This window comes from Dendrobates tinctorius, unplaced genomic scaffold, assembly GCF_039654945.1.
Source record: "Dendrobates tinctorius isolate UK_male_01 unplaced genomic scaffold, ASM3965494v1 ptg000073l, whole genome shotgun sequence".
NCBI classification, from domain to species: domain Eukaryota; kingdom Metazoa; phylum Chordata; class Amphibia; order Anura; family Dendrobatidae; genus Dendrobates; species Dendrobates tinctorius.
The window spans coordinates 27560209-27806527 of record NW_027361741.1 but is presented as its reverse complement, the minus strand read 5'-3'; the positions used below and the strand labels follow the sequence as shown (position 1 = coordinate 27806527).

Here is a 246319-nt window from a genome sequence, read left to right as displayed (position 1 = left end):
TCATGTTAATATGCGGCATATTCGTTTGCAGATTTTTTGAGTAGATTTATCCACACTGACAATCTGCTTCAAAATCCTCATCCTATGCTTGAAAATGTAATAAAAAAAACTGCTATCACTGTGGAGGAGAAGGTCTTAAATCAGTAAAATTGTGGAGTGAATATAAAAACAAATAATCCAGGTTGAAGAGAAAACAGTGGGCACCATTCAGTCTTGCGTACCTTATTGCAGCTTCATGGGATGGTTTGCAGCTTGCAGGCGCCAAGGTAAACAGGTGCTCCAGCTAGAAATTGGCAAGTCTTTTGGAAGTCAGGAAAATAGAAGAAAGTGTGGCACTCTGGAGATCCTTAAAAACGGTTCTTTATTTTCATCATTAAAACATTGGGTAGTGGTCGTTTCACATCCAACCGACGCTTCAAGTACGGTTTAGCATGGGAGGACAACCCCTTGTGTAGAGAGCACACCTCTCCTCCCACGTGCAGTAACATTAATTACAAAGACATCAAATAAATTCACATACATTTATAACAAATATAGACATGTCTATTTTATCATTAACCAATGGGGCCTTGTGCAAGTGAACTCTCTCAAGTCCCGCAAAGTGAAGAACCTTTGGGTTCTCAGGCATGTTCTATTAATCTGGTGGATCCTTTCTCTGACACAATCCATTTAAAGTGCAAATAAAGAAGTGAAAATAAAGATTTTTTAAGGAATTCTAGAGTGCCACCCTTTCCTCTATTCTACTGACTTATAAATACAAATAAACTATCAAGAACATGGAGATAATAGTCCACAAATAAAATGTCATACATGTTTATTAAATCATGACAAACATTAGGCATACACACACACTATATATATATATATATATATATATATATATATATATATATATAGCTCTGGCAAAAATTAAGAGACCACTGCAAAGTTTTCAGATTGTCTGATTTTTCTCTTTATAGGTATACTAGCTGAAGAGCCCGGCATTGCCTGGGCATAGTAACCAACTGTGGTTAGTTATAACAAATTATGATTATATTGCACATAAAAACTGTGCAACTAATCCTATCCTGTGTGATACTGACTGCTGAGCCGTGTGTCTAATCCTATCCTGTGTGATACTGACTGCTGAGCCGTGTATCTAATCCTATCCTGTGTGATACCGACTGCTGAGCTGCGTATCTATTCCTATCCTGTGTGATACTGTGTGCTGAGCTGCGTATCTAATCCTCTCCTGTGTGATACTGACTGCTGAGCCGTGTATCTAACCCTATCCTGTGTGATACTGACTGCTGAGCTGTGTATCTATTCCTATCCTGTGTGATACTGACTGCTGAGCTGTGTTTCTAATCCTATCCTGTGTGATACTGACTGCTGAGCTGTGTATCTAATCCTCTCCTGTGTGATACTGGGCTCCCCCTGCAGTCTGTGTTGGCACGATAATAAATTGTGTTATTTCCAGCTTTACAGAAGGATGATAACACCATAGAAATGATAAGAATAATAGGCCTCAGTTACCACAACTGTCTACAAAGAAAACTGTTGCTGATAGCAACCAATCACAGCTCATTTTTCATCTTTTAAACAGCTCTGGAACAGCGTGGCGAGTTTTGTGTTTCGACTTTTATGTGTGCTGAGGGTGGTATATGAGTTGAAGCACGTTGTAGTGTGTGGCGCATTTTGTGTGTGTGGTCATATTCCCGTGTGTGGTGAGTATCCCATGTCAGGGCCCTACCTTAGCAACAGTACGGTATATACTCTTTGGCGCCATCGCTCTCATTCTTTAAGTCCTCCTTGTTCACATCTGGCAGCTGTCAATTTGCCTCCAACACTTTTCCTTTCACTTTTTCCCCATTATGTAGATAGGGTAAAATTGTTTGGTGAATTGGAACGCGCAGGGTTAAAATTTCGCCTCACAACATAGCCTATGACCCTCTCGGGGTCCAGACTTGTGACTGCAAAATTTTGTGGCTGTAGCTACAACGGTGCAGATGCCAATACATACATACACTTTTGCCCCATTATGTAGATAGGGTAAAATTGTTTGGTGAACTGGAACGCGCAGGGTTAAAATTTCACCTCACAACATAGCCTATGACACTCTCGGGGTCCAGACGTGTGACTATGCAAAATTTTGTGACTGTAGCTACGACGGTGCAGATGCCAATACATACAGTTGTGGCCAAAAGTATTGACACCCCTGCAATTTTGTCAGATAATACTCAGTTTCTTCCTGAAAATGATTGCAAACACAAATTCTTTGGTATTATTACCTTCATTTAATTTGTCTTAAATGAAAAAACACAAAAAGAATTGTCCTAAAGCCAAATTGGATATAATTCCACACCAAACATAAAAAAGAGGGTGGGCGAAAATATTGGCACTGTTCGAAAAATCATGTGATGCTTCTCTAATTTGTGTAATTAACAGCACCTGTAACTTACCTGTGGCACCTAACAGGTGTTCGCAATAACTAAATCACACTTGCAGCCAGTTGACATGGATTAAAGTTGACTCAACCTCTGTCCTGTGTCCTTGTGTGTACCACATTGAGCATGGAGAAAAGAAAGAAGGCCAAAGAACTGTCTGAGGACTTGAGAAACCAAATTGTGAGGAAGCATGAGCAATCTCAAGGCTACAATTCCATCTCCAAAGACCTGAATGTTCCTGTGTCTACCGTGCGCAGTGTCATCACTAAGTTTAAGGCCCATGGCACTGTGGCTAACCTCCCTAGATGTGGACGGAAAAGAAAAATTGACAAGAGATTTCAATGCAAGATTGTGCGGATGTTGGATAAAGAACCTCGACTAACATCCAAACAAGTTCAAGCTGCCCTGCAGTCCGAGGGTACAACAGTGTCAACCCATACTATCCGTCGGCGTCTGAATGAAAAGGGACTGTATGGTAGGAGACCCAGGAAGACCAGACTTCTTACCCCGAGACATAAAAAAGCCAGGCTGGAGTTTGCCAAAACTTACCTGAAAAAGCCTAAAATGTTTTGGAAGAATGTTCTCTGGTCAGATGAGACAAAAGTAGAGCTTTTTGGGCAAAGGCATCAAAAAAAAAAAGAGGCATTCAAAGAAAAAAACACTGTCCCTACAGTCAAACATGGCGGAGGTTCCCTGATGTTTTGGGGTTGCTTTGCTGCCTCTGGCACTGGACTGCTTGACCGTGTGCATGGCATTATGAAGTCTGAAGACTACCAACAAATTTTGCAGCATAATGTAGGGCCCAGTGTGAGAAAGCTGGGTCTCCCTCAGAGGTCATGGGTCTTCCAGCAGGACAATGACCCAAAACACACTTCAAAAAGCACTAGAAAATGGTTTGAGAGAAAGCACTGGAGACTTCTAAGGTGGCCAGCAATGAGTCCAGACCTGAATCCCATAGAACACCTGTGAAGAGATCTAAAAATGGCAGTTTGGAGAAGGCACCCTTCTAATATCAGGGACCTGGAGCAGTTTGCCAAAGAAGAATGGTCTAAAATTCCAGCAGAGCATTGTAAGAAACTCATTGATGGTTACCGGAAGCGGTTGGTCGCAGTTATTTTGGCTAAAGGTTGTGCAACCAAGTATTAGGCTGAGGGTGACAATACTTTTGTCTGGCCCATTTTTGGAGTTTTGTGTGAAATGATCAATGTTTTGCTTTTTGCTTCATTCTCTTTTGTATTTTTTCACTTAAGACAAAATAAATGAAGATAATAATACCAAAGAATTTGTGATTGCAATCATTTTCAGGAAGAAACTGAGTATTATCTTACAAAATTGCAGGGGTGTCAACACTTTTGGCCACAACTGTACATATACTTTTTCCCCATTATGTAGATAGGGGTAAAATTGTTTGATGAATTGGAACGCGCGGGGTTAAAATTTCGCCTTACAACATAGCCTATGACGCTCTCGGGGTCCAGACGTGTGACTGTGTCAAATTTTATTGGCTGTAGCTGCGACGGTGCGGATGCCAATCCCGGACATACATACATACATACACACCCACATTGAGCTTTATATATTAGATTTTTGAGTAAAATGTAAATTGCGCTTTTATTCTATATAACTACTGACAACATGTCTCCGATTTTCCAAGCACTAAATTTTGTATTTATTTTCAGAAAATGAGAAATGGTCAAAATAACAAAAAATGCAGTGCTTGTAGACCTCAAATAATGCTAAGAAAACAAGTTCATTAATCATTTAGAAACAACAATACTAATGTTTTAACTCAGGAAGAGTTCAGAAATCAATAATTTGTGAAATAACCATGATTTTGAATCACAGCTTTCATGCGTCTTGGCATGCTTTCCACCAGTCTTTCATACTGCTTTTGGGTGACCTTATGCCACCACTCCTAGTACAAAAATGTAAGCAGTTCTTTGTTTGATGGCTTGTGACTATCCATATTCCTCTTGATTACATTCCAGAGGTTTTCAATGGGGTTCAGGTCTGGAGATTGGGTTGGCCATGACAGGGATTTGATGTGATGGTCCTTCATCCCCACATTGATTGACCTAGCTGTGTCGCATGGCGTGTTGGCCTGCTGGAAAAAACAGTCCTCAGAGTTGGGGAACATTGCCTGAGAAGGAAGCAACTGTTTTTCCAGGATAACCTTGTCTGTGGCTTGATTCATATGTCCTTGGCATAAGATTAACCTGCCTAATTCCAGCCTTGCTGAAGCATCCCCAGATCATCACCGATCCTCCACCAAATTTCACAGTGGGTGCAAGACACTGTGGCTTGTACGCCTCTTCAGGTCTCCATCTAACCATTAGGTGTTGGGCAAAGCTGAAAATTAGACTCATAAGAGAAGATTACCTTACTCCAGTCCTCTATGGTCCAATCCTCATGGTCTTTGGCCAACTTCTCATTGATGAAAGGCTTTTTTTCTAGCTTTACATGACTTGAGCCCTGTCTTTACGAGCCTGTTACGAACTATTCTTGCTGTGCACTTCACCCCAGTTGCCATTCCTTTTGTAGGTCACTTGATGTCATCCTGCGGTTGCTCACATTCGAATAAGATGACAGTCATCCCGGTCAGTGGAGTCGTTTTTGCCCTCTGCCAGTCTGTAGCTTCGATGTCCTCAATGTGTGCTGCTTGACCTTGTTGTAATGGACTGCCATCTTATAAATTTTAAGGATGGTTGCAACATGACCCTCACTGCATCGCTCTGCTAGTAAAGCCAGAATTGAGCCATTCTTTTCCTCACTCAAGACTTTTCTTTTCTTCAACTCCTCTGGCATGGTTAAAAGTTATTTTTTCATTCCTATTACTTCTGGGATATTACTAGCACTTATTTTGCCATCAAGCTTGTCCTATTGCAAGAGGATTGTGAACACCACAGCAGGGTTTTTTATACTTTCCTTCGTTATATAAAATTTGGTTCACGTGATCACCTAATCAGAAGCACATTAAGTAGAATGAGGTGTACTCTGGTTGGAATTCAACTGACACTGGAATGGAATGGCTGTCAGACATGTAGAGAAGCTGATTTTCATAACACTGTGCAGTGGTCTCTTAATTTTTACCAGAGCTGTATATATAATAAACACACATATATATATATATATATATACATTACACAGTATATCCCTTGCTAATATTGTAAGTTTGCCCACTGACAAAGACATGAACAGTCTATAATTTTAAGGGTAGGTTAATTTTAACTGAGAGATAGAATATCAAAAATAAAATACAGAAAATCACATTGCACAAATTATATAAATATAATTTCATTTTGCAGTCTGAAATAAGCATTTGAACCCCCTCTGGCAAACAAGACTTAATACTTGGGGGCAAAACCCTTGTTGGCAAGCACAGTAGTCAGACGTTTTTTGTAGTTGATGCTGTCAGGAGGAATTTTGGTCCACTCCTCCTTGGAGTGGACCAAAATTATATATATAGTGTGTCCATAAAGTAATGGTGCACTTTTGACCAGTCACTGGAAAGCAACAAAAAAGCGATAGAAATGTGAAATCTGCTCCAAATAAAAACACTTCTCCCAGTTTCATACCTATTCAGTGCAATTCGATGTGGGCTCCATTTGTTGCCCTACAAACATCCAAACAATAGTGAAGTTCTTGCCACACACGGGTAAGGACTAGAGTTGAGCGAAACGGGTCGAAAAAATTCAAAAGTCGCCGACTTTTGCCAAAGTCGGGTTTCATGAAACGAAACCCGACCTTAGCGTGAGGTCGGCTACGAGGTTGGCGACCATCGCGCCGAAGTCGCGTTTCAAAATATGCTTTTGCGCCCTTATTCAGTCAATCAGGAATCAGGAAGAACGGACACTGTGGGCATCGTGATGACATAGGCAACGGTTACCACCATGTTTGTGAACGGCATGCAAGTGATTGGCTTGCTTTGTGTGGCGTCACAGGGGGTATAAAAGGGCGTGCACGCCGACTGTCATGTTACTTATGCTGATCTCAGACTAGGGAGAGCTGCTGCTGCTGCTGATTCTGTAGGGAGAGCGTTAGGCAGGGAAGAAGATACCAAAAACTACTTCTGCTGCTAGCGATTTTGCCTGTACAACACACCAGTTACTGTGCAGTGCAAGAGGAGGCTATATTTCGGTGCATCAGCTCTGTTGGTTATTAGTCTGCCTTTTAAGGCTCCCTGATAGCTGCATTGCTGTTTTCACACTGCTGAGCAAACTGCTTTTTCCAAAGCAATCCAAATTTTATTGTTTTGTCCTGGTGAGTTACCGAGCGTTCATTTTTTCACACACCGTACAGCGGTGTACGCTCCTCACACAGTACCGTGTACCGGCTGTTATCACGGCCAAATTGAAGCTATCAACTTGTGTGACTCTGTAAGGAAAAGTCAAGGAGTTTGTCCGTTCTTACAGACCTACACCTTATAGTTTTGTACGTTTTTCAAACAGTTTAGTATTTGCTGTTTGATTACATTCAAAACTAGAGAGAGACAGCGTGTCAGCCCGTATACAAAAACACGGAGCTTGACAATTTTACATACACCGTACAGCGGTGTACGTGCACGCTCCTCTCTCAGTACCGTGTAACGGCTGTTATCACGGCCAAATTGAAGCCTTCTACTTGTGTGACTCTGTAAGAAAAAGTCGAAGAGTTTGTCCGTTCTTACAGACCTACACTATAGGGAGATTCCAATTCTGCCCAATTCTATATACACCTTGTAGTTAGTCATACACTAGGCAATTTCTGCCTGTCACATTGCGGTGTAATCTGTCCTGGCCCTGAGACAATAGTTCAGCGTCCTCCAATCTACAGTGAGATTCAAATTCTCACCAATACTCTATAGACCCTTTACCTTGTTTTACAGTACCATATAGCTGTTGTTATTTTGGGTACCTATGGTGGAAGAGGCCGTGGAAGTGGGCAGGGGTTGCCAGCTGGTCCTGATGGTGGTGCTTCTGCTGGTTGTGGCAAAAGCACAATAGCACCTAAGGCAGGAGGTGGTGAGCCGGCGTCATTGTCTGGCTCCACAAGGCCTCGTAGGCTCCCTTTTCTGGGAGTAGGTAAACCGCTTTTAAAGCCGGAGCTTCAGGAACAAGTTTTGGCTTACATTGCTGACACAGCCTCCAGCTCTATCGCCTCCTCTTCTGAAGTTTCAAAAAAATAAAAGAACTGGCTCCTGGTCAGGAACAACAACTTTACTTGTGTCCTTCACCCCTACCAAAAGTGAAGGATGCGGCAGGCCACACTACAGATTACTCCATGGAGCTCTTTTCTCATACCATGCCTGGGTTATCAAGTCAAATCATGAATTCCCCAGTCCAAGATGAATCTGACATGGAGTGCACTGATGCACAGCCACTGCTAGATTTATCTGCTGGTACATTCACTCAGAGCACTACATTGTCCTCGCAGTGTACTGAGCCAGAATCTGACCCTGATGAAACTAAGGTGCCCCTTCCCGCATACTATACCACCTTACAAGGTGACAAACAGGAAGGTGCAGATGAAAGTGCAGGTTCCTTGAGCAGGTGGGGCGCATACTCATGGGCGATGGCACTGGCACAGGGCCCCTCATAGTACGCAAAAGTGTCTCTGCCGGTGGGAGGGCCCACCTGCCGTCAGACACGCCGCCGTACTGTGCCAGTGCCATCGCCAACGAGTGGGCCCCCCCTGCTTGCTCCGGATCACAGCACTTGCAACGTTGAAATACTTACCTCTCCCTGCTCCACCGCCATGACGTCTTCCGCGTGTCCTGACAGTGATATTCTGATCAGAGAGCGCAATGACATCACGTCTGTATGCCCACTGCCTAAACAGCCAAGTGCAGTGAGATGGACGATGGGGACGACGAGGAGTCCAGACTAGTACAGGGATTCCCTAGCGAGGAGACTTATTTAATTGTTTTCAATGTTGGGACAGCAATTTTTGGGGAGCACTATACTCTGGAGAATGATATATGGGGTCCACCATACACTGGAGCATTCCAAAGGTGGACATCATACACTGGAGCAGCATTTACAGGGCCCATTATACACTGGAGCATTAGAAATAGGGCCCATTATATATGGAGCATTATTTGGGCCCATAAGACAATGGAGCTTCATCCATGGGGACCAACATATACTGTAGCATTATGTGGAGCTCATCATATACTGTTTCAAACATTATATGGGACCAATGATTTTGTATGGAGAAATATATGGGCCTCATTACTCTGTATAGCGCACTATGCGGTGCCCATAATACTGTATGGAGTAATATACTGTCTGTTTTTGGAGCTATTGGAGAATTTAAAATCGATATCCGTCATGAGATGTAAAAAGTGAAGTATTTTTCATTGTACTATACCGTTATTTCTCTACCGTATCGGAGCATAATGAGTTGTGGTATGTGTTAAAGGGGCGCTCTTTGGCCCAGGGCACATGAAAACCTGGAGCCAGCCCTACCCCTCCACAACTTTAGCCAAATAACCCCCAGTTTTCAGTACGTAACTATTATTATGAAGTAAATTAAGGTTGACAAGCTTCAGTAATAAAAATTGATGTTTTTGCCATTCAAATGGGCCCTGTAGATGTGTTTAATGTCCTCCACTCCCTGCCGACTTTGCTTACCCATTGACTTGCATTGGGTTTCGTGTTTCAGTCGGCCTTCGACTTTTCACGATAATCGTCCGATTTCGTTCGATCCGACTTTTGAGAAAGTCGGGTTTCATGAAACCCGACTCGACCCGAAAAAAGGAAAAGTCGCTCAACTCTAGTAAGGACGTCTGGTGATTAATGTCATTAATACGTTCAATGTACACATTGAAGAATTCTTTAAACTCCCGTCCACCCTCCCTGACTTTTATGGACTTTGTTATTGTATACTGTATGCCCAGACCTGTACCTATGCCTGATCTAGTCTTAATTAGGACCTATCCCTAAACCTGTTTGTATCTAAAATCTGGATGTTTCCCTAAAGTCGCTGTGTCTGTACCAGCACCTATCTCTAAACCTGCAATGTCAGAACCAGTACCTATCTCTTGACCTGCAGTGTCTGAACCCAGAGGTGTATCTAGGCTTTCTGGCACCCGGGGCAAGAATTCGGTTCACGTTTGCCAGTTTTGATTAATTAGAGAGTCGATCAATCACAGACAAGGGCACACAACCGATGTCTTTGTACGGGCTTGTCTGGTCTCAGATTCCCAGTCACAAGTTTTTATCACAGCTACAAAGATATGAAAAGGGTTATAGCTTTACATTACCTAAAGAAGATATTTTAATTGGGGAAAGAAAGTATTATAATTTGAAATAACAAACTTGTAATTTATGGATTCTCCTCTCCTTGAAACTACTGTCCAGTTTCCTATGCCTTCTGTAACAAAACTTGACACAAAGACGCATCTATATCAGATACACCGCCCTGCATTATCGCTTTTATGAATAACACTTATCAAGCTAATTTAAAAATATTAAAATTGTCAAAGATATATAAATTGTCTGAATGATAATTAAAGCAAAGTATAAATATTTACCATAACAAAAATCCTCTCTGTTCTCAAGAACAGAGGGATTTTTAATTTTATAGTTTACTGTTCATTGTCCAGGTAACCAACCACCTCTAAAAATCTATCAGCAGTAGTCAGTCTCCTAGGCAAGGAGCTTGCTCTTGAAAACACTGCTATAGAGCTTGTAATCATTCTGAAGCTGGTCTGAACGCTGATCTGGCTACCTTTAATGTCCCATGCACGCCTCTAATGTTGCAGCTTACAGCATAGAATAACACACACTTCAGACCAGTAGCACGATGATGCCACTTAGTCCACACGGTTAATTATCAGGAGCCCACCATGTGCTGGCAAGCAGGGTGCCATATTCTCCTGAAGATTGAACACAGTACAAATCCTTTAAATCTAATACTCTATTTTGATAATAATTTCATGCTATACTATTCCTTTTCTTGGGGTGGCAGCTTCTGGAGAGGACATGACTCCAATGAAAAAAGGCAGTTATAATGGTGAACATTTTCCTGCCTCGCAGGGGGCGTGTATTTTTTGGTGAGAAGTCCTGTATGGTGGTGGTGTGTGTGTTTGTTATGTTAGGCTAGTTTCACATTAGCGTTTGGCGGTGCAGCGGACGCTCACCGTGAAGCTCCGCCCCCTCCGGTCAGCTCCGCCTATGGGCGCACGCCGCTGCATGCAGCCTGCGTACCCTATCTTTAGCATTGGGTACGCAGACAGTGCGCAGGTATGCGTTTGCCGCCACATGCGTCGTTTCGACGGTGTGCCGACCGCACCAAAATGCAACACATTGCGTTTGCCGCAGGTCGGCGCACAGTCAAAACGACGCATGCGGCGGCAAAAGCATACCTGCGCACGGCTTGCGTACCCAATGCTAAAGATAGGGTACACAGGCTGCATGTACCGGCATGTGCCCATAGGCGGAGCTGACCGGAGGCGTGGCTGGGGGCAGAGCTTCACAGCGAGCGTCCGTTGCGCCTCCAAACGCTCTGAAACCAGCCTTAGGCGTTTAATCTCATCGCCTATATGGTCGAAGAGAGAAAAAAAGCGCAGAAAGAGTGCACACACACAGCAGATATCATAAATAAATAACGCTTTATTAGACACAAAATACCAAATAGACCATTGTGCAAATTAAAATCACATTAAAAACATGTGAAGGAAATGTGGGCAAGTGAGCATGAGACAATACATATAAAACACTCAGTACAAAAATATATAAACATATATCCCCTCAATTATGTATGAATACAAAATTGTATACATAATCAAACCTACAAACACCAGACGAGTTAAAAAAATGCCCAAAATGGTATATCCTATTAATATTCATTATTGAACACACAAGAATTTTTTGTGCAAAAGATTGTAAATATTTTATTCATTAATAATTTCCATAAAACATGAGTAGATACAAAAAGATGAGTACATATATGGTGGAAGACTATGCAGCCAGTCCACCCGACAAAAACATTTACAGCTGCTACCGTGAGGTAGAAAATCGTCAGGTATAGTTTAGTACAGGGATTGGGGTTGAAGACTATATTTAGTCCCTGAATCCTATTAAGACACAGTTCGGGTAAAGTTCCCAATTACATCACATAGTATCCAAGCGTCATAGAAGAGGGGCAAAGTCCTACATGTATAAGTACTCAGCTGAATAGCCAACCACAAACCCGTCTCTTCACCCTATACCCAACCGTCAAACCACCGGTATAAGTGCAAAAAGAGTTTCTTACCCATATAGCGAGTCGGGTGGTCCTGCCTATGACCCGACACGTTTCATTCTAAGGGCTTCCTCGAGGGCATCACCAAGATTCTCTGCCCTTAGCGACCCTCAGACCAGGTAGGTTGTTGTTGGGGGATCCTACAGTGTCCCAGCGGCTGCCCCTCTTCTATCACCATCTAGTTACCTAGTATGCCTGCATGTGTTGCAAGGTTTGGTTTCCCTTGGGTCAGGCCGTATTGCACTGCTGGTACGTCCCTCGTCCTCTGCGGATTGCTGCCCAGGGGATCTCTTGACCTGCGTATGATGATGTGCCCTTTCACCTGCATGGGCCCTTAGCTCCTCTGTACCCTAGACCTTGGGTCTAGTATCCAGGGTCTTTACCACCCTTTGCACTATGGCCACTGCCCAGTCTCTGTTCACTTCTTCACCTCAAACCACTGCCCGCAATCATTCTTCAGGACCAAGCGAACTGTTGGTCAGTCAGGCGACCTATACTAGGTGTGTTGTGGCAGTTGAGTTGCACCCATCGTGGCAGAACCTGGGAGAGCTTGTCTTCAAGAGATTGCAGTAGTTAGCCCAAGGTAGATGCAGGTTCTCAGTCGTTCAGTCTGTGGCAACTTACACTTCTGGCACAGTCAGCACCTTTGTGGTCACTTGCACACTCCACTCCTAGATGGAGGGACAGGGTGACAGATTCCTGATTTGCACTTGTGAGGCAATTAACAGTCTACTCCTGGTCTCTGGTACGCTGAACACCTCCAAGAAAGAGTCAGACCTACCAACTAAGGCTGTACAGCTGGCCGAAGCTAGCAGAGAACCCTGCAACCTAAAGGATATTCTGTTTAACAATCAGAGTAGGGTAGACACGCCAGCTGAGACTTTACAGTCAGGCGAATCCCACAGAGGACAATGCAATCCAGAGGTTATTCAGACTATCTTCGGCTGTGTGCACACGCTGCGGATTAGGTGCGGATTCATCCGCGCGGATTTTGTAAAATCCGGTGAAACCGCAGGTCAAAAGACCTGCGGTTTTACCTGCGGATTGCGCTGTGGTTTTTCATCTCCTCAATGGAGCAGATGGCAAACCGCAGCACAATCCGCAGAAAGAATTGACATGTCAATTCTTTCTGTGGATTGAAAACCGCAGATAATCCGCGCGGAAAATTCCGCACCGTCTGCATTGCGGTTTTTGATTCCCATAGGGAATCATGGTACCGTACACCGCAGCAGAAACTGCTGCGGGTCCGCAGCGGCCGGAACTGCGGCAAAATCCGCAGCGTGTGCACACAGCCTTACAGAGTGAGTCAAGACCCACCAGCTGAAGCCTTACAGTCGGGCAAATCCCAGTGAGGACCTTGTAACTCAGAGGTTATTTGGACCATCATCTAGAGTGCATCAAACCTTCCAAATGAGATTTGACAGCCGAGTAACTCAGACACGAGGTGAATCATCTCCCACAGCAGGTAAGGTTATTATGTGATTGTGCCATTATAAATACTGGGATTTTCTGGTCCTTCAATATCTTTGTGAGATTTCTAGAAAATTGAATTGGTGTATATTTTGCTCATGGGGTGTGCCATTTGCTACTGATTGATTTTTAATGTTTTTAGTAGTTGTCTATGTACTTAAAATATAAATACCAGTACCCGAGTGAGCTCATCACTAAGTATTGTCTTTTCTCTGTGATTCATACACAGCAGGTAAGGTGGCACATCGCAGGAGTGATCCTTTATCACTCTACCTCCTTTCCAGTGTGGGTCAGCCCTGTGGGATGGGGTTCTCTAGAGAGCGTACAGCATGTTTAGCAATCTACTGGCCCTCCAAATCACCTTCCTCAGTGGCTCTGAACCCCCAGTAAAACACTTCTATGGAGGAGAAGGTCAGGTGGGCGATTCAGACAGTGTAAGTAAATGAAAAAATATTTTTTCAGCTCACCTGTCCACTTTGTCCATGGCTGCCATCCCAGGAAAATCTAATAAGTAGTAAAAAAAAAAAAAAACAAAAAACAAAAAACAGCACCAAGACGTTGCATTCCAACGAAATTTATTTCAAAATCTTCATATAAAAGCATAGACAACCGACAATAGAAAACAATGGCAGAAATAGCAGAGCTCCCAGGCATCGGTTTATGCATTTCAGGACCAAATATGCCCCTTGGTCATAACCTAATGTTATACCAGCGAGTCAGGGTTTTAAAATTGACCAAGGATTTAAAAAAAAACAAAAAACCCATCACATGGTTCAGATTTTTGACACCTACAAACATTAAAATTCTTTAACCAGAACTTAAAACCAACAATATGATTCTGTCATTATACACAGTCAAAAAGTCAGTGAACAGTATTAATAAGACAATATTATATCTGTGCGCTTATTTAAACCGGCGGGATGGGCGGTCTCCATCATCAGGATCTAATGGGTTTCTTGGCTAAGAAGTTTTTTTGTCACCAAGCTCTGCCCCTTCTGGGCTTACTGACCCTTTCCATTCCGAAAAACTGGAAGCCATTCAAATCACCACCGTGCACTTGATAAAAATGTTTTGATACGTTAGAGGGATTAGGTGCATCTCTTTACTGAATCCCTAAGGTGTTCACTGATGCGCTGCCGGAGTTTTCATGTTGTGCAGCCTATATAGAAGAGATGACAAATATTGCAGGTAACCATAGATATGACATATGTACTACTGCAATTCATAAAGTCACAAATAACAATTGTTTCAGACCTCACTTTCTTAACAAATTGATTGGTATTTGCTGCATATTTGCATGCTCCACATTTGCCACCCCCCACAGCTAAAATTTTTTTTTAATAGACAGCCAGGACATTTTAACAGCATTATCCATTACCATACTAGGTGTTAGCAGATTAAAAAGGGTAGGAGCTTTCCTTGTGGAAAATAAACACCCTTCCTGAAGAATACTTTCCAAAGCAGGATCGCTTTTTAGCATTGGCAAGTATTTTTTGATAATCATCTTTATCTGGTTGTATTCTTCGCCATAGGAGGTGACAAATATAGGTTTTTGATTCTCCTGTTTTTTTTGGTCTTTTTTTATGGAATTTTACCATGTCAGTTCTGGGAATTTTTTCCAGTTTTTTTTTTTTTTGCTTTTTCCAAAGACCAATTCTGATAACCTCTTTCCCTCAAATGTGCACAGATTTCATCTCTCTTGAATATAAAATTCATAGCCACTGCAGTTTCTTTTGGATCTATGTAATTCTCCCCTTGGAATATTAACCCTCACATGTCTGGGATGACAGGAATAAGCTCTCAAAATGGTGTTGCCCATAGTTTTGTTGCAGAAAGAAGCAGTTTTTACCTTATTCCTGTCATCCACAGAGATCAATAGGTCCAAAAAAACTGATGTTGGTTTTTGCAAACAAGAGAAATCAAGTCAGGGCTGTAGGTAGAATACTCGAACAGCATTTCGTAAACAGCTAATATGCCCATATTATGTGGGATACATGAATAGAAAGATTCTATATCACACGTAACCCACATAAACTTGTCATCCCACACAGTATGGTCCAAAAATGTCAATAAATGACATGTCTCAATTGTAACCCGGACAAAATTGGACCACAGGCTGTAAGAGGGAGTCCACCCATTCAGATAATTTTTCACTAAAGGATCCCATACCAGAGACAATACGTCTCATGGGTGGAGGAAACCTCTCTTTATGGAGCTTAGGTATAAAATGAAAATTGGGACCACTGGATCACTGGCATACATATACGCTACCTCTTTTTCGGACAACACCCCCACAGAATGACCCATAAAGAATTTTCTTAAGTTCATCATTAAATCTCAATGTTGGATTATCTTGCAAAACAGAATAAGTATTAGTATCCTCCAGAATTTGGCAATTTAAGATATGATATAGGGTTTTGTTCAACAGGACAACTACTTATCTGCTTTTCTTATTACCAATTCAGGATTATCCTGTAAAGACTTAACCACTATTATTCTACTTGCTATATGAGGAACTCAAATACAAATTTGATCATCCCATTTCATATAAACAAGCATATCTTCACTGGGTGTCATTGCTGAATCCATATCATTAGCTTCCAATGGTTCCTTGAAAAAAATGTCTTTTGACTGAGAGACCCCTGACAAACGGTTTACATCCAATACTGTATTGAAAAAGTTAAAGTGAAACTCCGGAGCATAACCAAGACCTTTAGACAGCAAATTCAATTGGTTATTGTTAATGGTGAAACAGGACAAATTCACTACATTGATTTTAGAATAAAGTTCGTTGGAGTGCAACCTCTTGGTGTCGGGCAATTCAGACAGCGTGAGTGGTATCGTCTCGTGCTCGGACTACTTTCCAATGAAGGTCAGAACAACAAACAGATTGCACTCAGAGGGATGTATTGTTGAGATGAGTCACAGTATCTGGAAAATGCTCCAGTTTGATTACAGCTGTCCTGTCAGCAGTATGTCTGGTGAGGGCAGCTATAAAGGTCTTTCCCTTAAGGGTAGATTTGGGTGGTATCAGTTTGCGCCTTTAATATCGCTCATATCTACCCGCACAATGGGGTCAATTTTCTGGTAGAGCTCCTCAGAAGGAAATGACATGACCACGCAAGCGAACTTGACTGTTAAAAGAGTTAGAGTCTGACTTTATAACGAGTGTCTTATTTTTTGGTCATATTGCAAAAGGGAGCCATACTGCATGAAATCAGACCAGGCAGGGTGCTTTCAACTTACCTTAGCTAGTTCAACTAAGCAAGATCTCTTGCAGGGTGGATCACAATAGTAGACTGATCTCTTCCTTAGAAGAATCAGCCCATTGAACTCCGACTTGTCAGTTTAGGGTAGCATGTAACCAGCACTAATGATATCCTGACCATTTTTCACGATAGATGTCTAGTCAGAGTCAGTCAGGCTGAGACAGTTAGTTTTGCAAATTACAGAGGCATTGTTCTGACCTTTTTTTTTTTCTCAGCAGGTCATGACTGCAAAAGAAAGGCCTTTTTGTACGGCTAATCATAAAAGCAACCTGGGGCAAATTTCCATCTAGCGGATACCGCTTGCACACATGTACCAGTGCCTTGAACTCATCCTAGGTGAGGCGGCCCAGCTAATTCAGATCCCTTGGTAATTCAGGAGAACAACAGGTCTCAGATCCTTTCCTAGGTGGGTCAGACCTATCAACATAAACCTTTGGGTTTGGAGAAGTTGCAGGATTTCTGTGCAGTTCTCCAACTTCCAGCCAGTGTTTTGTCTCAGGAAGAGACCTCTCATCATAGTACATCCCTTAAGCAATCCACATAGCCCTCAGTTTTTCTCTGAAGAATGATGGCTTTCTCTTAACTCCAGCCTTTAGTAGGAACATTTCCTCCAATTCTAGAGACAGGTGTTACAGACTTACTCAGCAGATCTTTTTTACTCGGCTTACATTCATTTAGGAGTCGTCATCAAATAGACCGCTGATCAGATGCACCAGGATTGATGTTTCCTGATAAGGGCAGTACTTGGTTAGCTGCATTGGGTGACTAGTGAGGCCTCCCTTTTCAGGCGGCTTGTTTAGTACTTTACGTTATCCTTTATGCTGTCTGTCTCCACCATATCCTAGTCCAGTTCACCTACAGTCGAAGCTTGGGTTGGAAAGTACTGTCAGTGATTCCACATCATTTCACCTCTTTTTGGAGCCCTGACAAATTTATCTAATTTTGGTGTTACTGCAGAATGTTCAGTGTATCCACTTCTGATACACTGCCTTGAGCCCTAGTGCATGTGGAGATACTGAGAATCTCCGAAGTAGCGTACCACCTACGATAGAGCTTCCCCCGGCAGGTGATGGGTCACAGCAGATGTCTGGGCTCTTCCATATGTCTGGGCAGGATTACCTCTTTTCTAGCTAGGTCTGAATATTTTGAAGACTGGTTCTGCTCTGGATTCTGCAGTTTGAGTCCAGAACCACTGTTCATCGTGGCAATGCCCTCAGACACCAGCTATCCTCTTCTGTCCAATTTTTGGTAATTTAGTTTACCGGCAGGATTGCCACTTTTCTGCTGTTTAACTTAGCAACTGCTTAATAGGTAAAAACCTATGGGCAGTGTTTGCATGGCAATATTTTTTAAAATTTTTGCATACATATATTGAGCTAGGACAGACTCCCAAAAGCTAGTTTTCTGCCTTGGCTTTCCTGGTCCAGCAAAATTTAATTTGTAGGCCATGAATCAGGGCTGTCTGTCCAGGCAGGGTAACGTCATGGCCACCGTCTTATTTCCCAGGATCCGGGAGATATCTAGTGCGGCCTGTTACCCTTCCCACTTTCATGAATCAGAGAGAACCCTCTATTTCGGCTTTCTAGTGATTTTTTTTTTCCATTTTCTAGTAATTATCTTCTCTGGGACAGTAATATGGAGACTCCTTCCTTTCACCTTAGTGGGATTCTCTCCCTTTTCAGGAGGAGATTGGTCTCCTTCCTTTAGGAGATGCACCTCATCTTCCAGAGAGGCCCCCACAATCTGACATTGAGCTGCAATCCCTGTCTTAGTGCTCTGTTCGGGTGTCTTGTGGTCATCCCGGTGTGCTCTGGTGGAGATTCGACTGCCTCTAGGGTGACCATTGCTATATGAATCAAATCATCCATTTTCAAGGATTACAGGGCAGGTGGCCATTTCTCCACCCATTTGGGGTTAGGGAACACACTGCATGGACTAAATTTCCTAGCCTGTTCTTCTCCAGGCATCAGTACTCTTGTGGTTCAGCCACATGTGGAGCTCCATAGCAGACCATAATTTTTCCAATATATTGCTATCCTGGAGTACTACAGTATATAGAAAAAGCAATCAAACTATTGCAGTTTCCCCATTGGACTAAAAATAATGCAGGAAATTAGAAATATTTTTTTAAAAACTAAAAGGTAAAAGATACATATATCGTATCACAGCATCCGTAAAATTACTGTCAAAATATAAAATTTCATGTGTATGGTAAACAGTAAAGGGGTGGACGGAGCCAGCATTGTACTTTTTGGTCACCTCCCTAAAACAAATACAACAAAAAGTGATCGTATATATCCCAAATTGGTACGAATAGAAATGTTAGCTCATTAAGATAAAAAACGAGCCCTCACTCAGCTCTATCACTGAAAAAAAATAATTTAAAAAAAGACTCCCTGAAAATAATGACAAGGCAACTTTTTTTTTGTTACAAGTTCAGTCTCACTTTTTTTTCCACTTAAAAGAAAAAGATTTAAGTTTGGTATTGTTGTAATCACACTCACCTGGACAATCATGTTTTTAATAACTTTCTTACCACACAAGTGGTGTGAAAAACTTAAAAAACTTCACAGCTTGTCCTACAAAACAAATCCTTGTATGTCTACGCTGACAGAAAAAAATAAAGTTATGGCTCTTAGAAGAAACAGAGGTAAAAATCAAAAATAAAAAAACCCTTGTCATTTTCTATCGCCCTACACGTTCCCTCCGTTATCAAACAGATTGAAGACCAACATCCTCCATAATTTGAACCTAGCCTCGTCGTCTCCAAGAGTTGTGCTGCGCCAGTTTTCTGGAATGCACTACCCCAGATGACAAACATGTCTTTAAAACAAGCCTATCATCTCAACTCACTGACAGAAGTCTCACCTGTTCCCGCCTTCTAAATACTGTTCAGAATCTGCTCCCTCCTATTCATGTGTCTCCACACCCTCCATGCATATGTTAACAGCACCTGATAATTGAACGTAAACACACTGGCTGATGACAGGATCATGGAGTTTTATATGAAAATCCCTATTTATTACAATTGCTGGATCTGAAATTACCTGCACTTTTCATCTATTGTGCCCCCCTATTTCCTTGTAGATTGTAAGCTTGCGAGCTGGAACCTCACTCCTAATGTAACTGTTGAACTGCCCTACCTTGAATTCAATTTATTGTCTGTATATGTCTCTGCTTAATTGTAAAGTGCTGCAGAATAAGTTGGCGCTATATAAATATCTATTGTAAACTCCCCCAAAAAAGTAAAAAAATCTGTGCTGTAATAGAGCAAAAAAGGAAATCCACCAAGGGGCTGAATACCATCACAAGGCACTGTATAGAAATGAACCTGATATTACTAGTAAAATGACATTATCCAGTTTTATTATAATGCACTAGACAAGTTGTCAAACCCAAACATTAATCGAACCAGTTATGTAGCAGACAGAAAAAAACTACATGAAAATATTAAAAACAAAATAAAAGCAAGGTGATAATATTTCAATCAGATAAAATCATCCTGCCTCAAGCAGCAAACACGAAAACTTGGTTGTATTAAATATGTGAGCAACAGTCCTTCCATACCAAACCTTCTATTATTGAGGAGTAGTGCAAGTGTAAAGTGTAGTGTTCGTGGTGGTGATCGTACCAGAGATCGCTCATAGCATTACATCTTACTACACAAAGGCACTGTCTACAAGCAGCAGGAGTGCCAAAGTCATGGAACCATTTTCTTCTTCACTTGATCTAGTAGGTTTGAATAGTACTTCATCTTGGTTAACAGCATTTTAGCATACTCAAGATCCCCTAGAGAAAGAGCAAAGTCACAATAAGCATGGTTGTGATATCAGCCTTGGCACACAAGACAGTACTTTCACGCCTACCAGACTTAGGACAGAATACATACATATGACTCACTGCTCTAAATAGCAGTCTAAACTGGACCTAAAAACAAGCGTGTATGACAGAGGCCTAATACATACAATACTGTGCAAAGTTTTAAGCAGGTGTGGGGCAGATGCTGCAAAGTAATAATGCTAAAAAAACAGAAGTGCTAATAGAGACATCTATATCAAATTAATATTTGAAATAACCACCATTTGCCTTTGAAATAGCATCAATTATTCTATGTACACTTGCACAAAGTTTTTGAAGTAACTAAACACAGAGGTTGCTGCAAACATCTTGTATAACTAACCACAGATATCTTGTTCAAAACCTGTCACTTCATGCTTTACCAGACATGCTCAGTGTTCAGATCAGACCATACTATCACTTTCGGGACTCCTTGTTCTTCTTTACTCTGAAAATTATTCATGGAAAAACCCCTTTAATTAACCCCCAAGGGTGGTTTGCACGTTAATGACCGGGCCAATTTTTACAATTTTGACCACTGTCCCTTTATGAGGTAATAACTCTGGAACGCGTCCATGGTTCCGGTGATTCTGACATTGTTTTCTCGTGACATATTGTACTTCATGTTAGTGGTAAAATTTAATTGATGTAACTTGAGTTTGTGAAAAAAAAAACGGAAATTTGGAGAAAATGTCGCAATTTTTCAACTTTGAATTTTCATGCCCTTTAAATCACACAGAGATATGGCACACAAAAAACTAACATTTCCCACATGTTTACTTTACATCAGCACAATTTTTTTAACCAATTTCTTTTTTTTGTTTGGAAGTTATAAGGGTTAAAAGTTGACCAGTGATTTCTCATTTTTACAACACTTTTTTTTTAGGGATCACTTTAAATTTGAAGTCACTTTGAGGGGTCTATATGTTAGAAAAAACTCAAAAGGGACACCATTCTAAAAACTGCACCCCTCAAGGTGCTCAAAACCACATTCAAGAATTTTATTAACGCTTTAGGTGCTTCACAGGAATTATTTGAATGTTTAAAAAAAAAAAAAAAAAAAATTATATATATACACTCACTGGCCACTTTATTAGGTACACCATGCTAGTAAGGGGTTGGACCCCCTTTTGCCTTCAGAACTGCCTCAATTCTTCGTGGCAAAGATTAAACAAGGTGCTGGAAGCATTCCTCAGAGATTTTGGACCATATTGACATGATGGCATCACACAGTTGGCGCAGATTTGTCGGCTGCACATCCCTGATGCGAATCTCCCGTTCCACCACATCCCAAAGATGCTCTATTGGATTGAGATCTGGTGACTGAGGAGGCCATTTGAGTACAGTAAACTCATTGTCATGTTCAAGAAACCAATCTGAGATGATTCGAGCTTTAGGACATGGCGCATTATCCTGCTGAAAGTAGCCATCAGATGTTGGGTACATTGTGGTCATAAAGGGATGAACATGGTCAGCAACAATACTCAGGTAGGCTGTGGCGTTGCAACGATGCTCAATTGGTACCAAGGGGCCCAAAGAGTGCCCAGAAAAAATTCCCCACACCATGACACCACCACCACCAGCCTGAACCGTTGATACAAGGCAGGATGGATCCATGCTTTCATGTTGTTTACGCCAAATTCTGACCCTACCATCCGAATGTCGCAGCAGAAATCGAGACTCATCAGACCAGGCAACGTTTTTCCAATCTTCTACTGTCCAATTTCGATGAGCTTGTGCAAATTGTAGCCTCAGTTTCCTGTTCTTAGCTGAGAGGAGTGGTACCCAGTGTGGTCTTCTGCTGCTGTAGCCCATCTGCCTCTAAGTTCGACGCACTGTGCGTTCAGAGATGCTCTTCTGCCTACCTTTGTTGTAACGGGTGGCAATTTGAGTCACTGTTGCCTTTCTATCAGCTCGAACCAGTCTGCCCATTCTCCTCTGACCTCTGGCATCAACATGGCATTTCCGGCCACAGAACTGCCGCTCACTGGATTTTTTTTCTTTTTCGGACCATTCTCTGTAAACCCTAGAGATGGTTGTGCGTGAAAATCCCAGTAGATCAGCAGTTTCTGAAATTCTCAGACCAGCCCTTCTGGCACCAACAATCATGCCACGTTCAAAGACACTCAAATCACCTTTCTTCCCCATACTGATGCTCGGTTTGAACTGCAGGAGATTGTCTTGACCATGTCTACATGCCTAAATGCACTGAGTTGCCGCCATGTGATTGTTAAGACTTAATTTCTAATCAGCCACACAGTTGGACAGGTGTACCTAATAAAGTGGCCAGTGAGTGTGTATATATATATATATATATATATATATATATATATATATATATATATATATATATATACGAACATTTAACTTTTTTCACAAATAAATTACTTCAAGTCCAATATTTTTTATTTTACCAAGGTTAACAGGAGAAATTGGCCCACAAAAGTTATTGAGCAATTTGTCCTGAGTACGCCGATACCTGATATGTGGGGGGACCACTGTTACGGCGCATGGCAGAGCATGAAGGGAAGGAGCGCTGTTTGACTTTTTCAACGCACAATTGGCTGGAATTGAGACCGGACGCCATGTCGAATTTGGAGAGCCCCTGATGTTCCTAAACAGTGGAAATCCCCCACAAATGACACAATTTTGGAAACTAGACCCCCCAAGGAATTTATCTAGATGTGTGGTGAGAACTTTGAACCCCCCCAAGGGCTTCACAGAAGTTTATAACGTACAGCCGTAGAATTAAAAAAAAAAAAAATCATGTTTTTTCCACAAAATGATCTTTTCACCCCCAATTTTTATTTTCCCAAGGGAAACAGGGCCCCAAGAGTTATTGTTCAATTTGTCCTGAGTACGCTGATACCCCATATGTGGGAGTAAACCACTGTTTGGGCGCATGGCAGAGCTTGGAATGGAAGGAGCACTGTTTTACTTTTTCAACGCAGAATTGGCTGGAATTGAGATCAGACGCCATGTCGCGTTTGGCGAGCCCCTGATGTGCCTGAACAGTGGAAACCCCCCAATTCCAACACTAACCCCAACACACCCCTAAGTCTAACCCTAGCCCTATTCCTAACCCCAATGGGAAAATGGAAATAAATACTTTTTTTAAATTTTATTATTTTTCCCTAACTAAGGGGACGATAAAGGGGGGTTTGATTTACTATTTATAGCAGGTTTTTATGTTTGGCAGCTGTCGCACGCTAAAAGATGCTTTTTGTTGCAAAAAATAGTTTTTGCATCACCACATTTTGAGAGCTATAATTTTTCCATATTTTGACCCGCAGAGTCATGTGAGGTCTTATTTTTTTGCGGGACGAGTTGACGTTTTTATTGGTACCATTTTCAGGCACATGACATTTTTTGATCGCTTTCTATTCTGATTTTGGGACGCAGAATAAACAAAAACCAGCAATTCTTGAATTTCTTTTTTTTTTTTTGGGGGGGGGGGGGGGCGCGTTTACACCGTTCCACATGTGGTAAAATTGATAAAGCAGCTTTCTTCTTCGGGTTAGTACGATGACAGCGATGCCTCATTTATTTATTTTTTTTTCATGTTTTGGTGCTTTTACACAATAAAAACAATTTTATACAAAGAATAATTTTTGCATCGCTTTATTCTGCAAGCTATAACTTTTCTATTTTTTCACTGATGCTGCTGTATGGCGGCTCGTTTTTTTTATTTATATTCGTCTTTTTGATCGCATGTTATTGCACTTTTTGTTCGGCGGTATGATGATAAAGCATTGTTTTTTGCCTTTTTTAAGGGGCTTTATAGGGCAGGTCATTACGGATGCAGCGATACTAAATATGTATACTTTTATTTACATAAAAAAATGAATTTATTGGGTTTTTTTATTTAGGAATTTTTTAAAAATTATTTTTACACGGTAAAGTAAAAAAAAAAAAAAAAAAAATTATTACATTGTCCCAGGGTGGGACATTACTACATAAAGTCAGATCGCTGATCTGATAGGCAGTGTAGGGAGGCTCTCAGTGCCTGCTCTCAGCAGGTGCCGAGAAGCCACCTCCATGCAGGACCCGCGGCCATCTTGGATCCGGGGGCCTGCAGGGAGGAGGCCCTATGAACAACGCATTCACATCGCGTTGTTCTGAGGGTCTCAGGGAAGCACGCAGGGAGCCTCCTCCTTACGCGATGCTTCCCTATGCTTCCGAAACACTGCGATCATGTTTGATCGCAGTGTGCCAGGGGTTAATGTGCCGGGAGCGGTCCGTGACCGCTCCTGGTACATAGTGCCGGGTGTCAGCTGTGATAATCAGCTGACACACGGCCGTGATCAGCTGCGCTCCCCCTGTGAGTGCAGCTGATCGCTATGATGTACTATACCGCCCATGTGCCCTGGGCCTTAATGCCCATGGACGGTATAGCACATCATAGCGATCAGCTGTGCTCATGGGGGTGGGGCAGCGCAGCTGATCACGGCCGGGTGTCAGCTGAGTATGTCAAATGTCAGGGAGGGGTTAAAGAACCAAGTACATTTTAGTCAATAGATCTTAAATTTTATTCTAAGTTCTACAATTTTTTATTTTTTTTTTTAAAAGTGTCATGGAAATCTCTTACCCTACAGAAAGAATCAGCTGTGATTCCGTGCTGTAATGTCTGTATGAGTACACTCTTGCTTCCTCCCTTGCCCAGGAGATGTGGTATGATCAGACCATATTCCTGCATGGTCAGACAGACTGCCATTACATTACACAGTACATAGTAGGGACAAATGTTTTGAGATCGTTGTCCTGCTACATAATACATTTGGAGCCAAACACCTCCCTGATGTTGAACCATGGGTAAGTATCTGCTTGTACTTCTTCAAAAAGTATACAAGGGAAGGTGGATTTTTTTGCTCTGCACTGCTGATTTTCATTGCCATCCAAGAATCAAGATATCAGGATAAAGTGGTTTGTCAACGTGTATCAGAGTCCATCTGACTCCTTCAGGACAACATGTAAAAAACATGCAATTCTTAGAATTGAGAACACCAAGAAATGTGCACTGTTGAGGACCGTAGATGCGGTGGTCGGCCAAGGAAACAGTGCAGAAGATGAAAGCTACATCATGTTTACTTCTCTTCAAAATTGGAAGATGTCCAGCAGCACTATCAGCAAGAAGTGAGACCCAACTTCACCCATCTACTGTTCACAGAAGTCTGGCCAGAAGTGATTTTCATGGAAGAATTGAGGCCATACACCAAATTCAACATAGCAACAAGGCCTAGGAACTGGAGTGCAAAAAGATTGTAGCAGCTTCTGGACTAATGAGTCAATGTGAAATATTTGGCTGGAACAGAAGGCAGTTTGTCATCGAGGGGATGGAGAGCAGTACAGTGAGTGTCTGCAGACAATACTAAAGCATGCTGGAGGTTTCTCACAAGTTTGGGGCTACATTTCATTTGGTGAGGATTAATGGTGTCCCAAGTCCTCAATCAGGGGAGGCATCTGATTGGCTCCAAATGTGTTCTGCCACAAGACAACAGCCCTAAACATACAGCTAATGTCATTAGGAACTATTGCTAGTGTAAAAAATGAACAGGGAGTACTGGAAGTGATGATATGGCCTCCACAATGCCCTAATGTCAGCATCAGTGGATCCATCTGGGATTACATGAAAAGTTATGAATTGAAATGGTATTGACCCATACTTTAAAACTATATATGTATTTATCCTGCACAGTGGAGGTAAAATAAAGTAATGAACTATAAAGCTAGTCAAGACTACAGCTTGTCCTATAAAAAATAAGCCCTTAACAAAAGTTTTAAAACACAAAAGGCTAAAGAAATTTGGAATTGCCATTATTGTATCAACTTGCAGAAAAATTGTTCTCATGTCAATATTGCTGAATAGTGATAAGAAACCTAAATCCAAAATTACTGCTTTTTTTGCTCATTCCAGCTCCCAAATTGTTTTTTTATTTAAATAATAATTACTTATCAGTAATTTGATTATCCTGAAACCCATGACAGCACACGAGTGTAGGATCCCCCTATTACTGGAAAGGAAGCCCCGATCACAAAATAAAAAGGCAACTCCCACTTCCCCCTTCAATGTGGTCACTAAGGAGTCAAGTAAGAGTCACCTAATTTATAATCATTATTCTTATTTACACATTCACTCAAGCCCATTCTTCATTGTGAGAAGATTGAGAACCACCATAAGCCAGGAGGGAAAATTAAGGAGCTGTTATGGGCTTCAGAAAAATCAAGTTTTCAGTAAGTAACTATTGTTTTTTCCCCTTCATCTATGACAGCGCACAAGAAACGATAACCAAGTAATCTTCTGATAAGGAAGGAAAACGCCTATGGGATCTTCCCCCTGATGAAAGATCCCCAGAATCTCCTTGTTCAACGAATAGTGCTTCAGGAAGGAAGGTTGTGAAAGTTTTAGAGATATTATCTTGATAAGAGTTAGATCTATTGATTTGGAGCTCCAACAAGAGTAAAAAAAGGAATTTTTACTGTTTACAACTTTTTCCTCTGTTTCTTTCCTCCAGAGATGGGGCCTATATTTTGAGATTTCACTTACATGTATGTATGGTTGGTTATCTTCCCCGTTTGATTAGATATGCTGTACTTATCACCTAATCAACAACTTAAGTATATAGAAACTGGTACTAAAGATGAAAATGTTAATGAAAGGAGAAGTTAAGCGATTCAAAAGAACCTGGTAAGCTTAACAAGGCTTTGAATAGGGTTTCTACCCTAATATTGTTGACATTTTTCATTGAGGGCTCCCCATAAATCCAAGATCTGGCCTGTAAGAGACTTCTATTGTAAATGATCAAACAGTTGTTCAAACTCTACCCAACTCTATGCTACCAAGTGTAGACGGAGAATCCCAGAATGCCAGAGGGGTTCCAGAAACCAGCAGAAATATTTAGTAGTTTGTTGTATCCTTCTGGATGTAACGTTAAGTCCACCCAAGAAATATATTTAGGCCAATCACTTATAGTTTGAGATTTCCATCATGGGGAAATTCAGGATACCGCGTCCTAGCCATGTACTAAGAGCTGACACCACTAGAAGGGACAAACCCCAAATCTGAGCTATTCCAAATAAAGAAGAGCCAGGATCCACTAATCATGCAGGGATGATAGAATAAAAAAATAATGGGATGATAGAATGTAGCCTCTTTATAATGGGATCAATTCTGCGTCTTAAATGAACGCTAAAAATACAATTCAAAAGTGAAGATTTGTTAGTTGAAAATAGTTCAAATGCAAAATAACCACTTTTTTTTCTTCCCTGAATAATTGACTCAGTCAGAAAGAGATATTGATCTCATATTGTACTAGATGGTGTTATGCTAATACCCGAGTTTCCCGTTAAAATCTTAAGGACATATCATCCTGTGCTTGAGTAATAATCAGGATGGTCTTACCTCAGTGTGAAGGGATTCGTTTTAACTAGGGAAGAGTCTTCTAATTCACCACAGGAGTCTCACAGGTAAGGGGACATTTTAACTCATCCATTGACTCCTCCCTTTATAGGTTTATTGAAGAGTTGTTGTCCTATTACTCTAAGGGTGTGTGCATACGTAAGCGTTTTTTTCGAGTTTAAGCGTTTTTACCGGCAAAAACGCTTCAAAACCACTTAAAAGAAGCATCCCATTCATTTTAATGAATTCTGCACTTTTGTGCATATTAATGCGTTTTTTTCCGCGTAAAAAAAAACGCATTGTGGTAAGAAACGCAGCATGCTCGTTAATTTAGCGGAAAAAGCCGCATTTCTAACTATTTTCTATGAGACTGGGGATGCTCCGGAAAAAAACGTATAAAAACACGCAAAAAACGCACGTTTTCTGGAAAGGAGTCCGGTTTTCAGTCAGGAATTTTCTGCGTACATGGGTACATAGCCTAAGAGTTCACAGACTGGATATTTTACCAGCTCACCGCTTAGTTGAATCTACCAGTTTATGACTTCAATTCACAAAATATTTATTGGGTAAAAGGGCTCCACAGTCTTAATTCCCAGTCAATTTTCCCACTTTAACCGGGAGGATACACTGGTCTTGAAATATTTTTACCATATCCCGTGTAACCATGTCTCTCCTGCAACTCCATTTATTAGGGGGATGGACTAAGATATTGTTGGTTCATCAGTCCTTTACCGGCGTGTCCAGTGCGCCCCTCCCTTAGGAGGGCAGGCCGGTAGAGTGACGGCTGACTTGGCCGGTAGAGTGACGCCTGACTTGGCACAATTAAGTTTACCCTACTACTCCATATCTGGAAGGTAGATTGGGACAACTGGTGGTTTATCAGCCCCCCCACCGGCAAGTTCAACTCGCACCTCCGTTAGGAGGACACACCGGTATAATGCCGCTCGATTTGGCACAAGATTGGGGAATTGAGAGTTGAAATCACTTAGCATTCAGAAGGCCATTTGGAGACTCCAGCTAGGAGCCTTAACTGAACTTACGGTGGTTTTATTCAGTTTAGCGCAGCCATGTCCAGCTTGCACCTAGGTGGGTGAACAGAGCTGTAGATGTTTTTCAGCTTAAATGCTTAGCAGTTCATCATATGATCCCAGACTGGGAAAATCAACTGGTCTTAATTTGGCATTCTGATTAGCGCCACAGTTTACACCCCTTGTCAAGAGGACCACAGGGACATAGATGCTTAATGCAGACCAGTTCAATATGCTATCCAAAGGTGAGGGATTGACTAGAATCTGTTGGACTCACAAGCTACCCTTTCGACTCTATTTAATAGCCACCAAAAACCAAGAGCATTGTCCGGAAGCCATTTTTATCAACATGAGCAATATTGCTACTAAAAGGGTAGTGAAGCTTTGAGACTTCGTAAAAACAGATCTACAAGCTCCAGAAATTTTGATCTTCCACATGAATTGGGATGTCCTTCAGGTCTAGCACACTTATGTAACACTCTGAAACAGCATCTTTAAGGACTCCATCTTGAAGGGCCTGTAGGCTAGAAACTTGTTCAACCCTTTCAGGTTCACTATGGTCCTGAAGGTGTTTTTTTTTTTTATTATTATTAGGAACGGGGGAGAATAGAATCCCTTCACTTACTCCTGCACGGATACCGCCATCAGGACTTGCTTCTGCACCAGGTTCGACACTTCCATCTCCAGAACAAATTGTTCCCTGTGAGATTATATTCTGAAGGTGTGCTGGAGAACAGATTTAGCCCTGATCTTACTATCACAACAATCCAGGCGCAGGATGAAATCTTCTCCCAGGCAGGCAGGAAGTGAGACAACCTTCTTGCTACATGGGAAAGCCAGTTGCTTGGAAGGCTTTCTAGACTAAGAAGAAAAGGCCCCAAACATGAAGCCTCCATGTTTCTGGCTTCCTTATTTCAATTTACCCTACTCCGTAGGGAATTTGCTTCGATTATACCCTCTTTTACTAAAGGAATTCCTGTAATGTGGTATAGACACACTGGGGACTCCTTTCTTCCTGTCTGTCACTGTGTTTAGTATATTGTCTAGTGCTCGTCCGAAGCAAAATTCTCCTTAGCACAGAAGCGAGCAAAGCTTGGTCTTGTACTGGACATCCCCAGACCAGCTCTTGAGCCATAGGGCTCTATGTGCAGCATTAGATAAGTTTTCTCATATGGCTGCCAATCTCACCCAGTCTGCGAGGAAGGCAGCAGCTCCCTGCATTAACGGGAGATTGGCCAGGATCTTATCCCCTAAATACTGCAACCAAATCATCAATGATCTGGCTGTGCAGGTTGCCGCCATAGCTGGTTTTAATGCCCCCGTTGAAGGCTCCTATGTCTGCTTTAGATATATGGTACTTCCAGTTTTTTTATCCAGAGGATCCTAAAGAGTCCCCAGATCTTCAAAAGGGCAAGGTAGATTTCTTGGGGCGACTTGACCACCGCCACGTCAATCTTATGGGTTTTTCCCACCTGGTTACTTCTTCCTCATCAAATGGTTACCTTCTTTTGGATGAGGAGGGCAGCAGCCCCTTTTTCTCACATTTTCTCCATTCCCTATTAATGAGCATGTCAATTTTCTCATTAACAGAAAATGTGCGTCTTTTCTTTTGTTCTAAACACACAAACATAATGTCCTGGACTGTTCTTGGGGCTTTAGTGTCCGATATGCCCATAGCGGTTCTGACGGCTTTTACTAATTTATCAGTGTCTTCCAACGGAGAAAAACACAGCCTACCACCTGTATCACTATCAGAGGATGAGGATGAAGTAGAGTCTGCTTCATCCCCATCCTCCGTCACTACCATTTCATCTGCATTTGCCATTTGCATCTTTTTTGCCCTTTTATCCCTTTCCTATTGAATTAGCGACTTAAGGGAGTCTAACTTCTGCCCTAATTAAAGATTTTAAATCAATGGCTAAGTTAGGGGTTTCTTCAAAGATGGTCTTCTGAATACAATCGGGGCATAGTCTCCTCATATACGTGCTAGATAGGTTTTCTCTACACAGTGCACATTATTTTTAAGCTTGACATTACATTTCTTAGGCCTGTCCTAGTACAGAGAGAAAAAGGACCTATTTAACATAGTGAACGATCACAAAGCTCACTCACCACTCTGCTGTTCAATGTAGGGTACCAGGGATGGAGGCTGGATCAATTCACATGATCGTTCTACTCTGGAGGCAGTGGACTCATGACCTGCCTTCTGGCTGGTCTTACTGCCACTGGCACGGCTGCTGCTGAGCCTCAAGCACTTCCATTACATCAAGATGAAAACTGCAAGCCTCTGCGATCCTATGGCTACGCCTCCACTATATAATGGAGGGATGCCACACCCCCACCTCCCGCTTAGGACCATCCCAGGAAATCACCAGGTCAGAATCTTTCTTCCACCAAGCTGTCTGCAGAGAGCCACCTGCAGGCACTGCGAATGTGCAGACCTGGAATTAAACGCATCGCTTACCGGCTTGCTACGTCATCAAGACGCGCCCTACACAGACCTGGGCGACAATTGCTTTCCGACGCACTCGACACGGGGTACACCGACCAGCGCAGCCCAGCATGCACAAACCCGGGACAGCGTGTCAGCCAGAGACTTTATGGCAAAGATGTCTCTGCTTGCACGCAACTGCACACCCCGATGTCCTGGTCAGTGTGGCATCTCCAGATCTGTTGGTATCCAGGATCCTACAGACAACCACCAGACCTAGGTAAGCTCCATCTTGACTTGTCCTTCACCTCTTGGTTTCCTGTCCTTGGGGGAACCTAACTGATGCAGAGGAGAGATACCGCCCTTTTATTCACTAGGTTTCCTGTCCTTGATGGGCGCACACTCTCGCTCAGGTGGTGTCATCATGGAAGAAGAGGGGAAAAAGAACAAAAAGTTGTATGGATGTTAAGGAGACATTAGGCCCGGTTCTTAAGGGTAGAATATGCATACGTTATTAAAAACATTCCCATAATTATGCATATTCACTATATAGTACACCTATTCATCACGATTGTAAACTATTGGGCAACGTAAAATTGCAATGTACAGCACAACGCTGCAGTTTTACAATTAGCCACTAGATGTCATTAGTCCACTGTACATATCGTATAGTATAAATTATACTATTCTCAAACCCTTGGTAAACATTGCAATAGTAGAAACAGGAAAAACAGTTCTGAAGAGAAAAGAAAAAGATGTACCATACCTTTCTCAAAGGCGTTGCTAACATTTTCAATCAATGACTGGCATTTATCTGTGAAGACAGATGAAAGTGAAGTTAGTACGAGGGTTTAAACAAAACAAAATGCATATCCAATAATGAACTAGATCATTTCGTATTTAACCCTTTTCTGCCATCTGACGTACTATCCCGTCCATGGGACCCGGGCCCCTATGCCCATGGACGGGATAGTACGTCATAGCGATCAGCAGCGCTCACTTAGTGAGCGCCGTTGATCGCGGCCGGGTGTCAGCTGATTATCACAGCTGACACCCGGAACTATGTGTCAGGGGCGGTCACGGACCGCCCCCGACACCTTAACCCCTGGCACACTGCGATCAAACACGATTCCAATGTACCGGGGGTTTAGGGAACCATCGGCAGGGAGGGGGCTCCCTCCGTGCTTCCCTGAGACGCACAATGTGCAGCGCTGCTGCGGGGGCCTCCTTCCCTGCAGGTCCCCGGATACAAAATGGCGGCGGGGACGTTCGAGGGCCTGCAGGGAGGCGGCTTCCTCATGCCTGCAAAGCGCCTGCATGAGGAAGCCTGCAGCACTGCCTGTGACAGATCGCTGATGTCACAGCGATCTGTGATGTGACAAATCAGCGAAAGTCCCCCCCTGGGACATTGTAATAAAGTTTAAAAAAAAAAAAAAATTCCCTAATAAATTAATTTTTAGGAAATAAAAAAAGCAAAACAATAAAAGTACACAAATTTAGTGTCGCCGCGTCCGTAACGACCTGCCCTATAAAACTGTCCCATTAGTTAACCCCTTTAGCGAACCCCTTAAATAAAAAAACGAAGCAAAAAAAATGCTTTATTATCATACCGCCGAACAAAAGGTGTAATAACGCGCAATCAAAAAGACGGATATAAATAACCATGGTACCGCTGAAAACATGGTCTTGTCCCGCAAAAAACAAGCCGCCACACAGCATCATTAGCGAAAAAATAAAAAAGTTATACCTCGCAGAATGAAGCAACGCAAAAATAATTATTTTTAATATAAAATTGTTTTTATTGCATAAAAGCGCCAAAAAAAAAAAATCCACATAAATAAGGTATCGCTGTAAACGTACTGACCCGAAGAATAAAACCGCCTTATCAATTTTACCGCACGCAGAACAGTGTAAACGCACCCCCCCCAAAAGAAATTCTTGAAATGCTGGTTTTTGTTCATTCTGCGTCCCAAAAATCGGAATAAAATGCGATCAAAAAATGTCACGTGCCCGAAAAGGATACCAATAGAAACGTCAACTCGTCCCGCAAAAATTAAGACCTCACATGACTCGGTGGGTCAAAATATGGGAAAATTATAGTTCTCAAAATGTGGTGATGCAAAAACTATATTTACAATAAAAAGCGTCTTTTAGCGTGTGACAGCCGCCAAACATAAAAACCGCCATAAATAGTAAATCAAACCCCCCCCCCGTTATCACCCCCTTAGTTAGGGAAAAATAATAAAATTACAAAAATGTATTTATTTCCATTTTCCCATTAGGGTTAGGGCTGAGATTAGGGTTAGGGGTGTGTTGGGGTTTGGGTTGGAGTTAGAATTGGGGGGTTTCCACTGTTCAGGCACATCAGGTGCTCTCCAAACACAACATGGCGTCTGATCTCAATTCCAGCCAATTCTGCGTTGAAAAAGTCAAACGGTGCTCCTTCCCTTCCAAACTCTGCTATGCGCCCAAACAGTGTTTTACCCCCACATATGGGGTATCAGCCTACTCAGGACAAATTGCAAAACAACTTTTGGGGTCCAATTTCTCCTGTTACCCTTAGAAAAATAAAAAATTGGGGGCAAAAACATCATTTTTGTGGAAAAAAAATATGATTTTTTTTATTTTCACGCCCGGGCCTTATAAACTTCTGTGAAGCACTTGGGGGTTCAAAGTGCTCACCACACATCTAGATAAGTTCCGTGGGGGGTCTAGTTTCCAAAATGGGGTCACTTGTGGGGAGTTTCAACAGTTTAGGTACATCAGAGGCTCTCCAAAGGCAACATGACACCCGCAGACCATTCCATGAAAGTCTGCATTCCAAAACGTCACTACTTCTCTTCCGAGCCCCGACGTGTGCCCATACAGTAGTTTTCTCCCACATATGGGGTATCCGCGTACTCAGGACAAATTGGACAACAACTTTTGGGGTCCAATTTCTCCTGTTACCCTTGGGAAAATAAAAAAATTGGGGACTAAAAGATCATGTTTGTGGAAAAAATGATTTTTTTATTTTCACGCCCGGGCGTTATAAACTTCTGTGAAGCCCTTGGGGGTTCAAAATGCTCCCCACACATCTAGTTAAGTTCCTTGGGGGGGGGGGTCTAGTTTCCAAAATGGTGTTATTTGTGGGGGGTTTCCACTGTTTAGGTACATCAGGGGCTGTTGTGAGTTCATTTTCCCCTCCGTCACTGAGGCCTGGTGAACTCCCTATTCTAGTGAAGGAAGGTAGTGAGCCTGATTATCAGGCACCTGGGACTAATGAAGACGATTGGCTGAGTGGAGTCACTGACTGGATTTAAGGCAGCCTATGCCCTTTCTGCCCTGCGGGTGATTTCTCTGTGGACACCAGTCTGATACCTGCTCTCCTAAAGCTAAGTTTTCTGTTTTGCCTTTTTGCATTTAAGATTTGTTTTTGTTTTTCTTGCTTTTTGGATTCTGCCACTCCCTGCTGGAGTGTGCAGTGCTCCGTGAGCTCTGTCTTCTGAAAGTACCTGAGTGCTGATTTAGTTTTTGAAGCCTAGTTGCTTCAGGGCCATTTTTATATCAGCTTGTTGGCTTTTGTCTCTGATAGGGTTTTGGCAGATTGCAGACAGCAGCCTTCCTATCCGTTCCTATCTAGGTAGTTTTTGGGCCCCGTCTTTGCTCAGCCTGTCTCTGTCTGTGTAAGTGTTTTCATCTTGCTTCACCGTCATTATATGTGGGGGGCTGCCTATTGCTTTGGGGTCTGCTCTGGGGCAGTTAGATTTCCCCTTTCTCCTTTCCTGCTAGTTGTGTTGATATGTTTAGGGGTCTGCAATCTGATAGTTGCCAACTTCTCTGGTTTTCAGGACTTAGCTAGCATTTCTGTTTTTGCCTCCTACGGTGACTCAATCATAACAGAATCACCCGCCAAACCGCAGATCCTGGGGTACTCAATAGCAGGAAAGAATTGTGTTTAAGAAAAAAAAAAAAAAGGTGTGTGTATATTCTTTCCTCTATATCTCTGAGGCCGTAGGGGGAATTTTTTTTCTCTCAATGGAGATAAAGCAAGTGTCTGATCGTGTGGAGCAGCTCGCTGCTGAGGTGCGAGGAATTTCCGCCTATCTTGCTCGTTCACATGCTGTTGAACCAAAGATCCCCACACCTGATGTATTTTTTGGGGATCGATCTAAATTTTTGAGTTTCAAAAATAATTGTAAATTATTTTTTGCTTTGAAGCCTAACTCGTCAGGGAGCCCCGCGCAGCAGGTTAAAATTGTCATCTCTTTGCTGCGCGGCGATCCCCAGGATTGGGCGTTTTCTTTGAAACCTGATGACCCTATTCTGACTAATGTGAACGCATTTTTTCAAGCCTTGGGGTTCCTGTACGACGAACCTAATGCTGTTGATCAGGCTGAAAAGACCCTGTTAGCATTGAACCAGGGTCGAGAATCTGCAGAGTTGTACTGTCAAAAGTTCCGAAAGTGGGCGGTCCTTACTACCTGGAATGATAGTGCCTTGGCTGCTCTCTTTCGGAAGGGTTTGTCAGAAGCCGTAAAAGATACTATGGTGGGATTTCCTGTTCCCTCTGGTCTGGACGATTCTATGTTTTTAGCCATTCAGGTTGATCGGCGTTTACGTGAACGCAGGATTACACAAGAGGTGTTGCCACCAGTTGAACAGACGTCTGAACCTATGCAATGTGATAGAGTTTTGTCTAAGGCGCAACGTCAGGAATTCAGAAGGCGTAAGCTGTGTTTTTTCTGTGGAGATGCCTCACATGTTATTTCTGTTTGTCCTAAACGTGAGAAACGCTTTGCACACATGTTTTCTGTTGGTGGGGTTCAGCCTAAGTTTCTTTTGGCGATTACTCTGATCTGCTCCCTGTCCACATTTTCCGCCAAGGCTTTTGTGGATTCGGGAGCAGCGCTAAACCTAATGGACTTGGATTTTGCTAAACGTTGTGGATTTCCGTTGACACCTCTGCAGACGCCTATCCCTTTGAGGGGGATTGATGCTACCCCTCTGGCTAAAAATAAACCTCAGTTTTGGACCCAGTTGGTCATGCGGGTCGCCCCAGACCACCAAGAAAATTGCAGATTTTTGGTGTTGCATGGTCTGCATGATGCCGTTGTTCTGGGGTTTCCCTGGTTGCAGATTCATAATCCAGTTTTGGATTGGAAGTCTGTGTCTGTGGTGAGTTGGGGTTGCCGGTGTACCTTTAGTGAGGCTCCGGTTTTTTCCACCTCTCCTCAGTCGCATGAGGTTCCTGACTATTTGGCGGACTACTATGATGTATTTAGTGAGAATGAGTCTGCGTCCTTGCCTCCTCATAGGAGTTATGACTGTGCAATTGAACTAAACCCGGGGTGTAAATTTCCTAAGGGTCGGCTCTTCAATTTATCTGTACCCGAGCACGAGGCTATGCGGTCCTATATTAAGGAGGCGTTGGAGAAGGGTCATATTAGACCACCCTCTTCACCCTTAGGTGCCGTTTTTTTTTTTGTGGCCAAGAAGGATGGTTCTTTAAGGCCTTGTATTGATTATCGTGCCCTCAATAAAATTACTATTAAATATCAGTATCCGTTACCCCTGATTTCGGATCTATTCTCTAGAGTCAGAGGTGCTTGCTGGTTTACCAAGGTTGACCTCAGGGGGGCGTATAATCTTATCCGCATTAAGCAGGGGGATGAATGGAAGACGGCGTTTAATACTCCGGAGGGACATTTTGAGTACCTGGTGATGCCTTTTGGGCTCACTAATGCCCCTTCTGTCTTCCAGTGCTTCATGAACGATATTTTCCGAGACTTTGTCGATAAATTTTTGATTATCTATCTGGATGATATTTTGATCTTCTCCAAGGATTGGGATTCTCATGTGGAACATATTCGGACTGTGTTCCGGATCTTGAGAGAGAATTCCCTGTATGTCAAAGGATCAAAATGCCTTTTTGGAGTACAGAGAATTTCTTTTTTGGGATTTATTTTGTCTCCGTCAACTATTGAAATGGACCCGGCCAAGGTACAGGCCATTTATGATTGGGTTCAGCCCACTTCTTTGAAGGCCCTCCAGAAGTTTTTGGGTTTTGCTAATTTTTATCAGAAATTTATAGCAAAATTTTCTAGTATTGCCAAACCATTGACTGACCTGACCAGGAAGGGTGCGGATGTGTTGAATTGGTCTCCGGAGGCGGTTGCTTCCTTTCAGGAGCTGAAGCGTAGATTTACCTCTGCCCCGGTTCTGCGGCAACCTGATGTCTCACTCCCGTTCCAGGTAGAGGTGGATGCTTCTGAGATTGGTGCAGGAGCGGTGTTGTCCCAAAAGGATCCGGTAACATCTAAAATGAATCCCTGTGCTTTCTTTTCCTGTAAGTTCTCTTCATCTGAACGTAACTATGATGTGGGGAATTGGGAACTGTTGGCCATGAAATGGGCATTTGAGGAGTGGAGACATTGGTTGGAGGGAGCCAAACATCAAGTTGTGGTCATCACTGACCACAAAAATTTGATTTACCTAGAGTCGGCTAAACGCTTGAACCCTAGACAGGATAGGTGGGCCTTGTTTTTTACACGTTTTGATTTTGTGGTCTCTTTCCTTCCTGGAACTAAGAATGTCAAGGCAGACGCCCTCTCTAGGAGTTTCTTTGCTGATTCTCCTGTGGTGACCAAGCCTGCCACCATCTTAGGCGAAGGGGTAGTTCTTTCTGCCATCTCGCCCGATTTGAGACTTGCTCTGCAAGAGTTCCAGGAGGACAAACCTGAGCGTTGCCCCAGTGGAAAGTTGTATGTTCCTGACCAGTGGAAGAAGAGAGTGATGTCTGAAGTTCATTGCTCTGCATTGGCTGGTCATCCAGGTATTTTTGGTACTAGAGATCTGGTGAGTCGCTCTTTTTGGTGGCCCACCTTGTCTCATGATGTCAGGAATTTTGTGCAGTCCTGTGGGACTTGCACCCGGTCTAAATCTTGTTCTCGCTCTAGTGGGTTGTTGATGCCTTTGCCGGTCCCCAGGAGGCCATGGACCCATATTTCAATGGATTTCATCTCTGATATGCCGGTCTCTCAAAGAATGACTGTTATTTGGGTGATTTGTGATAGGTTCTCTAAGATGGTTCATCTTGTACCACTCCCTAAGTTGCCATCTTCCTCTGAGTTGGTGCCTCTGTTTTTGCAACAGGTGGTTCGCTTGCACGGGATTCCTGAGAACATTGAATCTGACAGAGGAGTTCAATTTGTGTCTAAATTTTGGAGGACGTTCTGTTCCAAGTTGGGAATTCAGTTGTCCTTCTCCTCTGCGTTTCACCCTCAGACCAATGGGCAGACAGAGAGAACAAACCAGACCTTGGAGTCGTATTTGAGATGTTTTATTTCCGCTGATCAGGATGATTGGGTTTCATTTTTGCCCTTGGCCGAATTTGCTTTAAATAATAGGTGCCCAGGTGTTGACACTGTGGTGGAGAGAATGCACCAGATCTGGGACCAAGTGGTGGATAAGTTATCTCTCTCCCAGGAAAAGGCCCAGCGGTTTTCCAATCGACATAGGACCATTGGTCCCCAGTTTAAGATTGGTGATATGGTGTGGTTATCATCAAAAAATATTGCTATGAAGGTGGCTTCTCCTAAGTTTAAGCCTAGATTTATTGGACCTTACAAGATTTTGGAGATTATTAATCCGGTCTCTTTTCGTTTGGCTCTTCCTGTCACATTTAAGATCCATAATGTGTTCCATAAGTCCTTGTTGAAGAGGTTTGTTGAGCCAGTTGTGCCTGAGGTGGCACCTCCGGACCCTGTATTGGTTGAAGGTAACTTGGAATATGAGGTAGAGAAAATTCTGGATTCCCGTCTGGCTAGACGGAGACTCCAGTATTTGGTTAAGTGGAAGGGTTATGGTCAGGAGGATAATTCCTGGGTCTCTGCCTCTGATATTCATGCCAAAAGATTGGTGCGTGCCTTTCATCGGGCTCACCCTGATCGCCCTGGTAGCGTTGTTGAGGGTTCGGTGACCCCTCCTCAAGGGGGGGTACTGTTGTGAGTTCATTTTCCCCTCCGTCACTGAGGCCTGGTGAACTCCCTATTCTAGTGAAGGAAGGTAGTGAGCCTGATTATCAGGCACCTGGGACTAATGAAGACGATTGGCTGAGTGGAGTCACTGACTGGATTTAAGGCAGCCTACGCCCTTTCTGCCCTGCGGGTGATTTCTCTGTGGACTCTTGGACACCAGTCTGATTCCTGCTCTCCTAAAGCTAAGTTTTCTGTTTTGCCTTTTTGCATTTAAGATTTGTTTTTCTTGCTTTTTGGATTCTGCCACTCCCTGCTGGAGTGTGCAGTGCTCCGTGAGCTCTGTCTTCTGAAAGTACCTGAGTGCTGATTTAGTTTTTGAAGCTTAGCTGCTTCAGGGCCATTTTTATATCAGCTTGTTGGCTTTTGTCTCTGATAGGGTTTTGGCAGATTGCAGACAGCAGCCTTCCTATCCGTTCCTATCTAGGTAGTTTTTGGGCCCCGTCTTTGCTCAGCCTGTCTCTGTCTGTGTAAGTGTTTTCATCTTGCTTCACCGTCATTATATGTGGGGGGCTGCCTATTGCTTTGGGGTCTGCTCTGGGGCAGTTAGATTTCCCCTTTCCTTCTTTAGGTCTATGTATCTCTCCGGCTGTGATCGAGGGGTCTAGGTCATCGTAGGAACCCCCCACGGCTACTGCTAGTTGTGTTGATAGGTTTAGGGGTCTGCAATCTGATAGTTGCCAACTTCTCTGGTTTTCAGGACTTAGCTAGCATTTCTGTTTTTGCCTCCTACGGTGACTCAATCATAACAAGGGGCTTTCCAAACGCGGCATAGCGTCCAATCCCAATTCCAGTCAAATTAGTCAAATGGCGCCGCTTCCCTTCTGAGCTCTGCCATGCGCCCAAATAGTGGTTTACCCCCACATGTATCAGCGTACTCAGGACAAATTGCACAATAACTTTTGGGGTCCTGTTACCCTTGGAAAAATAAAAATTGAGGGTGAAAAGATCATTTTTGTGGCAAAAATATGATTTTTTTAACTGTACGGCTGTATGTTATAAACTTCTGTGAAACCCTTGTGGGTTCAAAGTTCTCACCACATATCTAGATAAGTTCCTTGGGGGGTGTCTAGTTTCCAAAATGGGGTCACTTGTGGGAGGTTTCCACTGCTTAGGCACATCAGGGGCGCTCCAAACGTGACATGGCGTCCGATCTGAATTCCAGCCAATTTTGCATTGAAAAAGTCAAATGGCGCTCCTTCCCTTCTGAGCTCTGCCATGCGCTGAAACAGTGGTTCCCCCCACATACAGGGCTGTGGAGTTGGTAAGCCAAACCTGCGACTCCGACTCATCAATTTCCCTTACACCGACTCCGACATATATTGCTTATATTTAAGTGAAAAATTTATTGTAGTACAATGAGGACATCATACATTTAATCATTTTTATGATACAATAATCAAGATATTTAGATAGAACATAATATATATTTATTGGAATACAACTTTAGAACACTAACTACACCTCAACAAACCTGGGAAACACACATTCGCCAGAAGACTCACTACACTCATCAGGAGAGCTTTAAACTAGAAGAAGAGGGGATGGGAAGAAAAACGTTAGACACGAACATGAAACCAGATATTATACTGATGAATGATATGAGGTGTGGCAAAGAAGATCCAAGACAACATACTCAGAAGGGAGGTAAGAAAATTTCTAAAACAATCAACAGGGAGGAGATTGGAACAAAGCAAAATTCTCTAAAATGCATGCTCGCAAACGCCAGAAGCCTGACAAACAAGATGGAAGAACTAGAAGCAGAAATATCTACAGGTAACTATGACATAGTGGGAATAACCAAGACATGGTTAGATGAAATCTATGACTGGGCAGTTAACTTACAGGGTTACAGTCTGTTTAGAAAGGATCGTAAAAATCGGAGAGGAGGAGGGGTTTGTCTTTATGTAAAGTCTTGTCTAAAGTCCACTTTAAGGGAAGATATTAGCGAAGGGAATGAGGATGTCGAGTCCATATGGGTAGAAATACATGGAGGGAAAAATAGTAACAAAATTCTCTTTGGGGTCTGTTACAAACCCCCAAATATAACAGAAATCATGGAAAGTTTACTACTAAGGCAGATAGATGAAGCTGCAACCCATAATGAGGTCCTTGTTATGGGGGACTTTAACTACCCGGATATTAACTGGGAAATAGAGACCTGCGAAATAAAGGCAACAGGTTTCTGCTAATAGCCAAGGATAATTATCTTTCACAATTGGTGCAGAATCCAGGAGCAGCACTTTTAGACCCAATACTATCTAACAGACCTGACAGAATAACAAATCTGAAGGTTGTTGGGCATCTAGGAAATAGCGACCACAATATTGTACAGTTTCACTTGTCTTTCGCTAGGGGGACATGTCAGGAAGTCACAAAAACACTAAGCTTTAGGAAGGCAAAGTTTGACCAGCTTAGAGATGCCCTTAATCTGGTTGACTGGGACAATGTCCTCAGAAATAAGAATACAGATAATAAATGGGAATTCCATGTTTAAGAACATCCCTAATAGGCACTGTAATCGGTTTATACCTTGTGGGAATAAAAGGACAAGAAATAGGAAAAACCCAATGTGGCTAAACAAAAAAAGTAAGAGGGGCAATTAACAGTAAAAATAAAGCATTTAAACTACTAAAGCAGGATGGCACCGTTGAAGCTCTAAAAAAACTATAAGGAGAAAAATTCTTTATCTAAAAAAATAATTAAAGCTGCCAAAAAGGAAACAGAGAAGCACATTGCTAAGGAGAGTAAAACTAATCCCAAGCTGTTCTTCAACTATATCAATAGTAAAAGAATCAAAAGTGAAAGTGTAGGCTCATTAAAAAATTGTGAGGAAAAAGCTAATATATTAAACACCTTCTTCTCCACGGTATTCACAGTGGAAAATGAAATGCTAGGTGAAATGCCGACAGACAAGGAAAACCCTATATTAAGGGTCACCAATCTAACCCAAGAAGAGGTACAAATCCGGCTAAATAAGATTAAAATAGATAAATCTCCTGGTCCCCATGGCATACACCCACGAGTACTAAGAGAACTAAGTAATGTAATAGACAAACCATTATTTCTTATATTTATAGACTCTATAGCGATGGGGTCTGTTCCACAGGACTGGCGCATAGCAAATGTGGTACCAATACTCAAAAAGGGCTCTAAAAGTGAACCTGGAAATTATAGGCCAGTAAGTCTAACCTCTATTGTTGGTAAAATATTTGAAGGGTTTCTGAGGGATGTTATTCTGGATTATCTCAATGAGAATAACTGTTTAATGCCATATCAGCATGGGTTTATGAGGAATCGCTCCCGTCAAACCAATCTAATCAGTTTTTATGAAGAGGTAAGCTATAGACTGGACCAAGGTGAGTCATTGGATGTGGTACATCTTGATTTTTCCAAAGCGTTTGATACCGTGCCACACAAGAGGTTGGTACACAAAATGAGAATACTGGGTCTGGGGGAAAATGTGTGTAAATGGGTAAGTAACTGGCTTAGTGATAGAAAGCAGAGGGTGGTTATAAATGGTATATTCTCTAACTGGGTTGCTGTGACCAGTGGGGTACCGCAGGGGTCGGTGTTGGGACCTATTCTCTTCAACATATTTATTAACGATCTGGTAGAAGGTTTGCACAGTAAAATATCGATATTTGCAGATGATACAAAACTATGTAAAGCAGTCAATACAAGAGAAGATAGTATTCTGCTACAGATGGATCTGGATAAGTTGGGAACTTGGGCCGAAAGGTGGCAGATGCAGTTTAACAATGATAAATGTAAGGTTATACACATGGGAAGAAGGAATCAATATCACCATTACACACTGAACGGTAAACCACTGGGTAAATCTGACATGGAGAAGGACTTGGGGATCCTCGTTAATGATAAACTTACCTGGAGCAGCCAGTGCCAGGCAGCGGCTGCCAAGGCAAACAGGATCATGGGGTGCAGTAAAAGAGGTCTGGATACACATGATGAGAGCATTATATTGCCTCTGTACAAATCTCTGGTTAGACCGCACATAGAATACCGTGTACAGTTTTGGGCACCGGTGCTCAGGAAGGATATAATGGAACTAGAGCGGGTACAAAGGAGGGCAACAAAATTAATAAAGGGGATGGGGGAACTACAATACCCAGAGAGATTAGCAAAACTAGGATTATTTAGTCTAGAAAAAAGACGACTGAGGGAAGCTCTAATAACCATGTATAAGTATATAAGGGGACAATACAAATATCTCTCTGAGGATGTTTATACCAAGGAAGGTGACGGTCACAAGGGGGCATTCTCTGCGTCTGGAGTAGAAAAGGTTTTTCACCAACATAGAAGAGGATTCTTTACAGTTAGGGCAGTGAGAATCTGGAATTCCCTGCCTGAGGAGGTGGTGATGGCGAACTCAGTCGAAGGGTTCAAGAGAGGCCTGGATGTCTTCCTGGAGGGTAACAATATTGTATCTTACAGTTATTTTTAGGTTCTTTAGAAGGACGTAGATCTGGGGATTTATTGACAGAATTTTATAGGGAACTGGATGGAATGTAATACACTATGTAATATCGATTAAATATATTGTAAGGTAGCGCTTGTTATTCAGGTAGGGGACACTCGCTAGGCAGCCAAATAACCAGGTCCCTGAGGAAGAAGACAGTCTTTGAAACATGTTGGAAAGTCCATTGGTCCCCGTCACAACCACCAGCAAGTGAAACTGACGTGGTCATGTGTTGACTCACATCACGAAGATCCTGTATACCTGGAGCAGCTCACAGACGCCGGGAGCACGAGAGGCCACTCACGTCTGCTCCACAGCTGGAGGTACACTGACAGGAGGCTGCCACCGGCCGGGGCAGGCCCTGTATCTCGTCTATACCCCAGTGTACAAACCCCCCCTCCTTTTCCAAGCGCTGGAGCAAAAAGCGCTATTTTAACTTGCACCGCTTACTGGAGTGAGGACTTCGCATCGCATTATCTTTACAGGTACCGCTCTCTGACTTGTGCATTTACTATTGCGGCTACTCTGCACAGCCGTTCACAGGCTGCAATTTGACTTTGACTTTATTTTTTTATTTTAGCTACTATCAGGGAGAATTACCCTGCAGTATATAACCTGTTCAGTGATTTCAGGTTTTTACCCTCACTCATGCCTTTTTAGTTTGTGATTGTTCAGGTTGGAACTAAGATTGCCACCAGCATATATATATATTCTTTTTCCCTTAAGCACTTCTTCTGAGGTCTTACAATTGACTATTACTAATTGCTATTTTCTCGCTATTATCCAGCTACATAAAGAGCACTTATAAGAGGTTTTTTTTTCTCTAACCACCCAATTTAGATTTCCCTCTTCTTTGAGTGTTCCAAGCGCACACTAATATTAGTTATTTTACCTTATTTCTTTGACACCCTTGTGACAGGTGTCTTAGTGTTTGCTGCTGGAATTACACTCATACACAAGCGCCACTGAATCTCCATATAACACTATGTAATAAACTATGTAAGTGGCAAAAAACAGTTTTCAACAAAAACATACTAAATAACATTTGTGCAGTCTATGAATTTGTTCTAAGAAATAGAATTGCCTCCATCAGATCCTCCTTCATAATGACCTCAAATCTGACCTAATAATTTTAAGGCTAGAGAACAACCTCTCTACACTAACTTTGGTTGGAGGCAAAGCATCTCTAACAATTTCCGGGTATAAAGGAATTGCCTCATGCACAGTCAGTTTTGATAAACGGTTGAATTGTTCTATTTCTTTAAAAGCAAGTGAAAGATTTTGCTGAAATCTGGTCAATCTGCTTGCTATAAGAGATGGAGTGATATATTTTTCCTTGCGGCAACGCTTTGCCTGCTCCATGTTATCTAAATACTTGTCAAAGTCAAACGCCTCATCTGATGAGGATGAAGATATGGCAGCAGTAGCACTGTCAGTCCTCCTGTAGGCCACTCATCCTAACTGCTACCTCAGTCAGAGCTTCTTTTCCTTTAGTAAGCTGTTGATCATCAAGCAGTATACGATGACTTGGGTCCACATAAACAGATGCCAGAAAAATTTTCTTTTCCAATTGCTGTGTCTCTCTCAAATTCATTGAAGCAGATATGCCATCTACGATTAAACCTCCTATTTGGGACAGGCAAAATAGCAAGTTCTTCCGCTCCCTTATGAAAATGCCAGGAGCTAAATCCTCAGCTTGTAATTTTTTAGTCACGGTAAATGGGTGATTAAGCAATTCCTTCAATTCAGCCACCTGTGTCCATTGACCTTCATTTAGGGTTACCTAAGGGTTTGTCACATCTCTAAGAAACAGTTTTAGTTCAGGTCAGGCACGTGTCTCCCTGCAGCATAAGTATCACTGCAGCAAAAGTATCTTGAAGATGCAGTTATTACTACGGCAGTTAATCACAGCAGGAGTCAGGACCCCACACAATGCATCTGTCTCTTCTGGGTATATCTGCTGAGTAAGCCCTTCTTATTACCTGGACTTAGCTTTTCTTTTAACCTATCTTATTTCTTCAACATGTTTACACATGCCCTCACAGTGTTTGCTCCTTTAATCCTCACTCTCCTTCGCTATCCCCAAACCCCAGCATCCTCTAACCAAATAATCATCTCCCCTTCCCTCTTTCCTCCCCACCTGACCTGCTCCTCAACCTCAAATCTGTCCGAATGAAACTTAAAACAAGCTGCCCACTCTCCTTCTCCCATCTGCTCTCCCTCTCTCTGCTTCTCCTCACTGCTGGCGACATATCTCCAAATCCAGGACCACCACAGCTCATACGCTCCATTACTACCCCTTCCTACCGCTCCCTAATAAGAACTACCGCAATCTTTCCAACTTAAAACCTGTGCCACCGACACCCAACCCCATGCACCCTCTCTCGGGAGCACTTTGGAATGCCAGCTCCATCTGCAATAAGCTCCATGTGATTCATGACCTCTTTCTCTCTCGCAATCTTGCCTTCCTCTGCCTCACAGAAACATGGCTGACACCCTCTGACACCGCCTCCCCTGCTGCGCTGTGTTACGGCAGCCTCCACTTCACCCACACTCCTCGCCTGGCAATAGACATGGTGGAGGAGTGGGTCTTCTCCTTTCTTCAAACTGCACCTTCAACCCAATCCCACCTCTTCCCTCCCTAATCCTCCCCTCTTGAAGTCCACTCTGTCCGCATCTTCTCTCCCTCCAAACTCCAAGTGGCCGTCATATACCGACCTCCAGGCCAGACCACTGCCTTCACTGACTAATTCTCTACCTGGCTTCTTCATTTTCTTTCAACTGACACCCCCACTATCATCATGGGCGACTTCAACATCCTCACTGATACCCTTCAGTCAGCAGCCTCCAAACTCCTGTTCCTTACGTCATCCTTTGGACTTACTCAGTGGTCCTCCTCAGCCACCCACACAGACGGACACACATTAGACCTGGTCTTCACCCTTCTCTGCTCTCTTTCTAACTTCACCACCTCCCTTTCTCCCTCTGACCACCATCTACTCACTTTCTCATCCCTGTCCTCCTCACCTGGCACCCATGTCCAGCAACACGTGCACCCCCGCAGAAACCTTGCACATCTAGACACCCACGCGCTCTCTGACTCTATTCTACCACTGGCATCCATATCCTCATTCCATGACACAGACGGTGCCGCTGCTTTCTACAATGCCACGCTCACATCAGCTATTGACGCGGTTGCCTCTTGTTCATGGCAGAATGCGACGCATTAACAGACAACCCTGGCACAATAACACCACTAAATAGCTCCGGCAAGTGTCCAGGATTGCAGAGCGGCGTTGGAAGAAAACAAATTCGCAAGATGAATTCACCACATTCAAACAGGCAACACTCGATTTCAAATCTGCCCTCACCTCTGCTAAACAGGCCTATTTCACAACCCTCGTATCGTCCCTATCTTACAACCCCAAACAGTTATTCAAAACTTTTAACTCCCTCCTCCGCCCGCCACTGCCTCCTCCAACCTCCCTCATCTCTGCTGAGGACTTTGCCACACACTTCAAAAATAAGATCGACCAAACAAGGCAAGTCTTCATCACTCAACCACCACAACTCCTTTGCATACCAGACCAATGCCCAAACCCCATAACCTCACTCTCCAACATCACTGAAGGGGAGCTTAATCGTCTCTTCTCCAAATCGCACATCACAACCTGTGCACTCGACCCCATCCCATCCCACCTCCTCTCCAACTTCACCACCACACTTATCCCATCCCTAACACACCTCTTCAACCTATCACTAACGTCCGGTACCTTCCCTTCTGCTTTCAAACATGCCACAATCACGCCCATCCTTAAAAAGCCAACCCTCGACCCAACCGCTATGTCCAGCTATCGCCCAATATCGTTGCTCCCATTCGCTTCCAAACTCCTGGAACAGCACGTCCAGGCTGAACTTTCCTCCCACCTACCATCTAACTTGCTCTTTGACAATGTACAATCTGGTTTCTGCCCCCATCACTCCACTGAGACAGCCCTGACCAAAATTACTAACGACCTACTTACAGCCAAATCAAGTGGACAATACTCTATACTCCTGCTTCTAGACCTGTCCTCTGCATTCGACACAGTTGACCACTGCCTCCTACTACAGATCCTCTCCTCCTTCGGCATCAAAGGCCTGGCCCTAGTTTGGATCTCCTCATACCTTTCCAACCGCACATTCAGCGTCTCCCACTCCCACACCACCTCCTCATCCCACTCTCTCTCTGTAGGAGTCCCCCAAGGCTCTGTTTTAGGACCCCTACTCTTCTCAATGTATACACTTGGTCTGGGGCAACTCAAAGTCCCACGGATTCCAGTATCACCTTTATGCTGATGACACTCAGATCTACCTCTCTGGCCCAGACGTCACCTCTCTGCTGTCCAGAATCCCAGAGTGTCTATCAGCCATATTCTCCTTCTCCTCTCGCTTCCTCGAGCTCAATGTGGACAAATCTGAACTCATCATCTTTCCTCCATCTCACAGATCTTCCTTACCCGACCTAGCTATAACAATTAATGACATCACACTTTCCCCAGTACCGGAAGTCCGCTGCCTCGGAGTAACCTTTGACTCTGCCCTGTCCTTCAAACCGCACATCCAAGCTCTTTCTACCTCCTGCCGCCTCCAGCTCAAACATATTTCCAGAATCCGTCCTTTCCTCAACCCTCAATCTACTAAAATGCTTGTGCATGCCCTCTTCATCTTCCGCCTCGACTACTGCAACATCCTTTTCTGTGGTCTCCCTGCTAACACCCTCGCACCTCTCCAGTCCATCCTTAACTCTGCTGCCCGACTAATTCATCTCTCTCCTCGCTACTTCTCCGCTTCTCCCCTCTGCAAATCTCTTCACTGGCTCCCATTCCCTCAGCGTATCCAGTTCAAATTACTAATACTGACTTACAAGGCCATCTATAACCTGTCTCCCCCATAGGTCTCTGAACTAAAATCCCGATACCTTCCCTCACGTAACCTCCGGTCCTCCCAAGACCTCCTTCTCTCCTCCACACTTTTTCGCTTCTCACCCAACCGCCTCCAAGACTTCTCCTGAATTGCCCCTATTCTCTGGAATTCTTTGCCCCACCAAGTCCGACTATCAACCACATTTGGATCCTTCAGATGGAACCTGAAAACCCACCTCTTCAAGAAAGCCTACAGCACGCTATGACCCTGCTACCTCCGTCTCTCTCACCACCACCGGTGAAATCACCTCAACCAACACCGGAACTGCTGGCTGCAACCCACCAACCTACTGTCTCCTTCCCCACCATCCTGTAGCATGTAAGCCTGAAAGGGCAGGGTCCTCTCCCCTCTGTATCAGTTTGTCATTGTTAGTTTGTTTACTGTAAGTGATATCCGTAATTTGTATGTAAACCCTTCTCATATACAGCACCATGGAATTAATCGTGCTATATAAATAAATAATAATAATAGTTCAAGCAATCACTCAATCATTAAATAAGTGCTGCCCCACCGAGTGGCTTGATCGACAATTGCCCCTTTCCCAGCACATCTCTTCAAGATGGAATCAATTTTAGGGGTTCTGACAGCAATAACCAATTTCCTCACTTTTCCAATCAGATTTCCAGCATGTCCCTCTTGCAGACTATCTCTTATTGCCAGCTGCAGCGTGTGCACCACACAGCGCATGTGATGAATAGGAAAGTGTTCTGAAGCACCTTCAACAAGATCATCTATTGCTAATGTATAATTTTGCTGTTCTTCTGTTGTAATATCTGTTTGTTCCTCAGTTACATGACCAGCACTGTGGCCTTCCATCTCAAACATACTGAATCCTACATTTTCTTTTAGCTGTAGTTCATTACTCTCATTCACCAATTTAATTGTACTTATGTTTGAAGCATTGTCCGTTACAATAGCAAGAACCTGTTCTTATGTGAATGTAGCCTTAGATCAGGAATAGAACATCCATTTATAGGACATTTCATAACTCCCAAATTCCTATGAAAAAATATTCAGCACATTCTGTATTAAACTTCTCTACCCAATTTATTTTATATTTTGGTAGTCGGTCCATTTTATACCGACTCCGACACCACAGCCCTGCCCACATATCAGGTATAGGAGAAATTTGACAATAACTTGTGCAGTCCAATTTCTCCTGCTACCCTTGGTAAAATAAAAAAAATTGGACCTGAAGTAATTTTTTTGTGAAAAAAAGTTAAATGTTCATTTTTTTTTAAACATTCAAAACATTCCTGTGAAGAACCTGAAGGGTTAATAAACTTCTTGAATGTGGTTTTGAGCACCTTGAGGGGTGCAGTTTTTAGAATGGTGTCACTTTTGGGTATTTTCTATCATATAGACCCCGCAAAGTGACTTCAAATGTGATGTGGTCCGTAAAAATAAAATGGTGTTGTAAAAAATGAGAAATCGCTGGTCAACTTTTAACCCTTATAACTTCGTAACAAAAAAAAAATTTTTGTTCCAAAATTGTGCTGATGAAGTTTTTTGTGTGCCATATCTCTGATTTAAGGGCATAAAAATTCAAAGTTGGAAAATGGCAAAATTTTCTAAATTTTCGCCAAATTTCCATTTTTTCACAAATAAACGCAAGTTATTTGAATTAAATTTTACCACTAACATGAAGTACAATATGTCACGAGAAAACAATGTCAGAATCACCGGGATCCATGGAAGCGTTCCAGAGTTATGACCTCATAAAGGGACAGTGGTCAGAATTGTAAAAATTGGCCCGGGCATTAACATGCAAACCACCCTTGGGGGTTAAGGAGTTAAACTTTTCTGTTGAAGTCTTCATGAAGGGTGCACTGGAATAAGATGTGCTAAATTAATGTTAAAAAAAAAATAATAATAATTATTGCATCTTTCATCTGCCACCACAAAAAAGTACTGCAGTCGAAGACTGAAGAACACTTCTGTTATAAATCACACCGCTTGGCCTCCATGCAACGTTTTGAAAAACACATGTTGCTTCCTTGAAAAGAGACTTTTGATGGAACGTGCTTCAAAGTAAGCACTATCTAATCAGAAGGCTGCAGGGGAAGAATAAAAACCTCCTCAAAGAAGCAGTGTTTCCAGAGGCAGTCTCCACTTTTAAAAATGTCATGGGCAACTCCATCACTTAATTCAAAGAGTATTTGAGGGGTTTTGTTAGGAGAATATTAGAGCAGAATCTGTTCCAAAATCTGTGTTAAACACCTGTTTGATCAGGTCATAATTCCGCTCTATTGTAGCGCAAAAGCCATACAGCGACCTAGTTCCAAGTTATTCTCAGAGACTTTGTCCAGCTAAAGCCTTCATATTCGTGTGTGTATAAGGGCCTATACGGGACTGCGATTTTATAAAATTTGCCAATATATGGCTCTCATTAGGGGGCGAGAATCGTCATGAGGCCGTGGTCACACAAGTGTATAGTATCTCTGTGAGAGAATCGGATCGATTATGCTAGAGACGCTCCGCACAAGTTCTGATCCGAGTGTGAGCAGAGCGTCAGCTTACTGTGAGCAAATTCTCGCAGATGAGACAATCGTATCACAGGTGCGGAGAAGGAGAACTTAATTCCTCCATTGTCAGGGTCCATGGATGATAGACTGAACTGGGAAGATGGCGCGCACCAATAGACTTCAGAACCACCACCAGGAGGAAAGAGCCCACCCACACACACACAGTGTGGCCTGTTATTCTTTTTTATTTGTGATATTTTTTCATGCATTGCTTTTTACTCTATAGAGAAGCGTATGATAAATGTCAAACCTAGTCCTAAACATTAGAGAAAAAAAAAAAAAAATCACCATAAAAAAGCACATTGGGGTGGTGCAAAGAAAAAGTGCATATCTACCCATAGCAACCAATCAGATTTAAGCTTGGACATTTCATAGGGTCTCTGGGAGCTGATGAGGAATCCGATTGGTGTATGGAGCCTTTATCGTGAGATTGAATATTAAACAACAAAGGAACCACAGGACTGATACATGGACAACAAAATAGACAATGGCTGTAATCTCAAGTCTGGAGTCTAAGGGCCCGGTCACACATAGCGACTCACCAGCGATCCCGACAACGATATGAACTTGTCAGGATCGCTGGTGAGTCGCTACATGATCGTTGGTGAGCTGCCAAACAGGCAGCTTCACCAGCGATCAGCACAGCGACGACGAGCGGGCGCATCACTATGTACCTTAGATACCAGTGCGCTGGTGCAGGAAGCTGGTAACTAAGGTACACATCGGGTTTCTAAGTGCCGCGCGGCACTTAGAAACCCGCTGTTTACCTTGGTTACCAGATCCCTGCACCAGCGTGCTGGTAACTAAGGTACACAAAGGGTTTCTAAGCGCCGCGCTTAGAAACCTGCTGTTTACCTTGGATACGAGCTGGGAGCCGACTGGTCGTTGCTCTCCCACCTGCCACACGCAGCGATGCGTGCTGGCCAGCGGGAGACCAACAACCCAAAAAGAGTCCAGAGCTTTCAAGAACGATCAGCGATACCCGGAAGGGGGGCCGGTCGCTGATAGATGTCACACACTGCGATCTTGCTGGTGAGATCGCTGTTGCATCACAAAACTTGTGACTCAGCAGCGATCTTGCTAGCGAGATCGCTGTGTGTGACGGCGGCCTAACTCCACAGCGCCCTTGGGCACAAGCGGTGTCGGGCAGCCAAAGGCGGCACTGTCATGGCTACAATGCAGTCTATAATCTGACCAATGCGTCTGTGTCGATCAGAATGCGACATTATACTGCAATAAAGCGGCAAATGAGCACAATCGTCTGCGTGTCGTGTGTCACAGCCTAAAACCCAGCAGGAATACCTTGTACAAAAGTCCCAATTTCTTCCATTTCAGCCTCGTTTTTAATGTCGTTAAGTTTCTCATTGATTTCTAAGATCTCAACTAGAAATGGAGCATCCACGCCACCTTCTGTGCCTTCTGCAATTGTGATGCCATGGAGACTTAACTGTGAACAGAAAGGCAAAAAAAAGAAATCAGACCTGGAAAATAGGCTTTAAATCTCTAACATTAAATAAAATGTGAAATCAGCCAATCTCACCAGATATATGCCTCTGCTCAGCGGTGATAACAAGGTGTTGTAGGCTTTGTTAACCAATGATGACTGCGTTGCAGAAATCTCCCGTTCACGCTAAATAAAGCAGAGAAGAGGTCACTCATTTACACGGCCCCGTCCACACCGTCGTGGCTTCCAATGTAGAGGATAGGTAGCGTATCCAATAGTATCAGCCTCCAACGCACTTTACATACGCGACCCAGCAAGGTGTGTACATGCAGAGGCTGACAAGTTATACAGGAGAAAGAGCTCGCAATCCAGGAGACAAAGGGCACTATGTAGGGTGCAAGCCTGGCTGATAGGTTTGGGCAGAAGACAAGGATTAACCCTTTGATTTCCATGGGTTTATTGTTGGCAGTTTTGCACCTCTCCTAGTCATGACGATTTCACACTTTTTGACAAGTACGAATAAAATCTAAATTACAAAATATAAAAGATAGTAGTAACCTCCCACATCAGTATTTTTTTAAGTAGAAAAACTGACACTAAAAAGTATGATGCAAATAGTCAAATCGCACTACTGGCCCTAAAAAGTGGGTAATGAATCACTGATTAGGAAGACATAGCTATTTCTTCACAGGAACCAGAGACACCAAAAATTTGGGTGTGATCTGTTCATTTTAAAAAGGTAACGATCTACAAAATACAGGGGCTACACATGCAGCTCTCACAGCAACCAGTGACAGAATGACAGCCAAAATCTTTGCCTTCTTGATGATCAGCTCCTTAAAACAAGACTTGAATCACACGTATCTGCAATCTAGACTGAGATAGGGTTAGTAATAGCCAAGGCTAGAGGCGAGCATATCGCTTAGCCCCACTCCAGTCCATATCTGTGTTCTCTGGCCCAGGCTTGGCTTATCATTAGCCAAGCTGGTATGAGATCATGTTTTTGCCACACAAATGAAGCCACACCAGGCCGGGTCACCAGACTCCACTTCGGGGAACCGTTACATCCCTGTGCAATTCAAGTGATTGGGGCATTGGGATGAAGCAAGTCGCAAACAAATAAATAAGACGCAATTGGACTTCTTGTGACTTGCTTGTTGTGGCCACAGTACCCTTAGGATGACAATGGCGCCCGATTCACATGTATGGCGCCTCAATGTAGCAGCAACACCGGGCAAACTTTCACAGTGCATTGCTTGGTGGGCAAAGTCTCTATGCAGCCCTGAAGCTTTGGCAAAAGACCAGATATTAGCGCCTCTTGCACCATGATGAGTGTTTGGTGCCTGGAGCAGATAGTATTCCAATAAGGCCGGGATCACACATGCAAGGAATACGGCCGAGTCTCGCACGTTAATACCCAGCACTGCCGCCGGCACTCAGGAGCGGAGCATGCGGCTCCATGCTCCACTCCTGAGTGCCAGGTATTAACCCCTTTCCTTCATTGGATGTAATATTCCGTCCATGTGCCGTGGGCCCTAATTACCATGGACGGAGTATTACGTCATAGCGATAAGCGGCGCCCACGTGGTGAGCGCTACTTATCGCGGCTGGGTGTCAGCTAACTATCATAGCTGACACCCGGCACAATGTGTCAGTGGCGGTCACGGACCGCCCCGACACGTTAACCCCTTGTACACCGCAATCAACAGGATCGCGGTGTACCGGGGGTTAAAGTGAAGCATCGGCAGGGAGGCGGCTCCCTCCATGCTTCCCTGAGCCCCCCACGGCAGCGCAATGTGCAGCGCTGCTGCGGGGGGCTCCTTTCCTGCAGGTCCCCAGATCCAATATGGCGGCGGGGACCTCCGGGGGCCTGCAGGAAGCTGGCTTCCCCACTGCCCGCAGAGCGCAGGCATGAGGAAGCCTGCAGCAGTGCCTGTGACAGATCGCTGATCTGTCACAGCGATCTGTGATGTGACAGATCAGCGATCTGTCACATGACAGTTATGTCCCACCTGGGACATTGTAATAAAGTAAAAAAAAAGAAATCGCTAAATAAATTAAAAAAAAAAAAATATTCCCCAATAAGTTCATTTTTTGGAAATAAAAAACAAAACAAAACAATAAAAGTACACATATTTGGTATCACCGCGTCCGTAACGACCCGCCCTATAAAACTGTCCCATTAGTTAACCCCTTAAGCGAACCCCTTAAAAAATAAAAAACGAAGCAAAAAATAATGATTATCATACCGCCGAACAAAAAGTGCAATAACGCACGATCAAAAAGACGCATATAAATATCCATGGTACCGCTGAAAACGTCATCTTGTCCCGCAAAAAACGAGCCATCGTGCAGCATCACCAGCGAAAAAATAAAAAAGTTATAGCTCGCAGAATAAAGCGATGTAAAAATATTTTTTATATAAAATTGTTTTCATTGCATAAAAGCGCCAAAACATAAAAAAAAAGACATAAATGAGGTATCGCTGTAACCGTACTGACCCGAAGAAGGAAACCACTTTATCAATTTTATCGCACGCGGAACGGCGTAAACGCACCACCCAAAAGAAATTCACGAAACGGTGGCTTTTGTAAATTCTGCGTCCCAAAAACCGAAATAAAAAGCGATCAAAAAATGTCACATGCCCGAACAAGGTACCAATAAAAACGTCAACTCGTCCCGCAAAAAATAAGACCTCACATGACTCGGTGGGTCAACATATGGAAAAATTATAGCTCTCAATATGTGGTGATGCAAAAACTATTTTTACAATAAAAAGCGTCTTTTAGCGTGTGATAGCTGCCAAATATAAATACCGCCATAAATAGTAAATCAAACCCCCCGTTATCACCCCCTTAGTTAGGGAAAAATAATAAAATTACAAAAATGTATTTATTTCCATTTTCCCATTAGGGTTAGGGCTGAGATTAGGGTTAGGAGTGTGTTGGGGGTTTCCACTGTTTGGGCACATCAGGTGCTCTCCAAACGCAACATGGCGTCTGATCTCAATTCCAGCCAATTCTGCGTTGAAAAAGTCAAATGGTGCTCCTTCCCTTCCAAGCTCTGCCATGCACCCAAACAGTGGTTTACCCACTCAAATGGGGTATCAACCTACTCAGGACAAAGTGCAAAATAACTTTTGGGGTCCTATTTCTCCTGTTGCCCTTAGGAAAATAAAAAATTGGGGGCAAAAATATCATTTTTGTGGAAAAAAAATATGATTTTTTTTATTTTCACGCCTGGGCGTTATAAACTTCTGTGAAACACTTGGGGGTTCAAAGTTCTCACCACACATCTAGATAAGTTCCTTGGGGGGGTCTAGTTTCCAAAATGGTGTCATTTGTGGGGGGATTCCACTGTTTTGGTACATCAGGGGCTCTCCAAACGCGACATGGTGTCCGATCTCAATTCCAGCCAAAAAAGTCAAATGGCGCTGCTTCCCTTCCGAGCTCTGCCATGCACCCAAATAGTCGTTTACACCCACACATGGGGTATCAGCGTACTCAGGACAAATTGCACAATAACTTTTAGGGTCCTGTTACCCTTGGGAAAATAAAAATTGGGGGTGAAAAGATCATTTTGTGGAAAAGATATGATTTTTTAATTGTACCGCTGTACGTTATAAACTTCTGTGAAGCCCTTGTGGGTTCAAAGTTCTCACCACATATCTAGATAAGTTCCTTGGGGGGCCTAGTTTCCAAAATGGGGTCACTTGTGGGGGGTTTCCACTGTTTAGGTACATCAGGGGCTCTCCAAACGTGACATGGCGTCCGATCTGAATTCCAGCCAATTTTGCATTATAGAATCGTAGAGTTGGAAGGGACCTCCTGGGCCATCTGGCCAACCCCCTGCTCAAAGCAGGATTCGCTAAATCATCCCAGTCAGATGTCTGTCCAGCCTCTGTTTGAAGACTTCCATTTAAGGAGAACTCACCACTTCTCGTGGCAGCTTGTTCCACTCATTGATCACTCTGTCAAAAAGTTTTTTTCTAACATCTAATCTGTGTCTCCTCCCATTCAGTTTCATCCCATTGCTTCTAGTCTTTCCTTGTGCAAATGAGAATAAAGTTGATCCTTCTACAATGTGACAGCCCTTTAAATATTTGTAGACAGCTATTAAGTCTCCTCTTAGTCTTCTCTTTTGCAAACTAAACATTCCCAAATCCTGCAACCTTTCCTCATAAGACAGGGTTTGCAGACCGGTCACCACTCTGGTCGCTCTTTTCTGAACTTGCTCCAGTTTGTTGATGTCTTTTTTAAAATGTGGTGCCCAAAACTGGACACCACATTTTAAAAGTCAAATGGCGCTCATTCCCTTCTGAGCTCTGCCTTGCGCCGTAATAGTGGTTCCCCCCCCACATATCAGGTATCAGCGTACTCAGGACAAATTGCACAATAACTTTTGCAGTCCAATTTCTCCTGTTACCCTTGGTAAAATAAAAAAAAATTGAACCTGAAGTATTTTTTTTGTGAAAAAAAGTTAAATGTTCATTTTTTTTTTTTAAATATTCAAAAAATTCCTCTGAAGCACCTGAAGGGTTAATAAACTTCTTGAATCTGGTTTTGAGCACCTTGAGGGGTGCAGTTTTTAGAATGGTGTCACTTTTGGGTATTTTCTATCATATAGACCCTTCAAAGTGACTTCAAATGTGATGTGGTCCGTAAAAGTAAAATGGTGTTGCAAAAATGAGAAATTGCTGGTCAACTTTTAACCCTTATAACTTCCTTAGAAAAAAAAAATTTTGGTTCCAAAATTGTGCTGATGTAAAGTAAACATGTGAGAAATGTTACTTAAGTTTTTTGTGTGCCATATCTCTGTGATTTAAGGGCATAAAAATTCAAAGTTGGAAAATTGCGAAATTTTCAAAATTTTCGCCAAATTTCTGTTTTTTTCACAAATAAACGCAAGTTATATGAATTAAATTTTACCACTAACATGAAGTAGAATATGTCACGAGAAAACAATGTCAGAATCACCGGGATCCATGGAAGCGTTCCAGAGTTATTACCTCATAAAGGGACAGTGGTCAGAATTGTAAATATTGGCCCGGGAGTTAACGTGCAAACCACCCTTGGTAGTGAAGGGGTTAAAGGGGTTGTCCGGGCTTTTCACATAATCTCAGTACATATCTGGGCTGCAGAATTATGACAATAAGTAATTTACTTTCTGTCACTAGTCTGCACAGTTTCCTAGATATTCTGAACAGAACGTCCAAGGGGGGGTGTTATGGCATGGAAATGAGAACTAGTCGTAACCTCCTACTCTACTCCAAACATGCCCTCTATAGCAACAACCCCACCCTCCATAGCTACAGGCCCTCCCCGTCCACATGAAGAAGCCCCCATCACACAGTAACAAATCCTCCCCCTCTAGCAGCCTCACTGCAGAGAGCAGCTGCTTCTCCCCCAGACACACATTGTCCTGTATTCTGGGACAGGCTGCTCCCATCAGTATTTGTGTCATTAGAGACACAGTGCTCACACATACACTGCACCAAATCTGCTGCTGTGTGAAGACATCAGTGACACAGAGCTGTCTCATTCACACAGCAGAGGCTTTGTCACACAACAGATTACATCAGTGACTGCCATCCCCTGTGCAGATTAGAAGCTGCAGACCCCCATCACTGGCCATCACACAGTCTGTTCTCACTGCTGCCAGCAGCCTGGGACAGTGAGGGAAGGAATTACTGATAATGAGTTATGTATTGTAATCATGGAGTGGCCCAGAATACAGGACGGTTTTCCCTCCTCACTAGTTTCACTTTGCATAGATCACTGTTCAGCGTGTGTCTGGGGGAGGAGCAGCTCTCTGCTCTCTGCACTGAGGCTGCTAGAGGGGGAGGATTTGTTACTGTGTGATGGGGGCTTCTTCATGTGGACGGGGAGGGCCTGTAGCTATGGAGGGTGGGGTTGTTGCTATAGAGGGCATGTTTGGAGTAGAGTAGGAGGTTACGACTAGTTCTCATTTCAATGCCATAACACCCCCCCCTTGGACGTTCTGTTCAGAATATCTAGAAAACCGTGCAAACTAGTGACAGAAAGTAAATTACTTATAGTCATAATTCTGCAGCCCAGATATGTACTGATATTATGTGAAAAGCCCGGACAACCCCTTTAACATGTGAGACTCGGCCGTATTCCTCGCATGTGTGATCCCGGCCTACACAATTTATCACAATCCACACAGAACTAAATATAAATTCTTCTCACTCTGGAAACCTACCTGTGACTTCTGACTGAAGTAATCTGGGTGCAGTAATCGCTGGAGATTTCTGTATTTCCTCTGTAGCTCATGGACATCAATATTAAATGATCGGTCACTGCAAAGATAAACATAACAAGGCAGTTAAAGGCGTCTCCCCCCCCACACACACACAGTGCGTGAGCCCTCATCAGTCCTCACCCCATACACACAATATGTGGCCCCTGTCATCAGTTCCCCCACACACAGTATGTGGCACCTTTCATCAGCACCCCCCCATACACACAGTATGTGGCCCCTCTCATCAGCCCCCCCCCCCCCACAGTATGTGGCCCCTCTCATCAGTCCCCCTCTCCACAGTTTGTGGTCCCTCTCACCAGTCCCCCCCATACAGTACGTGGCCCCTCTCATCAGTCCCCTCCATACAGTATGTGTCCCCTCTCATCAGCCCCCCCCATACAGTATGTGTCCCCTCTCATCAGTCCCCCCCACACACAGTATGTGTCCCCTCTCATCAGTCCCCCCCATACAGTACGTGGCCCCTCTCATCAGTCCCCCCCATACAGTACGTGGCCCCTCTCATCAGTCCCCCCCCACACACAGTATGTGTCCCCTCTCATCAGTCCCCCCCACACACAGTATGTGTCCCCTCTCATCAGTCCCCCCCCACACACAGTATGTGGCCCCTCTCATCAGTCCCCCCCACACACAGTATGTGTCCCCTCTCATCAGTCCCCCCCACACACAGTATGTGTCCCCTCTCATCAGTCCCCCACACACACAGTATGTGTCCCCTCTCATCAGTCCCCCCCACACACAGTATGTGTCCCCTCTCATCAGTCCCCCCCACACACAGTATGTGTCCCCTCTCATCAGTCCCCCCCACACACAGTATGTGTCCCCTCTCATCAGTCCCCCCCACACACAGTATGTGTCCCCTCTCATCAGTCCCCCCCACACACAGTATGTGTCCCCTCTCATCAGTCCCCCCCACACACAGTATGTGTCCCCTCTCATCAGTCCCCCACACACACAGTATGTGTCCCCTCTCATCAGTCCCCCACACACACAGTATGTGTCCCCTCTCATCAGTCCCCCCCACACACAGTACGTGGCCCCTCTCATCAGTCCCCTCCATACAGTATGTGTCCCCTCTCATCAGCCCCCCCCATACAGTATGTGTCCCCTCTCATCAGTCCCCCCCACACACAGTATGTGTCCCCTCTCATCAGTCCCCCCCATACAGTACGTGGCCCCTCTCATCAGTCCCCCCCATACAGTACGTGGCCCCTCTCATCAGTCCCCCCCCACACACAGTATGTGTCCCCTCTCATCAGTCCCCCCCACACACAGTATGTGTCCCCTCTCATCAGTCCCCCCCCACACACAGTATGTGGCCCCTCTCATCAGTCCCCCCCACACACAGTATGTGTCCCCTCTCATCAGTCCCCCCCACACACAGTATGTGTCCCCTCTCATCAGTCCCCCACACACACAGTATGTGTCCCCTCTCATCAGTCCCCCACACACACAGTATGTGTCCCCTCTCATCAGTCCCCCCCACACACAGTATGTGTCCCCTCTCATCAGTCCCCCCCACACACAGTATGTGTCCCCTCTCATCAGTCCCCCCCACACACAGTATGTGTCCCCTCTCATCAGTCCCCCCCACACACAGTATGTGTCCCCTCTCATCAGTCCCCCCCACACACAGTATGTGTCCCCTCTCATCAGTCCCCCCCACACACAGTATGTGGCCCCTCTCATCAGTCCCCCCCACACACAGTATGTGTCCCCTCTCATCAGTCCCCCCATACAGTACGTGGCCCCTCTCACCAGTCCAGCAGCTGGTAGTGATCCTTGCTCTCATCAGGAGGTTGTATGCTGCTGCAGGAGGGGCAGAAGAGCTGGGGGCCGCTGACAGTGGCCTGACAGCTCCAGCACAGGGTGCTGCCCGGGGAGACACTCAGGAGCCTGAAGGGCACACCACACAAGGCCATGGAGGCGCGCTGGGACACAGGCTGGGGCGGTCCATAGTGTACAGGGCAGAACACAGCAGTGACCCTAGATACACCGCCACTAGGGGGCGCACCGAACAGCTTGGACACCACCCCACCAGTGAAGCATACCCTCCAGTGACTGGCACAGCGCCTCCACATTATATGGCTGGCAAGCTCCATGGCTGAGAAGCGCAGGTGGCACCCGGAAGTGAAGCCCTCATAACATGCTGTTTGTACAGCAGGCTGTGCCCTAGGAATACCCCCGCTCGCTGTGCACTGTATGGTACTGGCAGACCACGGAGCCCACGCCCACCTATCATTCATGAGAGGGGCAAAAAGACTCGAGGCGAAAGGTTTCCGCCCATTCCGACGTCACGGCCGCTGATTGGCTGCCTGCACTTGACTGTATGGCGGCAAAAGAGGAGAGTGGAGTCTTCCTGTTTATGTGGCTGCTGTGAGGTAAGAACGGGCTGCAGGGATGAAGGACGGGTCCATGTACAGTGGGGGGACGTGGGACCTGGGAAAGAGCAGGTTGGGGGGAGCTGCTGTAGTGTGGACGGCGGACAGAGCAGGGCCGCGCATCCCGCAGGTTATATGGGGTCGGTCACCAGGTCGGAAGTGGCCTGTGTCTGCGCATGTCTGATGTCCGCTCCTCAACCCGCTTCTGTGCTACTACTCCCTGGTGCCAGAGACACGGGCCGCTGTACTTAGTGCTAATGGTCATGGTCTTCTAAGAGGGCGTGTCCAAGTAACTTCCGGGGGAGTGTCTTCTGACTGTTCTGTTGATTACACTGAGAGCCACGCCCCTTTATATTTTTAGCTCTATATAAAGACCCATGTGCCCGGGAATATGCCTATTAATGGGAATACCTGTGAGTGTGGGGATGGAGCCACAGCTGCGGCTGTCAGCGTGGGAGAGTAACACCACCTGCACACCATCAGCTTTTGGGGAGTTTTTGATGTTGCAGAATCTCTGCTCCTATTAAAAACTTGTAACTTTACATGTGTGTTTATCATGTTTTTTGACAGATTTGTCTCTTGTTGGTATGTCATGTTTTAAATAAAGCTGCTTTGGTTTTGCTAATTCGTGGTATTTGGCTTTGACAAAACTTTCTTCATACAATCTTGGGTGGATTACATGCGTTTTTTACCTGTGGATTTTTCCGCATCTGATGTACCGTACTTTTCAGACTATAAGACGCGCTTAGGTTTTAGAGGAAATAAGAAAAAAATTGAAGCAAAAATGTGGTCAATTCTCTACTTAATATCCCCTATCTTGGTGTGCACGGCCCCCCCCTTCATCCCCATCATCCTGGTGTGCACGGCCCCCCCCTTCATCCCCATCATCCTGGTGTGCACGGCCCCCCCCTCATCCCCATCATCCTGGTGTGCACGGCCCCCCCCTCATCCCCATCATCCTGGTGTGCACGGCCCCCCCCTCATCCCCATCATCCTGGTGTGCACGGCCCCCCCCCTCATCATCCTGGTGTGCACGGCCCACCTCATCCCCATCATCCTGGTGTGCACGGCCCACCTCATCCCCATCATCCTGGTGTGCACGGCCCCCCTCATCCTGGTGTGCACGGCCCCCCCCCCTCATTCCCATCATCCTGGTGTGCACGGCCCCCCTCATCCTGGTGTGCACGGCCCCCCTCATCCTGGTGTGCACGGCCCCCCCCCTCATTCCCATCATCCTGGTGTGCACGGCCCCCCCTCATCCCCATCATCCTGGTGTGCACGGCCCCCTCATCCCCATCCTGGTGTGCACGGCACCCATCATGAAGACATAAACCATCCGACTTACCTTCCCTGCGCTCCCTCGCAGCATCTCGTTCTGGTGCCAGCAGCTGATTTATGCTACTAAGCAGCGCATGGGCGTCTAATGCAGTGAATATTCATTTCTCTTTAGCAGCGGGCCCGGGAGTAAGCCACAGCCACTGGCTCCTGCCTCCTGTGACCCGCTGCTCATCCGCTGCCACTTCCTCACCTCCCCACCACAGCCAGACAGGTACATCCGGACTATAAGACGCACCCCCAGAATTTTCCTCCACATTTTTTGAGGATAAAAGTGCATCTTATAGTCCGAAAAATACGGTAAGTCTATGTAGAAAATCCTGACATAAAGCTCAGCGTACCCACAGGAGAAATTGTCGTGGTGGATGTGAAACCTGCACTGTGGGTCAGTTTACAGTGAGTAAAATGGAAGCATAGTGGGCGTGAGATTTCTGGGACTGTAGACACTGTGTTTTGAAACCGAGAAAATGCGCTGTGTCAGAAGCTTATCGTGGGCACATGGCCTAAGGCAAGTGTCTCCTCCTACCAGTGACTTGCAGGCCCATGAGGAAGCAACACCGAACAGGGATCATCGCGAACCCCTGAATATAAGCCTATCGCCTATGAGGGCTGGGGGTACAATATGTTAGGAAGCGTTCTGTGGGGTAAGAATTGTCTAGCACTTTACCGGTAAAGGGGGACTATGGGTGCTACTACTGGGGGAAGTGGGTGATAGTTGTGGCTTGTTACCATCTCACGAGGCTCCCATGGTAAGAAAGGTTAGGGACCACTGGACTATGATATGAAAGCCCTCCTTCTTGATATGTCTGTTTAACCCCTTCACCCTGAAGCCTGTTTTCACCTTTCTGACCAGGCCAATTTTTTCAAGTCTGACCACTGTCACTTTATGTGGTTATAACTCTTGGTACTCTTTAACAGATCCCACTGATTCTGAGATTGTTTGTTTGTTTGTTTTTTCGTGACATATTGTACTTCATAATACTGATAACATTTCTTTGATATGACTTACATTTATTTGTGGAAAAAAATCTTAAATTTATGTCTTTTTACATCAATTAAGGAATTTGCTAAGACCTTGTGGGGGCATCACAACACATTAGGAGACCCCAATCAGAGGACAATAAAACATCCGGACTCCTTATCTATGAACTGGTCCAATATTTATGTTTCTCCCTCTCCCATAATGATTCTGCTTCACGTCACTTGTCTCATCTATTGCATTTTTTTCTGTGCTGTGTTGTGCATATATATGTGATTCTTCAGATGTTGTATTAGTCTATGCCTGATGAAGAGACCTGAGTAGTCTCGAAAGCTTGCAATGTGTTATCATCTTTTCAGTTAGTCATTAAAAGGTATCAACCACTGAGGACTCGGCAAAAATGTAGGAATTTTCAAACTTCTAATTTTTGTACCCTTAAATCAGAGAGATATGTCACACAAAATAGTTAAAAAATACCATTTCCCACATGTCTACTTTACATTAGCACAATTTTTGAAACATCATTTTTTTTATTAGGCAGTTACAAGGGTTAAAAGTTGACCAGCGATTTCTCATTTTTACAACAAAATTTACAAAACAATTTTTTATGAACCACATCTCATTTGACATGACAAAAAATACCTGAAAGTTACATCATTCTAAAAACTGCACCCCTCAAGGTGCTCAAAACCACATTCAAGAACTTTATTAACCCTTCAGGTGCTTCACAGGAATTAATAGAATGTGGAAGAAAAAAAATAAACATTTAACATTTTTTCCTTTTGATCCATTTTCATTAATAAAACCCCATGACAGCACACCGGAAGATGTTAACCCTTTCCTAATAGGGACAGGAAATACCAAAGAGGTTAATTAACCCCTCCCACATCCTCCCCTCAGTGTTCTTTCCTGTCCCTAGTAGGGATGCAAAGGCCATCCAACGGTGTGCTGTGGCGGCAACAGATACCCGAGGAAATAGAAAGTAGCCGGGCAACAGGGGATCGGGCATGCTTACCTCTCCTCCCCGAACACTGCTACCATCTCCAAATAGGACTTGGGACTTCCCCTTCAGTCCGCACCATTGGGCACCGTCTGGGGGGGGGGGGGGGGTTTGGCCGGAGTCCTCGTCCTCCTCCTCCTTAGAAGCGCACGCAAAATTCCAGATATCAGAGCCGGCGGGCGGAAGTGATGTCAGATGTCGGTAAGCAGAAGATCCTTGCATTCTATGCTGGAACGCATCGCAGAGACCGAATAGCAAGTGTTTCTTTTTCGCAAATAGCTGTTGGACCTGGCCACCCACACCTGGACATCAGGGGGAGGAGGTCCTTTAATGAGGGGGCAGGGGCTGGATCCGGTCACCTATATAAGAGTCCTGGATGAGGAAGACACCTTAAGGTAGGACCAACTCTGTGTGTGTTAGCATGGAGATGTCAGGTTCTTCTCGCTCTGCATCTGCAGATCCCAGCGCCCTCCCAGTCCCAGTAAGTATTCTGGCTCTGGGTGTCCATTCCCTGTGTGCAGGTACAAATTTTTGCTATTCTCCCCTTTCAGGGGACAAGGAACCTGTACCAGGAGGGAAATCTAATACTTGACACCAATGTGCAGTCTGTTCCATGAAAATGGCTTCTTCACATAAAAAGACCTTATGTAAAGAGTGCACTAAGAATGTCATCAGGGAAGAACAACCTTCTTTAATGGAAGAGATTAAGGATTTAGTCTGCCAGGAGATAAAAACCTTCCTGGCCACTTTTTCCCAGCCCACACCCTCTCCCAGTATCCCCCTAGAGTCTAAAAACACCTGTTTCTTCCTTGATCGGAGACCACCAAACATTTCTTCCTGTACTGTCTGGGAAGTTCTCTCCTCCTCTACTTCCATAGTCCTCCTTATCGCCATAAGGAGTTCTTCTACATTTTCTGAGGAGAAATAGTATCTGTACTGTTGGGAGTCTTCTGGGTCCAGAATTACCTTGCTTTCCTCCAGAAGTTCTTCTGGAAAGGACGTTTTGCTCTGAGAGTCATGGCCCCCTTTCTCCTCCAGGTTAAGCTATCTCTTTCCTAGCCATAAGAACATTCGGGACCTGGTACCAAAGGAGTTGGAATCCCCAGAAAAAAGGCTGACCACTCTCGCTGAATTGAAAGACAGGCTCCCCGTAGATGATAAGACTACGGCATGCTATTTGAAGATTCCTCACAACTGCATAACCCTCTAGAACTCAAGATGGATGGTCTATTAAGAAAATCATGGAAGACCTCGGTGGCCTCACAAAACACCAACACCGTATCTACCTGTGTGGCTTGGGTCATGTACCGCTGGCTAGGACAGCTGGAAAAACACCTGTCTACAGGTCCTTCTAGGGAAGACATTCTGGCTTCTCTACCTCTCCTCCAGAAGGCAATAGGGTTACTGGCAGACGCCTCAGAGTCAGTAAGAGTCGCAACAAGGTCATCAGGATTGTCAAACACGCTAAGATCCTGGAGTGGAGGACGTAACTTTGAAGAATAAGTTATGCTCTGTCCCCTTTAAAGGGAAATATATGTTTGGTCTTGCCCTTGATGACCTGCTAGAAAAGGCTTCGGACAAAAAGAAGACTTTGCCTGAACCTAGAAATACTTGGAAAAGACCCTTTCACCCCCCTGCAGGAACCTACTCCTCAATACAGAGGGAAAGTGTCATGATCCAGAGTGGATCTGACAGATTAAATGTACAAAGTGAACTTTTGTTTCCTTTGGCTGTGTACCAAAGTGAGTTGATTGCCCCCGGTGGCCATTAGAATTATTACACATGGTGTCGTTTGTTCTAAGTTGCCCCTGTGGTGGTGAGTGGTAGTGCACTTTAGTTTCTTTGGTTAAGTGCACGTAATTATAAAACAGGTGTGATGCTCTAGAAAAGAGTGTCAGGTGTGTTTGGTCACCGTTGGTGATATTGTGAGTTCGTCATTTGGGAAGCATGCCTGGGTGATGAAGGAGCTGTATGAGAGTCCTGGGCAGCCCATCCAGAGGGGTTGAGTCTGCTATGGAGTCTGCAAGGAGTGCTGGCATGGATTGGTGGAGTTCATCGGTCGAGTCTGCAAGAAGGGCTGGCATGGCGTGGTGGAGTCGCAGTTTATGGTGTCGGCAGGAAGTGCTTGCATGGCTTAGTGGAGTAGCGACTATGGTGAGAGTTGCACTCAGCATGCTGGACTTGGTTGCTGAAAACTGGACTCAAGCATGCTGGACTTCTTGGCAGAAAAGTTGGACTCGAGCATGCTGGACTTTTTGGCAGAAGCTGGACTCATCCTTGGGACTCTGTTTACTGGGCAGCTGCAACTGGTGGTGGACTCTGCTTCAAGGCTGCACTATGGTGATGGATCCAGTTATGGTGATGGATCCGGGTGGAGGAGAAGATGCATGCAGGTGGTGGGCTAGGTGCGTACGCAACAGAGCAAAGCTAAGTGGTGTTTTCCCCTGTTTTGTCATCTTTCCTCATGTGTGTTTAGTGCAGTGGTGGGATTAGTTTCAGCACCGACCAATTCCCTAGGGAGGGTTTGGGTGCAGGGCGAGCTAGGGTTTTTAGGTTCCTGTGCGTCGCCCGGTGCGGAACCGGCATAGGGAACGTTAGGAGTGCAGGGACACAGGCTCAGGGGAGTACAGGAGGTCTCCACGTCCCTATCCCCTATCGCAGTGCCCACCATTGTTAATGTTACCCAGGTTTCCCTTTATTATTTAAATTCACCTTACTGGAGGCGGGGTTTCCAGACTACTGTATATATAACGTGTATTACCTAAATTCGCCAGTTGGAGGCGGCGTATCCAGCTGCACGTTTTATTATTTAAATTCGCCCTACTGGAGGCGGTGTATCCAGGGTCATGCGTGTCATGGGTTCGCCTTGCGGTACTCACTGCGTCCAGACACACGTGACCATGACAGAAAGACAAGTCAGGTCGCTGTAAGTACCCAAAAGGGGGAAAAGGCACAAATCACTTGCTTCCCCACTCTGAGCAGCAAAATAAACCATGACGCCAACATAGTAGGGGGTCACATTTCAAAACTCCTTCCTTAGTGGCAGAAGGTCTGTTCAGACCCTTGAACTCTTAAGGTCAGTCAGGGAAGGAATAAAGATAGAATTCTCAAAGGAAAGTGAAAACAACGCAATGCTCCTCTCCAGAGCTACAGTACACCTTGATAGCAGGAGTAAAAAAATCTATTATCCTCAAAGGTAGTATCCTTAGTCCCGGAATGGGAATAAAACAGAGAACAATATTCCAATCTGTTCCTAGTAAAGAAACCAAATGGATCTCATAGGGTTATAATCAACTTGAAACCTCTAAACCGGTACATAGTATGCAGGAGGTTCAAGATAGAATCCGTCAGGTCAACGGTACCTTTTGATATGTCAAGATTTCGTCACTGCAGCGGTGAATCTACAGGATGCATACTACCACATCCCAATTCATCCAACTTATCGAAGATACCTAAGGTTTGCGATTTTCCAGGGGAAATATACAGTACACTATCAGTTTAATGTCCTTCCGTTCGGGATATCGTCTGCACCATGGATCTTCACAAAGATCATGTCTGAGGTTATGGCATACATGAGAGGTCAAGATATATGCATAGTTCCATACCTTGATGACTTTCTGCTGTTGGCTCCTTTAGTACCAATACTCCCTGGAAGATCTACAGATAATAACTCAAATCCTGTCATCACTGGGCTGGTTAATGAACCACAAAAAATCAGACATTGTTCCCTCAACAACGAAGACATTCCTGGGGAATTTTGCTAGCCTCTCACAGACAAACTTCCTTTTTGTCCAAGCTAAAACAAATCCTGTTAAAATCGAGGATAAAAATACTACAAAGCAAGAAGGTAGTGTCAATAAGGTGTGCCATGTCAGTTCTCGGATCCATGACATCCTGCATCCACATGGTAGCGTGGGCCCAGGCACATACCAGAACACTACAGAAGCATATTCTTGCAAACTGGCATTGATCCCCAGAGTCCTTAAACAGGAAGATCCCGATACCACCCCAGGTAAGAGCCTCGTTAACCTGGTGGCTAAAATTAAAAAAACTTAGAAAAAAGTGTCCTCTGGACACAGAAACCCACGGGCACTATAAAAGTAGACGCCAGCAGAAAAGGATGGGGAGCCATAGTTTCCCTGGACGTATTCCAGGGACTCTGGTCAGAGGAAATAAGCAAACAGTCCTCAAACTTTAGAGAACTAAAGGCAGTAGAGGAGGCACTCAAAACTCTAATCCAGAATACCCATTGTGAGGCAGTGACCGGTGTCATAGGTAGGGGTCGCTGTTTGTTCTCCCCAGGATGTGCACAGAGGCGTCGTGAGGCCATGAGGAGGCATTGCAGTCGCATGTGTAGCTGTGATTTCAATGGTGAAGCAGTGACCGATGTCACAGGTAGGGGTCACTGTGTGTTCTCCCCAGGATGTGCAAGGAGGCATATGAAGGCCATAGGAGGGCATGGCAGTCATGGGTGTAGCGGTGACTGCAATGCAGACTAGAAATAATGAAAATATGTGTAGTCTTGGACATGCTAGTGTCCAAGGCAGATGTAGGGAAAACCTGCTCTGGGATGTTGTGTTGTGAAACAGACTCCAGGATGGTAGTCATGCAGTTCGTTTCATTCCAGGCCTGGGTTTTCCAGGTGGCTGAAGACCACAGATTTCTTTGTTAAAAGCCCTGAAGGAAAGGGTTTGGATGTCAGGTGTAGTGTCAGGAGTCTGGTGTTCAGCGGGAGTGCAGAACAAGAGGCCCTGCAGAGCGCTAGCTGTGTGTGAAGCGACACAAGCAAACGGAGCCGAACTGCCAAGTTAGCTGAAAGGTCTGGCATCCACAATGTACACAGCGGTGCAGACACCCACAGCAACGGTCAAAGGAGGACTGGCGTGTTTAGTGCCTTCAAACAGGAGGATATGGCTCCTGACTGCGATCCAGAGGATATCGTGTTATGCTGTGGGTAAAGAAACATTAACACGGTGGTGTAGTCGCCCATTGTAACTGGTCAGAGGAAGGCCAGCTTGCTTAGTGACTGTAATCTAAAGGATACTGTGTGCTATGTAGTGCGGTGAAATGGCCATTAACATTATAAAGCTCTGGCAAAAATTAAGAGACCACTGCAAATTTTTCAGTTTGTCTGATTTTTCTCTTTATAGGTATATTTTTGAGTAAAATGTAAATTGTTCTTTTATTCTATAAACTACTGACAACATGTCTTTGAATTTCCAAGCACTATATTTTGTATTTATTTTCAGAAAATGAGAAATGGTCAAAATTACAAAAATAATGCAGTGCTTGCAGACCTCAAATAATGCTAAGAAAAAAAATTCATAATCATTTTGAAACAATAATACTAATGTTTTAACTCAGGAAGAGTTCAGAAATCATTATTTTGTGGAATAACCATGATATTTAATCACAGCTTTCATGGTACTTGGCATGCTTTCCACCAGTCTTTCACACTGCTTTTGGATGACCTTATGCCACTCCTGGTACAAAAATTTAAGCAGTTCTTCTTTGTTTGATGGCTTGTAACTATCCATCTTCCTCTTGATTACATTCCAGAGATTTTCAATGGGGATCAGATCTTGAGATTGGGCTGGCCATGACAGGGATTTGATGTGGTGGTCCATCATCCACACATTGATTGACCTAGCTGTGTGGCATGGTACATTGTCCTGCTGGAATAACCAGTCCTCAGAGTTCGGGAACATTGTCTGAGCAGAAGGAATCCACTGTTTTTTTTCAGGATAACCTTGTATGCGGCTTGAGTGATACATCCTTCGCAAAGATTAACCTGCCCAATTCCAGCCTTGCTGAAGCATCCCCCAGAACATCATCGATCCTCCACCAAATTGTACAGTGGGTGCAAGACACTGTGGCTTGTACGCCTCTCCAGGTCTCCGTCTTACCATTAGATGACCAGGTCTTGGGCAAAGCTGAAAATTACACTCATCAGTGAAGATTACCTTACTCCAGTCCTCTATGGTCCAATCCTTATGGTCTTTGGCAAACTTCAGCTTGGCTCTCCTTTGCTTCTCATTGATGAAAGGCTTTTTTCTAGCCTTACGTGACTTGAGCCCTGCCTCTAGGAGCCTGTTACGAACTGTTCTTGCCGTGCACTTCACCCCAGCTACCATTTGCCATTCCATTTGTAGGTCACTTGATGTCATCCTGCGGTTGCTGAGTGACATTCGAATAAGATGACGGTCATTCTGGTCAGTGGAGAGTCGTTTTCGCCCTCTGCCGGTCTGTAGCTTTGTTGTCCCTAATGTCTGCTGCTTGACCTTGTTGTAACGGACTGCAGTCTTAGAAATTTTAAGGATGGAGGCAACATGACGCTCACTGTATCCCTCTGCTAGTAAATTCAGAATTGAGCCCTTCTTTTCCTCTCTCAAGACTTTTCATTTCAACTCCTTTGGCATGGTTAAAGGTTATTTTATGATTCCTATTACTTTTGGGATATTACTAGCACTTGTTTTACCATCTAGCTTGTCCTATTGCAAGAGGCTTGTGAACACCACAGCAGGGTTTTTTATACTTTCCTTCATTAAATAAGATTTGGTTCTGGTGATCACCTAATCAGAAGCACATTAAGTAGAATGAGGTGTACTCTGGTTGGAATTCAACTGACACTGGAATGGAATGGCTGTCAGACATGTAGAGAAGCTGATTTTTATAAAACTGTGCAGTGGTCTCTTTTTGCCAGAGCTATATGCATTTGTGTGTGAATTGGACATTTAATGCCGAGAAGTAACGCATTAAAGGAGTTTTCTGTTTGAACTTTGTGGGTCACTGCCTCATCACTGCGTAAGTGTGCTACCGCTGCACTACACCATGTGAAGATCTACTCGGAACAACAGTATCCCACGTCCGTCACCAGGGGAGTACGAGACATGAGGATCTGAAAGCTATTTCAGCCAGAATATTCTCATGGTTCGAAGAACATCTCTTCCTGTCCGCTCTGCACATAAAGGGGTCAGTCAACATATAGGCCGACTTTCTCAGCAGAACAGAGCTTCTTGCGGAGGAATGGAGTCTGGACCCCAACGTTTTTCAGATATTGACCAGAAGGTGGGGCCGTCCAGAAGTAGACCTTTTCGCAAGTGGTCAGAGCGTGAAGTTGAATCAATATTTTTCACTAGATCCAGCCGATACTTGCTTAGGCGTCCATGCGATAGCTTACCAATGGAGATTCAAGCTGGCGTACGCCTTCTCTCCAATACCAATCCTGCCAAGGGTCCTACAAAAAGTAAGATCCAAAAAGATAAAGCGGTGACTCTGAGGGCACCATTCTGGCCCAAAAGGTGCTGGTTCGGCACCATAACCAACTAAGTATAGACAAACCTGTAGCACTTCCCCCGATCATAGGCCTCCTTCACCAGGGACCATCATGTGGATCCCAAGAAGCTACATCTGACTGCATTCTCAATCTTGAAGACCAGAGGTCTGTCAGATAGAGTATTTAGAATGCTACAGAGTAGCAGGAAACAGGTGACAAATGCCATATTCCAGAAGATATGGAAGACCTTTATCTCATGGAGTCCACCCGAACAACCTGACCTGCCTCAACCAAATATTGCACGGATCCTGCATTTCCTTCAATAAGGCTTAGAGAAGGGTTTCAAACCTAGTATCCTCAAAGTCCAGGTGGCGGCTCTAAGTTCCTACTTCAACCAGACGCTAGCTGACCACCGATGGGTAAAAAGATTCATAACAGCAGCATCTCGCCTACATCCCAGGATTACAAATTTAGTCCCATAATGGGACCTCAATATTGACCTTAAAGGGCTCATACTACCACCCTTTGAGCCCTTATCTTTAAACTTGGACAGACTTTCCTGGAAAACAGCATTTCTTGTAGCTATAACTACAGCCAGGAGAGTGGGCGAGTTACAGGCTCTCTCAATTAATGAGCCCTGCATGAGAGTCCTGGAGGACTGGCTTATTCTGCGGCTAGACCCATCATTCCTACCTAAAGTGGTCTCGGAGTTACACAGGTCCCAGGAGACTCCTAGGTCACAGCTCTGAACAGTGTTGTCAGTTTCACACCCTTTTTACAGGCGCACCAAAAAAACCTACACAAACGAAACCAAAATGGATTTTGCTGGGAAATATGTTAAGGAACATCCTTTCCAGATTAATTTCCAGATTAAATGTTCCTCCACCACTTGGGCTATGTTCACACACAGCGTTTTTGAGGCGTTTTGCAACTTTAGCATTGCTTTCAACCAATACAAATGCATTCACTGGGAAATGTCATTGTAACATTTAACAACCCTAGCTGGCCATGTGGTGTGTGACACATAAGCAGACACATCTTGTTTCATTTATGAAGGAGGGACTCCTAAAGTCACATAGCCTATTTTTACAGGGGCATCAGGCAGTGGGTCTCTTATGCTGTTATTGCCTATGCAGTGAGTGGATGGGCTGCCAAGAATTACAACATACCCCAATCCCCCTTTCACGAGAGGTACAGGAGGGCTTCCTGAAAAAATGTTGCATTGAATGCAAGGCCTGGCCTTTCCCAAAGTTACATGCACCCCAATAAGCTTTTGAAGCCATGTACTGGAAGGGCACAGGAAAATCCACTTCACATTATTCTTTTTGTACTCCCATACTGTTTTATTATACATTGACAGCAAGGCCTGCCCTGCCTGCTGCCAAGTCATATGCACCCCAATAAGCCTTTGAACCCAGGTACTTGATAGGCACAGGAAAATCCACTTCATATTCTTCAGATGGTCCTGCTGTACTGTTTCCTTATGCATTGAATGCAAGCGCTGCCTTGACCCAAATTTGCACACCCCCCAATCCCCCCTTGGAACATGGAGGAGGGCCTCATAAAAAAATGTCCCATTACAAAGGAGCGGGTCTCCTAGACTTGTAATATCCATACACTAAGTGTTTGGGCTGGCAGACTTTTTCCCCTGTGGGGTACACCTCAACCTTTTTCATAACAAGTATTTTACGCTCAGCATAACTACCCACCCTTGTTAGGAAATCGACACTGGCTGTAGCTGTAGGGGAAGTGGGCTGACATATGGACCTGCCTGCAGAGGAAGGGTTAATGTACACTGTGCTGGACATGGACTGCTGTAAATGAAGGTGGGAGACAGCTAGACAGGAGAAGGTTGTTGTAGTACAGGGTTTTGGCCACTAGGGGGAGACCAAGGACAGCAGAAGTGTAGGAAGGTGCAGTACTGCAGTTTGGTCGCAAAGTGGGAGTAGAGAGCGGTGAGAAAAGGACTGAATATCAGCTTAGGGCTACGAAACCGCACAGTCATGGTAGGCGGGGTTACAAGGACTCTAGGGGGGAATTCCCAAGGAGGGGGATATATAAGAGAGAGAAGAGAGTTCCAGAAGGTTAGTCTAGGAGAGAAGCTCAGGAGAGGAGAAGACTAAAGGGAGAGGTGAATAAAGAAGACGCTCCGGAAGGGGCTGGCAACAGAGACGGTCGGGGGGTGGCCCTGACAGGAGAAGCCGCGGACAGAGAGCTTGGGGTACCACAAGACGGACGGACTGGGACGGGTGAAGCGCTGTGGTGGTAGGCCTAGGGCAGCCACAGTGAAAGAGCCACGAGGGACGTCAGACAGGAAAGGATCTAGTGGCGGTGGATGATGAGACGTGGAGGAAGGCCTCATTAAAAAATAGGCCCAATTTAAAGAAGTGGGTCTCGTAGACTTGTAATGCCCTGACAAACATTTCCCCTTGGTTGGGGGGGGAAGTACATATTTTTTAAAATTTGTCGACTGGCAAATTTATTAATTCTGCAACAATGGCCCTCTGGTACTGCACCATTTTAGGGCAGCTGTCTGCCTCTGGAACAAGAGATTGAAAGTTCTCCTTGTAGCGTGGGTCTAAAAGTGTCACTACCCAGTAATGACTGTTACCCAATATTTTTACATTATGAGGGTCACCGGAAAGGCAGCGCAATATAAAGTCAGCCATGCTTGCCAGACTGGTAACAGGCAAGCCTTCGTCCTCACCAGCAGGACTACTGACTAAGGTGGTGTCCTCCTCCTCTTCCTCCCTGTCCTCAGGCCATCCATGCTGAACAGACGGTATGACAGTTGTACTTGTAGTACCATCTATAGCGCATGAAAATAGCTCCTGTTCTTCCTCCTCCTCCTCTTCCTCATTGTCAACCAATCCACGTTGGGATGACATGAGGCTGGGCTGTGTTTAATAACCCTCTATGGTTCCTTGCTCCATGTCCTCGTGCTCTGCCTGCAATGCATCCTCATTCATTGTGAGCAAAGAGCTTTTGAGAATGCAAATAAGCGGGATGGTTACGCTAATTATGGCGTCATCGCCGCTCACCATCTTGGTGGACTCCTCACAATTTTGGAGGATGTTACATATGTCTGACATCCATGTCCACTCCTGAGGTCTTGTGTGGAGTCAAACCTGAATAAGGCTGGCCTTGTTGATGCTGGTATTCAACCACTGCCCTCTTCTGCTCACAAATCCTTTCCAACATATGCAGTGTAGAGTTCCAACGCATAGGGACATCACACACCAGTCGGTGAACTGGAAGCTGGAATTGCTGCTGAAACTGTAGCCGACTTTCTAAAATGGGCACACAGGTGGCGTACTTTCAAAAGCAGATCCGGCAGCTCCGGGTAGCTTTTTAGAAAACGTTGAACAACGAGGTTAAGCACATAGGCCAGGCATGGAACGTGTGTCAGTTTACCTCGCCTGAGAGGCGCCATCAGGTTCCTGCCATTGTCGTGCACAACCATGCCTGGCTGGAGGTTCAGCGGCATCAGCCACACATCTGCCTGCTCTTTCACAGCTGTCAACAACACTTCAGCATTGTGCGGTTTGTCACCTAAGCAAATTAGCTTCAGCACAGCCTGTTGGCTTTGGCAGTGCTTCCAGCTTGTGACTGATGTGCTCATTTCGGAGATGGAGGCTGAAGAGGAGGAGGAGGTGCAGGAGCTGTACACTGTGGGGGCAACCCTGTTTGACGTAGGGTCCACAATCCTTGGCGTCGGGAGGACGTGTTCCATCCCAAGGTCTGATAGTGGAAGCCAGAAACCTATGTTAACCCATGTGCTGTCAGCGAGATGTACCGTCCCTGGCCACAAGCACTTATCCAAGTGTCCGTGGTTGGGTGTACTTTCCCAGTATCTGCATTGTTGAGGGCACGGGTAATGTTGTGAGACACGTGCTTGTGTAATGCCGGGACAGCACAGCGGGAGAAATAATGGCGGCTGGGGATCGAGTACCTTGGGACGGCCGCCGGCATCAAGTTGCGGGAAGCTTCCGTCTCCATGAACCTAAAAGGCAACATTTCGAGCGCAAGCAGATGAGAATTTAGTACTGTGGCCTGTGGGGCATTGGCTGCGTATTTCTGCTTACGTTCCAATGACTGGGGTATGGACAACTAAAGACTGTGCTGGGACAAGGACGTGGACGTGCTTGATAATGGTGCTATTTGACTGTAGTCAACGGCAGGTGCAGGGAAGGAGGCATCTTCGCATGCACCGTGGACAGGGGATTGGCTTGCACGCACAACAGTGGAAGAAGCAGTGGTGTCACCCGCAGACGCTGTTCCTGGAACATGGAGTTGGGCCCACAAAGTCGGGTGGTTTGCTGCCATGTGCCTGATCATGCTGGTGGTGGCAAGGCTGGTAGTTTTGCTACTCCTGCTGATGCTGGCATGACAGGTGTTGCAAATGGCCTGTGTGGGGTTATCGGCAGAGCCTTTACAAAATAACCGACTTGGGAAGACCTAACAGTTGGACTGGTAACTTCTGTCATGTTGGTGTTAAGGGGACAGGTTGCCCACCTTCTGTCTGCAGCCACCACACTGGTTCCTGCCTGAAAGGGTGCTACTCCTCCCTCCCCCTGCGTGCTGCTGTCCTTGCTCTACATGTCCTACTGCCAGGTTGGGTCAGTTACTATATCATCCACCACCTCATCTTCCACTTCTGCACCCTGGTCCTCCTCCTGACTTTCTGGCATTTGTCTCTCATCATCGTCCACCTCTTGTGACCGTGGCTGCTTAAATATTTGTGCATCGCTACATGGAATCTCATCTTGCCCCGCTTCAAGTGGACCAGGCAAGAGGCACGAATCTATAAATGGAAAACTGAACAGCTCTTTGGAGTGTCCCGAGTGTGGGATCATTTGTCTCAGGGCACTCAGCATGCTGGGAGGATGGAGGATCAGGGAGAGGAATATGCGGTCCAGATTCACGGCTACTCAAAGTTGACCGTGTGGAAGACAGGGAGGTGGTGGTGGATGATAAGTAACTGGAAGTATTATTCGCTATCCAACCAGCAACCTTGTCACACTGCTCTGTTTTCAATAGTGCTGTCTTGCTGTGGTCCCCTAGGACTTCGGACACTAAGGTCCAGCGAGAAGGTGTGGGTGTTTTTTGGTGGCCCAATTTCAGCTTTCCCACGGCTTCGGCATGCATTATCACCATCCCGTCCACTTCTCCGTCCCTTGGCACGCGCCTTGCCCATTGTAAATAGACTAGAATATTATGCACATTCACTACAATGACTGAATTGGGAGCGAACTTGTATGTGATACGTGTGCGGGAAAACCACACTTTAAACTATCTGGACTGTAATTAAAAATGTTTTTTTTTGGTTATCAAGTTGGTGTCAATAAGTACAGTAACAGACTGCAAAAACACTAGAACAGGGTTTCCCAACTCCAGTCCTCAAGGCACACCAACAGATCATGTTTTCAGGATTTCCTTAGTATTGCTCAGGTGATAATTGCTTCACCTGTGCAATACAAAGGAAATCCTGAAAACATGATCTGTTGGTGTGCCTTGAGGACTGGAGTTGGGAAACCCTGCACTAGAATATGTAGGCCTAAAATGCCAGGCTGTGGAGTCGGTAAGCCACAGTTGCGACTCCGACTCCTGGATTTTATCAGGCTCCGACTCCGACTCCTTCATAAATGGCCAATTCATAACAACAAATTTACTGTTGTAAAATATTAAACATCGTGCTTATTCAGTTTCTCACCATCATATAAGTAATCAGACCACTTAGAGCAAAAACTACATTTAGTAGAATACAATTAGAATATAGCAAATAACTTTTATAAACTTTTCTAAACTGTAAGTAAATATGCAATAAACACTTTTATGCAGTTAATAAGAAGAAATCTATAAATTTGTCCTCAGAAAAAGTATTGCCTCTGTCAGATCCTCCTTCATGGATGCCCTCAAATCTGATCTAATTATTTTGAGAGCAGAGAACAACCTCTCTACACTAACTTGTGTTGGTGGCAAAGCAGTAACCACTCGGGCAACATCTCTGACAATGTCAGGATACAGAGGAATCGCTTGTTGCACTGTTATTTTTGATGAACGGTCAAATTTCTCAATTTCTTTTAGTGCACATGGAAAATTCTGCTGAAATGGACTGGCTGTGTTCCTTGATGGGGATGACTCTTCTTCTATGCGGGAACGCTTTGCACAGTCCTTGTGATCCAAATATTTTTCGAAATTAAATTCTTCATCAGTTGATGATGAGGGTGAAGATGTGGCAGGACGACCAAATTCTTCTTGTTCCTCCTGACTGTTCTGCAACCCTTTCATCCTTACTGCTATTTCAAACAGAGCTTCTTTTCCTTTACTTAGCTGTTGATCATCTAGAAGAATCCGATGCATTGGGTCTACATAAACAGCTGCCAAAAGAATGTTATTTTGTAATAGTAGCTCCTCTCTCCGTTTCATTGATGTAGCAATGCCACTTGCAATTAACCCTCCTCTTTGGGACAGGCGAAACATCAGGTTCTTCCACTCCTTTAAGAAAATACCTGGAGTTAAGTCCTCTGCTTGTAATTTTTTAGTCACTGTAAATGGGTGCTCTAGCAATTTTTCCAGCTCAGTCACCTGATTCCACTGACTTTCATTTAGCGTCAGTTGAGGGTTAGCCATGTCTACAAGAAAGGTTTTCAGTTCAACCAAGCGCTGAATCATTAAGTAAGTACTGCCCCATCGTGTGGCTTGATCAATAATTGCCCCTTTTCCAGCAGGTCTCTTCAAAATTGAGTCAACTTTAGGGGTTCTGGCAACAGTAGCCAATTTTCTCACCTTGCCAATCAGTGCAGCAGCATGTCCTTCTTGCAGACTGTCTCTTATAGCCAGCTGTAGTGTATGCACAACACAGCGCATGTGATTTATGAAAGAACATATTGACACAGTTTCAACAAGATCATCTAAACCAGGGGTCCCCAACCGCCGGTCCGCGGCCCAGCACCGGGCCGCTGCAGTGCCCTTGCCGGTCCGCGGACACAAGGGGAGCCAGGGGCGGCGTGCAGCAGTTCATAGCGGCGGCCAGGGAGCGATCCAAGCAGCTCCGCTGCCTGCAAGAGGGAATAGCAGGAGTGGAGCTGCAAGGACCCGTCCAGCTTCCTGCCCGCCGCCCGCGCTTCTTGTCTCTGACTGACACAGAGAGGAGCGCGCCGCTGCTGTGTCAGAGCGAGGAAGCGCGGGCGGCGGGCAGGTGAGAGGAGAGAGGTGGTGTGTGTGTGTATAATGTGTGTGTGTATGTATAATGTGTGTGTATGTGTGTGTGTGTGTCTGTGTTTGTGTAGCCTGGCCCTGGAGGAGATGGGGACATGAGGAGAAGGCCATGAGGGGAGTGATGGAGAGACGGCAGTGATGGAGTGAAGGCAATGATGGGGAGAAGGGAGTGATGGGGTGAAGGCAATGATGGGGAGAGGGGAGTGATGGGGTGAAGGCAATGATGGGGAGAGGGGAGAGATGGGGTGAAGGCAATGATGGGGAGAGGGGAGTGATGGGGTGAAGGCAATGATGGGGAGAAGGGAGTGATGGGGTGAAGGCAATGATGGGGAGACAGCAGTGATGGGGTGAAGGCAATGATGGGGAGAGGGGAGTGATGGGGTGAAGGCAATGATGGGGTGAAGGCAATGATGGGGAGAGGGGAGTGATGGGGTGAAGGCAATGATGGGGTAAAGGCAATGATGGGGAGAGGGGAGTGATGGGGTGAAGGCAATGATGGGGAGACAGCAGTGATGGGGTGAAGGCAATGATGGGGAGAGGGGAGTGATGGGGTGAAGGCAATGATGGAGAGACGGCAGTGATGGGGTGAAGGCAATGATGGGGTAAAGGCAATGATGGGGAGAGGGGAGTGATGGGGTGAAGGCAATGATGGGGTGAAGGCAATGATGGGGAGAGGGGAGTGATGGGGTGAAGGCAATGATGGAGAGACAGCAGTGATGGGGTGAAGGCAATGATGGAGAGACGGCAGTGATGGGGTGAAGGCAATGAAGGGGAGACAGCAGTGATGGGGTGAAGGCAATGATGGGGAGAGGGGAGTGATGGGGTGAAGGCAATGATGGGAGAGACAGCAGTGATGGGGTGAAGGCAATGATGGGGAGAGGGGACTGATGGGGTGAAGGCAATGATGGAGAGACAGCAGTGATGGGGTGAAGGCAATGATGGGGAGAGGGGAGTGATGGGGTGAAGGCAATGATGGGGAGACAGCAGTGATGGGGAGAAGGGAGTGATGGGGTGAAGGCAATGATGGGGAGACAGCAGTGATGGGGTGAAGGCAATGATGGGGAGAGGGGAGTGATGGGGTGAAGGCAATGATGGGGAGACAGCAGTGATGGGGTGAAGGCAATGATGGAGAGACGGCAGTGATGGGGTGAAGGCAATGATGGGGTAAAGGCAATGATGGGGAGAGGGGAGTGATGGGGTGAAGGCAATGATGGGGAGAAGGGAGTGATGGGGTGAAGGCAATGATGGGGAGACAGCAGTGATGGATTGAAGGCAATGATGGAGAGATGGCAGTGATGGGGTGAAGGCAATGATGGGGAGAAGGGGGTGATGGAGCACTCATTCAAAACCTATGGTGAGTTGAGTCACATTATAAAAGTTATTTAATTATAAGTATGCACTGCTACACTACAACTGCGTCCATAGCCTCGCCCCCTTATGACCAAAGCCCCGCCCCTGCCACACCTCCATCCCTGCCCTGCCGGGCCATGGAAGAATGGTCTTGCTTGAAACCGGTCCCTGGTGCAAAAAAGGTTGGGGACCACTGATCTAAACTATCATGTTGCTGTTCATCTGAAGCAACTTCAGTTTGCTCCTCAGTTACAATACTGTGTTCCTCTATTTCAAACATTTCTGTGTCTGTGGACCCAGAATGTTCTTCTAGCTGCTGGTCACCATCATTACTCTCATTCATTAGCTTAATAGTACTTATATTTGAAGCACTGTCAGTTACGACAGAAAGAACTTGCTCTTTTTTAAGTTCATAGTCTTGCAGAACCTTTTCCACAAAGACCTGGAGAAACTCACTGGTGTGATGAGCTTTGGTGTCTTTTACTGCCAATGTCTTGGTAACTATTTCATTTTTGTCACAAACAAATCGGACATTGATGGCAAAATAGTTCACTCTGTGACGTGTGCAGGCATCCATTTTAAGAAACAGAAAGCGTCCCTTGAGAGTTTTTTTAAGTTCTTCCTTTTGTTTAAAAGCTTCTCCGATTACTAATTTTCTAATACTCTCTCTCTCCAGAGAAACACCAAGCTTGCGGGCCATTTCCCCATTCAGACACATAAAAGCTGGTCGTGAAAATAATGAAATAGGCACACTATCCTTTACAACAAGCTCTATGATCTGTTTTTTAAATGTATCTACTGTCATTGTCACAGTAACTTTGTCACTGACAAAATATCTTGCAACTGATGGCTGCAAAGTTCTCTGCTCCTTTGTTTGGCTGGAAGAGCTGGGCACTGGTTCATTGGTTTGGATGCAGTCTTTCTCATCCACTGCTTTCAGTACTTCTGGATGAAAGCGCTGTAAATGTCTCTTTAGATTAGAAGCTCTGGTAGGAGCATTTTTATCTTTGCCTGAATATGCACTCATCTTGGCTTCACAGCATTTGTTTTCGTCTGGGTCATTTGTCATACACTGACAGACAGACATAATGTTTTCTATCTTGAGTGATGGTGAAATGTTCAAATACAGCTGATTTAATGTGATGCTTCTTTGACATTCTCAGGTTTTTAATTCTGCATTCACAATCCAAATGACAATTGTTTTTCCTAAAAACAATTGTACAAAATTGTTGCCAGGTCGTACAACTGATATAGTGGTCAGTAATACTGTTATTATACCTCATGTACTCACAGTTAACTGATGCAAAGTTTGTTGAAAGGATAATACTTCTTACAGTCTTCCTCTTCTGAGTAGCAGGCAGCTGTGAGATGCTTGGAAGACGCACACCTAGTATGATCTAGTCTAGAGGAGGAGCTTTACTACTAAGAATTTGCAACACATTTTCACTTTCAGTTTCATACATTGTAAGTAGGGGGGTTGGGGCAGCATGAGGTTAACCAAGTATAAGATTAGATAAGGGCAGTGGAGAACAGTGACACACAAGAAGTAAGAAATGTCTCTATCTCCAGCAGAACTGCTTATCACTGTTGTTCATAGTTTGATAGAACATATATATTTGAGTAACATTTATAAAATTCATATGAAGGTTCAATTATGAAATATTAATACATTTTTTTTAAAGCTGGAGTCGGTACATTTCTACCGACTCCGACTCCAACCAAAACTAACTCCGACTCCACGACTCTGACTCCACAGCCCTGCTAAAATGGCCAAATTTTTTGAAAAGATAGATGAGGCCTGTCACGGAGATAACACGTTGCCAAATATGTGGCCTGTCTTTTTAAAAAAATGCTAAATAGTGCTCTGTATAACTAGAATGATAGACAGGAAAACACTGGAATACCGGCCTAAAATGGCCAAACTTGGACCACGCAGGTATGAGGCCTGGCACGGAGATACCACACTGCCAAATATGTAGCCTGTTTTTTAAAAAAAAAATGCTAAATAGTGCTTGTGATGGTGTGATATGCTATGTGGATATCATTTAATTGTCTGTAATCAACGCAGAATCGTGTTGTACCATCCTTCTTGGGGACCAGGACAACAGGAGAGGCCCAAGAACTGTGAGATGGCTGTATAACTCCCAGTCGTTTCATCTCCTCAAGTTCGTTCTTTATCTTACCTAGAACAGCCTCTGGAACCCGGTAGGCAGCCTGCTGGATGGGGCGTTGTCCAGGGGTTTCCACATGGTGGCTGGTGAGAGTAGTCTTCCCCGGCTTTGAGGAGAAAGCAGCAGCCCTTGGCCGTAGTACGGCGAAAATATCGTCCTTTTGTATATCCGATAAATGGGAGCCCAGGGGCACTTGTTCCAGTGAGCCTCCCGCTTGCGCAACCTGGAGGAGATCGGGGAGATACTCGTCGTCGGCGGTATCACTAGGGGGGTGGCAGACAGCTAGAACAGGCAGAGATCGGTCGTGGTAGTCTTTCAGCATGTTAACCTGTTAACGTGAACGGTTTTCTGTCGTCGACCACTAGAGTCCAGGGCAATAACAGTTAGTGTCATTAATTTTCTTGACAACCTGATAAGGGCCTTCCCACACTGCTTGAAGCTGGTTGGCAGGGGAAGCTGTAATCATGAGCACTTGTTGTCCTTCCATAAATTCCCGGGTCCTGGTATTACGGTCATACCAGGTTTTTTGTCTGGACTGTGCCATTCGCTGATGTTCTTTAGCCAAGGAAGCTAACTGGGCAAGACGGTCTCTGGACTCTAGAACATAGGGAACGATGGGCATTCCGGTGTCTGAGATGTCTCCCTCTAAATGTCCTTTCAGAAGAGTGAGAGGCCCACGGACCTTCCGGCTAAACAGTAGTTCGTAGGGAGAGAACCCTGTGGACTCTTGGGGAACCTCCCGATAGCCGAAGAGATGTGGCAGGTACTTTTCCCAGTCTTTTTCAACGTCAACAAAGGCCCTCAGCATATTTTTTAGGGTTCCATTAAAGCGTTCACATAGTCCATTGGTCTGCGGGTGGTATGGGGTGGTGCGAATGGCTCGAACACCACAGGTATGCCATAGGGATTGGACCAGATCTGACATGAACTGAGTGCCTTGATCTGATAATATTTCACTAGGAAACCCTACCCGCGTAAAGATGGTAACAAGGGTCTCAGCTACCTTTACTGCTGTAATACTGGACAGGGCCACAGCTTCAGGATACCTAGTGGCATAGTCCACCACGGTTAGGATACATTTTTTCCCCGACCGGCTGGGGTGGGCCAGAGGACCTATGATGTCGACAGCTACACGTTGAAATTGTTCTTCGATTATGAGCAGGGATTGCAGGGGTGCCTTATGTCGAGCTCCTGGATGCCGCATTCGCTGGCACATATCGCAGGTGCGGTAATAATGAGCTACAGACTGCGAGACGCCAGGCCAGTAAAAACTTTGGGTGAGTCTCTTTTCAGTCCTTTTCCTCCCTTGATGTCCATCCAAGGGGATGTCATGGGCCAGTTGGAGTAGCTGTGCCCTGTATTTCTGAGGGGGAATGAGTTGCCTGGTCGTTGCGTCAGGGTTGACCTTTGTTACATGATAATACAGTCCGTTTTCTCGAGTGAAGCCATCACCCTTATCTCCCATGTGCTGAGTTCTGCCTTTCGCCTAAGGGCTGCTAAGGTAGTGTCACCCTCTATTTCTCTCCTAAACTCCTCTCTGTCCCAAGGCTCTCCCAATGTAGTAGCAGCGAACATATCGCTTACCAACTCTGATGCGGTCTGTGGTGGTTGCTCCCTGGTGAGGTCTGGATGACGTAGTGCTTGAAGGGCCTGTAGTCGGGTGACTGCTCCCACAAATTAGCACTGTAACTCCCCAATGTCGTTCCCAAGGAGGATATCTGCAGGAAGTCCTCCCATAACTCTAATCCAACACAGTTTTTCTCCACAACCATAATCCAAACGCACAGAAGCTTGCTGTATATATTTGCGGGCACCCCCTGCCAGGAGAATGGGAAGTCCTGGACCCTGGTAAATTGCCTCGGGTCGAACCACACGGGGGTCAGCGATAGTCAGGAATGCCCCCGTGTCTCTAAATCCTGACACTTTGTATCCATCAATTAAGACATCCTGCAGGTGGCGTTGCCGTTGCTCTGGGTAGCTAAAGGACAAACGCCGGAGTCCGTACACTCCAGGAGGGGTATCTATGGTGCAGTGGTCGGTGGTCCACTCTGGTGGGGGTGGTGGTAGCTCTTCCTCAGGCCGGATGGAATGTACAAAATGCACTGGACAAGGTGGGGCTCCCTCTGAATCCTTGAGGGACAGCCAGACTGCAAATGTCCAGGTTGCCCACACCCATAACATCTCCTCTCTGTGATACCCCCAGGTCGTGGTCGGAACTGTTGGGGCCTAGGATTGTGAGACGTAATTGTCATCGGCTTGCGACTAGGTGGAAGGCAAGATATAATCGGAGGGGGACGGGGCGCGGGTGCAGGCCGTTGTTCATTGTCCAGAAGCCTCCATTGCGGCCGGATAGTAAGGGATTCATCTGCCAGGGCTGCAGCTCTATCCACGGTACATGGCTTGCGGTCCCGGACCCATTCCCATACCTCTGCGGGGCACTTGGCAAGAAATTGTTCTATAAGGAATGCCTGTATAACATTTGGGAATGTTTAGTTTGCAAAAGAGAAGACTGAGAGGAGACTTAATAGCTGTCTACAAATATCTAAAGGGCTGTCACATTGTAGAAGGATCAACTTTATTCTCATTTGCACAAGGAAAGACTAGAAGCAATGGGATGAAGCTGAATGGGAGGAGACACAGATTAGATATTAGAAAAAACTTTTTGACAGTTAGAGTGATCAATGAGTGGAACAGGCTGCCACGAGAAGTGGTGAGTTCTCCTTCAATGGAAGTCTTCAAACAGAGGCTGGACAGACATCTAACTGGGATGATTTAGCGAATCCTGCTTTGAGCAGGGGGTTGGACCAGATGGCCCAGGAGGTCCCTTCCAACTCTACGATTCTATGATTCTATCTTCCACAGTAAAGGCGTTTTCTGCTTCCAGCCATCTCCGACATGACTGGGACATCTTATGTGCATACATCCTAAACGATCCCCCTGTGGTGCATGGGAGGTCTCGGAACATGACCCTATATGAGTCTGGGGTGATAGCATGGTAATCCAGGATGGTCCGCTTTACAATGTTATAATCCCGATTCCACTGTGCGTCAATGGTTCGGTAAGCCTCCGCCATGTTACCGTTCAGGAATCCCACTAACAAACGCATCCAGTCAGAGTGGGGCACCTCCATCACAGCACACTGCTGCTCAAAGTCCTTGAAGAACCCCTCCACATCTCCGGAAGCCTCATCAAATGGCTTGAACTCTGTCCTGGTGATCCGTACAGGCTCCCGGATCGTTGGGGTTACACTCCACATTGCATTAGTCCCTCTTTCAAGCTCCATTGCTTCTTGTCTCCACTTTGCCCGGCAGGCAGCCTCCTGCTTGTACTCCTGAGAGACGCCTGGGCCCAGAACCGCCATCTCTTCTTCGTACCACACCAACCACTGGCTTTTTTGGATGAGGATCCCTGTCTCCAGTGCTTGTCCTTCAGACATCTAGGAGGAGGTGGTCTGGTTAGCACCCACTAGTAGGTCAATTAAGGCTTCTTTAGTCAGTCCCTGGTAGTTCAGGCCCAGGTCTCTGGCTCTCTCCTGTAAACTGGATACAGTCCAATTTCTGTACTCACTCTGTGGGTGGTTCTCCATTTGGTTACACTCTGTTGATCCCACTGCTGCCACCAGTTGTCACGGGGTCCTCCGGTATCACACAAGCAACAAAGCGAGGGAAGTGTGAACAATCCCAAGACCTTTATTATAGGCAAAACTAAAAGGTCCATAAACAATCCACCACACTGAGGATACAATAGTCCAGAACACGAATGCAGTTCAGTACAGGAAGAATGTCCAAGGAGATGAGAGTCCAATAATCTAGCAGACAGAGGATAAAATGGGTCCATATGCTTCCTTCTCTCTGACGTGCCGTCTTCACATGATTATCACCACACACGGTCTGACTTGTCCAGCCCCTGTCCTCCCCAGCCCCCTCCTTATGTCCAGGGGTAGTCAGACAGGTTGGGGCGGTTTGCAGGCCTCCCAGACGTGACAAAGGAGCCTTGGGGATTAAGGAACTACAGGGGATCATCGAGACAGATACAGTCAGGCTGTAGACATACAAGGCAACAAGAAAAACACTATGAAAATCAGTGAAATAGAAATATACACAAAATGATATCCACATAGCATATCACACCATCACAGTGCTGTATATAACTAGAGTGACAGCAAAAAAAATGGAATTTAGGCCTAAAATGCCCAATTTTTTAGCACACAGATGTATGAGGCGTGTCAGATATACCACACTGTAAAATATGTGGCTTGTATGTATTTTTTTTGGGGGGGGTTCAGCAAAATGGTGTCAAGAAATTGTGTAAGACACTCAAAAAAATTTTCTACTCTACCGTACCACACAAAAATGAAAGATTTCTCTGCGCACTCAAGTGATTTTTGGGACCCCTTTAACCCCTTCCTAGCATGACATACTATACCGTCCATGTGCCCTGGGCCTTAATGCCCATGGACGGTTTAGTACGTCATACGCAATCAGCTGCGCTCCCCTCGTGATTGTTCCAGGTGTCAGCTGTGATAATGTGCCAGGTGTGGTCACGGTCACGGACCGCTCCCGACACATTAACCCCTGGCATACTGCGATCAAAAATGATCGCAGTGTACCGGGGGCATAGGGAAGCATCACGCAGGGAAAGGGCTCCCTGCATGCTTCTATGAGACCCTCGGAACAAGGCGATGTGCTCGCGTTGTTCCGAGGGCCTCCTCCCTGCAGTCCCCCGGATCCAAGATGGCCGCGGGGTCTTTCGGGGTCCTGCAGCCAGGTGGCTTCTCAGCGCCGGCTTCACTGCCTGATTTGACACAGTGCAATGCAAAGTGTCAGATCAGCGATCTGACACTATATAGTAATGTCCCCCCTGGGACAATGTAATAAAGTAAAAAAAAATAAATTCCTAAATAAAAAAAATATTCCCTAATTTATTTTTTTTTGTAAATAAAAAACAATAAAAGTACACATACTTACTATCGCCGCATCCGTAACGACCCGCCCTATAAAACTGTCCCTCCCACTAGTTAACCCCTTTAGTGAACCCCTTCAAAAAAAAAAAAAACAAGGCAAAAAGCAATGCTTTATCATACCGCCGAACAAAAAGTGCAATAACACGCGATCAAAAAGACGAATATAAATAAACATGGTACCGCTGAAAATGTCATTTTGTACCCAAAAAAACGAGCTGCCATACAGCGTAATCAGCAAAAAAATAAAAAGTTATACAGTTCTGGCCAAAAGTATTGACACCCCTGCAATTCTGTCAGATAATACTCAGTTTCTTCCTGAAAATGATTGCAAACTCAAATTCTTTGGTATTATATTTGTCTTAAATGAAAAAACACAAAAGAGAATGAAGCAAAAAGCAAAACATTGATCATTTCACACTAAACTTCAAAAATGGGCCAGACAAAAGTATTGGCACCCTCAGCCTAATACTTGGTTGGACAACCTTTAGCCAAAATAACTGCAACCAACTGCTTCCGGTAACCATCGATGAGTTTCTTACAATGCTCTGCTGGAATTTTAGACCATTCTTCTTTGGCAAACTGCTCCAGAGCCCTGATATTTGAAGGGTGCCTTCTCCAAACTGCCATTTTTAGATCTCTCCACAGGTGTTCTATCGGATTCAGGTCTGGACTCATTGCTGGCCACCTTAGAAGTCTCCAGTGCTTTCTCTCAAACTATTTTCTAGTGCTTTTTGAAGTGTGTTTTGGGTCATTGTCCTGCTGCAAGACCCATGACCTCTGAGGGAGACCCAGCTTTCTCACACTGGGCCCTATATTATGCTGCAAAATTTGTTGGTAGTCTTCAGACTTCATAATGCCATGCACACGGTCAAGCAGTCCAGTGCCAGAGGCAGCAAAGCAACCCCAAAACATCAGGAAACCTCCGCCATGTTTGACTGTAGGGACCGTGTTTTTTTTCTTTGAATGCCTCTTTTTTTTTTTTCTCCTGCAAACTCTATGTAGATGCCTTTGCCCAAAAAGCTCTACTTTTGTCTCATTTGACCAGAGAACATTCTTCCAAAACGTTTTAGGCTTTTTCAGGTAAGTTTTGGCAAACTCCAGCCTGGCTTTTTTTATGTCTCGGGGTAAGAAGTGGGGTCTTCCTGGGTCTCCTACCATACAGTCCCTTTTCATTCAGATGTCGACAGATAGTACGGGTTTACACTGTTGTACCCTTGGACTGCAGGGCAGCTTGAACTTGTTTGGATGTTAGTCTCGAGGTTCTTTATCCAACATCCGCACAATCTTGCGTTGAAATCTCTTGTCAATTTTTCTTTTCCGTCCACATTTAGGGAGGTTAGCCACAGTGCCATGGGCTTTAAACTTCTTGATGACACTGCGCACGGTAGACACAGGAACATTCAGGTCTTTGTAGATGGACTTGTAGCCTTGAGATTGCTCATGCTTCCTCATAATTTGGTTTCTCAAGTCCTCAGACAGTTCTTTGGTTTTCTTTCTTTTCTCCATGCTCAATGTGGTACACACAAGGACACAGGACAGAGGTTGAGTCAACTTTAATCCATGTCAACTGGCTGCAAGTGTGATTTAGTTATTGCCAACACCTGTTAGGTGCCACAGGTAAGTTACAGGTGCTGTTAATTACACAAATTAGAGAAGCATCACATGATTTTTCGAACAGTGCCAATACTTTTGTCCACCCTCTTTTTTATGTTTGGTGTGGAATTATATCCAATTTGGCTTTAGGACAATTCTTTTTGTGTTTTTTCATTTAAGACAAATTAAGTGAAGATAATAATAACAAAGAATTTGTGTTTGCAATCATTTTCAGGAAGAAACGGAGTATTATCTGACAGAATTGCAGGGGTGGCGATACTTTTGTCCACAACTGTAGCTTGCAGAATAAAGCGATGCAAAAATAATTCTTTTTGATATAAAATTGTTTTTATTGTATAAAAGCGCCAAAACATAAAAAAGTGATATAAAATTAGGTATCACTGTAATCGTACTGACTCGAAGAATAAAACCGCTTTATCAATTCTACCACATGCGGAACGGTGTAAACGCCCCCCTCCCCCCAAAAAAGAAATTCATGAATTGTTGGTTTTTGCTCTTTCTGCGTCCCAAAAATCGGAATAAAAAACGATCAAAAAATGTCATGTGCCCGAAAATGGTACCAATAAAAACGGCAACTCGTCCCGCAAAAAATAAAATCTCTCAGGACTCTGCGGGTCAAAATATGGAAAAATTATAGCTCTCAAAATGTGGTGATGCAAAAACTATTTTTTTGCAATAAAAAGCGTCTTTTAGCGTATGACAGCTGCCAAACATAAAAACCCACTATAAATAGTAAATCAAACCCCCCCTTTATCACCCCCTTAGTTAGGGAAAAATAATAAAATGAAAAAAATGAATTAATTTCCATTTTCCCGATAGGGTTAGGGGTGTGTTGGGGTTAGGGTTGGAATTAGAATTGGGGGGGTTTCCTCTGTTCAGGCACATCAGGGGCTCTCCAAATGCAACATGGTGTCTGATCTCAATTTCAGCCAATTCTGCGTTGAAAAAGTCAAACGGTGCTCCTTCCCTTCCAAGCTCTGCCATGCGCCCAAACAGTGGTTTACCCCCACATATCAGCCTACTCAGGACAAATTGCACAACAACTTTTGAGGTCCAATTTCTCCTGTTACCCTTGGGAAAATAAAAAATTGGGGGCAAAAAGATCATTTTTGCGGAAAAAAAATGATTTTTTTTATTTTTATTACTCTACGTTATAAACTTCTGTGAAAAACTTGGGGGTTCAAAGTGCTCACCACTTGTCTAGATAAGTTTCTTGGTAGGTCTAGTTTACTAAATTGGGTCACTTGTGGGGGGTTTCCACTGTTTAGGCACATCAGGGGCTCCCCAAACATGACATGGCATGTAGCCAATTCTGCGTGGCTCTGCCATGCACCCAAACAGTGGTTTACCTCCACATATGGGGTATCAGCGTACTCAGGACAAATTGCACAATAACTTTTGGGGTCCTGTTTCCCTTGGGAAAATAAAAATTGGGGGTGGAAAGATCTTTTTTCTGGAAAAAATATGATTTCTTAATTGTACGGCTGTATGTTATAAACTTCTGTGAAGCCCTTGGAGGTTCAAAGCTTTCACTACACATCTAGATAAGTTCCTTGTGGGGTATAGTTTCCAAAATGGGGTCACTTATGGGGGTTTCCACTGTTTAGGCACATCAGGGGCTCTCCAAACGCGACATAGCGTCCGATCTCAATTCCAGCCAATTTTGCGTTGAAAAAGTCAAACGGCACTCCTACACTTCCGAGCTCTGCCGTGCGCTGAAACAGTGGTTCCCCCCCCCCACATATCAGGTATCAGCGTACTCAGGACAAATTGAACACTAACCTTTGCGGTCCAATTTCTCCTGTTATTCTTGGCAAAATAAAAAAAAAATTGGACCTGAAGTAATTTTTTTGTGAAAAAAAGTGAAATGTTCATTTTTTTTAAACCTTCCATTCAAAAAATTCCTGTGAAGCACCTGAAGGTTAATAATCTTCTTGAATGTGGTTTTGAGCACCTTGAGGGGTGCAGTTTTTAGAATGGTGTCACTTTTGGGTATTTTCTATCATATAGACCTCTCAGAGTGACTTCAAATGTGATGTGGTCCCTAAAAAAAAAAAAAAAAAAGTGTTGTAAAAAAGAGAAATCGCTGGTCACCTTTTTAACCCTTCCTAACAAAAAAAAATATTGGTTCCAAAATTGTGCTGACGTAAAGTAAACGTGGGAAATGTTACTTACCGTATATACTCGCATATAAGACGATATTTTCAGCCCATTTTTTTGGGCTGAACGTCCCCCTCTCGGCTTATACAAAAGTCATATAGCTGGGGGCAGGGGGAGCAGGGGTGTTAGAAATCATACTTAAACCCCACCCCGGCGCGTCTCTGCAGCCCCCCTCTTCTCCCACACCTTCCTTCAGAGGTCACGTTGTACCGCTCATTAAAGTCATAAATATGCGCATATTCATGACTTTAATGAGCGGTACCATGTGACCGCTGAAGGAAGGAAGAGCTGCCGGAGACGCAGGGGCTGCAGAGACCGCGCCAGGAGGGGGTAAGTATATGCGATATTCAACTGTCCCTGGTCCATTGCTGCGCCCGCTCTGTCCTCCGCGTCCTCTGTCAGTGACGTTCATGCAGCAGAGAGCGCGATGACCTAGTGCTAATCTATGGAGCATCTTATGGGGGCATAATCTATGGAGCATCTTATGGGGGCATAATCTATGGAGCATTTTATGGGGCCATAACCTTTATGGAGCAGCATATGGGGCATATTATTCTATGGAGCATTTTATGGGGCCATTATTAACCTTTGTGCAGCATTATATGGCTTGTATTTTGTATGGAGCATCTTATGGGGCCATTATTAACTTTTGTGCCGCATTATATGGGGTGTATTTTGTATAGAGCATCTTATGGGGCCATCATGAACTGTATGGATCATTATATGGGGCTCCTGATTCAATATGGATATTCAGAAACATTTAACCTACTGATATCTTAATTAATTTTACTTTTATTGGTATCCATTTTTATTTTTGAAATTTACCAGTAGCTGCTGCATTTTCCACCCTAGGCTTATACACGAGTCAATACGTTTTCCCATTTTTTTGTGGCAAAATTAGGGGGGGTCGGCTTATACACAAGTATATACAGTATAAAGTATTTTATGTGCCATATCTCTGTGATTTAAGGGTATGAAAATTCAAAGTTGGAAAATTGTGAGATTTTCAAAATTTTCTCCAAATTTCCGTTTTTTGCACAAATAGACGCAATTTGTATCAATGACATGAAGTACAATATGTCATGAGAGAACAGTGTCGGAATCACTGGGATCCATGGAAGCGTTCCAGAGTTATTACCTCATAAAGGGACAGTGGTCAGAATTGTAAAAATTGGCCTTGTCATTAACATGCAAACCACCCTTGGGTGTAAAGTTGCTGGATTTTCATGCTGTGCTAGGAAAGGATGTGGCTGTATTGTGCAGTGTCAAAAAGCAAGTGGAGAAAAAAAGGGCTCTGAATTGCATTGCAATAAAATAATCTCTATTAACCTGGCAAAAAATTTTTTTCCTAGATAATTATGGCTGGGGCTTGGTATATATATTCAGTATATGCTGTAGGTAGCAGCAGCAGCAGACAGTAATGGAATGGACCCTCTTGATGTTTGCAATGATATGTATATACACACATTCAGTGCCTGCAGGCCTTGCACTCATATGTATAGAGCGACGAACAGTCCCCTGCCTACCTAACACTGCAACCTATATACTCCGGAATTAGTCCTTAGAAGGACTGTTGGTTTAGCTGGATTTGAGTAGTTTAGGATGTAGCCCCGACACTGTCTAAGAAATCCCCAAATCTGACCCTATCTCGGCAGCAGCTCTCCCTACACTATTTCAATCCAGAGCTGAATGCGCTGAGCAGGGCGACATCTGGTCTCTTATACCCCTGATGATGCTGTGCGGCCAGCCAATCACTGCAAGACCACAACAAAGATAGGTGCTGCATTACAGTGCCTGGCAGACAATCTGCATGGTGATTGGGTCTCTAAAGACTGCCAAAAATGCAGGGTGGAGACCCTAATTCTCGCCGAGTAATCCCGGAAATGATACTCGGGTGAGTAACGAATAGTTCGCTCATCGCTATTAATACAGTCATATGTTAAAGTTTGGGCACCCCTATTAATGTTAACCTTTTTTCTTTATAACAATTTTGGTTTTTGCAACAGCTATTTCAGTTTCATATATCTAATAACTGATGTACTCAGTTATATTTCTGGATTCAAATGAGGTTTATTGTACTAACAAAAAATGTGCAATCTGCATTTAAACAAAATTTGACCGGTGCAAAAGTATGGGCACCCTTATCATTTTCTTGATTTGAACACTCCTAACTACTTTTTACTGACTTCCTGAAGCACTAAATTGGTTTTGTAACCTCATTTGAGCTTTGAACTTCATAGCCAGGTGTATCAAATCATGAGAAACGATATTTAAGGTGGCCACTTGCAAGTAGTTCTCCTATTTGATTCTCCTATGAAGAGTGGCATCATGGGCTCCTCAAAACAACTCTCAAATGATCTGAAAACAAAGATTATTCAACATAGCTTTTCAGGGGAAGGATACAAAAAGTTGTCTCAGAGATTTAACCAGTCAGTTTCCACTGTGAGGAACATAGTAAGGAAATGGAAGAACACAGGTACAGTTCTTGTTAAGCCCAGAAGTGGCAGGCCAAGAAAAATATCAGAAAGGCAGAGAAGAAGAATGGTGAGAACAGTCAAGGACAATCCACAGACCACCTCCAAAGACCTGCAGCATCATCTTGCTGCAGATGGTGTCACTGTGCATCGGTCAACAATACAGCGCACTTTGCAAAAGGAGAAGCTGTATGGGAGAGTGATGCGAAAGAAGCCGTTTCTGCAAGCACGCCACAAACAGTCGCCTGAGGTATGCAAAAGCACATTTGGACAAGCCAGTTACATTTTGGAAGAAGGTTCTGTGGACTGATGAAACAAAGATTGAGTTGTTTGGTCATACAAAAAGGCGTTATGCATGGAGGCTAAAATACACAGCATTCCAAGAAAAACACTTGCTACCCACAGTAAAATTTGGTGGAGGTTCCATCATGCTTTGGGGCTGTGTGGCCAATGCCGGCACCGGGAATCTTGTTAAAGTTGTGGGTTGCATGGATTCAACTCAGTATCAGCAGATTCTTGACAATAATGTGCAAGAATCAGTGACGAAGTTGAAGTTACGCAGGGGATGGATATTTCAGCAAGACAATGATCCAAAACACCGCTCCAAATCTACTCAGGCATTCATGCAGAGGAACAATTACAATGTTCTGGAATGGCCATCCCAGTCCCCAGACCTGAATATCATTGAACATCTGTGGGATGATTTGAAGCCGGCTGTCCATGCTCGGCGACCATCAAACTTAACTGAACTGGAATTGTTTTGTAAACAGGAATGGTCACAAATACCTTCATCCAGGATCCAGGAACTAATTAATAGCTACAGGAAGCGACTAGAGGCTGTTATTTTTGCAAAAGGAGGATCTACGAAATATTAATGTCACTTTTATGTTGAGGTGCCCATACTTTTGTACCGGTCAAATTTTGTTTAAATGCAGATTGCACGTTTTCTGTTAGTACAATAAACATTTGAATCCAGAAATATAACTGAGTCGATCAGTTATTAGGTATATGAAACTGAAATAGCTGTTGCAAAAACCAAAATTGTTATAAAGAAAAAAGGTTAACATTAATAGGGGTGCCCAAACTTTAACATATGACTGTAAGTAACATCTCCCACATGTCTGCTTTACATCAGCACAATTTTGGAACCAAAATTTTTATTAGGAAGTTACCCTTCAGATGCTTCACAGGAATTTTTGGAATGTTTAAAAAAAAAATTAACATTTAACTGTTTTTCACAAAAAAATTACTTCAGATCCTATTTGTTTTACCAAGGGCAACAGGAGAAATTAGACCCCAAAAGTTATTGTGCAATTTGTCCTGAGTATGCTGATACCCCATATATGCAGGTAAACCACTGTTTGGGGGCATAGTAGAGCTCGGAAGGGAAGGAGCGCCGGTTTACTTTTCAATGTGAAATTTACTGGAATTGAGATTGGACGCCATGTCGCGTGGCGAGCCCCTGATGTGTCTAAACAGTTGAAACCCCCCACAAGTGACACTATTTTGAAAAGTAGACCCGCTAAGGAACTTATCTAGATGTGTGATGAGCACTGTGAACCCCCAAGTGCTTCACAGAAGTTTTTAATGTAGAGCCGTAAAAATAAAAAATCATTTTTTTCACAAAAATGATCTCTTCACCCCCAATTTTTTATTTTCCAAAGGGTAACAGGAGAAATTGGACCCTAAAAGTTGTTGTGCAATTTGTCCTGAGTATGCTGATACCCCATATATGGGGGTAAACCACATTTTGGGCGCATGGCAGAGCTCGGAAGAGAATGAGCGTCTTGACTTTTCAATGCAAAATTGGCTGGAATTGAGATCAGATGCCATGTCACGTTTGGAGAGCCCCTGATGTGCCTAAACAGTGGAAACCCTCCAACCCTAACCCAAACACACCCCTAACCCCAACCTGAACCATAACCTTAACCCCAACCCTAACTTTAGCCCCAAACCTAATCCTAACTTTAGCTCTAACCCTAATGGGAAAATGGAAATAAATACTTTTTTGTATTACTTTTCACTAACTAAGGGGGTGATAAAGGGGGTGTTTCATCTACTATTTATAGCAGTTTTTATGTTTGGCAGCTGTCACAAACCAAAAGATGTTTTTTATGGCAAAAAATAGTTTTTGCATCATCACATTTTGAGAGCTATAATTTTTCCAGATTTTGGCCCACGAGTCATGTGAGGTCTTGTTTTTTGCGGGACGAGTTGACGTTTTTATTGGTACCATTTTCGGGCACATGACCTTTTTTGATCGCTTTTTTTATTCCGATTTTTATGAGGCAGAATGAACGAAAACCAGCAATTTATTAATTTCTTTTGGGGGGGACGTTTATACCATTCCGCGTGTGGTAAAATTTATAAAGCAGTTTTATTCTTCGGGTTAGTACGATTCCAGCGATACCTCATTTATATAATTTTTTATGTTTTTGGCACTTTTATACAATAAAAACTATTTTATATAAAAAATAATTGTTTTTGCATCACTTTATTCTGAGAGCTATAACTTTTTAACTTTTTCGCTGATGATGCTGTATGGCGGTTCGTTTTTTGCTGGACAAGATGACGTTTTCAGCTTCCACTTTTTGTTCGGTGGTATGATGATAAAGCATTGTTTTTTTATGGTGTTCACTAAAGGGGTTAACTAGTGGGACAGTTTTATAGGTCGGGTCGTTATGGGCGCGGCAATACTAAATATGTATATGTTACTTTTATTTAGATTTTTTTTACAGTAATTCAAATATTTATTGATTGAATAAATATTTTTTTTTTTTTTTTTTTTATTAAAATATTTTTACAATTTTATTTTTTTTTAAATTTCTCAGTTTCACACTTTGTCCCACTATGGGACACTCATTTTGTGCAGGCTGATCGCTTAAATGGCATGCAGATCTGCATGCCATATAATATAAGGTGTCAGCGCTGCACTCTGTGCACACTGACCTCAGAGACTTCCTGACATGCAATGCGCATGACAGGAAGTCTGTCTGCTCTAGTAACCCAGATGTCGTCATTACAACATCGGGTTACCATGTGAGCAATCGGACCCCCGCGTCATGCCGCGGGGTCTCCGATGCGAAGGCAGAGGGGCTGTCAGCCTGCTCCGTAACACTGCTATCATATTTGATCGCAGTGTTCCATGGGTTAAAGTGCCGGGAGTGGTCCGTGATCGATCCTGGCACTTTGTGCCGGGTGTCAGCTGTGAGAATCAGCTGACAACTTGCCGCGATTAGCTGCGCTCCCCCCGTGAGTACTATCCCGTCCATGGTCATACGGGCCCAGGGCACATGGACAGGATAGTATGTCAGATGTCAGAAAGGGTTTAAAATAAAGAAATAAAAAAAATAGAAACATGTGGTATTGTTAAGGTCATAAAAGTCTGATCTATCAATAAACAAAATTACTTTACCCGATCAGTAAACTGTGTCATTGGGGGGGGCTAAATCCAAACTCCAGAACTGCGTTTTTCCACCACCGAAACATTGCAAAAAAAAATGTAGAGGAGATAAAAAAAATATCCACACCAAAAGAAATATGTGCTTACACTGCGAAAACAGAGAAAAAAAGCCCTCATACAGCCCCATCGACCAAAATGTGAAAATGTTACAGGCCTCAGAAAATGGTGACACGAGGGAAGGTTTTTTTTTTTTTTTTTTATACAAATTACTCCCAAAATTTTTTCACCCCTTTTAAAAAGAAAAACATGCGTATTTGGTATCTCTTGGCTACATGCCCAGTAGGTGATGGCTGTGTATTACAGCTAGGACCTGCCACTAACAATCGCGGGTGGAACAGCGCTCCACCTGTGATTGTTAACTTGGCATTTACCACGTAATGACATGTGCGCGCGTGTCATTAACTTCTCGCATCGGCGTGCCTTTGACGTGATCGCGGGTCGCCGATGGGTTGTCACGACAGCCAGGAGTCAGCTGATCACCCCATGCCTATCATTACAGAGCTTCTTTGAAATGTTTCCTGTGACTGGGCTTCAAAGGAGATCGTGATTTCTGGCGGATGAAGCAATGTGCTGTGGTATCGCTGTGTATAGCACAAGCGATCAAATGATCGCATCTTCAAGTCCCCTAAGGGGTCTAGCAAGAACAAGAAAAGGTAAAAAAAAGCAAAAGACAAATGTTAAAAAAAAAAAAAAAGTATATGAAAAAAAAAAAGTCAAATCACTCCCATTTCCCACCACTGAAATTAAGGATATTAAAAAAAAAAAAAATACACGTGGTATCGCCACATTCAGAAATGTCCGATCTATCAAACGATTAACCCGATCAGTAAACACCGTAAACAGAAATAATTCAAGAATGCCAAAATTAATTTTTTTTTGGTCGTTGCAACTCCACATAAAATGCTGTAGCAAGCAGTCAAAAAGTCGCATATGTCCCAAAATGGTACTAATAAAGAAGATGCCTTACCCCGCAAACAATAAGCAATTACACAGCTCCATCAGCTGAAAAATAAAACTGTTACAGGTCTCTGAAAATGGCGATACAACCCCCCAAATTTTTTTTTATAAATAATAAAAAAATAAAAATGTTTATTATCGCTGTAATCATATTGATGAGTAAAATCCTATTGCATGCTCATTTTTGCCACAAAATGTACACTGTAAAAACAGTTCCCTATAAGCAATGTCAGAATTGTGGTTTGGTTTTTTTTTTCACCGCAATTGGAATTTCCCCTTCGCCTCATTGAGGGGGACAGACCGTGGGTGTTATGCTGCTGCCACCAGGAGGCTGACACTAAGTAACACACAGAAAGTTAGCTCCTATTCTGCACTATACACCCTCATGCTGGCTCCCAGAGAACCAGTTCTTGGTTAGTGTCTGTAGGAGGCACCCGGGTCTGGTCTTTAGACCAAAAGCTCTTTTTTATTTTAATTTTCAATTTTTAACCTTTTACATTTTGATTTTTATTTTCTCCATTAAACGAATAGGGCGGCAGATCCTTTCACGGTTCCGATCTCCCCTAACCATCAACAGGTGAGCACGAGGGGGGGGGGTGTTGCCTCCCCGTATCCTCTCCTGTAACATGGGATGCCATGTCTGGGCTGCTTTTTAGGGGTGACGGGTCCCTTAAACGACACCGATCTCCCCACACCCTTAACGGACGAGCACATGGAGTGTTGCCTCCTCGTATCCTCTTCTGCAGCCAGGCCTAATGCCATACAATCAGCCCTGTCCCATCCTAGGGGATTTAACCCCCTTTTTGGCGTCCGTGCAGCCCCCACTGCACCACCACTGTTAAAGCGGATTGTGCAAGGAGACGGACCTCCCTATTAACTACTCTAGTGCATATTCTAATTACTTAAGCACTTGCAATAATTATGCACTGCACTTTATTTTAATGAGCAGGAAATGCCTTATATATAGAAGATTCTATCACTTGATAATCATGTATATATTTTTTATGATCATTATTTTGGTTACATATATTGTTGTTTATATAGAGATAAATATCTCAAATTAATTTTATTTCTACTTCCTGGTTATCTATTTTTTTTTTTTTGTCAGCCATTGTGGTCTTTTCCGTGCCCCTGTATACATTGGTGTTTTTATATTTTTATCTTTTTTTCATCTCATATTATATATGATTTTTTGTGAAAATAAGAATAAAATCTCTTTTTGGAACATCTTGTCTTTGTTATTAACATTTTATGTTATTTTATCTTTTTTTGTGGTACATTTAATTTCATGATCAGTACTTTGAATGTCTTTTGTTTGGGCTAACTATTCATGTAACAATCTACGAGGCTCCGCCCACTAGATGACATCACGGCAGTGGCCCCCCCCCCCCCCAAACTGGCACCTCTCGCTCACTGCGAGACTTCGTCACCTCTGCACTCCTGGAGGCCATCTTAGTTCATCCGGCCGACTTATACAGGGGCGACGGCTTTGCACATGACGCGGCGCCAAGCAATACCGGTAGCATTTTTTAAAGGGGCAAAATGAATCTGCGGGGACCTGGGTAAGAGTCTTGACCCTGGACATCGGGAAGCGGCTGCTGCATTGACCACGGTGGCACTTAGCGCAAAAGTTAGTGCTAATCCAATGCGAACTCCAGGAACATCACGACCCGGGTAAGGAGGCACTGCTCCCTCCCCCCCTGCAGTATCCCGCTGTAGTATTTCCCGGTCTTAAAGACACCATGTCCCGGTCCAAGCTTCCAAAGGGCCTAATATGACTATTACAGTCTTCTTTACTTTACAATGCCCGTGACCCCAGATTTGCTCAGGAGCCCTCCGCCACCACCAATCCCAGTGTACCTAGTTCCCCTGAGAGGCTTTGTCACTGTAGCAATCCATGGTTTCTCTGGTCAAAGAGATTGAATCCACTCCAGGATTCCTCTGTGGATCGGAGCGTTAGCAGGATTGATATAAATGGATCCTCTCCTACACAGGAGTCATCGGCTGCATCCAGAAACTCTGATATCTCTTCCTTACCAGAATGGGCGCTTATTTGGAGAAAAGCTGAATCAGCTTATCTTAGATGCTTTGAGAAGAAGGAGCAAATTTCTTTCCCAGCGTTCCTTTTTTGATCAAAATCCATTATTCATCCCTTCGCACCGATCCGGGATTGTCCACCCTCATTCCGGTTCAGGGCGTTTCCCACGTAGGGTCAATGGATTCCAGGTCTCCTGTAGGCCCAGCCAGCAGGGAAGTGTCGACCCAATCAGTCTGGATCTAAGGGATCTAGGTTCATGACATTTTCTGTTCATTGTCTTCTGGCGTTATCTGGTCGACGCCAGCAGGGTAGGTGGCCACCTACTTCTGTTACCTCAGGACTGAGTTTTTCCGTCGTTCTCAAAGAATGGGTTAGAGACCTGGTGTCTTCCGAATACAAAAGGTCCTTCCCGTCCTCAATAAGAAGCGAGAGCAAGGGTTTTTTTTTTTTTTCCCGAGATATACATTCCCTGCTTCAAAACAGAATCATTGTTCCGGTCCCAGAAAACCAAAGGTCCAAGGGGTTCTCCTCGAACACGTTTTTGGTCCTAAAAAAGGGACGGAACTGATAGAACCATACTGGATTTCAGATGCTTACATCCATATTCTGATTTTTCCCCTTTGCTAGAAATTCTTGTACTTCGCCATTAGTGAACAGCATTTTCAGTTCACGGTTTTTTCCTTCCTACTTGGACGACCTTCTAATCAAAGGTCTGTCCTTTCAGGACTGCGCGGAGTGCGTTTGTATCACTTGCATTATTCTTTCTTGTCTGGACTGCCTGAAAAACGTGAAGTTGTTCCCCCGTTCCAGCGCAGCAGATATCCCTTCTAGAAATGACTCTGGACACCTTCTGATGGGTGATGCTCCCTCGAGACAACGTCATAGCCCTTCATCAAAGAGGCCGTGCACTTTGACACTCATCCTGTCATTCCATCAGGTTTGCTATGACAGTACTGGAAAGAAAGGTGGAAGCAACAGAAGCGGTTCCCTTCGCTCAGCTGCATCTCCGTCCCCTGCAGCAGGCTCTTCTGGCGGTTTGGGACAGGAACCCGTTCTCTCTTGACCGCTGGTGCCCTTGCCCCTGCGAGTCAGGCAGCCTCTCAGGTGGGGACATTGAGATCTTCTCTCATCCAGGGGAAATCCTTTCTCTCGGTTCAATGTCTAGTGGTGACTACCGACGCCAGTCTCCTTGGCTAGGGAGCAGTCTTTTGCCGCCACACTGTTCAGGTGCGCTGGTCAACTCTGGTGTTGCCTCCCGATGTTCCGGCTATCTTTGCAGCAGATCCATTATCTCCTGTCGGGTCACCCCATCCAAATTCTATCGGACAAAGCCACGGCTTTGGTATATATCAATCATCATAGGGATACCCGCAACAGGGCGGCCATGCACCAGGTAGCACATATTCTCCAGAGAGGAATCACCTGGTATTTTCAGCAGTGCATATCCCAGACATGAAAAATTTGGCAGAAGTTTTTCCTATCCGTCTTGCTTTGGGACAGTGGGAACTTCATCTGGAGGAGGTCTTTCGACAGATCTGTATTCGTTTTAGGACTCCGGATGTGGTCTTGATGGATTCAAGATTGAACCCCAAGATATTCCACTTCAGAGCTTGGTCTCTGGATCCCATGACCATCGAGGTGGATGCACGGGTATCTCCGTGGCATCAGTTTTGTCTTCCGTACGTGTTTTCCTCCATTTTCTTTACTTCCGAGGGTCATCAGTAAGATCAAAGCAGAGGGGACTCCAGTAATCTTAGTCGCCCCAAATTGATCACGCTGAGCGTGGCTTGCAGATTGTAGCCGATGTCCCGTGGTGACTGCCGGATCGTCCAGTTCTGCTCTGCCAATGTCCGATTTGTCATTAGCACTCAGGGGCCCCGTGTTTAACGGCTTGGCCGTTGAAGCCTGGGTGCTATCTCAAGCTGGGCTCTCTTTCCCACTATGAGTAGCGTTTGGAAGCCTCCATCTGCTAGCATCTATCACCGCACCTGATAACCATTTTCGCATGGTACAGGGTCCGCGGACGTTCTCGTGTCTTCTGTGTTCCCTCCATTTTGGAAATTTTTTTCCAGACTGGCCTGGAATCAGGTTTGGCGCTCAGCCTTATCTGTTTTATTCCAGTGCAGGATTGCTTCCAATCTGCGAGTGAGGGCTTTCTTTCAGGGTACCCCCCTATAGAATGCCGTCAGAGGCCTGAGGACCTTATTTTTTGCTACCTGCGTGCTCTTTAGCAGATGCCTTTCATACTGTTGCAGGACATCTCATTGCCCGTTCTGTCTCGGAAAGTCACCTTTCTTGTCGCAGTGACGTTGCTGTAACGTCTATTTGGCAAATCTCGGACCACTCTGTCCTTTCGAGTTCCTTTCCTGATTTTCCACCAGGACAAGGTGGTCATCAAACCGTCTCCGTTCTTTTTTTTTTTATTCAAGGTGGTCTCGTCTTTCCACCTTAACGAATACATTGTCCCTCTCTCTGTTTGTCCAGCACAGTACATCGAGTAGAATGAGCTTCTCACACCCTGGATGTAGTGAGGGATCTCGGAAGGTATGTCTCAAAGACTGCACCCTTCCGTATGTTGGACGCCCTATTCATACTTCCTGAGGGTCTCAGGCATGGTTTAGCTGCTTCAGGGCCACCATAGCCAAATGGATTCTCTCGGCTATTCAGAAGTCCTACCGCATCAGACACACGCCTATCCCAGTAGGGATTAAGGCACACTCTACTCGGGCGATGGACGCTTATTGGGCCATTCGGCATCGGGCGTCGACAGAACAGGTCTGCAAGGCTGCGACTTGGTACAGCTCTGACTTCTGCACATGCGGCCCTTCACAGACGTATTCTGCAAGCGGCGTTAGCACAACTTTAGTCAGTTGGTACATGGGGTTAGATCTGTTATGTGGTTCCCCAACCAGGGACTGCTTTGGGACGTCCCATGGTCTATGTCCCCCAATGAGGCGAAGGAGAAATGGGGATTTTTGTGTTCTCGTAAAATTCCTTTCTCCGAGCCAATCATTGGGGAACACAGCACTCATCCTGTTAATAGCTTTGTGCTTGTTCTCTAATTTGACATGTTATACTTTTATATGTTGTTAATGATCTCCTACTGCTTTTGCACTGAATAGGTTCTCTGGGAGCCAGCATGAGGAGGAGCTAACTTTCTTTGTATTACTTAATGTCAGCCTCCTTGTGGAAGCAGCATAACACCCATGGTCTGTGTCCCCAATGATTTGCTCGGAGAAAAGGATTTTACGGTGAGTACACAAGAATCCCTATTTTCTTCCCGTTTTCCAGTACACTATGTGGTCAAATGAATGGTGTCATTCAAAACTCATCCCGCATATGTCTATGTGGTCAGAAAAGAAAGTTGTGGCTCGAAGAAGAAGGGGAGGAAATAACAAAAACGGAAGTTGGCTGCAGTGTGAAGGGGTTCATACTGATCCAATCATTTGAATAGGCAAGTGTCATTCAAGAATCAGTTCAAAATTGGATAGTTCTTCATTTTTGTTTTTTGGTTGGGTGATGGTGTTGATAATTGATGGAGGAGCAGTGCCAGAGCTTTGCAAAATTACCTCCAGCAGGCCTCTAACATCCAAGTGTCTGATCAAACTGTCAGGAACAGGGTGGTATGAGTGCCCTTCATCCACAAGTAGGTGTTGTGTTTACAGCCCAACACCATGCAAGGCATTTGGCATTTGCCAGAGAACACCAAGATTGGCCGATTCGACATTGGCACCCTGTGCTATTCACGGATGAGAGCAGGTTCAAACTGAACACATGTGACAGACTTGACAGAGTCTGGAGATGCCGTGGAGAACTTTCTGCTGCCTGAAACATCCTCCAGCATGACCGGTTTGGCATGGGGAGGCATTTCTTCAGAGGACCGCACAGAGCACCATGTTCTAGATAGAGTAACCCTGACTGCCATTAGGTATCGAGATGAGATCCTCAGACCCATTGTGAGACCACATGCAGATGCAGTAAGCCATGGGTTACTTCTGATGCATGACAACGCTAGGCCTCATATAGCTGAAGTGTGTCAGCAGTTCCTGCATGGTGAAGACATTGATGCTATGGACTGGCCTGCCCGTTCCCCAGACCCGATTACAATTGAGCACATCTGGAACATCATGTCTCGTTCCATCCATCAATGCCATGTTGCACCACAGACTGTCCAGGAGTTGACTGATGCTTTAATCCAGGTCTGGGAAGAGATACCTCAGGAGAACATCCGCCGCCTCATCAGGACCATGCTTAGGCGTTGTAGGGAGGTCATACAGGCAAGCGGAGGCCACACGCACCACTATGCATCATTTTCTTGTATTGAGGCATTTCCACTGAAGTTGGATCAGCCTGTAATGTGATTTTTTTTTTTTTTTTTTTTTTTTTCCCACTTGATTTTGAGTACCATTCGAAATCCAGACCTCCATGGGATAATAATTTTGATTTACGGTACATTGATCATTTTTGTTTTCTTGTTCTCAACGCCTTTCACTATGTAATGAATAAACATTTGCAACTGGAATATTTCATTCAGTGATATCTAAGATATAATATTTTATTGTTCCCTTTATTTTTTGAGCACTGGAATCTGTAACATGTGCCCCCTTTTGAAGTTGATGCTTAGTGTCAGGCAGACGTCTTACTATGTCACTTTATCACATCCCTTAGGAAAAGGGAGAAAGGCACCACTGCAACAAGCGCACACTAAACCAAATAGAAATTAATTTTTATTGATGCAAAAGGTTATACATTAAAAACATAATAAAACATGGTGAGCATCCCACAATGTATATAAAGTCAAATATGGCATATATAACATATCAGACCTGGTATAATAACCCATATACAATCCATGTGCAATTCAACCCTACTATAATTACCACAACCACCACCCTAAAGCTAGGCTCATGGAGACCAGAGGCCCTAATGTTGCACAGTAATCACATGAAATCAATCAATGCAACAAGCCCTGCATACTACCTGATAATACATGTATGCCACAAGCGGCCACAAAACAAGGTGGCCCAAATAACAAGCCAATACTCAGTTATGCCCCATCAGACAGTCTCAGAACCGCTAAGGGAAAAATGAGGCTGCAATAAGAAATATAAGAAGCGGGTGCTAACCCAGGAAAAATGAGGCTGCAATAAGAAATATAAGAAGCGGGTGCTAACCCAGGACCATAGGTTAGCACCCGCTTCTTATATTTCTTATTGCAGCCTCATTTTTCCCTTAGCGGTTCTGAGACTGTCTGATGGGGCATAACTGAGTATTGGCTTGTTATTTGGGCCACCTTGTTTTGTGGCCGCTTGTGGCATACATGTATTATCAGGTAGTATGCAGGGCTTGTTGCATTGATTGATTTCATGTGATTACTGTGCAACATTAGGGCCTCTGGTCTCCATGAGCCTAGCTTTAGGGTGGTGGTTGTGGTAATTATAGTAGGGTTGAATTGCACATGGATTGTATATGGGTTATTATACCAGGTCTGATATGTTATATATGCCATATTTGACTTTATATACATTGTGGGATGCTCACCATGTTTTATTATGTTTTTAATGTATAACCTTTTGCATCAATAAAAATTAATTTCTATTTGGTTTAGTGTGCGCTTGTTGCAGTGGTGCCTTTCTCCCTTTTCTTATTGATTGTCTATCCCACTGTTGCGGCACCTATACCCTCCAATTATATACTGATCTATTTACACAGTTGGTGCGCCCTATTTTTTCTATTAGTACTTTATCACATCCCTTGTTGCTCACAATAAATGGTAAAGTTGTAGAAGTATCCCACAACATGGTTGTCTAGCGCTTTGTATTTCTCTTGTTCTTCATGATATGACATCATTTTGATTTAATTTTTCTCAGGCCCCTGGGCAGTGCTTAGGCCAGCGGCCCCATTTTGCTGACCCTTTAATTCCTCCTTACACTGTGAAATGAACAATTGCGTTCTGACACTAGCCAGTGCCAGTGTCTGGACATTCTATGTGAGCGGAGTTAGTGCGATCTACACAAGGAAAGCAAGCAGTTGCAGTGTGTCCTTCGATGTATATAAATCAGCTACGAAGCGACGCGTGTGCGCTCTGGCTCCGATGCGACGCGTGTGCGCTCTGGCTCCGATGCGACGCGTGTGCGCTCTGGCTCCGATGCGACGCGTGTGCGCTCTGGCTCCGATGCGACGCGTGTGCGCTCTGGCTCCGATGCGACGCGTGTGCGCTCTGGCTCCGATGCGACGCGTGTGCGCGCTGGCTCCGATGCGACGCGTGTGCGCTCTGGCTCCGATGCGACGCGTGTGCGCTTTGGCTCCGATGCGACGCGTGTGCGCTCCGGCCCCGGTGTCGCCCATACAACGCCTATATCGCAGAACTCCCACTGCTTAACCTCTACAATCGTAATATGGATCTGTTTTCGGAACTACTTACTGTTGTGCGCAGTCCTTTCTTAAACTGATCACAAAGACATTCATATCACCTAACATCACAGCCGCACCAATGAGAAGCAGTTCCAGCCGTCACGTTAGGGGCGAGTTAACTAATTATTTGACTAAATATTGCAGGATAATTTATAAGTGAATGATTTTGTGCGGCCCCTTAAATTATGTTATAAATATCCAAATGGCTGTTGGCATGAAAAGAGTTCCCTACCCCTGTCGTAAAGGATTGGCCTCAAATATCATAGCAGCGCACAACTCTTAAACTTGCAATGTCTTTCATTCGAGGATTCATCTTCCTTTTCTGATCTCTGTAGTTCTGTACTGCAACTGCAGAGATTGCTCGGCGCTCTGTCTCCTGGGTAACCATGACTACTAATAAGCCTCACTTTGCTGCTACTATTGCAATAAATAGGAGTCTTGTAGCAGACACGAGTTGATGATACAAATGCCTAAAACTCTGCACAGTGAAGATCAGTGAACAATGCATACATCTGTATGACCTATGGAGTCATGCGCTCCTTGTATACATCAGGCTACATTTTAATCTATGGTTCTACCTAATCTCTGTTTCTATTTATCTAGATCATTTCTGAGACGACATGGGTGAGTCCCAACCATCCCAGCCTTCGCAGGGCACCTCCAGCTCTTCTTCCAGTGCTCCCCACTCACAGAGCCAGTCATCCTCCTCCGGCTCTGGCACTTTGAGTTCTTTGGAAACTTTACCAACACAAGATCTTGCATCATTACCGGAAGAAATGGAAGTCAATAGTTCAGCTGCGTGGGGTCGACTCTGGGCACTTGGAAAGGGGTTCATAAACCATGGCATGTATCTGTACTCCATTTATTGCTTTTACATTTTATTAAGTTATTTTAGGGGTGTGCGACTGTGTACCACTGTGCATTAGTATGTGCAAGTCAAAACCAAAACTGAAATTAAATAGGTGGAAATATTTTACATTCTTTTCCATTTCTAATTTGACTCGTATTTGTAAGCCAAAATCAGGAGTGTAACTGTCAGAGGAAATGTATAATAGAAACACGTCACCACTTCTGTATTTTTCTCCCACTCCTGATTTTCTTACAAATACGGATGTAAAATACTGATCAAATACTGAATGTGCGACCGTGACCTAATGCTCATTCCCAACTTGCCTTTCCATTGTGCAAATGCTAGTGTGGAAAATGGTACTGGTAAACCAAGTGTTTCACTCTTTGCACTATGAAGGGTTAAACCCGCAGTGACATCCGCAGTATAAATTGACAGCGATATTCTATCTGGAAAATTTTCTGCATTTTCGCTACTTTGGAATGAGCCCTAAAATTACTGACCAAAGTACAGCCATGTGAAAGTAGTCTTTTTTAATTGACATTTTAAGTTAATAATAAAATGTATGTGTATATCTATGTATGTGTATGTATGTATGTATGTATGTGTGTATATATATATATATATATATATATATATATATATATATATATATATATATATATATATATATATATATATATATATATAATATTGTGGCGTAGTAACCACTGAGTCCGCTAGGGGGTGCTGTGTGGATGTCCCAGGACCCAGGAAAAAGGATGAATGGCAGAGTACTGAATGGCCGTTATGTATCTCAAAGTGGGTGGCTTTGAGATGGAGACTTATGTGTTGATCAGCAGTGATACTGCTGAGGTACTGCTTTAATGTGTCGGGGAGAAGTCTCCAGGTAACTAGGGAGATGGGTGGGCCAGTTACCTACAAACCCACCCAGGGGGTGTGTTTAAAGCGCTATTGTAAAGAGTGTGTAAAGGCTTGAAGGACCTGTGATGAGGTCAGAGTCATGTGACCCGGTGGGCGTGGCCATGGACCATATAATGTGGCCAGGGTAGGTCACATGGGGGTGAATGCTGGGACGTGTTTGGTCCAGTGTGGAAGTTCCCGCTAAGATGGGGCTTCCTGCCTGACCGCACGTGTGGACGCTGTGTTTAATGGCTGCAAGTGCCTGAGAGTTCCCTGGAGGGAATGAATGTCTGCAGTGTGGAGAAGCAGCCATGAGAGAACCCTGACGGAGTGAGATATAACTGTGAGGCTGAAAAGCCTGCGTATTGGACATTGCTGACATAGAGAAGCTCTGTCATGGACGCTATGCCGTTAAGTGAACCTTATGTTGCTTGCTTTGGTTTATTCTTATGAATAAACCGCATGGAGTTATGGTTTTGTGGAAAACCCGTGCCGGATCTGATTTTTTTTTTGTGGCTGCAAGCGAGTATCCCCTACCCGAATAACAGCGCTACCTCACATATATATATATATATATATATATATATACACAGTGGGGCAAAAAAGTATTTAGTCAGTCAGCAATAGTGCAAGTTCCACCACTTAAAAAGATGAGAGGCGTCTGTAATTTACATCATAGGTAGACCTCAACTATGGGAGACAAACTGAGAAAAAAAAATCCAGAAAATCACATTGTCTGTTTTTTTTCATTTTATTTGCATATTTTGGTGGAAAATAAGTATTTGGTCAGAAACAAGCAATCAAGATTTCTGGCTCTCACAGACCTGTAACTTCTTCTTTAAGAGTCTCCTCTTTCCTCCACTCATTACCTGTAGTAATGGCACCTGTTTAAACTTGTTATCAGTATAAAAAGACACCTGTGCACACCCTCAAACAGTCTGACTCCAAACTCCACTATGGTGAAGACCAAAGAGCTTTCAAAGGACACCAGAAACAAAATTGTAGCCCTGCACCAGGCTGGGAAGACTGAATCTGCAATAGGCAACCAGCTTGGAGTGAAGAAATCAACTGTGGGAGCAATAATTAGAAAATGGAAGACATACAAGACCACTGATAATCTCCCTCGATCTGGTGCTCCACGCAAAATCCCACCCCGTGGGGTCAGAATGATCACAAGAACGGTGAGCAAAAATCCTAGAACCACGCGGGGGGACCTAGTGAATGAACTGCAGAGAGCTGGGACCAATGTAACAAGGCCTACCATAAGTAACACACTACGCCACCATGGACTCAGATCCTGCAGTGCCAGACGTGTCCCACTGCTTAAGCCTGTACATGTCCGGGCCCGTCTGAAGTTTGCTAGAGAGCATTTGGATGATCCAGAGGAGTTTTGGGAGAATGTCCTATGGTCTGATGAAACCAAACTGGAACTGTTTGGTAGAAACACAACTTGTCGTGTTTGGAGGAAAAAGAATACTGAGTTGCATCCATCAAACACCATACCTACTGTAAAGCACGGTGGTGGAAACATCATGCTTTGGGGCTGTTTCTCTGCAAAGGGGCCAGGACGACTGATCCGGGTACATGAAAGAATGAATGGGGCCATGTATCGTGAGATTTTGAGTGCAAACCTCCTTCCATCAGCAAGGGCATTGATGATGAAACGTGGCTGGGTCTTTCAACATGACAATGATCCAAAGCACACTGCCAGGGCAATGAAGGAGTGGCTTCGTAAGCATTTCAAGGTCCTGGAGTGGCCTAGCCAGTCTCCAGATCTCAACCCTATAGAAAACCTTTGGAGGGAGTTGAAAGTCCGTGTTGCCAAGCGAAAAGCCAAAAACATCACTGCTCTAGAGGAGATCTGCATGGAGGAATGGGCCAGCATACCAACAACAGTGTGTGGCAACCATGTGAAGACTTACAGAAAACGTTTGACCTCTGTCATTGCCAACAAAGGATATATCACAAAGTATTGAGATGAAATTTTGTTTCTGACCAAATACTTATTTTCCACCATAATATGCAAATAAAATGAAAAAAAAACAGACAATGTGATTTTCTGGATTTTTTTTCCTCAGTTTGTCTCCCATAGTTGAGGTCTACCTATGATGTAAATTACAGACGCCTCTCATCTTTTTAAGTGGTGGAACTTGCACTATTGCTGACTGACTAAATACTTTTTTGCCCCACTGTATGTGTATATATATATATATATATATATATATATCTAATATTTAAAGCTCAATGTGTGTGTGTATATGTATGTGTGTATATCCGGGATTGGCATCTGCACCGTCGCATCTACAGCCACAAAATTTTGCACAGTCACACGTCTGGACCCCGAGAGCGTCATAGGCTATGTTGTGAGGCGAAATTTTAACCCTGTGCGTTCCAATTCACCAAACAATTTTGCCCCTATGTACATTAATGGGGAAAAAGTGTATGTATGTGTGTATGTCCGGGATTGGCATTTGCACCGTCACAGAATAGTATTAGATACACGGTTCAGCAGTGAGTATCACATAGGATAGGATTAGATACGCGGCTCAGCAGTCAGTATTACACAGGATAGGATTAGATACACGGGCGAGCAGTTATTAACACACAGGATAGGGTTAGGCCGGTTTCACACTAGCGCATTTTCAACGCGCGCACGGCCGGGGGTAGCTCCGCCCCCGATCCGGCTCTCTGCCCGGCGTGCCCGCCCCTTCCTTGTAGCGCCGCCTCCTAGCGGACAGCGGCGCCTGCGATCGGCGCACCCTATCTTTAGCATAGGGTGCGCCGATCGTGCGCAGGCCGTGCGCTAGTTGCGCTTTGACCTGCGCTGCGCACTTTTGACGGTGCGCCGTGCGCGCCAAAATCCGAAAAGTTTGATTTTGGCGCGCACGGCGCACCGTCAAAAGTGCGCAGCGCAGGTCAAAGCGCAACTAGCGCACGGCCTGCGCACGATCGGCGCACCCTATGCTAAAGATAGGGTGCGCCGATCGCAGGCGCCGCTGTCCGCTAGGAGGCGGCGCTACAAGGAAGGGGCGGGCACGCCGGGCAGAGAGGCGGATGGGGGGCGGAGCTACCCCCGGCCGTGCGCGCGTTGAAAATGCGCTAGTGTGAAACCGGCCTTAGATACACGGCTCAGCAGAAAGTATCACACAGGATAGGTTTAGATACACAGATACAGTTGTGGCCAAAAGTATTGACACCCCTGCAATTCTGTCAGATAGTACTCAGTTTCTTCCTGAAAATGATGGCAAACACAAATTCTTTGGTATTATTATCTTCATTTAATTTGTCTTAAATGAAAAAACACAAAAGAGAATGAAGCAAAAAGCAAAACATTGATCATTTCACACACAACTCCAAAATGGGCCCGACAAAAGTATTGGCACCCTCAGCCTAATACTTGGTTGCACAACCTTTAGCCAAAATAACTGCGACCAACCGCTTCTGGTAACCATCAATGAGTTTCTTACAATGCTCTGCTGGAATTTTAGACCATTCTTCTTTGGCAAACTGCTCCAGGTCCCTGATATTAGAAGGGTGCCTTCTCCAAACTGCAATTTTTAGATCTCTCCACAGGTGTTCTTTTCTTTGAATGCCTCTTTTTTTCTCCTGTAAACTCTATGTTGATGCCTTTGCCCAAAAAGCTCTACTTTTGTCTCATCTGACCAGAGAACATTCTTCCAAAACGTTTTAGGCTTTTTCAGGTAAGTTTTGGCAAACTCCAGCCTGGCTTTTTTATGTCTCTGGGTAAGAAGCGGGGTCTTCCTGGGTCTCCTACCATACAGTCCCTTTTCATTCAGACGCCGACGGATAGTATGGGTTGACACTGTTGTAGCCTCGGACTGCAGGGCAGCTGAACTTGTTTGGATGTTAGTCGAGGTTCTTTATCCAACATCCGCACAATCTTGCGTAGGAAATCTCTTGTCAATTTTTCTTTTCCGTCCACATCTAGGGAGGTTAGCCACAGTGCCATGGGCTTTAAACTTGATGACACTGCGCACAGTAAACACAGGAACATTCTGGTCTTTGGAGATGGACTTGTAGCCTTGAGATTGCTCATTCTTCCTCACAATTTGGTTTCTCAAGTCCTCAGACAGTTCCTTGGACTTCTTTCTTTTCTCCATGCTCAATGTGGTACACACAAGGACACAGGACAGAGGTTGAGTCAACTTTAATCCATGTCAACTGGCTGCAAGTGTGATTTAGTTATTGCCAACACCTGTTAGTTGCCACAGGTAAGTTACAGGTGCTGTCAATTACACAAATTAGAGAAGCATCACATGATTTTTCGAACAGTGCCAATACTTTTGTCCACCCTCTTTTTTATGTTTGGTGTGGAATTATATCCAATTTGGCTTTAGGACAATTCTTTTTGTGTTTTTTCATTTAAGACAAATTAAATGAAGATAATAATACCAAAGAATTTGTGTTTGCAATCATTTTCAGGAAGAAACGGAGTATTATCTGACAGAATTGCAGGGGTGTCAATACTTTTGGCCACGACTGTACACATGTTGTTTATCAAAAGGCTCTTGAATGAGTTGAAAATAAAATACTATCAATACTTGGGTAATCGTGCCTGCAATGATCCTCGGTCTACTGAACCACAGCATGACCTGCTCTACCCTTTCCTACTGTATCCTCACCCATCCCTGTAGACTGTGAGCCCTCGCGGGCAGGGTCCCCTCTCCTTATGTACTTGTGTGTCCCTTGTCTTACACATGTTTACTATACTTATCTATATTTCCCCTTTTCACATGTAAAGCGCCATGGAATAAATGGCGCTATATAAATGCATAATAATAATAATCGTTTAGTTAATTTGTGTTGCAAATCTGTAGTGTTGAATATATGATGTGAAAAGATTTATGTGCAATATAATCATTATAATTTGTTATAACTAACAACAGTTGGTTACTATGCCCAGGCAACGCCGGGCTCTTCAGCTAGTCTCTTAATAAAACTTGCCAGGGAAATGTAGTGGTGTATTTCCATGAGGCATAATGTAGTTGTAAGACTTTCCTGCTTTATTGTCTGAAACGATGGTAACATCTTAAAGGGAAGGTGCCGCAATTTTATATAATTTGCAAAAAAAGAGTAAGTAACAAAACATGTTGTTTCAGCAAATGTTGTACTAACTAGGATTTATGGTTTGTTTGTAATAATGCTTTAATGTAGCTACTGGGCGCTGCCATCTTGATTTGCAGATCTGTGGAGGACTCATACAGTCTGCAAATATGGCCGTCCCTGGACATAGGAGACTGCGGTCGGCTCCCGACCCCACCATGCAGCCTCATTAGCAGTGAACTGGGCACGCCCCTGTGGGCTGCACCATTCACTGCTGTAGGTGTGGCTGGGCGCCATTTTACTGTAGCCCAGTGCTATCCCCTGAGCTCCACTTTCTGCACCGTGCTTCCTGCTCTGTCTCCGCCTCCTCACTCACACACAGCCCCAGTGATCTCCGGTAATCTGACACCTTTGCTTTTATTAGAGCTTTTATGGCTGTCTGAGGACAGTGACATATACAGCCCATAGTCTAGTGTATAATTGGGGGGGGGGGCTGGAAGTTTCACCAGTGTGGGCATATCTGTAATACTGTCTCCTGTGATAGTGCCTGCTGAGCCGTGTATCTAATCCTTTCCTGTGTAAAAATCTGCCTGCTGAGCCGTGTATCTAATCCTCTCCTGTGTGATACTGTCTGCTGAGCCGTGTATCTAATCCTCTCCTGTGTGATACTGTCTGCTGAGCCGTGTATCTAATTCTCTGCCGTGTGATACTGCTCTCCTGAAATACTCTGTGCTGCTGTCATCCTGCTGGTTTTATGTGTGATCTACATGGTGGTATTTTTTTTTTTTTTTTTTTTTTTTTATGGTGGTATTGTGTATGATCCATATGGCGGCATTGTGTGTGAAGTATATGGCGGTATTATTTGTGATCTGCTAAAAGGGGACACATTCTGGGGTTCTGGCTGAGCAACTGCACACGGGTCGGGGTGATAGGTGCAGTCAGGGGAGGGCTGGGGAGGCAGCTGAAGAGAGGGGGTCTCATTTTTATCATTACTGTATGGCTCCATTCCCCCCCAGCCTGCTTCCCAGCATCACCCCGGACTGTGCCTGTCGCCTCGCTTTCACACATCGCCAGGACAGGATCTGAGGAGGGGAATGGGGTCTTTGCATGCAAAGTCTGGATCAGAACAGGCCATCAATCAGCAGAAATGTTTCCTGGATTTCTGTGCTGCTGTCTCCCTGCTCCTCCCCCATATATCTTCCTCTGTGCCCCCCATAGACCAGCGCACTGCTCTCCTGAAATACTGTGTGCTGCTGTCACCCTGCTCCTCCCCCATGTATCTCCCTCTGTGCCCCCCATAGACCAGCGCACTGCTCTCATGAAATACTCTGTGCTGCTGTCACCCTGCTCCCTCTACCATATATCTCTCTGTGTGCCCCCCATAGACCAGCACACTGCTCTCCTGAAATACTGTGTGCTGCTGTCACCCTGCTCCTCCCCCATACATCTCCCTCTGTGCCCCCCATAGACCAGCGCACTGCTCGCCTGAAATACTCTGTGCTGCTGTCACCCTGCTCCCAGAATCCTTGCTGCCTGCCATCCTCGGTGACCGAAGACCCCATTCCTCTCCTCAGATCCTGTCCTGGCAATGTGTGAAAGCAAGGTGACAGGGGCCTGATATATGGTGGAAGGAGCAGGGTGACAGCAGCACAGAGTATTTCAGGAGAGCAGTGTGCTGGTCTATGGGGGGCACCCTGTTCGGTGCCAGGGATTGTACATAGAGCGCTGTGTTTTATACACATGGATGGACCGTCTGCTTGTCTGCTCCACAGAAATCTAGGAAACATTTCTGCTGATTGGTGACCTGTTCTGATCCAGACTTTACATGAAAAGACAGTCAGTAACTTTGCAGGCCCCATCAAAATGGCTGCTCACTGTGTTGCTAGATGTCATCCTCTCTTTTCCCTTAGCAAACACCCAGAAGGGGAGGAGAGGAGTGACACCACACCCATGTCAGCAGATTCCGCCCATACAGTGTCCATTTTAGGGCATGATCATATATCAAAATCAAACATCATGGACACTGTATGTCCATAATTACTGCAGGACAATAATGTGAGCTAGTTGTACACTAGGTTTTTGTGCCAAATTTCAGTATCTGCTCCCCCTAGTGTTAACAAGTGGAAATGCCAAACTTTTTAAAATTATTTTTCATATTTTACAAAATTAAAAACAAATGATAATATTTTTTAAGAAAATGTAAACATTAATTCTTTACATTTTTTCAATTGCTGAAAATTTTTTTTTTGGGATGGCACCTTCCCTTTAAGAGAAAACATCCCTTTTCTTTCTGGTTTATTTGCTATGCTAAGACTGATGTTTGAAGTTCAGATAGCTAAACGTGTATTCCGAAAATTGATAGCTAATTTACTGTTCAATGGAGGTGTGACTCTTGGGACCCCCCCCCCGGTATTATTGATAGCCCAGCTTTGAATGGAGCATAGTTATACATGCTCTACCTCTGCTCCATTCAGAGTGTATTTGACAGTTAGAAACAGCCAAATTCTGTATTGTCCAGCTCTCAGCTTTTGATGGAGGAATGCTATATAAAATTTAAGGAGTTATTTTGTCCCCAAAATCCCAAATTTCTGTAATTTTCCCAAATATTTATTTGCTCAGAAAAGAAAACCTCTTACCACTGCCCTTATTTTATTTTTTTGTTCTTTGTTCTGCAGACTGTGTTAATGATGAATATATCTTCGGAAGGAATAGGCAGTGTGACTATACCTTTGATAGGCCAGTAATAAACCAAACCGAGAGATTCAAAACCTACAGTAAAAGTCACTTTCGGATTTTTAGGGTAAGTGTCCTAATCTTCATCTGCTAAGCTACTGATCCATCACCCATAGATGTGCACTCTAATGACGCTTTAGGGTATGTGCAAATAATGTGGAAAAATTAATCAAGTTGGCTTAGTGATCGGACCCAAAGAGTGGTCGTAAATGGCTGCACATCCAGTTGGGAGAATGTCTCAAGTGTGGTACCACAGGATTCTGTCCTGGGCCCTGTATTGTTCAACATCTTTAGCAATGATTTAGATTAAATAATTGAGGGTACACTGATTAAATTTGCTGATGACACAAAGCTAGGAGGGATAGCTAATACTAGAGAAGAGAGAGAGAGAGGATTCAAAAGATATAAACTGAAGCAGTGGGCAGCAACTAACAGAATGTTTTTTATCAGGTAAAAATGCAAAGTACTACATCTAGGCAATAAAAATGAAAAAAAACCATACATAATGGGAGGAATAGGGCTAAGCAACAGAAATGTGAAAAAGATCTGAGTATAGTAATAGATCATAAACTGAACATGAGTCATCAGTGTGATGCAGCAGCAAAAAAGGCAAATACAATTCTGGGATGTATTAACAGAAGCATACAGTCTAGATCACATGAAGTCATTATCCCCCTCTACGCCTCTTTGGTCACACCTCATCTAGAATACTGTGTCCAGTTTTGGGCACCACATTTTAAAAAAAGACATCAGCAAACTGGAGCAAGTTCAGAGAACAGCGACCAGAATGGTCTGCAAACCATGTCCTATGAGGAACGGATACAGGATTTGGGAATGTTTAGAAAGAAGACTGAGAGGAGATTTAACAGCTGTCTACAATTTCTCAAGGGCTGTCACATTGTAGAAGGATCATCTTAATTCTCATTTGCACAAGGAAAGACTAGAAGCAATGGGATGAAACTGAAAGGGAGGAAACACAGATTAGATACAGTGGGGCAAAAAAGTATTTAGTCAGTCAGCAATAGTGCAAGTTCCACCACTTAAAAAGATGAGAGGCGTCTGTAATTTACATCATGGGTAGACCTCAACTATGGGAGACAAACTGAGGAAAAAAAAATCCAGAAAATCACATTGTCTGTTTTTTTTTTCATTTTATTTGCATATTATGGTGGAAAATAAGTATTTGGTCAGAAACAAAATTTCATCTCAATACTTTGTGATATATCCTTTGTTGGCAATGACAGAGGTCAAACGTTTTCTGTAAGTCTTCACAAGGTTGCCACACACTGTTGTTGGTATGTTGGCCCATTCCTCCATGCAGATCTCCTCTAGAGCAGTGATGTTTTTGGCTTTTCGCTTGGCAACACGGACTTTCAACTCCCTCCAAAGGTTTTCTATAGGGTTGAGATCTGGAAACTGGCTAGGCCACTCCAGGACCTTGAAATGCTTCTTACGAAGCCACTCCTTCGTTGCCCTGGCGGTGTGCTTTGGATCATTGTCATGTTGAAAGACCCAGCCACGTTTCATCTGCAAAGACCTTGCTGATGGAAGGAGGTTTGCACTCAAAATCTCACGATACATGGCCCCATTCATTCTTTCATGTACCCGGATCAGTCGTCCTGGCCCCTTTGCAGAGAAACAGCCCCAAAGCATGATGTTTCCACCACCATGCTTTACAGTAGGTATGGTGTTTGATGGATGCAACTCAGTATTCTTTTTCCTCCAAACACGACAAGTTGTGTTTCTACCAAACAGTTCCAGTTTGGTTTCATCAGACCATAGGACATTCTCCCAAAACTCCTCTGGATCATCCAAATGCTCTCTAGCAAACTTCAGACGGGCCCGGACATGTACAGGCTTAAGCAGTGGGACACGTCTGGCACTGCAGGATCTGAGTCCATGGTGGCGTAGTGTGTTACTTATGGTAGGCCTTGTTACATTGGTCCCAGCTCTCTGCAGTTCATTCACTAGGTCCCCCCGCGTGGTTCTGGGATTTTTGCTCACCGTTCTTGTGATCATTCTGACCCCACGGGGTGGGATTTTGCGTGGAGCACCAGATCGAGGGAGATTATCAGTGGTCTTGTATGTCTTCCATTTTCTAATTATTGCTCCCACAGTTGATTTCTTCACTCCAAGCTGGTTGGCTATTGCAGATTCAGTCTTCCCAGCCTGGTGCAGGGCTACAATTTTGTTTCTGGTGTCCTTTGACAGCTCTTTGGTCTTCACCATAGTGGAGTTTGGAGTCAGACTGTTTGAGGGTGTGCACAGGTGTCTTTTTATACTGATAACAAGTTTAAACAGGTGCCATTACTACAGGTAATGAGTGGAGGAAAGAGGAGACTCTTAAAGAAGAAGTTACAGGTCTGTGAGAGCCAGAAATCTTGTTTGCTTGTTTCTGACCAAATACTTATTTTCCACCATAATATGCAAATAAAATGAAAAAAAAACAGACAATGTGATTTTCTGGATTTTTTTTTCTCAGTTTGTCTCCCATAGTTGAAGTCTACCTATGATGTAAATTACAGACGCCTCTCATCTTTTTAAGTGGTGGAACTTGCACTATTGCTGACTGACTAAATACTTTTTTGCCCCACTGTATTAGAAAAAACTTTTTGACAGTGTGACCAAGGAGTGTAACAGGCTGCTACGAGAGGTGGTGATTTCTTCTTCCATGGAAGTCTTCAAACAGAGGCTGGACAGACATTTGTCTGGGATGATTTAGTGAAACCTGCTTTGAGCAGGGGGTTGGACCAGATAACGCAGGAGGTTCCTTCCAAATCTACCATTCTATGAGTTGCTCCAGAAGCCAGAGAAAAACCGCCCGTCACGTCCTCATAGGAAGCAGACATCCCAGCAGCCTCATCGGGGCAGCAGCAGTGGGGGCCACTCGGGCAGCGGACGGGATACGGCAGGAACCAGCTGCCATCACAATGCTAGGATGGAAGTGTCTACAGTGTCCAAAGGAGATCTTTCTGATGTGATCCAGTCTTCTGATCCAGTATGCGTATAAAGCGTACGAGTGGTGAGTGATCTACGCGGAAGTACAGTAGGCTAATGTCTTTTTTTTCTCTTTCTCTCTTGTTGTCTTTCCTCCGCTTTCTCTCATTGTTTGTGGGGCGGGATAGGAGTTCCCTTGAAAGTGTAAATCTAAAGCAAACCATAGGGAGTGCCCCCTCTGTGGACAGCAGTTATTAAGAGCATGGATGAAAAGACTTTGCCAGGCATGTATAGAGCAGAAGAATCCCCTAATTTCGCTGCAACCCTGAGGTTTTTAATCAAAACAGAGGTGCAGATATCTGTTAGTTCACTAGCCCCTTCAGAGGGTAGAGGCAGTAGGAGAAAGAGGAGATCCATAGAATCCCCTTCAACATCTACAGGGTCAGAGGAAGAGAACCCGTGGGAGTCTGACCAGTCTGCTGCCTCATCAAATAACCAGGGCTGTGGAGATGGGGTCGCTGAAGGAGCCATTGGACAGAAAGACTGACAGCTTCCTTAAAGCAGCCTGGGAGTCCTCAGTGGGGGCCCTAGGACCGGCCATCACAGCCACATATACGGCCAGATCTTTGAAGGTCTGGCTGGAAAACTTGGAGGACCAGTTGGAGCAGCAGGTATCTAGATAGACGATCCTGGCATCAATTCCAACCATCAAGGGAGCAGCGGCATTTCTAGCGGACGCCTCAGCGGACTCGGCGAGACTTGCAGCCAGATCGTCTACGCTGTCCAATGCAGGTCGCAGAGCAGTCTGGGGATATACAGGCAAAAGTTAAGCTTTGTTCTTTCCCCTGTGAAGGTAAATTCCTGTTTGGTCCAGCCCTCAATGAGATTCTTGAGAAGGCAGAGGATATGAAGAAAGGTTTTCCTGGGGCGCCCTTTCCATCCTTTCAGCAGTCCTTTTGTAGAGTCCCTCAGAGACCAGGACAAGCCCGATGATAAGCCAAAGAAGAGGAAAATTCGCTCGGGAGACTAAGAAGCCCCCTCAGTGACTCGTCTTCTCAGGTGGAAGAGAGGCTTTCTCTCTTCCTCGCGGCCTGGGAAATTATTTCTTCCAGTGCCTGGATCCTTCACATTATAGGATCAGGCCTAAAATTAAAATTCCAGACCCCACCTTGAGAGAGATGTATGAAAACTCCTGTGCAACCATCTTCACACAAACAAATGGTGCTGGAAGAAGAGATCCTATCTCTCATAGAGAAGCACATATTGGAAGAGATTCCCCCAGTGGAGATAGAGAAGGGGTTCTACTCCCCCCGATTTCTGATAAAGAAACCATTATAAATTTAAAGGCATTGAACAAGTTCTTGGTCATCCTTTCATTCAAGATGGAGTCAGTGAGGACAGCAGTGAAGGTTCTCTTTCCAAGCTGTTATATGGCAGTCCTAGACCTCAAGAATGCCTATTATCATGTACGAATTCACAAACAATATCAAAAGTTTCTGAGTAGCAGTGCAGATGCAGTCACGAATCAGGCATTTCCAATACAGGGCTCTCCCCTTTGGTCTAGCAATATCCCCCGGATATTTACGAGACTAGTTTTGGAAGTGACAGGTCAGCTCTGGGATAAAGATATACTAGTCATACCGTATCTGGACGACTTTCTGATCGTATGAGATGCCTTTCTCCAGTGTCAAGAACGAGTCAATATGGTCAGACATAATTTAGAGACTAAAGGTTTCCTATACCGGCAGTCCTCCACTGTCTTTGAGTCAACTATCCGTGCTACTATCCTTACATTTTTCTGACAACAGTAATAAACGAAACTGATGTGTGCCACCTGAGTGTGGCTGAGCATCACTTTCAATTTTTGAGGGGGTTTTATCACTTACATAGCGCCAATAATTCACCATTCGCTTTACAGACATTACTGGCACTGTCCTCTTTGGGACTCACAATCTAAATTTACTATCTATATGTCTTTGTAGTGTGGGTAGAAAAATAATTACTGGGAGCAAACCTTCGCAAACGCAGGTAGAACATGCAGGCTATTTGCAGATGCTGTCCTTGGTGGGGTTGTAACACAGGACTACAGCGTTGCAAGACTGCTAATGTTTTTGTGTTGACAACTGAACATTTCTGTGATTGGAAGGCTATCACTGTGATTCAAACTGTGTGCCTAACTGCTGTGTTGGGGAAAACCACTGTCAAGATTGTCTTCCAGCATGTTTTGATACTGCAACATGGGCACGTCCCTTTCCAGGGGGGAAGCAACAAGCAAAATTTACTTTTGTATTGTGGATAGAACAACCCAGTAGTCAGCACTATTTAGAAACCTAACAATACTGGTAACAATCATGTTGCAGATAGTGATGCAAAAAGGCACTCATGGGTCGGTCTCTTTCATGAGGTCCAACTCCACAGTGTGTTGGTGGTGGTATAACACTCAAGCTTTCTGCCTCCATCCCCTACCGACAACCACGGACAATCATTATCGTTTACGTCTCCTAACTGTTGTTCATCCATCACCTCTTCCTTCTCGTCTTTTTCATGGTCATTCTCCATTTGTTCCTCCCATGACAAACGTCTGTGAGACAACAGACCTGAACTTAAAGATATTGTTAACCCTAAAGGTATCCTCCTCTGCTTCCTCCTCTTCCCCCAGGATCACCACCACCACCTTCTCACCCACACTATTTAAAGTGTGCTCCAGCATGTAGATGACAGTAATAGAGATGCTGCTGATGACAGCATCATCACCGCTAACCAGCATCCTCACTGCTAACCATCTTACTAGCCATTAAGAAAACGTATTGAAGGGTGCAGAGGTCCTTCTTCTGTATCCAGTACACAAATGTGAATTGCATCAAATCCGTTGTGCCAGGCTATGAAAAGTGCTATCCTACACCAGGTCTCGGCGCTGCTGCCACAGTCACTGCAACATGTGCAGAGTTTAATTCCACGGTGTGGTCATATCGCATATCAACCCATTAACCGGTAATCTGAAAGATCTCTGTACCAACTAAAGTGGAATGGTGAAAGTCAGCACGACAGTGGTTTCTGCAGCAGCGCATCCAGGCTGGGACAGTGGCGGAGGAATTGCTGTATCATCAGGTACAGGATGTGAGCCATACAAGGCACGTGTGTAAGTTTGGCCCAGTGTAGGGCCGCCACCAGGTTTGCACCATTATCGCACACTGCCTTCCCTGGCCCCAGGTTGAGTGTAGACAGCCATTGCTCAAACTTGGCATGGGTAGCTGTCCACAACTGTTGATCTGTATGACTGCGATCTCCAAGGCATATTATTGTAAACACTGCCTGATTTCAGTGAGCCCTGGCTGTGCAGCATGGAGGTGGAGGAGAGATTTTTTCTGCAGTGTTGGAATGTGTGTTTAATTAAGGCAGAGGTTGAGGGTGCAAGTGGACGCCCTAGAGGAGATAGAGGAAGCCGAAGCACTTCAGGAACTGTTACATTCAGTGGTTTGTTCCGCAAGCTCTGTAGATTCCAAGACTTGGTGGCTAGTGAAACCTTGGTGTCTACTGCTTTAGTTCTCCATCCCCTGGTGTGTACTAGTTTAGTTCTCTAACCAAAGCTGTTTAATAGTTTAGTTCTCCAATGCCTGTTGAATATTACTTTAGTTCTCCATGTTCTGCTGTTAATTTGCTTTTTTTCTGCAATCATAGATGTTTAATTCTCCAACCCCTGTTGTCTTGTAGTTTAGTTATCCATCTTGTGGTGTGTAGTGGTTTACTTCTCCATCCCCAAGTGTCCTGCAAGCCTTGGGGATTGCAAGACTTGTGGAGAAGCCCCTTCCCCGACTGCCCCTATAGCCACCAGAGACCCAAGATAGCCAACTGCAGATCCACGAACGCTTCTGTCCACTGGCAGAGTTGGGCCTCAGAATGCATTGGTTGTTGTGGTTGCATAAGTCTGTGTCTACGTAACCTCCTTGTCTTCCTCCTCTGCTGACCTACTCAACTGCATGCCTCTGGGTTTACAACTAGTGTGATCTACTACGTCATCGTCATCCTCACTCTTCTCCCACTCCTCACCCTGAGAGTCACCCTTCTCTTCCTGCGTTGACAGAACAGTACAGTCCGCAAGCGCTTCATATATCTGAGTCTCGTCACAAATGCATCACCTTCTCCAAACGGGGTTAATGTCTGTTGATGAGGGTTTGGTTTATGCTCGGACAAAACTTCGTCCGGCCATGGATCAAAATGAGAAAAAATTTAGCCATTGGTGCAGATGATTTCCTCCTCTTGACTCTGTGAATCTTTAGAGTGCACTTCCTATGCTCATGGCATACAACGTGTCAAGAGATCTGCAGACTCAGCCATCTGTGGTTCCCAACAGTCACTTGGGCGCTTGGAGAGTTGTGCTGTGGTGGGGGTAATTGGGGTGCCACCACTGAGGACTGTACTGTGTGTGATGTAGTGGAGGAAGAGGAGCAGAGGCCACTTGATGCAGCGCTTGCCATCTACTGGAGCACATGTTCTTTCTGGCCCTCATCCATAAAGTGTACAGTTGTACGACTGCCAAAGAAAGGGATCGAAGTTGCCAGTCCAGTAACAGAAGTTGTAAAAATGCTGCACAAATTCCGAGTGCAGCAAAACAAACCGACTTCTCATCTCTCATCATACAACCCCTGGCAAAAATTATGGAATCACCGGCCTTGGAGGATGTTCATTCAGTTGTTTAATTTTGTAGAAAAAAAGCAGATCACAGATATAGCACAAAACTAAAGTCAATTCAAATGGCAACTTTCTGGCTTTAAGAAACACTAAAGAAATCAAGAACAAAAAAGTGGTAGTCAGGTATGGTTACTTTTTTAAACCAAGCATAGGGGAAAAATTATAGAATCACTCATTTCTGAGGGAAAAATTATGGAATCATGAAAAACAAACCAACAAAAAATCACTCCAACACATCACTAGTATTTTGTTGCACCACCTCTGGCTTTTATAACAGCTTGCAGTCTCTGAGGCATGGACTTAATGAGTGTCAAACAGTACTCTTCATCAATCTGGCTCCAACTTTCTCTGATTGCTGTTGCCAGATCAGCTTTGCAGGTTTGAGCCTTGTCATGGACCATTTTCTTCAACTTCCACCAAAAATTTTCAATTGGATTGAGATCCAGACTATTTGCAGGCCATGACATTGACCTTATGTGTCTTTTTTCAAGGCATGTTTGCACAGTTTTTGCTCTATGGCAGGATGCATTATCATCTTGAAAAATGATTTCATCATCCCCAAACATCCTTTCAATTGATGGGATAAGAAAAGTGTCCAAAATATCAACATAAACTGGTGCATTTATTGAAGATGTAATGACAGTCTTCTCCTCAGTGCCTTTACCTGACACCTGACATGCAGCCCCATATCATCTATGACTGTGGAAATTTGCATGTTCTCTTCTGGCAGTCACCTTTATAAATCTCATTGGAACAGCACCAAACAAAAGTTCCAGCATCATCACCTTGCCCAATGCAAATTCGCGATTCATCACTGAATATGACTTTCATCCAGTCATCCACAGTCCACGATTGCTTCTTCTTAGCCCATTGTAACCTTGTTTTTTTCTGTTTAGGTGTTAATGATGGCTTTTGTTTAGCTTTTCTGTATGTAAATCGCTTTTCCTTTAGGTGGTTTCTAACAGTTTGGTCACAGACATTGACTCCAGTTTCCTACCATTTGTTTTGTTGTGCATTTCCTTTTTTGGAGACATATTGCTTTACGTTTCCGGTCTTGACGCTTTGATGTCTTCCTTGGACTACCAGTATGTTTGCGTTTTTAACTAAAAGAGCCACCTTGTGCAGCACTAATGCTGCATTCTGTCAAGGTGGCTCTTTTAGTTGGGGTCCCTTCCACTGCTGAAAGAATCGTTTTTATAATTTGTCACTCATACCTGTAGTTTGTCCGGGGGGCAGGTCTTTCCCCCCTGACACAGACGCCTCACATCCATCAGTCATTTCCTCCTTTCTTGTGGGCATCGCCTCCTCAGCATTCATTTATTTTCCTGGTGCCTGCGCTGTAATCTTGTTTCTTGGGCATGCGGAGTTAGCGCTGCCCGTCCACTGACATCACATGATGTCTTCCTTCTCGCGCCTGCGTGGACGCGCGGCCCGAGATCCCGCCCCGCAGTTTCTTCTGATTTATTCACACTGCGGGGTGGGATCTCGGGCTGGTTAAACGGTATAGCATAACGCGATCGCGTTATGCTATACTCGCTAGTGCAGATGTGTTATCTGCGCTAGCGGTGACGGAGCCTCAGATGCTGCAGCCCGTGACCAAGGCTCCGTCACTGAATGACGGCACATCGCGAACACGTGCCGCTTTACGGCATGTGTCGCAATGCGCCTGACAGTGGAGGGCAATGTCAGCGTTATCGGACAGCTAAAGCGAAATGTGAACCCGGCCTTACCCTCTTTTAAGAGTGATAATTCTTTCCTTTGTTTCAGTTGACATCTCTCGTGTTGGAGCCATGATTCATGTCACTCCACTTGGTGCAACAGCTGTGATCACTCCTTTTTAGATGCAGACTAACGAGCAGATCTAATTTGATGCAGGTGTTAGTTTTGGGAATGAAAAATTTACAGGGTGATTCCATAATTCTTTCCCTCAGGATTGAGTGATTCCATAATTTTTCCCCTATGCTTGGTTTAAAAAAGTAACCAATACTGACTACCACGTTTTTTGTTCCTGATTTCTTTTAGTGTTTCTTAAAGCCAGAAAGTTGCCATTTGAATTGACTTTAGTTTTTTGTGCCATGTCTGTGCTCTGCTTTTTTTCTACAAAATTAAACCACTTAATGAACATCCTCCTAGGCCGGTAATTCCATAATTTTTGCCAGGGGTTGTACCTGTCTCACAAACCTAAACAGCTATTCAGTACTTTCAATTCATTCCTGCGTCCACCAGTTCCCCCTCCCTCTCCTCTTATCTCAGCTGAATACTTTGCCTCACCACCTATGAACTTGACACACTAACGTCCCACCTCATTCCAAACTTGACCACAGTCTTCATCACAATCCTAATCCACCTCTTCACATCCTGTCACTAACAACTGGTGTCTTCCATCTTGATTGAAACATACCTCGATCACACCGATCCACAAAAAGGCCACCCTTGACCCATCCTCTGTGTCTACCTATCTCCCCATATAATTTCTCCCCTATGCCTCCAAACTACTGGAACAACACGTCCGTTTTGATCTGTCCTCTCACCTCTCCTCTTGCTCCCTCTCTGACCGCTTACAGTCTGACTTCAGACCACATCATTCCACTGAAACTGCGCTGACTAAAGTCACCAACGACCTACTAACCGCCAATGAAAGCGACGTGAGTTTCTACTGGACCTGGCATCTGTCTTTGACACAGTGGACCATTCCCTCTTACTACAGACATTTTGATCTGTTGACATTACAGAGTTGGCCCTTTGTTGTATCTCCTCCTACCTAACAGACAGAACATTCAGTGTCTCCCACTCACACACCACCTACTCATGTGTTGGTGTCCACCAAAATTCTGTTGTAGGACTGGGGAATTATGCTTACAGGGCGCACGCGCACGTTCCCTCCCTCTTAAAGGGACCTCCCGCATCAACCTAAGGTATTTCCAACCTACTGTATAGCTGAGCGACACCTTCTATTTAAGGCTTGTCCTCCAATATGGAGGTGCCTGAGCTACGTTTTTAGTTTGGCTTGCATGCTTGCTAGTTGTCAGGTTCCTCAGGTCTGCCTGTCTGCTTGTCTACCCTGTACCGGTCTGCTCGTACCTGTCTGTGCTCTGTTGTACATCAGCTGGGTCAGATCGTACCTGCCAGTGCTTTTTCTGTTCCTCAGCCGGTCCCATCTGCACCCGTGGTTCCAGAATCCCTACAGTGTCTGCCTGCATTTTTCATCCCTCCTTTGGGCCGTAGCAGCTTTCCCGCTGTAGTGGGTCAGCTGCCACCTTCTGTAGGTTAGCCATAGAGTAGCACCTGGTACCACCTTTTTGTACTTCCTTGTGTCGTAGTTTTCGCCTGTTGCCACTTGGGATTTGGTAGGCCACCTAGTTACGCCCCTTCCAGGCTTTCAGAGGGATACAGAACAGTGATTCCACCACCTTGCGCGTTACAGTCTCCATCTGCTGGGTTGGCTGTAGTGGAAGAGATGTCGGTCCCCGCTATACTAATTCTACTTTATTGCAATTGATACCACTTTGTAGGTGTCTGACACTAATTTTTGTAAATGTGTAGATTCCTGATTGGGTCTCCTTCATGCGTGTTGCCTGTAGCAGTAGGCCTCCAAAGCCATCAGGTCTCCACTGCCTTGGAGTCAACTACCCGTGGTTACTATCCTTAGATTTTTCTGACAATATTACTCTACGAAATTTATATGATATTTGTGCAACATGAGTGTGACTAAGTATGAAAGCAGATTGATCTGTTGCATGTGATATCAGGGCTCACAGGAGGCCTAATCCGATCCCTCACCCACCTCACCTCGTCTTACTGTGATGTTCAATTGAAAATGCTGTCCCAGACCCCAATATCTCATGTTTGGCTGATTGCTACAGTGCCATGCTACAATTAGTACTGTGGGTGAATTGTGGCCACTTTGCTGGTGTCTGCCACTCATTTGATGTGTTTTGGCAGCATTTGGGGCCTTTATAAGGTGTTGTGCATGCGTTTGTTTTTGCTTCCATTGACCCGAATGTCGTTCGGCGAATATTTGACGAACTAATTGGCAAATATTGCAAATTCGGCTATGATACTACATTTGTGCAAATGCGTTCTTTTGATCGCCCGTTATTGCATTTTAATGCAATGTCGTGGTGACCAAAAAAATGTAATTCTGGCGTTTTGAATTTTTTTCTCGCTACGCCGTTTAGTGATCGGATTAATCCTTTTTTTTTTTTTTTTCTTCTTTTTTTATTGATCGGGCGATTCTGAGCGCGGTGATACCAAATGAGTATGCTGTGATTTTTTTTTTTTTTTTTTTTTTAATTTTATTTTGATTGGGGCGAAAGGGGGTAGTTAAAAGCCCGCTGTCAGCGTTTGACAGCAGGATTTAACTAGTTAATAGGTGCGAACGGATCTCGATCCTGCTCGTGCCTGTTGCGGGCACATGTCAGCTGTTTATAACAGCTGACATGTCGCGGCTTTGAGGTGGGCGCACCGCCGGAGCCTACCTCAAAGCAGGGTACTCTGACCGCTGACGTACTATCCCTTCAGCGGTTAGAAAGGGGTTAAACAACCAAAAAATGGATTTCGTCAACCGAGGTATCATTGTAATCCATATAATTACCCCAACCTGAACAGTGTCTGTTGTTTACTGAGCAAAATCCTGTTGACGGGTTCACTTTAAGTACCTTCTACTCCAGCATGCTTGTGCTACGCCAGTCTCAATGAATCGGCCCCGATGTCTTTTTTCGGGGATGGGGGGGGGGTTCTGTAGAAAGTGCCAGATAAACAGTAAAAATAATGTTTTTACTCTGCTAGGCATAGTTTCAATCTGCTGTGCGTATGTCGAGTCTTTTCTTTTAGGCAGCTTTCACTTGGAAGCCGCTCACTATTTTAGACATACAAGAACAAAAGGACTAATACCGCCAGCACCTTCCTGACACATTGTGTGCACATACCCTTATTACTTTAGAGCTTGGCTGACTGATATTGCTGTTGACTATGTGTATTATAGATTTCAGTGTTCATATTCTCTTCTGTCAGACCTCTAGGGGCTTATGCTGTCGACCGTGCAAATCGGTCCAATCTCTGACCACAATGTACATAATGGCTGTGGCTCTACCTCCCTGAGCATGACAGCCACATAGAAATATATGAAGCTGTGATGCTCTGGTCGGGAGAGCCGCAGACGGTTCGCGAATCGTGGTCTGATATCAGACCGATTGGCAAAGAAATCTGCTTGAGCACTAACAGATAATTATTTTCTTGTGACTTTAGGACACTGGACCTGCACCGTCCCCTGTGGCATATATAGAAGATCTGAGTAACAATGGGACATTTTTAAATGACACAAAAATTGGCCATGGGAAGAGGCTACCTTTAACAAATAACGCTGAAATTGCCATTTCTTTACCAACAAATAAAGGTACTATTGTGATAGTACTAATGTGTATTGACCTCAGCATTTCCTGGTGGTTAGAGACGGCAGTGGATTAATTATTGTAGAGTTTAGGAGCCTATTGGACCAAGCCAGGAATCACTTTGAGATTTTATTATCCGGCTACTACTGGGTACAGCTTTGTTTAGATCAGCACTTGGGGTAAAGCCGAATTCAGAAGTTTGTGTGTCGGGATCAAAATGTGGACAGCAATGCACAGACTGGCCTGGAACGGAATCTATTATTCCTAGTGCAGGGTCTTCAGAAAGTTGTGGGAAGCAGGGTGTGTTGCAGTCCGCGCTGCCGAGATTGACAAATCACCTGGGAAACAAGATGTTGTAGCAGTGTACTCATTTATTTCCTCCTACGCGTTTCGGCGCCCTTCCTGGCACCTTCCTCAGGATCCCTGAGGAAGGTGCCAGGAAGGGTGCCGAAACGCGTAGGAGGAAATAAAGGAGTACACTGCTACAACATCTTGTTTCCCAGGTGATTTGTCAATCTCGGCAGCGCGGACTGCAACACACCCTGCTTCCCACAACTTTCTGAAGGTTTTTCCACGTGTGAGTGGTTGGTGGAGGTCCTGCAGCAGCTGATTCTGTGATATGCTCTCAAGCCAGTTGTGGGTGACACAACTGGTATAGGTGAGTGGAACTGTATTATACCGCTCATACTTCAAGTGTCACTAGTGATAGGGCACTATTGCGCCTCTTTTTCCCCCCACCATTTTTTGTATTGATATAGTGCAGGGTCTTAGAATTTAATGGGATGCCCGAGTCATCCAGTTTTGACATAGGTGTAATATGGACACATTTTTGAACTGCATTTCTTTCTCAAATCCTGATGCAATCTGATCCCTATGATGCTGTACACCCATGTAAAGATGGTTTAATGGTACAGCATGTAACTGCCATAGAATTCACTGCAGAAATTCAAGACTGACTACGTTTTCCACTGCTGATTTGCAGTTTAGCTGTGGGCCTATCCACAAATTAGCCCTGTTGAATGGTAGGGTGAATATACAGTATGCCCAATTAAACCACCATTCCAGCTGGGTTTTTTTTTTTTCAATTGCACCGCACGAGTGGCACATTAAATGTAAGCCCTCTGCGCCCAGTCTTGTACTCACCCTCTGGTGTCTTAACAGTTTTTCGCGGCCTCTCCAGTCTCGTGTCGCCATCTTGTGACAGTAGCTTCCGAGTGGCTGGAAGTTGGAAGCTACGTCGCAAGCTCTCAATGCAAGTGTATGAAAGCCAGAATGAGGCTCCCATAGACTTGTATTGAAAAGTGATCTCTGTGCTACTCCATGAAACAGTAGAGGTGTAGGCAGGTCCCTTTTTGCCGGAGACCGATGGGAGTGGCGGCAAAAACAGTGAGTATGAGACGGGCAGGAGACTTACATTTAGGGCAGAGACAGACTGCCCTATTGTGCGAGAATCGCATTGTAAACCTCGTACTGGCTGTCGACTCTTCTGACCTGAGCTTGACAGCGGCATAGTAATCCATCGTGCTGTCTTGCTCAGGTCAGGAGAGATGGCGAGCCAGACCGATCAGTGCAATGCAATTCTCGCACGAGTTATACAGCCGTCTGACTCAGCCCTTAAAGTACCACTCCAGCAGTGCAATAAAAAAAGAAAACCGCTGGAGTGGTGCTTTTAAGTGCAGTGGGGTGTATGCATTTTTCTTAATTTTTCTCTGCGTAGATTTCAAATTTATGGCAGCAAAACTTGTGATTTTAAAAAGCGTTTGTACGATCTCCTACTGACATTTGAGGGTGGGTCTTGATTCCGATTTACGCAGAAATCCACTTATAAATTTAGCCAAACAATTTGGTAATGCTTTTTCTTGTTACTTGGTGTTACTTGGCTTGTTGCTTCTGCAACCTTATTTTTGTGGTACATGCTTGCCAATATACCCTATGTACTAACCTTTGTTTTTTTTTCTTCAAATTTTGCCACATTTTTCTTACTGAATCACCTACAATATTGTTGAGAGAGGGCACAGGCTTAATCAAGGATACCCATATTTGCATAGGAATCGCCAATAGGCTTCTGTAAGGCGCGTTTAATAATAATAATTAATAATAATAAATAATAATAATAATATATGCCCATGAATTCTAATGCTATTTTTGCATATTTTTAGGGGTAAAATATAAAGAAATTAAAATATTTTGCTTTTACGGAGCCTGAAGTACTAATGGCTGAGACGTACATCTAAAATGTGCCCCGTTATGTCACTAGAGGGCAGCACAGGCCATAAGTGACACAACTGTTATTATTATTATTAATCAGTCTTTGCAACGTTATGAATCTTTGTAATATTCTCTATTAGATTATTTTTAGTGATGATCGAGCACTGAAATGCTCAAGTGCTCTGTATTCGAATTGAGAAGGTCGGACACCCGGATGTGCTCGATTCGAGTACTGAATATAAAGGAAGTCAGTGGGAAACGCAAAAATTTTCCCAGAAGACTAACAGGAGGACTGGGGTGTCAGGAATTTTGATGAAAAGGATTGAAACCGCGCTCAAATTGAATGGTAACAGCATGGGGAAGATGCCTGGATGCATCTCTGACTCCTAGGTCACTGCTGGGAACAATGTTGTCAGAGTCTTATGCCACTTTTACGGACTGACCATAAAACCTGCATAAAACGAAGATAAAATGGATTTTAAAGGAAAAAATGTTAGGAAACATTCTTTACTTGTACTTGGCAAAATTAAAGTGTGACTACAGTAGATGTCACCGGTAAATATAATTGTAACATTTTGCTACCTTATTTGTTCATGTGGCGTGTGTGACATGGTCAGACACATCCTGTTTAATATATGAATGAGGGACTCTGAAACTCACAAAGCCTATGCGGACAATGCAAAAACTGCCAAAAAGTAGAAGGAAGAGAGATTCCAATACACCCTGTATTAGACATAAAGGAGCGCCTCATACACATTCTGTTAAAATTGTTAGGTAGTGGGACTCCTAAACTCATAAAGATTATGCACTAAGGGAAAGAGCTTAAATTAGGAGGGACTTCAATACACCCTGGAAGACATGATTTCTGAGGCCCTCTTCTACATTTTTTCCCCATTTGTTAGGATTGGAATTCCTAGACCAGTAAAAATATATATATTTATAATATAGTGCCACATACTGACCCTGTTGATATGGTGGAGTAGGAGAGGAAATAGAAGAAACCTTAAACCGTATACCCTTTTTTGGGTGGGAAGGGTTGCATGGAATACACCAGGAAAAAAAGGAACATTTGAATTAGCTTTATGTTTCGCAGCTGTCATTCGGTATGGTTGAGTAGTCTGGACCAATCTTCTTAATTTTGATGTCAGCCTGACAGCATTTTCAGTTGACAGGCTGATGCGCCTATCAGTTATGCCCCCGGCGTTATGTAAATCCAGCTCTGAGAAAACGATAGCGGCAGGCCAGGTCAACACCCCAAGACAAGGTTCTACGACATCTCCGCCAGTGTTGTCAGATGGGAATTTTTCTACTAGTTGTTCGACTAAGGCCTTCTGGTATTGCCCCATTTTACTAGCCATCTGCGCCGTACGAAGGAGAGATGAAAGTTCTGTTAGCGTGGGTTGAAATCCTCAGATCTGTCTGGCATGTTATACCTTTCTACAACTATGCGGCAGTGTGCTGTTTGTCACCTAAACAAATTAGTTTCAGCAGAGCCTGTTGCTGCTTCACCGAGGCAGTGCTGCAGTGCTTCCAGCTTGCAACTGATATCAACGACAAGCTCTGAGATAATTCGTAGATGGAAGAGGAGGAGGGGGAGCAGGAACCGGTGGAGGATTACCCTAATGAAACTAGGGCCCGCAATCCTCGGCAGTACGTGTGCCGTCCCTGGATCCAACTCGTTCCCAAGGTTCACCTAATGTGCCATCAAGGAAATGTAGCATCCTTGTCCACAAGCGCTTGTCCATGTTGTCTGTTGATAAGTGGACCTTCCCAGTAACTGCATTCGTCAGGGCACGGGTGATGTTATGGTACACGTGCTGGTGTATGGCAGGGACAGCACACCGGTAAAAATAGTGGCGGCTGGGGACCGAGTACCAAGGGATGGCCGCTACTATGATGTTGCGGAAAGCCTCAGTGTTCAAAAGCCTAAATGACAACGTTTCCAGGGCAACCCCATTTAGTGTTTGGGCCTGTGGGATGCTGCATATTTGCGTTTTTGTTCCAAAGCCTGGGGTAGGGACAGACTGTCCACACATTCTTTAAAAAAGCGCCATACTGCTGAATGTAGAAATACCCCCATATGTGGCTGTACAGTACTACTTTGCAATGCGGGGTGGCTCGGGAGGGACAGAGCGCTATTTGCCTCCTGGAGTGCAGATTTTCCTAGACTAGTTTGTGGATTCCATATAAATTGCCCCTAAGTGCAAGAAAAGCAGAATCCCCCCCTCAAGTGACCCCATTTTGGAAATTATAACCCTTTGGGAATTTATCTACAGATTGTGGTATGGCGACTGGTCATATGGTTAATGGGCGGTATGTATCACAGATGTCGGTGGCCCTGTGATGAAAGCCTGAGCTTGTTTTCTTAGCAGATCTACTGCTGAGGGTTTACTATACATTGGGAAGGTGAATCTGAGAGATACGTGGGTCCAGACACCTACTTACCCCACCCCAGGAGGTGTGTCTCAAGACCCAAGATGGAGCCTGTGTGTTTGTGCACGGGTGGCAGAGCTGGTTAGTCTGAGCTGGAGTGAGAATTGTTTGGAGGATACCTCTGAGGATAAGAGGTATCCGGGAACCTGTGCGGACGTCGTTGACAGTTAACGGACGCTAATCTAAATTAGGTAATCCGGGGCTCAGCGAGGATCGTAGGTTCTATAAAGCCGAATGGTTGCCGGACGGTGCACGAGATGCTGAATGTTGCCAAAGTCCTGATGAGAGGTTTATGCTGTGTACTAATAATCCAAATGGACTTTTTAACCCTGATTGTCCCGAGATATTCCTCAACGACCAGCCAAGTGAGTACTCCCCGTCCACAGATAGTGGAGACATGCCACAAGATGTAGTGACAATTTTGATTTCATGGGTGTTTTCCAGAAACAGGCAGTAGTGGATGTTGCTGAGTGAAAATTGCAAACTGCCTTTGTAGTGACCAGTACGATATGCCCAGCTAATGCTTTTGGAGTCACACACCTGTAAATTGGGCTCTCCTCACTACAGAAATGCCAAGCATGTGGGCGCTATGTGTTGTTTAGGCACACTGGGGCTCAGAAGGGAGGTGGGTATTTGGATTTGGGAGAGGAGAATTAATTTTGGAGGGTGAGAAGCCATTTCGCTTTTTCAGAGCCTTTGTGTTACCAGTAATGTGGAAGCCCCCTATATTTCTGTTAACAGATTGCAGATCTGAGTGCGGGCTTGCTATATTTGTCAATTGAGTGGAAGCTTTTATTGGGATCACCGTTATCCAGTGCTCTACGCTGGCCACTTACTTTGTGGTTTCCATCTAAATCTCTGAGTGACGTGATTCCGATGAAACCCCCGATGGATCCATTCACTATAGTTAGGCAGCAGAGTTAATCTGGACTCTGTCTGGCCTCTGTTTAGCGGTGTCCTTCTTTTCAGAAGTGCACAAAACTGTGGCCGACGGCACTTTTATGCAATCCTAAAAAGACGGACGCCGCCGGATCTCAGGTCAGACGGTGTCCACAGTGCCTCCATCTGCCTCATTATAGGGAATCTTCAGCCAGAGGTTCTGTCTGAATCACATATTTCAGAGATTTATACGGAAACCCCGGTGTAAGCGCTCAGCGCAGAGCGCAGGATAAATGTGCTCCGTGCCTGACTTCGATCTTTGGGAGGCAGAATGAAAAAATCAACATCATGTGAAGAATTGGTTTCATGCCGTTCCTCCTGCGGTATAAGTGATTAGGCGACTTTATTCTTCAGGTGGGTGTGATTACAGCGATACCAGATTTATATCATGTTTTTCTGTTTGGCTGCTGTCACACACTAAAAGACGCCTTTTATTGCGAAAACTAGTTTTTGCATACCGCTGAACAAAAAGTGGAATAACACGCGATCAAAAAGACGGATATAAATAAACATGGTACCGCTGAAAACGTCATCTTGTCCCGCAAAAAAACAAACCGCCATACAGCTCCATCAGCGGAAAAATAAAAAAGTTACAGCTCTCAGAATGAAGTGATGCAAAAATAATAATTTTTTCTATAAAAATAGTTTTTATTGTATAGAGGTTACTACCGGTCAGCAAGGCTCCGTTTCCAGCCGGGCTGAGCTGTGGTGAGATCCCTGCTTGCACCGTGAGCGCTCACAGTGCTAGCGGGGATCTCACCGAAGTCACTGCAGTTCAGCCCAGCTGGGAACGGAGCGTCACTGACCGTTAGTAACACCTATGACGTCAACCCCGGTCACTGACGCTGTGTTCCCAGCAGCTCATTCACCAGTGGTTCTCAGCCTGGACGGTCACATCTTGGCACTGTCCAGGTGTTAAAGGTTGTCCCACTAGGGTGAGACCCTTCTTAATTGTCTGTGGCCATATTATATGTGAGAGCATGATTATATGTGAGAGCATGTCCATGCACGGAAGAAATACACCATACAACGTGCTTGTGTCTAAAATGGATTCCTCTCCTTTATTGCGAGAAAATACAGTGTGTTTTTAAAGAGGAAAAGCAAGGTGCCTACCTCATGGCTTATTGACATAGGAACAATGGGTTTTGGTCACGGGAACATTTCTCATTTGTTCTTGATATCCTCAGGCTGGTTATGTAAAGATCTATCACAGGTCAACATATTGGCAAACCTAGCAAACAATACACCAAAAGTTGCTGAGTCATAATGTGTTAGCAGACACAGTTTTGAGATCCACATCAGCATATACTAAAAGTGTCCATATTGGATGTGAGTGTCCATGAGTCAAGTGTAGCGTCTATGCATTTATATATTTTGGATATCTTCATAACTAAATATTGATTTCATATCCTTAACATATCCCCCAGACTTGGTTTACGGCGTGGGACAAAACGACAGAAAGGTATGGTATATTGATTTTTTTATTTTAGTTTTATTACAGGAGAACAATGGCTTCGGTAGAATAGGTGTTTGGTGTGTATAACTGTGTTTGTTATTTTTAAAACTGTGTTTTGTTTTATTTCTAATAAAAGACTTTATGCTGGCTGTGTCTTGTTTTACCATGTAACTTTAAGATTAGTAATGGATAGGTGTCTTATAGATGCTTCTCCATTACTAAGCCATGGACTTGATGTCGCCTGACAATACAAAGGTGACATCATCCCCACAAATATGAACCCCACTTGCCACCTCCACAGGGCAAGTGGGAAGAGCCTGGCAAAGTGCCAGAATTGGCGCATCTAATAGATGTGCCTTTTCTGGGCAGTTGCGGGCTGCTATTTTTAGGCTGGGGGTGGTCAATATCCTTGGCCCCTTACCAGCCTGAGAATACCAGCCCCCAGCTATGAGCTTTAGCAAGGCTGGTTGTCAAAAATGGGGGGACCCCACACTTTTTTTTATTTATAGCGCAGGTGGTGGCTGAATACCCCCATCAGCTGCTCCTGCTGTCACTGTTATTATCAGCAGCAGGGTAGGCTGATGGGGGTAATAGTCCCATTAGCCGCAGCCTGCTGTCTCTTTTATCACTTACATGTAACTCTCATCATTCTCCCTTGCTCATGCCGATCGCTGGCAGAGCAGGGAAGAATGATGAGAGCCGTGTTCAACACCCGGCGCCGGGGAACAGCGCTTAGGCTAGTTTCACACTAGAGTTTTTTTGCGCTGCGCCTCATGCGCATACCAAACGCATGCAAAAAACGCATCATGCGTTTTGCATACGTTTGCTGTTGTTTTGCGCATGCGATTTAACCAGTGTTAACTGAAAAAATGCATGCGATTTTAAGCGCATGCGTGCACATGTCCTAGCGCACGCGTGCGTTCCCATAGACTGTAATGCTGTTTTTTTTGCGCATTCCGTGCACTAACGTGCGCATGAATTTTTTTGAGACCGGTCAGACTGACAAAAAATGCAACAGGTTGCGTCCGGCGCGCCTAGGCGCACACTACAAAAACGCATGCGTGCGAAAACGCATACGAACGCGTGCATGCGCAAGACCATGCGCACCCATGTTAAATATAGGGAAGCAATGCGCATGCGCACAATAGCGCACAAGGCCCAGCGCTAAAAAACACAAGTGTGAAACCAGCCTTAGTGTAACGCTTCTTCCCCAGCGCCGATGCCGTGTCACATGGATGACATCCACATGTGTAATACGTATGCACATGTGCGGGACGTTTTGTGGCCCGTACTGACATTAAAAAATGGACAAGTTGGCGTGTTTTTCAAACGGACACTCGGTCTGTGGAAACACACTGACATGTGCACACAGACCCATTCACTTGAATAGGCAAATAGCACTCCGTTCCTCCCGAGTCTCTCCGTATGGCTAAGTAGTACTGTACAGCCACATATGAGGTATTGCCACGTCCTATCTCAATTCCAGACATTTTTGCTTTGAAAATGTCAAACAGTGCTCCTTCCCTTCCGAGCTCTGCCATGCGCTCGCTCAAACAGTGGTTTACCCCTACATATGGGGTATCGGCATACTCAGGAGAAATTGCACAACAACTTTTTTGATCCAGTTTCTCCTGTTACCCCTGGTAAAATAAAAAAAAATTGGATCTGAAGTAAATTTTTTGGAGAAAAAAGTTAAATGTTCGCTTTTTTTTTTTACATGCCAAAAATTCCTGTGAAGCACTTGAAGGGTTAATAAACTTCTTGAATATGATTTTTGAGCATCTTGAGGGGTGCAGTTTTTAGAATGGTGTCACTTTTGGGTATTTTCTATCATATAGACCCCTCAAAGTGACTTCAAATGTGATGTGGTCCGTAAAAAAAAAAATGATGTTGTAAAAATGAGAAATCGCTGGTCAACTTTTAACCCTTATAACTTAGTAACAAAAAAAAAAATTTGGTTCCAAAATTGTGCTGATGTAAACATGTGGGAAATATTACTAATTAAGTATTTTGTGTGACCTAACTCTGATTTAGGCCGGGGTCACACTAGAGAGGAATACGGACGAGTGAGAGGCGTTAAAAGCACGCATTACACACAGACCAATGATTCTCTATGGGTTTGCTCCCAACAGCCGTATATTTCTCGTCCGTATGCCACAAGAAAACAGTCTCAGAATCACCGAGATCCATGGAAGGGACAGTTTTCAGAATTGTAAAAATTGGCCCGGCCATTAACATGCAAACCACCATCGGGGGTAAAGGGGTTAATAATCACTTAGCATTTTTAAAAATCTGAAGCTGTAAAAAGACGATCAGTTTAAAATCCTGAATATACAAGTGTGTTTTTTTTTTTTTTTTTTACATAGAATTACATATGTTCATTCTGTGGAGTGTTTTCTGATAGGGTTTTCAGGCAGTTTCCGCCTGATAGACATCGTGTGCACGTAGCCTTATGTAAAAAATTATAGAGAAAAAAAGCACAGATGGATATTGGGGGTGGGGGGGAGAAACTGATCATGATGGATCTATGAAGCTATTCCTTATGGATTTATCATGAATCATGTAAAAATGGAAAAAGTAAAGCCAGGTCAGACAGTGTTCTATTGCTTTCATCACTTTCAGATATTTTACTTTTATGGGAATCTGTTCACACTAGCAATGTGAGTAACTGACGGATGTGCTGTCATGGAGGCCCTAATCTTGCAATGAAAATGAAGAAACTTCTAATGGGCTCTGTTAAAAGACAGTGAAGTCCATTGGTTGCCTTTTTATCAGTGGTATAATGGATCAGGCACAAAATAGTGGCTTCCATCATAAATGGGCCCCGGATTCCAGTGTAAATTGTCCTAGGGGTTACATTGCGAGAAACTCGCATCTCAAAACCCGGAACTGCCGCCGGCACTCGGGAACGGAGTGTGCGGCTGCATGTATTTCTATGCAGCTGAGCGCTCTGGTCCGAACCACAGGCGGCAGTGCAGGGTTTTGAGACACGAGACACGTGCGAGTTTCTTGTAAGTGTGACCCCGGCCTAAATGTCGGTGTTTAACGTACAGTTCACTATTTCCCACGTAGTTATGTGGAATTCTTTTCAGTTTTTGTATTTACAGACCTGTTGGCAGATGATCAGTCTGTTCATCCAGCAGATTTCAGAGACAAGTATATTATGTCGAAAACTCTTGGAAGGTAGGTTAAAAAAAAACTTTTTTAAAATTCAGTTATCAAATATGTAATTTAAAAAAAAAAAAAATCACAAACCTTCATTCTGTAATGTGGAAAACAGTCATATTTTAATTTAATTTAAATAATATTTATTTGCCTATTCCTGGGCTTAATAGGATGTCTTCTATTGTATGTATTGATATATTGCAACTTTTATTAAAATATTCAGTAATCGCATATATATCTTAATACCCAAAGAGTATTCCTGTGACTATAGGAAAGATTTGAAAGCATCAGCAGTAAGTGTGTGGTTCACCGATGTAACAGGGTATGTGCATGACAAAAACTAGAATCCAGCTCACCCAGTTGCTCTATGCTCATCCACCTGGGGCTCAGACACCGGCCTCACCCTGGCCTCTAATCAAGGACAATAGAAAAAATTGGAGTCCGGCACAACAGGACTGGATTTTTATTTTTCAAAAGAAAATATAGTGCGAACAAAAGAAAATTTTCATGTTTGACATGACCCGGTCGACGCGTTTCGACTGCACTAAGCACTCTTACTCATGACACTTTTTTTTTTTTTCCATGGAAAAACTTGGAAAACCTGCCATATTTTTCAAGAGTCTTTTCTGGTGTTTTGTTATCCTCAAGCATTTACTTTTTCCACCATTTTTCCAATGTATTTGAGGCATGTTTCCGTCCCTTTTTTATTTTTTTCATTATAAAACCGCTAGCTGTTTTATTAAAAAGAAAAAAAAAAAACCTCTTACAAAACGCTCAAGAAGACGCTCGAGAGTCTTTTGAACCTTTCCATTAACTGGTATTATAAAGTGTTTTTTTTTTTTCTTTTTTTTTTTATTAACCATGTGGCATCTTTGGAAACCTAAAGTGGTTAAAAGACTCTGAAATGTCTGAACATATGAACACGAGCTGTTTTTACATAGAAATGCATTGTTAGTTTTTTCAGCATTTAAAGGGAATCTGTCACCTCATTTTTGTACTATGAGATGCGGCCATCGCCATCAGGACCTCTCCCGGCGCCTGCGCACTGCAGTACTCTGCTCTGCCCTCAATAGGGCAGAGATATATGCGTGCGCAGGAGCCGCGGCAGAAGTAAGAAGGACGGCATCGCTAGAAGATGGGAGGCGCCAGACCGGACCACGACACCCGTCAGACCGGACCGGACCTGACCCCCGGGTAAGTATAATCTAACTCCCTTTTCCTATCTTTCAGGTTCCATCGGGGGCTTATCTACAGCATTACAGAATGCTGTAGATAAGCCCCTGATGGCGGTGGGCGCATCTCATAGGCCAAAAATGAGGTGACAGATTCCCTTTAAATAGCCCTCTCTTCCATCAGGTTGTGGTGCAGACCTCCCTGGAGAAGATGTCTTGTGCACATTCCTTTATTTACAAATTGTGATGTCTACTGACAGCTTTTTTCTGTTTCCTTTTGTTATGTGTAAACCCCCTGTCATTGTTAGTATTCAGTGGGGGAAACCAAGGGACCAGTGTTGGATTCCCCTACAGCACCATTACATGGTGACAGGTAAAATCGATGGGTTACCTGTGTATTGCTCAGGTGCATAATTCTCAGGTGCATGTTTCTAATGTAGAGTGTTACAAATTGGATTCTGCAGAAATCTCCTTTTACAGTGATGTAAGTCAGATTTCTCTTCTGGAAAACTGCTTTATGTGGTAGTAGAGTGATCTTGTATGCTCACGTGCTTCTGTCACACTGATCTGATTTCCCGTTTCTGCAGTGGCGCCTGTGGAGAAGTCAAACTGGCTTTTGAAAAATCTACATGCAAAAAAGTTGCGGTCAAAATCATAAGTAAAATCAAGTTCTCTTTAAGCTCCTCACACCTTGTAAGTAAGCTCTCCAGCAGACTTGTCGACTCGTTTTAATAATCATCAGAAGTGTGCATCACCAACATAGATGTGTTATTTCATCATGTAATTAGGACAGCCATTGTCATGTCAGTTTTCAGTCCCAGCATTGAGGGTCACTTTAGAGTCGCGATCCTTTGTATACCTAGTGTGCTGTTACATACTTGTTATTACGCCCCTTACTGTTCTGCAGGCCAGGCAGTAAATATCTGTATGTAAAAAGCCTCTGTTTCTCACAACATTGAACACATTAGGTGGACGTTCTGAAAAGGAAGAAGAAAGCGCGCCATAACTTAAGTTGAGCAAATTTTTCAAAATTTGGTTCCCATCGGCAGCGAATATCGCATTGGCAATATTCGCTGAACTTCATTGGAGTGAATGGGAGTGGAAATGGCCAAATATGTTTGGAATTGATCATCAAACATAAATTCGGCACGAATAGGGTACCAATATGGCACAAATATGGCATATTCGGATTCGGCGACCGATTCCGAACATATTCGCTCAACTCTAGCCATAACAAGTCTGTAACGGATGTCTAGATACACTCACAAACTGTATGTTTTGCACAGCTTAAAAGTAAACTTCTAAAGGGGTTAACCTGCATGCTCAATTTATCACCTATCCACTGGTTAAGGTGTGACCACTTGTACTGACCCTGAGAACTTCTCCCAACATCCCATATGAATGATTTTAGTTGGCTTTCATTTATTTTACTCACTTTTTTAGTGCCTTTAATTCCGCAGCACGTTACAGACATTGTCGGCGCTGTCCCCATTGAGGCTCACAATCTAGATTCCCTTTCAGTATGTCTTTGGAGTGAGGGAGGAAACCCACGCAAACACTGGGATAACATGCAAACTCCTTGCAGATGTTGTCCTTCATGGGATTTGAACACAGGACCCCAGCACTGCAAGACTGCAGTGTTAACCAATGATGTGCTTGTGCTTCACTTCTACAGTATGGGAGCTGTAGTTCATGTGTGTTACCATAGCCTACATAAATGAATGGAGCAGTAGCCCCACTTGTGCGATACTGATTCAGTCACATAGTGCTCCTGATGTCATCATCAGTGGGGGTGGTCTCACCGCATTCGATATATGATGAATTTTGTTTGTGGGACAACTCTATAAGATTTACAGCCAGTTTCTCTCAAGTCACCTATTTCTTAAAAAGCGTTTTCTCAAGTTTGGATATCATACCCTATAGGGGATATCTTTAAGATCGCTGAGGATTCAACTGCTGGAAGAGCCCTGTGTGACTGAAGCAGTGGTCAATTATGCACACTGCTGCTCCATTCATTCTTAAAGGGACCGACAGAGATAGCTGAGTGCTGTGCTTGGCTGGTCTTCAGCTCTCCCATAAGAATGAATGGAACAACAGTGTGCATTATTTACCACTGCTCCATTCACGCGGGTTGGGAATCGGAATCCCAGTGGTCAAACCCCTAACGATCAGAAAGTTATCCCCTGTCCTGTGGATAACGGAATAACTTCCGTAATTGAGACTACTTTTATGAGAATTGTGTGGTGAACCGTACTTACTGTGCTAAATAAAAAATTTTGGCATGCACCATCGGACTCCATATGGACTAAGAAATCTCTAAAATGGGGTGTTTAATAGAGATGAGTGAATTTTTGGGGGATTTGGTTCCGAATACGATCAGCATCGAACATTGTTTTTGCTATATTCGCCGAACACAGGCGAACGTCATTAGAGTCAATGGGAGTAGAAATTACCGAATATGTTCGGAACCGATCATAAGACATCAGTTCGTCACGAATAATGTTCAAATATGGCTCTAATATGTCAAAATCAGATTCGGGAACAAAAACTGCACAAATTCGCTTATCTCCATTGTTTAGCAGAGTCCACTAGCCTTAGGCGCCGGTGATGGCATGACCACTTACATTCCCTGTTGCAAGTGTGTGGGATGTTACATGATTGCGCAATCAGCTGATAATTTGGCAACTTCCTCTACAAGCTATGTTTCTAAAATGGCAAAACCCCTCAAAAAAACTCTCAGGTAAAATGCAGAGTTGACACTGAGAATGAAGATCATATTATACGTGTCAGAGTCCCCAAGTGGCTTTCCTGCAGATTAATTGTCTACAAATTGTGCTTTAGTTGGATCCTAGCATTACTAGAATGTGGTACTATGATGAAAACCAAATCTAGTAAGTACTTATTTGACATCCGTGCTGGATTCAGAGCCACACAGCTTAGTGATGCTGTAATGTTTTTCATGCTGCTGCTTGTGTGTCTGCTAGATAGAGGAGAGCAGGAATACCTCTTATCATGTATGAGAGACCACTTAGCAGCCAACTAATTTCTAACGATAAGACATAGTTTGCATAGTGGGAGTTTAGTGACAAATGCAGACTACATGTCATTTAATGGCCAGATATAGTCTTACTCCCCATGTACACACACGACCACTTTTTCTGAGAAGTAATTTTGCTTTTTTTCCCTGCAGGACCAGACCAAATCTGTTGAGACGGAAATTGAAATTTTGAAAAAAATAAATCATGTAAGAATTAGAAAAAAATGTTTTTGTTAAAATAATTGTACAGTACTTGGCATGCTAATTGTACATTACACACTGTAATGTTTTTATGCTTGGTAACAGAATTTGTGAACGTCGTCGGTGTGTTCACTTGTTTGACTGTGTCATCCCCTAATGAATGAAAGGGCTAAAATATTGTGGTTGCATAAATGTGCATATCCTGAAACTAATTCTTTGTTGAATTACCCTTTGAGTTTGACAGCATTTAGCTTTTTGGGGTAGTAGTCTATGAGCATGGCACATCTAGAATTGGCAGTTTTTACCAACTCTTCCTTGCAGTAGTGCTCCAAATCAGTCATATTTCTAAGATAAAAGGGGTTAGGTGGATGGTTTAGGTGCTGCTGAAAGTATATTCCAGTAAACGTTAAGGTGGTGGTTTATTCTACGCCTTTCGAAGTACAGAGTTACATCTTCAGGAAAGACCACGTGGTTTTCCTGAAGAAGAAGTAACTCTGTACTTCAAAACGCGTAGTATAACCCCTTCTATCTTTTGAAATCTGATGGTCACTTGCTGACCAGTGGATCTGCTGTAGCCGATGTTCTACAATACATTATATGCCTTCTTAACAGTTGGATCATGATAGTTTAATCTGAGTGTTATTGTGTCTCTCGGATAAGACCCTATTTTGCGCTGATTTCTCCTACAGCTCCTTGATTAAATCTGTCAGATTGTGAGGGCATCTCCTGTGTACAGTATCTTTTTCAGGTCAACCTACAGATTTTCAATAGAATATAGATCTGGCTCGGTGCTGGGTCCTTCCAAAATGTTAATCTTCTTCTGACGAACCCATTCTTTTGTTAATTTGGAGGTATGCTTAGGGTTGCTATAGCACTAAAAGGTGAAATTCAGCTTTTAGCAGGGGCCTGAAGGTTTTGTTTGCAAAATTAACTGATATTAGGAACTATTCAAAATTCCTTCCACATTCACTAAAGCCCCTGTTCTCGCTGCTGAAAAACAGCCCAAAAGAATAATGCTGTCTCCTCCATGCTTCAATGTAGGTATGGCGTTCTTTTGGTGATGTGCAGCATTGATTTTCCGCTAAACATACCTTATGGAATTTGGGTCAATAGTTCAACTTTGGTCTTATCAGACGATTATTTATTTTCTCACACGTTTTTAGTGGATTTAATGTAGGTTTTCGCAAAACATAGCTGGACTTGGTTGCTTTTCTTTATAGGAAAGACTTCCATCTTGCTACACTTTTCCACAGGCTAAGCATATGAAGAATACGGTAGATTGCAGTAAACATGCAGTACGCAACCAACACTTGCCAGCAATTCCTGCTGCTCCATTAATAGTATTGTTGACCTCTTGGCAGCTTTTCAGACCAAATTTTCTTCTTGTATTTTCTTCACTTTTGATAGACATCCAGTTCTAGTTAATATCACTGTTGTGCCAATTTTAACCATCTTCTACATGACCATCTTCATAGTACTCCATGGCATATCTAATGTATGTTTTTGTACCCTTATCATAATAACTTGACTACAATGAGATTCTATTGCTGTCTTGTAAGCTGGCTACAGACCATGGCCTATCAGCTAGCTGCGTGAAACGCTCTCCTCTTTCAGAGAATGCTGGGAAACGTGTGCAATGATGGCAAACTCACTTACCGCACTCACACAGGTGTGAGAGCTGAGTGAGATTGTTCTGCTTCACCAGTGAGCTGTGTGAGCGCGAGTTCAGACTTTCCCCGCACTCACACAGGTCTAACTGTTAGCAGGATGCTGGGAAGTGTGTGATGTAATTGTAGACATGCGCTCCCAGTACTCTGACAGTTTTGTCAGCTGGTTAAGATCAACCTGTTTCACCTGCATTCTGTGCGTGCATGGCCAGCTGATCAGCCACTGGGATGGTCTGATAAAGTTTGCAGATGTAAGGGTATGTTTCCACGGTCAGGATTTGCTGCGGATTGGACACTTCGTCCAGCCGCAGCGTCCAGATGTTACAGCATAGTATTGGGGATTTTATGAAATCTCATCTCCACTATGCATACAAAGACGCAGGTGACAGACCTGCGTAACCAGACATGTGGCACGTCTTTATTGACCGCAGCATGTCTATATATGCAGTCTATGTATAGGATGCACTGATTCCGCATGTGTTCAATGAACACATGCGGAATCACCGCGGGTACAAAAGGTGACAGCGTTTGGGCGGGGCAGGTATCCACTGCGTTCAAATCGCTGCCAATCCGGAACATGGAGACATACCCTAATAATGCCAGGGGGCCATTTCAGAATATGAAAGGTTATTCATCTTTGAACTGAGCATAATTTTTAATAACCGTAAATTGCAAAAGCATTTATTTACACATTTTCTGCTTAATGAAATGAATCCTTTTATGGTGGCCCAACCCCTTTAATCCCTTTATGATGTGTCCTGTACTTTTATAGTGCCAGTTGGAAGCGGTTGCTTGAAGCAAGTTCACGGGATGCGCCGACCCCAAACTTGGCAGGTGATGGCTATGTATTTCAGCGAGGATCTGCCTCTAGCAATCTCGCTGGAACAGATCTCCACCTGCGATTTGTTAAGCTGTTAAATGCTGCTGTCAAACTCTGACAGCGGCACTTAACATATACATGGGGGCTCATCATTCCATGAGCTCATCGGTGACATGATTGTGGGTCACTAATAAGTTGCCATGACAACCAGGGGTCTCCTGAAGATCCCCGTGCTTGTCGTTATGTAGCTCCTTTAAAACTAGACCAGGCTTCAAAGGAGACCACAATTTTTGCTATATGCAATAATTGCTGTTTATAGCCCAAGCAGTCAGACGATCGCAGCTTCAAGTCCCATTTGGGACAGTATAAAGTAAAAAAAAAAGCTTTTAAAATATGATAAAAAAAAAACAAAACATAGGTTCAAATCACCCTCCCCCTTTTCCCCAATTAAAAATAAAGATATTGTTTAAAAAGAAATACATGTGGCATTGCATTATTCAGAAAAGTCGGATGTATTAAAGTATAAAAAAAAATTAATCGTAAAAGAAGAAAAAAAAATAAAGAACGACTACCGTATATACTCGTGTATAAGCCGAGATTTTCAGCACATTTTTTTGTGCTGAAAATGCCCCCTCGGCTTATACACGAGTCATTCAGCAGAAACCAGCGGCGGCAGGAGCCGGTGGCTGGGAAGTCTATACTCACCCCTCCCGTGCCTCGCTGAACGTCCCCTGCATCCTCCTTGTCCCAGCGCTGACAGCTTCTTCCTGCCTTCAGCGATCACACGTTACCGCTCATTGAGGTCATGAATATGGACGCCCATGGGCGTGGAAGCATATTCATGACCTTAATGAGCGGTACCATGTGACCGCTGAAGGCAGGAAGAAGCTGTCAGCGCTGAACAACGGAGGATGCAGGGACGTTCAGCGACGGCACAGCAGGGTGAGTATGAAGGAGGAGGACGGGGGCTGCATGGAGGAGGACAAGGGCAGCACAGAGGAGGACTGGGGAAGGGCAGGGGAAGCATGGAGGAGGACGGGGGCTGCACAGAGGGCATTGGAAGCACAGAGGAGGACAGTGGCAGCATGGAGGAGGATGGGGGCTGCACAGTGGGCATTGGAAGCACAGAGAAGCACGGAGGAGGACGGGGGCTGCACAGAGGGCATTGGAAGCACGGGGGAGGACAGGGAGCTGAGCCATACATAGAAGAGAGAGCCGAGCCATGCGTACTGGGAGGGGGGAGAGCCACACATAGCAGGACAGGGATGAGGGGACAATGTACACCCGGCTTATACTCGAGTCATTAAGCTTAGCCAGTTTTCTGTGGCAAAATTAGGGGCCTCGGCTTATACTCGAGTATATACGGTAAATTTAACTTTTTTTTGTTGTTGCTGTAATTTCACAAAAAATGGTGTAACAAGGGTTCAAAACATCGCATCAATCCCAGGAAACGTACTCACCCCGCGAAAAAGAAGAATGCAGCTACATCGACCGAAAAATAAAAGCGTTGCGCATCTTGGAAAATGGTGACATGGTGACACACCCCAAAAATATTTTTTGCAAACTTCTAATTTTTTTCACCACTAAAATAATTAAAAACCTGAACATGTTTGTGCTCATCAGTATGATTACGGTGATGCCAATCATATTGTATGGTCATTATTACCACAAAATGTACACGTAAAAAAAAAAGAAAATTCCCAAAAAACTGTCAGAATTGCGTTGTTTTTTTTTTGTTTTTTTTTTCATAATTTCTCCCCACTTGGAATTTTTTTCCCTGTTCTCTAGTACACTGTGATAAAATGAATGGCGTCATTCAAAAGTAGAACTCGTCCTGCAGAAAAACCAAGCCTTTATATATCTGTGTGGACAGAAAAATAAAAAAGTTATGGCTCTGGGAAGAAGGGGAGGAAAAAGCAAAACCGTAAATTGGCCATGTTCATGTGCATTGTTTTCTCTCTCTGTAAATATAGTACACTTTCCCCTCACAGAGGAGCTTCCAACCCCAAACAACAAGGTGATGGGGAGACTGCACAGCTCTCCAGCTCAAACGACAACTTGTGAAAACCCTTTTCAAGGAGATAGGTATCTTTTGTGTATAGCCACCTTTAGGGTCTATTTTCAAGACAAAGCAGGAGTATGAGTCAAGCTCTGTACTATAATAAAGGCTGTAATTTGAGGGCAGTGCAACATAATCTTTTCTAATTTAATGTAGAAAATGTAAAATATTTTTTTTTCTTTTGTGCAGCCTTGCTTAATTAAGATTGAAGAAGTCTTCAACTCTGTTGATCACCTTTACATTGTGCTGGAAATGTGAGTACACACAATAACAATGCCCATTTCTGCTAGAGAATCTTATTTTCAATGTGTATCTTGGATGAATGTAATTGGATCAATCTGATCGAAGCATATACAGAATGGGAGGAATAGGGCTAAGCAACAGCACATGTGAAAAAGACTTGGGTATACTAATAGATCACAGACTGAATATGAGTCAGCAGTGTGATGCAGCAGCAAAAAAGGCAAATGCAATTCTAGGATGTATTAACAGAAGCATACAGTCTAGATCACGTGAAGTCATTATTTCCCTCTACTCCTCTTTGGTCAGAACTCATCTGGAATATTGTGTCCAGTTTTGGGCACCACATTTTAAAAAAGACATCAACAAACTGGAGCAAGTTCAGAAAAGAACGACCAGAGTGGTGACCGGTCTGCAAACCCTGTCTTATGAGGAAAGGTTGCAGGATTTGGGAATGCTTAGTTTGCAAAAGAGAAGACTGAGCGGAGACTTAATAGCAGTCTACAAATATCTAAAGGGCTGTCACATTGTAGAAGGATCATCTTTATTCTCATTTGCACAAGGAAAGACTAGAAGCAATGGGATGAAACTGAATGGGAGGAGACACAGATTAGATATTAGAAAAAACTTTTTGACAGAGTGATCAATGAGTGGAACAGGCTGCCACGAGAAGTGGTGAGTTCTCCTTCAATGGAAGTCTGCAAACAGAGGCTGGACAGACATCTGACTGGGATGATTTAGCAAATCCTGCTTTGAGCAGGGGGTTGGACCAGATGGCCCAGGAGGTCCCTTCCAACTCTATGATTCTATGATTATAAGACCTGGCCGCATTATATACTATGGTATTTATCGGTTATACATTCTGTATTCTGTATTTTTACAGTATACTTGTATGTAAAATTAAGAAACTGAGTGTATAACTATTACATCGAAACACTTCAATGAAGATATATCATATATTTTTTTAAATTAGTTCTTAACACCTTGCAAAGTGGCCTATCCCCACATGATGGTAGACACATGATTGCACTGTGACGCTCGCCAATATTTATACAGACAAAGCTGCTCGTCTGGCCGTATGTATGGCTGTGCCTAGTATTTATTACAACATGCCTTAATCAAGTAAATGAGATGAGCTTTCAGTACTAGGTACATCTGTATGTACGGGCAAGCCGCGATGCCTATTTAATGGCTGAAGTGAATGTGGTGCTTTAGGCTTCAATCTTAACCCCTTAGTGACCTGTTCAATTTTTTTAAAAAATCTGACCAGTGTCAATTTATGTAGTAATAACTCTAGAATGCTTCAACAGATTCCATTGACTTTAAGGCTATGTGCCCACGCTAGCGTTTTTAAACGCTCGGGAAAAGGATCCCCTTTCCCAGAAAACGCGCGGAAAAAGACGCGCGTTTCTTGCATGTTTTTTGACGCGTTTTTGACACGCGATTTCTGGGAACATTGGGGATGGCTAAAAACGCTTAGCTATGCGAAAATAATGTGCATGCTGCGTTTTTAGCCGCTAAGCGATTCCTGAGCGGTTAAAAACGCATGCATTGGCACAAAAAGCCAAAAACGCATGCAAATGAATTAGAAGCATCTTGTAAGCATTTCTGCAGCGTCTGAGCCGGCACAAACGCTGCGGAAACGCTTACAAAAACACAACGTGGGCACACAGCCTAACAATGTTTTTCTTTTTTTTTTAGTGACACATCATACTTTATGATAATGGTAAATTTAGGTTGATATGTTTTGCCTTTTATTTATAAAAATGTCAGAAATTTGGCAAAACATTTTTAAAACTTTTCCATTTTCAAACTTTGAATGATTTATCCCTTCAATCCAGACGGTCACACCGCAGACAAACATTTAATAAATAACATTTCCCTCATGTCTCCTTTACATCAGCACCATTTGTAAAATGTTGTCTTATTTTTTTTTTTTTTTAGCATTTTAGAAGGTTTTAGAAATGTAGCAGTCATTTTTTCAAGGAAATTTACAAAACTTATTTTATTTTTTTTTTTTAGGGACCCGTTCAGTTTTGAAGTCACTTTGGGGGTCCTATATATTGGAAACCCGCAAAAGTGACACCATTTTAAAAACGGCACCCCTCAACATATTCAAAATTGCTTTCAGGTGGTCCATTAACCCTTCAGGTGCTTTTCAGGAATTAATTCAAAGTGGCATGACGGGAGTGAGAAAGTTTAATTTTACCACCTAAATTTTGAGAACTTTTGAAAAGACCGTTATAATCGGCAGACTCTAGGGCTGTTATTTGGCCATGACCTGCCTTATAACACAAATCATTGTATGGGAGATAGAAAGGTATCAAAGAAATTAACTTGGCAAATCACCAGAATGAGTACCCAATTTTTTAATCATAAAAAATGTAACTTTTAATAATATTCAGAAAGACATCTTTAGATATGTAAAAATAAATATGACTCAAAAAGAACACTTATTTTGTCTGCAACAATGAGGGAGGGGAGAAAAATCACCCTAGTATTGAACTGATATCTTCCTACCTACATGCGGAGGTTGGCACCCTAGACCTGCGCAGTGGCGCCCACACGTATACCACACATATACACTGCTCAAAAAATTAAAGGGAACACTTAAACAGCAGATTATAACTCCAAGTAAATCAAACTTCTGTGAAATCAAACTGTCATCTTAGGAAGCAACACTGATTGACAATCAATTTCACATGCTGTTGTGCAACTGGAATAGACAACAGATGGAAATTATTGGCAATTATCAAGACAAACTCAATAAAGGAGTGGTTCTGCATCTGTGGACGTCGGGCACTCAGACCATCCTCATGGAGTCGGTTTCTAACGGTTTGTGCAGACACATGCACATTTGTGGCCTGCTGGAGGTCATTTTGCAGGGCTCTGGCAGTGTTCCTCCTTGCACAGACGCGGAGGTAGCGGTCCTGCTGCTGGGTTGTTGCCTGTCTCCTGGTAGTGCCTCCAGCCTGTGGACACTATTCTGACAGACACAGCAAACCTTCTTGCCACAGCTCTCATTGATGTGCCATCCTGGATGAACTGCACTACCTGAGCCACTTGTGTGGGCTGTAGATTCCATCTCATGCTTCCACGAGTGTGAAAGCACAACCAACATTCAAAAGTGACCAAAACATCAGCCAGAAAGCATTGGTACTGAGATGTGGTCTGTGGTCCCCACCTGCAGAACCACTCCTTTATTGAGTGTCTCTTGTTAATTGCCAATAATTTCCATCTGTTGTCTATTCCATTTGCACAACAGCATGTGAAATTGATTGCCAATCAGTGTTGCTTCCTAAGTGGACAGATTGATTTCACAGAAGTTTGATTTACTTGGAGTTATAGTCTGTTGTTTAAGTGTTCCCTTTATTTTTTTGTGCAGTGTATATACAGTGGTTGAAATAAGTATTTGATTATTTTAGATTGTATGAGATGAGTAGACCTGTGACACTTTTTTTTCTCTCTAGGATGGAAGGAGGTGAATTATTTCACAAGATATTGAAATCCAGACCCAGAGAGTCGATATTGAAATTGTATTTTTACCAGATCCTACTTGCAGTCCAGGTAAACTTCACAGCACCACTCCAGCATTTTTTGTTTTCTTTATTGCAGTTAGGGAGTGGTGCCTCTAATATAAGGTCCCTGACCCAATCATTATACTCAGCTGCTGCCATCTTCACCTTCTATCACCACTACTCCCATTGGTCTCAGGCAGTTTGTAACCTGCTGGCTTCTTCCAGTGTTTCTGCACTATTCCAATTAGTATCCAGAATAGAACTAAACACACAGCCTTATCAGTGTATTCCTGTGGTGAATAATGTTATTGTATAACTGTTCAACCCCCTTCAAAGGAATCTGTCAGTAGGGAGGGTCCCATACAATGTTAGGAGAAGAAACCAAGGCTCTTTAAAAACTAGGTGAAAATTAATGAGTAGATTTTATTTTGAGTGAATTATTAGCATTTACAGTACCATAAATATGAATGGCCAATGTTTCAGTACATAACTGACTATGATCACTGCCTATAAGGTATATAAATATAAATTAATTGCCAGACCAACAGTATATGGTGAATAAAATAATCAGATACATGATCCTGCAGGAAATGATTATATAGAGATTCAGCCTCATACAAAAAAGTAGAAAAAACACCAGAAATTAGACACAAAAAATGAAACAAATATGAAGACAGACAAATATAGTAATACACAGGAATGTCAGCGCATATTGTTTAGTACATATGTATAGGCGGATATTTTGTATGTGTGTGTGTGTGTATGTATGTGTATATATATAATATATATATATATATATATATATATATATGTTTACCTTTAGAATTGTTGCCCTTTATGTACAGTTAGGTCCATATATATTTGGACAGAGACAACATTTTTCTAATTTTGGTTCTAGACATTACCACAATGAATTTTAAACAAAACAATTCAGATGCAGTTGAAGTTCAGACTTTCAGCTTTCATTTGAGAGTATCCACATTAAAATTGGATGAAGGGTTTAGGAGTTTCAGCTCCTTAACATGTGCCACCCTGTTTTTAAAGGGACCAAAAGTAATTGGACAGAATAAATAATTGTAAATAAAATGTTCATTTCTAGTACTTGGTTGAAAACCCTTTGTTGGCAATGACTGCCTGAAGTCTTGAACTCATGGACATCACCAGACGCTGTGTTTCCTCCTTTCTGATGCTCTGCCAGGCCTTCACTGCGGTGGTTTTCAGTTGCTGTTTGTTTGTGGGCCTTTCTGTCTGAAGTTTAGTCTTTAACAAGTGAAATGTGTGTTCAAGTGGGTTGAGATCAGGTGACTGACTTGGCCATTCAAGAATATTCCATTTCTTTTCTTTAATAAACTCCTGGGTTACTTTGGCTTTATGTTTTGGGTCATTGTCCATCTGTAGTATGAAACGACGACCAATCAGTTTGGCTGCATTTGGCTGGATCTGAGCACACAGTATGGTTCTGAATACCTCAGAATTCATATGGCTGCTTCTGTCCTGTGTCACATCATCAATAAACACTAGAGACCCAGTGCCACTGGCAGCCATGCATGCCCAAGCCATCACACTGCCTCCGCTGTGTTTGTGCTGGCTTTTTTAGATGTTTTTTAGCAAAGTCAAGTCTAGCCTTTTTATTCTTGATGCTTATGAGTGGCTTGCACCGTGCAGTGAACCCTCTGTATTTACTTTCATGCAGTCTTCTCTTTATGGTAGATTTGGATATTGATACGCCTTCCTCCTGGAGAGTGTTGTTCACTTGGTTGGCTGTTGTGAAGGGGTTTCTCTTCACCATGGAGATTATTCTGCGATCATCCACCACTCTTGTCTTCCGTGGGCGCCCAGGTCTTTTTGCATTGATGAGTTCACCAGTGCTTTCTTTCTTTCTCAGGATGTACCAAACTCTAGATTTTGCCACTCCTAATGTAGTAGCAGTTTCTCGGATGGGTTTTTTCTGTTTTTGCAGCTTAAGGATGGCTTGTTTCACCTGCATGGAGAGCTCCTTTGACCGCTTGTTTCCTTCACAGCAAAACCTTCCAAATGCAAGCACCACACCTCAAATCAACTCCAGGCCTTTTATCTGCTTAATTGAGAATGACATAACGAAGGGATTGCCCACACCTGTCCATGAAATAGTCTTGGAGTCAATTATCCAATTACTTTTGGTCCCTTTAAAAACAGGGTGGCACATGTTAAGGAGCTGAAACTCCTAAACTCTTCATCCAATTTTAATGTGGATACCCTCAAATGAAAGCTGAAAGTCTGAACTTCAACTGCATCTGAATTGTTTTGTTTAAAATTCATTGTGGTAATGTCTAGAACCAAAATTAGAAAAATGTTGTCTCTGTCCAAATATATATATGGACCTAACTGTATGTACATATGCAAATTGTAAGGAAATATAATGTAACCTTGATCTTGATGCTGGACTACTCTAGGATTACTGCCGGCTACTAGTCAGAGGTGAGGTACTTAGGGATCAACAACACACGGCAATTGTGAGCTCACATCTGTCTTATAAACATTTGTTCGTCACCTTACCTGTCAATATAGGGCTAATTTAGTAAACTTTATGAATTCATTAATAAGACAGCCTTTGCAGTATTTTCCATTTTATACTAGATGTTTATCATAAATCTTAAATATATCTCTCCGTTTAGTACCTCCATGATAATGGGATCATACATCGCGATCTTAAACTTGAAAACGTGCTGCTATCTTCCACTAATGAAGAATGTTGTGTAAAGGTGCGTACTGTAAGATTTTTTTTTTTCCTTGTGATGCTTGTCTGATGTAAATGCAATGGGAGAGCTAAAAAAAAAAAAAAAAAAAAAAAGAGCAAATAGATATGTAATGCCGAAGTACATTTATCATAAATTCTGTCAAGTCTTATCAAATGCCACAAACGATATCATATATTTCATGTAATGAACAGCATAAGCTACACCTTTGCCTTCACCTACATATTCATCAGTGAGGAAGACTCCTGGTCATGCGCAGTACGCCTCTCTGAAGCCGGCATGTGTACCTGGCTTCAGAGGATCGATGCAGTGAGGGAAAGAAGCCGTGCGCATGCGCGAGGTATGTATAGTGCTGGTTATGACGCCGTCTCTTGTAAGTTATCACGCCCACAGTGGCATGATAACATGCTAAGTGGGCCAATTAGTTTGAGGACATGAACGCCCCCATCGTCAAATACCTCATCTACATATTATAAACAGACTTTAGAAATACTTTTTCTGAAGATCTGTTTGCGTGTAATGTAATAAAGGGACTGTTAGGCAGGGTATTTAGACACAACTGCTGGTGGTTTGGGAGGCACAGGGGACCTGACAGGTTCCCTTTAAGTGAGTCGTTGCTACATTTAAAATGGTTGTCCACATCTCATTGTTTTAAAATGGGCATTTTTAAGTATTTTTAAACCCAAAAAAGTAAGATACTCCCTTATTGGACCAACGGTGGTCTCTTTGCTTCCTCTTTTGGTTGGTGATGTCATGTGACCACTTCTGCCAATAAACGGCTACTGATCAGCTGCTGTGCTGACGTTACGTCTGATCCAGAAGAGGGCATTGATAACATGTAGTGAATAGCAGTGCTAACAATAAAGTGGTCCCTTGAGTTACTGTTGTCATCCTGGGATTAGTAAATATTGTATATTGAAAATATAACCTGATACTATAACATTATGGAATAAAATCAGAAAAAAGGAGGGACGTTTCCCCGTGCAAGATCATATGGGCAGGTAAAGTGTAAGAAAAATCGCGGTACTAACTTGAGACGGTTGTGCACAACTAGGCCCAATTCTAGAGACAGGGATAAAGACACCTCCGAGCAAGTGCAGGCTACTCCTCCGTTACGCCATAAACCTCCATCTGCTGCTGTCAGAATCTGAGACTCTTGGGAATTACGGAAGCCAAGAGTCAAAGGTCGGGCGCTGTTGTGGGAAATTGTTGTGATATCCTTTTGGCGAATAAAAACTTTTCTAAACATAGAATGTAAACTACGCATTTCGGTAGAGGTTTTTCACCTTCCTCAGGTTCATAGGTATAAATAATGGACCATAGAACTTTATATACACGCAGCTACAAGCACCCCAGCAAGAGGAGTGGTTCATGGGAGGGTTGAAACAGATATGCATAAAAATATATACAATTAGTTGTATCGGGGAACACTCCCAAAAAGAATCAGATTCTGGGATGAAGGTGGTTGACTGAAAACCTAAAACCCATTTCACATTGGTAATAAACATTGTATAAAAAAATATAATAATCAAATCGGCCTAAAAAAATGTATAGAAAACTAGAAAAAATAGAATTCGGACGTGCTCCGCAACCTCGTTCAGGCCTTTTCATGGCAGAATTTGTATTTTAAAAAATCAAAAAGTCTCCCACTTATTTAAAACAGGGAGTTGATCTGCGATCATTGTTGGAATGTACTTTGTAGAGGTAGTTGGAATAATGCTAAAATCTTTTTGGTGTTGCAATGTTAAATGACGTGAAACACTGTGACCTAAAAAAACCCTCTTCTGGCAATGGCAGCGTAGCTGTGCTAGTCTGACACTGTGTGTGATATAATAGACTCATTAATGATTTATCCTACGGTATGAGCGAGTGACGCTTTCTACACTGAGAACAGGAGCGTTTTCATGGTATTGCGCAAAACCCAGTTTTACCCTTGATAATTTAGTTTTCTGGCAAGTGAAGTCTCTTTTAATCACCGATTCATTCTACAGATCACGGATTTTGGGCAGTCCAAAATTCTTGGTGAAACCTCATTAATGACGACTTTGTGTGGGACACCCAACTACTTGGCTCCTGAGGTGTTGGTCACAGCTGGCACAGGCGGATATAGCAAAGCGGTGGATTACTGGAGTTTGGGAGTCATGCTCTTTGTTTGGTAACTATTCTCATGAGACACCCAAATTAATTATCACACTACGGAGAACTATGGTGCATACTGCGAGAAATAACTAGATTGTAGGATCAATTCATACAACAATCTTGGTTCACAACTAATGATTTTAATATAAAAAGTTTGTAATTACAGAATATTATATATTCTGCGTTCTCAGTATAATCAGATGTCCTCTTGACATTTCCTACGACTGCTTTCTATCAATGTAGAAATACTGTTTGGATTTACCATGCTAATTGAAGCGTTACTGTGTGACTGCTGGAACATATACACGGACAAAATTGTGACCATTTAGGGGTTATGGAAGACTACTCTACTTAAAATTTCTTGTAAATCAAGAAATTTTGAATAATTCTTCATGACTTAAGATTTTCCAATTCAAGATATATGAATTTTAGCATTTGAATAGAAATAGACTGCATATGTCAAAATAAAACTCGTAGAGCAGGTAAATCATGGTCCCGTACTGATGGTCCCGTCAGCATATAGTGGCTGCTGGGTAGTGGGCATACACCAGTGGGATTTATAAGTCGACCCCCTTGTCTAGAAATTTATAGACGAATATGTGATTTGGTGTGTAAGATTGGTGATCCACCCATATCCCAAAACGGGTACGCCCCTATGTAGAAACCATGCCTCCAGATTATCTCGAATGGCTAGAGCGAATTATAAATCTCTCGCTTAGGAAGAGATGCCCTTAAAGAGAACCTGTCATCAGAAAAACTAGGATTTTTGGCACTTACTGAAAAATCCCTTTCTCATAGCCATCATTGGGGGGACACACAAAACCATAGATGTATACTGCTGTCGCCAGGAGGATGACAGTAAGAATTACTGTTAAAGAATTGTTGGCTCTTCCCAAGCAGACAACACACACCTACAGACACCAGATAGTGAGAAAGCCGTAAGAAAAACTGTTTATTAGATAAAGCATTCCCCTTCCTGTTTGGATGATGTTCAGGGACTGGTACACTGCGCTGAAAAGGCTGTCATGCCATGTCTACAGCTTGGGTGCCTGGTCAGTGTCTAGGTCCTATTTGGACTCTTAATGGTGGTATGATTATTGTAGTGACTGTGCTTAGGAAAAGGGAATCGAGATGGTGAGTGCCAACGAACAGACATAGCAAGATGGAAACCGAGACATTGAAATTGCTTGAGACCAGTTGGACTTCGGCCACAATCTTCTAAATTGGTGCAGAGTAGCTGGTGGGTCTGACTCCCTCTAGGTAGTGGACAGAGTACTAGATGATTGTCGGCATAGGTAAACACTCCATAACTATGGCCAAGATCTGGACACATTGATAGGCTTGGACACTGATGGGGACAGAGTAACAACCCATGCACAGAAAGGGTACACTCGTCTCAGGTCAAAGGGGGCAACTGAGATAGAGGAGGCGGGGTAAATGCGGGGAGCGAAGTGCATATCGGCATGCAGCCATGGCTTCCTGTGTCCCAGACAGGGCTGTGGAGTTTGTAAGCCAAACCACCGACTCCTCAATTTCCCTGACTTGTGACTCCGACAACCCAGCCCTGGTCACTACTGAGCATGTACATAAAGTGCAGCACAGATTCATCTCCACTAAAAGCTGAGATCCTTAGTTCAGGAACAGAAGACTTTTATAGGAAATTTCATAACTTTCCCAAATTATTATGAAATCATTTACAGCACATCCCGCATTGTACTACTGTACGCAATTTATTATATATTAGGAGTCGAAGTTGGTCCATTTCATATCAACTTTGACTCCGACTCCAAAAAAATGAACACTGACTCTACAGCTCTGGTCCCCCACTTAAACAACCAAGAAAAATTGTTTATTTGTTGTCATAGTGCGAATCTGCAGATAAATACAGTTTCAAACATATTCAGCTGTTCGATTTGTGATTGTTTCACTGCAAGAAATAAATTACATCACATCAGACAACCAAATATGTTTAAAACTATATTTATCTGCAAATCTGCACTATGGCTGCAGGTAAATGGTTTTCTTTCTGATGACAGGTTCCGTTTTAAATGAAAAATAAAGAAGAGCTAGACAAAAGGCGGCATGCCAGGGATGGAATTGCATTAGACCACCCTCCCATACTGTGCATTCAGAGTCGAGGGCCTTGTGGATTTGTAGTGTCGGGGTCTGACTGTCTTCACAGGTTGCAGAAGATGTGTAAGAAATCATTTGTATTCGATTATGTCACAAGGAGCATAAAGAGAGGGGTGAGTTATAGACTCTGCTGAGTCAAGGATTTTGCTACATCATTTCCTAAGTAACTTAAAGGAAAGTTGAATTAAAGATATATATAGTGGGACAGATACCCCATAAGTCAAGGTGCCACCTTTCACATGCAATTACCACTAAACAGGTCCTGCAGTGAGGCAGAAGTTGTTGGGAAAAATTCAAAACAAATAGACAAAATCTTAATATTTTCCACTATAAAATATATTTTATGCATTCTGCACAGCGTTTCCTGATACAGTTACATTTTTACAGCCTTAGTGGGTACCAACCATTTTCGGAAAACAATTGCAATATGTCTCTAAAAGATCAGATCACAGGAGGATTTTACCACTTTATTCCAGCTGCTTGGAGTGCTGTATCAGAGTCAGGTAGGACCTAAATTGCAATTATGTATTACCCAATCTGATGTCCATTATTGAAGATGCAACATTTACGAGCACATAACTATATATCACAATTGTATATTTTTCAGCACTAGACCTTGTTAAGAAGCTGCTGGTTGTTGATCCAGAGAAGAGACTCACAACACTGGAAGCCCTGGAACATCCCTGGCTGCAGGTATTAATGCAGACTCCGTAAATTCTCACGTGTGTCCAAGGGTGGGAAACCACTCGATCTGTATATGACTTCATATAACTTTTATTTGCTGCAGTGCAACATTTGGGCATTGAGGAACATTACTCAAAAGCATGGCAGCACATCTCTTTGAAAATGACCTAATCACTTTTAGGCCATGACATTGTTAACGGTTGTTTCTCCAATCATAATGTGCAGGTAAACCCAGCACAGTTAGTGTCATATAGTGCATTTTACAGATATACACACACCACACACACACTTAATTTTCTAGATGCTTTTTAGAAGTGTCTATTGGGATGTATGCAAATTGTCTCTTAAGAGAGCAAGAGGACTAGAACTCTAGTGCCACCTATTGGAATTAGCAATCCTAAAAGTCTATGTCGACCCTTTAACGAGCCTTGTCATATGACTTAGGATAAGAGCTAAACCAGAATCTCAAATTGCAGACACTGTGTTTCGGGGTACTGCCCCTCGTCAGACAAGGCTCGTTAAAGGGTCGACATTGACTTTTAGGATTGCTACTTCCAATAGGTGGCACTAGAATTCTAGTCCTTTTCCTCTCTGAAGAGACAATTTGCATATTTCCCCGAGGAGCTTTGCGGCTTTAAGTTTTCTCATCTCAGCATGCTTAGCATGTCAGTCTCCGCAAGGAGAAACGATTCTTCTTGCATATTGGGATGTAGCAAGTTGCAAAAACCCTTAGAAAATGTGGCTCATGGCATGAACACCATAGTCTTTTGTTTCAATCCATTATTCATTTTGATTGGTTCTGCGTTCTAAAATGTATTCATCATGCATGATCGCTGTTGTATTTCTCTTAGGATGACGACATGAAGCTCATTGCTGACCGGCTAATGTATGAAGATGCTCATCCAATGCCACCTCCCTCCCAGGTACTATGTCTTTGTCTACAGCTTCATTTGCTACTTTGTAGGGCACTTATATACATACATACAGTGTGAATTTATGTGTGTACATAGTATAATATAATATACAGCTCTGGCAAAAATTAAGAGACCACTGCAAAATTTTCAGTTTGTCTGATTTTTTTTCTTTATAGGTATATTTTTCAAGAAAATGTAAATTGTTTTTTATTCTACAAACTACTGACAACATGTCTCCGAATTTCCAAGCACTAAATTTTGTATTTAATTTTCAGAAAATTAGAAATGGTCAAAATAACAAAGAAATGCAGTGCTTGTAGACCTCAAATAATACTAAGAAAGCCAGTTCATAATCATTTTGAAACAACAATACTAATGTTTTAACGCAGGAAGATTTCAGAAATCAATATTTTGTGGAATAACCAGGGTTTTTAATTACAGTTTTCATGCGTCTTGGCATGCTTTCCACCAGTCTTTCACACTGCTTTTTGGTGACCTTATGCCACTCCTGGTACAAAAGTTTAAGCAGTTCTTTGGTGGCTTGTGACTATCCATCTTTCTCTTGATTGGTTACATTCCAGAGGTTTTTACTGGGGTTCAGGTCTGGAGATTGGGATGGCCATGACAGGGATTTGATGTGGTGATCCTTCATCCACACATTGATTGACCTAGCTGTGTGGCATGGCACATTGTCCTGCTGGAAAAACCAGTCCTCAGAGTTGGGCAACATTGCCTGAGCAGAAGGAATCAACTGTTTTTCCAGGATAACCTTGTATGTGGCTTGATTCATACGTCCTTCGTAGAGATTAACCTGCCCAATTCCAGCCTTGCTGAAGCATTCCCAGATCATCACTGATCCTCCACCAAATTTCACAGTGGGTGCAAGACACTGTGGCTTGTACACCTCTCCAGGTCTTTGTCTAACCATTAGAAGACCAGGTGTTGGCAGAGCTGAAAATTATACTCAGCAGAGATGATTACCTTACTCCAGTCCTCTATGGTCCAATCCTTATGGTCTTTGGCAAACTTCAGACTGGTTCTCCTTTGCTTCTCTTTGATGAAAGGCTTTTTTCTAGCTTTACATGACTTGAGCCCTGCCTCTAGGAGCCTGTTACGAACTGTTCTCTCCATGCACTTCACGCCAGCTGCCATTTGCCATTCCTTTTGTAGGTCACTTGATGTCATCCTGCGGTTGCTGAGTGACATTCAAATAAGATGACAGTCATCCCGGTCAGTGGAGAGTCATTTTCGCTTTGTTGTCCTCAATGTCTGCTGCTTGCCCTTGTTGTATTGGTCTGCCATCTTAGAAATTTTAAGGATGGAGGCAACATGATGCTCACTGTATCAGTCTGCTAGTAAAGCCAGAATTGAGCCCTTCTTTTCCTCACTCAAGACTTTTCAACTCCTTTTACATGGTTAAAAGTTATTTTTTTCATTGCTATTACTTTTGGGATATTACTAGCACTTGTTTTGCCATCCAGCTTGTCCTATTGCAAGAGGATTGTGAACACCACAGAAGGGATTTTTATACTTTCCTTCATTAAATAAGATTTGGTTCAGGTGATCACCTAATCGGAAGCACATTAAGTAAAATGAGGTGTACTCTGGTTGGAATTCAACTGACACTGGAATGGAATGGCTGTCAGATATGTAGAGAAGCTGATTTTTATAAAACTGTGCAGAGGTCTCTTAATTTTTACCAGAGCTACAGTGGGGGAAATAAGTATTTGATCCCTTGCTGATTTTGTAAGTTTGCCCACTGACAAAAACATGAACAGTCTATAATTTTAAGGGTAGGTTAATTTTAACCCCTTAATGACCAGGGGTATTTTTGGTTTTACATTTTCATTTTTCCCTCCCCTTCTTTCCAGAGCCATAACTTTTTTATTTTTCCGTTTATATCGCCATGTGAGGGCTTATTTTTTGCGGGACGAGTTGTACTTTTAAATGACATCATTGGTTTTACCATATCGTGTACTCAAAAACGGGAAAAAAATTCCAAGTGCGGTGAAATTGCAAAAAAAGTGCAATCCCACACTTGTTTTTTGCTTGGCTTTTTTGTTAGGTTCACTAGATGCTAAATCTCACCTACCATTATGATTCTCCAGGTCATTACGAGTTCATAGACACCAAACATGTCTATGTCCTCTTTTATCTGAGTGGTGAAAAAAAATTCCAATGTTTGCTAAAAAAAAAAAAAAAAAAAAAAAAAAATTTGCGCAATTTTCCGAGACCTGTAGCGTCTCCATTTTTCATGATCTGGGGTCGGGTGAGGGCTTATTTTTTCCGTGCCGGACTGACGTTTTTATGATACCACTTTTGTGCAGATACGTTCTTTTGATCGCCCGTTATTGCATTTTAATGCAATGTCTTGGTGACCAAAAAAACATAATTCTGGCGTTTTTAATTTTACTCTGTCGCCTAATTGGGGGACACAGAACCTTGGGTGTTATGCTGCTGTCCACTAGGAGGCGACACTATGCATAATCTGAAAAAAGATTAACTTTGGCTCCTCCTCTGCAGTATACACCCCTGGACGGCGTCAGCCTTCTCCAGTTTTTGCTTAGTGTCGCAAGGAGGCACACCTTTTTTCTTCCGTTTTTTTTTTTTTCCTTTTTTCACGGAAATACAGATGAAGAAAAGTGGGTCTCCAGCGAGACTCCCGGCATGGCTCCCTCCTCGGTCCCCTATTAGGGGTACCCGGTTGAGGTTGAGGTGGTTTTTTTCCCCATGTCGCTCCCTCCCCAGTCCCTCGGGTCCTGGTTCGAGGTTGAGACCCCCCTCCTTCCCCAACACCCTTAAGGGGTCTGGGTTGAGGTCGAGGCGAGGATGAAGACCCCCTGACGGTGACAGACGCACCCTCCCTAATCCCCCGCAGGGGGTATTAGGTTGAGACGCCTCAGGTAGGGTCGGAGATCAGGCAGCATTCCGCAGCTTCCAGGGACCCCAGGCCGGCTGAGGGATCCTGTGGGGGCCGGGGGAGGGTGCGGACTGGATGGCACAGCAGAAACAGGGCTTTTGCTGCGTCCCTGTCTCTGCAGCAGCAGCGGCTCCATAGCCCTTCAGGGGCCCCCCATACAAAAACCGCTACCCCTGCTACCCCCACCGCTATCCAGTCGACCGTTCTGGGGGGGTCTGGTACAAATCCGCCCCCCCCCCGGACTACCGCGCCGCTCTGGAGCCCTCCTGGGCATCAGGCTTCAAATTTAGACCGCGGCTTCGGCCTAGCTGAAGCCGCCGCCTTTTCCCCGCCCCCCGGATGACCAAAATGACACACTGGAGTGTCATAGAAGGGGCGGATTGAGGCAGAAAGGGCGCGTTTTTACACAGCCCAGCGCGCCCTTTTCAGCTCTCCGCCCCCTCCTCCCTCTCCTCAGAGCCCCGGTGGCCATTTTTTCTGGATGAGATCCAGGAGAGAAGCATCACAGCGGTCTCCGGGGGGCACAGAACTTGGATCTGTCGGCGCTGGACCTAGGGGCACACCGGTGGGGTAAGCTCACAGCTGGGTTCTCATTACTCAGCTGTGAATCTATACTTCCTATAAGGCTTTCTGTGGGTTCCCTCTGTGTAGCCACCCCTGTACGATCCCTTATAGCCAGCCTCTGTGCACTATGCCGGGCTCAAGGAAGAGAACCAGGCAGGAATGTTTCTATGCATTCTGCACAGCCTGCAAAGCCACGCTCTCTAGTGGCAGCACGTATCCGCACTGCCGGGTCTGCATCCAGAACTCTGGGTCAGAACCCCAGGGAGTCCCTACTGACGCTTCAGTGTCACAGGCCACGCCGGAATGGGCAACTCAGATGTCTCAGTCTATGTCACAGTCCATAGACAACCTAACTGCTACATTGCTGCAAGCTCTGCAGAGTCGGACCCCGGCTATGGACGGTACACAGCAAACGGACAGCTTGTCTCAGGAACATGCTGCTTCTGACTCTCACAGACGTAAGCGGACTCACAGGTCTCGATCACCTGAGTCGCACTATAGCACAAGGTCGTTCCCCTCTAGGGAGAGACAGCGTCATTCCAGGTCTCCTGGGCAGTCCCCTGCCACAGACAGACAGTGCAATTTACCACAGGGATCCCCCACCACAGAAGACCCCCGCCCCAGGTCGCCCTCCAGGGATCACCTTAGTGAGGCACAGGATTCGGAGGGCATCTGTGACTCCGACTCAGATAATGAAACGGTCAGGTCCGTGGTACCTTCTCCCCCTAGCAATACAGCGCTAGTTGAGGACATAATTTCTTCTATTCATCGGGTGCTAAAAATTCCAGAGTCGCCCCCGGAAGTCCCAAAACATAGGATTTGCTTCGAAAGTGTTCAAAAACCACCTAAGGTCTTCCCTAATCACGATGAGTTTGAGAAAATACTTACCAAACAGTTTGCGCAGCCTGACAAAAAATTCGCTAATCGCAAATATCTGGAAGCGAAGTACCCTTTCCCACAGGAAGACACCAAACAATGGGCAGATCCACCTGAAGTGGACCCTCCGGTTTCTAGGCTAGCAGCGCAGACTTTACTCTCTCTGCCGGATAGCTCAACCCTCAGGGACGCAGCAGACCGGCAAGTAGAACGCATGGCTCGTTCTATTTTCGAAGCGGCAGGCGCCTCTCTGGGCCCTGCGTTTTGCTTCAGTTTGGGCAGCCAAGGCCATCCTAGCTTGGGCCAAAAGACTACAGGAGGGTCTTCAGGCTTCAAATCCTGAACTCTCGGACCAAGCGGTCCAGATGGCAGTGGTAGCAGACTACATGATTCATGCAGCCCTGGATTCCGCCAGAGGTGTAGCGGGAATAGCATCAAACGCCATCACGATCCGACGCATCCTCTGGCTGCGAGAATGGAAAGCGGATGCGGCCTCAAAGAAGTCCCTCACGCGACTTCCGTATTCTACTGGTAGACTTTTCGGCGAAAAGTTGGACACCATGATAGCCAATGCCACCGGGGGTAAGAGTACCTCTCTCCCTCAACTAAAACCGAAACGCACGTTCAAACGAAGAAACCAGACGCGATTCCGATCCTTTCGGAATTCCTCGGGCTGGTCCGTTTCGCGCCCAGTGCAAAACCGCAACCGTTCTCCACGCAGAGACAACTCACGGACGCAGCAGCGACCGGACAGGGCTTGGCAGTCGAAAGCAGGCCAAGCGAAACCCAAGGGAGGAAAACCTCAGAACTTCACTTCATCATGACTCGAGACCTCCGGAAGACACCCCACCAGTAGGCGGCCGACTTTTACTCTTTCAGCAAGTCTGGCTGCCTATTACAGAAGACAGGTGGGTCAGGGAAATAGTGTCTTCCGGATACAAGATAGAGTTCACTTCCGTTCCACCGAACCGGTTCTTCCTTTCTGTTCCTCCAACACCACCAGAAAAGGCTCGTGTCTTCCACCAAGCGGTTTCCTCTCTCCTTCAATCAGGAGTTGTGGTGCCGGTTCCCGCGAACGAGAGATTCCGAGGATTCTACTCAAATTTGTTTGTAGTCCCCAAGAAAGGAGGCGGCGTCCGACCCATACTGGACCTAAAACAGCTCAACAATTACGTACGGGTCCGTCATTTCCGCATGGAGTCCCTCCGGTCCATCGTTGCATCCATGGAGCAGGGAGAATTCCTCGCCTCCATAGACATACAGGATGCGTATCTCCACATACCAATTGCTCCCGCCCACCAAAGGTTTCTCAGGTTCGCGGTCAACCAAAACCACTACCAGTTTGTCGCCCTTCCGTTCGGACTCGCCACGGCTCCAAGAACGTTCACCAAAGTCATGGCGGCCACCATGGACGTCCTGCACTCAAGAGGCATTCTAGTCGTCCCGTACCTGGACGACCTCCTCGTCAAGTCTCCCACTTTCAAAGACTGCGAGGTCAGTGTCTCAATCACTCTAGACACTCTGAGTCGCCTGGGATGGCTAGTCAACCTACAGAATTCGTCGACCATCCCAACTCGGACTCTAACATTCCTGGGAATGGTATTCGACACCACCAGGGGCCTGGTGCTCCTTCCCAAGGACAAGACACTGGCCATCCGTCTGGGAGTTCGCACACTCCTTCGCAGTCCTCCTCGATCTCTCCGGTTTGCCATGAGAATCCTCGGCAGGATGGCAGCAGCAATAGAGGCAGTGCCATTTGCCCAGTTTCACCTCAGGGTCCTTCAGCTAGCCATACTCAGATCTTGGGACAGGAACCCCTTCTCCCTCGACAGGGAGTTCAGGTTGACGTCATCGACCAGGAGGTCCCTGCACTGGTGGCTCAAACCAACCTCGCTTACACGAGGGAAGCCATTCCTCTCAGGACAATGGAAGATCCTGACTACAGATGCAAGCCTGACAGGCTGGGGGGCGGTACACCTACATCACAGGGCACAGGGCAAGTGGTCACCGAGGGAAGTGACATTGCCCATCAATGTTCTGGAAATCAGGGCCATTCTCTTGGCACTGAGAGCCTTTCATCACTTGCTTGCAGCCTCGCACATACGGATACAGTCGGACAATGCCACGGCTGTGGCATACGTGAATCACTAAGGCGGGACCCGCAGCGCCCAGGCAATGAGAGAAGTGGCTCATATCCTCCGCTGGGCGGAAGACACAAGGTCGGTTCTTTCTGCGATACACATTCCGGGTGTAGAAAACTGGGAAGCCGACTTCCTCAGCAGGCAAGGAATGGACTCGGGGGAGTGGTCTCTCCATCCCGAGATTTTTTACCAGATCTGTCAACGATGGGGAACCCCGGATGTGGACCTAATGGCATCCCATCTCAATGCCAAGGTTCCCAATTTCATGGCCAGGACACACGACCCGCGGTCGCTCGGAGCGGATGCCCTGGTCCAGGACTGGTCCCAGTTCCGACTCCTGTACATTTTTCCACCCCTCCCCCTAATAGCCAGGGTCGTGAGGAAGGTCAAGCAAGAGGGAGTTCCGACCATCCTCATCGCGCCAGACTGGCCCAGACGTACTTGGTACGCCGACATCGTCCAACTTACGGCAGACGCCCCCTGGCGTCTACCCGACCGCCACGACCTTCTGTCTCAAGGTCCGTTCTTCCACCAGAATTCAGGGGCCCTCAATTTGACGGCATGGCCCTTGAAACCTGGATTCTAACCCAGGCAGGTTTTTCACCGGCAGTCATTGCAACTATGATCAGGGCAAGGAAGCCTGCCTCTGCCAAGCTCTATTATCGTACCTGGAGAGCCTTCTTTTCTTGGTGCGAATCTCATGGACAAGTCCCACTCCCTTATTACCTCCCGAAGGTACTATGTTTTCTTCAATCGGGCCTAGATGCCAAGCTATCCTTAAGTTCGCTTAAGAGTCAGGTGTCGGCGCTTTCAGTCCTTTTTCAAAAGCGCATTGCTATTAAACCGTAAGTAAGGACTTTCATCCAGGGAGTTTCCCGATTGGTTCCTCCCTACAAACGTCCGATGGATACGTGGGACCTCAATCTGGTCCTGACAGCATTGCAAGCTCCACTCTTCGAACCTCTTAGAGAAGTTCCACTCTCCATTCTGTCTCAGAAAGTGGTTTTTTCTAGTGGCTATCACCTCGTTACGCAGAGTGTCGGAATTGTCAGCACTTTCCTGCAGACGACCTTTCCTAGCCTTTCACCAGGACAAGGTGGTTCTCCGCACGGTACCATCCTTCCTTCCGAAGGTTGTGTCCAACTTTCACCTTAACGAAGAGATTTCACTGCCTTCCCTTTGCCCGGTTCCGGTACATAGAGTGGAGAAGGCTCTGCATACGCTTGACCTAGTCAGGGCATTGCGGATTTACGTGTCCAGGACTGCACCTTTCCGGAAATCCGATTCCCTCTTCATTCTTACGGAAGGTAGTCGCAAGGGGTTGCCGGCTTCCAAGGCTACCCTTGCCAGGTGGATCAAGTCCACCATACATGAGGCCTACCGACTTAACAGTTCCCCTCTTCCGGCCGGTATCACGGCACACTCTACACGGGCAGTAGGGGCCTCCTGGGCCATTCGGCATCAGGCTTCGGCACAACAAGTGTGCAAGGCGGCCACTTGGACTAGCCTACACACGTTTACGAAACACTACAGTGTTCATACCCAGTCCTCAGCGGATGCGAGCCTGGGTAGACTGGTTCTGCAGGCGGCAGTACCCCAAGTCTAGGGGACTGTCGGCACAATATTCGTCCACTGCTTCCCACCCAGGGACTGCTTTGGGACGTCCCAAGGTTCTGTGTCCCCCAATTAGGCGACAGAGTAAAGGAGATTTTTGTGTACTCACCGTAAAATCTCTTTCTCTTAGCCTTTAATTGGGGGACACAGCTCCCACCCTGTTGCCCTTACGGGCCATTGTTTCCTGTTGAGTTCTCATATTGTTCTTGAGCTCGTACATAGTAGCCTTCTTACAGGCATGGTTATGTTATTTGGTTACGTTCCTCCTTATGCTTTGGCACAAAACTGGAGAAGGCTGACGCCGTCCAGGGGTGTATACTGCAGAGGAGGAGCCAAAGTTAATCTTTTTTCAGATTATGCATAGTGTCGCCTCCTAGTGGACAGCAGCATAACACCCAAGGTTCTGTGTCCCCCAATTAAAGGCTAAGAGAAAGAGATTTTACGGTGAGTACACAAAAATCTCCTTTTTTCTCGCTACGCCGTTTAGCGATCGGGTTAATGCTTTTTTTTTATTGATAGATCGGGCGATTCTGAACGCGGCGATACCTAATATGTGTATGTGGGATTTTTTTTTTACTGTTTTATTTTGATTGGGGTGAAAGGGGGGTGATTTGAACTTTTAGGTTTTTTTAATTTTTTTTTATTTTTAAACATTTTTTTTTTTTTTTTTTAACTTTTGGCATGCTTCAATAGCCTCCATAGGAGGCTAGAAGCTTGCGCAACCCGATCGGCTCTGCTACATATGGGCGATGAGCAGATCGCCCATATGTGGCAGATTTACTGCTGTGCTTTCAGCGCCGACCACCGGGTGGCGCTGAAAGCCATATGCCTGGAACAACCATAGAGGTCTCATAGAGACCTCTGGTTGTCCAGGCAACATGACGCCGATCACGTGACGGGGGTCGGCGGTGACGTCATTTCCAGCCCGGCGGCCGGAAATGCTATTTAAATGCACGCTGTCAGCTTTGACAGTGGCATTTAACTAGTTAATAGGCGCAGGCGGACGGCGATTCCGCTCGCGCCTATTGCGGGCACATGTCAGCTGTTCATAACAGCTGACATGTCCCGGCTTTGATGCGGGCTCAGCGCCGGAGCCCTCATCAAAGCAGGGGAAATGTCTGATGACGGACTGTGTCCGTCATTGGACATTAAGGGGTTAACATTGAGAGATAGAATATAAAAAATAAAATCTAGAACATCACATTGTATAAATTTATTTGCATTTTGCAGTGATAAATATATATTTGATTCCTCTGGCAAACAAGACTTAATACTTGGTGGCAAAACCCTAGTTGGCAAGCACAGCAGTCATACGTTTTTTGTAGTTGATGATGAGTTTTGCGCACATGTCAGGAGGAATTTTGGTCCACTCCTCTTTGCAGATCATCTCTAAATCATTAAGATTTTGAAGCTGTCTCTTGGCAACTCTGATCTACAACTCCCGCCATAAGTTTTCTATGGGATTAATGTCTAGAGACTGTCTAGGCCACTCCATGACCTTAATGTGCTTCTTTTTGAGCCATTCCTTTGTTTCCTTGGCTGCATGTTTTTGGTCAATGTCTTGCTGGAAGACCCAGCCACGACCCATTTTTTTTTTTTTTTTAAACTGTAAATTTTTATTAAAGTTTTAACAATTTTTACAAATAATGGAGAGTCGAGTCAGTCTTTTACAATACAAGCAGAGAAAATGAGAAAGTCAGTGACTCGCCAACCACAAAATTAACCCCTTAAGCCCCAAGGGTGGTTTGCAAGTTCATGACCGGGCCAATTTTTACAATTCTGACCACTGTCCCTTTATGAGGTTATAACTCTGAAACGCTTCCATGGATCCCGGTGATTCTGACATTGTTTTCTCGTGACATATTGTACTTCATGTTAGTGGTAAAATTTCATTCATATAACTTGCGTTTATTTGTGAAAAAACGGAAATTTTGCGAAAATTTATAAAATTTCGCAATTTTCCAAATTTGAATTTTTATGCCCTTAAATCACAGAGATACGGCACACAAAAAACTAACTTAATAAATAACATTTCCCACATGTTTACTTTACATCAGCACCATTTTGGAACCAAAATTTTTTTTTGTTAGGAAGTTATAAGAGTTAAAAATTGACCAGCGATTTCTCATTTTTGCAACACCATTTTATTTTTACGTACCACATCACATTTGAAGCCACTTTGAGGGGTCTATATGATTGAAAATACCCAAAAGTTGACACCATTCTAAAAACTGCACCCCTTAAGGTGCTCAAAACCACATTCAAGAAGTTTATTAACCCTTTAGGTGCGTCACAGGAATTTTTTGAATATTTAAAAAAAAAAAAATGAACATTTTAACTTTTTTTCACAAAAAAAAATTACTTCAGGTTCAATTTTTTTTATTTTACCAAGGGTAACAGGAGAATTTGGACTGAAAAAGTTATTGTGCAATTTGTCCTGAGTACGCTGATAACTGATATGTGGGGGGGAACCACTGTTTCGGCGCATGGCAGACCTCAGAGGGGAAAATGCAAAATTGGCTGGAATTCAGATCGGACGCCATGTCACGTTTGGAGAGCCCCTGATGTACCTAAACAGTGGAAACCCCCCACAAGTGACCCCATTTTGGAAACTAGACCCCCCAAGGAACTTATCTAGATATGTGGTGAGAACTTTGAACCCACAAGGGCTTCACAGAAGTTTATAACGTACAGCGGTACAATTAAAAAATCATATTTTTTCCACAAAAATGATCTTTTCACCCCCAATTTTTATTTTTCCAAGGGTAACAGAACCCTAAAAGTTATTGTGCAATTTGTCCTGAGTACGCGGATACCCCATATGTGGGTGTAAATGACTATTTGGGCGCATGGCAGAGCTCGGAAGGGAAGCAGCGCCATTTGACGTTTTTGGCTGGAATTGAGATCAGACACCATGTCGCGTTTGGAAAGCCCCTGATGTACCAAAACAGTAGAAACCCCCCATAAGTGACCCCATTTTGGAAACTAGACCCCCTAAGGAACTTATCTAGATGTGTGGTGAGCACTTTGAACCCCCCAGTGCTTCACAGAAGTTTATAACGACCGGGCGTGAAAATAAAAATATCGTATTTTTTCAACAAACATCATCTTTTAGTCCCCATTTTTTTTATTTTCCCAAAGGTAACAGGAGAAATTGGACCCCAAAAGTTGTTGTCCAATTTGTCCTGAGTACGCTAACACCCCATATGTGGGAGAAAACTACTGTATGGGCACACGTCGGGGCTCGGAAGGGAAGTAGTGATGTTTTGGAATGCAGACTTTGATGGAATGGTCTGCAGGTGTCATGTTGCCTTTGGAGAGCCCCTAATGTACCTAAACAGTGGAACCCCCCCACAAATTACCCCATTTTGGAAACTAGACCCCGTAAGGAACTTATCTAGATGTGTGGTGAGCACTTTGAACCCCCATGGGCTTCACAGAAGTTTATAATGCCCAGGCATGAAAATAAAAAAAATCGTATTTTTCCACAAACATGATCAATTAGTCTCCAATTTTTTTATTTTCCCAAGGGTAACAGGAGAAATTGAACCCCAAAAGTTGTTGTCCAATTTGTCCTGCGTACCCTGATACCTCATATGTGGGAGAAAACTACTGTATGGGCACACGTCGGGGCTCGGAAGGGAAGTAGTGACGTTTTGGAATGCAGACATTGATGGATTTGTCTGCGGGTGTCATGTGCGTTTGGAGAGCCCCTGATGTACCTAAACTATTGAAACTCCCCACAAGTAACCCCATTTTGGAAACTAGACCCCCCACGGAACTTATCTAGATGTGTGGTGAGCACTTTGAACCCCCAAGTGCTTCACAGAAGTTTATAACGCCTGGACGTGAAAATAAAAAAATCATTTTTTTTCCACAAAAATGATATTTTTGCCCTCAATTTTTTATTTTCCTAAGGGTAACAGGAGAAATTGGACCCCAAAAGTTGTTTTGCAATTTGTCCTGAGTATGCTGATACCCTATATGTGGGGGTAAAACACTGTTTGGGTGCATGGCAGAGCTTGGAAGGGAAGGAGCACCTTTTTCAACGCAGAATTGGCTGGAATTGAGATCAGACGCCATGTTGCATTTGGAGAGCCCCTGATGTGTCCAAACAGTGGAAACCCCCCCAATTATAACTCCAACCCTAACCCCAACACACCCCTAACCCTAATCTCAGCCCTAACCCTAGCCCTGGCCCTAACCCTAGCCCTAACCCTAATGGGAAAATGGAAATAAATACATTTTTTTTATTTTATTATTTTTCCCTAACTAAAGGGGGTGTAACGGGGGGTTTGATTTACTATTTATGGCGGTTTTTATGTTTGGCAGCTGTCACACTCTAAAAGACGCTTTTATTGTAATAATAGTTTTTGCATCACCACATATTGAGAGCTATAATTTATCCGTATTTTGACCCACCGAGTCATGTGAGGTCTTATTCTTTGCGGGACGAGTTGACGTTTTTTTGGTACCATTTTCGGGCACGTGACATTTTTTGATCGCTTTTTATTCCGATTTTTGGGACGCAGAATGAACAAAAACCAGCGTTTCATGAATTTCTTTTGGGGGGGTGCGTTTACACCGTTCCGCGTGCGGTAAAATTGATAAAGCGGTTTTATTCTTCGGGTCAGTACGGTTACAGCGATACCTCATTTAGGTCTTTTTTTTTATGTTTTGGCGGTTTTATGCAATGAAAACTATTTTATATAAAAAATAATTATTTTTGCATCGCTTTATTCTGCGAGCTATAACTTTTTTATTTTTTTGCGGATGACGCTGTATGGCGGCTCGTTTTTTGCGAGACAAGCTGGCGTTTTCAGCGGTACCATGGATATTTATATGCGTCTTTTTGATCGCGCGTTATTGCACTTTTTGCTCGGTGGTATGATAATAAATCCTTATTTTTTGCTTCGTTTTTTATTTTTTAAGGGGTTCGCTAAAGGGGTTAACTAATGGGACAGTTTTATAGGGCGGGTCGTTACGGACGTGGCGATACCAAATATGTGTACTTTTATTGTTTTGTTTTTTTTGGTTTTTTTTACTAATTTATTTAGCATTTTTTTTTTAATTATTTGTACCCTTTTTTTTTTTTTTTTTTTTTTTTTTTTTTTACTTTATTACATTGTCCCAGGTGGGACATCACTGTCCTGTGACAGATCGCTGATCTGTCACATCACATCACTGTGACAGGCACTGCTGCAGACTTCCTCATGCCTGCGCTTTGCAGGCAGTGAGGAAGTCAGCTCCCTACAGGCCCCCGAAGGTCCCCGTCGCCATCTTGCATCCGGGGGCCTGTAGGGAAAGAGCCCCCCGCAGCAGCGCTGCACATTGCGCTGCTGTGGTGGGCTCAGGGAAGCACGGAGGGAGCCCCCTCCCTGCTGATGCTTCCCTTTAACCCCCGGTACACCGCGATCGTGTTTGATCGCGGTGTACAAGGGGTTAACGTGTCGGGGGTGGTCCGTGACCGCCCCTGATACATTGTGCCGGGTGTCAGCTGTGATAATCAGCTGACACCCGGCCGCGATTAGCGGCGCTCACCACGTGGGCGCCGCTGATCGCTATGACGTACTATCCCGTCCCTGGGAATTAAGTCCCAGGGCACATGGACGGGATAGTACGTCTTATGGCAGAAAGCAATGTATCAAACATATAACCTAGATGTAAACAGACAGTAAGACAGGCAGACACAATAAGGAAGGGAGGGGAAAGGGAGAGAGCAAGTATCAGGAGAAAAGAGGATCCAGCATTCCAATACAGAGTTAGTGCCCAAAAGTAGTCCCATGGGGCCCATACCAAGTCAAAATTCTCCACTTTCGCATTCATAATTGCCATCATATATTCCATCCTTCGAATATCGTTAACTCTATAAAGCAGAAGAATGTGTGACGGCAGGGAGACCTGTCTCCAGTTGAGGGTGATCAAACATCTAGCCGCGGTAAGAATGTGCAGTAGCAGTTTAGCTGGCCTTTTCCCCATCCCCTTAGGAGTAAGATTTAGCAGATAAATGGATGGATCTAGAGCCACATCAATAAAGAGAACCTTGGAAATCAATGAGCCCACCTCCCTCCAAAAATTCCCCATCCCCGGACACGACCAGAAGATATAATACAGCGTTCCCACATCAGAGTCGCAACGCCAATACAGATCCAGTATTGAAGGGTGCAGATTTTCCTAGTAAAGGTTGCAGATAGAGGACTTAGGCTAGTTTCATACTAGCGTTAGGAGGCACAGCGCAGGGCCGCCGCTAAGCTCCGCCCCCGTCGCGCCTCCTCTGGTCAGCTCCTCCTATGGGCGCATGACGCTGCATGCGACCAGCGTACCATATATTTAGCGTTTGGTATGCTGGCCGTGCACTGGTATGTTGCACCGAGCGCACAATAATGCAGCATGGTGCGTTTGGCGCACGTCGGCGCAGTGCAAAAAGGGCGCATGTGCCGGCAAAAACATACCAGCGCACGGCCAGCATACCCAACGCTAAATATAGGGTACGCTGGTCGCATGCAGCGTCATGCGCCCATAGGAGGAGCTGATCGATGAAGGCGTGGCCAGGGGCAGAGATTAGTGGCGGCCCTGCGCTGCGCCTCCTAACGCTCGTGTGCAACAAGCCTTAGCCGCCTTTTCCCATATGACCTGCCAGTTTTGGGGCGAGAGTTCCTTTTCTAGAATAGAATACATAGTGACATAGTTATTAAGGTTAAAGGGAGACTTTAAGTCCATCTAGTTCAACCCATATCCTATCCTAACCTGCCCTAACATGTTGATCCAGAGGAAGGCAAAAAAAACCCATGTGGCAAACAGTAAGCTTCATATTGGGGAAAAAAATTCCTTCCCGACTCAACATACGGCAATCAGACTAGCTCCCTGGATCAACGCAATATTAAGGAAACTAGTGTATATACCCTGTAATATTATACTTTTCAAGAAAGGAAACTAGTCCCTTCTTAAATTTTAGTAGGGAATCACTGATTACAACATCATATGGCAGAGAGTTCCATAGTCTCACTGCTCTTACAGTAAAGAATCCGCGTCTGTGAATATGCTTAAACCTTCTTTCCTCCAGACGTAGAGGATGCCCCCTTGTCCCCGTCACAGGTCTAAGAGTAAAAAGATCATTAGAAAGGTCTTTGTACTGTCCCCGCATATATTTATACATTGTAATAAGATCACCCCTAAGGCTGTGTGCACACGCTGCGGATTATGTGCGGATTCATCCGCGCGGATTTTGTAAAATCCGCAGGTGAAACCGCAGGTCAAAAGACCTGCGGTTTTACCTGCGGATTGCTCTGCGGTTTTGCCCTGCGGTTTTTCATCTCCACAATAGAGGAGATGGCAAACCGCAGGAGAATCCGCAGAAAGAATTGACATGTCAATTCTTTCTGCGGATTGAAAACCGCAGATAATCCGCGCGGAAAAATCCGCACTGTCTGCACTGCGGTTTTTGATTCCCATAGGGAATCATGGTACTGTACACCGCAGCAGAAACTGCTGCGGATCCGCAGCGGCCAAAACCGCTGCGGAACCGCAGCAAAATCCGCAGCGTGTGCACACAGCCTTAGCCTTCGATTCTCCAAATTAAATAACCCCAAGTGTAATAACCTGTCTTGGTATTGCAAGATTCACAATAGATTCACATTTGTACATGTAAGCGTGTTTTGGTTGACTCCCATCTTGAGGAGAACTCAGAATCTTATAAATCTCTGAGATCAAACCCTTGGTCGATGATCCTCTTTTGCAAATCCTCTCAAAGTCCGTCGGCAGAAAGATTACCGATGAACCAAAAAGGGAGAAGTCAAAATACTTAACCTGCAGATATTCGTAAAATTCTTTATTGGTAATAGAAAATTTAGATTTTATGTCATCACATGTAAGGAGTTTCAACGTGTTCCCGTCTACCACGTCTGCAAATCTAATCAAGCCCGAAGAAGACCAAGGGTGGGCCATCGTATGTTCAAGACTGCTTGGCAGCAGGGGTTGGAATATAAATAATGAAGCCATAAGCGAGTTAGGAGAGGCCAGACCAAACCTTCTCATACAGAAGAGCCAGATCACTCTCGTAACATGCATTGGGCCTAGTAGAGACCCCGGGGTTACAATGGTCCTCTTTAGCCATAAAAGCGAGTTAGGATGGACAGGCACTAACCATAATTTCTCTGTCTCCATCCACTTATATGCCCAAAGCGAGGCCCGTGAAGGGATTCTACGAAGGTGAGCTGCCCAATAATATTTAATAATATCGGGGACCGAGAGAACTCCCTGTGATTTAGGAGAGACTAGGACACATTTAGAGATCCAATGACATCTATCCCTCCAAACCTCATCATAGCTGCCTGGAGAGACTTAAGTTCACTCATGGGAACCATGACCAGCAAGGTCTCAAAATAGTCGTCTGGGAAGGAGGGACATCTTAAGAAAGGCAATCCTGCCAATTAATGAAAGTGAGAGAGGCTTCCAATTTGTCCAACGACCTCTTCAATTCGGTCAGAAGGGCTGGGAAATTGGAAGTGTACAGCTTACCATAAGAGGAGGATATATTAACCCCCAAGTATTTAATAGTCTCAGATTTCCATCTAAATTTAAAATTTAATTTTAAGTGGTCCAGTACATCAGGAGGTAAATTTAGTGGAAGGGCCTCTGTTTTTGAAGTGTTAAGCTTATACTCAGAAAATCTTTAAAAATATGGGGAAATTATCGATCAGGTTAGGCAGTGTAATATAGAAATTGATCAGGGTCAGAAGGACCTGCCTGATATGTTTGGATTTTGCCTAATCATCACCGCCAGCGGTTCTATGCATAAAACATATAATAGGGGCGATAGAGGGTAGCCTTGGCGGGTCCCATTTGATATCTTAAATGAAGAAGTGCAGAAAGGGAGCCTGATTGAGGCAGAGGGGGAGCTAAATATTACTCCAATAGCTGATAGAAAGGGGTTCGAAAAGCCAAAAGCCTTCAGAGTTTCAAATTAAAAGGACCAATTAAGGCGGTCGTATGCCTTTTCTGCATCTAGGCTTAGTATAAGAGACTGTAGTTTATTTTCGTGAGCAACATCAATCAGGTCTATCGCCCTTCTAGTATTGTCTCTCCCTGCTGGTTAGGGACAAAACCCACCTGGTCCTTGTTGATAAGCTGGGGAAGCCAACAGTTCAATCTATTAGCCAGTAAGCGGGTGAATATTTTAAAATCAGAATTTAACAACGCTATCGGGCGATAGTTTGAACATTCCAGGGGATCCCTCCCTGCTTCTGAGATAAGGACCAGATAGGAATGTGCCAGTATGTCCGGCACGGGGGAGCCCCCAAGAAAAGAATTAAAGAGATGTACCATTTGTGAAGAGAGCTCTTCTGCAAAAGTTTTATAATACAAATATGTCAGCCCATCTGGGCCCAGAGATTTACCCAAGGGGAGGTCCCCCAGAATGTCCAGAACCTCCTCCCACGCCACAGGGGAGAATTGGAAGATTCAAGTTTGACAAAAATTGGCTCAGAGCCTTTATTTTATCAGGCTTATCTAAAGGGATAGTGTCTTGTAAGGCCTCTTTCACACTTCAGTTTTTTGTGTCAGTTAAAATCCGCCAAAAAGGCGGAAAAGCGGAACCGTTCCTAACTGATGCGAACGGATGCAACAGGATCCGTATTTTGACGGATCCTCAGAATGAAGTTTTTTAAAGGAACCGCTGGCCGAGAGAGAGAGAGAATTTTTTTTTTCCTCTGCCAGAAAGGATTTCAGGGTTAATTTTCTCCCTGAGTTCCTTTCTCCGGGCATGCGCAATGGAATATGTGGATCCAACAACCAAAAAAACGTTGCAAGGTCCGTCCAGGCATGCCGGCGGTCAAAAAAATCTTGGCGGATCCTCACAAAAACGGTTCCTACGGATGGCCATCCATCAAGATCCGCCACTAATGCAACTCAATGGGGAAAAAAACGGATCCGCAAAAAAAAATGGCGAATCCGTTTTTTTTCAAAACCTGGCGGATTTTGACTGATGGTCAAAAATGGAAGTGTGAAAGAGGCCTAAGTTATATAATTTGCTGTAAAATTATAGAACATGTCCGAGATTTCGGTGGGATCATAATGGATCGTGCCATCAGTACCTCTCAAAGCCTGGGGATGGGAATTTAAGGCTCTATCCTTCAATAATCTGGCGAAAAGTGTATGAGCTATGTTTCCTTTCTCGTAGTACTTTTGTTTAGTATAAAGGAGTTTTTCAACCCTACGTGTTGTCAGATCTTTCAATTTATTTCTAAGTGCCACAACCTTATTTAAGTTCCTCACTGAAGGTGAGGCTACCAGCTTACACAATTGAGGAATTAATTTTTCAAATTCTGCTTTACGGGTTTTTTTAATCTAGAACCATCCTCAACCCTTTCCTTACATTGGACGTACTATTCCGTCCATGTGACCTGGGACCTAAGTCCCATGGACGGAATAGTACGTCACACGCGATCAGCGGCGCCTACGGGGGGAGCGCCGCCGATCGCGGCCGGATGTCAGCTGATTGTCACAGCTGACACCCCGCACATTGACCCCCCGGCACACTGCAATCAAACTTGATCGCAGTGTACCGGGGGGCACAGGGAAGAATCGCGCAGGGAGGGAGCTCCCTGCGAGCTTCCCTAAGACCGTCGGAGCAGCGCGATGTGCTCGCGATGCTCTGAGGGTCTCCTCCCTGCAGGCCTTCCGGATCAAATATGGCCGCGGGGGCCTTCGGGGTCCTGCAGGGAGGCCTCTGCAGCGCCTGTCAGATCGCTGATCTGACACAGTGCTGTGCAAAGTGACAGATCAGCGATCTGACACTTTATTGCAATGTCCCCCCTGGGACAATATAATAAAGTTAAAAAAAAAAAAAAATTCATATGTAAAAATAATTAATAAAAAATTCCTAAATAAATGAAAAAAAATCCCCACTAAATTTATTTTTTTGTAAATAAAAAAAACAATAAAAGTATACAAATTTAGTATTGCCGCATCCGTAACGACCCGCCCTATAAAACTTGCCCGCTAGTTAACCCCGTTAGTGAACCCTTTAAAAAAAAGGCAAAAACAATGCTTTATCATCATACCGCCGAACAAAAAGTGCAATAACACACGATCAAAAATATAAATAAACCTGGTACCGCTGAAAACATCATCTTGTCCCGCAAAAAACGAGTCGCCCTACAGCGTCATCAGCGAAAAAATAAAGTTATAGCTCGCAGAATAAAGCGATGCAAAAATAATTGTTTTTTATATAAAATTGTTTTTATTGTATAAAAGCGCCAAAACATTAAAAAATATATAAAAGAGGCATCACTGTAATCGTACTGATCCGAAGAGTAAAACCGCTTCATCAATTTTACCACACGCGGAACGGTGTAAGCACCCCCCCCCAAAAAAAAAAAAAAATTCATGAAATGCTGGTTTTTGTTCATTCTGCATCCCTAAAATCGGAATAAAAAACGATCAAAAAAGTCACGTGCCTGAAAATGGTACCAATAAAAACGTCAACTCGTCCCGCAAAAAATAAGACCTGGTATGACTCTGTAGGTCAAATTATGAAAAAATTATAGCTCTCAAAATGTGGTGATGCAAAAACTATTTTTACAATAAAAAGCGTCTTTTAGCATGTGACAGCTGCCAAACATAAAAACCCGCCACAAATAGTAAATCAAAAAATCAAACCCCCCTTTATCACCAACTTAGTTAGGAGAAAAATAATAAAATTAAAAAAAGTATTTATTTCCATTTTCCCTTTAGGGTTAGGGCTGAGATTAGGGTTAGGGGTGTGTTGAAGTTAGAATTGGGGGGTTTCCACTGTTTAGGCACATCAGGGGCTCTCCAAACGCAACATGGCGTCTGATCTCAATTCCAGCCAATTCTGCATTGAAAAAGTCAAACTGTGCTCCTTCCCTTCCAAGCTCTGCCATGCGCCCAAACAGTGGTTTACCCCCACGTATGGGGTATCAGCCTACTCAGGACAAATTGCACAACAACTTTTGGGGTCCAATTTCTCCTGTTACCCTTGGGAGAATAAAAAATTGGGGGAAAAAATATCATTTTTGTAGAAAAAAAATTATATTTTTTTTATTTTTATGGCTCTAATATGATTTTTTTTATTTTCACGCCCGGGTGTTATAAACTTCTGTGAAGCACTTGGGGGGGTTCAAAGTGCTCACCACACATCTAGATAAGTTCCTTGGGGGTCTAGTTTCCAAAATGGGGTCACTTGTCGGAGGTTTCCGCAGTTTAGGCACATCAGGGGTTCTCCAAAGGCAACATGACACCTGCAGACCATTCCATCAAAGTCTGCATTCCAAAACGTCACTACTTCCCTTCCAAGCTCCGACGTGTGCCCATACAGTAGTTTTCTCCCACATATGGGGTATCAGCGTACCTAGGACAAATTGGACAACAACTTTTGGGGTCCAATGTCTCCTGTTACCCTTGGGAAAATAAAAACAATTGGGGACTAAAAGATCATGTTTGTGGAAAAAATGTTTTTTTTATTTTGCACGCCTGGGTGTTATAAACTTTTGTGAAGCACTTGGGGGATCAACGTGCTCACCACACAGCTAGATAAGTTCCTTGGGGGGGGTCTAGTTTCCAAAATGGGGTCACTTTTGGGGGGTTTCCACTGTTTAGGCACATCAGGGGCTCTCCAAACGCGACATGGCGCCTGATCTCAATTCCAACCAATTTTGCTTCAAACGGCGCTCCTTCCCTTCCGAGCTCTGCCATGTGCCCAAACAGTGGTTTACCTCCACGTATGGGGTATCAGCCTACTCAGGACAAATTTCACAGCAACTTTTGGGGTCCAATTTCTCCTGCTACCCTTGGGAGAACAAAATATTGGGGGCAAAAATATCTTCGCTTGGATTAGGCGTGGTTGTAAGTATGGTTTAATTGAGATTAATAAAGGAGTCTATGTGGGGTATCGGCGGTACTCAGGACAAATTGCACAATAACTTTTGGGGATCCTGTTTCCCTTGGGAAAATAAAAATAGGGAGTGAAAAGATCATTTTTGTGGAAAAAATGATTTTTTTAATTTTACGGCTGTACGTTATGAACTTCTGTGAAGCCCTTGGGGGTTCAAAGTTTTCAATTGTGGAGGTTTCCGCTGTTTAGCCACATCAGAGGCACTCCAAATGCGATATGGCGTCAAGCCAATTCTGCGTTGAAAGTCAAACGGCGCTCCTTCCCTTTCGAGCTCTGCCATGCGCCGAAACAGTAGTTCCCCCCCCCCCCACATATCAGGTATCAGCGTACTTGGGACAAATTGCACAATAACCTTTGAAGTCCAATTTTTCCTGTTACCCTTGGTAAAATAAAAAAAATTGGATCTGAAGTAATTTTTTTGTGAAAAAGTTAAATGTGTTTTTTTTTTTTTTTTTTTTAAACATTGTGGTTTTGAGTACTATCAGGGGTGCACTTGTTAGAATGGTATCACTTTTGGGTATTTGCTATCAAATAGACCCCTCAAAGTTACTTCAAATGTGATGTGGTCCCTAAAAAAAATGGTGTTGTAAAAATGAGAAATCGCTAGTCAACTTTTAACCCTTATAGCTTCCTAACAAAAAAACATTTTGGTTCCAAAATTGTGCTGATGTAAAGTAAACATGTGGGAAATGTTACTTATTAAGTATTTTGTGTGCCATATCTCTGTGATTTAAGGGCATAAAAATTCAAAGTTGGAAAATTACGAAATTTAAAAAAAAAAAATTCACCAAATTTCTGTTTTTTTCACAAATAAGCGCAAGTTATATCAAAGAAATTTTACCACTAACATGAAGTACAATATGTCACGAGAAAACAATTGTCCGAATCGCCAGGATCCATGGAAGCATTCCAGAGTTATTACCTCATAAAGGGTCAGTGATCAGAATTGTAAAAATTGGCCCGGTCATTAGTGGGCAAAAACCACACAACCATATTTACAGCTACGCCTAATCCAAGCGAAGCCCTTGATCTCCTGTAATAAAAATAAAATAAAATGCAACAATATACTATACCTGCCCGTCATTGTGTCCCACGTTATAATCCATGTCTGGGGCATATACAGTTTTCAACCTGGACGGTGCCAAGATGCGAATGTCCCGGCTGAAAAATACTATTGAATGAGATTCTGGGAATGCAGCGTCAGTAACCAGAGGTGACGTCATAGAGGTTACCTTCGGTCACTGAGCTCCTTTCCCAGCCTGACTGAGCTGCAGTCAAATCCCCAGTAGCACTGTGAGCGCTCATGGTGCTAGTGTGGATCTCTCCAAAGTCATCACAGCTCAGCCCGGCAGGCAACGCAGCGTCAGTAACCGAGGGTGATGTCATAGAGGTTACTTTCGGTTACTGAGCTCCGTTCCCAGCTGGGCTGAGCTGCGGTGACTTTAGTGAGATCCCTGCTAGCACCGTGAGCGCTCACTGTGCTAGCGGGTATCAGATTTCAGCTCTGCCCGACTGGGAAAGGAGCTCAGTGACTGACGGTAACCTCTATGACATCACCTCCAGTTACTGACGCTGCATTCCCAGCATCTCATTCACCAGTGGTTTCAGTCGGAACGGTCACATCTTGGCACCGTCCAGGTTGAAAACTGTATAGCCCCCAGACATGGATTATGACGTGGGACACAACGACGGACAGGTATGGTATATTGTTGCTTTTATATTTTATTTTTATTACAGGAGGGCTTTGCTTGGATTAGGCATGGTTGTAAGTATGGTTTAATTGAGATTAATAAAGGAGTCTGTGTAATTTTTTTTTCAAATAAAGGACTTTATTTTGGGTGTCTGTGTTTATTTCCAATAAAAATATAGGATTAGTAATGGGCATGTCTTATAGACGCCTGGAAGGTGACATCAACCCCACAGATATTACCCCACTTGCCACCGCTACAGGGCAAGTGGGAAGAGCCGGGCAAAGTGCCAGTATTGGCGCATCTTATAGATGTGCGTTTTCTGGGCAGCAGTGGCTGCTGTTTTTAGGCTGGGAGGGCCAATATCCATGGCCCCTTACCAGCCCCAGAATAGCAGTCCCCAGTTGTCTGCTTTGGCAAGGCTGGTTGTGAAAAATAGTGGGGACTTCACGCCTTTTTTAAAAACTATTTAAATTAAAAAAACAGTGTGGGGACCCCTCTATTCCTAATAACCAGCCTTGCTGACAGCTGAGGGTTGCAGCACCCAGCTGTGAGTTTTTTCTGGCTGGTTATCAAAAGTAGGGGAGAACTCCCATTCGCCGCTCCTGCTGTCATTGTTATTAGCAGCAGCAGGGGTAGCCTGATGGGGGTAATTGTCCCATCAGCTGCTGCCTGCTGTCTCTGTGGCGCCCCCAGAAGTATGGTCGCCACAGTGGCCTTACCTTCCTCATAGGGAGTGTGATGTCATGCTTGGAAGCAATGAAGGGTCTCTCTATCAGGTAAATCTAGCACACAGCACAGTTCCCACTCCAGGCCAGCAGAGGGAGCTCTGAACCAAACTGCTGAGGAGCTGCTCTCTGGGGCCTGGAAAGGGAAGTTAGTGGAGTTCGTGTGGAGAAGGTGAAGCGTGCGGACATGGGAGAGAGGAGCTGGAGGATTGAGCAGAATTCAGGCTCGCTTCTAGCTGTAGCGCATGGTCCGGAGTCCGGTATCCAAGGTTGTATGGATGCTGATGGTCCTGCAGCAGAAACCGGAAGAACGAGAAGCTGTAAATGCTCTGTTCCCAACTAAGACTCGGAGGCACAGCAGTAACGTGTGTGAGCCAGAAAGAGGAGGCTACGGCTGCCTGCCATACGAGGGGAGTTCTAAAAGACACCAAGCAAGAGGAACTTCAGTGTAACTCAGAACTGCAAGTACCTCGGATAAGCGCTAGGAAGGAGACTACACAACCCATTTGCATAGAGAGATTCCTAAGTTGCTTCCAGGCTGATCAACTCCTGTTCCATCTGTAATCTGGATCCTGGACTGCACTTACAAAGCAAAGTAAAGGTAAAGGAAACTGCACCCTGTTGTGTCATTGCCTTCTTCCTGCAACCCCTTCAGCACTGCTACATCTCTGTGCCTAACACTACACCCTCTTCCTCAACACCTATTACTACGGCCCTGGGACTACAGCTCTACCTGTGGGGAGCTATTATATCTTGCTGCCTTATACCATCTGTCCCAGAGGATCTGCCTGCAGCATCAGCTTAACCCCTTCATTGCTGAGCACCACAGGTGGCGTCACGTATCATCCACCTATAAACTTTATTCAGCCACGTTTGACCCCTTTTGCATGGATGCCCAGGGCCACGGACCGGGTCACCGCCACTGTGACACGTCCCTCTGAGACACCGGCCCGGTACCGAGTAACCCCACTGCCCTGGCAGGCAATCCATCTCTCTCTCAGCATTCTCCCCTACTCGCACCGATCGCCGGCAGAGCAGGGGAGAATGATGAGAGCCGTGTTTATCACCTGGCGTCAGGGAACAGCACTTACTGTAATGCCTCGTCTCTGACGCCCGTCCTTGTGATACTGATGCTGCACATGCATGCCACACGTGTGTTGCAAGTATTAAACACACGGACACTGACATCTCCGGTACCGGAAATATCAGAACGTGTGAAAGAGGCGTTATAGCGGGTTTTTATGTTTGGCTGCTGTCCCACGCTAAAACATGCTTTTTATTGCAAAAAATAGTTTTTGCATTATGACATTTTGAGAGCTATAATTTTTCTATATTTTGACCCACAGAGTCATGTGATGTCTTGTTTTTTGCGGGATGAGCTGACGTTTTTATTGGTACCATTTTTTGGCACATGACATTTTTTGATAGCTTTCTATTCTGGTTTTTGGGAGACAGAATGAGCAAAAACTAGCAATTCATGAATTTCTTTTTGGGAGGGGGGTGACATTTATATCGTTCCGTGTATGGTAAAACTGAAAAGGCAGTGTTATTCTTTGGGTCAGTACAATTACAGATATACCTCATTTATATTTTTTTATGTTTTAGCGCTTTTATATAATAATTTTTTCTATAAAATAGTTTTTATTTTTGCATCACTTTATTCTGAGAGCTATAACTTTATTTTATTCGGACTCCCATGACAGCACCACGAGAGAGGGGATCCGCCCTTCAGGAACAGGAAACCTACAGACAAAAAGGGCGGCACCTCTCCCATGCATCAGTTGGTTTCCTGTTCCTGAGGGGATGGGATCCTACAGATGGAATCCGAATGGATCCCAGGCCGACCAGCCGACACAGGTAGCGCGGGGGGGGTCTCCTACCTCGGCCAGGTGCGGAGCTCCTGGAGAAGCCACGGTGGTCCTTGCAGGGCTGCACGGCAGTGGCGTTCGCAGCAGGGAGCGGAGTCCGGAGGATATCCGCCTCCGTTAGGAAGAAGCCGCGGCCGGTAAGTATGCCCCCGGGATCTCCCTGCTCCAGCGGCGCGGTGGCTGGGGTCGGTGTGCCGGCGCAACTCGGTGGTGTCCGGGACCCGGGAGCGCTGCAGGAGAATGGCCGGGTGTCCCGCGTGACTTCTGGTTACATAGGAAGTGTGTGCGGGGCCGCGATGACGTCGGGGGCAGAGCCTGGGGGCGCGTCCGGGTCAGCGGCGCCACTGCGCAGGCGCGGAAAATCCAAGATGGTGGCGCCCATCGGAACAAACGGCCGGTAAGCGCCGGCTCAGGAGCTAATAGCTGCGCCAGCTGGGGAGGAGACCAATCGGGGGGGGGGGGGGCGGCATGGCATGTCTGCTGACCAGAGAAGGGGTATTTAAGCAGGGCCCAAGGGGGGGTTCCATGCTTCTGGCCACATCATTGCATGCAATGATGGAGAGCGAACAAGAGCAGCAGCAACGGCGGCAGCAGCGATAATCATCACTGCCGCCCCAAGAGGGCCTTCAGCAGGTCAAGCAAAAGAAAAAGGAATCGCGGGACAGTAAGAAGCGTGCCAAACGGAATGACCAATCCAGTCATAATAGCTCCTCCAGACAGACGGGAGCATCGACTGAGAAAGATCCCCCTCATTCTCCGGTACTTAATTGCTGCACTGGTAAGTGATCTATGTGAATGTTCACTCAGTGTCGGAGCCTCCCTCTGTTTTTATTCTCGGGAAGAAGGCCACGAGTAAGGCAAAACACAGGGAATGCGCTCTCTTTGCATGCCCACTACCGGACTCATGTCCAAAAAAGTTGTGTCCCCCCTGTATCCAGCAGACAGTGGCGGAGGAATCGCCTAAAATCGCTGCAAGCCTAAAAAACATAGTCAGGGCAGAAATGAGAGAAACCCTAAAATCCCTGTCCCAAGCAGGAAGCTCAGGGGTTGTGGACCCTTTTGAGTCAGATTCCTCGGTGGAATGGAGGAGAAGGAAGGACTCCTCTGGCTCATCCCCCCTCGTCCGCCTTGGAGGAAGAGGATTCCGGTCGGTTCTGTCTACCATTAGACCAGGTGGACAAGCTGGTAAAAGCGGTGAGCGGAACAATGGAGGTGGAGGAGCCCAAGCCACAGGTATCCATGCAGGAAGTCATGTTTGGGGGGCTGGATCAGAAAAGGCGTAGGGTCTTCCCTTTGAACGAAAAGATTCAGGAACTAATTCGTAGAGAATGAAAGAAACCAGATAAGAGAGGTTCACTACCACCAGCCCTCAAACATAGATACCCCTTTGATGATCTGGCAGCTAGCACTTGGGACAAAGCCCCTAAATTGGATGCGGCAATCGCCAAGGCATCAAAAAGAGCCTCACTACCCTTCGAGGACATGGGGACCCTTAAAGACCCCCTAGACAGGAAGGCAGACACCTTCCTTAAAGGAACCTGGGAGATGGCAGCCGGATCCCAAAGACCAGAAGTAGCCTCAACATGTATGGCCAGGTCCATGATGGTCTGGTTAGACCAACTGGAGTCTCAAATAAAACCGAGGACGCCTAGACAGACAATTTTGGGTGCCCTACCAGTAATCCAGGGGGCCGCAACCTTCCTAGTGGATGCCTCAGCTGTTGCAGTTAGACTAGGGCAGCAGGACTTTCTAATGCAGCTCGTAGAGCCCTGTGGCTAAAGTTCTGACCGGGACACATCCAATCCAGGTCAAAACTCTGCACTATCCCGTGCGAAGGAGAGTATTTGTTCGGAACAGTCCTGGATGAGTTGCTTGATAAAGCAGGGGACGACAAGAAGTTTCCCTAATCTGTGGTCCGCATCCTACCGACGTTCGTTCAATAGAAGGAAATCCGGTCAGGGAAGAAGGCGCAACCCATCGCCTAATAGAGACCGTCCCAGATGGGAAGATAGAAGGAGGAGAGGTACAGGCGTTCTTCAAGAGAGCGAAAGAAACATGGCCAATGACTAGCGATTCCCGTGGGGGGTAGACTGTCAGCCTTCCTCCCAGCATGGCTACAGATCACCAATAGTGACTGGGTGCGGAACGTAATATCCACTGGACTCAAGCTGGAGTTTAGTTATGTTCCCCCGGGATACCTTTAAACTAACTCACTTACGATCTTCGCTACTTGAACAAACGGCTTTAGAAGCAGAAGTCTTGACTCTATGTCTAAAAAAGGTCCTGGTGGAGGTTCCGGAATCTGAGACAGATAGAGGCTTCTACTCTCCCCTATTCCTGATCCAAAAGCCAGATAAATCATTTAGAACCATTATTAATTTGCGTTCCCTTAATGAATTCTTGGTTAACCGAACCTTTAAGATGGAGTCTATCAGTTCAGCAATAAAGATGTTGTTTAAAGGGTGTTTCATGGCAGTCATGGATTTGAAAGACGCGTACTATCATGTGCCTATCCACGCAGACTTCCAGCAGTTCCTGAGAGTGGCAGTTTCAGAGGACGGTTTAATCTGTCATTTTCAGTTTAGGGCTCTCCCTTTTGGTCTCTCAGCAGCCCCCCCGGGTATTTACGAAGATAGTGGCCGAAGTCATGACTCATCTACGAGAGGCAAATATCCTGATTGTTCCGTATTTAGACAATTTTTTGATTGTGGGAAATTCGGTGGACCATTGTTTATCTCAGATAGAAAGGACTAGGTCCAGACTAGAGCACCTCGGGTGGATAATAAATTACGAGAAATCACAATTTCAGCCCCTAAGAGTCCAAAAATTCCTAGGCCTACTGTTAAATTCAGAAACCCAGCAGATAAGTTAGAATGCATACAACAGCAGGTACTTCAGTCGATTAATAGACCCTCCATGACCCTCAGGAAAGCCATGTCACTGTTAGGTTCTCTGACCTCATGTATGCCAGCAGTCAGGTGGGCGCAGTTTCACACTAGATCCCTTCAGAAGGACGTCCTCGTTAGCGACAGGGCCTTAGAGGGGTCTTTACAAGGTCAGATATCATTGAGCCCTTTGACCCTTACATCTCTTAGATGGTGGCTTGACAAGAACAACTTATCCTCAGGGGTGCCCTGGGTGATGCAGATAACCCGTATAATAACCACGGATGCTAGCCCCTCAGGTTGGGGGGCCCATATGGGGGACATAGTGGTCCAGGGACAATGGGACCCTAAAATGGAGACCTCGTCTAACCAGAGGGAGCTGTTGGCGACTGAGTTGGCAGTTAAAAAACTCATTATGTACCTACAAAGTCATCATGTGAGGATCCTATCGGACAACCAGGTAGCAGTAGCCTATATCAACCACCAAGGTGGAACTCGCTCCGAGGCCCTGATGCGGATAACAGAACGTCTATTTCAAATAGCCGAGAGACATTTTCTATCTTTAACTGCGCTCCATATCAGAGGGAAAGACAACACAAAGGCAGACTTTCTAAGCCGCAGGGCGCTAAGGCAAGGAGAATGGGCTTTAAACATGGACGTTTACTACCAGATTGTCCGCAGATGGGGTCAGCTGGAGGTAGACCTCTTTGCCAGCAAGGAAAACAGGAAAGTAAAAAGCTTCTGCTCTCTGAACCGCAGGGAAAATCCACTGGCAGTGGACGCTTTCCTAATAAAATGGGATTTCTCCCTGGCATATATGCCTTTCCACCGTTAGCCCTCTTGCCTCTGGTAGTGAGGAAGATCAGGGAAGATCAAGCAAGAGTCATATTAATTGCCCCATTCTGGCCCAGGTGGACCTGGTTCGCATGGTTGAGGACCATGTCAGTATGTGATCCCTGGGTACTGCCAAACCTTTCGAATCTTCTCTACCAGGGACCAGTCAACCATCCGCAAGTAACGGGACTCCATTTGATGGCGTGGAGTTTGAGAGCGCACTGTTGAGGGATAGAGGTTTCTCCCAAAATTTAATTAATACCCTTCTGAAGAGCAGGAAGCAGATTACTACAAAGATCTATGCTAGAACCTGGAGGCGTTTACTGTCCATCTCTGAGTTTAATCTCAGGGATGGAATACCCACGAAACAGATTCTAGAAATCCTTCAGAAGGGTCTCGAGTTGGGTCTTTCCACGAGTACTTTAAATACTTTAAAAGTGCAGGTTTCAGCCCTGGGGGCCCTATTTACCTGTGATATTGCCAGCAACTACTGGGTGACTTGAATTATCAAAGCTGCTAGTAGATCCAGACCCATACACAGGGATAGATGTATACCATGGGACTTAAATTTAGTCCTTACAGCTATGACAGAGAAGCCATTCGAACCACTGGATTCGGCCTCATCAAAGATTATGTCCCTTAATACAGCTTTTTTGGTAGCAATAACATTTGCACGTAGGATAAGTGATATACAGGCACTTTCCAGGTTGCCCCCTTATACAGAGTTTTTACATGATAGTTATCCTAAAACTGGACCCATCATACTTGCCCAAGGTAGCATCACACTTTCACAGGACACAAGAGAGAGTTCTCCCTTCCTTCCTCCCTAATCCTACCAACCCTAAAGAGCAGAAGCTTCATGTGTTAGATGTTAAAAGATGCCTACTAGAATATATATCGGCTACTGATCCTTGGAGGAAAGAGAATGCATTATTTTTATCCTTCCAAGGTCCTAAGAAGGGGCTTAGGGTATCAAAACGAACATTAGCAAAGTGGATTAGGGAGGCTATCTCTCTGGCTTACACAACAGGTGGCGGTCCGGCTCCACAGAACCTAAGGGCGCATTCCACTCGTGCCATGGCGTCATCTTGGGCAGAGAGATCTGTAGTGTCAATTGACCAGATATGTAAGGCGACCACCTGGTCATCATCTTCCACCTTTTTTAACCACTATCGGTTAGATATGGGTGCCTCCTCGGATCTCACTTTTGGGCTAAGGGTGCTGCAAGCTGTAGTCCCTCCCTAAGTTAGTTTACATCTCTGTAATTCTCTCGTGCTGTCATGGGAGTCCGAATAAAGTATTAAGTTACGTACCGGTGGGGGCGTGGCCTGGACCTCATGTAGGGAGGACGTGGAGTGAGAGAGCTCCTGCCCGGATCCAACAATAAATCCTGATTACCGGCACTGCTGACGAGTCCCACTGACCTGGAGGGCTGCAATATCTCCCTGGGCGTCTAGACAGCGGAGGATCCTTGGGCCATGTCGAACCGCAGCAGTAAAAAAGATAAGGAGACGCCGGGGCGCGCCTCTGCTACATCCAGGATGGCGCCAGCAAACAACAAGTCGGCCGGTAGTGGAGCGATGGGAGCTGCTGACAGGCTGGAACGATATGCAAGGGTGCCTCCTGCTGCTGCTCGATCGCCCAGTGCACAGACTGAGGCAGACGCTGGCTGCAGCATGGAGCTGGAGGATCATCTCTCCAGGGAGGGAACAGTGAGTAAACTGGGCCCCCCTTCAGCCCGACACGTGCAGACACAGGGGCCTGTGCTGGAGGAGGAAGGAGTGGGGGATGGGGAGCAGCCGGAGTCTGTGACTGCTGAGCCCACGCTGGGAGAAATCCTCGCAGCAATTAACTCCTGCAATACCACACTGGCCACTCTAAGTAATCAAATGGAGATTGTCACCAAGGACATGGCCTGTATTAAACAAGAGCTGCGGGGGGTGACTGCCAGGGCGGGGGAACTGGAGGAGCGTGTTGGTGCGACGGAGGATAAATTGCCACCAATAACACCGGAGCTGGGAAAAGCCACGCAAAATATTACAATACTGCTGAACAAGGTGGATGATTTAGAGAACCGCTCCCGTAGAAGTAATCTGCGACTGGTGGGGGTTCCGGAGAGGACGGAGGGGACTGACTCACTGGGCTTTTTTGAAAAATGGCTAATGGACACCTTTGGTAAAGATGTTTTGTCCCCATTCTTTACTATTGAGAGAGCACACAGGGTCCCTATGTGTGCCCCCCCGCCTGGAGCACCCCCGCGTCCCATCTTGCTCAAGCTCCTACACTTTAAAGATAGAGATGCTATCCTGCGCAGATCCAGAGACATTAAGGAACTTGCTATTAATGGGAGGAAAGTCTCCATTTTCCCTGATATTTCCCTGGAGGTGCAGCGTAAAAGGGCGCAATTTATTGAGATTAAAAAACGCCTACGTGACTTACAGGTGACATATTCCATGATGTACCCTGCTAGACTGCGGATTGATGTGAATGGAGAAACGCACTTTTTTGATACGGCGGGAATGGCGCTGTCCTGGCTGGATATTAATGAGAGGTCCATGAGGAGGAAGAATACTTGAAGTTCACCCTTTTTTCGCCACCAGGTGTTGTTACTCCTTTTTGTCTAGGACGCTATGCTGGTATAATTACTACTGTTCATTCCATTTCGGATTCAGGGCGGGAGCTGACCGGATTGCTGTGGACACTCGTTACAGTGACAAGCTGTGGACCCTTCTCCCTGCATGGACTCTGGGCGAGTTTTTTTTAGCCCTGATTCTCTCTATTTGAGAGAAATGTGCAAGTTACACTTGTGTTTGGGGGTAGGGGCGCTGTGCACTGGTGTGCAGTGCTCCCTCTCCCTCCTTTGTTTTTTTCGTTTGTTGTTGTATTCCCTAATTGTTCTGTGGGATGTAATGTGCGTCAGCCGTGTCACCCAATTCATTGTACTGAGGGATGGTGGAGATTGCCTCTCTCCCTCGGGAGTGGAGTATGCTCCGATTTCTCATTTTTTAGTCTGCTCTTATGGCGATATCACTTAATATTGTAGCGTGGAATGTTAGGGGGCTTGGGGATGCAAATAAGAGATGTGCTATATTTACTAATATGCAGAAATTTCTCCCGGCTATCCTGTGTATGTCTGAGACCCACATGGTGAAAGATAATATTCATTGGATAAGAAAGGGATGGGTTTCACATGAATATCATTCCACGTACTCGACCCATGCGCGGTTTGTCAGTGTGCTGGTGCACAGGTCCATCCCCTTCACATGTACTAAATCAGTGGTTGACCCTGGGGGCAAATTTGTATGTTTGCTTTGCACGTTATACGGTATACAATTTATTTTGGTTGCCATGTACATCCCCCCGCCCTATTCAGTCGAACCAGTAAAAAGAATCTTGTCTATTTTGGGTTCCTTTCCCCCTGCGCCGACTCTTCTAATAGGAGATTTTAATACATATTTGCATCCCTATTTGGATAAGTTGCATTCGGGAAACATATCAGAAGATGCAGCCTCAACCTCATTTGCTAGAACGTTAGTGGAGCTGGGTATGGTAGATCTTTGGCGTGTCCGAAACCCCACAGCCAGACAGTTTTCCTGCTACTCTAGCTCCCACCACGCTATGTCACGGATAGACCTGGCCATTGGGAATACACTCATGACCCCATATGTACGAGGGGTGGCCTACCTGCCTAGAAGTGTATCTGATCACTCGCCGCTACATGTCACACTTTCATGGGGACACCCCCTCACCCTATCTAGACCTATCTGGAAGCTTAATCCCTTCTGGATCCAGCTTATAGGGGGATCTTTGCATGATGCCATTCTAGAATATTTTCAACTTACTGAGTATTCTGCATCATCACACATAGTCTGGGATTCCATGAAAGCCTATGTCAGGGGCTTATATATTAGAGAAATATGCACACGGAAAAGCCAAAATAGACGCTACACCCAGAGTCTGATCCAGGAGGTGTCTGTTGCGGAGGCTGCGGTGATACTCAACCCGACAGAGGAAACTAAAAAAGCTTTGGAGAAGGCACAGGGGTCGCTCAGGGAAAGCCTCATGTCGGCGGCAGCAAATAAACGTTATTTCCTCAAACAAAAATATTTTATAGAGGGGGAGGGAGTAGGACATTTATTGGCCACGGTCATTAGAGCACAGGACGGATCTTCATATATCAATAGGCTAAAAACGGACTCGGGTGGTCTTGTGACAGACAGTGCGGACATAGTGAGTGAGATAAGGAGGTATTATATGCGACTATACACATCAGATTGCAGTCTCACGGAGACTGAGATTGAGCAGTACCTGGATGCTCTCTCTCTCCCTGCATTGGCTGATAGCGATAGGGATTCATTGGATCGGGACATCCTTTTGGAGGAGTTGGAGGAGGCGCTTGGTCAGATGCAAAATGAAAAGGCTCCAGGAATGGATGGCCTGCCTGGCGAGTTTTACAAAACCTATGCACCCTTACTGCTACCTAAGCTACTTAAGGTATTTGAAGAGGCTGAAAGGCAGAGGGTCCTCCCGCCATCTATGAGGGAAGCTTTGATAGTTTTAATATTAAAGCCCGGAAAGGATCCAGAGGTTCCGGATTCATATCGCCCGATTTCCCTATTATCAACAGATGTTAAATTATTGGCCAAGGTACTCGCCAATAGGATGTCCCGAGTTATCTCATCTGTTATACAGAAGGATCAGACGGGATTTATCCCAGGCAGAGCCACATCTATGAACCTTAGGAAACTATACTTGGGGATTCAACATAGTTCTGGGGAGTTGGGGGGAAGAGCAATTTTGTCCTTAGACGCCGCTAAGGCGTTCAATAGTCTGGAGTGGGGTTTTTTGCGGGCGGTACTTCGGAAAATGGGCTTTGGACACAGATTTATAAATTGGGTGAGGCTGTTATATGGCTCGCCAGTGGCGAAGGTTGGGGCTAATGGCAGGGTCTCTGAGTCTTTTCCTCTTGGGAGAGGTACTAGACAGGGGTGCCCGCTCTTGCCCTTGCTATTTGCTACTGCGGTGGAGCCATTGGCAGTTGCAATTCGGAAGTCCAGAGAAATAATGGGATTCAGATGTGGAACTGTGGAGTTGAGGATATCATTTTACGCGGATGATTTACTTCTATATTTAGATAAGGTACATTCCTCGATTTTGCCGGCAATGGAGGTCATTCGAGAATTTGGGCTGAGGTCTGGTCTTCGGATTAATTGGTCCAAATCAGCTTTAATGCCGATAGACCCTCTCCCGGCGGATTTCTCAGATTTGCAGATACCGGTCCCTGTAGTTCGGAGGTTTAAGTATCTGGGTATAATTGTTAGTCCTGCCCCGAAGGATTTTCGGGCTCTGAATCTGGAGCCCCTGTTGCAGCGATTTAGAGCAAAAGTACATACTTGGTGTCGCCTGCCGTTGTCGAATATTGGTAGATCTAACTTAATCAAAATGGTAATGATGCCACAATTATTATATTTGATACATAATTCTCCGGTGTGGATCTGTAGGGACTTTTTTGCAAAAATAAATACATTATTCCGGGAATTAATTTGGAAGAAAAAACAGGCTAGGATTCGCTTGGAGATACTGCAGCGAGGGAAGGAGGAGGGAGGATTGGCGGTGCCAAACCCATTCATATACTTTATGGCCTCCCAGATGCAACATCTTAAGGGTTGGGGTAGAGACGGGGCGTGTGACAATGGTGGTGATATTGTGAGGGAAGGATCGGTATGGAAATATCCAGGGTGCCGGTTGGAGGTGGGAAGACGGCAGATAAATGGGGCACGATACCCCACGTTGGCTATGATTTTCAGGGTGTGGGATAGGGGTAAGTCTCTTTTGAAGATAAATGGGCCTACGGAATTGTGGCCATTGTGGCGAAATCCGGATTTGCAAGAGATCAAAAAGCTGGTGGGGTTCGGAAGATGGGAAGATAAAGGGATTTATCTGGTGTCACAAATATTGCAAAATAATACTCTTAAGAGTTTTGAACAATTGAGAACAGAATTTCACCTCCCGCACGTCTTCTTTTATCAGTACTTACAGCTAAGACATGCATTGGAAAAACAGAGAAGGACAAATCCGGTGATAGTGACACATAAACACTACATATGCTGCTTACATCTGAGCCTTCTAGGGGACTTATCTCTGAATTATATAAAAGATTATTGCCTGCCCATCTGGAGACACATCCACTGACTGCTGCTAAGAATAAGTGGGAACGTGACGTTGGCCCCCTGACGGAGGACCAGTGGTCCGATATTCTAGAACAGGTCCCTAAAATGGCGGTTTCTGAGTGCCAGCGGCTTTCGCAAATATATCTCATTCACAGGGTATATAAAACACCCAGCTTATTATTTAAAATGGGACTTAGGCCCAATACACAATGTGTTAGGTGTGGGCAGGATGATGCCCACTTGATGCATGTTATGTGGGAGTGCGGGCACATTGGGGATTTCTGGAGGCAGACCCTGGGACTCATAGCCCAAGTATACCATATCACAATACGACCGTCACCTCGTCTATGTTTGTTGAATTTGTGGGAGGAGGGGGTTGACCCGGACTCTGCAGTGGCCCTGGGAATAGCACGCATCCTGTATCAGGCAAGAAAGATACTTGCATATCATTGGTTGGATCCTATGCCACCAACATTGTCAGAGCTTAAAAATAAACTAAATAATGTCATCAGATTGGAAAGGGGGGCTTATTTAAAAAGAAATGCATTAAGAAAGTTTTACAAAATTTGGCAGCCATGGATGGAGTCACCGGGTCTCCCCTCGGGCGCACTGGTACGGGATGCGATGTTGGACCAGTTGCTGTTGTGCTTGCGATGAGGGGATGCTTGGGGGGTGAAAATAAAGTCTAGTGCCCTTTGTGGCGAAGTAGATTTTGAGTGGCGCGGTGGGAGGGGGCTGGGGTGGATTGGACCTGATATGCGGGGGGGGCGAAATATGATGCGGAGTGGCGCGGCTGGCGGGGATGGTTTTCCCGCTGAAATGAGGCACTGATGTATAATTTTGATTTTTGTTTATTTGTGGAGCCATGTTGTTTATAGGCTCAATTTTATGCAAATATCTGTGTTTTGAGATTTCTTCTTTTTATTTATTCTTACACAGGAAGAGTTTTACCCTTTAAATAATATCTGCTCTCAATGTAATTTTTACTAGCTATATAAGATGTCATATTCTTTCTGTATTGATTCCTGAATGTTTAATAAAAAAGATCTGATTCAAAGTTACGTACCGGTAATGGTATTTTTCTGAAGCCCATGACAGCACCCTTAGTTTCCTCCCTTGTTCACGTATAGGGGTGCACTCCTTCCTCTTAAAAGGTTGTTTCACGGATTTGCCTTAATTTGGAGTAAAGATTATATATAAACTGTAAATAGGATGTATAGATCGTATATAGTGTATATATGCTGTGCCACTAACCATGGTAGCTTCTCAAGCTCTGTAATCCAACTGATGCGTGGGAGAGGTGCCACCCTTTTTGTCTGTAGGTTTCCTGTTCCTGAAGGGCGGATCCCCTCTCTCGTGGTGCTGTCATGGGCTTCCGAAAAATGCCGTTACGTAACTTAATACTTTTCCACTGATGGAGCTGTATGGTGACTCGTTTTTTGCAGGACCATGTTTATTTATATCCGTGTTTTTGATTGCGTGTTATTCCACTTTTTGTTCAGCGGTATGATGATAAAGCATGGGTTTTTTACCTTGTTTTTTTTTTTTTTAATTTTTATGGTGTTCACTAAAGGGGTTAACCAGTGGGACAGTTTTATAGGTTGTGTTGTTGCGGACGCAGCGATACCAAATATGTGTACTTTTATTGTTTAGGTTTTTTTTTCATTCAAATGTTTGTTTAGTGATACTGTAGAATAGATATTGATTTTTTTTTATTTTTGAATTTTTTTACAGTTACCGTTAGTGTTGAGCGATACCATCCGATACCCTAAAATGATGGATCGGATGGTATCGGCCCGATACGAAAAAGTATCAGGTATCGCCGATTCCGATACCGGAAGTCCCATTCAAGTCTATGGGACTTCCGGTATTGGAATAAGAAAAACCCTTTTCTGTCCTTGTACAGCCTCTTGGGGGTGTGTACGGACCTGCCGGGGGTCTGTGCCGACTGCCCGGGGGTCTGTACCGGCCTGCCGGGGGGCTGTGCCGGACTGCTGGTGGTCTGTACCGACTGTCCGGGGGTCTGTGCAGGCTGCGGGGGTCTGTGCAGGCATCGTCCGATGGGACTACAAGTCCCATCGGGCGGTGCCTGCTACCATGACGGTGATTGACACATTAGCCAATGATGGGACAGTAGTAGTCCCATCATCCGGCTAATGTGTTGAATGTAAAAAAAAAATACATCATACATACTACATGCTACATACATACTACATATATACTACATGCATGCAACATACATACAACATATATACTACATGCATGCAACATGCATACTACATATATACCACATATATACTACATGCATGCAACATACATATATACTACATGCATACTACATATATACTACATGCATGCAACATACATACTACATATATACCACATGCATACTACATATATACCACATCTATACTACATGCATACTACATATATACCACATGCATGCAACATACATATATACAACATATATACTACATGCATGCAACATACATATAGACAACATATATACTACATGCAACATACATACTACATATGTACTACATGCATGCAACATACATATATACTACATATATACTACATGCAACATATATACTACATACATGCATACTACATATATACCACATATATACTACATGCATGCAACATACAACATATATACTACATGCATGCAACATGCATACTACATATATACCACATATATACTACATGCATGCAACATACATATATACTACATGCAACATGCATACTACATATACACTACATGCATGCAACATACTACATATATACCACATGCATGTAACATTCATTCTATATATATACCACATATATACTACATGCATACTACATATATACTACATACATGCTACATACATACAACATATACTACATGCATGCAACATGCATACTACATATATACCACATATATACTACATGCATGCAACATACATATATACTACATATATACTACATGCATAATACATATATACTACATGCATGCTACATACTACATATATACCACATGCATGCAACATGCATACTACATATATACCACATATATACTACATGCATGCAGCATACATACATATATACCACATGCATGCAACATGCATACTACATATATACTACATGCATGCAACATACATATATACTACATACAATACATTCATACAATACATACATATAGACATACAGTACATATAACATACAGTACATACTCACCATCACTTGTCACTTTGTTCCCCAAAGCCATTGTCATCTGTGGAATAAATATTAAAATAACAAACCAACAATATACTTACCCCTGATCCGCAGAAGTCCACGAGTGTCCCACGACGATCTTGCGTGGAGAACAGCAGCATCAGCTGATGCTACCGTTCTCTACGGGCTCCAGGAATCCAATGACGGGAGGTAGGTATCCTTCCGCACTGTATTCCTCCGCCACTGTAAAAAAAAGTCCCTAGTCTCACTTTATGGCAAAAGCTGCGTGGGAAATTTCTCACACAGCAATGTTGCATGCATGTAGTATGTATGTTGCATGTAGTATATATGTTGTATATATGTATGTTGCATGCATGTAGTATATATGTTGTATATATGTATGTTGCATGCATGTGGTATATATGTAGTATGCATGTAGTATATATGTAGTATGCATGTTGCATGCATGTGGTATATATGTAGTATGCATGTTGCATGCATGTGGTATATATGTAGTATGCATGTTGCATGCATGTGGTGGTATATATGTAGTATGTATGTTGCATGCATGTGGTATATATGTAGTATGCATGTTGCATGCATGTAGTATATATGTTGTATGTATGTTGCATGCATGTAGTATATATGTAGTATGTATGTTGCATGTATGTAGCATGTATGTAGTATGTATTTTTTTTTTTTTACATTCAACACATTAGCCGGATGATGGGACTACTACTGTCCCATCATTGGCTAATGTGTCAATCACCGTCATGGTAGCAGGCATCGCCCGATGGGACTTGTAGTCTCATCGGACGATGCCTGCACAGACCCCCGGGCAGTTGGCACAGACCCTCCGGGCAGTTGGCACAGACCCCCCCGGGCAGTCCGGCACAAACCACCCGGGCAGTCCGGCACAGACCCCCCGGGCAGGCCGGTACAGACCCCCGGGCAGTCGGCAAAGCCCCCCCGGAAGGCCCAAACTGACGGCGCATCATGATGCGCGCAGACCGCGCATCATGATGACGTCATTTCGGCATCCAATCAGAGCCACAATAGTGGCTCATTGCATTATGGGAACTTCCGATTCCGATATTGAAAAAATATCGGTACTCGGTATCGGAATTCCGATACAGCGAATATCGGCCGATCGGAATGCTCAACACTAGTTACCGTATTTAAATGTGTTTTTTTTGTTTTTTTTTACTTTTTTCTAACTTTTACACTTTGTCCCACTATGGGACAATCATTTTTTGGAGACTGATCACTTCTATAGCATGCAAATGAAACAGCATAGAAGCTGTCACTGCTGCAATCACAGGGAGACTTGCTGATCATGCAATGCGCATGATCAACAAGTTTCCTAACTCTGGTGACCCGCATGTTGCGGGTCTCCAATCCAAAGGCAGAGGGGCTATCAGCCCTGCGCCGGCTCCCAGAATGCTGCGATCTTGTTTGATCGCAGTATTTCGGGGATTAAAGTGCCAGCAGCCGTCTGTGACCGCTCCTGGTACCTAGTGCCAGGTGTCAGCTGTGAGAATCAGCTGGCGATCGGCCTGCACCCCCCGTGAGCGCGGCCGATCAGGATGACGTAATGTTCCATCCATGGTCAAATTGTACCAGGTCACATGGACGGATCATTACATCCGATGTCAGAAAGGGGTTAAAATTATAGACTGTTGATGTCTTTGTCAGTGGGCAAACTTACATATATACATACAGTGTGAATTAAAGCGCCCTACGAAGTAGCAAGTTGAGCAAAAATCCATTTCAAGTACAGAGCCAGCGGTGTCTCCTGACCCAAACACAGACAGTAGTGGCATCCTAAAACCCCATAGATATCATCATATCCAGAAAATGCACACACCAGAGCCTCCCACCCCCATTCCTGGTGAAATCACATTCAGATTACACTCAGACATTCATTAGTTCCACTCCCAGAAGTTTATTGCATTTAAAGATCCCATTTAAACCATGCCAAACAGCAGTATAATCGCTCCCCAGAGATGCCTACAACTGAGAACATTTGGTTTTATTGTAAAGCAAACTACAAAAAGGACAAAATTACTGAAAACGTCAATGTGCATAACTATTCACTCCCCTAAAGTCAGTACTTTGTAGATCCTCCTTTTGTGGCAATTACAACTGCAAGTCAGTTTAGAAAAGTGTCTGTGAGCTATCAAAATCTTGCCACTGGAATTTTTGCCCATTCCTCAAGGTAAAACTGCTCCAGCATCTTCAATTTAGATGGTTTACCCTGGGGAACAGCCATCTTCAAGTCTGACCACAGATTCTCAAATGTATTAAGGTCTAGGCTTACACTAGGCCACTCCAAAACATTTACACGTTTCCCCTTTAAACCACTGGAGTGTTGCTTTAGCAGTATGCTTTGGGTCATTATCTTGTTGGAACGTGAACAACCATCCCAGTCTCCAATCACTGACAGACTGAAACAGGTTTTGCTCAAGAATATTCCTGTATTTTGCACCTTGTGTCTTCTCCTCAACTCGGACCTATTTCCCTGTTTTTGCTGCTGAAAAACAGCCCCACAGCATGATGCTGCCACCACCATGTTTCACTGTGGCAATGGTGTTCTTGGGGTGATGAGTTGTGTTGGTTTGGCGCCAGACATAGCATTTACCTTGGTAGACAAAAGTTTAATTTTTGTCTTCTCTGACAAAACACCTTCCTCCATACATTTAGGGAGTCTGCCGCATACCTTTTTGCAAACTCGAACAGAGTCATACAATTTTTGTGTGGAAGTAAAGGCTTCTTTCTGCCCACTCTTCAATAAAGGCCACATCTATGGAGTGTGCAGCTTATTTTGGTCGTATGGACAGATACTCCAGTCTCTGCTTGTGAACTCTGCAGATCCTCCAGGGGCATATTTGGTCTTTGTGCTGCCTCTCTGATTAATGAACTCCTTGCCCGGTCTGAGGGCTTTCGTGGCTAGCCATCTCTTGGCTGGTTTGTTGTGATACCATGTTCTTTCCATTTGGTGATAATGGATTTGTTGGTGCTCTGGAGGATCATCAGGGATTGGGATATTTTTTTTTATAACTCAACCCTGATTTGTACTTCTCAACAACATTGTCCCTCCTTGGTCTTTATGGTCTTTCAGAAAAGGTGTGTATATACTGACAGAGCATGTGACACTTGGACTGCACACAGGTGGACTTCCTTTCACTTCACATGTGACTTATGAAGATACTTGCTTGCATCAGAAATTTTTGGGGGGCTTCGTAGCAAAGGGGGTTAATACATATGCACAGTCCAATTTTTAGCTATTTGATCCCATAAATTAAGTTTTTATGCCTGTATAGTCACTTGGACCAGAAAAAAAAGTCTTTTTTTATATAGTTCACAACTGGCCTTCAACCAGCATCCAGAGGTCAGAGAGAGATGTGAATGAGGCCAACCCGCATTGTTCGATTATGTAATCTATTTGCATGGTTTTTCCTTCTCTGTTTTGAATGCCAACAATTATCAGTAATTAACAGTATTCTGATAATGTTTTAAATAAAGGCTCTCGTATACACAATCACCATTAATAGTAATTATTTTTTTTTTTATTCACAGCGTTTCACAAGTCGTAAACGTGGTCATGAAATGGACTGTCATGCCAGTACTTCTACAAGTTCACAAACCTCAACAGTCCAGTGTGAAAAGCGAGCGAAGAAATGATGCAATTTTGACAATTGCTGTCGCTTTATTTATATTTGTATTTTTTGTACAGTAGGCACGTTCTATTTTTTATTTCTTTGTAATTTTTTACATTTTCTGCATAATGTTTCTGCTGACGCCGCTATTATGTGATGCAGAGAGATTGTACTTTGCGCAATTTGTCTTTGTAAAATCAGATGGGGAAATAGGGATTTTCTGGCATTATTTTGTAAGCAACTTTCTTTAAACCTACCGTATATTGGGTTGCTGTCAATGAATGGAAAACGAATTTACATTTTAAGGCTAAAATATATAACAAACTATATATGAATAAAAGAAAATGCAAATCCTTCTTATAGATGAGAGAGTGCTACAATTGCATCCAGGCTAGGTAATATGTGTGGCTATTCTTTATCTTCAGCATCTATTACAGTATTTGGACATTTGAGTCCAAGATGTTAAAGTCAGAGGTCAAGATTGGATTTTATTGTTGCGAACTCCCAACTGTTAGACGTATTAAAGGTGTTAGCCAATATTTTTATTTTCCTAGGATAGGTCATCAACATCACAACGGTAGACCAATACCCAGCACCGTACTGACCAATTATTATCAGCTCCAGCAGTGTACTGGATGTAATGCATGTGGCGGAACAGTATAGCTCTGTTGCTGTGTAGTGGCCATGCCAGGTACTACAGCTCAACTCGTCTTCATTTGAAGAGTGGTTGATGTGAAGTTCCTTAGAGAGGCCAATAAACCGTATGCAGAGCTGAGCTATGCCACAGATGACGTTTGTATGTTGGGGGTTCCGAGTATTGGACTCCCATTGACCTAATATGCAGTTTGCTCTTTTTTGAAAGTAAACCATATTCTTTTTCACTGACCGCAAATATAGATCAGTATATCAAAGTATTGAAGCAAAGTGTTTTGGATATTTTAGCACTCTTCATCATTTTTTTTTTTTCTTCTGTGAAATATATTTAAGAACCCAGAAGAATGTTACACCATCTTATGATGGTCATAAGTATTTTGTTGGCTGCTTATACTGTACCCAGAACTCTTAAGAATAATTTGAACTCAAACTGTAAATCCAGGTAACGGTTGAACGTATTTTAAGTTTTTTTGTGAAAAAAACAAAACTAAAATCAAAGACCGTGGAATTCATTTGGAGCAAGGCATTTGTATCATGTCTGTGGAAGTTTTGATTCTTTAGTCTGTAGCATCTTCCTCATAGAATTAAGAGAGATGGGAATCGGTTACATTTTAGAAAGTTTTTGTTTTTTGGGAGATAGATCTATATAATCTCTATTTCATCTTTTTTAATCCACATGTAGCAGTAAAATATTTGCTTAATCTGTTGCTTTAAAATTCTGATTTGAATGAGGTCTCTGCTGTAGCCACATGGATTTCAGCATGTCCCATTCAGATGATCAGTGTAATGTGAATTTCTGCAACAAATTTGCTGTACTACTATACCCGAATCTTTAACTGAGAGAGCCAAACACACACACGTGAAGCATTTGATCTCCTCCTGTATTCATTTAAGTTAAGAGAAACCTATACAGTAAAACCCATACAGTTTTGATAATTTTTTTATTTGCTGTTCCCAGTATGCTGAGCTCTGAATAACCTTGAACACACCACTGATTGATAGCTTTCTGTGTACACTGTGCATAGGCAGACCGCTGCCAGATTTCATGAGTGTGGATGATTACATGGCAGCATACTTACTATTCCTCTCCTGATAATCCCTCACTGATAAACCTGTAATTTTTATCAAAGCTACATCAAGGAGCCCAGTAAATAACACATCATGTTACACCTCTGTTCATGTCATGATAGGGTTGCGCAAAGCATTGTTCTTGGAGTCCTAAAGGTCTGATCAGCAAGCCATCCTTTATGGAATAGCGTGTGGGTTTTTTTGTGTGTTTTTCTCTTTTGATGGGGGGAGAGTAGAAGGACCCATTAAGATGTAGAATGGAAACTTCGGGTCTGAGCATGTGGCATTGTGTGCATGAACTTTTACTCAGGACCTGTACAAAATAAAGCAAAGTTTTTCCCAAATTAGAACTTTCTTGCATCAAACATTAAAGGGGTGGTCCCAAGTCAAACTAAATTTCATTCTAAATACCTATCTATTTAGTGCTGTACTCAAAGCTATTTTCTAATATATTTATATTAAAAATTCCCTTCCATTCTAAAACTACACTATCTAATTGCTATTTTATTTTTTTCCTATTTCCTATAATCATGATTTGATTAAAAATCCCAGTGCATGCTGGGATACTAAAAGCACCATCAGGGGCAAAGGCTAAGATCACTGTCGCAACCCCTGTCCCCTCCCTGCTGTGTCCCTTTCTGCGACCTGTGCACTGTGCGATTTGCACAGTGACAGTGTCCGCTCTGTAGTGTGCTCAGATCAGTAATATTAAGCCGGCAGCAGAGCAGTGTCAGAATACCCAGAGTGCAGAAGAATTTCGCCGCTCCTGCTAATGACGTCACTGGTCTCTGCATTGCTGGGTGTTCTTGTACCGCTCTGTTGCCAGCTAATTATTACTGCTCTGAGCCAATAAAAGAGCGGACGCGGTCACTGTGCAGATCGCATAGTACACAGTTCACAGAGCGGGACACAGCAGGGATGAGCACTGCCCCTGAAACAAGCATCACTGATGAAATTTCATTTCAAGGAGGAGGCAAGGGCTTCCTAAAGACACAAAAAGTGTTAATCCTAATCAAATAAGAAATAATCAACTAGGTCAAGTGAGCATGTGCTTCACAAAAGAGATCATCTCTGGAAGAACAATATCTAATGTTTCATTAATGAAATATCATACAAAGTTTATATATGAAAAAATGACAATATAATTAAGTGAGGTCTGGTAAAAGACATAACTAGACCTGATGCAACAAAAATGACTAAGCAGAGAGGTCACTGCCCTATAACATCCAGAATTGGATCAAAATATCGGGAAAACAAATAAGAGTAAATAGCAGAATCTTAATTTATAGATTATTTATCAAGCAGAGTTATATATAGAAAAATCTGTTTTTCATTGACTACCATAAAGTGCATAATGGGAAAACTCCTAAACAGACAAAGATCACACTAATAGTCTAAAAATGCTGTTGTGGTCACTACACTTATTATAATGAGTAAAATACCTTGCCCGTCCTCATGGCTGGAACGTATGGTCCAAAATCATATGGGCTGTATGGGTAGTGAAACTCTAGGTCAAAACATAAATATACCTGCTGTCATGATTCTTGTGTATAAGGCAGGAATACGCTACAATGCCCCACTCAGCTATACCTCAACGCGCGTTTCTCCTAAGCGGCTTCGTCAGGAAATGTGGCTTATTAAAATTTAGGGTACCTTAGATAGTATATGTAGTTTGGGAAAATCATGAACAGCTGTGAGAGGCTACCACCACCGACCCCGCTTTGCACCAGCATGCACTGGGATTCACAAAAGAATCGTCATCACACAGGAAATAGAAAAAAAAAAATAGAATAGCAGTTAGTGTACTTAGAGAATGGTAGGGAATTTTTAACACAAGGATATTTGAAAATTGCTTAGATTACAACACTAAATAGGGATTTAGAATTAAATGTAGTTTGACTATTTGTTAACTGTAAAGTAATACTAAAATGGGTAGTCCAAATTCAAAGTGTGGAGTCGAGTGCCATAGTGATTTTAGGCTTGACATTTGTGTACTGCCTTTGACATGCTGGCATGTTTGCTGTGAAGGGTAACAGCATTTAATTTTTATTTTGTTACAGTTTTATGATACAGCTTTCTCTTTTTGGCTTCAGTTTAATATAAATGTTGTAAATAAAAAAAAATTAGAAACTTGTACTGTATATTGTTTGCACATGCTTACAATCTAATAAACAATTTACTCTACATTTTGTTCAACTGTTTAAATTCTATTTGCTTTGAAGATTTTGGCAAGCCCATCATGTTTGTTCTGTCTAATATGCACTTTTAAAGGAAATTTGTCACTAGGATCCATCCCTCTTAAGCCGTTTATATGGCCATGCAGGTCATAAAAACTTCAACAAAAATGATATATTGAGATCTGTGATCTGATGTGGTATTCCAGAGAAATCAATGTTTTTCGTAATATGTAAATGATCTGTTAAGATCTATGGGCCGGACACATCTGCCTAAAAATCTGCCTCTAGAGCGTATTTTAAATGAAAATTGGGAATTCTCATTGCGAGACAAGTAATGACTGACAGCCCCCCTCTCCTGATTTACATGTCTCACATTTGGTAATGTACAGTTTGATTTAAAATAAGCTGTGGAAGCAGATCCTCAGAGAGATCTATGTCCAGCCCATAGAACTTAACAGCTCATTCACTTGTTAAGAAAAATGTGGATTTCTTGGAAATAAGACATCATATTTCAGATATCAAGCTATTATTTTATTCACCTTTCCATGTCCTGCATTCTCATTTATAAAGCTTAGGAAGGTTTATCCTACTGATAGATGCCTTTTTCAAACTTTTTGATATGTTATGTGCCTGTGATAGACTGCACTACGCCTCCTAAGAAATAAAAGTTTAATATGTGCAGGTGGACACTGACAACTTGGGGCTCCTATGCAAGAAGTATGTCTGGACCACTCTCCTTTATGTTGAGAAAGCTACAGATGCTGTATATGTATATGGATTGTTCTGTTCACATGCTGCTCCAGTATCCGTTATATTATTTTATATATAACGAGAGGACACCATGTAATAATAGACAGTGTTATATATAACGAGAGGACACTAATAAAGGGATGGTGCTTTTCAAAAGTGAGAGTACTACGTCATAAAGGATGATGTTATTTATAACGAGGAAAATCTAAGTAATAAGCGACAGCGCTATACCTAATGAATGTACACTATATATTAAGGGTTGGCACTATACATAATGAGGCTACATTTACCATTAGATCCAATCCGACGTTTCACCCGATAAGGAATTTTTTCCCATCGATGCTCTAACTTGCCTCGAGGTTGCTTGTCTCGGACCAATACTTGGTCTCCAGCCTTGAGAACTGGCCCGAAACTTGGTCTATACCAGTCGATGTAAAGTCTGCAAGCAATGTTGGTGTTCACAGACCCAGGTGGATATCTGTTAGGGCCCCGTCACACATAGCGATGCACCAGCGATCCCGACAACAATATTACCTTGTCAGGATCGCTGGTGTGTCGCTACATGATCGCTGGTGAGCGGTCAAACAGGCAGCTTCACCAGCAATCAGCACCAGCGATAGGAGGGTAACAAGCGACACACGTCACTTAGTTACCCACTGTGTACCTTAGTTACCAGAGCGTGGCACTTAGAAACTCGATGTGTATCTTGGTTACCAGCTCCCTGCACCAGCGCACTGGTAACTAAGGTACACATCAGGTTTCTAAGCGCTGAGCGCCGCTTAGAAGCGCAACGTTTACCTTAGTTACCAGTTCGCTGATCTCCCGCCTGTCACAGCGATGTGTGCTGGCCAGCGGGAGACTGCGATCAAAAAAATGTCCTGGCGATCAGCAATAACCGGCAGGGGGGCCAGTTGCTGGTCAGTGTCACACACAGCGATCTCGCTGGTGAGATTGCTGTTGCATCACAAAACTTATGACTCAGCAGCGATCTCGCTAGCGAGATTGCTATGTGTGACGGGGGCTTTAGGGCTGGCGGAACGCACCAAATAATAAAATAGTAAGGTGCGTTCGCAGACCGTGGTCCACCGTGCAGGGTTGGTAAACTGCTGCTTAGTAATGGCGGAAGTATAAAGCGGTATACAAAAGGTTACACGTGGGTTAACGTCACCCAGTGTGAACAGGGTGAACTCTGTTGCCGCACTACCGCAGAACATAAATGCCGGAGCCTGTTTAGCTCACAGAGCTCGGCAACGGAGCGCACAGAATGCGGTCACAGAACTGTGCCCCAAGGACACGGGGTCAGAGTCCCTCTATACCTGAGCGTGCGGCGTCGCACCTGTGGGCGCCACTATAGACGCTGACTATGGTGGAGTGTCAAGCACGTGCACCGTGGCGTGCAGTGCCACTGGTGGACACTGATGCCAATCTCAGACTCTGTCTCTACCTACACCTAAGTGTTATGATTGAGTCACCGTAGGAGGCAAAAATAGAAATGCAAGCTAAGTCCAGAAAACCAGAGAAGTTGGCAGCTATCGGATTGCAGACCCCTGAACCTATCAACACAACTAGCAGTAGCCGTGGGGGGCTCCTACGATGCCCTTGGCCCCTTGATCACAGCCGGAGGACTACATAGCCTAAAGACAGAAAGGGAAATCTAAACTGCCCCAGAGCAGACCCCAAAGCAAAAGGCAGCCCCCCACATATAATGACGGTGAAGCAAGAAGAAAGTACAAAACACAGACAGAAAGATAGACTGAGCAAAGATGGGGCCCACGCTAGCTTAGATAGGAAAGGACAGGAAGGCTGCTGTCTGAAATCCGTGAAAAACCCTATGAAAATAAGAGCCAACAAACTGACATTAAAAAAGGCCCTGAAGACGCTAGGCTTCAAAAATGCTATGTTAGTACTCAGGAATATTCTGAAGACAAAGCAACAGGCAAAAGGAGATTCAGCTCACCCCAGCAGGGAATGGCAGAATCCAGAAAAGCAAGGAAAACAAAACACTAATGCAAAAAGGCAAAGCAGAAATCTTAGCTTTAGATGAGCAGGAATCAGACTGGTTTCCTAGAAGTCCACAGAGAAATCACCCGCAGGCCAGAAGGGCGTCGGCAGCCTTATATCCAGTCATTAACTCCACTCAGCCAGTCATCATCATCAGCCCCAGGTGTTTGACAATCAGGCTCACTACCTTTCTTCACCAGAAGAGGGAGTTCCTCGGGCCTCAGTAGTGAAGGGGAAAATGAACTCACAACAGTACCTCCCCCTTGAGGAGGGGTCACCGAACCCTCAACCACGCCACCAGGGCGATCAGGGTGAGCCCGATGAAAGGCACGCACCAATCTTTTGGCATGAATATCAGAGGCAGAGACCCAGGAATTATCCTCCTGACCATAACCCTTCCACTTAACCAAATACTGGAGTCTCCGTCTAGCCAGACGGGAATCCAGTACTTTCTCTACCTCATATTCCATGTTACCTTCAACCAATACAGGGTCTGGAGGTGCAGCCCCCGGAACAACAGGTTCAACAAACCTCTTCAACAAAGATTTATGGAACACATTATGGATTTTAAATGTGACAGGAAGAGCCAAACGAAAAGAGACCGGATTAATAATCTCCAAAATCTTGTAAGGTCCAATAAATCTAGGCTTAAACTTAGGAGAAGCCACCTTCATAGCAATATTTTTTGATGATAACCACACCATATCACCAACCTTAAATTGGGGACCAATGGTCCTATGTCGGTTGGAAAACCAGTGGGCCTTTTCCTGGGAGAGAGATAACTTATCCACCACTTGGTCCCAGATCTGGTGCATTCTCTCCACCACAGTGTCAACCCCTGGGCAGGCAGAGGGCTCCACCTGCCCTGAAGAAAATCGAGGATGAAACCCAAAGTTACAAAAAAAGGTGACATCAAAGTGGCAGAACTAGCTCTATTATTTAAAGCAAATTCGGCCAAGGGCAAAAATGAAACCCAATCATCCTGATCAGCAGAAATAAAACATCTCAAATATGACTCCAAGGTCTGGTTTGTTCTCTCTGTCTGCCCATTGGTCTGAGGGTGAAAAGCAGAGGAGAAGGACAACTGAATTCCCAGCTTGGAACAGAAAGTTCTCCAAAATCTAGACACAAACTGGACTCCTCTGTCAGATACAATGTTCTCAGGAATCCCGTGCAAGCGAACCACCTGATGTAAAAACAGGGGCACCAATTCAGAGGAAGACGGCAACTTAGGGAGTGGTACAAGATGAACCATCTTAAAGAACCTATCACAAATCACCCAAATAACAGTCATCCTTTGAGAGACAGGCATATCAGAGATGAAATCCATTGAAATATGGGTCCATGGCCTCTTGGGGACAGGCAAAGGCATCAACAACCCACTAGAGCGAGAACACGATTTAGACCAGGAGCACGTCCCACAGGACTGCACAAAATTCCTGACATCACGAGACAAGGAGGGCCACCAAAAAGACCGACTCACCAGATCTCTAGTACCAAAAATACCTGGATGACCAGCCCAAGCAGAGCAATGAACTTCAGACATCACTCTCTTCTTCCACTGGTCAGGAACATACAACTTTCCACTGGGACAACGCTCATGTTTGTCCTCCTGGAACTCTTCCAGAGCACGTCTCAAATCGGGCGAGATGGCAGAAAGAACTACCCCTTCGCCTAAGATGGTAGCAGGCTTGGTCACCACAGGAGAATCAGCAAAGAAGCTCCTAGAGAGGGCGTCAGCCTTGACATTCTTAGTTCCAGGAAGAAAAGAAACCACAAAATCAAAACGTGTAAAAAACAAGGCCCACCTAGCCTGTCTAGGGTTCAAGCGCTTAGCCGACTCTAGGTAAATCAAATTCTTGTGGTCAGTGAGGACCACGACTTGATGCTTAGCTCCCTCCAACCAATGTCTCCACTCCTCAAATGCCAATTTCATGGCTAACAGTTCCCGATTCCCCACATCATAGTTACGTTCAGATGGAGAGAACTTTCGGGAAAAGAAAGCACAGGGATTCATTTTAGATGTTACAGGATCCTTTTGGGACAAAACAGCTCCTGCACCCATCTCAGAAGCATCCACCTCTACCTGGAACGGAAGTGAGACATCAGGTTGCCGCAAAACCGGGGCGGAGGTGAATCTTCGCTTCAGCTCCTGAAAGGAAGAAACAGCCTCCGGAGACCAATTTAACACATCAGCACCCTTCTTAGTCAGATCAGTCAATGGCTTGGCAATACTAGAAAATTTTGCTATAAATTTCCGATAAAAATTAGCAAAACCCAAAAACTTCTGGAGGGCCTTCAAAGAAGTGGGCTGAACCCAATCGTAAATGGCCTGTACCTTGGCCGGGTCCATTTCAATAGTTGACGGGGACAAAATAAATCCCAAAAAAGAAATCCTCTGTACTCCAAAAAGGAATTTAGATGCTTTGACATACAGGGAATTCTCCCTCAAGATCCGGAACACAGTCCGAATATGTTCCACATGAGAATCCCAATCCTTGGAGAAGATCAAAATATCATCCAGATAGATAATAAAAAATTTATCGACAAAATCTCGGAAAATATCGTTCATGAAGCACTGGAAGACAGAAGGGGCATTAGTGAGCCCAAAAGGCATCACCAGGTACTCAAAATATCCCTCCGGAGTATTAAGCGCCATCTTCCATTCATCCCCATGCTTAATGCGAATAAGATTATACGCCCCCCTAAGGTCAAGCTTGGTAAACCAGCAAGCACCTTTAACTCTGGAGAATAGATCAGAAATCAGGGGTAACGGATACTGATATTTAACAGTAATTTTGTTGAGAGCACGATAATCAATACAAGGTCTTAATGATCCATCCTTTTTGGCTACAAAAAAAAAACCGGCACCTAAGGGTGACGAGGATGGTGTAATATGACCCTTCTCCAACGCCTCCTTAATATAGGATCGCATAGCCTCGTGCTCGGGTACAGATAAATTGAAGAGCCGACCCTTGGGAAATTTACACCCCGGGCTCAGTTCAATAGCACAGTCATAACTCCTATGAGGAGGCAGAGACGCAGACTCATTCTCACTAAATACATCATAAAAGTCCGCCAAATAATCAGGAACATCATGCGACTGAGGAGAGGTGGAAAACACCGGAGCCTCACTAAAGGCACACCGACAACCCCAACTCACCACAGACACAGATTTCCAATCCAAAACTGGATTATGAATTTGTAACCAGGGAAACCCCAGAACAATAGTATCATGCAGATTATGTAACACCAAAAACCTGCAATTTTCTTGATGGTCTGGGGCGACCCGCATTACCACCTGGGTCCAAAACTGAGGTTTATTTTTAGCCAAAGGAGTAGCATCAATCCCCCTCAAAGGGATAGGCGTCTGCAGAGGTGTCATCGGAAACCCACAACGTTTAGCAAAATCCAAGTCCATTAGGTTTAGAGCTGCTCCCAAATCTACAAAAGCCTTGGCGGAGAATGTGGACAGGGAGCAGATCAGAGTAATAGCCAGAAGAAACTTAGGTTGAACACCATCAACAGAAAACGTGTGTGCAAAGCGTTTCTCGCGTTTAGGACAGACAGAAATAATATGCGAGGCATCTCCACAGAAAAAACACAACTTATTACGCCTTCTGAACTCCTGACGCTGCTCTCTGGAAAAAACTATCACATTGCATAGGTTCAGACATCTGTTCAACAGGTGGCAACACCTCTCGTGCAGCTCTGCGTTCGCGTAAACGCCGATCAACCTGAATGGCTAAAGACATAGAATCGTCAAGACCAGAGGGAACAGGAAATCCCACCATAGTATCTTTTATGGCTTCTGACAACCCCTTCCGAAAGAGAGCAGCCAAGGCATTATCATTCCAGGTAGTAAGTACTGCCCACTTTCGGAATTTTTGACAGTACAATTCTGCAGAATCACGACCCTGGTTCAATGCCAGCAGGGTCTTTTCAGCCTGATCAATGGCATTAGGTTCGTCATACAACAACCCCAAGGCCTGAAAAAATGCGTTCACATTAGTCAGAATAGGATCATCTGGTTTCAAAGAAAACGCCCAATCCTGGGGATCGCCACGCAGCAAAGAGATGACAATTTTAACTTGCTGCGCGGAGCTCCCTGACGAGTTAGGCTTCAAGGCAAAAAATAATTTACAATTATTTTTGAAATTCAAAAATTTAGACCGTTCCCCAAAAAATACATCAGGTGTAGGAATCTTTGGTTCAGCAGCATGTGAATGAGCAAGGTAGGTGGAAATTCCCCGCACTTCTGCAGCGAGCTGCTCCACACGATCAGACAATTGCTTTATCTCCATAGAGAGAAAAAAAAATTCCCCCTACGGCCTCAGAGATATAGAGGAAAAAATACACTTTTTTTTTTATACAATTCTTTCCTGCTATTGAGTACCCTAGAATCTGCGGTATGGCGGGTGATTCTTTTATGATTGAGTCACCGTAGGAGGCAAAAATAGAAATGCAAGCTAAGTCCAGAAAACCAGAGAAGTTGGCAGCTATCGGATTGCAGACCCCTGAACCTATCAACACAACTAGCAGTAGCCGTGGGGGGCTCCTACGATGCCCTAGGCCCCTCGATCACAGCCGGAGGACTACATAGCCTAAAGACAGAAAGGGAAATCTAAACTGCCCCAGAGCAGACCCCAAAGCAAAAGGCAGCCCCCCACATATAATGACGGTGACGCAAGAAGAAAGAACAAAACACAGACAGAAAGATAGACTGAGCAAAGATGGGGCCCACGCTAGCTTAGATAGGAAAGGACAGGAAGGCTGCTGTCTGCAATCCGTGAAAAACCCTATGAAAATAAGAGCCAACAAACTGACAGTAAAAAAGGCCCTGAAGACGCTAGGCTTCAGAAAAGCTATGTCAGTACTCAGGAATATTCTGAAGACAAAGCAAAAGGAGATTCAGCTCACCCCAGCAGGGAATGGCAGAATCCAGAAAAGCAAGGAAAACAAAACACTAATGCAAAAAGGCAAAGCAGAAATCTTAGCTTTAGATGGGCAGGAATCAGACTGGTTTCCTAGAAGTCCACAGAGAAATCACCCGCAGGCCAGAAGGGCGTCGGCAGCCTTATATCCAGTCAATAACTCCACTCAGCTAGTCATCATCATCAGCCCCAGGTGTTTGACAATCAGGCTCACTACCTTTCTTCACCAGAAGAAGGAGTTCCTCGGGCCTCAGTAGTGAAGGGGAAAATGAACTCACAACACCTAAGCCTGGGCACTTAACAGGCTAGGCTGCACAACACATGTGTACCAAGGGTAGGGGTTTCTTAATGAGTCATTCACCAGAGACATTCATACATACAACATTCATTCCTCATAGTCTGGTAATGCAGTCTATACTAGTGCATGGCCGAGCGGCCATGCGAACCTTTTATAGCAGCGTCCTTCCGGGACCTTCCTGACCTTCCTGATGGTCCAATCCGAGCTGGAGAAGGACCTGAGCATGTGACCTCCGATCTCCAATGAAAGATTGTCCCACGGGCATGCTCAGTGGACCGAAAGGAGGACTTAGTCCCTGGAGTAGCTCGCTGCTGACCAGCATGTGTTGCTATAGCTGGACCAGAGGTGGCAGCAGCAACCAAGCCCACAGAGCTGGTCTGAGCAGAGTCCCGGGATCGACGAGTCTGCTGAGCAGCCTTCTCTGTGGCCGGAGAGGAATGGGAGACTGCCGAATGCTGTTCAGCGACAGGAAACCGACGCCTAACATATCCCCGTCCATGGGTAGTCTTCTGGGTCCAACTCCAGCTTGGTGATCTCCCATCCTTTTCAGCCGAATAGCAGGGTGTACGGCATGTGTATTGTTGTGCTATGTACTCGGGTGTACACCCAGACCAACTCAGCTACATACTCAGGCCAATCAACTTTCTGTTCTCAACATCTGATTTAGCGTACGGTTGAAACGCTCGTAGGCTCCATTCCCCTGTGGATGGTAGGTCGTCCTGGACTCTCAATCAGATACAGAGGTGGAGCCCCTCCATCACTCGACTTTGAAAGCAAGCACCTTGATCGGAATGAATCCTTTTCAGACAACCATACACTCAGATGAAATCTCGACAGATGGCCTGCACAGCTGACTCGGCTGTCTGGTCCCGGGTCGGAGTCACCACAGCAAACTTGGTCAGTTATCACAAGACAGTGTTCATATGCGAGATGAGTGGAACTCACGGTCAAGTAGTCGATCTACTTGATGATCACGGTCAAGTAGTCGATCATTAACAGTTCCTGTGGCACAGAGGTCACAATGGTCTGCATAGAGGCTCTCTGTTCTGGGGGCTTAGCTAACTCTCAACTTCGTCATCATCGCCAACAAGCCTCTTCTACTGCAGCCTTCAATCGGGGATGGTAGACCAACTTCTGTAACCACTGGAACGCCTTCTCCGGGCCAAGTGAGCTTCCATGGCCACCTCGCTGATCAACTTTTCTGTGAGTACCGCTTGCTAGGTGATCCCCAACTCCCATACCAACTGCACTTTCTGATACAGAAAGTCGTCTTCCAATTGAAGCCTCTCCCACTGCTGGAGCATCTGCAGCATTCCTGGGGATAGGGCATCTCACTTCGTCCGAGGAGTCGTTTCAGGGCCACCCACTGCCTCAACTGAGTGAGTTCCATATCTTCCTGCTGAAGGCGCACCCAGTCATTTCGAGGTTGTCCCAACAGGTGTTTTCCTGACACCTCTTCAATCTGTCCTGGCGTCACCGCCAACGTTCTGGCAAGGTTCCTGAACCCTGGGATTTCTTCCGCCTCCAACTCTTTGTCCCGGTCACGTCCAGAGTGCTCGTGTGTCACTCTGGATAGAGCATCGGCATGTGTATTCTTAGCTCCTTTTCGATATGTGATCTTAAATTGGTATTTCGCCATACAGGCCACCCATCTTTGCTCCAAGGCCCCCAATTTTGCATTTTCTAAGTGGGCCAGTGGATTGTTGTCAGTGCGTACCAAGATTTCAGATCCAGATAGATACTCGGCAAACTTCTGTCATCGTCCATACTAACGCCAGTAATTCCAGTTTGAAAGAACTGTAGTTATCCAGGTTTTCTTCTGAGTCATGGAGGGATCGGCTTGCATAAGCAATCACTCGCTCCTTTCCGTCCTGCATCTGTGACAATACAGCCCCTAGTCCCTGGAGACTTCCATCGGTGTGAAGGGTGAAAGGCTGAGAGATGTCTGCATAGGCCAATGCAGGCGCTTCAGTCAGGGCCATCTTCAGGGCTCGAAAGGCTTCTTCCTGACTATCCCCCCACTGGATGGTCTGATTCTTTCCACCAGACGGCACCCACTTTCAATAACTCCAGCAGTGGATTAACAATACGAGTGAAGTCTTTCACAATCCGTCAATAATATCCCGTAAGCCCCAGAAAGACCCGCACGTCCTTCACTGTCTTCAGGGTTGGCCAGTCCTGTACTGCTGCTATCGTCTCACCCCCTCGGTGGATTCAACATGTCCGAGGTATTCAGTTTGCTTGTGGAAAAGGTGGCATTTCTGAGGTTTCTCTTTCAGACCATGCTTCTGCAGCGGACTCAACACCTGCTCCAGCCATCGGCGATGCTCCTCAAAAGTAGCTCCATAGACGATGATGTCATCCAGATAAATGAGGGTAGCTTCAAAGTTCAGATCTTCCAAACACCGCTCCATCAGTCGCTGAAAGGTTCCAGGTGCGTTGGTAAGACCGAAGGGCATCCGGTTGAATTTGAACAGCCCCATAGGCAGTGTGAATCCTGTCTTCGGCCAGTCTTGCTCAGTCATGAGCACTTGCCAATATCCACTGGCCAGATCTAATGATGAGTAGTACGTGGCTTTTCCCAGGGCATTGAACAGGCATTTAGTCACCGGTAGTCAACACAAAAAGGATGGATTCCATCCTTTTACCGACCTAAAATAATGGGGGCTGCCCACGGGCTCTGGATCTCCCGTATGACCCCACTGCAGCATCTTTGCCAACATTTCTTTCACTTCTTGGTACATTTGCGGCAGAATCTGTCGATAGTGCTGCCGATTCGGCACAGCATTTCCCGTGGGAATCTCGTGAGTTACGGCTGTGATGCACCCGAAATCATTGTTATGGCGGGCAAAGACATCCTGGTAATGCCCCAGCATAGCTTCTACCTTTCGCACCTGTTGTGATGAGATTCCCATCAGCTCAGCCCACATCTGTTCCAGGATCCGGCGCCCTTCTTTCATGGTGCTGGACGAAGGCTCTGAGGACTCGGTAATGGCTACAATTCAGGGATATCCTTGTTTCACCGCCAACTGAATGGCCTCTGGTTGCATCAGTTCCTCCGGCATACCCAATACTTTTGCCACTTCTTTTTTGGACAAGAGCATGCGATCGTCTTCCCCTAGGTTGACACACCGCACCACTATGTTACCGTAGTGGATGGTGGCTAATGTCTGATCAATGAGGAGCTCTGAAGGCAGTTTGTCCATTAGGGCTGGCTCTATCTGGACTTCCACTCCTTCGAGGGGTGTGCAAGCTCACATGGGCAACATGAGCACAGTCTGGCCAGGTAGTAAGACGAGTTTGGCAGGGGCAGGAATGGCCACTGTCCCCAGGACTTTTCCTTCTCTTCTTGAGCCTGGGCTATCCGTATCAGTTGTTGGAACACCTTCCTTTGGGAGGTGCGGGGGCTCCATCGATTGAGAAAAGCATCTGGTGATTCACTGACCAGGATGGTCCCAAGTTCCTTCAGCACATTTATTCCTAACGTTACTGTGGGGCCATTGCAGGGTCTCTGGCGGTCTATACTAATCCTTTCCGGCCCACATCTTAGATGCACATGATAATCTGCATCCAGACCACCCCTGCGACTGGGATGGGCAATTGGTTAGCCATGGTCAACTTGATCACTGTGCCCCATTCAGGCCGCATCGCCTCAGAAAAATGACATCTTAAATAAGTTTCTGGTATGGTGGTCACTTGGGAGCCGGTATCAACTCGACAGCAGATGCCCATCTATCCATTTCAACCCATACGAGGGGGCTCAGGGAAACTAAACTTGCAGGACTTCCTTCTCTTCTTCGTGGCTCAGGCTCCAGGCACGGAGCCCACTAGTTTAAAGGCCAAAAGGTCAGTGGCCTACCCCGTCTTGCACATCCACGGGCATAATGTCCAGTGTCCCTGCACCTAAAACAAATCGGAGGTCTTGCTGCTCAGGATTGCTCCGTTTCTTCACGAGGCTTGGGGCTAGTTCTGCATCTGGAAGAGTTTGGAACCTCCGGGGGGGGGGTTCTTAAGCCGAACCACTCTTGTCGCATGTCCTGGATTTCTTTCCGGATTTCTGTAGCCCAACCTGGTTCAGCTGTGGACGGATACCTCCCTGCTTCAGACCTTCCCTGTTGAGGCTGCCATCCCCTGCTGTTGTGCACGCGCTTCCGCCCCGATTTCCAGAAAAGAAATGCGTGGATTGACCCGCAAGCGCTCCTGCAAGGACTGTTTAAGCAGTGCGTCCCTGAGGCCTGCCACTAGTTGGTCTCTCAAAATTACATCAGGAGGCCCCACACCCACATCATCCCGCTTAGTGATCGCGGCGTGGATCTCCTGCAGCGCATTCATGTATTGGGTCACTGTCTCCCCCTCCCTTTGGACACTGCTAAACAAGCTCATCCGCAATTCACCGATATCTGTGGGGTCCCCATGCATCTCTTCCAAGATCTGTAACTCCAGCAAGGAAGCACACAGATGAACGGCAGACTAGGGCACACAAATAACCACATTAACAGACGGAGCTTTTTATCTGAAGTATTGCGGTGTATGGTTCAGTTAAAAAACGGAGGTGCTTGCATGAAGAAACATGAATATTTCAATGTATCATGAAAAAAGTAGAAAGATGCAGCACTCACCAATAGAGCTGAAAAACTGCGTCTTTATTTCTCATGAATTCCATCAACAGGTATGTAGACATGCAGGACGTTAGAGGAATGCTACGGGAAGGAGATGCCGGACAAAGGCCGTTTCGCGATTACTCGCTTCTACGGGTCCTGGTGAAGGGATTAGCTTAAGGTCATTTCCTTTATAGGACCACAGACCTTACCAATTAACATACATAACGAGTTGTGAGATAAACATTTACAAATATATGTTTAGCAAAATAATTATACAATACACAGAGTGCAAAATACTAGGAAAGGATATTTTTTTCCATATCTGGCACCTCCCTCCCCTAGCATTCTTCCAAGATCTGTAACACCTTGATGAAAGTGTTCCATTCGTGTGGGGGGGAGAACATGACAGAACACCTGGCTTCCCCGTCCAGGGCCATCACAGCAATCTCTGCCTGCATAGCGGAGGTCTTGGGGTGCATTCTTAGCATGCCTTTAACCTGCTCGGACAAAACCCATAACAGTGAATTGCTCCCTGTAAACATTGGGAGATTGCTGAGCATGTCTCCCAGCGGTAAGCTGGCCCTTGGGACACCCACGGCCGCTTGGTCTGTCACCTCTGTGTTTGTGGACTGCATCCTGCTGACTACGCCAAGTGAAAGCAGGTTGCGGGGTGCAGTGACAGACAGGAGGCAGAGCAAGGGTTAACAAACTTAACAGTTTACTTAAAAAGGGTATTATCTCCTTGCAGGGAGATAAATTGTTAAAGAAGAGGAAGAAACAACAAGTATGAAATATTAGCAGTTCAGTCATTAAACTTATCGCGTTCTTAATGCTCCTCCACCGCAGATAATCCCACAGTGGTTATAGCACTGGCAACGGCCAGGGAAGAGGTCCACAGGGGGGGTCCTTTGAACAGTGATCTGTCTTCTGGCGGCAGCGGTCGGTCTCGGGTACCTTCTGCTGAGCCACTAGTCCATCAACTTGTGCTTCCAGAGCAAACCAGGACATAGCACTCTCTGGGCGGAACGTGGGCTGGCGTCCAGCAAATGGCAGGGTAGGCCGCAAACAAATGTCCTATACCCGGCCATCTCTTCCGCACGTGTGCGGTACTCAGTCTCTGGGTGAGCGACACGTCTGTCTCAACTCTGCTGGTCGTGGCAGGAGCCGACAGTTGCAGCCTACCACAGCATCGGTGCTCAGCAGGCAGAGCACACTGCTAACGCTGCTGCACGCTGTCTGTTCGCACAAAACTGCGTGCGCTGTTTCTTTTATAACGTCCCTCCTACCCGGGTCATGAGGTTGGTCTGGTCCCTCATTCCTTCCCCCAGGCAACATGGGAGGTAGCCTCATCAGTTCCGGACCCGGCTCAGTACAGGTACCCGCAGCCCGGTCTTCCTCCTTACAGCAGCACACTAGCACTTTTTCTTTAACCCCTTTTCCCCCCAAGGGTGGGTGGCATGTTAATGACCAGGCCAATTTTTACATTTCTGACCACTGTCCCTTTATGAGGTAATAACTCTGGAACGCTTCCATGGATCCAGGTGATTCTGACACTGTTTTCTCGTGACATATTGTACTTCATGATAGTGTAAAATTTTTTTGATATGATTTGCGTTTATTTGTGATAAAAGCGAAAATTTTGCAATTTTCCTTATTTGAATTTTCATGCCCTTAAATCACAGATATGTCACATAAAATACTTAATAAGTAACATTTTCCACATGTTTACTTTACATCAGCACAATTTTGGAACCAAAATTTTTTTTTTGTTAGGAAGTTATAAGGGTTAAACGTTAAACAGCGATTTCTCATGTTTACAACACCATTTTTTTTAGCGACATTTGAAGTCACTTTGAAGGGTCTATATGATAGAAAATACCCAAAAGTGACACCATTCTAAAAAGTGCACCCCTGAAGGTGCTCAAAACCACATTCAAGAAGTTTATTAACCCTTCAGGTGCTTCATAGGAATTTTTGGAATGTTTAAAAATCGAAGATTTTACTGTTTTTCACAAAATTTACTTCAGATCCATTTTTTTTTACCAAGGGTAACAAGAGGAATTGGACCCCAAAAGTTGTTGTACAATTTGTCCTGAGTACACTGATACCCCATATATGCAGGTAAACCACTGTTTGCCATACTATGGCAGAGCTTGGACGGGAAGGCGCACCGTTTGACTTTTCAATGCAAAATTAGCTGAAATTGAAATCGGATGCCATGTTGCGTTTGGAGAGCCCCTGATGTGCCTTAACAATGGAAACCCCCCACAAGGGACACCATTTTGGAACTTAGACCCCCCAAGGAACTTATCTAGATGTGTGGTGAGCACTTTGAACCCCCAAGAGCTTCACAGAAGTTTATAGCGTAGAGCTGTAAAAATAAAAAATAATTTTTTTCACAAAAATTATCTTTTTCCCCCCATTTTTTTTATTTTTACAAGGATGACAGGAGAAATTGGACCCCAAAAGTTGTTGTACAATTTGTCCTGAGTACACGGATACCCCATATATGCAGGTAAATCACTGTTTGGTCGCACAGCAGAGCTCAAAAGGAAAGATGCACCGCTTGACTTTTTAACTCAGAATTGGCTGGAATTGAGATTGAATGCCATGTCGCGTTTGGAGAGCCCCTGATGTGCCTAAACAGTGGAAACCCCACAATTCTAACTCCAACCCTAACCCCAACACACCCCTAACCCCAATCCCAACCCTATCCATAACCATAAACTTAACCCTAACACACCCCTAATCCCAACTCTAACCCTAATCCCAACTCTATCCCCAACCCTAACACTAACTTTAGCCCCAACCCTAACCCTAACTTTAGCCCAACTCTAACCCTAATGGGAAAATGGAAATAAATTGAAAAAAATTATTTTACAATTTTTCTCTATTATTTTTCTCTCTCTTGATTTACTATTTTTTTTTATTTTAACCCCTTCACTACCAAGGGTGGTTTGCACGTTAACTACCGGGCCAATTTTTACAATTCTGACCACTGTCCCTTTATGAGGTCATAACTCTGGAACGCTTCCATGGATCCCGGTGATTCTGACATTGTTTTCTCGTGACATATTGTACTTCATGTTAGTGGTAAAATTGCATTCAAATAACTTGCGTTTATTTGTGAAAAAAACAGAAATTTGGCGAAAATTTTGAAAATTTTGCAATTTTCCAACTTTGAATTTTTATGCCCTTAAATCACAGCGATACGGCACACAAAAAACTTAATACATAACATTTCCCACATGTTTACTTTACATGAGCACAATTTTGGAACCAAAATTTTTTTTTGTTAGGAAGTTATAAGGGTTAAAAATTGACCAGCGATTTCTCATTTTTGCAACACCATTTTATTTTTAGGGACCACTTCACATTTGAAGCCACTTTGAGGGGTCTATATGATAGAAAATACCCAAAAGTGACACCATTCTAAAAAATGCACCCCTTAAGGTGCTTAAAACCACATTCAAGAAGTTTATTAACCCTTTAGGTGCGTCACAGGAATTTTTTGAATATTAAAAAAAAAATGAACACTTAACTTTTTTTCACAAAAAAAATACTTCAGGTTCAATTTTCTTTATTTTACCAAGGGTAACAGGAGAAATTGGACTGCAAAAGTTATTGTGCAATTTGTCCTGAGTACGCTGATACCTGATATGTGGGGGGGAACCACTGTTTCGGCGCATGGCAGGGAAGGAGCGCCGTTTGACTTTTTCAATGCAAAATTGGCTGGAATTCAGATCGGACGCCATGCCGGGTTTGGAGAGCCCCTGATGTACCTAAACAGTGGAAACCCCCCAAGTGACCCCATTTTGGAAACTAGACCCCCCAAGGAACTTATCCAGATATGTGGTGAGAACTTTGAACCCACAAGGGCTTCACAGAAGTTTATAACGTACAGCGGTACAATTAAAAAATCATATTTTTTCCACAAAAATGATCTTTTCACCCCCAATTTTTATTTTTCCAAGGGTAACAGGACCCTAAAAGTTATTGTGCAATTTGTCCTGAGTACACTAATACCCCATATGTGGGTGTAAATGACTATTTGGGCGCATAGCAGAGCTCGGAAGGGAAGCAGCGCCATTTGACGTTTTTGGCTAGAATTGAGATCGGACACCATGTAGCGATTGGAAAACCCCTGATGTACCAAAACACTAGAAACCCCACACAAATGACACCATTTTGGAAACTAGACCCCCCAAGGAACTTATCTAGATGTGTGGTGAGCACTTTGAACCCCCCAGTGCTTCACTGAAGTTTATAACGTCCGGGCGTGAAAATAAAAAAATCGTATTTTTTCCACAAACATCATCTTTTAGTCCTCATTTTTTTATTTTCCCAAGGGTAATAGGAAAAATTGGACCCCAAAAGTTGTTGTCCAATTTGTCCTGAGTACGCTGACACCCCATATGTGGGAGAAAACTACTGTATGGACACACGTCAGGGCTCGGAAGGGAAGTAGTGACGTTTTGGAATGCAGACTTTGATGGAATGGTCTGTGGGTGTCATGTTGCCTTTGGAGAGCCCCTAATGTACCTAAACAGTAAAAACCCCCCACAAATGATCCCATTTTGGAAACTAGACCCCCTGAGGAACTTATCTAGATGTGTGGTGAGCACTTTGAACCCCCAAGGGCTTCACAGAAGTTTATAATGCCCAGGCATGAAAATAAAAAAATCGTATTTTTTCCACAAACATGATCAATTAGTCCCCAATTTTTTTATTTTCCCAAGGGTAACAGGAGAAATTGGACCCCAAAAGTTGTTGTCCAATTTGTCCTGAGTACGCTGATACCTCATATGTGGGAGAAAACTGCTGTATGGGCACACATCAGGGCTCGGAAGGGAAGTAGTGACGTTTTGGAATGCAGACTTTGATGGCATGGTCTGCGGGTGTCATGTTGCTTTTGGAGAGCCCCTGATGTACCTAAACAGTGGAAACTCCCCACAAGTGACCCCATTTTGGAAACTAGACCCCCTAATGAACTTATCTAGATGTGTGGTGAGCACTTTGAACCCCCCAGTGCTTCACAGAAGTTTATAACGACCGGGCGTGAAAATAAAAATATCGTATTTTTTCAACAAACATCATCTTTTAGTCCCCAATTTTTTTATTTTCCCAAGGGTAACAGGAGAAATTGGACCCCAAAAGTTGTTGTCCAATTTGGCCTGAGTACGCTGATACCTCATATGTGGGAGAAAACTACTGTATGGGCACATGTCGGGGCTCGGAAGGGAAGTAGTGACGTTTTGGAATGCAGACTTTGATGGATTGGTCTGCGGGTGTCATGTGCGTTTGGAGAGCCCCTGATGTACCTAAACTATTGAAACTCCCCACAAGTGACCCCATTTTGGAAACTAGACCCCCCACGGAGCTTATCTAGATGTGTGGAGAGCACTTTGAACCCCCAAGTGCTTCACAGAAGTTTATAACGCCTGGGCGTGAAAATAAAAAAAACATTTTTTTCCGCAAAATTATATTTTTGCCCCCTATTTTTTATTTTCCTAGGGTAACAGGAGAAATTGGACCCCAAAAGTTGTTTTGTAATTTGTCCTGAGTAGGCTGATACCCTACATGTGGGGGTAAAACACTGTTTGGGCGCATGGCAGAGCTTGGAAGGGAAGGAGTACCATTTGACTTTTTCAACGCAGAATTGGCTGGAATTGAGATCAGACGCCATGTTGCCTTTGGAGAGCACCTGATGTGCCCAAACAGTGGAAACCCCCCAATTATAACTCCAACCCTAACCTCAACACACCCCTAACCCTAATCTGAGCCCTAGCCCTAACCCTAGCCCTAACCCTAACCCTAACCCTAACCCTACCCTAACCCTAACCCTAGCGGGAAAATGGAAATAAATACATTTTCTTTTAGTTTTATTATTTTTCCCTAACTAAGGGGGTGATAACGGGGGGTTTGATTTACTATTTATGGCGGTTTTTATGTTTGGCGGCTGTCACACGCTAAAAGACGCTTTTTATTGTAAAAGTAGTTTTTGCATCACCACATATTGAGAGCTATAATTTTTCCGTATTTTGACCCACCGAGTCATGTGAGGTCTTATTTTTTGCGGGACGAGTTGACGTTTTTATTGGTACCATTTTCGGGCACGTGACATTTTTTGATCGCTTTTTATTCCGATTTTTGGGACGCAGAATGAACAAAAACCAGCATTTTATGAATTTCTTTTGGGGGGGTGCGTTTACACCGTTCCGCGTGCGGTAAAATTGATAAAGCGTTTTTATTCTTCGGGTCAGTACGCTTACAGCGATACCTCATTTAGGTCTTTTTTTATGTTTTGTCGGTTTTTTGCAATGAAAACAATTTTATATAAAAAATAATTATTTTTGCATCGCTTTATTCTGCGAGCTATAACTTTTTTATTTTTTTGCAGATGACGCTGTATGGCGGCTCGTTTTTTGCGGGACAAGATGACGTTTTCAGCGGTACCATGGATATTTATATGTGTCTTTTTGATCGCGCGTTATTGCACTTTTTGTTCAGTGGTATGATAATAAATCATTATTTTTTGCTTCGTTTTTTATTTTTATTTTTTAAGGGGTTCGCTAAAGGGGTTAACTAATGGGACAGATTTATAGGGCAGGTCATTACGGACGCGGCGATACCAAATATGTGTACTTTTATTGTTTTTGTTTTTTTTTATTTTGAAAAAATGGATTTATTGGGGAATATTTTTTTTTTTTTTTTTACTAATTTATTTAGCGATTTTTTTTTAATTATTTTTAACACTTTTTTTTTTTTTTTTTACTTTATTACCTTGTCCCAGGTGGGACATCACTGTCCTGTGACAGATCGCTGATCCGTCACATCACAGATCACTGTGACAGATCAGCAATCTGTCACAGGCATTGCTGCAGACTTCCTCATGCCTGCGCTTTGCAGGCAGTGAGGAAGCCAGCTTCCTCAGGCCCCCGAAGGCCCCCGTCGCCATCTTGGATCCGGGGGCCTGGAGGAAAGGAGCCCCCCGCAGCAGCGCTGCACATTGCGCTGCTGTGGGGGGCTCAGGGAAGCACGGAGGGAGCCCCCTCCCTGCCGATGCTTCCCTTTAACCCCCGGGACACCGCGATCGCGTTTGATCGCGGTGTGCAAGGGGTTAACGTGTCGGGGGCGGTCCGTGACCGCCCCTGACACATTGTGCCGGGTGTCAGCTATGATAATTAGCTGACACCCGGCCGCGATCAGCGGCGCTCACCACGTGGGCGCCGCTGATCATGGTGACGTAATATTCCGTCCATGGTAATTAGGTCCATGGTCACATGGACGGAATATTACGTCAATTGTAGGTAAGGGGTTAATCACTGTGATGGGGTCTATAGGAGGACCCTATTTCTTTAAATGGAAAATCGGATTTTTTTTTTGCCTTCGCCATTATACCGTTAATAACACCAGCGACATTTACTGACCCAAATCATGTTCTCTGGGGCTCGGCTACCCCCCAGCCGAGACCCCAGAGAAATTCAGAAGCTGAGGGGTGCTATAACCTTTAACCTCAGCGCCGTTAAAAAGCAGCGCTGTGGTTTAAGTACCGTTAACTGCCGCCGTTAAAAGCCGTATGGGCGGTCGTTAAGTGGTTAAATGTAACTCTCATTCTCCCCTGCTCGCTCCGATCGGTGGCAGAGCTGGGGAGAATGATAAGAGCCATGTTCAGCACCTGGTGCCGGGGAACAGCGCTTACTGCAACACTTCTTCCCTGGCACCCGTCCGTGTGGTACTGATGAGGCACACACATTCCATACGTGTGCCGCAAGCATTACACACATGGACACTGACATCTCCAGTACCAGAAATATCAGGATGCGTGAAAGAGGCCTTATAGCAGGTTTTTATGTTTGGCTGCTGTCACATGCTATAAGACGCTATTTATTGCAAAAAATAGTTTTTGCATCACCACATTTTGAGAGCTATTATTTTTCCATAATTTGGCCCCAGAGTCATGTGAGATCTTGTTTTTTGCAAGATGAGCTGATGTTTTTATTGGTATAATTTTTGGGCACATGACATTTTTTGATGACTTTCTATTCCAATTTTTGGGAGACAGAATGAGCAAAAACCAGCAATTCATGAATTTCTTTGGGGGGGCTTTACACTGTTTCGCGTGTGGTAAAATTAATAAGGCAGTTTTATTTTTCGGGTCAGTATGATGACAGCGATACCTCATTTATATAATTTTTTTATGTTTTAGCGCTTTAATAAAAGCTATGTATGTTTTGTCTCTTTTTTTTGCGGGACAAGATGACGTTTTCAGCTGTACCATGCTTATTTATATCCGTCTTTTTGATCGAGTGTTATTCCACTTTTTGTTTGGCAGTATGATGATAAAGCATTGTTTTTGCCTTCTGTTTATTTTTATGGTGTTCACTAAAGGGATTAATTAGCGGGACAGTTTTATATGTCGGGTCATTACAGTCACGGCGATATCAAATATGTGTACTTTGATTGTTTAGATTTTTTTTTTCCATTCAAACATTTATTTAGCGATAGAATAAATATTGATTTTTTTTATTTATTTTTTTAAAAATATTTTTACAATTATTAAAAAAAATTTGTTTTAATTCATTATAATTTTTACACTTTGTCCCACTATGGGACAATCATTTTTTGCAAGCTGATCACTTCTATAGCATGCAGATGAAGCAGCATGAGAGAATTCCTGACATGCACTGCGCATAACAGGAAGTTTCTCAGCTCTGGTAACCCGGATGTCAACAAGACGACATCGGAACCCCGCGTTACGCCACGGGGTCTCAGATCAAAAGGCAGAGGGGCTGTCAGGCCTCTGCCTGCTCCTGGAATGCTGTGATCGTGTTTGATCACAGCATTTCGAGAGTTAAAGTGCCAGGAGCTGTCCATGACTGCTCCTGGCACTTAGTGCTGGGTGTCAGCTGTGAGAATCAGCTGACACCCGGCCGCGATCATCCGCACACCACCGGTGTGCACGGCCGATCACTATGACATTTTATACCGTCCATGGTCAAATTGTGCAGTACGTCAGCTGTCAGAAAGGGGTTAAACATGTCATGATCCTTTAGTACTATGTTTCAACATGTCTATGTATATGTATCTGTTTACTATGTAATTTTACTTTATAATATATGCTATGTATACTTGTTGTTGTACAAGTACATGAACCACTCTGCCCCAACAGTTTTTAAAAGTTTTTTCACTGGCTGTATTTTGTACTGTTGTCTCTTACTGTGTGATCAACTAAAATAAAGATTATTGTTAAAGATAGATCATTTACATATGTGCAATATTTTTTCTAATCAATTAAGTGGTGGTAATAGTCTGAAGTGACAGATCATTGCCTGGTCATAACTTTATGCCCATTTGCAGTAAGACTTTGCTAATGTACCATTCTGTCCATATGACCTCGCCTATTGTATACTCACCCATCCCTTGTAGATTGTGAGCCCTCGCGGGCAGGGTCCTCTCTCCTCCTGTACCACTTGTGACTTGTATCATTTAAGATTAATGTACTTGTTTTTTATTATGTATACCCCTCTTCACATGTAAAGCGCCATGGAAAAATTGGCACTATAATACATAATAATAATATGTGTGAAGGATTTAAGCAGAAATTGGAGAATTGTGTTATTTGGTGATGTTACATTTTGCACTTATGGCTTTTATTATCCATATATATTTCAAAGAAAATGTTATTTATTTTAATAAGCACAAAAACAATTTTCAGTTTTCCATCACGCAGAGATAGCGATATCTTGTCATGTAACAAGAGCAGCTTTACATAATATTAATCAGATTGATAAAAGCCTAGGCATAAGGAAGCTTCAAGACCAAAACATCCAAATAGCAAAAGGAAGCTATATCCAAAGTGTAAAAATATAATCTTTATTAAGGTATGATTAAAATTACACATGAAAATCAAGAAAGATAAAAATGTGGGTACTGCAAAGTTCACCACAACAAGAGGTTACAAATGGTGTATATGTATATACAAAATATGCGGCTAAATACAAGTTAATAAATATTTACTCGTTCATGAAAAATGCCATAGCTTTTAGTGAGAAAATGGCTGCAATAGTGCATGTATGCAAGCTAACATGAAAGCATAGTAAAGGAGAAGGATATCAAGTGGCCAGTATATGCCTGTGCAGGATGTAGCGGTGATAAATCCTGAAACCAGTACTGAGCAGTAATGGATATGAATGAGACAAAAATCGTCAACATATATTACCTCAAGTGGTGGGCAGGAGGTCCCCGACGTGCGTTTCGTGGCTGCTTTCTCAAGGGGCGCATAGAGGGGCTGCAGAGTTGTCCTTTTATATCTTAATAAGATATTGGTGGTCAGCGTGTGACGGCGCTTCCAATGGGCGGTACAGATCAGAGCCGTCATAGATCGGCGTCATGCTGTGACGCGCCTCCCCCCCGCTCGACGCGTCAGAGCAGGAAGGAGGAAGCAGCCACATAGAGACGCGTCACCATGGTGACGCCCCGACCTGCACGCCGATGGAGCGCTTCCTGTAGCCATTGGGGAGTATCATATCGCAATGGCAAAGCTCAAGCTAAATGAAGCAAAGGTCTTGTGGCCGATGGCAAGATGGGATAGCACTGATGAATTAAAATGAAAAAATATAAGTGTGAGAAAGTGCATGCGTGAAAAAGTATAAAAGTGCACAAATGAAATAAAATGTGACATAGTACCTGATGTGAAGCTGAGTATAAACATATTAGACAAATACAGCATTAAAAATCATATATTGCAAGATTCTATTATTACACAGAATAATTTAAAAATTATATACATAACGTGCATTAAGATGTGAAGAATAAAGCATATATGTCAAAAAATAAATGAACATGTGATATGATAAAGTACAAAATATGACAGATTAATCCATCAAAATGCAAAAAATAAAAGGAATAAAAATAAATAAAAATAATCCAAAAGAAAAAAATAAATAAATAACACATAAGGTACAAGAACATCAGTTCAAGCTTGAAGCAGGACAAAACCAGTCAGCGCCTCTCAAATAGAATTGAAGGTTATCTGAAAAATATAAAAATCAAATTAGATATACAATAAAAGAAAATTAAAAAAATTAAAAGAAAGAAGAAAGAAAAACAGAGCTACAAGAATTAGGCGAAACTGATGACCTCATTGAGACCATTAGGCTGCAACGATTTGATTTTAAAAATCCATCGCGCTTCTAATTGCGCAAGCGACCTTCTCCAATTCCCACCCCTGACATCAATATGTATTTTATCTATACCAAAAGCTTTCAATAGGCTAGCGTTACAGTTATGAAATTGTTTGAAATGACGTGGTATAGGTTTCAGAAATGAAATATCCTCAATGTCCATAGCATTATCAATGTCACGATAGTGTTCTCTAATCCTGGTTTTCAAAGGTCTCGATGTTAAACCTATGTAAATTTTGGAACAGGGACAATAAGCGTAGTATACCACCCCTATTGAATTGCAGGTGATATGCTGCGTAATAGAAAAATTCTTGCCATCACTAGAGTGGAAAGTGGAAGTCTGTACCATATTTGGGCAAGCAATGCAGTCACCACAAGGAAAAAAGCCCCAAGTAGGGCCTTGAGATCCAAAGGCTTTTTCAGGAAGGAGTCCAGGATGTTAGCTACGGACAATGTGATCTTTAAGATTAGGGGTGACGCGTCTCTATGCGGCCGCTTCTTCCTTCCTGCTCTGACGCGTCGAGCGGGGGGGAGGCGCGGCACAGCATGACGCCAATCTATGACGGCTCTGATCTGGACCGCCCATTGGAAGCGCCGTCACACGCTGACCACCAATATCTTATTAAGATATAAAAGGACAACTCAGCAGCCCCTCTATGCGCCCCTTGAGAAAGCAGCCGCAAAACGCTCGTCGGGGACCTCCTGCCCACCACTTGAGGTAATATATGTTGACGATTTTAGTCTCATTCATATCCATTACTGCTCAGTACTGGTTTCAGGATTTATCACCGCCACATCCTGCACAAGCATATACTGGCCACTTGATATCCTTCTCCTTTACTATGCTTTCATGTTAGCTTGCATACATGCACTATTGCAGCCATTTTCTCACTAAAAGCTATGGCATTTTTCATGAATGAGTAAATATTTATTAACTTGTATTTAGCCGCACATTTTGTATATACATATACACCATTTGTAACCTCTTGTTGTGGTGAACGTTGCAGTACCCACATTTTTATCTTTCTTGATTTTCATGTGTAATTTTAATCATACCTTAATAAAGATTATATTTTTACACTTTGGATATAGCTTCCTTTTGCTATTTGGATGTTTTACATAATATTACCAGGGTCTTAACGGCTTACAATGTCAGATCCTCGGATCTATTGGATATCCTTACAAGTGATGCTTGTTTTTTGTATGTAATATACACTCACTGGCCACTTTATTAGGTACACCTGTCCAACTGTGTGTTAAGACTTAATTTCTAATCAGCCAATCACATGGCGGCAACTCAGTGCATTTAGGCATGTAGACATGGTCAAGACAATCTCCTGCAGTTCAAACCGAGCATCAGTATGGGGAAGAAAGGTGATTTGAGTGCCTTTGAACGTGGCATGATTGTTGGTGCCAGAAGGGCTGGTCTGAGAATTTCAGAAACTGCTGATCTACTGGGATTTTCACGCACAACCATCTCTAGGGTTTACAGAGAATGGTCCGAAAAAGAAAAAAAATCCAGTGAGCGGCAGTTCTGTGGCCGGAAATGCCATGTTGATGCCAGAGGTCAGAGGAGAATGGGCAGACTGGTTCGAGCTGATAGAAAGGCAACAGTGACTCAAATTGCCACCCGTTACAACCAAGGTAGGCAGAAGAGCATCTCTGAACGCACAGTGCGTCGAACTTTGAGGCAGATGGGCTACAGCAGCAGAAGACCACACTGGGTACCACTCCTCTCAGCTAAGAACAGGAAACTGAGGCTACAATTTGCACAAGCTCATCGAAATTGGACAGTAGAAGATTGGAAAAACGTTGCCTGGTCTGATGAGTCTCGATTTCTGCTGCGACATTCGGATGGTAGGGTCAGAATTTGGCGTAAACAACATGAAAGCATGGATCCATCCTGCCTTGTATCAACGGTTCAGGCTGGTGGTGGTGGTGTCATGGTGTGGGGAATTTTTTCTGGGCACTCTTTGGGCCCCTTGGTACCAATTGAGCACCGTTGCAACGCCACAGCCTACCTGAGTATTGTTGCTGACCATGTCCATCCCTTTATGACCACAATGTACCCAACATCTGATGGCTACTTTCAGCAGGATAATGCGCCATGTCATAAAGCTCGAATCATCTCAGATTGGTTTCTTGAACATGACAATGAGTTTACTGTACTCAAATGGCCTCCTCAGTCACCAGATCTCAATCCAATAGAGCATCTTTGGGATGTGGTGGAACGGGAGATTCGCATCAGGGATGTGCAGCCGACAAATCTGCGCCAACTGTGTGATGCCATCATGTCAATATGGTCCAAAATCTCTGAGGAATGCTTCCAGCACCTTGTTGAATCTCTGCCACGAAGAATTGAGGCAGTTCTGAAGGCAAAAGGGGGTCCAACCCCTTACTAGCATGGTGTACCTAATAAAGTGGCCAGTGAGTGTATATGACGTTCATTAATGACACTCAAATGGATGAATTGACAGAATTGACTTCCTCTTGCTGTAAAATCATATAGGAGTGTCCAAAGTTAAGTTTCTGGAAGTCGTCTTTGATTTCAAGAAAAGATTTGTTCTTTGTTTCAGGCACAACGATGTAGATGAAGACCGCGAGTGAGATGCACTCCACAAAGAAGAACAGGAAGCAGTACTGATTCAATCCATTCTGAAAAAAAACAAATAGAATTTCTGCAACATTCAGGTTATTATGCTCACATGTAGCAGTTACGCTGTGGATCTTCCACCTGGATTTGCGAATAGAAAATCTGATGCATATTATAAGCATCAAAGTGGATTAAATTTTTAAGATCATGCACAGATCTGGAAACAAAATTGTGCTGAAACCGATTTAAAGTAGGATTTTAAAGGGGTTGTCTGGTCTTACACTACAAGTCTGCAATCACACAGTCGAACTGCAGACTTATTAATCCTCACATCGCGTGCACTGAGGGAGCTGGTCGTCATGTGAACACAAGTACACGATATGCCTACTCCCGGACACATTCCAACTAGACTGTTTCCCGCCTCACTCAATACTGTTGCATTGACCTTTGACCAAGGCTGCGCACATGTAGTTGGAATGTGGCCAGGAGTATGCATATCGCTGGCAGATTTCCACTTTTCTAATGTAAAAATCTAAATGTAAAACTTTCAGATACTGCTTATTTCCCATTTAATAAATCAGTTACTGTATGTTATGTTACATATGTCCTGTGAAATGATGAAAAAATGGGGTAGTCAAGCACACATAGGGTGATATTGAAAGGTACAGATAAGAACGGAGTTGCTTGACTGAAACGATTGTGATTGTCACAACTCCAATAATTGCTCATGAATATTACAACTGCTGCAGTCATGTTAGCACATGAAGGTAAACCCTCTTTTGCATACCAATTAATAGAAAAGGAGAATAGATGTTTCAGAGTAGACCATGCTGCTGTATGAAGGAAGCAGTTTCAGCGTGGAATAGCCATTTCGTCGTTTTTAATTTTACGTGTTTTGTTCTCGCACCAAGCGCTTTTTCAAAAACAAATTATATAACACCAGGACCGGCATCATCACCCCCAGGTGCACGCTGGCAAGTGCTGTGGTCCGGATGAACTGGGAGGCCCACTTGCTATCGGGCACTGGTATGGGGCCCGTGAGTCGAGAAAGCCTGGTGCCAACGCTGGCACTGGTCCCCCACGTCAAGTACTCACATCTCCCTCTTCCATGCTGCTCTGGTCTCTTCAGCATCTTCTGACTCTGTGACATCTCAGGGTAAAGGGCATGATGATATCACTACAGCGCGCCCTTTGCCGAGCAGTGCAGAGAGTCAGAAGATGCTGAGGCGACAGCAGGGAAAGAGGAGAGGTGAGTATTTGATTAGTTTTTTTTTTATGTATGCAGCAATATATGGGGCCATTATATAATTTATGGAGCATTATATGGGGACATTATACTGTATGGAGTACTATATGATGCCATTACAATATATGGGGTCGTTATACTGTATGTACCACTATATGGGGCCATATAGTGGTACATACAGTATAGAATGGCCCCATAGAATGGCCCCCATAGAAGATGCTGAGGCGATCGTGGCAGCAGGGAATGAGGAGAGCGAGTATATGATTAGTTATTTTTTAATGTATGTAGCAATATATTGGGTCATTATATATTTTATGGAGCATTAAATTGGGACATTATACTGTATGGAGCACTATATGGGGCCTGTTATGAATGGGTCACCGAGGAGGATAGCAGGACCAGGCTAAGCCACTAGAAAACCAGAGAGGTTGGTAACTACGCAGATTGCAGACCCCTGATCCTATCCACACAACTAGCAGTAGCCGTGGAGCGTACCTACGATGCCCTAGATGCCTCGGCACAGCCGAAGAGCAAACTCAGCCTAAAGCAAGAAAGGTGAAATCTAAACTGCCACTGAGCAGACCCCAAAGGGATAGCCCCCAAACATATATTGTCGGTGAGACAAGATGAAAACACAAACACAGGCAGAAAAATAGACTGAGCAAATGATGGGGCCCAAACTGACTAGACAGGACAGGAAAAGAAAGACACTGTCTGCAATCGCGCTAAAAAACACTGAAAAATCCAACACGTCTGATGCACAAAAAACACTGAAGTCACACGACTTCGCCCCCACTATATCAGCACTCTGGTATATACTGAAAGCAAAGCAAAAAGAGACCAATATAACAGGGGACAGAACAAACTGACACAAGCAGTAACATATGGGTGGTGATCCAGCACAGCCCCAGCAGGAGCAAGCTGACCCGCACAAAGCAGAGATGGACAAACCCAGATCCAATGCAAAAAAATTAGCAAATGGACCACTTAGCTGATCCATGCAGGAACAGAGCAGGATACATCAGACCTCAGAAGGCACAGGAAGAAAATCACCAGCAGGGATTGAAGGAAGTCAGCTGTCTTAAATACACCAGTCAGAAACCCCAGATCTCCAATCGTCATCTTCATTATCAGGTGGCAAGCCTCTGTCAATCTGACCAGCTCCACTACCTCCAGTAACCACCAGAGGGAGCCCAGAAAGAGAACTCGCAACATCTCTGTCAATCTGACCAGCTCCACTACCTTTAGTAACCACCAGAGGGAGCCCATAAAGAGAATTCACAATAGAGGCCATTACAATAAATGGGGCCAATATATACTGTATGTACCACTATATGGGGCCATTATATATTGAATGGAGCAATATATGAGGCCCATAATAGTGTATGTAGCAATATGTGGTGCCCATAATACTGTATATAGGACTATGTGGTGCCCATAATATATGGAGAGCTACACTGTCCAATCTAAAATGAAAAGTCTGCAGTCACTCTAAAATCAGTAGTCAAAGAAAACAGATTTTTACATTACTGAGGTAGGGGATGATAGTTGCAACTAATATGATTCTGCGCAGATGGGAGAGAAAGTGACGGGAGGAGCAACAGGCAGAGCTCATCCTTTCTCCTACCCCTACACGTTTTTGATGCGCGGAATTGCACCAATTCTGCAATGTAGTGCACAACCAATGTTAATCAATGGGAATTCAGAATTGGTGTGCACATGCTGCAGAAAGATCCGCGCGGATTCGCAGCATTTTATTTTCCACAGCATGTCAATTCTTTTTGCGGATCTACAGCATTTCTGCACCCATTGACTTACATAGAGTCAGTCAAATCCGCAGCTAAACCGCAGGTGTAAAAAGGTCTGCGGTTTAGCTGTGGATTTACGTGCGAAAAACACTGCAGATAGGGAGGAGGAAGAGTGTGTGGGCAGAGGCTATGTGTGAGCAGAGAATATGTGCATGACCGTGTCTGTGTGCGGGTGTCTGTCTGCGGGTGTGTGTGTCTGTCTGTCTGACTGCAGGTGTCTGTATGTGTGTCTGTCTGCAGGTGTCTGTGTGTAGCCAGGCATTGTCTGATGGGACTACTTCTCCCATCCAGATAGTAGTCCCATCAGTAAAGTGACAGCACAAACTCCGATGACCTCTCAGTGTATCACCAGAGCCGTGGCTGTTCTACACATGAGATCTTCGTGGGACACTCGTTATTTAGGACTAGGACCAGGGAGTATTTGTGTTGGTTTATTATTTTATTTTTGTTGCAGGAGACTAGGGATTCAGGATTAGGCGTTCAGTAAGTATGGTTAATTAAGATTAATAAAGGATTCTGAGTTATTATTTCAAATAAAGGACTTTATTCTGGGTGTCTGTCTTTATTTACCAAATCAATATAGGATTAATAATGGATAGGTATCTTATAGATGCCTGTCCATTACTAAGCCGTGGGCTTGATATCAATACAAAGGTGACATCAACCCCACTTGCCACTGCTACTGGGCAAGTGGGAAGAGCGGAGGCTAAGTGCCAGGATTGGCGCATCTACAAGATGTGCCATTTCTGGGGTGGCTGAGAGCTGATGTTTTTAGCCTGGGAGGGGGCAATATCCATGGCCCCTTCTCAGGCTATTAACATCAGCCCTCAGCCGTTGGCTTTAACTCTGCTGGTTATGAAAATTACACGGGAGCCCACGCAATTTATTTTTGTAAAATAAACAGATATTGCGTAAACATAAATTTGAACATGGTATGTAATGATATTATGGTCTTCAATGGAGTATGTAAAAAAAGAGGTTGAACAAGGACATGACATCACAATTTTTTTTTGTTAAATAATATATATTTAGTTTACAAATCCGCATGAAAATCCGCATCAAAAACGCATCAAATCCGCGCGGATTTTCACCTGCGTTTTCTGCCAAGAGAGGAAGAATCCGCGCAGATTTTTAAAAAAGCAAATCTGCAACGTATGCACATACCCTTGCACATAACCTTAGCAACTGCCATCTCCTATTTAAGTAAGGGCAATGATACCAAATACTAATGAAATATATGTAAACTTTTGAGTTTGCAGTAAGTAATAAAAATGCCTTAAAACATTCTTTGTATAATATATTACTTTTCACTATTTTTTTTATCCCCTATAGGACTTGAATTTACATTTAATCTCTTATATACAGTAAAACATACTGCAATACTACAAGTACATCAGCATCATCATGTCTCAAGATCTATTTAATAATATGCACAGCTTGTACTGTGAAGTTTGGTCCACTTTACTGAATAATGAAACTTGAGTGAAAGTGTATAACAAATAGAAAAAATAAATTGATATGCCTCAGGAATGTGATCAACCATGACTTCTATCAGCGTACTGCAAAAATGTATATCTCTATTGTCTTTCTGTTTAACTTGTATTTACATTTGAGATTTGTTGTATCTGGATGATGATGCCTGGGAAATAACAGTCAGAAGAGTCTATTAAGTAAGATGCCAAGACACAGAACTAATACCTACAACTATAAATGGGAAAGCCATTCCTATAGCGAAAAAACTGGTCCAGTTTACAGCTCCGCCTATCATGTAAGCGCCTGTCCGTGCTGACTGGGTAAATAGTTCTGCAGTCAGTGTATTTGTGACACCACCTAAGGATTTAAGAACACAATAGTATAAGTTTAAAAGAAAAGTTTTCTTTTTTTAAGGCATATTATGATTTTACTAGTACGATAATTAAAGTACACTTCCTACATTAGAAATTCTGAAATGTCATAGAGACAGAAGTGTGGCAATGTGGGGCACTTCATATACCCTACAGTGATGCCGAGGAATCTGTCGATTTGACAGTGCCTAGTTTGCAACAGATTGTCAGGATCTGCTTCATAGAAGTTACATGCACTTTTTTTCCACCAGTGATTTTTCCTAAAACCTCAACAGGTAAAAAAAAACCCTGAAAAATACTCCTCATGAATAGCAAAGTTGATTTCCCGTAGAAGTTAACAAAAGGAATTTTCGCAAGTGGATCCGTTCCAAAGAATTACCGAAAATGATGCCGTGTGAACATAATCTAATAGCCAAAGATGCACATTTTAGAAAGAAGAAAAAATGTAGTTACATATTGTTTGCATCATATAGTTTGTAGATAGCTTCCTCTGTGATCAAGAGGAGCGCACATATAGTACCCTTCCAGATCAGTGAGAGAACTCTGCCGCACCACAAGTCTCTCTGCTGGAAACTGATCTCCAAACCATTATGTGGTCATCTGTGAGCTTCTTGCACCTGTCTGCTGGTAGTTTCTTCCAATCGTCCACTGCTATTCTCTCAATCTCTTCAATATTTGCAGGATTCCTTTTTCCAATAGCAGATTTCAAAAACCCTCTCCAAAGATTTTCAATTGGATTGAGATGAGGACTCACTGCTGGTCAGTTTTAAACAGTACTTTTTTGTCATTTTTTTGTTTGACTTAAACCTAGTTTTCTTATGCTGGACAGTACAATTAAATCTAAAATGCTCTGATAATCATCAGACTACATTGTCCTTGTAATCCCCATTCCTAGAGACAGCAAAGCAGCCCACATGATAGATCCTCCAGCATGTTTCACTGTTTGTTGGGTTCTCTTTTCTTTATAGATTTTTTTTTTTGCCTATAAACTTAACTTTGATATGCATTACCAAGAGCTATAGTTGAATTTCATCTGTTCAAAAAAAAAATTCTAGTAGGTTTGTGGATTATCTATGTAACTTCTGGCAACGCTCAGTTCACTCTTTTTCAAAGCAGAAGGGTCCACTTCACCTTCACTTGATCCACAGAATCCTGTTTTTCAGTTTGCGGTTCAGGATTAAACCATCACTCCAGATGTCCCGAGCTCAGCCTCAAGTTCTTTAGATGTTGTATGTAGTTTCTTTGCCACATTTCTAACCAACTTTCCTAGAATTCACTCATCAATTTTTCCTCTTTCCCTTTCCACATCCTGGATGTTCTTGATTATCCAGTGGGTAGCAAATATCTTGATAACACTTTGAACTATTGAAGTTGAGATGCTAAGATATTTGGAGTTAGTCATTTATATTTTAGACTGCTTGTGATTGGTCGTAATAGCGTTCCATTGTCTTTGCCATTGTGAACAAGGATCATGGAATGAAACTGGCCTTTTAAAGCAACAAAGCATCAGTTCATTGGCTAATTAATATGTCATATGAGCACTGATAAGGTGGGGATAAGTGAGTCTAATTAATCAAAGGTTAGTAGAATTTTATCCTTTGTTTCGAACTGAACAAAACGTCCCATTAAACGTGTCCTGGCGTTGTTTTCAATTTTGTATACTTTTTCACTTTCCAAGTTTTAATTTTGTTATTTTTGTGTTCTGCGTTTTTCTGTGGTTTAATTAAACGCTTAATTTCAGGAAACATTCTACTTGGTGTACCTAATAATAAGGGGTGCACATGTTATTTAGCACAACGATATATTGCACTCTAAGAAAACACTATTATTTTTATTTGTCTATTTTTATTTTTCTCAAGGTTTACTTACCGGGTCCTAGACCAAAACTTAACATAAAGGCTAATACAGAGGCCATACTTAAATAAGGAACCCATGAGTAAGAATCCTGCAAAATAGCAAAAAACAGCCTTATTGGTATTAGTCAGTTTATTCCTTTTGCCGTTACCCTTCTATGTATTATGAGGACTACACATGGATTGTGCCTCTTAACAGGGCTCCTACTAACAGTCTTTTGTGATACCCACTCCTCTTAATGGGTCCTCGGGAAAACTGTCCACTCTTTCACCCCTGCAAAGGAATCTGGCCTTTGTGGCAAAGTACTCTGGATTGCACCCACAAATTAGCTACTTGCCATTAGAGAAAGTCGGCAGTGGGATAGCCGAAAAAACCTGGTCAAAACTGTTCAGACAGAATCAAGGTCACAATCAGCAGGCAGCTACAAAATCAAGAGCAAGTTGAGGTCTAATTCAGAGTGACAAAATCAAAGAAAATATTAGCAGTGATTAATTATGGCAGTCCAGAATCAAGTCTAAGTATCAATCCAGATGAAACAGCCAATTATCACTTAGGCCTGTTTCACACTTCCATTTTTGACCATCAGTTAAAATCCGCCGTTTTTAAAAAAAAACGGATCCGCCATTTTTTTTGGCGGATCCGTTTTTTTCCCCATTGAGATGCATTACAGGCGGATCTTGACGGATGGCCATCCGTTGGATCCGTTTTTTTGCGGATCCGCCAAATTTTTTGCATCCGCCGACATGCCCGGACGGACCATGCAACGTTTTTTTTTGCTGCAGGATCTGCATTTTAGAGTGCGCATGCCCCGAGGAAGGAAGTCAGCCAGAAATTTAACCCTGAAATAATTTCTGGCGGACGGAAAAAATTCTCTCTCACTCCTACGGTTCCTTTAAAATTCTTCATTCATCGGATCCGTCAAAAAAACGGTCCGGTGGCATCCGTTCACATCAGTTTAGCAACGGATCCGCTTTCCGCCATTTTGGCGGATTTTGACTGACACAAAAAACTGAAGTGTGAAACAGGCCTTAGCTAGTGTGGTCAGGCAACACAATAAACACTTAAAACTGGCAAGGGCTGGATGTCTAGGGGAAATGTAAATACAGAGATCTTCAGTTGGTCTACTTACCAGAAAGAACTAATTTTCATGAATTAAAATGCAGAAACAGGTTTGGCAGCAATCATGCTGCCAGGCATAAGAACAGACCGTTCTGTATTTAGAATGGCAGGCGGGGTGGTGAGCCGAAAATTGCTCTTCTGGATAAAATTGTTCTTTACAATTACCTGATACTTGAGTGTCACCGTTAATACAACACAAAACAAAGCCATCAAGGAATACCCTCCAATGATGAGAACCCGTCTTCCAACTCTGTCTATGAGCAAACCCTGCAAATAATAAACTTATTAATGACAGAAGACATTTCCTGGAATCATCACCTATATAAACATACAGTGGCTTGCAAAAGTATTCACCCCCTTGGAAATTTTTTGTGTTTTTCTACCTGACAACTTGGAATTTCACTGTTTTTTGTCAGGTTTTGCATCAGTTCATGTAAAGGATATGCCTACAACTGTGAACATTTGGTTTTCTTTTTATTGTGAAGAAAACAACAAATAGGACAAAATAACTGAAAACATCAGCACGCATAACTTTTCACCCCCTTAAAGTCAGTAATTTGTAGAGCCTCCTTTTGCATCAATTACAGCTGGAAGTCACTTTTGATAAGTCCTCTGAGCGTTCCACATCAGGCCACTGATATTTTTACCCGTTCATCAAGTCAAAACTGCCCCAACTCCTTCAAGTTATATGGTTTCCTCTGGTGAACAACAATCTTTAAGTTGGACCACAGATTCTGAATTGGATTAAGGTCTGGGCTTTGACTAGGCCACCACAAAACACTTGCACATTTCTCTTTAAACCACTCGAGTGTTGTTTTAGTGGTAGGCTTTGAGTCATTGTCTTGTTGGAAGGTGAACATATGTCCCAGTCTCTATTTACTGACAGACTGAAGCAGGCATGCCTGCGTTTTGCAAAATCCATCTTCCACTCGACTTGAACAATTTTCCCTGTCCCTGCTGCCAAAAAGCATCTTCACAGCATGATGCTGCCACCACCATTTTTCACTGTGGGGATGGTGTTCTTAGGTGATGAGCTCTGTTGGTTTGGCTCCAGACATAGCATTACCTTGGTGGCCCAAAAGTTTAATTTTGGTCTCATCTGCACCTTCCTCCATACATTTGTGGAGTCTCCCACATGAATTTTGACAACTTAAAACGAGCCTTACAATTTTTGTGTGTAATGAAAGAGTTTTTTGTGCCCACTCTTTGATAAAGAACACCTATATGGAGTGTACGGCTCATTGTAGTTGTATGGACAGATACTCCAGCCTCTGCAGCTCCGTCAGGGTTACCTTTGGTCTCTGTCATGTATTTCTGATTAATGCCCTCTTTGCCTGGGCTGAGAGTTTTGGTGGGCTGCCCTCTCTTGGCAAGTTTGTTGTGGTACCATGTTCTTGCCATGTGATGGTGCTCCAGGGGATCATCAGAGATTGATTTTTTTATAACCCAACCCTCACTTGTACTTCTCAACAACTTTGTCCCTGACCTGTTTGGAAAGTAAATTGGTCTTCATGGCGTTTTTGGTTAGTTTGGCCTCTTGCTTAATGGTGTTGCAGCTAGAGATGAACGAACCTTTCAAGGGTCTGCATGGCAAATGTCCCAATGTTCGCCAAATATATCCGAATTAGCACTTTCAGTGGGGCCAAAAAGCTGTCAAAACAGCTAGGGGCAGACACCAAGTAAAGTGGCATCGATTGACCGAGAGTACAAATAGTGTATAATTGTGCAGCATGGATGCATGGGACAGGGCTTGGACCAGCATTTTTAGCCTAAACATTGATTAGTAACAGGTGGATGAGTGACAGGTGTAGGCCTGGTCCTCTGAGAGCCCTGCAAATTCAGGCAACACACATCTTTAACTTGGAGTCCAAACATATTAAAAAATTAAGGGAAGACACCAGGAAAAGTGGCATCAATTGACCCACAGTAGAAATTTGATAATGGCACAGCAACAGTCAGCCATGGGCCATGCATAAATATCAGGGTCTCGGCCAGCATTTAGAGTTTTGGATTTAAGTTTAAATTTAGATGAGGTGGGTGAGGGACAGCCTGCTGTGCTTGGAGACCTGATAACTCATGCATCAGCTCAAACAGGCAGGTGGTAGAAATATCAGCTTCGAAGACTGCTATTGTGAGAAACATTTAAGGATAGTAACACAAGTAGTTGACTGAAAGGAAGTGCAGGCCTGCCGGTCTGGGAGCCCTACTGCTGCAGGCAACACATATGAAGATTACCCAACTTGGAGTCCAAACATTGAAAAAAAAAAATATTCACACACAACATTAAAGTGGCATCCATTTCCCCAGAGTAGGAATAGTATAATGGGGCTCTGACACCCCTTTCACTACAGACAACCCACCAAATGGAGACCGAACTTTTCACATTTAAAAAAATTGATTGCAACATCAGCGGCAGTAGCCACAGCAAGCACAGAAGCCACAACAAAGGTGTCACAGACTGAAATAACGCGAGATCAATGCAGCACACTAAAAACTACACAATCGCCTAGTCTGCCCAGTCTGTGACTGGGGTGCAAAAGTCATTAGAGATCCATGACTTGCTCATCTTGATGAAAGTTATGCATTCTACAATTTCAGGGGACAGCCAAATGCGCTTATCCGTCAGGACACCACTAGCAGTGCTGAAGACAGGTTCTGAGAGAACGCTGGCTGCTGTGCATGACAAAACCTCCAAGACATGACAGGCAAGCTCAGGCCACTATTCCGTTTTTGAAGACCAAAATACAAAAGGGTCCAAATCCCCCTGATGGCATTGATATTGAGCTTGAGAAACTCCTGCACCATCCTCTCCGGGGGGCATTATATTCTATGGGGGTGCTGCATTATACTATATGAGGGCTAGACCACACGATTAGCGGAAAGGATTTAGATTCTGAAATGTGTCCTGGTGTCTGGACCACACTATTAGCCCAAATGACTTAAATTCTCAAATGTCGACTCCTGGCTGCACCACATTATCAGCACAAACTATTTAGGCTCTCAAATATGGACTCTCCTGGCTGTGCCACACTATTGGCACAAATGATTTAGATCAGGGTTCCCCAACTCCAGTCCTCAAGGCCCACCAACAGATCATGTTTTCAGGATTTCCTTTGTATTGCTCAGGTGATAATTGCTTCACCTGTGCAATACAAAAGAAATCCTGAAAACATGATCTGTTGGTGGGCCTTGAGGACTGGAGTTGGGGAACCCTGATTTAGATGCTGGAAGGTCGATTAGACACAGGATCCTATCTAGTTGAACTATCTGACAATAAACTGCTTAGCTAACTATCTGCTTGCAGCAGGAGCAGCCTCTCTGCGCTGTTACACTGATAACATGTCCCATTTTCATATGGAGAGTGACTTGACTTCGGCAGCCAATGAGAGAAACCTTTGGGTCTGGTGTTATAGATGGTTTCTGGGCCCTGATTGACTGCCAGAATCTTCGCACATTAAAAAAATGTATAATTACATACAGTCCGCCACTATTTTGACCTTTCCCCACCCCCTCACCTCATCAAACACGTCCCCCCGCTCATCATACAGCACAACTATCCTAGCCAATGTCCTAACAAAGGCATTAGCGGAAACTCGATCACTTACCGAACTTTGGCAGAATTTTGTTAAATTTGAGGAAAATGATCAGCAATACGAACACGAATTGGAATGTGCAACGTTTGTGCCAAATTTGAGATTGGCAAACATTTTCCGAACAAGTTAGCTCATCTCTAGTTGCAGCTTCTATGGCCTTTCAGAAAAAGAGTGTGTATACTGACAGACCATGTGACACTTAGATTGCACACAGGTGGACTTCCTTTCACTAAGCATGTGACTTTTGACGGTAATTGCTTGCCCCAGAAATGTTTAGGGGCTTCATAGCAAAAGGGGTGAATACATATGAACATACCAATTTTTATTTATTTTATCCCAGAAATTTAAATTTTGCTTCTATTTTTAACATTTCACTTCACCAACTTAGACATTTTAGTGCTGATGCATCACACACAAATCGGATTACAAAAATATTTAAACACAGGCTTTAATGTAAACAAATAGGTAAAAACCAAGGGGTGAATACTTTCACAAACCACTGTAGATGATTGTCACTGTATAAATGTATTACGTCATCCTTACTATGAAATGTAAACCTTACTCTATGTACACGCCATCTGTAAATGTACATTTTTTTTATAGATCAAGTACCGTAATCTGTCAGTCCTTAAACTTGATTGTTGTGATGTGTAGATATCTAAACCAATTTTTCCAATTTAAATATAGGTTTTCCATTATGGCAAAGCAATAACAACATGCCATATTGTTGTCTTCCCTTTTATGTGCATTTTTAACAGTTATTATCCTTGAAATGTTTTCATACAGTTCTGTGATCATCCAGCTACTGATATCTACATTGTTATAACCAAGAGAAATAGGAGTCATACATGCTTTGTAAAAGCACACAATTTTATTTAAACGGTTATTCCAATCTCCAAGATCCTATCCCAATATCTAGTATGTGTAATAATAATAATAATAATAATAATAGCAAATTCCTCCAAATAGAAATATAGTATAGTTCTTCTGATTCACTATGTCGGTTACCCCATGTGCAGGGCATTGCAGTAGCTTAGGTATCCATGGTTATGACCACTAACAGCTAATTAACTGTGAATATATGAGCGGTCATAACAATGGATATCGAATCAGGAGAACTATAGTATAAAGCCTGCTGCAGCACAGTAGCACGCAACCTCAACTGGGGGTGAGGGTGAAGGAAAACCGGTACACTCACAGTGAAACCACAGAGCAGCAGGCAGGAGCCACTAGGTGGCAGAAGAGTAGTAAGAAAAGCCGGGTCAGCTACAGAGAGGGAAAGAAGTACCAGAGGTCACAGCAATACACGTGGTCAGAAGCAAGCCAGAGAAGTCAGAGCCGGTCAGGAGCAGGAAAGCCAGAGATGGAAGACAGTCAAACAGGTCAGAGGACAAGCCGAGTCAAATACCAAGGGGTCACAACACACAGAGCGAGTACTACGACGAGCGAAGTCACGGGAACACAGGAAAGGGACCTAGGTAAATGGGCAGAGGACAAATCAGGGTATAACGGGGTCAGCTGCTCAAGCCAGAGACAGGAACTATAACTGACGGTGCTTGCGGGTAACAGCGGACTGAAATAGTCACAGATCCTAAAACAAGGCAGGGAAGATTAACCCCCGCATGACCATCCCGGGGAGAGAATAATCAGAAACAAACCCCGGACTGGATCATGACAGCAACATTTCTAATTAGAGGTAATTATTAATATTATTATTACACATACTACATGTTGATATAAGATCTTGGAGCTGTGAATACACTTTTAAATCAATTAAAAATCTTAATCAACATGGTATGGTAGAAAGATCGATTAATGGTAATATAGTGCTGCAATGCTGCCTGAACAAGCCCCACTAAAAAT

At 44.1% G+C, this 246319-nt stretch overlaps 3 protein-coding genes across 6 annotated transcripts in view; 1 reads left to right on the top strand and 2 right to left on the bottom strand.

Moving 5' to 3' along the window:
- Positions 1-13679: 13679 nt before the first annotated feature.
- Positions 13680-61039, bottom strand: HSCB (HscB mitochondrial iron-sulfur cluster cochaperone). Of its 4 annotated transcripts, XR_012233614.1 has the most exons (8): positions 60552-61039; positions 58737-58833; positions 52608-52697; positions 52370-52514; positions 31849-31896; positions 20022-20179; positions 19259-19343; positions 13680-14280 (listed from the first exon to the last, which is right to left on the bottom strand). XR_012233614.1 is itself a non-coding variant. In XM_073582698.1 (6 exons), exons 1-6 carry the CDS (start codon positions 61037-61039, stop codon positions 14267-14269), a joined length of 882 nt encoding a protein of 293 aa, XP_073438799.1. In that variant the 3' UTR covers positions 13680-14266. The 4 variants fall into 4 exon arrangements, 2 of the variants coding, with proteins under 2 accessions (XP_073438799.1, XP_073438798.1); XR_012233613.1 differs by lacking the exon at positions 19259-19343; XM_073582698.1 differs by lacking the exons at positions 19259-19343; positions 20022-20179.
- A 34-nt stretch (positions 61040-61073) lies between these two features.
- Positions 61074-206636, top strand: CHEK2 (checkpoint kinase 2). The gene is made up of 15 exons (XM_073582699.1): positions 61074-61174; positions 107193-107432; positions 116079-116203; positions 129010-129157; positions 139281-139371; positions 141113-141218; positions 143716-143769; positions 148499-148563; positions 152020-152116; positions 154722-154808; positions 156794-156957; positions 159462-159577; positions 159682-159767; positions 160610-160681; positions 202651-206636. The coding sequence occupies exons 2-15, from the start codon at positions 107210-107212 to the stop codon at positions 202753-202755; spliced, it is 1539 nt and encodes a 512-aa protein (XP_073438800.1). The 5' UTR covers positions 61074-61174; positions 107193-107209; the 3' UTR covers positions 202756-206636.
- A 26016-nt stretch (positions 206637-232652) lies between these two features.
- LOC141096299 (solute carrier family 2, facilitated glucose transporter member 9-like) overlaps positions 232653-246319 on the bottom strand; it is a 144872-nt gene continuing 131205 nt past the window's right edge. Inside the window, exons 8-10 of the mRNA XM_073582840.1 lie at positions 240912-241130; positions 237749-237928; positions 232653-233054 (exon numbers count right to left, since the gene is read on the bottom strand). Of these exons, the coding sequence (XP_073438941.1) occupies positions 232857-233054; positions 237749-237928; positions 240912-241130 (597 nt within the window). The 3' untranslated portion in view covers positions 232653-232856. The remainder of the gene's footprint in view (positions 233055-237748; positions 237929-240911; positions 241131-246319) is intronic.

Bases quoted from the DNA above. Each gene is read 5' to 3' on its own strand.
- HSCB (XM_073582697.1), bottom strand. From the start codon at position 61,039: ATGAATGATAGGTGGGCGTGGGCTCCGTGGTCTGCCAGTACCATACAG. The intron at 52,515-52,607 runs GTGAGATTGGCT...TTCTGTTCACAG, and splicing joins TGAGCAGAGGCATATATCTG to TTAAGTCTCCATGGCATCAC. The intron at 31,897-52,369 runs GTATTCCTGCTG...CTGTCTTCACAG, and splicing joins AATTGGGACTTTTGTACAAG to ATAAATGCCAGTCATTGATT.
- CHEK2 (XM_073582699.1), top strand. From the start codon at position 107,210: ATGGGTGAGTCCCAACCATCCCAGCCTTCGCAGGGCACCTCCAGCTCT. The intron at 129,158-139,280 runs GTACTATTGTGA...AATTCTTTTCAG, and splicing joins TTCTTTACCAACAAATAAAG to TTTTTGTATTTACAGACCTG. The intron at 156,958-159,461 runs GTAACTATTCTC...ACATTTTTACAG, and splicing joins GGAGTCATGCTCTTTGTTTG to CCTTAGTGGGTACCAACCAT.